Below are 288,358 nucleotides of genomic sequence, written 5' to 3'. Positions count from 1 at the left end.
AAATGTATAGCTCAATACATTGTTTCTGCATGTTGTATGCATGAATGTGCACACACGATATCTTACATACACCATAGGGATTGTAACTTGATCAACTTCACATTGCTCTTAAAACATTAACTTCATATTTCCTGAGATTTTAGGTTTTCAGACTGTGCAGCCTTAGTGTTGCATTAATACATTTTTGAACTAAATACAAAAAATGGAGAGATTACTCCTCATTACACCATTTAAAAATCCTCAAGCCCATTAAAAACACATTAAAATAATACAAATTAGCAATACTGAGCTGATGCACTTTTAATGGAACTACTTCTCTCTCTTAGTTGGAAGCTTGTTTTATTTATGTACATATATGCAGTTCACTCATACACAATGCTCTACCTCATCAATATTTATATTGCATTAAAATTAGCAGTTCCATAAAAATGGGACATTACAAATTGGCTGACAGCTTAATCAACAACAAATTAGTGTTTCATGGGCAATCATAAAATCTCAATTTTTATCCTCTTTGGAATATTCTGTTTTTTATTGGGTAATTCATTTACCATGTATATTGCTGTGAGACTTGGGAAAAATATCCATAATAGAGGAGTGAAGAAAACCACACAACTCTGTGCCCAAGACCAATATTTAAATGATGAGTTCAGTTTCATAAATGGCTCTAGAGAATAACTACAAACATTTCTTTTTCATACAGGAGATCAATGCAATATTGGAGAGTAAATTATAGCTGAATAGCACTGTGTCTGAATAACTAAAGATTATACTGAAGATATTCAGTGTAATTAATGTACAAGTTCATTATTTAAATATCTAGGACTTAATTCTAGGAGGTGCCAAGTAACCTAACTACTCACTGATGGTCAAGACCACCCAGGAGGCAGTCAGTACCCAACTGAAGGAGATAACAAGTTATAGGACCTCAACAACTCTACTGTGGTGACAGAGACATTCAGATCACCTCTATAAGTGAAATTCATTTCTGGTGGAAGGGTCAGCACAAGATTCCCTGCATCACTAAACCTCACATTGGAGCTGTGTGTGGAAATGGTGAGAGTGGTGCCGTGGCATTCTGTTGAAAGGACCTCTGCATGGGTCACATGCAAACCAGCACACAGTACTCCAATGGAGGTACGCTGGAGTGGTCCGGGGAGGGGCCACAGGATGTACTTTTGATTCTTTCACTGGCATCCTTGATCCTGCAAAGACTGTCATGTGCTTAATGTTATGCATTTTGAGGAGTCACATTAAATAAACTCTGATGTTATGCAAGTGCATAATTCTTTGCTGGATTAGAGCACAAGTAGTTCTGAGGTCTGGGAATGGTTCTGACATTGTGCATGTCCTGCAAACTCTTAGGCATCCATGGGATGATATAAAATGGCACAATGACCCTAATTTAGAAGCTCTGTATTTTAGACTCTGTGGTATTTTAATGTAATATTTTAGCAGGAATACGTTATTTGGTCCTATTCACAAACTATCAGAAGAAAAACAATATCCAAACAATTCACCTCTTCTATCCATCTAATCATTACAATGCTTTTCATGACTGAACATATTCAGTTTTTTTTAAACCAGATTAATATCCCCTCGTTGAGTCCTTTAGGCTTGTTGTCTGGGCTTTTCATTTCCAATAAAAGAACATAATTACTTTCTATTCGGCAAAGGTGAGGGTTTCAAGCTGGTTATTACTATAGGTTTTATTCACTAGAGATTTCTTCATGCTGTTGTGGAACTGAATGACAGGACCCATATTAAACTGTAACACTACGACTGAGAGGAGTAAACCGCCTTACCAAGAACTCCTGTCTCCTTCTCTCCCCTCCCACCCCGCATATTCTGTTCGCCTCAGTGGGGATCAGCCATAATAAATCAGCTTTGTGCTCATTTCAGCAAGGGTGAACGGTAAATCACAATAATTCTCTTACTGTTCAGAAAGATTTCAATTCTTAGGAGATATTTAATCACAGTGGAGAGGCAAGTGTGTTAATGAGGTCTATAAATTATCTTAAAGGAGGGTAATTATGTCCTGTGTTGTAATAAAGGCTGAAATGGCTAATATCATTAAAGCAATTAAACACTTTCTTAGATTGTTAAGATAAATTTAATAAAAAATATTACTGTAAACAAGGGGTCCATTTATTATTAAACAAATTAATTTTACAATGGATTCAGCTAATATTGCATTGGGTTAAACAGATTCTCTGAACTCCATTGCATTTTGCTCAGTAACAACATGGCTACATACCACAAGCAGATTATTACATTATCATTGCATGAATCAGTGAACAACATCTCTACCACCACTCTAAATTAAATTCTATTCCATGCACTTATTATACATTTCTTTTTAACTAGCTACGGCTCATTTTTTTTCTTCATTTGATGTTATCCTCTTTACCTTTCATCTTCCTTTTCTCTTTCTGGTCTCTATTTGAAGTGAGGGGCACCGTAGCACGACAAATAAATAAGCATACATTAATGAATGCTAAATTACTATCAGGTTCCTATGGATGCAGTCATTACAAAAACATTAACACCAAAAGAGTTTAGCATGATTGATGTTAATCACATCTGAAGAGTAAAAGACTCAGCAATGATTTACTCTCTCCTTTTTAAGATTTATTAAATATTATATATAGAGATGAGCTGAAGCTGAAAACTCAGCTCTAAGCACTTCTGAATTTTGTGAGTACTCAAAATTCAGACCTAGATCTAAATTTTGCACATGGTTCCTATGTTTTTCATGGCCCAAATCATTCCCACTTCGCTGAATTATAATATCCCCCAAACAAGAGTGTTCAAAAATCTAGATCTAAATGCTAATTTGGGGGGCCGTCTGTTAGGATATAGATATTCAGGCCTGTCTGCAAAGGCCTATACTTTAAGAATTTAGGTGTATTCTTATCACTTAGCTAGTTATAGAGGTATAAAAAAAGAATCAAAGATCACTGTCTGTGTAATGGCCTTCTCTTACTGTGACAGGCTAAGGCCTTCAGCTAAGATGTAGATAGGCAGCCATAAGCTGGGAAGTGTATGGTCACATCCTCACATTCCAAACTAGTCACATTGAAATAAGGTGCTATTGGGCTATTAGGAATACAATCCTGCCCTGATATTCCTATCACCTCCAGAGAAAGGGAAGAGCCTAGAAGATGTAAAAGGAAACTTAGTTTGATAGCATCCTGTCTGGCAAGAACTCACTTATCAATAGAGACAGCTGAAAAACCCTTATGTCTGAATAGATGTAGTTGTGAAATCCTCACTTCTGAATTGTTTTGTATGTTTATTTGCATGGTCGCTGTCTGGTTCTGTAATTGTTTCTGTCTGCTGTATAATTAATTTTGTTGGGTGTAAACCAATGAAGGTGGTGGGGTATAATTGGTTAAATAACCATGTTACAATATGTTAGGATTGGTTAGTTAAATTTCAGTAAAATGATTGGTTAAGGAATAGCTAAGCAAAACTCAGGTTTTACTCTATAGTCTGCAGTCAATCAGAAAGTGAGGGGGGAATGGGAACAGGGACTGGGGAATTAAAATCATGTCTTGCTAAAGGGGAAATGGGAACAGGGGATGGGAACAGGAACAGGGACACAGGCAAGGCTCTGTGGTGTCAGAGCTGGGGAGGGGGACACCAAGGAAGGAAACTGGAATCATGCTTGCTGGAAGTTCACCCCAAAAAACATCAAATTGTTTGCGCCTTTGGACATCGGGTATTGTTGCTCTCTGTTCATGCGAGAAGGACCAGGGAAGTGAGAGGGTGAATGAATAAGCCTTTGGGTAAATACTCTTTATCCAGAGTAGTATGTGGCTTCCCATCACCTACAGTATATAAGTACCAAATTTTTCCTCAAAAGACACCTGTGGGGAAGTATCATTATTCATATTTTACAGATGGGTTGTTGAAGCAGGGAGATTGCCCAGGATGACACAGGATTCTGCAAAAAATGCAAGACTTGAACCCAGGCCTCCTGAGTCCCAGGCTACTTGTGGCCATACTGGAAAACGAGGATATCAGAATTTCAGTTGTCTACCACTACCCAGTGTGCAGAGTTTATGTCCAAGCTGTAGGAGAAAACTGAGTTTTACACATATTTTTAGGTCCTCTGAGTTTGTTTCTATGTGCTTAGCAAGCTAGAATTGTGGCTGACTTTCCCATTCTTAACCACCATAAAGATATGGAGGCTATGTTGTAAAAATAAATAAATTCCCTCTTGAGTAGAGAACGACATTTCATTCCACAGTAGACTTTAATAGCAGTGTTCTACACTCTTTGACAATGGGGTTATAAAAACAGACACTGAAACCTTTAAGTATATCCAAGCCAATATATGCTGCTACAATAAAAACATGGATTCTAATATTTGTCTTACACTAGGTAACTTTTTTATGATGAATGGTTTAAAAATGATCATCCCACCAGCAGGAGCTGCAATCAAGGGAACAGTCAGTTCCATTTCAAATAAATAATAATGCTGATTACAATAATGCCATTAATGGATAAGGAAGTCTAAATACAAATGAGAAGGAGGAGGGAGAGAAGAAAGGAGAAAGATTCCGTTTTAGTTGTCTGTTTTCCTCAATAGCTGGGAAGAAAAAGTGAAGAAATTATTACTTATATGAAAACAAGAGTGTGGTAAGTAGAACCGGTCAGGACATATTTTCTGGGTGTGTGGTGGGGTGGAATGACAAAGTTGTGTGGTGGGGTGGAATGACAAAGTTGTGTGTGGAATTTCAGGTTATCAAAAAGCCAAAAGATGGGTTTTATTATAATTAAAACCTGAAAAAAAGTCATTGAAAATGAAAAAAAAAATGAAAAAAACCAATAACAGCGTATTTGTTGAACTTGACTACAGAAAAAACATACTTTCCTGATCAGCACTACAAAAACTGGTGGGGCTAGCTGTCATACTCTGTAACACCACATAGCTACACAGGGGCATGAACAGCCAGGCTGAGGGTGATACTAATGCTCCTTCCCGCCTTTTGTGTCCACTAACTTATGGCATTTGGCACGGCCAGCTGGTGAGCAATCTCCCTTATTGCTTCCCAATGCATTCTCCATGTTCGCATTATACAAAGCGGATTAGATTAGTCTATGTCTACACTGCACACTCCTTATGGCAGGGTGTATAATACAAACCCTGGACGCCCCCCTAGCATCATTATGAATAGCAGTGTGGATGGTAAAGGCCTGCTTAGCCAAGTAGAGAAACCCACAGACTTCAGGCATATCATACGTACTCTACACAGCACTCTATGTGGTCAAGCCATGCTTCCCCTGTCTACATTGTCATTTTTATCAGGGTAGTCCTCCTGGTGCCTCCTGGCTGCTTTAGCCTTCCCCACTGCAAGGAAAAGACTCCAGCAGCAGAGAAAATGCTATAAGAGTCTTCCCCCCCCACCCCCTTTCCCCACCAGAGCCTTTCACTGCAGCATGTAGCTACACATACACTACACCACTGCCAATGGTGTGCAGTGTAGACGTAGCCTAAGATGCTACAGCACTACACCCCCAAATCCCCAGCACTACTCTCTGATGTGGACCAATATATATTTAATGTACAATATTGACACTACAACACAATGTTACAGGATTGCAACACAGAGAGGCCCAATAACACGCAATGCTATTTTTATTTTCAGTTGAAGAGATAGCAAATTGTGCAGTACAGGAAAATCCTACTCAATTAGTGATCATCTGTCAAATCACAAGGTTCCCCAGTGAAGACACAGTAGATTTTGATTTCTGGAATAAGGAATTGTGCCATTTTTGAGTGCTGCTTGGTTAGTTTTCTGAGAGTGTAAATGCCATGTGAAACAGAAGGTAATTACAGGATTTTTTTCACTTAGTATTTGTTAATTGGATTATTAATACATTAGCTAAGAGCCATCAGATGTATGTCTGAGTGCTATAATTCACATAACTCTCACTGAATTCCAATAGGTGGCTGCTTGTTCATACTTTCAATGGTTTTCTCTGTCATATGCATATCTTTCTTAGATATCAAGATGTACGTGTAGGATATTGTCCAGCCATGCTGGAAGAGAGACTGGAAGCAGCAGATGTGGTTTAATTAGATTCCAACTTTATACACTTAAAATATCTAGGAGTACCCAGCAATAAGCTATACAGTGCAGGTCATCATCCTTTCTGTAATCATTTTGAACAATCCCCAGCCTGGTCCCAGCTATCCCACTTCTGGACCCCCTACCCCCACCTTCCCCTCACATAAGGTCAATGGGGGTGTCAGCTCTCTGCTGTTCCACACAGGAGCCTCCAAACCACTTCCTCAGCTCACTTAAAGGAGACTAGGAAAAGGAGAGGGGGTCATCTCCCTTCTGTACAACAGGTAGGAGCCCCAGCCCCTCCTCCCCTTACTCAGCTTCCATAAAGGATGTTTTCCTTTAAATTCTTTTCCAATCCATTTTATTCAAGAATGGTACCACTTCCATACCTAGTACCTGCACTGGACATCCACCTCAAGTTCTAAGTTGTGACGTTTAACTTAACCTCCCTACTTCAGTCCACTGGGTCCCAGACCTGCTGCAGGGAAAGTGAAAAAAAACACCCTACCTCAGCCCATCTGACAGTGAGGGAAAAATTCTTCCCCAGCCCCACAAGGGAAAGGGCAACTAACTCAATGCCCACAGCAGGTCAGTAGGGAACCTGGACCTTTTGCTTAGTTCAAGGGTTGGTGTTGTCAGCCTGGTCTTGGTAAAAGAGGGTACTGCATGGGGAATAACAACCCCCTCACATACGCTTCTGGCCAGCAGGAAGGGCATTGCAGTGATTCGCTGGATCTGGCCCCAGTGGGTTCCTGCCCTTCCTGTTCATCCCTGTAAACTTCCCCCTTCTGTTGCAAGGGAGCCCTTAAAGGGTCAATTCCCCTTTTCTTCCAGCTAGCCGGATAAAGACCCCCCTGCATGAAGGCTGCAATGAGCACATTAAATGAAGAGCACAGGAATTGCCATACTGCATCAGACTAATAGCCCATCTAGTCCAGTATACTCTCTGTGGCCAATACTAGCCGCTTCAGAAGAAGAAATACTGTGATCGTCATTGATGGAGTAACCAACCCCAGGGAATGTTTCCTCCTAACCCCCAATAGTCGAGATTGGCTTATTTCCTGAAACTTTTTGAAAATTATTTATTATAATTCTATAACTTTTTAATCCATAAAAATGTCTGATCTTCTTTTAAACCTTGTTAGGCTGTTTGCCGCAATGTGTAATTGAGGCTGTAAGTTCCACCATGTAATCTTTAGTGCATTGAGTGAAAAAGTGTTTCTTTCAGCGTCCCTTTCCTCCTATCATTCTGTGAAAGACGTATATATTTTTTCAAGTCTCCTTATTCATCTCTTCTAATGTAAGCAACCCCCATGTTTTCAATCTCTTTTCATATGAGTTTTCTCCCCTGCCCATGTTTGAACCCCCACTTAAACCCAGATTCAGACTATAATGAAAGCTTTCTACTTTCCATTCTCAGCAGAACTGAAAAGCACAATAGGCTAAGAAGAATGCCCAGCCCCATCTGACTTTTGCACCTGGCAATTGTAGCTAACCTTGTACAACAAACCTATTCACAATTCATAATAAAACAGTACAAATCTCAGAAGCACTTAAAGCTTTTTCTACACCCACCTTACAAAGTTCCATGTCACCTTTTATTTTGATGACAGAAATGGAAATTTTCTGACACGCAAAATATAACACGACTAAGCTCAAATCCACTGGAGTATGATTATTCAGATGACGATCATACAATAGACCACAATGGTACCAATATTTATGTAACACACATTTAATGTTGTTAACTGTGCATTGCTGAGTTTTGTTACTATGTAGTTTTTTGTGTGTGTGTATTTTAAAACTGTTTAAATCATGTATAGAGAAAGCACATGATGTTAATAGGTTCATTTTAAGACAAATAAGCTTTTTAACAAATAGATTTGGTGCTCAGGAAATGAGGGACTGATTATTACGTCAGATTTTCCAAACTGGATTAGGCAGTTCATATATCTAGTCCTGTGGCCTAATGAATTTAGTAGTAAGAACGAGATGTAATACTCCTTAAATAGAGCAAAAAGTTCTCAGGACATACAGTTTATTAGGTAATGAAGTACAAAATAGCCCTAGTTATATTCAGGGTGATGCTATGCAAACTGGCTTCGTAGAACTCTCCAAGTGCCTTCAAGAGGCCAGGATTACTGAACCAATGTGCTAGTCCAAGATCTCTTTTGAACTGCAACTATTATTTGTACTAAGCACAGTAGCAGATTTCTATTGCAGACACATATTCACTGAAGGTTAGGTTAAAAAAACTCATTTTAGTGACTACCTAATATAGGATTTGAACCTACTTCTATGGAGGTAAAAGACAGAATATTATACTGATCACAGATCCAACTTCATTTTGTAGATTATTCATTTCAAATCCATGATACATACGCACCTCAACCCATTTATATCCTGACAGGTTGGTGGCACCAATAGTAATAGTCAATCTAGTAGCAGCATCAAAGCAGACCTGGTTACTTCTAAAGGGGGGCATATTTATCACGATATGAAAAGGTCCTATTCTGATACAAAGGTAATGAGTATTTGAAACAAATAATAATGTTTTAAAATATCCTGTTAACAGATCACCTGTTAGAAATACTGATTAGAGACTGAGTCTCTGTGAAGTAGACAAACTCTCATCACCATGAAAGGAATTAAAGAAAGCCTATGCACCCAGCTAGCCCTGCCCTGCTGTACCTGTGTCCAGTGCTCGGCCTGGAAGGGGAAGAAGAGGAGAGAACCTGCTCAGTTTGGGGATAACTGGCAAAGAGGCAGGAAGTAGCTCTGCACTAGAGGTGGTAAGTAAAAGGGTACTCACCTCTACCCCTGGTTGTGAGAAACTCTCCGAGGATTCCCGATCACATCCTGCTCGCTGCGCCAAACTGTGAAGCAAGGAGATTCTTTTCCCCAAGAATCATGCCGGCACAGACATTGCTGAAGAGGTTTATTCACGATCCCAGGAAGACTGATAAACAGCTTCAAAAGTATGGTGCTATAGTGACCAATTATATAACTTTTTCTTAACACTTCATTTGCATTTATCTTGTACTTACAGAGACAAACATTGTTTCAGAGAGAGAGAGAACATTTAACATGATAATGACAGGAGCAGAACATAACTATTTTGATCACATCAATTATCTATGACTACCTTAAGGCGAAGGGAATGGGTGGAAGTGAGTGTTTACAGATATCTGGAAAACTATGTGTGTGTATGTGTGGTGGTGGTGGTGGTGGGCGGGGGGTTGTACTGTTCTTTCTAACCGAGAGGCTGAGTTACTGGGCGAACATCTGACCATGTAAGTCTATCAAGTGTTTACAGCCAGGGCCGGCTCTACTGTTTTTGCTGCCCCAAGCAGCACACCGAATTGCCGCCATAGACGGCGGGGGCAATCCGTATGCCGTTAGGGCAGCATGCGCATTTCCGTGGTGGCAGCAATTCGGCGGCAGCTTCTGTCTTCAGCCGGAAGACAGAAGCTGTGCCGCCGCAGACAGCTGAACATAGAAGCTGCTGCCGAATTGCCGCCGCCACGGAAACACGCGTGCCGCCCTAACGGCACATGGACTGCCCCCGCCATCCGCAGAGGCAATTCAGCGCGCTGCTTGGGGGCAAAAAACACACAGACTGCCGCCCCTTGCAGATTGCCACCCCAAGCACCTGCTTGGAATGCTGGTACCTGAAGCTGGCCCTGTTTACAGCTGCCACTGTCCCTGGGCCTCTGGTATTTCTGCTTGTTAGTTACGTGGGTTTCTGTCTCAGCTGCTAACTGAATTTTTAACTCTTGCCTAACAGTAGACTGCAGAGCACCCAGCAGTGAATGAACTGTACTATTTGACTATAAAGGCATTGTGGGGCTAGGTCCCTCCTATCTTACATACACCCCCACCTATTTTAGATCTTATCTTACACACACAGGGACTTGAGGCTGTGGCAAAAACTGGCAAAAGGCCCACAAGGGGACGCCATTCCAACCAAGCTACTACAGACTATTTGAACTATAGGGGCTATGCCCTAAACTGAAGGGAAATAGGTAGGAAAGACCCCACCTGTGTTCCTTCACACAGGACCCTGGACTGGAATCTGGTGGAGAGGGAGGGCCTGCATTCCCCTTCCTCACCTCCTTAAGGGCTGAGGTCCAAATGCAAGTGGACACCAGAAAGTTCCCAGCATAAGATCAGAAACCTGGCATCACTGCCAGGAAGCAAGGAGCTGACTGATAATGAGGCTGCCCAGTCCTCTCAACATCCTATCAGTGCCAGAACCACATTTGGTATAAGTTTGCATAGGTCCATTGCACTTAGCTCCAATGAAGTCATAGGATCATAGAAAATTGGGGTTGGAAGAGACCTCAGGAGGTCATCTAGTCCAACCCGCTGCTCAAAGCAGGACCAACCCCAACTAAATCATCCCAGCCAGAGCTTTGTCAAGCCAGGCTTCACAAACCTCTAAGGATGGAGATTATACTACCTCCCTAGGTAACCCATTCCAGTGCTTCACCACCCTCCTAGTGAATAGTTTTTCCTAATATCAAACTTAGATCTCTCCCACTGCAACTTGAGACCATTGTGCCTGATTCTGTCATCTGCCACCAATGAAAACAGCCTAGCTCCATCCTCTTTGGAACCCCGCTTCAGGTAGTTGAAGGCTGCTATCAAATCCCACCTCATTCTTCTCTTCTGCAGACTAAATAAACCCAGTTCCCTCAGCCTCTCCTCATAAGTCATGTGCCCCAGCCCCCTAATAATTTTTGTTGCCTTCTGCTGGACTATCTCCAATTAGTCCACATGCTTTCTGTAGCTTTCCACAATACTCCAGATGTGGCCTCACCAATGCTGAATAGAGGGGAACAATCACTTCCCTCGATCTGCGGGCAATGCTCCTACTAATGCAGCCCAATATGCCATTAGCCTTCTTTGCAACAAGGGCACACTGTTGACTCATATCCAGCTTCTCATCCACTGTAACCCCCAGGACATTTTCCGCAGAACTGCCACTTAACCAGTCGGTTCCCAGCCTGTAGCAGTTCATGGGATTCTTCCATCCTAAGCATAGGACTCTGCACTTGTCCTTGTTAAACCTCATCATATTTCTTTTGGCCCAATCCTCCTATTTGTCTAGGTCACGCTGGACCCTATCCCTACTCTCCAGTGTATCTACCTCTCCCTCCAGCTTAGTGTTATCTGCAAACTTACTGAGGGTGCAATCCATCCCATCATCCAAATCATTAATGAAGATGTTGAACAAAACTGGACCCAGGACTGACTTCTGGGGCATGCCGCTTGATACCAGCTGCCAGTTCAGCCATTGATCACTACACGTTGAGCCCGACAATCTAGCCAGTCTTTTGGGACTAAAAGCAACTTGAATCTTGTGTGATCATAGAATAGAAGAAAGAGAGAATCAGAGATCAGAAGATCATCCATTGAGTCTGACTCCCTGATGCTCCTGATGCAGGCCACACCACCACCACCACTCCCTTTTAGCCTCCCCCCCCCCCCCCCCCTTGGGGGAGGCGAAAAAAACCAGCAGGGCCACTGCCAATCCCTGGGAATTCCTTCCCGACCCCCCCAATATGGTGGTCAGGCCCCTGAGCAGCATGGGGCACTCTCCTCCCAGCCCCTCTGGAAAAAAAAAAGGTTATATCATATCATATCATTTGTATATTATAGTGTGTGTGTTAATTTAATTATTGACTATAAGCCCGTATATATATCATCATCTCCTCTCCAATAACTTCTCTAGCAATCTTAAAAAGTCAGGGAGGTCCTCGCCCCACTGTTTCCTCGGTAGGCTGTTCCAGTATTGGTTAAGACCTAATTTCGTCTAATTTCCTGCCTTTCCTTCCTGACTGATTTATTATATTCGTGTCCACTGTCACCACATTAGCACTGAATAAATCCCTCCTCTCCCCTCCTATTATTTATCCTATATTTAAAAGAGTGCATCATCATCTCTCCTTATCCTTCTTTTGGTTAGGAAAAAAAAACCGAGCTCCTCAAGTCTCCTTTCATACGACAGGCCTTCCATTCCTCGGATCATTCTAGTGGCCCTCTTCTTCTTTTTTCATCTTTTCTTTCAAATTTCTCCAAAAAAAAAAAACAACAATAAACTGCACAATACTCTCTGAGGTCTCTATAACGGGACTAGCACCTCTCCTCCTCCCCTACCCTAGAAATAATACCATGCATCCCCCAAGACCGCATTTTTTTTTTTTTTTTTTAACATCCACACACCACTCACTCATAGTCATCGATCAGATCAACCAGAGGTCTAGGTCCTCCTCCTCCCTCTTACTCCCCTGCGTGCCCCCCCCAGCTTAACTAAAAAATTTGTTAGTCATCATCTAAAATAACCTTACCACACTTCTCACTATTGAATTTCATCCTGTTACTAATACTCCAGTTTACAAGGTCATCCCTGGAGGATATCCATCTTTTTTCTTTAATTGGCACTCCCAACAACTTGTCATCATCCACAAACTTCCACTCCTCACTCCTACTCTTGGTTCCCAGGTCAATAATAAAAAGAAATAAAAAAAACGACCCAAAAAACTGACCTGAGGAACTCCACTGGTAACCCTCCAACTGACAGTTTCCCCTCAATATACTACCCTGAAGTCCCCCTTAACCAGCTCCTTATCCACCTCTGGATTTTCATTTCGATCCCCATCTTTGGTGTATGGCAATCAACTATCACTACATTCAGCTTGCCTGGGTGGCAAGATAGACTGAAATGCTCAAGGGGACTGTCTGTGACTCCATGGTAAAATTGTTACAGTGCTTCAGGAGTTCACATTTGTTACTGGGTTGGTGAAATCTAATTATAGAACATACAGGCAGTTTGGGGTGTCTACCCTGCTGTTTGACAGTCTGCCCTGAGGTTGGCACTGCAGATAGCCAACAGACTTCTTATTATTTCATTCCATTAATCTACCATCCTGGTTTCTCCCCAGATCCAATTTAAGTGAGCAGCTGGCCCTTTTCCCCTGCCCAATGATAAGTAAAACCAGAGAATAGAGTTAGAAGGAGGGTGGGGAAAGATTTTTCACCATTTTCAAAATAGACCTCTCATTCCTGCTTCAATGAGCTTTCATAATCCAGGGAGAGAGTGTCTGCATTTTCAATTTTTCCTTCTTATTCTCTTACCAACGGGAATTTAAGAGACATAAATCACCAATGTGCTTTTATGCAGATTGCTGGTCAATGCCAAGGAAGTTCAAGATGGCATAAATCACTTGGGAGTATTTATGTTGTGTAGTGTTGGGAGTCCAGAATTTTGTATAAATTCCACAGGTGACCTTCAGAATATGTTCTCAGGGGCAGATTTTAGAGGAAATGGAGAGCAGTTGGCCATGTCCTTCCATGCTAGAAATATAAACACATACCTGCCAAGTTCTCAACAGCACACACATATTAAACATTAAATGGGGCTACTCATTGAGTAAAGTTATGCATATGCTTACATGGTTGTGATTAAACTGATGAATTAGGTCCCTTCCTATCACTTTTACAAGTACCATATCGTTGCCATAATGTGTCAGTCAGTGATTTCCAGACTCAAGAGACGTCTTCTACAAACAAAGCATTTCCTAGTGTTCCCTGACCCGAGGTAGTGGCCCCATAAGATGACATTCAGCATATAAAAAACCTACAGTTTGAATGTAGAAAAGTAAACAACAAATCATTGTGAAGTCATGTTTTCTCTCTAACAAAAAAACAGCATTTCTGGCATGCTCATCTGAAGAGTTTCTCATCTCCAATTATCCAGTTGAAACTAAAAAAACCCCAAAAAACCCAACTTCAACAGTTTCATTTAAACAAGAATGAAAGGCTGTTTCCACAGGTGAATATGCTTCTATTGGAAAGAGTCAATGTAAAGATTACAATGTTCAAGTGAATTTCACAAAATTAACAAGAATTCAAAATTGGAATGGATTTTAATCTCCATCATTGGACTCCCTGTAGTGCTGCTGTCATGAATAGTTCTTCAGCTGTGCAAAATGTTCATAACTGAATCCATCTTGTTTTGCTAGTAATTTGAAAGTCAGGCCAGCTTTGTCCAAAGAGTCTAGGAACATTCTGAATAAAGCACAGCTCACCAAACCTTGAATGAATCTCAGGCTATTTATGATTTTGCATCAAACCAAGAGCTGAGGAGATAATTCTTTTCTCTATTTGGGTACAACTTATTTGCAAACTTGCACAGAAATCATTGGTATTCACAAATACTTGCCAATTATTCTCCTAGCAGTATAAACTAAACCAATGCCAGAATCAGGGGCAGGAAATGTTATTGGATAATAATCAAATAATATATACGCTTATTCAACTATGTCCAATGAAAACCCATGCAAAACCATTTCAAATGGTTTAGTGCAACTTTGAGATGCTTTAGGCCAGAGAGGGTAATGTACAATTCAGTCCATGTTGGGGACTGTGCAAAGTGCATCTGACATTGCTTTCACTGCACACAGTGTATGCATATGCTGCCCCATGTCTTTGGATGGTGCAGTCTGTTCCCTGCATGAAAGCTGCCAGATCTCCAGGCCAGTGCAGAAAGTGGTTGGTGATGTGGGAGCTGAAAACCGAAGGACATTAAATAGAAAGACTGTTGGAGGAGTGAGGCTGGAAGGAAAATAAGTGCCAAGAAGAGAGAAGTAAAACTATGGAGACAAAGAGGGAAAGAATCAGAGATTAAATTCAGCTGAAGCTGTCCAGAGAGGAGCTCTGGAAAATATTTTCAATCCCTCTGGAGTTTTTGCTAGCGTGTTGGGGGAGTGGGGGATATACTGAGAATTTAAGCCCTCAAAAGAACAAATGTAGAGACTAGATGAAAAGATAACAAATGAAGAACAGAAGGGAGTAAAGAAAGAAGGATCCACCTGAAATCTGAAAGCAGAATTGGGCTTTCTGATCTTTTTCATTTTATATCTTAGGCTCATTTTTTTAAACAAAAACCTTAGCAGCCTATGTAAAGATCAAAGAACAAAGAGTGAGGAATACTATCCCCCTCAACCTTGTGGAATAGTATTTTGATATTGCTTTGGCAGTTTGAATGCCTAGACCAAGCATTTAAGAGAGGAGGGAAAGTGCTCAGAGCTTATTCAAGATGCATGAAAAGGCCATGGTGGTTTCTCTTAATTCAGTACAGATTTGAACACTTGGAAACTGAGTTGATTAGCAAGTCAAAGTTACATTAAGAAATCACTGCGTGCAGGACTCAAGTGCCTTGATGTGGTTACACATCTTGAAGGTACAGAACTGTTCTTCTTCCCTTACATTCAGTACATGTAAATTCAGACTTGAGGTAATGGTGGCATTACAGACATTCTAGACTTTCTGCCCACTTTGATCATGACAGCTCCTCTCCTAGCCAGGTATTTAATATGGTTCCATATGCAGTTTTACAAAAAATGTTTTATTTAACTTATAAAAAAATGGAAGTCTTCAAGGAACTGAGTGCAGCCTTGATCTGTTGGAAGGAGCAAATGGAAAGTAAGTTGACTGCCAATAGTGATGAGAAAGGAAGGGAGAAATACAGCTCTGAGTATAATTTACTGGGCACAATTCTTTATTGTTTACACTAAATTCTATTTACTGCAATGTTGAAACCATAGCCTTTGCATGGCTGGGTTCTGCAGCAGTGATCAATGTTGTTATTCTGAAACACTAGGTAGTAGCGCAATGCTTAGAAGGAATATTCCATCTGTTTCCTAGTCTAAGGCCAGAATTTCAAGAGACTGAACTCCCAGTTCGACACATTCATAAAGTGGCCAGATTTTTAAAAGATCTAAGTGGGAGCTGCTGAGTGAGCCCTATGGAAAATCTGGCTGCTTCAAGTATCTAAAAGGAGCTCAGCTTTTTAGAAAATCATCATTAAGGCCAGGTCCCAAGTTATTTTTAAATTCCTGGACTGATTACTATGCATAGGAAAGTTTTGAAGCCTTCTCCATTTAAGGCCAGATATGTTGCAGATCTGGCTGAGAGGTAGGATGGAGGTCGGCAGAGGGCTCTGCACTCAAGGAGACATTTATACTCCCCCTGCATGTGATTCCACCAGCTCCAGATATGGGGCTTTTAATAATACTTTAGAATACATCCATGTTGTAGGTTTTTGTCCAAAAATTACTCTATCACTGCTGTAGTCAGTGGCTCTGCTGTTGGGGGGATGGGGAGGGAATAATTTTAAGAATATGATTATGGAACTCTTACTCATATGAGGAGTGACTTTAATGGGACTACTTCCATGATTAAAAACTGCTTAAGTGAGTTAAGGTTGAAGGATCAATCCCTAAGAGAAATAATGATACAGAGTTACCTAAAACAGCCTGCCAAATTTATATCTACAAGGGACATTCAGAGAGGCAAATAATAATTCTAATGGTTCAGGGTATAAATTTGTCCCAGGTGTAGTATCATCAGTTCTGGTGCCACATGCAAAGGAAATTATGGTGACCCCATGTTCCTTTAACAACAATATTAAATTAACTCTATGACTCACTTCTCCTATCCCCACCCAGTATGGCCCCAAACAGGCACTAGATATGGTAGGCTGGTTTAATTAGCTTTGGTGAGAGGAAGCTCCCAATGTAATGTATTAAATAGAAATCCCCAGATCTAGAAAGTGCAACAGAATAAATCATCTGCATTTATAAAGGGCCTTCCTGCTTCAGAGTGCTTTACAATACTAATTAATGCTTCAACAGCCTTGGGACATAGGTAGGTAGTAAAGTATTATCGTCATTCTTCCTATTGTACAGAGAGGCTGAGAGGTTAGAAGGCTTGCCCCATGTCATAGGGCAAGTCAAGGTCAGGATGAGAACTGAGAAGCACCTAAGTCCTAATACTTTGCTCAGATCACTAGACAAAGTGCACTAACACAAGTGTCTAAAGAAGGCCCATAAATTATGAATGTTAAAATGCTTGAAATCTCTGGGCCTAATTGGGTAAGAGGATATTTCCTCCCAATCATAACTGGATGCCTTGCCTGAATATATGTTTTAGTCAAACACAAGTTAATAGGCTCAATGTAGGTGTTACTCGAAGTTTTTTGGTCCGTGGTATACAAGAGGTCCGACTGGGTAATCCAAATGGTCCCTTTTGGCCATAGCCACCAATACAGGGGGACAGAGGGACACACACAATGTGGGTGTGGGTTATGGTTTCCTAAGGACAGACTTATCTACCGATGAAGTAACTGCTAGATCAGGGATCGGCAACCCTTAGCATACAGCCCATCAGGGTAATCTGCTGGCGAGCCACAAGACATTTTGTTTACATTGACCATCTGCAGGCACGGCCTCCGCAGTTCCTAGTGGCCATGGTTTGCCGATCCCGGCCAATGGGAGCTGTGGGAAGCGGTGGCTAGCAAGTTCCTGCAGCTTCCCGCAGCTCCCATTGGCCAGGAATGGTGAACAACGGCCACTGGGAGCTACGGGGAGCCATGCCTGCGGATGGTCAATGTAAACAAACTATCTCACGGCCCACCAGTGGATTACCCTGATGGGGCACGTGCCGAAGAGTGCTGACCGCCATGCTAGATGTAAAGAATAAGTATCTCTTTGGGGCCTCAAACCCTCCCACTCTACTCCCAGACACATTCACTTTCCCCAACTTACACACAATAGCAGATAGCAAACCAAGACCTCTATAAACGAACATAGTGCATGGGATACCTATCAACTGTCCTTCATTGAAGGACATCACTTATTTTAGTCCCAGCATTACCTATGTTGCTTATATATTTGGTGTCTTCTCACTTATAGAATCGTAGAATCATAGAATCTCAGGGTTGGAAGGGACCTCAGGAGGTCATCTAGTCCAACCCCCTGCTCAAAGCAGGACCAAACCCAACTAAATCATCCCAGCCAGGGCTTTGTCAAGCCTGACCTTAAAAACCTCTAAGGAAGGAGATTCCACCACCTCCCTAGGTAACCCATTCCAGTTCTTCATCACCCTACTAGTGAAAAAAATTTTCCTAATGTCCAACCTAAACCTCCCCCTCTGCAACTTGAGACCATTACTCCTTGTTCTGTCATCTGCTACCACTGAGAACAGTCTAGATCCATCCTCTTTGGAACCCCCTTTCAGGTAGTTGAAAGCAGCTATCAAATCCCCCCTCATTCTTCTCTTCTGCAGGCTAAACAATCTCAGTTCCCTCAGCCTCTCCTCATAAGTCATGTGCTCCAGCCCCCTAATCATTTTTGTTGCCCTCCGCTGGACTCTCTCCAATTTATCCACTTCCTTCTTGTAGTGTGGGGCCCAAAACTGGACACAGTACTCCAAATGAGGCCTCACCAGTGCTGAATAGAGGGGAATGATCACATCCCTCGATCTGCTGGAAATGCCCCTACTTATACAACCCAAAATGCCATTAGCCTTCTTGGCAACAAGGGCACACTGTTGACTCATATTCAGCTTTTCGTCCACCGTAACCCCTAGGTCCTTTTCTGCAGAACTGCTGCCCAGCCATTCGGTCCCTAGTCTGTAGCAGTGCATGGGATTCTTCCGTCCTAAGTGCAGGACTCTGCACTTGTCCTTGTTGAACCTCATCATATTTCTTTTGGCCCAATCCTCTAATTTGTCTAGGTCCCTCTGTATCCTATCCCTACCCTCCAGCGTATCAACCACTCCTCCCAGTTTAGTGTCATCTGCAAACTTGCTAAGGGTGCAGTCCACACCATCCTCCAGATCGTTAATGAAGATATTGAACAATACCGGCCCCAGCACCGACCCTTGGGGCACTCCACTTGATACCGGCTGCCAACTAGACATGGAACCATTGATCACTACCTGTTGAGCCCGACCATCTAGCCAGTTTTCTATCCACCTTACCGTCCATTCATCCAGCCCATAAATTGCAGGCAAGAATACTGTGGGAGACTGTATCAAAAGCTTTGCTAAAGTCCAGAAATAGCACATCCACTGCTTTCCCCTCATCCACAGAGCCGGTTATCTCATCATAGAAGGCAATTAGGTTAGTCAGGCATGACTTGCCCTTGGTGAATCCATGCTGACTGTTCCTGATCACTTTCCCCTCCTTTAAGTGGTTCAGAATTGATTCTTTGAGGACCTGTTCCATGATTTTTCCAGGGACTGAGGTGAGACTGACTGGCCTGTAGTTCCCTGGATCTTCCTTCTTCCCTTTTTTAAAGATGGGCACTACATTAGCTTTTTTCCAGTCATCGGGGACCTCCCCCAATCGCCATGATTTTTCAAAGATAATGGCCAATGGCTCTGCAATCTCATCGGCCAACTCTTTTAGCACCCTCGGATGCAGTGCATCCGGCCCCATGGACTTGTGCTCGTCCAGCTTTTCTAAATAGTCCCGAACGACTTCTTTCTCCACAGAGAACTGGTCACCTCCTCCCCATACCGTGCTGCAGAGTGCAGCTGTCTGGGAGCTGACCTTGTCTGTGAAGACAGAGGCAAAAAAAGCATTGAGTACACTAGCTTTCTCCACATCCTCTGTCACTAGGTTCCCTCCCTCATTCAGCAAGGGGCCCACACTTTCCTTGACTTTCTTCTTGTTGCTAACATACCTGAAGAAACCCTTCTTGTTACTCCTAACATCTCCGGCTAGCTGCAACTCCAAGTGTGATTTGGCCTTCCTAATTTCACTCCTGCATACCTGAGCAATACTTTTATACTCCTCCCTGGTTATTTGTCCAATCTTCCACTTCTTGTAAGCTGTTTTTTTGTGTTTAAGACGAGCAAGGATTTCACTGTTAAGCCAAGCTGGTCGCCCGCCATATTTACTTTTCTTCCTACACATCGGGATGGTTTGTTCCTGCAACCTCAATAAGGATTCTTTAAAATACAGCCAGCTTTCCTTGAGTCCTTTCCCCGTCACGTTATTCTCCCAGGGGACCTTGCCCATCAGTTCCCTGAGGGAGTCTAAGTCTGCTTTTCTGAAGTCCAGGGTCTCTGTTCTACTGCTCTCCTTTCTTCCTTGTGTCAGGATCCTGAACTCGACCATCTCATGGTCACTGCCTCCCAGGTTCCCATCCAATATTGCTTCCTCTACTATTTCTTCCCTGTTTGTGAGCAGCAGGTCAAGAAGAGCTTTTCCCCTAGTTGGTTCCTCCAGCACTTGCACCAGGAAATTGTCCCCTACACTTTCCAGAAACTTCCTGGATTGTCTGTGCACTGCTGTATTGCTCTCCCAGCAGATATCGGGGTGATTAAAGTCACCCATGAGAACCAGGGCCTGTGATCCAGCAACTTCTGTTAGTTGCTGGAAGAAAGCCTCGTCCACCTCGTCCCCCTGGTCTGGTGGTCTGTAGCAGACTCCCACCACAACATTACCCTTGTTGTTCATACTTCTAAATTTAATCCAGAGACTCTCAGGTTTTTCTGCAGTTTCATACTGGAGCTCTGAGCAGTCATACTGCTCTGTTACATACAACGCAACTCCCCCACCTTTTCTGCCCTGCCTATCCTTCCTGAACAGTTTATATCCATCCATGACAGTACTCCAATCATGTGAGTTATCCCACCAAGTCTCTGTTATTCCAATTACATCATCATTCCTTGACTGTGCCAGGGCTTCTAGTTCTCCCTGCTTGTTCCCCAGGCTTCTTTCATTTGTGTATAGGCATGTAAGATAACTCACTGATCGTCCTAGTGTCCCAGTCTGGGGCTGGAGCCCTCCCCTCTTGCACTCACCTACTGTTATTATTGTGGACAAGAATCTATAAGTGAGAGTCAATAAGGAGTTATTTACACTGCAGAACAGTCTCCTCCATTTGTGGTTTCCCTCATTTTGGGTCGTATACTGCATTTTCACATCTGGGATTAGGTAGCTAGGGTCTGATCCAAAGGCCATTGAAGTCAATGGGAGTCTTTCCACTGACTTCAGTAGGTGCTGGATCAGTGCCTTTGCAAGGTATGGAGTAATTAATCCTTCTACTATGTTAGGAAGCCTGTCTGCTGCAAGAAGTGGTGCACAAACAGGCTGTTACAGTAGGTATGCAGGGAGCAGCCCTGGTTATCCTCTGGCAGAATTGACCCTTTGGCAGAGGTGGCTCCAGGCCCCAGAACAGCAAGTGCGTGTTTGGGCGGCAAGCTGCGGGGGGTGCTCTGCCAGGGCCGGGAGGGTGGCAGGCAGGCTGCCCTCGTCGGCTTGCCTGCGGGAGGTCCTCCGAAGCTGCGGGACCAGCGGACCCTCCGCAGGCAAGCCGACGAGGGCAGCCTGCCTGCCGTGCTTGGGGCGGCAAAATTCCTAGAACTGCCCCTGCCCTTTGGTACCTTTAGAGTTTCAATAGGGTTCCCCTTCCTACACTCACACAAAGGAAAGAAGCCATTATTTATGCCATATGAGATTCTTATAAATACTACTGCGCCTGTGGGCCCTTTCCTTCTCAGGTATCTTTGGAGGCTTTGTTTGTATATTTTTATTTTAGCTTTGTGTATTGAAATCAAGTGGTGATGGGTCACAAAAAGTTAATAAAATGCTACATTGCATGCTTTCTCAAGACATGATGTGTGGCATATTCACTCAGGGATAACATAAGCTTTAAATGTCAGCACTGACTATTGTAAAAAAGAGACTTCAACACTTTTTGAATTCAGAGGAGGCTTATTTTTTCGCCTTGTTTATGCCACCTTTTCCTATATAATCATTGACTTTTTACCTCTCTGTAGGGATTGCTATCACTTTAATCTTAATGTTTCAAATGTAGACATATGCCAGTCAGTCTGGAGGGGGAAAAAAAGACAAATCATCCCTGCTTTCTGAAGTTTGGAAAAGGTTCCTACTTTTTCATTTTATTTTCCTTTTTTCCAATGCCTTTGCACTTTTGGGAGGGATGGGGAGGTGGAGGTCAGGCCACTAGAATTATTGCAAAAAAAACAAAGCAAAAAAACAAACAGAAAACAAAAAAAAAACCACATAAGAGAAGTTGGAAATACTACAAGAAATACCTAATTAGAAACAAATTTAACAGTGCAGTCTGTACCTATGAGATTTCCAGTCTAATTTAGGAAAGCCATGAGGTTCAGATTATAAATAAATAAAAGCACTGAACAATGACATTTTATCTTTCAATAATATTTGAGTAGTTCAAATATATAAATCTTTTGTAGTAACCACAGAGGGAAATTATATGGTGTATATATAAAAGAGAGACTAATAAATATTAGTGGCCAAGCTATCATAACAAGGAAATAAAGCTCTCTTAATGAAATCTAGTCAACTGCAGTGAAGTTAATCCTTAATCAGGGACAAAGTGATACAATGATGTGACAGATAATGGTCCTGGGTCTCAACAGGAAACTGTTAAACAGTAGATTCCCAAGTTTAGGAGGTGTCATTAAGAAGGGGTAAATACAGAGGTGTGAAAGGGAAAATATCTACTTACAGAATATAGTATGTATAGCTAATAGATTTATAGTTGTCTAAAGAAACAAAACTGGTATCACTCCCTGTTAGCAGCATGTACTTGTGTCCAATAAGCAAAGAAGTCAGTGTTGCTAAACCTTTTTTTGTAGAGCACTTACTCCTGCAGTCAGGTGATTACTGGAGAATCTCAGCTTTGGGAAAAACGTTTCTAGCCCTCACGTTTGCAGAGAAAAGCTTAAACATGTGAACTGAGTGGTTTCTAATGACTCAGTAAAAGGCAGTAAAGGATTTCTAATGACTCAGTAAAAGGCAATAACTCCAGGATTTAAAGAAAAACCACGATTTTTAAACCAATTATATAATTTTTGGAGCCCAACTCATGATTTTTGAATATTCAGAATTATCAAGTCTGAAAGCATATTGTAGGGAAAGTGCCCAAACAATCCTTTTGTTAAGTGTTCTAGAGCAGTGGTTCTCAAAGCCGGTCCGCTGCTTGTTCAGGGAAATCCCCTGGCAGGCCAGGCCGGTTTGTTTGTCTGCAGGTTCAGTCGATCGCGGCTCCCACAGGCCGTGGTTCACCGATCCAAGCCAATGGGGGCTGTGGGAAACAGCGTGGGCCGAGGGGTTTTCCCTGAACAAGCGACGGACCTGCTTTGAGAACCACTGTTCTAGAGAGCTCATCACTGAGGTATCCGATAAATTCTAGAATCATAGGACTGGAAGGGACCTTCAGAGGTCTTCTAGTCCAGTCCCTTGCACTCATGGCAGGAATAAGTATAGACTTGAAAACTGTTATGTCCCCCTCTCAGTCTTCTTCTTCAGACTAAACAAACCCAATTCTTCAATCTTCCCTCATAGGTCATGTTTTCTAGACATTTACACATTTTTTGTTGCTCTTCTCTAGATTTTTTCCAGTTTGCCCACATATTTCCTGAAATGTGGTGCCCAGAACTGGACACAATACTCCAGTTGAGGCCATAGCTGAATATTTTGAGTCTTATTAAAGGCTCAGTTTCTGAGCAAACTTTTACATCAGTTCTCACAGGATTTTATTCAAACTGGTTTACTTCTTACACATCCAGGAACAATATAGGGCCAAATCATCTCCACATAGGTGCCCACGGGTCAGGGAACAAGGAAGTCAATGAGTTTTGACTTTAAATTCCTGCTTCATCTTCCTTTCAGGGCCTGGAGATAGACTTTGCTCTCCACAGGACAGGAGAGAATCCATCCACAAAAATCAGTAGCTCCATCTATAAAGGAGTCCTGTGTCTCTGCACAAGTTAATACAATTCCTGACATTGTCTCTGAATTCTACCTTTCTTGGTGTGTGTGTGTTGGGGGGGGTGGTCTTCATTTCATGTGACCATGGAGGAAACTAGCATAAATGAATGATGATGATGAAGCATAGGGAATCCTTGCTGGTTTCCTGGGTGGGGGTGGGGGAGAGGGAGTGTACATTGGCTGTACATAGCCCAGTTCATTCTGCCTCTTCCTCAACTGCTCACATTTATCTCTTCAAAGCACCCATGAAAGAGATTATTGAGTGAGGTAGAAAGGAGAAAGAATTTCTCTACCCACTTTGCCCCTCCCATTATCCCAGGCCCTGTCTACGCTGCTCTGCACCCACAGAAATGGATGGGAGCATTTGAAGCTTAATTTGTAAGCAATGAGTATACAAGTACGTTGAGATTTAAGACTTTCAAGGGAAGCAAAATATTTTAGAATTGTCTATGGTATAATACAAAAAGGACACTTGGCCTATGATGTCGGCTGTAATTCTAGTCAAGGATGGACAATAGGATAGGGATCAATTTGCATGATGCAGAGCCACATTTTCAAAAGGATTTAAGCTCAGGTTGTCAAGTGCTCATGCCCGCAAAATTGCTCAGATCTTTTCAGCAGTCCTCAGTCACCTTTTACATTTCTCAGTAAGGGCAGATTTGCTGAGCTCACTTAAAGATGGCCTCAACTGCAGATGCAAAACTCTTTTGAAAATTCTGGCCCTAAGTGTTCATAGTACATATTTCTTTATATTCAGGCAATTTCCCAGTTTGCAGTGCATTCCCCTTTCCTTAGCATACACTCAAGCAGGGCCAGCTCCAGACCCCAGCACGCCAAGCGCGTGCTTGGGGCGGCATTTTGCCAGCAGGGCAGCAGGCGGCTCCGGCGGACCTTCCGCAGTCATGCCTGCGGGAGTTCCACCGGAGCCACGGGACCAGCGGACCTCCCGCAGGCATGACTGCAGAGGGTTCACTGGTCCTGCGGCTTGGGTGGACCTCCCTCAGGCATGCCTGCAAGAGGTCCCCCGGAGCCCCGGGACCGGCGACCGGCAGCCCGCCCCCTGCGGCGTGCCGCCCTGCTTGGGGCGGCCAAATTCCTAGAGCCGCCCCTGCACTCAAGCAAAATGATAAATTGCTTAATAGGCTGTAGTTTATTAGTTTATAAAGGATGAATTCCAGCATTTAGAGATTAACAAAAACAATTTCAGTTCTCTTTTTTATTTTAAGGCAATTTATTTTCTTTTAAGCAGAGAGGGACTGAATAAGGGCAAGCTACTCAAGAGAATGGCACAGAGGTCACAGTCACTGGCATCTTAAACAGTTCCCTGTCAAAGTGAAAGTATTGATTACTGAGTTGCAAGGGCGTTTATGTTTTTTCTATGACTGCATTCCTTTTGCTCAAAGTTGTCTCTGAAGGGCCTCCAATGCTGAAATGTGACGCAAATTCCAAGTTCCCTTGATCTAAATTAGAAACTTTGGAACAACAGGTATTTTCCTGCTTCAGCTCATACTTTTGATAAATACACTACAATTATACTTTTTCTGCATAGTCAATGAGTGTAGGTGCTACTTCCAAACAACCAAAATGTGCAAAAGTGTCAAAAATCAAATTCAAAAAGATTTTAAGAATTAAAAAAAAATATATTGGATTCTTTGGATTTGCTTTCTGGTTTTTGAGCCTTTTGAGCATATTCAGGTTAAATTTTTAAGCTTTTCCCTGCAATCATGATGTCTAGAATCTTTTTAATGAATAGTGAGATTCTCCCATAATCACTTGCCTTCAGGATCTGGGGCTTTAGGTAAAACATCAAATACTGAGAGGCTCAAAAGGAAATTGCATGTGTGAGTAACACTCTTTCTGCACAAAAGAAATACCTTCCTTAGGAAATGGAGTGAACCCAGAATTTTTACTTTTTAAAGCATCCAGATCTCAATTGTTTTCAATAGGAGTTGAGTGCCTAACTCTTAGATACTTCTGAAAACCCACTATAATTTTTTTTCAGGGCATAAATATAACTTGTCTGCTAAAATGATGTTTACATTAACTGTTCAGTGTAATATACTGGTCTCTAAGTATTCACTTGATGTTCTTAGAGATCCCCTAGGAATGTGAGTGTGAGTTTCCATAGATAGGTAGAATAGAGGGATTGGAGGAGAGATAAGAAGTCGGACTGGTCTGCTCTCAACCAGAGAGAGAGAGGACAATATTGTGTTGTTGTTTTTTTAATAAAAACGGGTGGGAGGCTTTACGGAAGGAGTGATCATATTCATCACTCTCAAATATCCAGAAAAGGCCTATGTAGAATACAGGGCTTTAACTTTTATATCCTTTTGCAAAGAGCTTTGGTCTTCTTCAGGATACAATGTGTTACACAAATGCAAGATAATGGGCCAGACTGAGATCTGCTAATTCAAGTTAATGAGCAGTTACTCATAAGAATATCCTCTTTTGCTCCAGTAGCCCTACTTATTGAAGTAGCTGTTTGGCAGTGGTAGTAGAAGGATCACAACATGGCCCCAAAGTGTGTAAATGGTATTTCATTTAGCCAATTCTCCTTTTTTCTTGTTCTGTTCCCCTTCCTTTCTCCCGCCACCTCCACACACTCATGTTACCTCCTCCTCTACAAGATAAACCAATAAATACCTGAAATGTTCTGGCTTATACTCAGTCTAATAGAAATACTTTTTTCATAGTGTCAGCCAGTGTTATTGCTGGTATAAATGCAGACAGTTTATGTACTGTCACTTAGAATGCAGCAAACAGTGTTTTCTTATACTTCTGAATTTGCACATTATATATTTTGTAATTAGATCACTAATGTCACTTGAGAACCTTGGTGAGCAACAACTCCAAACCAGGTGATGATTAGCACATCTATTGATTCTCTGTCTTAAACCCTTTTAATTGTTTGTTTATTTTTCGGTGTCTTTACACTTGCTTCAATTATGCAACATATTCTATTATTCCAATTAGACAAATATAAGCATTTAGTGCCATGCTTCAGTCAGCAAACAGAACTTTCGCTGTAAGATAAAGGAAAATCTCATAGTGGACAGTTGGTGGGCCTTATAATCTCTTCCATCTTTAAGATTTGAGCCCTGTAGTGCATGTGCCAGGGCTATAAAATCCTGTACAAGACCGTCATTAACTTAGACCATTCTAAGAGGACAAAACAGTATGCATGTTTAGATATAAATTAGTTTTATGTCAGCAACATCACATTTACTATGTGGGTTTTTGGGGGGAAGGTGAGGGAAGAGGAAGAATTTTCTTTGCTGAATCCAGGGTGAGTCAGTCCAATCACTGACTAAGTTGACATACACCATAAAACATGGCATATGACATATAGTCTTCTATTTGTGCTATAAACTAGGTTTTATGACATTATCTTTTGCAAGCATTATATGGGCAAGAAAGAAAAATGAGGGCAAGAAAGAACAGGAGCCAACATTGTCTTTAAAAATGTATAAATGTATCTGATCCTATTAATTCACTAACCTAGTGCTTCTCCAAAGTAGTTATGCAATAAATGTATCTATCCACTTTTCTAACAAGCTTACTGAGAATAAATTTCCTTAATACTTTCCATTGTTATACAGACACCAAACATCCTATTAGTGTTTTTATTTTTTATCTGACATGTCCATCAACACCTACCAAGTTTTTTCTGTTTCCTCATTTAATTCAGATGCCATTTTTCTTTCCCTTAATGCTGTTTGGTTTTCCTATTTCTGTATTTAAATCTCTAAATTATATATAGCCACTAATAGCATGCACTTCAGGGTTTGAGAGGTTAATAGAATATTCTTAACAAAGGAAAATATTAGTAAGCTGCATCTTTGTCAGGGGTGGATGATTTCATTGACCAATGTTAGATGGAAACAAATATGTAAAAGGAGTTTAAATATCGTACAAGTCTTTAGTTGTAAGCTATTTCTTTGTCATTGATTGGAATCACATTAAACTGTTTACTCTCTGATTCACCACATTTTATAATCAAAAACACAAGAGCAATTTAGTTAGTAACTGTTTTTAAAGCACTTTGAACATGGAAAGTGCTATATAAGTGCTAAGTATTATTTTTGTAAGTATTTTTTCTTGGATAATTCCGATATTACTCATTAAAAAGAAAACCCTAATCCAGGTCCAGATGAAGGCTGGTCAAAAACTTTGTCAAAAAGTGGGGTTTTTTTAATGGAAAGTTAGGGTTTCAGCTAAACACTTTTGTTTAGGAAAGTGTCTATCTGCAAAATATCAATGTTTTTTAAAAAGAACTGAATGTCCAAAAACCAGAATCTCATCTGAAAACCAAAGTATATTGTTCCATCAAGAAGTTTGACCAATTCTACTAGTGAGATGTTACTTATAAGCGTAGCCCCACTTAAATAAATAGGACTGCTTGCAGAGCAAGGTATTATTCCTCTTAAATAGGGAGGGAGAACCTGGCCCTAAACAGGCTATGGTAAAGACAAATGAATGGATTCAAAATCAAACAACAACTTTTATAATAAGGCATGTATACTTGCTGTAGTCCATAATGTATATGGCTTCAACTCCCTTATCTTGTACAGTACACTCTCTTTTCTAGTAGTAAACTGTTAGAAAATAACTTGTACTCTCAATTCTGTTTTTTATATAAAAATTAATGCACTAAGACCATGATCCAACAAGGCCCTTAAATGGGTATATAACTGTATGCCTGTGAGTTTCATTTAAATCAGTGGGATTACTCAATGGTTTAAAGTTATATGCATGATGAAGGGTTTTGAGTGATCATGGCCTAAGTGGATAATGGGAGGGTAATGAAGACAATTATGAGTGAAATCCTGGCTCAGATTGATTTCAGCAGGGCCAGGATTTCACCTTTAGGCATGAGCATTCTTTCAAAAGTAGATTTTTATGACTGAGAAACAGATTAGCTCATAATGAGTAATTAAGAAAGGAAGAACCCAAGTCTATCAGAATCATGTGTATATGTGCATCACTATAAGATAATTTGACCCATTCTCCTTAAATTATCTTCGGTTCCATTGATTCAGCTCTTTTCACTTCAGTAGGGTTGCACTAGTGTAAACAGACCAAAATTAAATCAAATATTTAAAGCATGTGTCACCTATTCCCTGTGATGTTCTCTTTCACAGGGACAAACTATTGTGATATGGCATGGGCTTAATATCAAACAATTCTCAAATACATCGAACACCTTCAATTATAAGTAGATTTATTGCAAAGCAGACACTGCTTCCAGAAATTAAAAAAAAAAAAAAAAATCCCACCTTAGCAGATGGTAATGATAGTCTACCTGTTACATTTGCTTGTCAGGGGCTAGATCTAAAATCCATTGCAGTTTTTCCATTGACTTCAATGGGTTCTTGGATCTGGCCCTAGATTATGCTAAAGTTTCTGTACTTTTGTAGCACATTTGAAAATATTTCCCCCAGCCTCTCCCTCCAAAATAGAATGTGGGAAGTGATGTTCTTCATCATACAAATATGTGGGCATATCTTTTTATATATAAATATTCAATATAAAAATACATTGTTTAAACCACTGAGTGATGTATGATAAAATATTCACACAGTAATTAAAGCATAATTATCATTTTAAAATAGGCATCATTTAGATGTTAATTAATTCTTCCTTCCCTTATCTTATGAGACCATATGTGGTATGTCTAGCAGCAAAACATGTTACAGTGAAATGTTCTTTGGAAGGGAATAGAAAAAAAGCATATACTAAAGATCCAGAAATGCTCCCTACATACATCATCCAGAGCATGAAGACTCAAATAATTAATAATTGTTGTTATGTTTGGAACAATTATAAAGGTATTGTAAAATAACAGGACAGGAATATCAGATGTTACAGGATCAAATGAAAACCTGTCTCTCCAGTGCTTAGCAGTCAGTTTGCAATGCTACCTCCACATTGTTTTCCTCTTAACTCTCCATTTCTATTGCTTCCCTTTGTGCTGCCAGTCACAATGGGATAATGCTCTTCAGGAAGTTGTGACATGTGAAGAGATCACACTTTCTCTGCAGAGAAAGTGGATATAAGCATCTTTCTTTTAGAAACAGCTCTTGCCTTCTTATTCTTGTGTTTGGAAACAGTTTCAGAAAGTCACGTAACCTGAGAACTGTACATAAAGTGAATAGTTTTGAAGTGACTGATAAGCCCAGATGACCCAAAACATAATAAATTCAAGTTAAAAATGCTATTTTAAGGCAAGACTATTAATTGCCCCTAAGGTATCCCCACAGGGGAATAATGAAGCATAGTTTCAATACCCTCTGAGGCATATCTAGATCACCAAATGGTGCATGGGAACGGACTCCATGGAGTCAATACTTCCCAGCCCTGAGCAAGTGCCAAAGAGGGGAAGGAAATAGCATTGGTTCCATCTCCATGAAGTACTGGTCAGTAGTGCAAGTGGTATGCTGCATCCTGTAAAAGGGTATTTCAAGTTACTCCCCATCAGGAATAAGGAAGGAGCAATGGAAGGAATTATGACTTGGAGACAGAATAGGTTCCCAAACCTGCTCCCTGGAGATTGATGCCGCTACAGTCCTAGAAGTTGAAGCAGGAATCAAGCCTAATGGTCATAGCAGAAGTCAAGAATCAGAGCCCAGGGTCAGAGGCAAGGTGTGAGAGCCAAAGGTGAGAGCTGGGTTACCCAAAGTGAGGCAAGGCTGCAGCTGAGGCAGGAGCGGGGCTGAAACAAGCAGGTACAGTAGCTGTCACAGCCAAGGGCAAAGGCATTGAGCAGGTGCTGCACTGCTTGCTGCTAGGCTTAAGAGCTGTCTGCTGACTATTCCAACCAATCAGGTGTCACAGCCCATCAGGCAGCCTATACAGGCCAACTGTGCTCTTTAGGTTGCCCTGGCTTTGCTGCAGACCCTGATTTCTGCTAAGCCTCAGTCTCACTCTTAACTTTTAGTTTCTGAATACAAATTATTTTTATTATTTGAACCTTGCAAAGCTTAATTTACAAAATATTTCATACTGGAAGGTTGAATTTAAGTTTTAAAAAGGGAAGAAATGTGAAGTTTAGCTGAGAATGACTTCAAAAGGGGATGGGGAGACACAATAAGGGCTCAGTTCTGCAATGTGCCAAATGTCATAGTTCAGAGCGACAGTACCTGGGTTCCCCCTTCTGTGGTCTACCAAGGGCATCCACTTAAATGTTTGACTCCCAAACATAGATTCATAGTTTCTAGGACTGGAAGGGACCTCGAGAGGTCATCGAGTCCAGTACCCTGCCCTCATGGCAGGACCAAATACTGTCTAGACCATCCCTGATAGACATTTATCTAACTGACTCTTAAATATCTCCAGAGATGGAGATTCCACAGGCAGTTTATTCCAGTGTTTAACCACTCTGACAGTTAGGAACTTTTTCCTAATGTTCAACCTAAACCTCCCTTGCTGCAGTTTAAGCCCATTGCTTCTTGTTCTATTCTTAGAGGCTAAGATGAACAAGTTCTCTCCCTCCTCCTGATGACACCCTTTTAGATATCTGAAAACTGCTATCAGCCTTCTCTTTTCCAAACTAAACAAACCCAATTCTTTCAGCCTTCCTTCACAGGTCATGTTCTCAAGATTTTTAATCATTCTTGTTGCTCTTCTCTAGACCCTCTCCAATTTCTCCACATCTTTCTTGAAATGTGGTGCCCAGAACTGGACACAATACTCCAGTTGAGGCTTAACCAACACAGAGTAGAGCGGAAGAATGACTTCTCGTGTCTTGCTCACAACACACCTGTTAATGCATCCCAGAATCACGTTTGGTTTTTTGCAACAGCATCACACTGTTGACGCATATTTACCTTGTGGTCCACTATAACCCCTCAATCCCTTTCTGCTGTACTCCTTCCTAGACAGTCTCTTCCCATTTTGTATATGTGAAATTGATTGTTCCTTCCTAAGTGGAGCACTTTGCATTTGTCTTTATTAAACTTCATCCTGTTTACCTCAGACCATTTAAATGAGGGATTTACATAAACTTACCTGCTTTATTAAATGCAAATTAATGCAGACTATTATGCATACAGAAATGAATACCCGTAGTTAACATTTTGTAAGTCAATTTGGATTTAGCACATATCCTTTCCATATTAGACCAGTCTAAACCAAATGTACATTATTCTTTTACTGAACTGTTCTACTACTGTTTCCTAGTATGGAATATTCACACACACAGTTTTGAACTGCAATTCAGGGCAAAAAAAGTTAATGTTAAATGCAATTTCTTTCATTCCTGTAGTCCTACAATAATCTTTTCTTATCAAGTAGTGTTTCAAATGAACTGCAGTTGGATACAGAAGGGAGATGAAGAAATTATTTTAAACAAAGCAATAAAGAAAGTAATGTGTTCCATTACCCTTCTGATACCTGTAATGTCACAGAAAGATGCATTGTGGGATGTGAGGTCAAGCAAGAAAGCATCAGAGAATTTTAAGTGTCTAACAGCAATTTGAAAGGTTAGTTAATGCTGAGATTAGAAACTCTGTGTGGTCCAGCTGATATGCACTAGAACAGGATTTAAGGCCACAGAGTGAGCTACTGCTTCTAAAGACAACTGTTGCCTTTCAGATCTCATTTATTATGGGGCAAATTCAACATGAAGGAACATAAGAATTGCTACACTGGGACAGACCATTGGTCCATCAATTTTGGCATTTTGTCCCTGAGGTTAAACAAAGTGAGAAGGTTTGATGAATTATTGATTAGGGTTTTTTTTTCCCCAAGCTGTATTTTCTCACTAAATGACCAATCAACAATGGTTGAATCCTGTTCCAAATTATTCCCAAATCCAAGGGGCTGTGCAATGTTGGTTCAAATCTAAGATTTTGCAAAGCTCATGAAAATGATTATGGCCAGCAACATGTCCTAAATGCAAAGATGTTGGATTTAGGATTTTGGTTTTAGCCCAATGGTTTACCGTTTCATACATATGGTATTTCTCTGTTTTTACTCCATGAAGATTTAATGGGACCTTTGCTAATTTATGAAACTAATACAGATTTGGTGTCAAGTTCCAAGACTAGCTAACTGTTTGATCTCCAGAAACTGAAACAAATCCAGTCCAAAGTAACAAAATGTTAATAAATACTCTGTTTGTGTGTAAGTTGTTGGTTTTTGTTTTGTTTTTCCACCTCACCTAGGTACGCAAAATTTATTTCTACCAATCAAAATGTAATTTTCACCTGCTCATATTCTATTCCAAGGGTTGGCAACCTTCGGCACGTGGCCCATCAGGGTAATCCGCGGGTGGGCCATGAGGAAGTTTGTTTACATTGACCGTCCGCAGGCATGGCCGCCTGCAGCTCCCAGTTGCTGCGGTTCACCATTCCCGGCCACCTGGTGCCTGTGTGCTCTTTCCCTGCAAGACTCAGTCTTCAAATTTCATAGTAAAGCTGCCTCTTTGTTGTGATTGCCTCTAAGCACTACTCTTCTTCATTCCCCTTATGTTTTATTTTTAACCAGAAGTGTGCTCGCTGCTTTACAAGCAATGTAAAAGAACAAGGTTTCAGCATAATCTAAATAGACAAAGATCAGACAAAAATTTGGAGCATGGGATGCAACACAAAAGCAAAGTGACTGACTCGTTAGGTCGGAAGTGCACCTTGCTAGTTCCCCTATCTTCTTCTTATATGTTGTTGACAGCTGTGTCCTTCCATTTCCCCCCACTGGACCTAGTCTCCAAGACTGCTTATTTTCATCTTTAATACTTTTAAATCTCAGTTTTCTTTTCTTTCAGCATAATCCATCATCCTATTCCCTATTTTCGCTGTTCTGCCTATATAACGCTCATTTGTGCTTCATTCAGTTATTCTTCACTATTCCCAACCCCATTACTGTTGTATTCTGCCTTTTGGTAGAAAACATTTGGTTATACATACAGAAGAATGTAATAAAAAATATTGTATTATATTGGTGTTCAACCACGCACTGCTAATGAACAATAAGCAATAATTAAGAGCAGTTATAGCAATAAGCTTTCTACTTTAAACCCTTAGGAAAGGCCCAAATAAGTAGCATGGTCTGATCATTTGGATTTCAAATATTAACCCCTTCTAGAATAGAAAGATGATCTTCTAAATTAAGGCACAGAATTCAGAGTCATGGTCTATTCCTGGTTTTACCACAAATAAATGTGGAAGTTAGTAAAAATTTTGATATACTGTCTCATCAAATTTTACTCTTCAGTAAGGCTCCTTCCTTCACCTGGTCTGGGAAGGGCTCACAACAGGAATATGGCAGAGTCAAGCCAAGGTTTTTCCAAAAAGTGACTGGTAATTTTGAGTACTGCAACTTGAGTGCCTGGCTTGAGACCTCTTTAAGTGACCTATTTTTACAGTGTGGGAGCGTACTACTGAACACTTTCTGGACATTAGGCCCTTTAAGGTAACTAAAGTTGGTCATTTTTGATTGAGAATCATTCTATTGTTGATTGGTGCCAAATTCTGTACTCACTCGCGTATGTGAAACCCCATTGGCTTCAGAGCAGAATTTGGCCTATATATGTCTTCTACTTCTTAAATAGTCTCTTATTGAGGTTTTTTCCACTCTCTGAAATTTCACTCTTTCCTAGTTCAAAAATATTTTTTTTCACAATTTGCAAAGCCAGAGTCCTCTGTAATGTGATTTTTATTCATTAAATAGAATTATGAAAAGAGTAGAACATAATGATTTGTTGGTACTTGAAAAGTATGTTTGTGCAGGTTGGAACATTTTGGTTGAGAAAAGGAACTTTGGGAATGGAAGAAATACAGTGAAAGAGATGAAGGTTAAAGGTGTATGTGTATATGCGCCTTCCTCCTTCCTCCCTCACACCCCCACATTATGGAGATAGCAGTTGGAACTCCACAGTTTATGTTGTATTGAGATTTACACTTAACACAGGACTAAAATCCCTCTGCATTACACTTCAATACTTGGTGTCAAGTATCAGGGGGTAGCCGTGTTAGTCTGTATCCACAAAACAACAAGGAGTCCAGTGGCACCTTAAAAACTAACAGATTTATTTGGGCATAAGATTTCGTTGGTAAAAAGAAAATCTAAAGAAGTCCCAGGGAATGCCTTACTGCTAAATGATGAACTAGCATTCGGCTGAACCCTCAAGGGTTAACTCGTAATGTAGCCTCACACTCTACAATGCAGCAGGAATGGAGGGAGGGGAGACAGCATCGCAGACAGAGACAGAGACACACACTGTGTGTGTGTGAGAGAGAGATGTGCATATCCGCTTTAAGTATGCTGACTGCACTCTTAAGTACATTGCCTTGTTAAGTTAATCAGCAAGCTGAGACACAGCTGCTGCCAGGAAGCTCGCTCCGTCCTGAGTCCTGTTGTGTGTGCCCCCTGCTCTATGGAGATGGGGTAAGCGGGGTGCAGGAGCAGGGGGGGAGGGGGATACCCTGACATTAGCCCCCTTCTTCCCCCTCTCCCGCACAGCAAGCAGGAGGCTCGGGGAGCAGCTCCAAGGCAGAGGGCAGGAGCAGCACATGGCAGTGCGGGGAGGGACAGCTGAACTGCAGATTGCTAGCCTGCTGGGCAGCTGCTGCACAGGGAACTTAGGGGAGCGGGGAGCTGATAGGGAGGCTGCCGGTCCACCCTGGTTGCAAGCCCCCACCAACTAGCTGCAATGGGCTGCTCTTCCTGCAAGCAGTGGACAAAGCAGGTGGCTGCCAAACAATGCTATAAGGGAGCATTGCACAACTTTAAACGAGCATGTTCTCTAATTAATCAGCAATGTAACAACGAAACAACGTTAACCGGGACGACTTTCAGTGAGGAGTTACTGTACTTATGTCGATGGGAGAAGCCCCCCCATCAATATAGTGCTGTCTGCACTGCGGGTTAGATCAGTATAACTACATCACTCAGGATTTTTTTCCCCACACCCCCGTGCAACGTAGTTATACTGATGTAAGTATATAGCAGGGGTCAGCAACCTCTGGCACACAGCTTGCCAGGGTAAGCACCCTGGTGGGCTGGGCCAGTTTGTTTACCTGCTGTGTCAGCAGGTTCAGCTGATCACAGCTCCCACTGGCCAGGGTTTGCCGCTCCAGGCCAATGGGCGCAGCGGGAAGCCAGAGCCAGCACATCCCTTGGCCAGCGTCACTTCCCTCAGCCCCCATTGGCCTGGGACAGTGAACCGTGGCCAGTGGGAGCCGCGATCGGCTGAACCTGCTGACGCTGCAGGTAAACAAACTAGCCTGGCCCACTACCCTGACGAGCCGCGTACCAGAGGTTGCCAACACCTGGTATATAGTGTAGTCCTGGCCTAAGAAATGATATTATTATATTGCATAAATGAATATTGATCAAGCCCCAGTGCTATTTTACAATTAGAATCAATTACACTGTGGTATTTCTTCCAATATTAGATCATTTGTTGTATTTGGAGCAATGTGAAATTGTGCTTTAATATTTTTACTAGGAGAAGACCTGGACTGGAATATCTGTTCTGAACTCCCCCTGCAACCTAGAGAAATTCAGGCATGAATGAAGATCCAGAAAGCATGTTTCCTTCATGTGATGTCCCTTGTTGCAGAGAAGAGACAATATTCATTTGTTATGAATATAGACAGACCCTATCAGCAATGCACTTAAGCACATGACAAGCTAAAGCATAAGAGTAAGCCCTTTTACTGCAATGGGACTATTCATGAATTTAAAATTAAGCATGTGCTTAAGTACTTGGCTGGATTAAGGCCACAAAATGTAATTTATCTAATTCACAAGACAATGACAATACTCTTGTTCAATTTTGCTTTTTATGAGCCTGAGCCAACTCCCAATGAATTCAATGGCAGTATTTCTATTCCTTTCAGGAGGAAGTGGATTGAGGATTTAGGCCCAGATCCTCAAATGTATTTAGAAGCCTAACTCCCCTGGATTCTGGGCCTTTGTTCACAAATTAAATCAACACAGACTGTCCTGCCAGGTGTCACCACACAGTCCCACCTAGGCTTGATACTGCAAGCTGCTCTGCATGGCTGACCCACATGGAGCCAACTGGAGCTAATGGCACTGTATGGCTGTAGGGTCTTTCTGTGCAGAGCAATTTGCAGTATTGGAGATTAAGAGACAGATTTTCAAATCTAGAAACTGGAAAATATATGTTGTCTGTCACAGAGCACTTTACTACTGCTGGAACAGCACCTCCTCCTGGCCATTCTGGGGATTAGCTCTGGGAGGCAGATGCCCCATTCCCATGGTTGCACACCATCTCTCTGACTATCACTCAGTCCCTCTCTTGCTCCCGGAGCTGCTGCTACCTCTTCTTGACTCAGCCCAACAGCCAAGCCACTCAGCATTCTGTTCCCCCCTTCAAGGGTATGGTCCTTCCAAGTCCCTGTCACTCCTACAGCAATCCAGGCAGTCTTCCAGTTCACTGTCCCACTAGTGCCACTTCCATGGGGTGGGTAAGGGAACTTGAGCCTGCTCTCTACTCTGGGTTCCAGCCCAGGGACCCTACAATACACAGCCAAGGTCTGTGCAGTCCCCAACCTCGCTGCTTATTCCCTGGGCTACCTCCTATACCACAGACTCTTTTCACCACCCAGCTCTCTTCAGGGTACACCTTTCCCACCAGACCTGTCCCCCAGGCTTCTACGCTGTCCCAGAGGTTCCTCCTTCCCTCTCTACTACACAGAGGAAGTCCACAAACTTCCTCCCAGCAAACTTTGATGCTGCTAGCTTCCTGGGGTTATATTAGCCCAGCCCACCTGTACTCAGATGAGCTTCCTCCTAATTAGGGCTTTCCTCCCATCCTTAATTCTCCCAGTTTTCAGCCTAATGGACTGATTGTGCCCACCTGACCTACCTCAGCCCTCTCAGAGCCAGTGTGGGGAGTGTACCCTATGACATTGCCTGAGATCTCTGCTGCAGACTAGAAATTCTTAGTCTGTAAGGTATTATCCCCAGGATGGTTGGCCTTAGTTACCAGGATAAGTTTGTAAACTTGCTTCGGTAACCATTTCTTGTCACATGTATTTTACTGAAGTGGCTAAACATACTGCACATGTAACTTTCTTGCTTGGTGTGTTCTATAAACCACTATGCCAATTCCTATGTCCTCTCCTTTGAACCTCCATGGATTCTCAGAACTCCTTGGAAGCACTGTGAGAAGGATTCTAAATTGCATGGGAGTGGGATCAGAGATGAGTGGCAGTTGTAGTGACAGTGGTGGGGGAGGAAGAGAATGGAGATGGAGAATCTCTTGCTATAGATCATGAAACAAAGAAACCGCTAGCTTTGAAGAATTTTCATCATCATAAGATACATGAAGAAATTTTACTTTTTACATAAAAAGTCAAAGACAAAGTCAAAGATAAATCATCACTGAGATGCTATTCCATTGAATTGCAAAAATTGACAAGGAAGAGTTTCTTACCATGATGCTATAACTTATAATGTACATGATTAAACCCACCTTAAAACAAACAAAAAAATTACACAACTTGTGAAACTGGTGACATTGGCATACTGGTAATGGGGCAAAATCAATCTCTATTTTGCCTGGTTTAGAAGTCAGAAGAAGATGGGATGCATAATGTGTCCCAACTATAGTTAGCACAAGGTACACAATTGCAATATTTAGCAATTTATAGACCATTTTTCTGGTACTGTTATAGATACTACAGCAATAGAGTATCTATACTTCATATAGAAAAGAGGGGAAATGGAGAAGGTTACTATGAAAGTAAGCAGAGCATGGGTGAAATGGGTAGCATTCTAGGAACTATGGACCTGACCCGTCTCCCTTTGAAGTCAATGGAAAGACCTCTATTCATTTCAGTGGGAGCTGGATCAGGCCCTATATGAACAGAGTAATAGATATGGGCTCCGATCCTTCATCAGGCTCTGCTAGTGCAGTCCCCTATTCTGTGTGGTGCTCCACTGACACACTAGCAGTTTGCAGTGAACAATCTGGGTCTTAGAGAGCATGAATCACACAGACTGACAATATATATCCTCAATATATGTTTATATATATGCATCCAAAGAAGTGGGCTGTAGCCCATGAAAGCTTATGCTCAAATAAATTTGTTAGTCTCTAAGGTGCCACAAGAACTCCTTTCTTTTTGCGGATACAGACTAACACGGCTGCTACTCTGAAACAGACTGACAGAAGGCCCGATCTATACTGCACAGATGCTACTTTCTGAAGTTAGTGGAAGTTTTGTCTGCATATTGGCTGCAGGATCAAGTCCCAATTCACATAGTGTTTGAGGGACTCATCTGCTGCTTTTAAAGCTTATCTTAAAAGCTGACATAACAACAAAATAGCTTAACAGTACAGATAAATACAATTCTTGAAAGTGGCCCATGAAGTTACCAAGAGCAAAAAAAAAAGAAAAGAAAAAATAGGACATATTAATGAGTCACATTTTCATATATAATATTTTCATAAAGTGCATTTCTATTTTTCCAGAGACCAACAGATAGAAATGAGCAATGATTACTGGTACTACAATAATCTTCTATTTTTACATTGAATTATGCTGCTTAAAGGCTGTAACTGTACATTTCACAAGCACGATGGATGACTGGAAAATGCCATTAAGTGCTTTATTGGATGCCATTCTCTTGAAGGAGGACAATAATTTTAAACTATAAAATGCAAACACCGCTCTCCACAACATGACAAGTATGTTTATCTATGATACATTGCAAAGAGGTGTCTTTCAATGTTCTCTGGGCCTCCTTAAATATCCGTAATATGCCGTTCAAGAAATGTAGTGATGGGTGAATTTCAAGTCAACAAAATTGAACACCATGCCTTTGAATTTTTGACTCAGATACAAACATTATCTGGTTCATTTTCCTCTCAGGAGAGACTGTAATGCAGTCTCATGTGCTTGTAGGAAAGTCAATTGTTTAATCAGGTTGATTTCACCATAAGTGTATTATTACTATAGTCACATTTTTTCAAGGACACCCCTTTTCAGTTTTCCTGCTGTGTGTACTGAGGGAATAAGAAGGAAGGGACTCAGTCTTGAACTTGCTAGGTACCTTCTGTCAGTTCAGGGCAACTGCACCTGTATTTCCCCTCAATGGTCCAGCAAGGTCACCCAGTCTCAGGCTTCCAGCTCCCCTGCCATTACCTTTCTTAAGTGAAGACCTGCATCATTTTCCCTTCCGACCAAGGTATTCCCAGGCTGTACTGTGTTATTCCCAGCACAGACAAGCTGCCCCAGCAAAACTGCTTGCTTTCTCTTTAGACATGGTTAACAGTGTGACTGTCCACATGTATAGCTACCATACAGCTCTTCTTATGCAAGCCTATTTTATTCTTAAGGTAAAAGCATTACAGAGAAAACATTAAAAACAACCAAAGAATCTACATACATGCTAATAAAATTACTGGAATTCATGCCAACCCTAACATGGGATCTGACAGGAACAGGCCTTCAACACTCTACCCAAGAGGTTCCCTTGTGGTTTCAAGTTCAAGTTCAAGCTTCAGCTCAGAACTAGCACCCAGTCATATGGGCCTCAGTACACCCAGTCCTTCTAACCCTTCCCTGGGGATTGGGGCCTTCCACTGATTCTCTTAGTTTGCTGGATCAAGAATAAGTCCCTGAGCCTATTTAAAACCAGGCTATTTAACTAAAAATCCTTCCTTTGTCTGGTCATCCCTGGAGAATCCAGTTTTAACTAGTATATGTGGATCTTGCCGAGGGGTAGCTTCAAAGATTTTATAACCAGAGGAATTATATGAGCATGCTCTTCCTCCTAGAGGAGTTACAACTCCATAATAACATATATACAATTGCATTTTTGATAGAATGAACCCCAAAAGGTATGAAACCCAACTCAGTACAGTTTAACTTAATTCAATCAAGATTACATTAATTCAATAAGTTTTGTCCAGGATGTTGTAGAATATTGTCAGTCTGTCACATCCTCCCACTTTGCTGTTGTACAGGGCATTTAGCTTTGAACCCTTGACCCCAACATGGCAGCAGTGCTTCTTCTTTCAAGGAGCTCTGCGGTAGGGGCCCTGCTGCTATATAGGGCTGAGGAAGATGATGATGACTGTGTTACTCATACGATATGCATATTGTAAGAGCTATATCTGCAGATCTTACAGTGGGCAGGAACTGCAGTGAAATGTGTTCTTTGTGTCCCCCTGCAATGGTACATCTGTGTTTAAAGTACAGTGAATATAGATCATGCATTCATAAGATTCACACTAGAAATGTTGTGAATCCTGCCCACCTCATGATCCACAAAAGAAAAAGAAAAAAGAAGAATTCTGGGTTTTCCCATTCCTAAAGAAATACTCCAGAGCTAGATTGGATGGCTTAGTAGTTCAAAACTTGAGGTCTGAAACATGGTAATTCCAACCACAGAATCAGCTCAGACTGTTAGATTTCTAAAACAGATAACTAAATATCATGTACTTTACTCTGTTTGTTTGGGTCTCTCACATGAGCACATAAAAACAATATCTAGTCTGCTGTTCATGAAGATTAAGGACCAAATCCAAGACAGAGCTAGTGTAAACTTAGCACAGCTGAGGAAAGGGAGGGAGAATGGTGGCAGCTCTAATTCGCTTTCCTACTACCTCCATCCTCATTGGCCAGAAGCCAAAAAAGGCCCTGTAGGAAAATAGATCCACATTAGCCCTGAGTGAACTATGGTTTTTAATTGAGTTTGGATATCAGTATGAGCAATAGACCCAAAGCATGTGACCAAAAAGAATGAAATCATGAGAGAGAAGAGTTATGTTAAACTTGTAGTGACCCTTGAAATACCAGCATCATCTTATTGAAGGCTTACATTGAGGTATTCAAAATAAAGAAAATGTGGTTAATTGGGTACCAGGTGCTGAGTTCAGCTCTAAAACTCCCTCATCTGGCTTTGGTTTAGGCCCCGTAATCAGCAATGAAATCACTTGTTTGTTATAGTGTATTTCTTTGTCTAGTGGGTTTCTTTGTCAGAGCTTTTGTTTATCCCTCATTAGTCACACCAGGATTGAAAGGTATATCCCAGACCTGCGCCTGTTGTAAATATTTTGGTCAATGCATATAGCTGTCTTGTTGCTAGGATATAGAGTATAAGTGTATATACACTTATATACTGGTATTTTGGATGTAACCAGCACTAAGTGGCCTCTGGACTAATAAAGGAATGCTTGTGTGGAAACTGAGTCATGGTAAATCTTGATAAAATTATTAGGAAAATTATTTCCAACAGGCCCCCTGGCTTCAGCAATTCCAGTGGACAGCTGTGCTGACTACACTCCACCTGTTCCTCTCACTGCTGTCACATCCCCTCTTCAGACACACTGCCTTAGAGCTTGCCCTATCAACTTTATGCTTCCCTCCCTTCTGTTAGGGGAATCCTCAGCTGCCTCTATAGGGAAGCTGAAGCAGCATAAACCCACCAAAGCCAAGGCAAAGGATCTGGTTCTAAAAAAATTATTCTTCTAAGATTAGGAATTTGCCACTGTGTCCGTCCCCCCCCACCCCATGCCAAACCCACACACACATACTGTTGTGTACTATGCTGTGTAGTCAGTTCTCTGGATGGCTTCCAGCCTCCCCTCAGAGGTGGCTGCATTTCAAAGTTGCTGCGGGTATATAGTTGGTAAAATGTTTGGGGATCACAGTAACTGTAGCACTGAAGAATACTATTCACTATTATTACAGTGTGATGCTGTTTTCAGGCACTCGGGGCTCATAACTATTTTGTAAGAGTTTTCCCAGTAGTGAAACTTTCTTTGGTTTTATTTCTTGCCAGAGATGCCCTGGAATACCTCACTGATTTACATATATTGTTGGATAATGAATGAAAATGAATGGCTTGCCAAGTTATAAATCCATCAAGAGGTTCTGATGATATAAAGCTCAAGAGTAAAGCTTGACCAGTTCAAGAGCATGCGTTTGATTTAAAACTTGGCAATTGATTTATTAGAGCTTCACATAAAAGTTTTCATATGAAGAAAACCCAGTGTACCTTGGCTTTTTGCCCGTTCTGGGGGGAAGTAAAATAAAAGAATACGTTTTCAATGAAAGAAGCTTTGCTCATTGGTGCCACAAATGTAAAGGAGAAATGTATTGGAAGGAAAGGTAGTTTAAAGTCAAAGGGGAAATTCCATTTGCTGGGAGATGTGTTTGGAGCTCAAGCAGTAGTCAAGCAATCAGCAGCGCTCTTTCCCTGACAGCGGAGAGAGGATGGAGGAGGAAGAAGTGAGCTCAAGGATGGACAGTAAAATGTCTTGATGACTGGGAGGAGCTGAGTACCCATAACACCTATTGAAGTCTGTGGGATATGCAGGGCTCAGCACTTCTCAGGATCAGGCCCACAGAAAATAAATCCATCAAATCCTTCACAAGATTGGGTAGGGAGGAAAAAGGGAGTATTGTGTTGATCGGAGAAAATGTAGGAACCCAGACTGATAGACAAGGATTTGTATGAATATTGTTCCCATTTTCAATCATACTGGTTTAGAAAAACAAAACCCAGCTTTTTCAGTTTTAAGTTGCAAGAAATGTCAGAAGAAAGGTTGTGGCCTATGACAGCAACATCAAACTGACATTGACCAGATCTGCGGCTGGGATAAATCAGCATAAATTTATTGACTTTAATTGATCTCTGCTAATTTACAGCAGCTGGGGACTTGGCACATAGAAAGTAAAATACTAGCACTGTAAAAAAACAAAAGGACTGGGAAAAGATTATTTCTTTTTGTACCCATACATCCAGGGCTTCTTTGTTTAAGAGACTGTGATAACACCAGACAAGGTGCCTGCTGACAAGTAGACCACTTCTGTCTCCTAGCATGAAACAGGGAAAATAATCAATCACTTTCCTCTAATGCTGAACAAGGTATTTTATTAGAATGAAGAAAACAGAATTATCCCCAAAGTTACTCTTTCTCTATGCTTCCCTGCAGAGTTTCTGCCTGGAGCCCCTACCTCACTCTGCCTGGCTTCCTGCCATAGATTTAACATTCCCCACAGCACCCTCCTACACACTGATAGTTATTTTACTCATACAAGTAGTCCCATTAAAGTTCGTGGAGCTACTCATGAGAGAAAGGGTGGCAGAATGTGGCCCAAGAGGAGAGACATCCCTCCACTCACCTCTAACAAAGGTTCCACTCAGGAACAGCAACTTAAAAGTTCACTGGATGAGCGTCCATAGAATCTTTACCAGCTGAAGCCTTGATGAGGCTGTGCTGTAATAGGCAATGCCCAGTTATCATTGGGAATGTGGTGTACTTTTGGGGTGGTGATTGTCCTTTGTGAGGATGCAGCAGACGGAAGGTTGCATCTTCTTTGCTCCACCACACGTTTCTGCTGGCAGAAACTGCCATGGGCCTTGAAGGGCATCAAACCCACAGATGCTTCATTGGCAGGAACATCAGCTATAATATAATATGATATCATTGTGATCCTTCTCAGCACATCAGCATCAACCCGAGGGAGTTTTCTGACAGCATCAGCTCTGAGTCTTATTAATCTCCAGTGTATGTGGCTGCAATGCAAGCAAGCATGGCACTAGTCACAGTAATCTTTATGATTAGTTTGTTTGCTCTGGAGAGGCAGGGGTAGTGAAGAGGTAGCTAGAGGATTCACATATTGCCTCCCAGGCTAAAAAATTATGATTAGCCCTCATGGAAACCTCTGCTCATGGTTTGTGATGAAAACAAATACCACAGAACTTTATACCCATCCTTCCTTCCCTGTACAAAATTCAGTGTTCTGTCCCTTTAATGAAAGTTTGGATGGTATATCCAGGGCCAGCTTTAGGATTTGGGGGAATTTCAGCAAGATGATTCTTGGGAACCTCAAACCCTGAGGGTATGGCCACACAGCAGCTCGAGGTGTAATGTCTACAACTGCTACACTTCTATGTGTAGCATTCTAGCCTGATGAAAGCTAGTGTGAGTACGCCTGCCTAAGTTGGAAATTTCACCTCCAGCTTGAGTGTAGCTTTACTCTAAGTCAGAAATGCCCTTTCAACCCAAATCCCCCTTGCCTTCATTTCTTCCAGACCACTAAACTCCACTCACTAAGCCCCAAGTCAGAGTCACTTTATTTTCTCACAGTCCCCTCCTTATTTATCTTGTGCCAGTTCTGTCTTATTTTCCTCCTGTTGCCAAGCAGCTTGGAAGTTTCAGGGATGCCCCTGCAAGCTTTGCTCACAAGTTTGTCAGTCACATGGGAGGAACTGAGTGCAAAGACTGCTGGTGCAGCCAAGCAACAACAAAACAGACCACCAGCTATACAATACCAGCAGCAACACCAGCAAGGTGTGGCAGAGGAAGGCGTGTTCTAGGAGCTTCAGAAGAGGATACCGTTGAGGAGAGGGGCAAGATAGCACCTGGAGTAAGAATAAGATGTAGGAGGCAGCAGGGGCAAGGTGCTTAGATAGATTAGAAGTAAATGCTCCCCTGCTATGCGATCTTTTACAAACGCTTGCCACAGTGGGTGCTGGAAGGATGGGTGGTAGGACACAAAACCAAAATAACAAAAAGAAAAGATGCTTTCAGCATTCCCACTGTAAAAGTTGTTCCAGCACCACTGGCTGTTTGGGGAGATCCCCATTAGATCAGCATAGTTCAGTTTCTGCTTCACTTTCCTTGTTGGGTCCCTGAGATCTGTCATGGGGCTTCTTTTCACTATTTAAATGCCTGTACCTCCATTCTGTTCAATTACCAGGAGGTATAATCTCCACTTTCATAAGTTTTGCACATAATTATTGGTTTATTTTATATTACCAACTAGTTTCTTGCTACACTAGAGGAAACTGTGAAAAAAATTATCTCTGCTGTTTAACATCAGTTCACCTAAACTTGTGTGAGCAACATTAAAAGCCCTGTAAACTTTTCAGCACCATGTAATCTAGCTCTGATGGGAGCAAATTGAATCAGCCAAGCTTTATGAACGTTGTAGCTTCCACTGGGCTGTTTACACTAGGCTCCCAAATTTTGCAAACAATAATTCAGGTGAACTTGGACTTAGCAGAGCAGCGTCATAAGGCAATTGTTACTTTGACAAGCTGTTTTGAGGCTATCTAGTCATCGATATCCTACAGATTTATGAAACTGAATCTGAATTAAAGAGAATCACTAGAACTGTGCCAAGGATGGGAGTTCCATTTGATGAAGGAGTTAGAGATTTCAAAAATCTGTCTTGTTTCTGAATAAGAAGGAAAACTGAAAATTTCAAAGTTCTTGGTGAAGGAAAAAAATTTAAAAAATCATTTGGAGTGGATTGAAAAGTTTCATTTTGAATTTGACTTTATCTATGTGTATTACATTATAAACATTTTGATCATTCATTTTGAAATGACCTTTCTTTTTTATTTTATTTTGTATTAAATTATATATTATAATACAAAATAAAATAAAAAAGATTCCAAAAGAAAAATAGTTTCAAAATTAAAAACTGACACTCCTCCTCTCCGCCCCATAATGTTGAAATGGGGTATTTTGACATGTTAAGATTTATTTTTCCTTCCGTTTCTTTCCTAAACAAAATTCTAGCAAAATTGATCTCATTTCAAAGAGTTTCCATTTCATTCCAGTGGCGTGCCAATGGAATATGGTCCCACTGAAGGTTCTCTAACCAGCTCTAAGAACCACTGATGATTAGTTCTAAGCAGTTCTGAATGATTTCATCTGATTATGCACTACAGAATTCATCCTCTACTATAAGCAGTCTGGATGTCCTATTAACCTCAGACTTATCAACTGTGAAATCTCTCAGAAGCATTGCCAAAAATCTTTTACTAACTCATACTTCTATCATCTAAAAACATAGCTAGGCTGAGACAAGCCTACATCTTGTTGGCCCATTTACCACAGTGTGGTCTTCCAGGTGAGGTTTCTAGTGAAGGGAGGTAGCAGAGCCAGGAAGAGGAGATGGGATAAGGTCTCCAGAGGGAAGACAAAGAGGACAGAGAGAGAGAGAGAGAGAGAGAGAGAGACTTTCCAGAAGATGATTCCATGGTGGGAAAAACTAAAGTATTGAGAATTCATTGTGGCTTTAACACCCTGCAGTTTTGATAGGTGAATCAGGTGCCAGTTTACATTCAAGGAGACATTAGCAGAGTGGGATTTTTATAAACTCTCAGTGCTGGCTTGAACACTACTAATTTAACTGCTAAAAAGAAATCCTGTTTTCATCCATGCAGGAAAGCACAGGCTTTCACAGAGTTCCTGGGCATGTGGGTAGTGTGCTTCCTATACCATCTCTTAAAATAATCCAGCAGGCTTGTGTGTGTGCGCATGTGCATGTGCGTGCATGTGTGTGTAAGAGAGAGGGCGGGTGGGAGAAAGCAAGCCATAGTGCATCTTGCATGCCAGGATTCTAGGAAGAAATTGTCTCTGCTATCTCCAAGTGCAGAAACTGTGACTGGCCTTTGGGTGAGAAGCTCCAGTGTGGGAGAAGGCTCCATGCACTCTGCCCTATTTGATATACTGTGACCATGCACAATCTTGGCCCTAAATTAATAACTTACTATTCATCATTTCTATTGAAAATACATTAATTTTAAATAAACATAATTAAATAGTGATTTAATAGACCTTGCAAGGGTGCATTTTCACTCTGATGCGTGCCTTTCCCATTAATGCTGGAAGTTGCAGTCCATTGTATTCATTGGGGGGATGGGTGTTAATCAATCCATTAGCCTGGATATGTGATTTCACTAGAGAAAGATGAGAACTGTAAGTGCTGATGAAGCAAATGGAGAGATTATTGAGCTGAGGAACATAATTATTACAGTTGTAATAGCTCTTTATGTTACCTTTTTAATGCATCTGAATATTTTCCATGCATTATAATGATATATTACATTTAAATAGCACTTTTCAGTGGGAAAGGATTATCAAAGTGTTTTTGCATTTTGTTATAAGGCACTTCAACCACCACCGAAAAGCAACTGGTTCTTGGGAGAGACAAGGTAATTCATTAAAACAATGCTCAGCAACTCTACTTCCTGTTCTAAACAGTATAAAAGATCATTTGAAACTGCTAGGTAATACAGGAAGGCAGATGTGGCCTGATTTGAAATATATGGGCTTAATTTGCTCAAAATTATATAGTTCAGCTATTCCTTTGGCATCTATATGCAGAGGATAAGTGACACTCTTCAAGAAAGAGTTTTACAAAAGATGCTCAAGAAGATCATTACAAAATGAATAGGAATTGACTGCAGGTTATTTTTGCCTTTTTTTTAAATGTTAAAAGCAAAGAACTCAGGGCTTGTATTCTCAAAGGTACTTGAAGCTTTAACACTCTCATGCCACCTAATCTTTCTGTCACTGCAATGTGAAAATGCATCTTGCCTTGATTAATATTCTATTAATCCATGACAAAGTACCCATATCACTCACAAGCTTACATTCTCGGCAAGTTCCTGAGATATGCCTCATTAACTGGATTACTTGTTTGATCTGAACACTGTCATACAGTTCTGTTGACAGCTAGGATGCCTTGCATTGGATTGCACAGTAAATGGTCTTTATTAATGTCAGCTCCCTGATGTAATGTCTTTCCAGAACTCTCTCCAGTCTATGGAACGTAGCCCAAGGTCAAACACTTTGTGAATGTAAATGTTGGTTTCTTGTCTGAGTTATTATATTATTTTAGGTAACCTTTGATCTGCCTTCAAGATAAAATAAATATGAAAATGTATGTGTTGAATGGATCTTTTTCTTTACAGAGGCAAAAATATGTTAATCTGTACTAACTTTTTTTACTTATAACTTCTAAGAGAATGTAATGCTGGTCAAAGGTAGGATTTTGACAGCCCTCAGTCTAAAATCATCAATATTCTACTGATCAGATAGAACATGGTCAATGGCAGCCCAATTTTTCTCTCAAAAAGAGCAATGCAATCATAAATAATACTAAATAAATATATACTGGAGATATACCAATCTCCTAGAACTGGAAGGGACCTTGAAAGGTCATCAAGTCCAGCCCCCTGCCTTCACTAGCAGGACCACTCTTTGCCTCAGATCCCTAGGTGGCCTCCTCAAGGATTGAACTCACAAGCCTGGGTTTAGCAAGCCAAAGCTCAAACCACTGAGCTATCCCTCCCCCCAAATTAAATAATCCTACCTTTAATTTGTATCACAGTTAATAGGAGACTTTCTAATAACTTTAGTGTGAGTTGGATCAAAACCCAAGTAGACACCAGACATTGGTTTGGCATTCTCTGTTCCTGGATAATTTTGACTCCTCTGCTGAACCTTCTGTGACTTGAAGTTACTTAATGAGATATAGTCCTGGATAAAAGTGTTGAATGGGAAGTCTAATTCCAAACCAGAATTAGACCCAAATTTTGCACCCTTTCTCTACCATGGGCAAAACCAAAACTTCCTATCCAAATAATTAACCACTGGAACAATGCATAGAGGGTTGTGGTGGATTCTCCATTATTGACCATTTTTTAAATCAAGATTGTAAGTTTTTAAGATATGCTCTCGTTCAAAAAGTAATTATTTTATATCCAGTGTTGTACAGGAGTTCAAACTAGATGATCACAATGGTCACTTTTGGCCTTGGAATCTACGAACAACCCCTGCACTTTGTGATTTCAGTCTTGATCCAGATCTGAATTTTGAAATTCAAGTCCCATGTCTAAGTGTAACTTAAAAAAAAATCAATTGGTGTTTATTTTTTTATAATATTTTTTACTTCAGTGGGCTCATGGGCCCTGAAAACCTATTTGCAATTTTGCACCCTTGTGAAATAAATAAGAATGATTATCTCCGTATTTTAGAGAGAAAAAAATAGGTTTATTGAGAGAACTGGGATTCAGATGTAGAAGTTCTGGCTTTCAGTCCCATAGTTAGTGGTTAAAATCAAAATCTCAATAGTTTTGATTGGGTTTATTTGTAGTATATCCTCAGGGCATGGAATAATAAAGAAACTACTAGTTCTTTTATCTCATTTCACTTTTATTAAGCTGACAACTTTTACTGAATAGATGGCAGAACAGTAAGAGCCCAATTCTATGCTGATTTATACCCCATGCAATTGAAGTCAACAAAGTGCACATAGTATAGATCAGCGCAGAATGCGGTCCCAAGATCTCATTGACAATATATAAATATGCCCGAAAGTCTAGCAATACATCTGCCTCATCTATCATGAAGCAGAGTCAATTTATTTGGATCAAAGTTGCAGCCATATGATGGACACTCTTACTAAACCTATTACCTCTACAAAGGGTCATTTTTGGGTCACAAAGCTACAGAGTAATGGTTAACACCTTGCATCTAAACATAGGCCTGTTCTGTAACAAAGTGAATCCATCTCATGGAAGGCTGCTCAACAACAGCGATAACCCCATTGCAGTCTGTTAGATAATACATACAGTAATAAAGCCTACCACTTCTATACAGAATAGATCTCAAAACTTTAAAAGCTGGACAAGTATAATCCCCATTTTTACAGTATGAAAAGGGGGACACAGTCAGCCTCTATCAGTCAGACCCAATGGGTGAAATCCTGGTTCCACTGAAGTCAGTGGTAAAACTCCCCCTGACTTCAGTGGGGCTAGGATTTTACCTATTGTCTCCCAACTGCCAGTTGCTTGCTCTAACCCCTGTACCATTCTGCTACTCCATGTTCACCCTAATGGAACAATAAGGTGAAGATAGCTGAAATACACTCTGAATCTGGTCCTATGAGAGCATTACTAACAGCAGAATAAGGCATTATCTTTATTAGCAAGCTGGTCACTAAAAAGATTCAGCTTTTCTACCTCATAGCATTATGTAGGGTATCACACCTTGTAATAGCTATAAAAGTTGTCCTCCAGCAAAGAGAAAATTGTTTTGGTCAGCAAGCTCTGACCTATAGCGATCAGGTCTGAATTGCATTTGACTTGCCTACAGTGCCCCAGCTACCTTATCAATGCCAGAAGTAGTCTAGGAAATAGAGCTGGTAGCTAAGGGCTGTTTTAGCACTATAAAAAGATTGCTAAGCAAGCCCACTGGATATTACTGTAATCAACACACTATGAATCAAGAGTCTGAGCAGGTTTCTATGCCCAGAAAAATTGAACTCAGGATAGAAAAAATATCTGCTACAATTGTGCAAAAAAGGACAGATGAGTATAAAACTTTCCAAATTTGATTTAATACTTAATTGTGCTCTTGTAACACTGACACTACTGATTAGATATTATATCACATATTAATATACAATTTTAATTGGAGGAGAGATTACATTTACAGAAAATAGATACTCTTTTTAAAGTAGAGAATAAAATTTGTAATTCCCTGTGAAACTACCAAAATACCTTTCATAATAAGTGTTCTATAAATAAACATTTATGATCAGAATATGTACAGGGTAATTACTGTGTAGTATGTCTGAATAACTGTGGGTTAAGATAACTGTATTCATCTTTCAGAGAAACATTTGTCAGATTATATGTTAGGTATTTTCCACTTTTTGAGGAATGTACAGGGAGTAGTTGGAGAATAAATGAGTGTGGAATATTGTAGCTAAATAGTCATCTATACTCTATTGGACTATGACCCTGATTCAAAGCCCATTAAACTAAATGCAAAGATTCCCATTGGTTTCAATGGGCTATGGATCAGGCTCTATAGAAATGTCATAAATCAGACGACATGTAAATTGTCTCTTGCCATAGCCAAGATTTAGTTTGAAAATGAATGAAAGGAACCTTATTTTAAAAGATGATTGTAAATAAAGAGGATAATTTACTAGTACAGTTTGATCCTGATACAATGACCTAATCTGACACAATGTGATTCAATTTGTCTCTTATAAACAAATGGAGAGAATCATTCATGATATTATTTTCATGCATGATGTTATTTTCTCTTTGGAATAAATATTAAGAGCCAAATCCTTGGCTTCTGTTCATTGTCCAAACAAACAGGGTTTGCACAGGGGTTGAGCAGGGTCAGAATACCTACCTCTGTCCTTTCTGCCCTCCCAGGTCTACAGGCCAGCTGTGGAACTCCTCAGTTCCATGATTGCCATTATAACCTTTGTTCTGTCACTACTATGATCTGTTGCTGGAGGAACATGAATTGGCTGGTGGATCTGTTTAGTTGCATATACAGCAGTTCAGTCCCCGTCCCTCCTTAGCACTCATTGAAAGCCCCCATTGTGTTGCTGGAGAGAGTCACCCTGGAGTACAGCTCTGTGATGTTCAGAGGAGCAAAGTTCCACTTTGCAGCTTCTCTGTAACCTCTCCCCTCTCAAGGCTGTTCAGGTGAATTCATGGCCATGTGCGGGAAAGGCTAGGATTTAGCAATAAACAGTTACAACAAAGGAGTTCCAAATAATGACCGATAACAGTGAGCTTTCATAAGAATGCTATTTTTCTTGAGTATGGTGTCCTTTATTTTTCTGAATTAAAAGTTAATTGAGTAACTCCACTGAAAACAAAAGATGGGTAGTGTAGTGACTAAAAAACAAGAACTAACCTAAATCTCCACTCAAAACTCCGCCTGAATCCGAACCAAACCTTAGTTTTCTGCTTAGAAATGATGGAGTAGAAATGTAAAAAACAAAACACCCCAAAGACTACTGGGAATTTTAGGACTATGTTACCTATGATATACAAAGGGCCCTGTCCATCCCAGGGGTCCATATTTGCCCACCTGAAACACCAGCCATAGGGCCAGTTACAGGCAGACCTGGATGGAGCACTGAATATCTTAGTTAGCACAGGCTGTACAAATTTAAGGCCTTAGAGTTCATATTGTAAGCTTTTAGGGGCTGAACTGTCTTTTGGGTGTGGGTGTGGGTGTGGGTGTGTACAGTGCCCAGCACAATGGATCTTTGATCTCTAAGTGCTGCACTAGTGCAAATATTAAATAAGATATGTCTGTGCTGGAATCTGGATATACCAGAAGTCAGGAGAACAGATTCTTTCTAGAGGTTTTGCAGACCAGTTAATTAGCTTAAGTTATTTAAACAGATGAGAAAAAATATCTGAATTTTGGGGACTTATCTAAACTGAACCAAGCCTCTGAACTTTTAAAATTTTACCTTCTCTACTGAAAATCCTCATACACCAGACAGTAGGGCTACTGCTACTACAACAAAAATGATCAAAATAACTTTAAGTGGCATTTTCTCCTAGTTGAAGAAAACCTTCTAGAGTATTTATAGAACACCTTTTAGATTTATTTATGTATGCTCAAAGTGAAATATGCCACTGAAGTTTACAAAACATTCAGGTTCCTGGGTATAAGCTTGCTGAGATGGCTAAAATGTAATTTTAGATCCCTGGTGAATAATTTAATAACCTGAAAAGAAAGAAGCAGAAAATCTTTTTACTAAAGTTTCTCTTTAGTTTTCTGCTTTCTTATTACTAGATTTTTATCATTAAAATATAAATAAAATGGTTTCTATATTTACCTGAATAGGTCCATTATTTTTTTTTAAATGAATTACCACCACAGTCTTGTGGGGCTTGCCTTCCAGTTAACATTACCCTCCTAATTTAATAAAATTCTGCAGTCCTTACTCAAGTGAAATTTCCATTGTTTGGCCTATAATCTTTTACGGTGTCATTTTCTTGACATAACATTACTACCTCCTGGAAATATGTGATTTCCCCCCCACCCTTTACCTACTTCTTCAGTAGCATTCATAGAGTATTTTTAGATGCATTCCCCCCTCCCCTGAAAAATTTTGAAAATAGAAAAAAAAGTTTCAAAGTTTTCAAAAGGGAAATAATTTTTGGATAATTTTAATGATTGACAAAAACTGAAAATGTTCAGTTTCTTAAAATAAAATAACTTTCCAAACCACAGAGAGAAATAGCTGGAGTGAGTCATCAAGTATTTATGTCCATGCTCTTGCAGTCAATGAATTTGGAATACATCACATAACATGTTATAAAACTAAAAAATAAGTCTGAAAACAAACCAATAAAAAGTTACAATTTTATTCAGAGCCAAAAAGCTTTTGCAAAAACATGTTTGAAATGTGCTATTTTTCAATGAAAAAATTCAATCACAATTTTTTGACCAGTTCTACTAATTCTTAAATCAATAAGAAGCTCATAAAAAAGAATTCTTTGCATCTTTCTCTTGCTGTTAAACATGTGTCTTCATATATAAATCTATTCATGTCCCTCCCACCACACACCCATAATCATTCTTTACAGAAATTAAGGGGAATATCTTTACCATCACCAAAACCTCCCTAAACAATATTAAATGTTAATCCTGAGCTTCAGAACAATCTTGAAAAGAAGGTCATCTTTTGCCCATCTGACGAGCAAATGCATAAGGGCAACGAGAGTTCCAGTGGTCCCCACCATCTATGCTTCTTCTTGGAACACAGGAACTACTGTTTCCTAATGCTGCTATGGATACTTGCCATCCCAAAGGTTGCCAGGTAGAGGTGAGACCTTAGACTGAATTTTCTGTATAAGCTCCATGAGGCTAGCCAGGAGACCACGTGCATCTGTGTGGTCCACAGTCTCTCTGTGGCTGCTGGCAGTAAGCTGTGAAGTGTGAAGGAGGACACTTAGCTCCCAATTTCCATGTGGGAAAAGGGAAAGCCATGCATGGAGGGTTAGAAAAAATGGGGGAGGAATCATCAGACCACAGGCTAGTCATTGCACAGCATCTCTTTCCCAGCATCAGAGAATTTGCCAAGACCAACCATCAGACATGCCAATTAGGCTCTTACAAATGATGAGGAGTTTTCACTGGGCTCACCCAGCAATTCCCTCAGGTGTCTAAGAAAAGGTTAGTTCTTTCTTAGCTGAGGTAAGAACCATAAGCAGTCTATGGCCCATATTACTGGACTCTTTCTATTAGTTCTAGTCCACGTGCCAGCTGGAGGAAGAAAGAAAATTGGTGGATTGGGAAAACTGGATGAACTAAAGAAGGAACTAAGCCCGCAGTACTTTCAAATTATGAGAGGTTGAGGTCACTCTCTGAGCAAAACAAGGGTGATCAGTAGATGAGGGAGTCTCCATCCACTCCACTCCAGCACAAAAACAAACCCTTGAGTTATTTTTCCCTACTAGACATTACACAGAGAAGTTATTACAGTCCTGGAGCTCTTGTAATTCTTTCTGGCTGATTCTGCCGAGTCCTGTGAGTAGCAAACCACTGCTGGGTGTCTATTATTAGGCTATTATTATCCTGTCTTGCCTGCCTCCAAACCAACATCCATACCCTTCTAGTCTTGTGGAGTTGCAGGAACGTGCAGGACTGGTCTGTAACATTTAGTATAGGGTTCTTTCTCACTTTTTTAGAGTACAAGATTTTTGTTTGCGGTAATTTTTTGGTTTATTTTTTTACTACCAACTCACTTTTCCACCAGGCATTTTATCCTGTAAAATAAACATTCTAAACAGAAGCTATAACAAATGAAATCAGTGGAGCAGAGATTATAAAGAATCTAGGGATATCTAATCAGTCCATTCATCACTGTCACATAAATCTCCCAAAGCAGCTTCAAAAATCCCAGCATGCATGTATTCTTTTGGGAACTCTTTTTCATTGTTTTCTGCCAACGAATCAGCAAAATAATCTATTCATGACATTATGTTCATTTTGAATTAAGCTGAAAAATGAGGACACACAGAAAGTGACTCCTGCAAGAATTGCCTAGTAGTTTCTTCTTACCTGAGGAAGTGATTTTTGAATTAAAGTGTCCCACTTTATCTTCTTTATGGAAAAAAATGTGTGTTTACAAATTATACCACCACAGGTCTGTATTTTCTTTCCACTTACATTTGAAATATAAATGTCCACAGAATGCAGCACAAAAAAAATAAATCCAAACATTTTTATTTATTTTTGCCACTTGTTCAAGCTCTCTTGTGTCCTTAAGAGAAACTGGCTTTTGAAATTAAAAGCTGACTTTTACTATATATATTTTTAATTAAGGTACAGTACATACAACTGAGTAATGAAGAGCCTCCACACTTCTTAAAGGATTTAGTTCAGCCCATCGTAAAGAGAGAAGGCCAGCAATGAAGGACTATTTTACATCCTAAATGTTCCGAGAGTTTAATTACACCTCTACCTTGATATAACGCTGTCCTCGGGAGCCAAAAAGATCTTACCGCGTTATTGGTGAAACCGTGTTATATCGAACTTGATTTGATCCACCAGAGTGCACAGCTCTGCTCCCCGGAGCACTGCTTTACTGCGTTATATCCAAATTTGTATTATATTGAGGTAGAGGTGTATTAGTTATTTTCATTACCATAGCAACTACTCGTCCCCATCATCCCATTGTGCTAGGTGCTGTGCAGACATAAAACAAAATGATAGTCCCTTCTCCAAAGAGCTGTTCAGATCTTTAATTTTTCCTTCTACTGTATACTGGTAGGATAGGATAAATGAATCAATTTTAAAAAAGAACAAAAAACAAAAAACACACATTTCCAGCATCCCTTTAATTTTAATTGAAATTTTGGCCTCTCGGCTTTAACATGTGTAAAAACAGATGTCGGAGCCATACAGTAGTTTAAAAAAATGTTACTAGAGCCCAGATACTCACTTAACCCACTGCATCCAGATGTTCTTCATTTTAAACATGTGCGTAGTTCCCCTGAAGCCAGTGAGGTGCTGACATGCTTGAAGTTAGGAACAAGTCATACCTTGTAGAATCGGAGAAGTAGACAGTTTGTCCAGCTTTATCTTGTCTATTTAGATTGTAAGCTCTTGGGGCAGGGAACATCTACTACTCCGTGTTTGTACAGGGCCTAGCATAACAGGCACTATTCTAGGTTGGCCCTTAGGCACTACCATAATAAATATGATTGATAATACTTTGTAAATGCAGTTAGGCGCCAGATTCACTTACACCATGTCTGATTTCGTTCCCTCATCTCTTTTTCCTTGGGAATATTAGCAAGCACATTGGGATTGGGGAGGCGAAGGTAAAAAACAATCTAGGTGTGCTCCATAATTGTGCATATAGCATCATTACAGGCGTGACTGCATTGTTCTGATACTCCTTCCTTGACCTGTGTTTCCTGAAGATTGAACACCACATGTGAACACAGAACCAAATTTTTAGCACTTCTGGGCCACCCACCCTCAAATTTGAAAATGACCCCCATTCTAAGAGTGCCCCAGACTGAGAGCTGCCTTTTCCAGAGGCACATCCGAATAGCCCAGGTTAAAAATTGCCCTCCCCTTCTCTTAATACTTGCTTTCTGTTTACACACAATTACTTTTATTGCAAGGGTGTCAAACTTACAGTATTATACTGAGTAGCCATGTGAGCTAACTGCTGATATGGAACCCTTCTGGTTTACTCTGGCTGTAACCAGACCCAAAATATCTTCCCCAGGAGGGGTAACATTTGCTCTCTTGAATAAATAATGAAAAAAGCCATTATAAAAATAAAAATGTAGATTCATTTGGCTCTTCAGTGTGCCAATACACTATTGTGGTTATCATCCTCTGGGGCTCTGTACCAGAACTAGAGGGAGATGAGGCACTTCTCCCCACCCTCTACCCCCAGTGGTTTTCACAGCAATTTACTGACAGCAGAAGAATATGGAGACTTGGGAATCCTGGGTTGTATTCCAGGCTCTGAGGAAGTGTACTCTAGTGATTAGAGATCCTCCTGTCCCTGGCCCCTCCAGCCTGTCTTTGGTTCTGTCTCCATATTCCCCCCTTCCCTCATCAAAGTTCCCCCATATCTCCTCACCTTTTCCCCAGTTCCTCCAACCCACCTCACCCCAACTTCCCTGTCCCAGTGTCCCCACCCATTGTCTCTCTCTCCATTCACCACCCCACGGGGTAGGCTCCTCAGGTCTGCCTTTCAATGAGGCAGTTTTCACTTCATTTTCCCAGGGTGCCAGTAGGGGGAGCATTAAGAGCACAGGAGGGACAGTCTCCTTGCTCTCAGTTCTAGTGCCCAGTGCTATAATGGCTTGCAGCTGCCAGGAGTAGCAATTGCAGGACAAGTGCTTCTCAGTCTCTGCAACCCCAGGCTGTAGAATGAAGCTGCCAAACCCTAAAAAGTCTTCACTGAGTGTGTGTCCACTAAGACTTTTCAAAGGCTCATAACTTGGCCAAATTTGGGAGTATTTTCACAAGAACAGCTAAAGGCATGTCCCTCACACAAAGGCCACCCTCCTCTCCACCCCCAACAAATTTAAAGCCTAGAACTTTTCACCTAAAGAGTTGTAAGGAATTTAAACATGGGCAAAACAATGTATTTTCCCCTATGAATGGTGGAACAGTTTTTGACTAAATATTTTTGGAAAAATTCAGCAGAAGCAGACCTCCGGAATGACAAATTTCAGCAGAACGGTTAAATTTTTGCAGAGTTATAAGTAACTGAAAACAAGGTCTGACAACAGAAAGGTCAGGCAGCCAACCAGCATTGCTACTTTACCATCTATAATTTTAAGTTGCCTAACAATTTCCGTTATAGGACCCAGTTTTTCAGTTGTTTCTTCCAAACGTCACACTTTTTCTTTTCTGAGGGTTTTTTATTCCTGTGTTTAGGATCCCAGAGAAAAAACAAATTCAGGATTTATTACCACAACAGTAATAATTTGCATTTCTGTAGGTCTTTCAGTAGACCATCCTGAAGTGTTTTATAGGTCAATAAACTGCATATTAACTAGTGGGCTGAATATATGCTGGCAAACACAACGTGCACAGCAACAGCCCACACAATTGTGAGTATTATTACTGCCGAATAGTCTATTGTGGCAGCAAATGGCACTGTTGGCCTAGACCAGGGGTAGGCAACCTATGGTACGTGTGCCAAAGGTGGCATGTGAGCTGATTTTCAGTGGCACTCACACTGCCCAGGTCCTGGCCACCGGTGGGTGGCCCAGAAGTGCATTCTAATTAAATTTTAAATGAAGCTTCTTAAACATTTTAAAAACCTTATTTACTTTACATACAACAATAGTTTAGTTATATATTATAGGCTTATAAAAAGAGACCTTCTAAAAACATTAAAAATGTATTACTGCCACACAAAACCTTTAATTAGAGTGAATAAATGAAGACTTGGCACAGGTCCTGCACCGGTGGGTGGCCCAGAAGTGCATTCTAATTAAATTTTAAATGAAGCTTCTTAAACATTTTAAAAACCTTATTTACTTTACATACAACAATAGTTTAGTTATATATTATAGGCTTATAGAAAGAGACCTTCTAAAAACATTAAAAATGTATTACTGGCACACAAAACCTTTAATTAGAGTGAATAAATGAAGACTTGGCACACCACTTCTGAAAGGTTGCCGACCCCTGGCCTAGACAGTATCCCTTGATCTTTTCCAATTAATGGCAAAAATTCTTTAACTTTCTCCTGAATAATCAACGTAACAGCCGATGGGAGTCCTTTTAATAGACGGTAGTAAAGCTACATTCTGTCATAACACTGAGATAACAGTAGATAAGATATTCAGAACTATTTCAAAAGCCAAACAAGGTTCAAATACTCCCTTTCACACACACACCCATGTTTATTGTTCTCTTTTGCTGTTATTTTATACATCAATTTATATGTGGTGGGTTATCGTTGGAGTTATCTTACAGCACAAAGTATTCCTGGGCAGACAACAACTGACAAGGTAATACTTTCAGCTGATTTCAGACAATCAGAGCACGGTTCCAATATATGAAATAGTCTGCAGAGAATGTCAATTCAATAAAGCAAAAGAATCTGTGCAAATTAGGGGCCTGTTTGTACTTCCACTGGAGTCAGTAAGATTTCTATGACTGAATTCTATGTGAGTAGGATCTAGTTTTAGTATAGTGTGTGTTTGTCTGGCTTATGTACAGTCTTGTCTTTTCTACTTCTTTTCCATCCATTTCTTCCTACTATGGATGGAAAAAATACTAAACTAAATTAAGAAAAGGTGAAGATAAGTGCTGCCAGCTGTCCATATTAACTGGCATCAGCATCTGCATCTGGAAAGCGCTGCTAAAACAAAAACAGATGTCCCATGTACAGTGATTGTACTCAAACTTTTCACACTCTATATGTTATACTTTTTGGAGGAAGAAGGGGCAAAGAAAGCAAAATCAGTGGGATGGGGCAAGGAGACGATTTTTTCCTCCTTAGAGTAAAGAAGCTGTCAAGGTTCCTTCCCCACTCTGAACTTTATGGTACAGATGTGGGGACCTGCATGAGAACCTCTAAGCTTAATTACCAGCTTAGATCTGGTTTGGCTGCCACCACCCAAATCATTTAAGAGTTATTTGAGAAACTCTGTCTACCCCGCTTCCTGCCCCGCCAGAATATTTCCCTGGGTAGCCTTGAGAGACTTCTTCACCAACTCCCTGATGAACACCGATCCAAACCCTTGGATCTTAAAACGATAAATTAACCATTTTCCCTCCTTTTTCCCCCACCAATTCCTGGTGAGTCCAGATCCAACCCTCTTGGATCTTAAAACAAGGAAAAAATCAATTAGGTTATTAAAAAAGGAAGGCTTTTAATTAAAGAAAGAAAGGTAAAAATCATCTCTGTAAAATGAGGAAGGAAAATAACTTTACAGGGTAATCAGATTCAAAGAGCCCAGAGGAACCCCCTCTAGCCTTAGGTTCACAGTTACAGCAAACAGAGGTAAATCCTCTTAGCAAAAAGGGACATTTACAAGTTGAGAAAACAAAGAAACTTAACACCTTGCCTGGCTGTTACTTACAAGTTTGAAATATGAGAGACTGGTTCAGAAAGATTTGGAGAGCCTGGATTGATGTCTGGTCCCTCTTAGTCCCAAGAGGGAACAACCCCAAAACAAAGAGCACACAAACACAAGCCTTCCCTCCACCAAGATTTGAAAGTATCTTGTTCCCTTATTGGTCCTTTGGGTCAGGTGTCAGCCAGGTTACCTGAGCTTCTTAACCCTTTACAGGTAAAGGATTTTGGTGTTTCTGGCGTGAGGGATTTTATAGTATTGTACACAGGAGGGCTGTTCCCTTCCCTTTATAGTTATGACAGAAGCATAAACAATATACCTAAGGCTACCAATAATTTAAAATAAATGCAACAAAGTGCCCTTAATCAGCACTTATTTGCCTAAAGTTTATAACCATTTGAGGCATATGCTAAGTGAAAATCTCTTTCTTCCCCCATGTATTGTACAACCTGCCCAGATTTCACTCTTTACCATATATCAGAGCACTTCACAGTCATTAATGATTTTTATCCTCCCAAAACTCCTGATTATATATTATTCCTGTTTTATAGATAGAAAACTGAGGCACAGGGTAAATTAAGTGATTTGCCTGAGGTCACTCAAGAAGCCTCTGGGTTACCTGCAACTTGAACGGTCTACGGGATAATACACTACACCACACATTCTAACATTGCAAGTGAAAAATAATAGACAATGCTAAATATTCTGTGGCAATATATCCTCCCTCTTTCTGAAGCCAACCATCCCTTGCTGCTTTGCCTGCAGACAAATTAAAAGGAGGAAGAAACACACAGCTTGTAATAATTATAACTAGGGGAAACATATTAGATCCAATCTGTAGCATAGTGAACACAGTAGGCTTGAAAAGTGTACAATTTTTTTGACATTTTCTGGAAGGAAAATAACTCAGTAATGAATAAAACATCTACACCATGACATGCATGCTCAAAATGAAAGAAAAGAGGCTGCTGAAACAAATCAAGTGCATCAAGATTTAAAACAAAGACAAACTAAGGAAACTCCTTTGATTTCAGGTGCTCTCTAATGAAGTGTTGATCACCAACAGATTAACAACTTTATATAACAGAGTAGGCCCAGTCAGTCAAGGAAAGCTGACAGCTTCTATGATCAGAACAACAGGTTATGAGGAAGAATCATAAACAAAGGAATAAACTAACTAGACCTTTTCTTATTTAATCCATCAGTCAGAGTACTCAATCTTATGGGATAAAGAAGGACTTTCAAGGAAGTAATAATCTTAAATGACCAAAAACAATCCAAAAAGGGGGAGGAGGGTGAAAACTCGAGACAGAAGGAACTATTTTTTGAAAAACATCTCTCTCTAGTAAGACATTCAAAAGTCAAAAAAGTTTAGTTTATATAATTAGACTAAAACATTTTGCCTGATTTTCAGACTAATTTCCTGTTTGTTTAAAATATTTTCCCTTTATTATATGGCAGGTATTGGCCTTAAGGTTTTCTTTTTCACCACTTCATTTCACACCACTACTAGCTTCCAAGCTTCCCTCTCTCTGCCTTCTGCCAATGCACATTTAAAAAATATGTCCTAGCCCTTGGTAAATGAGCTTCTGCATGCTGTGTTCTGCTGAAAGCCACCATTTTGGCTGCAGCTCATGCAACTGAGAGTGAGAGAGGTCTTTACAATTTAATCCAGCATAGACTGAATTCTGAACACAACTTCCCTTTCAAGCATTTCAGCAGTCAGTTCTCCAGAGGAAGAGTTGGCTGTCAAGTAGGATGGAGCGTGGATGGCCCATCTTGTCAAACTTAGAATGAGAAGAAAGGAATAAATTCAGAATAGGAGAAAGTGCAAACATATGTCGAACAAAATTGTAGGAAGAGTGTCTTGGAGGAAGAACTACCATGTCATGTGTAGGGCAAATGTGGATGGGGGTCTCTTTAATCACATTCAGTATAGGAGAGAGCACACATAAAGGATTATATTTTTAAGTCTGCAGTGTTGTGGTTGCCTGTTTACTCTGTTCATGTTGTACCTTACACACACAGCTCCGAAAAGAAAGCTAATTTTGAGTATAATCGAAAATGCAAAAACAATAGAATGCTTAGCAAATTACACTGGATAGTGCACAACTGCTTAAGAAATATTGTAGACATGTTTTATGGCACTGTGACAACTTATGTTACCAAACATGGACTCTGTAATTAAATATATGCAACAGGTTTGTCCTCTGAGCTGCCATAGACACAGCCTCCTTTTCAAGATTTGGTGAAATGCCAATGTGTAAAGGCTTGCAGGGCAAGAATATGAAAAGGGTAAGCACTCAAGTGATCAATCACTGAAAGATGGTTTCTCTAAAAAGAATCACATACTGCACATTGGGTATAAGGATTCAACTTCTCATATACATTCTTTCCCACTGAGTGCACCAGGAGCCTAATGACATTCCATAGAGTTTAAACTAAAGCAGCATTGTCGGTTGGGACACAAGCAGCAGGCCAGGCAATTCTAGGCACACCATAGCTCTTTTACACTGTCCCATGGATGTACACTGCCCTCTTTGTAGGAAAACTTTTGCAACCAATAAGGTCCCTTTTTTTTCCCCTTTCTGTTTCAATACTGGGCAAATCTAGTATTAAGACAGTTAACATTCTCCCATCTCTTTCTGACAATGTACCTGTGATGGGTTCCCCCCCCGGGTGCCACCTGGAACTGGGGTATTACTGAGCCTCCTGGGCTCCCTCTCACACTGTACTGCAGTGACAACCTGCACAGCCCTCCAGCCTGCACTTTCACCAGTCTTCATATAGGTAGGGCCACACCCAGCTGCAGTTACATGCACACTCTCTGACCAGCCTCTTCACAGGAAGGCTATAGCCAAGGTAACTCCAAGATCCCCATGCACACACCCACTCTGGAGTATAAACCCAAAATTATACCATCTTGTGCTGCACAGGGAACTGTCCTAAGCTGATCCACTCCTGAGGGGCTAAATACAGAAGATAAGGAACATATATTAAAATGTGAAGCTGTGTCTTGGGTGAACCAAGATTACTTGAGACGTGACTGGTAAACTGCTGACACCCTCACTGTCTCATAAGTTATAGTTTCCATTTACTACAAGTGGTCTTGGGGAATTTTCCTGGGTATGCAAAGGGTCAAATCCTCAGCTTGTATAAATTCACATAGTATCATTGATGCTACCATTTTTCAACCAAGTGTGGTGCTCAGGCCAATTTTACACCAGCTGCAGATGTGGCTCTGAAACTCTATCCATACATGAGCCTACAGAGGACTAGAAAAAGTAGAGGTCCTTATATCAGATGTTGTATAGGACCTGGGAACAAGAGGGGGAGTTAACTTAAGGATGGAGATTCACCAAGACTATAGATATTGTGACAAAGTTCCTCTGCTACCTTGGTGGATCCTGCGCTTATTGGCGGATTTGCTCACCTCAGGGATCTTCCCCACAGTCTGGGTCCACTCCTCCTGTGTCTGATCAGGAGTTGGGAGGTTTGGGGGGAACCCAGGCCCATCCTCTACTCCAGGTTCCAGCCCAGGGCCCTGTGGATTGCAGCTGTCTATAGTACCTCCTTTAACAGCTGCATGACAGCTACACCTCCCTGGGCTACTTCCCCATGGCCTCCTCCAAACACCTTCTTTATCCTCACCACAGGACCTGCCTCCTGGTGTCTGATAATGCTTATACTCCTCAGTCCTCCAGCAGCTCTCACTCTCAGCTCCTCACACACACACACACCACAAACTGAAGTGAGCTCCTTTTTAAACCCAGGTGCCCTGATTAGCCTGCCTTGATTGGCTGCAGGTGATCTAATCAGCCTGTCTGCCTTAATTGGTTCTAGCAGGTTCCTGATTACTCTAGTGCAGCCCCTGCTCTGGTCACTCAGGGAACAGAAAACTATTCATCCAGTGACCAGTATATTTGCCCTCTAACAGACTCCTGTACCCCACTGGTCTGGGTCTGTCACAATATCTGTGCTTGCTCTTCTTTAGCCAGTGAGAAGGTCAATGTTATTTAAACATAGCAGGCTATTTTATAAAATCATAATATTCTGAACCATATAATAGAGCACTTGCTAACGTCACTCTTCATGTTATAATAATGTACAATCCCTATAGCATTAAAGACAGAGCAACACATTTGCTGTGGAAGAGTATAAAAGTTTTAAACCAGCTCAATTTACCACAGAACCCAGTAGCTTTAACAGTGTACACTTTCCAGAGATTTGTAACTCAGAATCATTCTGGGTCTATGATAATTTAACATCTGCTGTTTTGCTATAATGCTCTAGAATGCCAGCCTATGCACCTAACAATATGTTCATAGTTTTATGCATTCCAGATGAGAAAATTGCCAGTTGTAGCTGAAACACGTATACAAACATACAAAATAGTTGTACGCACCTTTATGTCCTTGTAATTTATTATAACTTCTTTTCAACAGAACATGTTGGATTAATATTTATTTCTGTTTCAAAAGCGGGGAAGTTTGAGGTCACAAGTTAAATTACAAGAACTGACAAAATCCTGTTAAATGTGCATAAATTGTAACATACTCTTTTTTCTTTCCTTTCACAGTAAGATTCCTTTTCTGTAATCATTAAAATGAGTGAAAAATGGAAACAATTCAAAATATTTTTCATTCCTCGTGTTTTGAAATGGAGTGATTGTTCATTTGTTCAAACATTTTTATGAAAATTATAAAAAAATTGAAAACTGAACCCTGTACTTTCCTTTCAGTTGTCTTCTTTGCCACTTCACTCTTTTCTTCTTCTACAATTTGTTACTTAAATAAGATGGCAAGAATAACTGAAAAGAAACGCCCTCCCCAAAATGAAAACAAACAAGTTTTGTTTTTTTCAGAATTATTTTCCACAAAACTGAAAATTAAAAAGAGAAAGAAAAAAGAAAAAAATCTATTTTTTTTAAAAATGTTGTTTCTTTTCTTTTGTGAGTGTGCCAGATACCGTAATCCACTCTTGTTTTGGTAGTTTAGTCAACAAGTCCTTTGTCTGCAGAGTTTATTGTTGGAAGATACAAATAAATAAGGGTTCATGTTTTCAAGAGGCAAGAGCTTTGAATCTACCTATAATGGTATAATTCCTGCTGCACTAGATCACGGTGTGTAGGTGATACATTCCATGCATTAACAGTGATTAGCTGCTAGAAGATTTTTGTTTTCAGAGGATAAATAAAAGAACAGGGAAGCCCTCATCCTAGGAAGAAGAAATATGATAGTGCTAGAGGAGACAACTGGAAGTTGAGCCTGTGATCCTGTAAGCACTTTGGCACATGTTTACATTTATGCACGTGAGTAGCTGCATTGGCCCCTAAAGAGAATACTCACATGTATAAAGTTAAGCACCGGTAAAATTTTCAAAAGCACCTATGTCCAAATGTGATTTAGGCACTTAGAAGACCAAGTGTCATCATAAGTTAATGGGACCTAAGCTCTTAAGTCGCTTGTGAAAATGGGATTTAGGCAGTTACAAAAATTTTATCCCATGTACTTAAATGCATGCACAATTGTCTTCTAACAGTCCAGAGAGATAGTACAGGTATTATGGACCTGTAAAGCAAGACAGGGACCAAGCTGAAGAGATCAGGTGAGAAATACCTAACATAAGATCTTGTCATCTATGATTGTAAATTTTCACCTATTATCTGAAAAGAAGCTGGAGAGCAAATATTTAAAATAGCCATCAATACCAGTGCTACTACCTTTTGTGAGAGTAAGCCACAACAAACAGCAAACCCATGGAAAACAAAGGGCCAGAGTCTGATATCTTTACATATAGTCAGCGGGACTACTCATGGAGTAACAACCTGAGGAAGGCAATCAAAATCTTGCCCAAAATTGGGATAAGGCTGCCAAGCAGCATTAAAAGGAGTTTAAAATAAGTATATCCATTGATTAGAGAATCTGGAACTAAGATATTTGAACCACAAATATTATAGCGAAGGACACCATATCAGAACATAGTGGAGCTTGGTCAACAGAAGGAAGATGTAGGATGCCAAAAATCCACTGTCTTTTGATAGGACACCTTGCCGTCTTACACTAGTTCTCTTAATTAAACCCACCACTTTTGCGGCTAGTACTTTAATAAAGGACAGCAGAGGCCAGGGCTGGCTCCAGGCACCAGCTTATCAAGCAGGTGCTTGGGGCGGCAACTCGGAGTGGGGCGGCACTTTCAGGAATTCGGCGGCAATTTGGCGGAGGGTCCCTCACTCCCGCTGGGAGCGAAGGACCTCCCGCTGAATTGCCGCAGATCGCGATCGGGGCTTTTTTTTTTTTTTTTTTTTTTTTGGCTGCTTGGGGCAGCAAAACCCCTAGAGCTGGCCCTGGCAGCAGCACATGATTTACGAATCCAAGCTATCTCCAAAACACCTGGCCAGCCCATTGGCCTACAAATGAGAGATAGGTTAAACCCTATTTGAAAAGGTTTGGATAATTCATGAATATTGTGACCAGCTAACCTAACATCGGAACCAGATGTGTGGTATCATCATGTATGGCATCAGCACAGGAAGAACTGATCCTGAAAGCAATGTTTTTTTTCAAGTGAGGTCATTCTAGAACTAAACATATGAGTTGCTAAGTGCTTCATCTGAGGAGCTGAGCATTGTCAGCTTCCCTAAATACTAAAGCTAGTATGAAAAAAAAAATCAGCACTTGCAAAACTATGCAGAAAATCCTAGCTGGCTCTGTAGTCCACTTTATCACCAGTTGGCCCTGAGTTCTTTGTGCTCCTTGGGTTAATAGCAAGCCTCAGCCATTAGCTTGCTGGATACAGGAGCTAAACTGGAGTGTCTGTGCTCAGTGCTTACACCCAGTGTGGCTGAGTGAATACATTACTACAGAGCCTCTGTGACCTCTAGGACATTCAGCATTCAAAGGAATCACTGACCAATCAATAATTAAAGAGAATAATTTTACATTAGAGAAGGGATAAAGATAGAAATTGGGGTTGGGGAAAAAATAGGGAATCAAAGGGAACAGATAGATTAATGACTGCAGGCAAACAACACCCTCCCTCCCCTCCCCCCCCCAATATAGAGGCAAATGAGAGCACCCTCAAAGTCTGTCCTCAGATCCTGGGTGGGCAGGGAGCATATTGTTGTGGTACTCTGTTGGGCTGACTGAACATAGGTAAGCCGTGCAGTAAAATAATCAAAGGAACATTGCAGGCCTGACCCTTGCTAGTGTGTGGTGTGGTGTGGTGCCATGCCACACACCCTTTCAACTCCAGGTGAGCCTTCACCAGTTGTGCACCAGTGCCAAGAGCTTTCCTCACCACTGAGTCCTTTCGTAGCTTGCTAAGTGTGGAGTGCAAACGTTGCTAATGCTGCCAGGCAGATCCCTCACTGCACGGAACATGGTTTAAGACCTGGCCTTCCCTTGGGTTCTGAAGCAAAGTGAGACTGTCTGTCTGTCCATCCTATCCCTCTGGATATGGAGTCTTCAGGCTATGTCTCTCCCTGCTGGATCTGGTTCCTGGCCAGTAATTACTCAGGTGGGAGCCGGGGATTATTCTCCTCTATTCAGCACTAGTGAGGCCACATCTGGAGTATTGCATACAATGTTGGGCCCCCCACTATAGAAAGGATGTGGACAAATTGGAGATAGTCCAGCAGAGGGCAACAAAAATGATTAGGGGCTGGGGCACATGACTTATGAGGAGAGGCTGAGGGAACTGGACTTATTTAGTCTGCAGAAGAGAAGAGTGAGGGGGGATTTGATAGCAGCCTTCAACTACCTGAAAAGGGGGTTCCAAAGAGGATAGAGCTAGGCTGTTCTCAGTGGTGGAAGATGACAGAACAAGACACAATGGAGGTTGCAGTGGAGGAAGTCTAGGTTGGATATTAGGAAACAGTATTTCACTAGGAGGGTGGTGAAGCACTGGAACGGGTTACCTAAGGTGGTGGTGGAATCTCCTTCCTTAGAGGTTTTTAAGGTCCAGCTCGACAAAGCCCTGTCTGGGATGATTTAGTTGGGGTTGATCCTGCTTTGAGCAGGGGGTTAGACTAGATGACCTCCTGAGGTCTCTTCCAACCCTAATCTTCTATGATTCTATGGTTGCCCTCTCTCTATGCCTTCTTCTCTCTCTTCTTCCAACAGCCTCAGGGACAACTTGGTTGGGGATTGGGGGGAAATTGCCTTTGTGAAGCTAGGTGTCTCTGCTTGGTGAAGCCCTTCTGGATGAGATGCAAAATGGAGTCTATACCCTAATTTCCAGGGAGCAACTTAGCAGCTGCATCAACTCCTCCTGTTGCTGAAAGCCAATGCCCAGCAGCCAACTTCCTTCCTCCAAACACTGTATCTGTGCTTCATCACATGTCTGGGCAGTCTCCACCATGCACAGGATGTTGGGATCTGCAATTGTTTGCCACAGCACATCAGCAGGCCTCTGGCCTGGTGACTTCTCCTCTTCTTCTGTGTCCCAGCCAATTCTGCTGGTTTGGATCTCGGCCACAGGCTAAGCCACAGCACACGGTTTCCTCTTAAAACAACGGGTCATTCTCTCCTGAAGGTATAGTCACAAAAAAATAATTATTGTACCTCAAGTGAAAGGTATTTCATCATTTTAACTACAAAAAACAAAACAAAACTGTATTCACTGGTGAAAAATGTTTTTTTTTAAAACCTGCAACAAATTGGAAAATAGTTGACAGCAACACATAATTAGTAATAGTTGAGATACATTTTTAGTCAAGAGGATAATAAGAGACTGTAATACTTTAGCAGGCACCACCATAGAGCTTGTGATGTCTGAAGTTGCATCTTGTCAAGCTGTACTGAGGTCCAATATGTCTATGTACTTTATTGTTCTTATATCAGATAGTCAAAGATACTGTAGTCATAGTGGTCCTCCAGATATTACTAAGGAAACTTTCCCAGCATGATTCATTAGTCTCCCTTCAGTTTAATACAGCTCCAAAGAAAGTTCACTTTATTTGCCCCATGTGGGAAAGCAAATGCGTATCCCTCTGTACTGGCTGCTCAGTGCACCAAAGTCACCAAGTGTTGGTGGGAAGATTGATTGGGAGCATTAGGTTTCATGGGTGAGTGTCTATGTGTATTTTTCTATTTATTTCTCTCCCCTCTTTGTCTGTAGCACAATAAAGTGCTGTTAGCACTTGCTGTCAAGACTCAGTAATCTGGAATCCTGCAAGGAAACACACAGGTAGGGATCTGACTGAGATTTCATTGCCTTTAGCTAAGCATATACTCATTACGGAAGTAACAGCCAACCCCCCTCAGGCATGTCATATAAATAATAAAGCAACAAAATTGCAATGTATGTAACTTATACCAGGGGCAGGACAGAAAAAGGAAGCTTTCCTTCCAGAGTCCAGATTAAAGTATGAGACACCTTTTGAAGGATAAAAGTCTCCCTAGCTTATCTTGCTCACTTCAGCCCCACCTTGGAGGCATCCTGCATTTCCAGTGGTACAGACAGTCGTTGTTTTGAGGGAGCTGTGTATTGTAAATGCAGTCTGTAGTGGTTCATGACCATGAGTGCCAGCCTCAGGGCAAACTGTCAAAAAAGTAGGGCAGAAACCCCAAACTGGCTGTATGTTCTATAATTAGATTCCACCAACCCAGCAACAAATGTGAACTCCTGAAGCACTATAACAGGTTACCATGGAGTCACAGACAGTCCCCTTGGGCATGCTAGTCTATCTTGTAACCCAGGAAAGCTGGAGTTAGTGCTAGTTCATTGCCATATACCAACGATCACAAGCGATTCAGGTTGCTTCTAGTCCCAAGAGACCAGTCACTTACCCTGGGTCAATTTGTATCTCAGATCTCACATCAAAGACAACACTTGTAGCCAATCCTATAGTAAACTAACTAAGGATTTATTACCTAAGAAGAAGAAATAATAGAGTTAATGATAGAGTTAAAGCAGACAAACATATATACAAAAATGAGTTATAGTGTATGGTTCCAAAAGGTGACAGAATTGTAGCGATCCGTCAGCACTGAATGTCTTTTAGGGCTAACCTAGATTGATCCTGGGGACCTCCACTTCCATTTCATAGCCCCAGCCCTGTGAAAGTTCAGACAGCCAAAGAGAGATGCAATTTCTTCTTGACAGGGATTTTTATTCCCCTACATCCCAGAGTCCAAACTGATGGGCCGAGTTCATGCACAGGTCTCTCCTTCCTGGAGGGAGTTTGGAATGCAATCAACAGGGCCTCTGTCCTTTGGTGTTACACAATACCTCATTTGCCTTCAATGGGCCATCTTGTATGCAGGATGAATACTTTACCTTAGGTTTCAGAGTAGCAGCCAAGTCAGTCTGTATCCGCAAAAAGAACAGGAGTACTTGTGGCACCTTAAAGACTAAAATTTATTTTAGCATGAGCTTTCGTGAGCTACAGCTCACTTCTTCGGATGCTTTACCTTAATGATTCTTTTCCTGTTTGGTGAGTTACACAATTACAGAGGTTTACAATGCAGACTCTCAATATAACTTTATACCATGGGATACTGATGTTACAAGTGAGAACAATACATGCAGCATCCTACAAACATTTTATAAAGTCTAAATACTAAATACATTCTTATTAACTTAACATTTAATATATATTTTGAGAATGCTAACACAAGGGTAAGCAAGACTAGTTTCCAGCTATGAATTTGTAAGAGTTCAGTGAGGCCTGGGGCCTAGGCATGAGCTGAAACCTGATCTTCCAGCATCACGCATATCATACCAGCATACAGATGCCACCACCTTGTGGTTAGACCATGGGGCTGGGAGTCTGGACTCCTGTATTCTTTTCCTGACAGTGAACTGATTGGCTTTGTGACTTTGAACAAGTCTCTTATGCTGTGTCTACACAGCAGCTTGGGAGGTTCAATTCCCAGCTGAAGTAAACATACACCTGCTAGCTCTGCTCGAGCCATCATGTTAAGAATAGCAGTGTGGCCATGGTGGCATGGGTGGTGGCTCAGGCTAGCTGCCTGAGTTCAATCCCACCCACCCCCCAGGCATACACTTTGGTGGCTAGTCTGTGCTGCTTTGGCCATATGGCTATTTTTAGAATGCTAGCTGACGGAGAGCTAGTGGGTGTACGTTTACCTGAGCTACCCAGCTTCTGTGCAGACACACTCTTAGTCTCACAAGGGCTCAGTTCCCTCATCTGTAAAACGGGGAAAATAATAGTTATGTCACTCTGGGGTTTTGTGAGGCTTAATTATTATTTGTAAAACACTTTAAGAACTGACATATCTTGCAGTTCTCAGCTCCTATGAGCCTCCAGCTGAGTATCCATTTTTATTCAGAGGTAATGAAACATCCATGATTTCGAGCCCAGGGACAAGTGGAAGATAATAGAACTGGAAGATTCTGGCCAGAGTCAGCCTGAGAGCACCGTGAGCTGTACCCATGTGAAGCACAATTAAGCTAGGACACTGGACCAAAATCCTTTTAAATTTAGTGGGGACAGTGCTGAAAGATGCACAGAGGAAACTCTCAAAAATGGAAGTGGGGGAATGGAGGGGAAAGAGGTTGATTTGACTGCAGGGAATTAAGATCTGATACTTTTCCTAAGTCAGCTCAGTCAAGGGAAAACAGGTAGAGATAGTGCCTAAAGACCACAAATGTCCCAATATTTGAGGCTCTGTTGCAATAATTGTACACAGCACAACACAGTGGACTCGATTTATCCTCAGTGAAACTCCATGGATATCAGTTACACCAGGGTGATTGTGGTTTATTGAGTCTGGGTACAAGGAAAGTAATTTTACTACCTGATTAAAGGCCCATCAGCATCATTAAGATGTATAGCTGCCATATTGCAACTTTGCGGAGCACTAGGACTGGTCAATTCTTTTCTAGCAAAACTGGTTTTCCACAGAAAATTCATTTTTGACTAAACATTTTTTTTTCATAAATTCATCATGCCCGGGGACTCCCAATATCACCCTAACTGCCTCCCCTCTCCAAGAGGAGAGCTTGTGGTGATCATGGGAGACAGAGTCTAACCAGGGAGCCCAGCCTACAGAAGAGAACGGGAACATGAAAAACACAAACAATTCCCATGAAGCATCAAGACTGCCTTTCCAAACTGAAATATTTCAGTTTTCAGCCAAAATATTTCAGTATTAAAATGTCTTCCGAAAATATTTTTTTTCCACAGGAGAAAACAACATGTAACCAACTCTACTTAGCGTTACAGAAATACCTAAAAATAAAAGGCAAGCTACTGTTCCTTGCAGAGTCCTGACACTATTACTTCTTCTGCATGTAGGTGGACAGGGAGTGGGTAGAACAAAGACTGCCTGTCCTATTGTGCTAGAAAGAATCAATGAGCTAGATTGGAGGAGGATGTAATCCATTGCTGGTGTAGACCAGTAACAGACTACTTCCTCCCTGTAGTCATTCTGGAAAATTCTCTCTCTCTCTCTCTCTTCATCAGGCACTTTATGTATTGTTTTACAAAGTTGGAATCCTTTATAGATTTTGAAAGCTTCAAAACACATTTCACTTTTGTTTTTCTCATGAGTGTTTCTTATAAAAGCTATTTTATATACAGTAACTAGAAACTTAAAATTGGTGTGTGCTGCTTATCACTCTGGTGTCTTTTCTGAGCTTTCATTCAAAGTCATTAGGATTGAATCATTTTAACTATGAGGTCTTTGATTTAACAAACTAAATATTAGAAAGATAATTTTCCATTTTAATTATTTTAATTTTAAAAATGACACATTTTGCTTAAAAGATAAAATTAAACTTCAGCAAAGGTACTTTTGATTACAGGCTATGTGGGAAAGTCCAGATCTCCTTCTTTCTCTGTCTCATACTATTCTGAGATTTCTCACTTGTTTTAAGGACAACCGCAGTAAAATATAGCCAATGGCTACAAAATTCACTAAGACAGTGATATATAATGCTCACTGGTCTGCTTCAGATGTCTGCAATGTTATCAACTTTTGCAAGGAAAATACAGAACCCTGAATCAAGACTTGGCAGGTAAGTAAAGGAGGACCTGACTTTCACATGTTGTAGTTAAAATGTGTTACTATGAAATTGTTTAAAAGGACACCTTCAACTTGGAAATAACTTCTCTCTCTGAAATGTTTGTACTTACTAACATTACTGTGACGCCTCAGGTTAGCAACATTTTTTCCTTTTATTTTTTTCAGTTATTCCATTTGGCAGCACATTGTGCAGTCAATTTCGCTGACCCCTGTATAGCCAGTTGTAATCTGGTCCTGAAAAGACTTTCAGAGGGACTTAATTTTATGCTCGTAAGCAATCCTATTGATTTCAACAAAATTTCTTATGTGCTCAATGTTAAGCATGTGTGGGATCCTGCTTTGCGGGATCAAGGTCTTTGATAAGTTTCTTCCTTGCTGAAAAAACCTGCATAAATGTGAACGGGGGAGCAGTCAAAGCTTCATATTTTTGAAGAATTAAAAAAAGCCAAAAAACATCAAATTATACTCGGCAGAGTATAAAACTGCAATTTTTTAAATGACTCAATTAAAATAAATCAAGTTGATAGTGGCCCTCTAAAACAGATTTTATGTATTCACTTAATTTATTTTGCAGATGATTTTCAGATCTTTATTATTATTATTATTGTTATTGTTATTATGGGCTCAACCTTGCACAATTCCTAAAGGAGCTCAGTGCCTTCACTTCTCATTGACACCTCTAAGAGTTGCTCAGTTACTGCAGGACAGAGTTTTCTAACTCAACATAAACATTCGCTCTGTGAACTCAAATTCATGGGGTCTTCCAAAATCGTTGGCCACATTCTGGCTTCATTTATATCTGTGTAGCTGAGATCAGAATCTGCATTCTCTGTTATGAGTTCAATGTTGATTTGGGAACATAAGTACATTGGATTTGTTTGTGGGGGGGGGTTGATGTTGTTTTTTTGCATTTGTTTCTTTTGGTCAACCAGTGAAACAACCCAATGTTCTTATGAACATGTGAAACAACCCTAAATTCTGGCCCCTCTGTGCAAAGCCAATATAAAGAGAGTCTTTGTATTGATATTTTCATGGGGAAAGGTGGAGATAAAACGCCAAGGCATGGTGCTTCATTGTAGCTCCTATTATAGCTGATTAAATAAACTATACACATTCAGTTTAGACCTTGATTTAGCAAGTTACTTAAGCACGTGCTTAACTTTAAGCAGATGAATAGTATTACTCACCTAAAACTTTGGCATGTGTTTAAGTATATGGCTGAATTGGGCCCATAAATACTAAGTAATTATAAATATATTCACTATAACTTAAAAGCCTTATTTCCTCCCTACGTGGTTATATCATCAGTACTGAATTCTTTCTCCTAAGTGTTTGTCATTTACAGTCATAAACTATAGTGCATTAATGGAATTTTTTCCTGCATTAGGATTAATGAGTACCAGAAGAATTGCTTGTGATGGCCAAAATTAAATTCATCCAACACCTACCTATTTATATTCTGTTAACATCCTCGTTCTTTCTAAGCTATAGAGATTTGGGGTACTAAACATGCTAAAATCACAACAGAGGAGGGAATTATCCAAGTTTCATTTCAAACCAGTTTAAGTTCTCTCAGAAGTAATATAACTCAGACTTGATACAATGCATGTTTGTTTCCTTCTTCAGCTTTCCTTATTCAGTTTAAGTGGAACTATACTTAGGAAGTTCTTTTTAATTTTATGTTAAAGTTTGCAGATCTCTTTATTGCAACCTTTTTCTAATGGAAAAGACTAAAGATGTACTGTAGCATCATGTGGGGCGTAGGGGAAGGATGGGGAAGGGGAGAAAATTCTTCAAAATGTTTCTATATCAAATTCTTACTATGAAAAAAAATTCTAACTATGAAAAAACATATTCAATATACAAGCAGATAGTATCTGGCAATTGTCTAGTTGCTTGAAATGGCCAGAAATTCTACAGTAACAACTTCTTGAGATTGTATGTTTCATTTTGAAAATGAAACTTGAATTTGGATGTGTATATTCATCTATATCTATACATCTTTGCAAGTCAAAGAGGAACTTCCACTTATGGTAACATAATTTTACATGCTAATGCTTACATTTGGGTCCAGTTCTGCCCCTCCTACTCATGCTGAGCAGCCCCTTACCACACAAGTTGCCCCACTGAAATCAATGTGATTACTTGCAGAGTAAGGTACTACTCAGCATGAGAAAAGGTAGAAGAACATACCTCTCTGTGATTAGCAGAGCTGACATGTGATTTAAAGAGAGAGCTTAATTGTGCCTATGAGGGGAAATTATTTGAAAAATACCATCAAAATATCAGAAGTGGCAGAAAGCTTTTGTTGTTTTGTTCCCAAAAGTATAGAAACAGGCCACCATGAAATGGTCTTCCTTTTTTGAGCACAGAAAGTAGCAACTCAGACAAGAGATGCTGAATCCACAGACAAAGAAACAGTGGCTGCTGCATTCCACCCATATATGCTTTCAGTGGAGCACTTTCAGAGAGGAAACCACACCCAGTTAGGGCCATTAAATTACCACTTTACTGCCTTTAGCAGGGGAGGACCTTTGACTGGACTGCAGGGGAATGAGAGAATTACAAATGCATGCCTGGCACTAAGATGGGGGGGTGCCCCCACCTTTGGTTCTCTGCCTAGCTGTTGGCCCCCCCTCCTGCCCCTTCCCCCATTTGAGCTAAGCCCAGGTTTTGCAAAAGACTTTTAAGGTACATCTATACAGCGAGTGGCAGCCCAGAGCTGCAACCCTCCAAGCCCTCACTGACTGACTCAGATTCACTCTACCACACTAAAAATAGCTGTGTACACGGCACTTTTAAGTTGTAGCTTGGGCTGGAGCTCAGATTCTGAGGCTCACCCCTTTGCCTAGACTTCAGAGCCCAAGCTGCAATATCTATGCAGCTATTTTTTCCCATTATTTCCTTTCCACTTGTGGGGAGTGCACAGGCAAAGGGGTCTCTGTTTTGCAATGAGGGTTGCACCTCAGTTCCCCACCTGGAGGCACAGCCCACTCAAGGAGCAGGAGCCCTGCTGGAGATGGGGAGGAGGGGTTAATGTAGCCTGCTACCAGAGCTGCAAAAAAAATTCAACCCAGAGGAAGCTGAAGCTGCCACCTCCCACACCCCTTGCTTGTGGGAGATGTGGGTGAGGTATACATGGGGCTGCCATTGCAGCCTTGGGAGCATCTTGCTGCATAGGCCCCACAACTACCAACTATGGAACCTCTGCCCTCTCCCATGGTAGTGGGGCAAAGGGCATATGGGGTTGCTGCTGCAGCCCTGGCAACATCTCACTCCAGGACTGCCCCTGGCGCCAGTGCCATCCCACTTTCCAGTTTGTGGGTGAGGGACATGTGGAGCTACTGCTGCTGATGGTATAGTACCTGTTCAAGTACATGTTCCCAGAGATATCTGGCTGAGATCCAGCAAAATGCTGGGTTCCCTCTATCTGAATCCTCAGCTCAGGAATAGGGATAGGGTGCTGGGACCTACATGGTGGTGAAGCCACTGCAGAGACAACATCAGGTGCTGCTCCCTCCTTTTCCCACCCCGCTCACTTACTGATGGCTGCTGGAGTAAGACATCCAGGAGTTTGGGGCAGCTGTGGCTGCTGGCTTGGAAGCAGCCCTTCCCTTTACATCTACAGGAGGGATTGGCACTGCTAGGGGAAGAAGGGGTATAGGAACAGCCGGGGGCCATAGATGCTTGTCCCCTCTCAGGCCCCCTAGGGCCCCAGAGATGGACTCATTAAGACTGGTGGCCCCAGAGATGGGAGAGGATTCCTTTATGCAGCTCTGCTGGGGAATCATGTGAGTAAGATCACTTCCTCATGGGGAGAAAGTCTCTGTTTTCACAAGACTTTAGAGTGGATGGGGACAACTGACAAGGCAATGATGCTGAGGAGGGGACATTGTCAAACAACACGAACGTCAACTAGCATGTTTCTGAGTTCAGTCATAGGCCCTACGTTTCTGCAGTTCTTCTTGAATAAATGAAGGGGAGACAAAGGACAAGATTTAAACCAACAATATCACAAAAGTCCTATCAGAAGCACTTTCTCTCAGTCCATGGTTGCCTTTACTGCAATCTATGGATGTGGGGTATGTGTAGCCATATTGATTAAATTTGGCCCTTAGTCCTAAATTAAGTGTTTTTGTCACTTGGGACAAAATAGAAGCAGGTAGGGCTAAGACTCAGTGCAGTGGGTATTTGCCCCACTGTTGCAAAGATGAAACAATGACTATTATAGAATTAGTAAGGGAATATAGCACTGTGAAGATGTAGCAAACTACATGATAGATGAGATTTTCAGACCTGGCTTCTGAGTTAACACTGCTGTTCTGACTTGTAGGGGAGGAACAGGAGACTCCCTCATTCTTCAGCCCCCCTGAGTAACATGGTGAGACTTCTGCCTTAGTCTAGTATCAGGTTTGAGTCCAAAGCTAAATGGTGTGGCTCTTCAAAGGGAAACTTGTCAAGAAGTAATTTAAAGCCAGAAAGGATAATCACAGCAATAGCTCATCATTTCCCAAGAGACCAATGCTTTAATGTTTGGAGGTACAAAAGGAACAAAGTGGGGTCACATGACCACGTCAAGCTTTTGCCATCACAAATTAGTATGCTGTGCTTTCCAGCAAGAAGAAAGGCTGGAAAGCACAGTATAAAAGCATATACTTTTATAAAAGTATAAAAGCAGCACATTTGCCTTAAAAAGCATCATCAGAAGCAGAGTAATAATACTTTGCACATCTGAGCACCTTCCATCCAAGAATCTCAAAGGCATGAATTTAGCTTCCAAACATCTTTGTGAGGATATCAAGATTATTCTCCACATTTGACATGGACAAACTGAGATACAGAAAGAATTTTTAGGGGGCCAGAGCCTGCTACCTCTACTCATGTTGTGTAGTACCTATTCTATGGTTTTTCCCATTGAAACCAACAGGATTACTCATGGAGTATGGTACTACCAGTTGTGAGTAAGGGTATGAGAATCTGGCCACGAGTGATTTAGCCAAAGAAGTGAATGCCGGAGCTAAGAACAGAAGCCAGATCTTCTAACTTCCAGTCCTAGGGTTTAACCATAAGATCATCCTTCCTTATTTATTATAAATAATAATGTGTTTAGTTACTTAATTTATAGAACACATATAGTGAGACACATACGCACTGAAGACCAACTACAAAGCATTCCAAATTCCAAAAAAAGCTAACCAGCCAAATACAGTACGCAGCAAGACAGCATCAAAAAGACACCCCACTCCCAAAAGAATGGGAGAAAAAGGAACTGTAGATATAAAAGCCAGGGGCAGGATCCCCAAACAATTTGTGACACACTGATTTAAATTATTGGAATTTACAGCAGTCTCTACAGGCAATCAATAAGGGACTGAAGGAGGGAATTTCATAACCGAGAACTTCTGACTTAGAAAGACCTGCCTTTGATCATGACTGAAATTAAGGACTGAGAGAACATCAAGCACCACATTTTGATAACTCCTCATATGGCAGAATTTTACCAGTAAACTGTGGTTTGCTCTTGGACAAGGAGAGGGGCACAAATAATTCATAATGAGTTGCCCAGAAATAATCTCACATAGGGTTTGTTGTGTGTGTGGATTGTCACACAGAGTTATTATTTCAGTGCCACTATTAATAACTGTGTAACTAAAGCCACACAATTACTTTAGAGTGGAATGTCTTTTAGAGTGGAATTTCTATTCTATATAGCATCTTTCATAACAGAAGGTATTACAAAGCAATTTACAATGTTTCTTCTGACCTACCACTGTCTATGCAATATGGTGTCTTGCCTGCTTCCTTTCTGTGCCTATTGAAATGATCACATTTTGATGAAAGAGAAGTATAGGTTCCACGGCAGAACTCTAATAGTGTATTTCTCTTTTGTAAATGGAATTGGTCTGATGCCATGATTCTGTCCTTTTCTTTGCAGCATAAACATTCCATGCTGTTTCTACACAGCTGATGTCAGCCTTACATTTCTTATAAACTCATTCTACAGTTTACATACAATAAAGAGCTATTTTCTCTCACTGAGTTCTGATGAATTTACAGTATCTAATATTTTCACTTTCTGGCAATCCTCAAGTCACAATTATAGAGTTTGGAAAAAAATTATTTGACTTTCATTGGGAAATCAATGGAAACACTGCTTGTCTTACATCGTAGACCATATGAACTACTTTAAACATTCTCGCTGGAGTACTATTTTATCTCTTCTGTTTGATGCTTCAGACAAATAGCAGATAATTGTCCATCCTCTTATATCAGCTTTACGCTAGTGTAACTCCACAGAGGTATAATCACTTGAGATACATCAGCATAAAACTGGTGTAATGAAATGGAGAATTGATCACCTTGTATTTATTTGTTTGTGATTAATAATTTGATTTTATTAGATTGTGTCACCATTCTTTTGGGGGATTCTTACAATCACCAAGATTAGATGAACTCCTCCATAAATATTGACTGCCAAAATTTTATAGCCAGCCTCTTTTTTGATTCCACAAGCAACCGTACACACAATTTTGTAAGGAAAAACGTTTCAATATATAATTACCTGATTATAGTCAGACAAATGCCTAATATTTTTCATAAGGGTTATTTGTTGATGATCATTTTATTGCAATGTTCTCTATCACTTCATCCCCTGGCCATAAAACCACACATCAATCAACTTTTAGTAAACATATTTACCATTTTTTTTTCCATTCTGTCCCTCCAAGTGTCTCAGTGTGATGTACCTTCACAGAGTTAAACAGGTGATGTGGCTCTATTCCCCTTCCCAGTTGCCAGTGAGTATGGATCACCAACTGGAAAATAGCTGTATGACACCCAATCCCCATTAGAGAAACTGACCTGGCACTCAAAATGAATCTTAATGGTTTGTATTATTGGAGATCTATAAATGAACTGAGACACAGAATCCAATTGCCAAATTTGGTAAGCTAAAGATAGGCTGTTAAACCAAGTTTAGGCACCTAATATAGCTAGGTTCTTAAATTAGTCACCCAGGGTTTGAAAACTATGCCTTTCTTGTAAAAAAAGATTAGAATATGTAAGCTCAGCCCCTGCTGTAACCCCATTTTCCTCCAGCAAAAAAACTTTAGGACCAGACTCCAGAGAGAAACTGCTGAGCTCCAATTCATTTGCAAATTTAACACCATCAGTTTAGGACTAAACAAAGACTGTGAATGGCTTGCCAATTACAGAACCAGTTTCTCCTCCCTTGGTTTTCACACCTCAGCTGCTGGAACAGGGCCCCATCCTCCCTGATTGATCTAACCTCGTTATCTCTAGCCTGCTTCTTGCTGGCTTATATATACACACCTGCCCCTGGAAATTTCCACTGCTTGCATCCGAAGAAGTGGGTATTCACCCACGAAAGCTCATGCTGCAAAACATCTGTTAGTCTATAAGGTGCCACAGGATTCTTTGCTGCTTCTACAGAACCAGACTAACACGGCTACCCCTCTGATACTTGACCCATTGACTTCAGGATCCTGTAAATGAGGTTGAGTCTTACTGTGCTTATATTTGGATACGAGACAAAGAAATTTCAGTAGCCATCTATTTCTAGTTACTTATTCCTTTCAGGGTTCCCTGCCTTGACTCAGTCTTTCAACTGATTTCTAGGGATTAAAAATCCCTTGGAAATCCTGAGTTGGGCTTTCCATTCTCTCTCTTGCCATTTTATTGAATAAACGGTTTAAAATTATGGTTTGCTTCTCAAATTCCACTGTTTTCTCTCTCTCTCTCTTTCTTTCTCCCTTTTACAAAGTCTTTGATATATTTCAGGTGAAAATGAAAGCACATTAATTTAAAAAAAATCACAGGAAAAATATTGCTTTGAAAGGCCAGCAGCTTAGACCAACCAAGATGATATCAGGTGTCATAAGTAAGTAAAAGTATGAGGAGAGGTTAAAAGAAATAATTTTATTTTCACTGGAAAAGAGAAGGCCTGGTCTACACTAAGCGTTTAAACCGGTTTAAGGAGCGTAAAACCGATTTAACGCCACACCCGTCCACACTGAGAGGCCCTTTATATCGATATAAAGGGCTCTTTAAACCGGTTTCTGTACTCCTCCCTAACGAGAGGAGTAGCGCTAGTATCGGAATTACCATATCGGATTAGGGTTAGTGTGGCCGCAGATCGACAGTATTGGCCTCCGGGTGGTATCCCACAGTGCACCACTGACCGGTCTGGACAGCAATCTGAACTCGGATGCAGTGGCCAGGTAGACAGGAAAAGCCCCGCGAACTTTTGAATATTTCCTGTTTGCCCAGCGTGGAGCTCCGATCAGCACGTGTGGCGATGCAGTTAAAAATCAAAATAAAGAAAGAGCTCCCGCATGGACCATGAGGATGTGATTGCTGTAAGGGCAGGCAAATCTGTTCTATCAGCGCTCCGTTACAGAAGACGAAATTCAAAATCATTTTTAAAAAATCTCCAGACAGACGCCATAGCAGGGACTCAGCGCACTGCTGCGTGACAAGCGTAACGGAAAGCCAAAGAATCAAATGGACGCTCATGGACTGGAGGACGCAAGGTATCCCACAGTTCCTGCAGTCTCCGAAAAGCATTTGCATTCTTGGCTGAGCTTCAAATGCTTCTAGGGTCAAACACAGTGTCCGCGGTGGGTCAGAGCATAGCTCGGCAATTTACGCACCCCCCACCTACCCCCAGAAGTGAAAGGGAAAACAATCCTCTCTTGACTTTTTTACATGTCACCCTATCTTTACTGAATGGTGCAGATAGACGCGATGCTGCAGCACTCAACACCAACATCCTCACTCCCCCCCCACCATGGGTGGCTGATGGTGCAATATGGCTGGTAACCGTCCTCATCATCAGCCTTATGGTGCTGTGCAAAAGGACTGGTAACCATGCCGACTAGCATCAGTGAGGTCAATCAAGGGCGCCTGCCCCTAATTTTTCCTGGTAGATGGTGCAGTATGGCTGGTAACCGTCTTCATCATAGCAAAAGGGGGCTGAGCTCCATCAGCCCCCACCCTTCATGTGTAAAGAAAAGATTCAATTGCCCCTGGACTAGCAGCGGGATGCTGGGTTCCTCTCCTACACACTGCTTAATGTCCTGTCTGGACTATCATAGCAGCTGGAGGCTGCCTTCCACTCATTTCTCACTAACAAGTCACTGTGTCATCACACAAGTTGGGGGACACTGCTACGGTAGCCCAGGAAGGCTGGGGGAAGAACGAAATCAACAGGTGGGGTTGTTGCAGGAGCACCCCTGTGAATAGCATACAGCTCATAATTTCTGCAGGATCTGACACAGAGCAGCTGTGCTCTCTGGTTCTATGATACAGTGGTTCTCTAGTACACTTGCCCATATTCTAGGCAGGACTGATTCTATTTTTAGATACCAAAAAGGAGGGATTGACTCAGGGAGTCATTCCCAATTTTGGCTTTTGCGCCCCTGGCTGATCTCAGCCAGGGGCACTTATGACAGCAGCAAATAGTGCAGTGCAAAAGGACTGGTAGCCATGATCATCTTATTACCAATTTATGGTATGGTAGATGGTGCAATATGGCTGGTAACCATCTCTGCTGTCATGCAAAAGCAAAAGCATGCTGCTGTGTAGCGCTGCTGAATCGCCTTTGTCAGCGGCATCTAGTACACATACGGTGACAGTCACAAAAGGCAAAACAGGCTCCATGATTGCCATGCTATGGCATCTGCCAGGGCAATCCAGGGAAAAAAGGCGCGAAATGCTTGTCTGCCGTTGCTTTCCCAGAGGAAGGAGTGACTGATGACATTTACCCAGAACCACCCGCGACAATGATTTTTGCCCCATCAGGCACTGGGATCTCAACCCGGAAATTCCAAGGGGCAGGGGAGGCTGTGGGAACTATGGGATAGCTACGGAATAGCTACCCACAGTGCAACGCTCCAGAAATCGACGCTAACCTCGGACCGTGGATGCACACCACCGATTTAATGTGTTTAGTGTGGCCGCGTGCACTCGATTTTATACAATCTGTTTTGCTAAACCGGTTTATGTAAATTCGGAATAATCCCGTAGTGTAGATGTACCCTTTGATACAACGTAATTCAAAGCTATCACCAGGATCAATAAAGTTCATACTTTTGCAGCAAATGTTTCAGAGTGGTAATATGAAAAATAAGGTTTTTGCAAGCCTGCCTTCATTATCATGAATGGAAGTCAACAAGAACTAGCCTCAGGAATAAGGATTAGTCACATAAGGGTCACTCATCTGAGTGAGGTTTGCAGGATCAGGCAAGGAAGTGTCAATGGAGAATTCAGGCAGAACTGTTACTATTTTTTTTAATTTTTACTGTGGTAACAAGTGAAAGTTGATGTCAATCAAATATTTTCTATGTAAATTTGGTTCCTTATTTCTGGACCCCTGTTTTCATACAGTACATATACTGGCCATGAAAAATGATTGATGTCTGATTTAATAATGAGAATGACTGCTATTCATTTTCATTGGCCCTCAATCCATGATTTTAATGTATTTTGCAAATTAGAGATCACACATTTGTATCAAATATTTTATCAGAAGTTGGCAAACACTGTCTTCTAACTTGAGCCAGCCTCATAACAGCAAGCAACAGCCCAAAGACAAATGATTTAGATTTGAAAGTAAAATCATTAACAACCTTTGGAACTTTGTTACTTCTCCTCACTACGCTTAAGTTATTTTTGCTAAACAGGCATCTATGATTTCTACCTACTAAATAATTATATTGGATTTGATCCAGGATTGATTATTTGCCCTGACTCTGCATACTATAGAATAATACAAAGCAGATAGCTAAACAGGGTTTCTGGGAAGAAGATTAATTGTTTTGAAAAGTCTGTGATGAATGCACTTCTTGGATCAATTTGCTCAAAGCATATTATGTTGCATACTGAGATGTGTCGTGTCTCATACACCATAGACTATTTTTTTCACAGTACAAGAAGCTTTTTATCATCAAATGCAGAGATGAATGGATGAAAATAATGTAGCTCAATTTAAAATTATCTGATATCTTTATGATTTAGATGGAATAAATGTTTCTGATATTAGCAATTTAAAACATGGATTTAGAAAGAAAATCTGTACATAGGATTACAATGTATTCATATGAAGTGTGTTTTTTTATCTCCAGTATGATTTTCATCTAACCTAAATCAGTGTAGTTGCATTGACCTCAACAAAGCTAAATCAGTTTATACCAGCTGATGATCTAGGCCTCTGTCTTCATGTTTTGCGTGTATATGTATTTCACAGAAGGGCTGCATACATTCAATTTATAACCCAATATATTTTGCACACAATAGGGGTGTCATAAACAGATAATTAAGGGTTAATGTCTCTTTTACCTGTAAAGGGTTAACAAGCTCAGTAAACCTGACGGACACCTGACCAGAGGACCAATCAGGGGACAAGATACTTTCAAACCTCGGTGGAGGGAAGCCTTTGTTTGTGTTCTTTGTTTTGGGGGGTGTTCTCCCTTTGGATCTAAGAGGGGCCAGACGTATATCCAGGCTTTCCAAGCTTCCTGAAATATTCTCTTCTATGCAGTATAGTGAGTATTAGAAAGGCGAATTAGTCTTTTGATTAATTTCTGTATTTGCAAATGTGTGTTTCCTGGACCAATATTTTACCTCTTTGCTGTACTTGTATTTATGCTAGAGTCCCTCTAGTTTTTATAAGCTGTACCCTGTAAACTTCCATCCTGATTTTACAGAGAGAGTTTTTTTACTTTTTCTTTCTTTAATTAAAAACTTTTCTTTTTAAGAACCTGATTGATTTTTTCCCTTGTTCGAGACCTCAGAGGATTAGTTTGATTCACCAGGGACAGGTGGGGGGAAAAAAAGGAGGGGGGCGGGAAGGTGAATCCCTCTTTGTTTTAGATTCAAGGAGTTTGAATCAAGGTAGTCTTCCCTAACGACCAAGGGAGGGAAAGTCTGGGAGGGGGAATGGTTTATTTCCCTTTGTGTTAAGATCCAAGGAGTTTGGATCTGTGTTCCCCTGGGAAAGTTTTGGGGGAACAGAGAGTGTGCCAGACACTAATCTCTCGCAGCATTACCAGATCTAAACTAGGATTTAAGTTTAGAAGGATCCATGCAGGTCCCCATCTTTTGGACGCTAAAGTTCAAAGTGGGGAATAAACCTATGACAAGGGGCCTGATTTGTCTCCCACCACAATCAATAGGAACATGCCATTGACTTCAGTGGCAGGAGAGTAAGGCTATAAGGGCTAATTTCTATCTTCAGGGTAAAGAGGACCCGCTCGTGGTTTGGCTGTGCAAGATAAGAAAGGATTTGGAGGCTCTCAAAGGGGTATTTGGGACAAATCAGTGATGGGATCATAAACTGAGGAAAGAGTAGGAAGAGGTCTTTCTGCATGGAAAGCCTGTGTTAGGGCTACCATAGTTATTTCAGACATTTGTAAAGACAATTCTTTTCCCTACTTTCTGTTCATTGGGATTCCCAACACCCCCCTGAGGTGTCTGAGCTGGCTGCTGCTGGAGAGTGGATTTGGCCCTATTGTATATATCAAATTCTAGTTTCATTACATCAGTGGAAATAAGGAGCAACTCCACAGACTTCATTTGAGTTACACCATTTTAACTGAGAGGAGAGAGAGGCCCCACTTGGTCCTGCCTCAGTGCAAGGGGCTGGACTTGACTTCTCAAGGTCCCTTCCAGCCTTACATTTCTATGATACATTTCGCTCTCATACGCAAAATATACATGCTGTATATTCATTATACAGGCTCAGTCCTGTAAGCTGACTATGGTACTAAGCTGCTGTTTACTTTAATAGGAATTCCATCTGCTGGGTTCTAACAGGAGTGGGCCCATAACTTGGACAATGACAGTTTATCCTTCAATGTATAACACAATGAAAAACTTCCTATGCATTTTGCTTCTTAACATCATCAGAAAAACTCTTTAAGATTACAAGTCACATGTCATAAATTAAATGCATATTTCTGAAGGGTGTCGCACACATGCTATGGCAGTTTTACCCATTAAAGAACAATGAGGTCAATTTAATTCATGATGAGTGAAATTCAGTAATGTAAGCATAAAACTGCAGTACAGTTGAGAATCAGGACAATTAACTGGAAGACTAATGTTAATACAATGTTAAGCTTCAGATATCAAACATCCAAAAGTTAGGAAGTTCCAAAATTTTATGATTCTCCTACAACATTGACTTGATCACATTGTACTTTATTTATATTTTATGGTTTATTTTAATAACAAACAACATATATTGAGGTTTACAATTAAAAAGGAAAACAGGATAATACTACAGCACCTAGCACAATGGGGTCCTGGCTGATGATTAGGGCTCCTATGTGATATAGTAATCCAAATAATATTATATTATTAATTATTATTTATTAATTACAATGGTGTAATGTGATCAGGTGGAGCTTCTAACTTCCTTGTTCTGGGTGGGATAAGGTCTGAATGCTTACGAGGTTCACTGACTTTACATAGGAGTTTGCAAATTCTTTTATTTAGCGCTATTAATCATCTGGACCATGTTAACTGGCCACCTTAACTCATCCACATTTAGAATCATCCTTAACTGAGACATGCATAACACTACCTGGAAAAATTCTTCTAAAGTGCACATTTGAAATTGTTGGATTCAAATATTTATAACCCTGAACAGATTTTTTTTCCAAATTTGTTTTTTTTAAGTGTCACTGAGACAAGTGTCATATCAGACTGTGACATTCTATATCTTGGGGGAGCATCCTGTAACCCCCATATTCCTCATCTTTATATAATCGTGATTTTACATATAAAACATGCCTTGTAAGGTATCAGGGGAAAAGTTATGATCTGCTGAAAGTCATTTTGTTTCTATGCATATAATAATAATAATAATAAGTGGAGATATACCAATCTCCTAGAACTGGAAGGGACCTTGAAAGGTCATCAAGTCCAGCGCCCTGCCTTCACAAGTAGGACCAATTTTTGCCCCAGATCCCTACTAAGTGGCCACCTCAAGGATTGAGCTCACAACCTTGGGTTTAGCAGGCCAATGCTCAAACCACTGATATGTATATCACTGATGCATATGAAGTTATGAGAATTGTGTTGTATGGTTGTCACTAAAACGTGCTGTAAGTTGAGGAATCAGCCAGATATTAGCCCCCCAGAGACAACAGCAAGAAAAGTAACCAACATCCGGTTGAGGTGTCAAACAACCCATCCACAACCATTGTCCAGCAAGGGAGCTACAATTCAATGATTCACCTGAATGAGGCCACACCAGGAGAATTGCTCAGCCTTGCCTGGAGATTCAGCAATGCCCCCCAGACATGCCTGGAGTTGTGTTCTACAAGCACATGGACTTAGGGTATAAAACTGAACACAGGAGCCCAGACTTTGCCTTTTTCCTGCCCCGCCTATGCTGCAAGCAACAGAGACACTCAGAAGAAGATAAAACTCCAACAGAGGAGCTTGGCCCAGATTTAAGGGACAAACCTGTATATTAAGGACTGCAATATCCAGCGGTGTGAGAAAAGCTGTTTAATCTAAATGTTGCCCACTCTAATAGGGTTGAGAGTTTAGACTGCATGCTTATATTTTATTTTGGTAACTAACTCTGACTTTTTGCCTGTCACTTATAATCACTTAAAATCTATCATTTGTAGCCTATAAATTTGTTTTACTGTTTATCTTTACCAGTGAGTTTGTATGAAATGTGTGGCAAATCTGCTCAGGTTTTGCAAAGGCTGGTGTATATCCACTTTACACTGATGAAGTGGTGAACCAGTTAATAAATCTACATTGCTCATCTTGAGCAGTGCAAGACAGTATATTCCTGGGGTACAGTGCTGGGAGCTGGAGGGATTGGCTAAGGTGCCTTTCCCTGTGTAATTCACGAGTGATTCTGGGAGCATTCATGCAATCTAGCTAGGTGGGGGATCTCCATTTGCGGTTGCGTTGAGTGGTAACAGTGCCTGGAGGGGTTTGCTGCTGGTCATTAGCAAGGCATTGTGAGAAACAGCCCAGGCTGGGGAGAGTTAAGGGGGCACAGGCTGCACCCTGGGGATCCCATCACACAGACAATCTGGATTTCCAACCTAATATGTTTTTGAGTTATGTGAGTGAAATCTTTCTGATAGGAGCACACAGGAAAAAAAAGTATTTTTATTTATTAATAGATCTGAAGATGTGCCTTCAATGTTATCTAAAAACCAGACATTTTTGACAATGATCCTTAAATATTTCAAAAGTCTTGATAGGGGAAATAAAAACTGAACTGGAAGTTTGAAAAAAGAACACTTAATAACTTCTTCCATTCAAAACAAATGCACCAGGAAGGTAGCCTTACCATGATTTAAAGCCTCCTTATAGAAAAATAATATGATTCTTCTCTGAATTTTAGTAATGAATGGCTACTGCAGAAGCTTCCTTTGTCATTCCATTTTCTTCCTGGCTACTTACACAGGTCTGATCATCTCCACTATATCAAGATTAGTAAGAAATCTGGAAGCAGAGTGCATATGCTCAGGGGCATAGTTCAAGGCAACTGCACCTTTATTGCCCTTCTCTGGCATTCCAAGGGCACCCATTTTTAGGCTCCTGGCTGTCAGACTTTACCTCTCTTGGGCAGAGACCTGCATCTCTCTCCCTCCTGAACAAGGTTAATCTAGCTGCATAGTTCCCTGCCCGCACTAAGATATCCCCTGCAATCCAGATTGCCTGTGCTTTGCTTTCTCTCCAGAATTTATGAACAGTGTAATTGCCTGCAGTTACGAATGACCTCAGAGCTCTTTTCAAGCAAGCACATTTATTCTTAAGGTGAAAGCATTAATGAGAAAACATGAAAACAATAAAAGGATCTACATGCATGCTAAAAAGCTTGCCAGATATCACCCCAACTCCATCCTTGCGTTCTGGTAGATTTCAGTCCTTCAACAAGGACAAGTGCAGAGTCCTGCACTTAGGATGGAAGAATCCCATTCACTGTTACAGACTAGGGACCGAATGGCTAGGAAGCAGTTCTGCAGAAAAGGACCTACGGGTTACAGTGGACGAGAAGCTGGATATGAGTCAACAGTGTGCCCTGGTTGCCAAGAAGGCTAACGACATTTTTGGCTGCATAAGTAGGGGCATTGCCAGCAGATCGAGGGATGTGATCATTCCCCTGTATTTGGCATTGGTGAGGCCTCATCTGGAGTACTGTGTCCAGTTTTGGGCCCCACACTACAAGAAGGATGTGGAAAAATTGGAAAGAGTCCAGCGAAGGGCAACAAAAATGATTAGGAGGCTGGAGCACATGACTTATGAGGAGAGGCTGAGGGAACTGGGATTGTTTAGTCTGCAGAAGAATAGGTGGGGGGATTTCATAGCTGTTTTCAACTATTTTCAAGCTCTGCATGGAAATAGGAAATGAACTACCTCTTCTTGGCCCCAGAAGTGATGCCAGTCCTTTCAGCTCAGGATTGAAGCACCCTGTTGAGGCAGCTAAATGGCCAGGGACTGATGGCCTGTCCTATGTTCAGTTTCCAGTGCTCTCATTCTATCATCTTTCACTACTTGAAAATTTACTTAAAATATATTTTGAAAAGCTTCCCCCTAGCTTGATGTTACAAAAGGCAGATGAAAAAACCAATATACAATTATTAGAAATGCTTTAGGAGCTATATGTTGGGGTCATAAAACTAAACATATTGGGCTTGATTCTCTACTCTATCCAAGATCTGCTCAGAAGCAGTGGAGAAGGGAGTCGCAGGAAGCTGGTTGAAGCTTCTTGATCAGTAGCTTCCTGACTTTGGCACAAGAGATGCACAGGAGCAGCTCTAACTTATCCTATTAGCATAAGATCCTGCCAGTGAAGGACTGGGCATAGCTCTCTCCCCTCTCCACCTGGTTCCTGAGGTATGCCCATCACTCCATGCCCCATACTGAAGAACCTGGCCCATTATTTCAAGAAAGTCACAGGGCCACAATAAATACTTTGAGGCAGGCTATATGTCCTGTTCTGCTCCACTTTTGCCATTCAGGCAGCACATAGGGAGTGAAAATCTTATTCTAATCCATTGCTGACTGTGTGGAGAGGCGTGGAGCTGGCAGTCAACTCTTTTGCCTCCCTCCTTCCAGAGTAGGGTGCCTGTTGATAGTGGGGAAGGAGAGTTGCTCAAGCATATTGCTAGTTATCCCTAGCTGGCATATGGTCCTTCAAGGGGTCCTTGCAAGTTAGTGCATCCCATAGGCTGCTCTAATGTGGGTGAAGGCAGAGAATGAAGGCGCTGTAACTGGTTGCTGGCTCTCAACTGTATCTCTTTCCCCTCTTCTGTGCTGCCCTGTGTGGCTATGTGGTGGAGGGGACCCAGTCTTTGCTCGGAGCTGCCCTAAGCTCAGACAGATGCAATCAAATTCCAGTCATGCTCTCCCTGGGGAGAGGTAAGCAGATCAAGGAGCAGCCAATGCTATTCTCTCCTTCTTTTCCTGAGGTGCAGCGGGCAGCCAGCAGGAGACAGCTGTGGAAGGGATGAGACAGCACTGCTCAGAGTGAACCAGCCCCACATCAAACCTACCCCTGGGAGTAGGGGCAAGTGGCAGTGTCCCCTCTCCCCTTGCTGTAGTGACAGGACTGATTTAAAGCTGCAGGAAATACACTTTAAGTTAGTAATCAAACACATTGATTTTTTAACACAACCACCTTCAAAGGCCACAATTTATTTCCTCAAAGGCCGCATGGGGCCCACAGGCTACAGATCAGACTCCACTGGACTGGATGGGTATAATGGCTCTCTGGATATTTTATATTATATTGTTATAACTATCGTGGGGTTAAATAAAGACAAGCAAAACTCTCAGTAAGGCTCTAGGCCTTTTAATAGTCTGAGTTTCTTAAAGAAAAGCTCAACGGAAGGAGATGAAAGCCAGCAGTTGTTCAGGTTTGCTCCTCTTTGAGAATAAATTTAAGAAAAAGATCACCTGTGTGGACATATCTCCGTGTGTTTGTTACAGTGCATGCTCAGCATGGATTCTATCATAATTTTATCTGCTGGCCTGAATCTCTATCTTATACCAGTGTGGGACTTTCAAGGTTAGATACTATTTAGATCCTGGGTTTAGGATCTACAATAAACAATCAAAAGCAGCTTTTTTGCTGTTTAATGGGGGGGAAATGAATGCTTTAGTCAGCAACTGGGGTCATTAAAGGCTTAATATCTGCTTAGGCTGAGCATCCAGTTTGAAGATACATACATATGTGCTTATTGTCTTTGTGTGCTTTAGCAGTAGTAGTTCCAATAATAATAATACAGCATGTGCTTAGTGACAAATATACTTCTAGTTTTAACGAATAGACCAGGAAACAAAAGCATGCCTGATTATTTGAGTTGAAGAAAACATCCCTAGCAACCTCAGTATTGTTACATAATCAACTTTTATACAGTAAAAATGGTCAGAAATAGAACGACTGGAAAATTATATTGCAAACATTATTACACTGACAGGAAAGTGCCTGACAGCTGATATGCAAAATCAGCAAAGTTGTGCAAACATAAAAAAAATAAAATAAAAAAAACCATCTGCAATTTTCTGAGCACCATATTAACATTAACAGCCTAGAGAGCAAAGTTAAATACTGCAGCAGCATTCACTGCAAACAGTTTGAAAGCACTTTTAAAAGGCTGTAAGTTCCTTGTAGCACAGTTATGTAGGCTAAGTGGAGCGAGTGAGTCATAATAATGAACACATATTTTTGGCATATATTCTGGAACTGATTGCAACCACCTTTTTCTGAGTTGGATGATGGCTGCACAAATGTCTTTTTTTAATCCAATAAAAATGTTATGCTGTATAAATATTATCTCTGGCATTTACAATTCTTTTGTTTTTATTTCTGATGGCGTGTTCAGTAACTACATTGCTTGCACATTACAATTTTCAGTCCCCACATAAACTTATTTTAAAGTTTGGCTGTGTTCATTGCTTTGTCAGGAAGAGTATCTCTGCCTCAGCATTTTAACTATAATTAATCATGACACTCACCTTGATTGCTGCCAAGTTTATATTCCCTAAGAGATGGAACAAAACACACAATCTGTGAATTATTTATACTTCCATATGGAGGCTTATTGTTAATACATTCTCAGTAATTCTTAAATGTTGGATCTTAATGAGAAAATGTAGATCATTGGTACATCTAGTTTAAAATAGAAACAGAAAACACGTATCCAACAAGATGAAAGAGTTATTGTTCTACAAAAAAAAAACAATAATAAGGAAGCCTTTCTTCCAGGCAAAATTACACTGACAGCTTTAAAAATGTATCTGTATATGAAACTGGACACTCTTCTCTGCTCTATTATCTTTTTCCAAATAGTGACATGCTGCCAAGATTTTAACAAGGGCCTCTCACAAAAAAATGTCTCCATTGGCGTATTATATCCCACAGGCCCAGGCAACCTATGCTCCTACATGGTGACTTAAAGAGGTAAGGGAACTGAGCTGTTTATTTTCCCATTTAAAGAAAAAGGTTTTCCTGTAATCAAGGAGGGAAATAGCATCACTTTGCAAGCAAACTTATTCAGTGCACTGGCTGGATGTGTTTGTATTCTATCCCTGACAAATATACTGGAGCAGATTATATTTAATAGCTCGTTTGGCTTCACTTTATGTAATCCGTTGAGAAACAAGGATAAAGACCTTGTAGGTATTATGAGGCATCTTCCCTCAGGTACTTATTCAAAAATATCTAATGTTTGGTTTGATCAAGGACAGGTCATTTTTGATGAGATGGTTCAGAGGTAAACAGAGAGAAGTAAACTCCATCAGATGCAGGGAAATCATCCTGAACTTTCCTTTCAGTTCTAAAAAGGTCCCTGAAACTTCCCTGCAGTACATCACTGCTTCAGCTTGCATTGATTAGACTGACACTGTCATCTTTACTCAGTCTCCCTCATTTGTATTTTATTCTCATTGTTTCTAGTTAGATACTTGACACCCAATTAAGGGAACAGGAAAAAAAATCACATGAATTGTGTGACTAACCAATGCAGCATGAAATAAGAATAGAAAGACTGGAAGCTTTTTGACACAGGGACTCTCATACACTCTCCATGCAGTGCCCAGTACAATGTGATACAGCTTTATGTCCAATTTAGATGACATCTACTGATCACTGTGTCTGGTTTCTTACCAAGTGCTTTTCCACCCAACATCTGAAATGTTATATTATGCTGACCTTTCATGGCTTTCTCCACAGCTGTGGATCATCTTTTTGAATCAGAATAACTGTTGCTTTAGAGAGCCCTAGCAGTGGCTTCTGGGGGCTTCCTCTGTGTTAGAACACAGAGGGGTGGGAGTATTTACACAACACTGATCCCTCCATAGGACCTACTCTGTAGGTTGATCTTGCTCTCTTTATTCTGATACCCTTTGTTTACTTAATAATGGAGATATGCTATTTCCTAGAACTGGAAAGGACCCTGAAAGGTCTTTGAGTCCAGCTCCCTGCCTTCACTAGCAGGACCAAGTACTCATTTTGCCCCTGATCCCTAAGTGGCCCCCTCAAGGATTGAGCTCACAACCCTGGGTTTAATAGGCCAATGCTCAAACCACTGAGCTATCCCTCCCCCCCTTGATGCTGAATTGCAAGTGGTCACATTCATTCCAACAGTGAAGTAAAGTTCTATTCACCATGGGTAAGAATATCACAATCTGGCCCTTAGGCTGGAGCAGCAGCTCTATTCCACATCCACAAGAATAAGGATAAGAATTCCTCCTCCTTCGCTCTCTGCACCTAACCAGCCTGAGCAAATTGGACCTGAAAAGACAACTTATTCCTGTATAATACAGAACTTTTAGCAGCTCTCAGCTATTCTTTTGTTCTATAATTCATACAAGTGTAGTTACCTGTTTTCTAGTCACAGTACATGATAAAGTATAGGAACGGATATAGTAACTATTTATAGATGCACATACAAACTGGTAATACAATGCAAGTTCAACTTTAGTATGAATCAACCACAAAGCTAAATGAATATGTCTAAGAACTCCAGTGTAATAGTGCTTTTAATCTTCTGGCTTTAATTATACATGGTTTTAGTCAAATCTGATTTCTGTATTTTGCTAATTTTGTAGTTATGCACTATTATTGGTTGTAAAGCTTCTGACATCCCAAGATGACGACAGAAGCATGAAAATCAAAGAAATGCAAAAACTCTGTCTTCCTGTTGAATTACTAAAGAGGTAGACAAGTAGTTATAGCTGAGGAAACTTATTAATTAATAAAACAACTACACTAATATTATGGAATGAACCAAACTCGCAAAGCTATGGTAATGCTAGAAAACCCTATAGTAATATAACTGGTAACTCACTGCTTGTGTAGGACTAATCTCATAATACAGTTACATTTAAAGGAATTGTGAGCTTTGGTGTAACTTCACTGACTTCCTTAGAGTTACAGCAGAGGTGAATGTAGCCCTCAAGTTTTACTTTACCCTTACATACTGGAGTTTCCACTCTGACTGACTGTATATGTTACAGAACTATTATTTTTTAAACATCAGAGCTGTTTTATACAGTGTATGGCAGAAGACAGCTCACCTTGCTCATACAAGAAGTCGTAGGGGAGTCACTGAGACAACCCACCACGAACAAAGTGAACAGTGTTTGGACCTTAATACTCTTATGTATTGTTGCTGTGCTAGGCAGTCAAGTTGATGTTGTGAGGAAGGCGGGGATTTCCACATTTCTGTGTATCCTACAGTGTCACAATTAAGATTTATATTTTTTTATTTACAACCAGCTCTACCTCTCCACAAGGATGGCATAACCCTCCTTTGGTTTGCTGCTGCACTCTCTGCTCCCCTCTGTATTTGCTGTTAGTTCTTTTCTCTTTGATCTAACAGTAGGACCTAGTTCTGAAAACCCTTCCAAGCATGAGTAAAAGTTTGCAGGACTCAGCCCTTTAGACTGCAAACTTATTGATTTTTGTCCACACGTGGGTACATATGTATGTACTAATTACGTAATTAATAATAAAGCTAATACTTTCCAATGTATATTTAAGAACAATTTTTTTATGAATGTACCAGGACTTAATCATACCAGGGAATTAGAAATGTCTAGTCCCTCCTATCCTTGATTGCCAGGAAACAGTACATCACATATCAGCACAATCTTTCACTTTTTTCTGTCATTTATTTCTTATTCAGATCTTTTTTCTTCACATTTAAAATTGTATGTTAAAAAGAGAAAGGCATTAAAGGATAACAATGAATAGAAGAGGCCAGGTGACTAAAAGAACAACCGCCATGTGCAAGAACAAATCATTCTTCTTCTCTGAAACTGTCACAAAAGAAACCAGTGCTACTGATAACATTTTTAAAGAAAAAAATTTACTGAACTATCTAATCCATCCCCCTGCCAGTGCAGGATTGTCCCCTCTCATACATTTTCTAGTGCCTTGCACAATCGAGTTCTAAATGTCTCAAGTGAGGAGGTTTCTGCCACTTCTCTGAGGAGACAGTTCTGCAGTTCACTAGATTTCACTGTCATTGGGATTTTTTTTCCTCTTATTCATCTTCAATTCCTCTCTTCTTAATTTCATACTATTACTCCTAGTTATATGCCTGCTCTGCCCTGAATAATTCTCCTCAATCCTTAATGATGATGCCCTTTAAATATTTGTAGATTGTTACTTCCTTTCTGCCTCCTTTTGAGCTTTCCCCATAAATCAGTGTCCCTAGTCTACAAGTTTCTGCTATGAAGGCTCCCAGCACTGAAAGTAGTAGTGCTGGTGTGATCTCTCTCACCCATTACATTAAGCATTATAGAGCAGTGATTTATTTGAAGAGGGAAGCCAGGTAAATTCCCTGTCTAGACTAATGTAATTGTTCCCTGGTTCTAAATGTTCAATGATTTTATAGTTAGTCACTTTCTCTCTCCTGCCTTCACATGCACAACCTTCCCCCACCTGCAAATATCCAGCTCCACCAAAGTCAATGGGAGTCTTTTCATTGGCTTAAACTGATGTTGGATCAGGCCCATAATCCCTGATTCAGGCAGGCAATGTGTGCGTGAGAGATAGAGAGAGCAAAATGCACATATCAGAGAGCTATAATAACTATATTCCAAGGTAAAGTAAAATGAATTCATATCATAAAGCTTAACAGGGTTTCAAGGATTCACTGTCACCAAGGACAAACTGTGCTATGCCACAGTGGGATGGCAGAACTTCACACTCCTAGCTATCCTGTTTTGTTATTATTTTTCAAAAGCCATGTGACAACTTATGCAACCATTCGGGACCAGATTTTTTATAAAGCAAGGCCTGTTTGCATTTTATGCCCATTTTTGGGTGTGCATTTACAGTATTTGCATATACAAATTGGGCACATAGATTGATATATGGGGCTATTTGCATGTGCAGCCATGGCAACTGTATTCTCAAAAGTAGAGCGACAAATGTGCTGCATGAACGTTAGATCTGATCTTAAAAATCTGGACCCTGAAAGCACAACTTTTTGACAACACCATATATTTGTAATCGGTTTGTATTCAGAGACAATTTTGGCCAAGTTCATGTTTTTGGAATTCCTGTGGCAGTGTAAGGATAAGTACTTAAATGACTGAACTGAATGACCTATAATTACTCTAGGTATATTTAATTTAATTATAGATGAGTCATATAAACCCTAGTTAACCTTTCAGATGATTTTTAGTTCTCTACATCAGCCTTCACTAGGGGTCCAATCCTATAGGATGCTGAGCACCTTCAACTTCAGCTGGAGTAAATGGGAGTTGAGGACACTCAGCACCCTGTAGGAAGCACTCAGCATGTTTCGGGATCTGGACCATAAAGGACGAATGATTTAAAAAGATAAGAAGCTCTGGCATCCTTAAACTTATTTCTAGCTACACCAAAGTGTTGAAATATTTTTTTCCCCAGTGTAGCTTTTTCCTTTACGTTGAGTGAAAATCAATTTGTGATACTGGCATTAAGATGAGAAGGCTTTCTCCTAACGATGTTATTCTCAGATATCTTCTTGTTCCCTTCTTGCATTGCATAATCTTAGAAACAGCATTACTGCAGCAAATGACAAGCAACAAAGAGAAACAAGAAATGCCAATCAAGGCCAGTACAAACTAGATCATTTTTTTGTGCACACAGAACCCTGGCAGTACGATCTAGCAAACAGAGCATTGGAGTGGGAATCAAGAGACCTGGGTTCTAGTTTTAGCTTGGCCATTGACCAGCTGTTATCTTATGCAAATCACTTCACCTCTTTGTGCCTATGTTTCCTCTCTCACCCTTTGTCTTGTGTATTTAGATTTTAAGACTTCTGGGGCACAGATTGTCTCCTTATGCCTACCAGAGTGGGGCCCAAATCTCACTTTCACCCTTTAGGCACAACTATAGTACTAGTACTACTGAATAATAATAACAAACTTACTATGGCAAGAGTTTTCATATCAAAAGCACATTAAAATAACTTTTCAAATTTATTTTATTTTAAATCTAATATTCATCAAAATTACCCTGGGCCCAAGTCTAACCAAGAATTAAAAGCAAAAGACTGAATTTTGAAAATAAAGCAGTTTTTGAATTCTACCAGTATTCAGAACGATTATAACATTTTGCTGCCCTGTAATTCAAAATTATCTTTGGCAATTTCCCTAGATGGTCCAAAGTAAAATAAAATAAAATAGTGTGGTCTAAAACTCAAAAAATCATTTTCAGGGCAACTGGAGTTTTTTAGAGAAAGCTAGACTATTACAGTTAAATATAACTTTTGTTACAAACTATGGAGAAACTACCCACATCAGCAGCATAATAAGACACTTTCAAAAAGTATTCTTCCATATTAGAATATCCAACCTATTATGAAAAAGCAGCTCACTCTCTTTTCAACTACAATTTGACTGACAAGATGAGCTGAGGCTGGGTAGATGCAATCCAACTCTTCAAGTGGATAATGTTTAGATGAAACAAATATGTCTCTGAATTTTTAGTTCATATGTATGTGGAAAGAAAGAACATAATTCATGCATCTGGACTCCAGACCAGCACAGTGACTGAGTAATTTTACACTCATCGGTCTTCCACTGAATTCATTGGTGGGTGCTAATGTGCTTGAAGTTATTTGCACAAGTGTTTGAAGGTTCAGTGTCTTGGTTTATAATCCATTGTTTCTCTGAGGAAACTTGTATATATTATGAATCCTCTTCCACACTTGAAGGGTAATGTTGTACCCCATGAGGATATATGTTGCAATAACTCATAAACAAGTCACCTTCCAACTATGCTGTTTTAGGACATTGTCACCTAGGCACATGTACACAATTCATTGAAAAAAAATCAGTTTAGCATAAAAAGTATTTTTTCTGTATCAAAAAGTATGTGGGGGAACAAATGTCTCTCAAATGCGATGCACTGTTATCCTATATTTATAGTAGTTCTTTGTGCACGGTTGCTTTTAGTGAGAGTATCTTTTGTTGTAATAGAAGTAACTGCATCTCCCGCACTAAGAAAGCTTGTTTTTATATTACGTAAATGTAATTTGCATATGCTAATTGAGAATGTGTTTGTGGTGCAATGTTGTACCCCACTAGGATATGTGTTGCAATAATTCAGGAACTAGTGGACGTCCAGCTGTGATGTTTTAGGATATCACATATGCTAATTGATAATGCACTGCAGTGACAGTGATTATTGCATACCATCACCCTAAAGGAGAAGGTACTACAGGGATGTGCGAAAATTGTGTATAGGCTCACCATGAATAAGACTGCCGGTAGTTCTTTCAATTTGCTAGTTAGATAAAGATTTTTCACCTAAAATATTAAAGAATTGTTCTTAGTTTCTGAATACATTTATGAGACAAAAGTTCTCCATGTTACAGTTAATGTAATCTTTTTCTTGACATTGAATGAAGGTAAATCAGTTGCACTAAAGAAACTCAATTTTCATCTTTGCTTCCATATGCACCTTCACAGGGCCAGTAACATTTACATGTTAGTTTACCAGGATTCACGTTTTTTCATACCAGTCCTAAATATGCATTTTCTGCAAAACCAGGGCCTGGTTCTGAAAGTGGATACATATGAGTAGACCACTAGACAGATTGATGAGCATGACTGGGGCCTTAGATTTAGGTAATAGTTTATCTCTAACAGTATCTGTATTGAAATGGCTTCCAATGAGTCATTTTGACTATGAAATTGAAATAAATTATCTTAAGAATTATAGATTTCAAATCCTATTGTTAACTCTACAGAAATATTTTGCTTTTATATTACAAAAAATAAAGAAAAGTTAAATACAAAACTGTAGTAATGAAGAGTTATTATTTTTACATCAACTATATTGTAATTAGGTGGCACTAATATGCTTTCACAAATCTCATTCCATCGGAGTTGTACCTGTATATTTGAAAGCAAAATTTGGAACATTCTATATGTTAAACACATTTAAACCATGATCACATATAGTAATGCAATTTACTATTTACTGTGTCCCTGGGCCTGCAAATACTCATGCTCCTACTTAGCTTCACACACTGCAAGTAGTCGCATCCAAACCAAGTGGACTAATCACATATATAAAGTTAAGCATAGGGGTGTTTTTAGGATCGGGGTTGTGTTTGCAAGGGAAGTTACAGTTAATTTGAAAACCATTTTGATATTGATCTCAGTTACCCCACTGTAAAACCAAAGTTACTCTATTGACTTCAGTGGCATTACTCTGGATTTACATGAGGGTAAATAAGATCAAAGTCTGGCCCCATGTAACCAAATTCTACCATCACACAGGCATAAATCTGAAGTAACTAAATGGGGTAATTCAGAATATAACACCTGAACTATAACTGGAGTTTTATTTGTAACTGCCTTATTGCATTTCATGTGTAATCTGTTTTATTGCTTTCAGTCCTCTGAAGAATACATCTGTTATGGTCCATCATTTCTACTTTCTTACTGCAGATGTCTTCCAAATGCTCAAATCTGACCTAGAGATTTGGTTGGGTTAATGATACAGGCACTCAATAGCTCAACCATATATTGATGTTTGGGCAACCAATGCAAGTGACAAATTGGATACTATTCCTCAGTTATCTAGTAATATATTAAACCTTACTCTGCCATAGATTAATTAAACTTGTTGGTGAATACATCACAGGTTTTTAGTGGAGAATAAACAAGATAAGAATGCAACACCTGGCATTTCTTCGGTTTTACAGAGAAGACAAACTTATAAGTACAACTACATACAGAGAAGCAAATGCCCATATCTTCAAACTTGGAGAATAATCCAAGTTCCCACTCTGTTTTCTCCAGAATGGCTTTTGGAGAACAACAACTGCAGCATATTGTAATTAATTCAATAGAAAAGAAAAATTGAATTTTAGAATCCATTTTATTTTCCCCTGTTTTATGCTTCAGCCTACCAGAAAATTGAAATCTCTATCTTTGGTAGTGCGGTGGCAGTCTTCCAACTTTATCTTAATGAAGAAGGAATTGTTTTTGACAGAATCCTGGGTTCCAAGTATCCTGAAATCCTCCAATTCATTTACAGTGGGATGAAGGAGGTACAGGGAGAGAGCTGAAACATACAAGTGTGATTCAAAAAGAATGTATAAAAGTATTCTATGGAGTAGGAGACATGAGTATTTTATGGTGTAGACATAACTTCAATCACTCTTCCTTAAATTTAATGCTTGAAAATTCACCATTTTATTTTTAACCAACACTTTCAAAAGCATAATAAATGAATGTCACCAGTTTTGAAACTTAAATGAGATCTAGAGGAAGACGAAGTTCTGAATGCTTTTAAAGGAGACCTAAGAACAGAATTTATATTATATAACAGGAGTTATATCGTGCCTTGGTGTAAAATATTTATATTTTCTCAAAAAATAATAGGGCCTTACACAAGCAAAACTCTCATTGAAATTCACCTGCTCTGCACAAATCTTGGCTACTTAATTACTATGGCAATTGCTACTCAGGCTTTGTGCAGGATATTACGTGGGCTTTATATTAATTTATCTATTATTTGTATGGTGCAATATATTTGTATAGTGCTTTACAAACCAGTAGTAATGGCATTCATGCTCAGAACAGGCTACCATCTAGATTAAGGCAACAACAACAGAAAAAGGAGATAGCCTCATGGAGGTAGGAAAAGGTTGACAACAATAAGACCACTGTGCACTTAGATCAATGATGCACGTGTATCAGAGTTAAGGCCCCTATTCCATAACATACTTAAGTACAAACCTCACTTTAAGCAAATGAGTAGTTTTATTGAATTAAGGACCTTCTTGAATTGTGTCCCAAACAGGGAAGGGATGGGGAGAGTGTTATTTCTAGAAGACTGTGATAGTAAGCACCTTGATGAAGTGTACTCTTTGGAGGGAACTGTAAAAGGAAATTGTGTGGGAGAAATGATTAAGCAGCTCAGATGAAGGAGCTATAAAGGATGGAATTCACCATCACAACTTCCAGATACTCTAACCCACGGCGGGCCGGGCCAGTTTGTTTATGTGCCCCATTCGCAGGTCGCCGCTGCAGGCCAATGGGAGCTGCTGGAAGCGGCGGCCAGTAAGTCCCTCGGCCCGTGCCGCTTCGAGCAGCTCCCATTGGCCTGGAGCAGCGAACTGTGGCCAGTGGTAGCCGCAATCAGCCGGACTTGCAGACGGGGCAGGTAAACAAACCGGCCGGACCCGCCAGGGGTTTTCTCTACACAAGCAGCGACCCCAGTCTGAGAAACACTGGTCTATCAGCACTGCTCCTATAGCACTCTGACCAAGTTTACAGCTTCCCTTCTGTCTGCTAGGGACCACACCCTGTCTGGAACTCCATACAGTACACAGTGACATCTAGTGGCTAAATAGTATGATGCAACTGAACATTTTACACCCCATCTGCATTGCAGCTGCTCCTAGGTTCCTCTGAATCTTGCTTGGAGAATTAAGCCTTTCTTATCTTTGCATACAAAGTTCCTAGCTGGAGATTTTTGTACTTGTGAAATGGTTTAGGTCAAAATAAATATTTTTCTTCAATTAAACTTCTGATTACTAGCAGCATAGGCCGAGGGACTTACTGGCCGCTGCTTCCAGCAGCTCCCATTGGCCTGCAGCAGCAAACCGCGGCCAGTGGGAGCCGCGATCGGCCGGACTTGTGGACAGGGCAGGTAAACAAACCAGCCCGGCCCGCCAGGGGCTTTCCCTACACAAGCGGCGACCCCAGTTTGAGAAACGCTGGATTAAACTAAGACAATAGAAACACTGTTATAATGTTGAATATAACATTCAGATCTGCCAATAATGCAGGAAAAGTAAGAATTATATAAAGGCTATTAACATAAATAGCAATTATGACAGTGATTGTCATCACTTACAAATCCTTTCAAATCACTTGACAGATTGTCATGAAAAAAGGTTTATGTAAATATATTAAACATTTATGCAAATTGTTTTACTATAAGACAGATATAAGACTATGGCATCTCCAGCCCAAAGGCACTTACAGTGAAAATCAAAGAAAATGTGTTTTGCTTCAACATATTTAGGGTAAAAATAAACCAAAGAGTTTTATTGTAGTGATTGGAAGAGGTTCTTGACTCACACAAAGTGAGCAATTAATCTAGTAAAGTATTGTGTAGGCTGTGAAGGAGTTCACTTTGGATGTGAACATGGACACATTTTGACATGATATCAGGAATTGTTCAGAATGCCTAAAATTGAAGTAGTTAAGAGGGGAAATTGAAGAAGGATGCTATGTTGTACTCCTTGACTGTGTTTTTCTTTAAGTCTTTTGATTACTTGCAAATTTTGATCATGCAAATACTCAACAGACTCTCTATCCACTGCCAAATTACCTCTGCATCTGCCTGACAGATTTAGAGTAAAAGATGCAACAAGTATTTCAACTATAACATTCACATTAGAGCTGCTACAAGTGAAAGTGAAGTGAAAGTATTGTCTATTTACCAGTACTGCTGCTTTTCTTTATGGTGCCAAGACAAATTTGACCTAAGGGGCAAATCCTGATCCTCTTTCCCCCAGCATGTATCCTTGGCAAAAAATGGCAGAGAAGAGCCAGCCAGAGCCTCGAGCCAGTAGGGACCAGAAGCAGCCAAAAGAGAGAGCACTTTTTTTAACCTTTTAACCTATTCCAGTCAAAACTATAGAAAGTTCTCTGAGTTTCTCTGCCCTGGGCTGATTAACCATCTGTTCCAGCCCACAACCTCCTCCTCTGCCCCTACCATCATTTCACCTCAGCTTCATTACACACCATCTCCTCCTCCTCCTTCTTATCCCCTGCTCTGTTCCCCTCAACCCTCTTCCCTTTTTTTACCAAATTGAGCTGATCCCATCCTCACTAAACCCATTCAAAAATGAAAAACAAAACAAAACAAAACATGGAATTAGCATACTGTTTGTGATGGACTGAACCCCTTAGGATGCCACCTGATGTACTGGGATACCACTGAGCCTGCCTGTTATGCTAGCCTGGGCACCCTTTTTACCTCTCTTGCTGAACTAGGCTATTAAGTCTCCTCCAGCAAACACACAGGCAAGGCCACACTCAACTGCAGAATGAAACAGACACTGAAATCAGTTCAGAGAAGCCTCAGCTTAAGGGACTTGCCCCAGCGCTCAGGTGTCCACCTCCCTTGTAGTGCAGACCCAATGGTATATTATGAAATCCACCTCCTCCCTCAATGTGGAGGAAGGTATGCACAGCCTCTTCCCACCCCACATCCCCCAATTAAGAATTGGATAAACTGGGTTATATTATAAACAAGAAATAAGTTTATTAACTATGAAAGGTGGATTTTAAGAGGTTCAGGGGATAACAAACAGAACAAAGCCTATTACCTTAGTAAATAAAAAAAAGCTGCAGACTGAGCTTAACACACTAGATAGGTAGGATACAAATTAACAAATTCTCACCCTGATTGATGAACAGGCTGGCAGATTCTTAAGGCACAAGTTACCTTGGCTTTCCCAGGTTTTCTTACACAGGCTAAAGATCTCATCACTTCTCACAGTTCAGTCTTTGTTCCTCGGGTGTTTTCAGGTGTGTTGTTGTAGGGAAAGTGAGGACCTCTCATGTTGTCATTGTCCCCCTTTTATATCTCCCACACAAACACACACACTTGCTGGAAAGTTGTTTTTTTTGCTGTGACCTGGGTCAAACAGTTCCATTGTGTAGAACTATCTCTGAGATGTTTCTACTGCACACAGTTCCTGGGGTAATCCTTATGCGTGTGTGCATTTCTTCAATAAGCCACTAACATTGTTTGGCCTCATCCAATGCAGTACATTTGAAATACAGAGACATGGTCAATATTCCCAGCTTCAGATACAAAAATGAGACATACATACAAATTGGATAAACACATTCAGTAAATCCTAACCCTTCCAATTATACCTTATATGAGCCATCTTGTATAAAGAATATCTTAGTCATGCTGTATTTATATCATTACCATATTTCCATGAAGAATAGGGGATGTAACATCACACCATTTGCCACCATCCAATTGTTCACTCTACTTGTGTGTTATAGCCCTTCCCCCACCCTGGGTCCATTTTATTTATTTTGAGTATAAACACTTACGGGCAGGGACCTTTTCCTACTACTGTGTTTGTACAGTGCCTAGCACAATGGGCACCCATTCTAGGCTGGCTCTTAGGCACCACCAGACCTCCCAACAATCCCAGGTTTCACTGGACTGTCTGTCAGGAATTGGGCATTGGCAGCCAGGCCAAGTGGTCAGAACAGGTATCAGGAAACTGAACAGAGGGTCAGAACCATAGTCAGAGCCAGAAATCAGAGCTGAGAGTCAGAACCAGGTTATCTGGAGTAGGGAAGACAGGAGCCAGGCTGGGACTGAGGAAGGAGCGAGGTTGTCAAAGGGCTGGAACAAGGTGAGGAAATAGAGACCAGGAACAAAGAACCAGGTGAGGAAGCAGGACTCAGGTAGGGTCTGTCTCAGCAACAAGTCCGGGACCTACCTTGTTGCATAGGCAGCCTCCGGGTGCTTCCTGTAAAGCCTTAAATAGCATTCTCGGGCCAATCACAGTGGGCTCTTCCAGTCAGAGTCTCTGTGGGTGGGATATTCAGTGGTGCTTCACCCCATAAAGTTCACAGCCCATTGATCACTAGCCTCTCAGAGCTGTTGGGTAGTGGTGTGGCTGTGATAGTTACCTAGGGATTCTCAGACACATGTCCTAGCCCTATGGATGCTCATGCTGGCCTCAATGTACCTGCAAAACCCCCAGTCCTGGCTGAAGTAGCTCCTGTCCTGTGTGCCAGATTGCAACACCACTCCCTCAAATTTAGCCCAACTGCCCTGCTCCCTTCACTGTATTATCCCATTTCCCTTCTGAGACTTATTACACAGATACCTTGCCCTTTTCCATCTGCTCTTACTATTGGACAGGGTTGATCTGCAGGTGTTCTAGAGCTACAGTGAAACAGCTTCCTCAAATAGTGTTATTTGTACTGCAGTTTTACCTTTATATCTAACATGTCTGAGAACTCTATGTTATGTTAAACAAACTAGTTATGATATGTCAGTGCATTTTAAGGGATTTGAATGGTATAGGAAGTGGGTGTCTAAAACTATAATTGTATACAGAAACGCTACTGCTGAGACTGTGAGCTCATTTTTTATTGACCTGATAAAAGCAGTAATGAAAAGAAAAGAAAAGATGCTTAGCAGGTAGAGAGGAGTGAAGTGAGATTGCAAGGCAGCAAGGAAGTGCACAGGAGTGGAAGAGTTTCCTGACCTGTCTACACTATAAGGGAGTCCAGCCTTAATCTTGAGAGCAAAATGAAAGTAATTTGTTCTTTATTCTTAAAATAGTTCAATGTTCTCCATTTCTCCCCTTCAGTTCCTACTCAAATCCTACTTCATGCTGTTTTATCAACTAGTATTTCATTAATTTAAAACAATTAACATTAACTTTGTAAAAAAAAATAAAATTAAAAGGGTTGCAGTCACTCTGATTTGTAATGTTTATTCTTCTCACCCAGTATTGATAATTTTGAGCATTCAAACATCATGAGTCAGGCCCTCAAAAGTCATGAGTGGATTCAAAATCTGGAAATTATTTTCTTTTTTTATTTGCCATCTAGTTTTTTGAGCCTTTAGGGATTACATTTTCCAGCTTTTCTTCACAATCAGGAGGTTTAGAAACTTAAGTTGGTGGAGGTGATTTTTTTTTAATGAATACTGAGATTCTTTCACAGTCAGTTGACTCCAGGAGCTGAGGCTTTAAGAAGTACATTATCTAAAACTCATGATAAGTTGAGAATTGGTGACATTGCATCATTGTCCTGTCCCCTCCCCATCTCTGCCAGATATACTCACAATGAGCAATACCTTACTCCACAAGTAAATGTAAGGAGCAGGGACTGTGTTTTTGTTCTATGTTTGTATAGCACCTAATACAATAGAGTCCTGGTCTTGGGACTGGGGTTCTGAGGTTCTATGATACTACAAACAATAAAACAAACTATAATATTCATTGTAAAAATATCACAATGTGGCTATAGATTTTAAATTCTTCTCTGGAGGGAATGTGCCTTTATTTGTTCTGTGAAGACCCATTATCATTATACATTTATTATTTAGTTCCAAGTTGCTATTCTTAACTCTTTACATTAATAATGCACTATCAACGTTTCTACTTTTTTATAACTATTAACACTTGGGGAATTTTCTACCATGTAAATTCTAATTTGAACATCAGAAGGAAATAAAATTTTGATATCTGCTCTAAGGAGCCATCTAGTGGTTATTTGTGTAGTATGTATCTGGATAGCAAACAGGAAGCAATAAAATAAGTCTGAGACAGACTATGGCTATGTCTGCATTACAGATTACACTCAATGAGAGCTACCACAAGTAGAAATATTGGTGTAGGCATGGTCACATGGGCAGCAGCAGCACGGCTTAACCATGCTCAGTACATATTCATGGGATTCAGGAGTGTTTGTACCAGGTGGTACCTGTGTTACACCTGCCTAGCTAGTAGCACAGTTGCGAGTGTACTTCCCAGCTTGAGTAGATGGACACATACTAGCTCTGCTCTATCTAGCATGCTAAAAAAAGCAGCATAGCTGGGGGGTAGCATGAGTGGCATCTCAGGCTAGCCACCTGAGTACAAACCTGCCTAGATCCTCTGGGTATGTACTGGGGCCGTTAGCCTGAGCCACTGTGATGCTATCCCTGGCCTCACTTCTGTTTTTAGCATGCTGTCGCCAGCAGAGCTAGCACATGGCTGTTTACCCACTCTGGAAAGTGCACTCCTAGTTGCAGCAGTTAGGTACACCCTCAGAGAGCATATGTGAGTTCCTATGCATGTGTTAAAAATCATAATATTAAATGGATAAAAGGATTTATCACCTGATCCTGACTGAGCACCCTCTTCAAACTGCTGATTGGTTTATCTTCTCACTGAAAACAATGCGAGTTGAGAAGCCTCCCAGGAGCAGGCCTTGTATTCACCAGCTTTATGAACATGAAGACTGGCTTTAGTTTTGTATTAAAAAAAAATCATGGCTCATTTCCAGCAACTGTGTTATTTATACGAATGGCAATGTGGAAATATTATTTTGCAAAAGGCCATGAAAATGTAAGCACTGAACAACTCACATCCAGTGTGCGTTATTTCTCTTTAAATCTGGCAACATTTTGATTTAGGCTATTCCACCCGCTAGTTCCAGTCTGACCAAATGGCAATGGCAAACAATGAGCCAATAATGTCAGAAGGAAAGGCTGGCAATAATTTTAATTGTTTCTCCCCTAAGGATTAGAATGCAAATGAGGAAATGACTGAAACAACTGAGAACCTTATTTATCAGTGTCAGCACTGAAGAAAGGATTGCCTTGTGTTTCATAACACACATTATTAACTCACTGGTAAGGAACAGTATTAAGTGCAGTACAGGCTGCTTCAGCTTTAATACCTTTGTAAATATGCAATCTTATCTCTATGCATCCATCAGTCATGCACATCCAGCATTCGTTGGTAATAGGAATACAGTGAATTAGTCTCACTATAATGAGAATGCATACATCTTTAAAGGGGGGGAAATTAAATGGTAAAAACAAGAAGATTAAAAACATTAAGTGTTAAGAAGTTAATTAAATTATACTTCCCAAAAACCTACAGGCTTCAGAGAATTTCACAACTGTATACCATAATGTGAGCTCTAAGGCAACCAGAGCTGTGGCAAAGATTTATTACTATCTTTTTGGGGGAGGGGGCATCCAAGGTAGTGTGATGGGAGCAAACACATGGCCAGATTTTCAAAAGAGCTCAGCTCTCATTTAGGCGTCTTAGTTTGGTGCCTAACTGGAAGCTGAGTTCTCTTGAAAAATCTAGCCTTGAATTCTTCTGAAATTCTGGCCAATAATGCTGAAAAAAGATAACTAGGAAAGGTGAACTTTGAAAATAGAACCATTCCTCTGAAGTGGTGTTCATGTACAGTACAGCATTTTGCACAAAAGTCTTTTTTTTTCCTCTCCTGTTTTGTTTTTTTGTATTTTAACTGTGGCCAATGCAGAGGAAATCTCTCTCTCTCTCTCTCTCTCTCTCTCTACATTTGAATTCTGCTGTATCCCTTGTACAATATACTGTTTCCCAGGGCAGGATATTATTCAACATCTTGCTTAAAAATAGATCAGAACCACTGTCACTTCTGTAAGATTCTTCCTTCAGGAGTCCAGTGCCAAAAAACTGTAATCGTCAGTGACCTCTTTACTTAAGGAGGCATTTATATATATATATATTTCCATCTTGGCATGTGAAGATCTGGAGCATGGCCTTTAGTTTATAACTTATAAGTTGCGCAGTAATGCAAACTGTTTTCAGGTTATCAGAAGTAGCAGCTACAAAAGCATAAGCATGAGAGAATTGTGCTGAAGCAGAGCTTTCACATTGTGCCATGAAACCGGTTAGTTGTAGATCCACAAGTAAAGGAAATATATACCTGTGGAAGATATGCTTCTGTATTCAATAATGCAGAATTATACCTGGATTAGATTTTTCAAAGGAGTGTCTGGGAGTTAGGCACTCAACTCTCATTTCAGTGGAATTTGGTTGGCTAATTCCTTGGGGTTCCATCGACTGCATAGTCAAGGAGTGGGGAATGGTGAAGACAGCACATACACAGTCCTGTGTGTTTGATTAACATTGCATAGATACACAGAGGGCTAGCCACATAAAATTTGCATAAGTATGAAGCTATCCTTAAATGTTTGCTCAATGAGGTCATAAAACATTAACCCCTTCTGATTCCTTTTCTTTACATCTACTATAATATTGTTTTTATAGAAGAATAACTGTTCTTCCAAAGTGTGTGTGTGTTTTTTTCCTAAATCAAACAAGCTACTTGTATCACCTAATAGTGATTTCTGATAATGTACAGTAACAAAATAAATAATACTGTTGCCAGTGGTCCTGATACCAGGTTACCATTCTGGCACCAACGTTGCCCCTCTGCTGAGTGGTAGCAAACACTTGAGAACTTACAGGTCAGTTTCTCAGTGGAGGAAAAATCACTGACAGAGACTGGGTATATATTAAATATAACTTTCTTATTTTACAATATACACCAGCCATGGAAAAGAGGTAGAGAAACACCACACAGAGCAATCCCTTCTCTCAGGATCTCAGCCAAACACCAATACCCAATTCCCAGGGACCAACTCTGCCTCAAGAATTTGCTCTAGTCAGAGGCCAGGGCAGAGAGCAAACAGTCATGCTTCCCACATAGCCCCCTCTCTAGAAACCGCCTCTACAAGAACCTTGTGTAACCAAAAACAACATAGCATGTCTTCCCAAGATTGAACATTTACTCACACACTCAGAAAAAGAACATGGAAGACCATTTGCCAACATCATAACAACTGCCATAACAGTAATTTGTACTTATGTAACTCATTCTCTACAAGGGTGTAGAACTGCTTTATAAATATGAACAAATGTAGCCTCACACTGCTACTATGAGGTAGCTATTATTATCTTCACTTACTGGAGGGAATGTGTGTGTTGCAAATTGTTCAAGGGTGTAGGGAGAGTGAAAAGAAGAAGTGATAAGGCATTGGTCTGGAAAAGGAATGAAAAATTTGAACTTGATCTTCATTTTTTTGTTATAGAGTGTAGGATGATTCCCTCCAATATGTTACTAGTGACAAGTAAAACATATTCACATTATGAAATGCAAGATAAGAAGCTGTTTTCTCCAAGAAAAGTGAAAGAGTTTGTGAACAATGCATCCATCTTGTCTCATGGCTATACTTCACCTTGCCCCCAGTGTAGTGTTTTAAACAGTTCTTTGAAATGATTCAACTTGCATAAGGAGCTATTTTCCCCCAGTGGCTGTGCTACTGACAGAATGAACAGAGCTTATCTGCATACAGCAAAGGTTTCATAGACCAGTAGACTTTAAGGTCGGAAGGGATTGTCATAATTATCTAGTCTGACCTACTAAACATTGTAGGCCACAGAACCTCACCCACCCACTCTTGTGATAGACTCCTAACCTCTGGCTGAGTTACTGAAGTCCTCACATTTAAAGACTTCAAATTACAGAAAATCCACCATTTACACTAGTTTCAACTGGAAAGTGACACATGCCCCATCCTGCAGAGGAAGGTGAAAAACCCTGAGGGTCGCTGCCAATCTGACCTGAGGGAAAATTCCTTCCTCACCATAAATATACTGATCAGTTAGACCCTGAGCATATGGACAAGACCCACCAGCTAGACACCTGGGAAAGAATTCTTTGTAGGAACTCAGAGCACGCCTAATTTAGTGTCCATTCACTAGCCATTGGAAATATTTGCTGCTAGCAGTCACAGATCAGCTACAGGCCATTGTAAGCAGTCTCATCATACCGTCCCCTCCATAAACTGACTAAGCTTAGTCTTGAAGCCCGTTACATTTTTTGCCCCCACTGCTCCCTTTGGAAGGCTGTTCTGAACTTCACTCCTCTGATGGTTAGAAACCTTCATCCAATTTCAAGCCTAAACTTGTTGATGGCCAGTTTATAGCCATTGGTGGCTCACAGTCGTTCTGTGATCAACCAGGTCTTTCTCCTTCTTTGTCACTTCCAACTGATATGTCCCAGCTAATAGCAAAAAATCTTGTTGTTAGTCCCTAAATGCATGACCTTGCACTCTGCACTATTAAATTTCATCCCATTTCTATTACTCCAGTTTACAAGGTCATCCAGATCATCTTGTATGATACTCGTCTTCCTCCATATTTGAAAGACCTCCCAACTTTGTGTCATTCACAAACTTTATTAGCATACTCACACTTTTATTCTAAGGTCAGTAATAAAAACAAAAGTTAAATAAGATTGGTCCCAAGACCAACCCCTGAGGAACTTCACTAGCAACCTCCCTCCAAGCTGACAGTTCATCTTGCAGTATGACCTGTTGTAGTCTCCCTTTAACCAGTTCCTTCTCCACCTTTCAATTCTCATATTAATCCCCATCTTCACCAATTTAATAATTTCCCATGGGGAACTGTATCAAGTGCCTTACTGAATTCTAGGTAGATCAAATCTACTGCATTTCCTTTGTCTAAAAAATTCAGTTACCTTCTCAAGCAGATAAGGTTGGTCTTGCACAATCTACCTTTTGTAAAAAAATCATGTTTGTATTTTATCCCAATTATCATTCACATCTACTTTCTCTATCAAAATTTGTTCAAAGTAAGGTGCAACTAACAGGCCTTTAATTTCCCGGATCATATTTTCCCCCTTTCTTAAATATAGGAACTATATTAGCAATTCTCCAGTCACAGGGTATGACCCTCGAATTTAGAGATTCATTAAAATCCTTGCTATTGCACTTGCAATTTCATGTTACAGTTCCTTTAATAAAGGACAAGAAAGATTTGATGTTAACAGCAACTCTTATATTGTCTCTTCCTCCACTTCTGACAGAGATGTTCAGGATCAGTAAAGAAGTAGATAAACCTAAAACCTAATTAATGGCCACCATCTGCTCTTAGATGCCCCAGTGAGAATCTAGAGTATCTCCACTGAATTCAGTGGATTTACAAAAGCATCAGAAAAATCAGAGTTTGGCCTTTGTGACAGGATCCCCGGGCTGCAGCCTGGGACTGTGGGACCGCTGTGCCCCCTTAACTCTCCAGCCTGGGCTATCTCTCACACTGCATTTCTAGTAGACAAGCAGCAAACCCCTCCAGGTGCTGTTATCACTCAGCACAACCTCATGTGGAGCCCCGCACCCAGCTAGATTGCATGAATGTTCCCAGAGCCACTCATGAATCAGCCAAATCCCCCCAGCTTCCAGCACTGTACCTCAGGAATATACCATCTTGCACTGCTCAAGACAAGCAATACAGATTTATTAATTGGTTCAGCACTTCATCAATGGAAAGTGGACATACACCAGCCTTTGTAAACCTGAGCAGATTTACCAAACACTTAAGGCAAATTCACTGGTAAAGATAAATAGTTAAACAAATTCATTGACTACAAAAGATGGATTGTAAGTGATTATAAGTGACAGGCAAAAAGTCAGAGTTAGTTACCAAAATAAAATAAAATATAAGCATGCAGTCTACACTCTCAACCCTATTAGACTGGGCAACATTTCTCACCCCACTCCATTGATATTGCAGTTCACAGTACACAGGTCTCATCCTTGAAATCTGGGTTAATCCTCTCTGTTGGAGTCTTCATTCTTCTCAGTGTCCTTGTTGCTTGTAGCATAGGTGGGGGTAGGAGACAGCCAAGCATGGGGCAGCTGTGCTCTGTTTTATATCCTTAGTCCATGTTCTTGGAGAACACAAGTCCAGGCATGTCTGGTGGGCATTGCTGAGTCCCATGGTGAAGCAATACCCCAGTTTGCCTCTTGTGAGTGAGTCACTGAATTGTAACTCCTCTGCTGGACAATGGCTGGTGATGTTTCTTCAGCATGCACCTGGGCATTGGTTACCTCCCTTGTCATTGTCTCTGGAAAGCTAGTATATGGGCGCTTCCCAAACCCACAGCATATTTTAGTGAAAACTATGCAGCAAAATTCTTATAATTTTATATGCATTAATGGCACACATATTTAGATGGAACAACGGTTTTCAGCAGATCATAACCTTTCCCCTGATACCTCACATGCCATGCTTCATATGCAATATCACAATTATATATAGATGAGGAATATGGGGGGTACAGGGTACCTGGGGTTTAGAGTGTCACAGCCTTATATAAAGATTGTAAAATATCTAAAACAAATCTCAGTCCATGGCCTTCTGATATAATTTAGTATGGATTAAACAAATAGCAATAGAAAATTACTTTGGATTTACACCCTTGCTGGAGTCTTAATTCATTTGAACATATCAGGAATAAGACAAAACAAAAAACAAAATAAGAGTAACGAGTTATCCTTACCTTATCTCAAGTTGGATGGTTTGAAGATAATGTGTTTAACACAATTTGTTTGTTGTTGCTTTTACAGATTTTTCAGATTTATATCTGTCTGTTTTCTCACTATTTCTTTTTGATATAAGAAAAGGAAAACCTGCAACTGTATCTGTAAGACACTTTGAAAGGGTTCTTTAAAAAATATTCTGTAAGAGTTGTTTCATGAAATTAAAATCTGTAACTCTGAACCTGTCAGTTGTGCTCCGTAATACTGTACAGAGCCCAGTGAATTCACACAAAATTGACAATTTGACAAATGTCAGTGCTGCTTACTCTGAAGCCCTGTGCAATTTCTGTAGCATACCGTGGACTAGAAGACAAAATGTTACTGTTCTTAACATCTATTTTCTCTGTCATGTTGATGAAAGTGAAATTTTGGTTGTGCAGTACAGAAGACTTCCTTAGTTACCGTGTTATACCCTTTATCGGTTTTGTTTTAGCCAAAACCCATTATTTTGTACACCAGTTTCAAATAAACTGTAGTTGGAATTGTAGGGACATGTCTGAAAGGGCAATTTTGAACATAGGAGCAGTGAAATTCCCTGACTGAAAGGAAATTTTAAGACTCCATTTGTACCTTCTCTCTGCAAAATTGTCTGGAGAGGAGGGAGTTTGACTCCTCTATTAGGACTTAATTGTGAGAGGTGCCCGAACATGCAAGTTATGTAGTATCACTGGGGATGCAATGAATGCCCTCACCTCCTATGGATGTCAGTTGAAATTGAAGATGCTCTGACCTAACAGAATTGAGCCCTTTTTGCAAAGTGCTGACAACTCTCAATTCTCATTCAGTGGCGCTGGAACAGTTTTTGGAGTGGAGGTGCTGAACTTCACCCCCTGACCCTATTCGCACCCCTTTCCACTCCCTAGAGCTGGGGCCAGGGCAGGGCCATGGCTCTGGGAGGGGAGGATGCAGACAGAGGTAAGGTGATGGAGGCTGGGATCACAGCTAGGAGCGGGTGTGGAGTCTGAGGCATGGGGCCAGCAGCCAGGACCCTGCATGTGGGGCTGGCGGCCAGGACCCTGGCGCTGGTAGCGGAGCCCCTGGGCATGGGGACGGCAGCCGGGTGGGACCCCGGGGCCAGCAGCCAAGTGGACCTGGGCAGCAGCAGGGCCGGAAGCCAGGACCCTGGGCTCAGTGGCGTGGAGGCCAGCAGCCAGGGACGCCAGGCACAAAACCTGGGAGTACTGCAGCATTCCCCGCACCCCTACTTCTCACGCCTATGTTATTATTGCTTCCCACAGGCTTTTAAGGTGCCCAGGAACTTAGTCAACAAATCAGATATTAGCAGATGGCTGAAGTAACAGCATAAGAAAGAAACAGAAATAAAGTTGTGAAGTCATTAATTGTTGCTTACATTTTTGGAAGTACTGTTAGTATTACAATCAAGCAGACGTAGCATAGGGGGACTTGTACTAACAGCTGAAAATCTGTGGTATCCGATATGATAGAATATCCTAGAATAGCATGTTTCTTGATCTCCTGGGGGACAAGTGTCTTCACCATAAATCAGTTTGAAAAGATTAAAAAGAAAGCAATATGCTGCTTCAATGCTTTGCCATGTGGGAGTGTTGCTTTGACCTTCTGTGAAATGTAACTAGTTCCAAACACTGTGAGTTACAGCTGCCTAGATACAGCATGTCCAGTCAGAGAGGTTAATTAATATCTCCTTTTCTGTCTTAGGATCCTCAACCATCTGATTTTCAGTGTAACCCCTTTGGGGATTAGAGAGCATGGCCACTTTAAATCTTTTCCCTAGGTGGGAGGGGGAGAGTGAGAAAAAAGGAGGGAAACTCCAGGGGGTGGCTCTGGAGCTGGGAGGGAGAGAGAGAGGCAGCAGCTGCAGGCCCTTGCAAAGTGAAGCAGCAGAGAACCTGCCTGAAGCCTGGGAAGGCCAGGGTGGCCGATCGGGGGACACCCCAGGGCAGGAGCCCTGTGCCAGGGAGGAATCGCCCGAGAAGGACAGGCCGGAGCTGGACCCAGTATCATGGCTGCCCAGAGCTGCGAGCACTGGGGCTTGTGATTCTGCATTGGGAACAAGGAGGGAGGCTGTAGCTAGTTAAGTGGGGAGGTGGTCGCTCTGGGTGGCTTTGCAGAGAGCGGCAGAAGAGGGCACCAGGGGGGTTTGCTGGGGAAAGTTCACTGGCGCCGAAGACGACCAAGATCACCCAAGACTCCACGGGACTGGAACTTTGCTCAGGACTCCTGAACTCTGTGTGCAGATACATTGCTCGGTGTCTGCCCCTCCAGACTGTGCTACCACTGGGCCCGTGGGGTTTTGGTTTGAATGCAGCCCTGTTCTACTGCTCCCCCTATATTGCCCCTTGTTGTTTTTCTCCTCTCATCCCTCTGTACATAAATATCTCCCTTTGTTATATCCATTGTACTTTTCCTGTGGGTGGGTGTGTTCACTCTGGGGGGTTGGAACAGGTGCCCCTGGGGTGGAAGGGATTTCTCCTGCTGCCTTCCTGCGCACGCCTTCTCTTGGCCAGAGCCGCCTGCAGAGCAGACTCCATCTTGGCCACGAGGGCACTAAAGTTACATCAGTCTCTTTCTGTGCCAGATAAAATTGCTACATGATGTGTATTTCTTTTTATACCATATAAGTAGAAATACTGGTTGGAAATGCAGCACTTGGGAAAGGGCATTGATTTGTATAGATTTGGTTCAGCCAATAGATAATAAATTATGTCATTATGAAAACTTTGGCTTAAGGGGCTCATGCTCAAGATATATAAAAAGGGTTTCAGATTTAGCATCATAGATTCAGTTAAAATGGGAGAGAGTTGTGTTCATACGTATCAGTTGTTCTTTTGTTTTCTTCCATTGCAGTTTCAGGTAAAATGGGTAGGATATTAGGCGGCTGGAAAATTTTGAAAGCATATGGCTGTCTATATATCCAAATTTAAAAACAATATATTGAGCATATGAGATAACTGTGCTACAGATGTGATAGAATTAAAGTGAATTGAATTTCTTCAGCTTGAGCTTTTGTTTCTTTGGAAGCAACAGTAAGCAGATATTAGTTTCTTTTGGAAGAACATTGTTCTGCTAAAAAGGTTCTTTTAGTTTGCAACATGCATGCAACTTTCATTCCTCTAGTGCAGGGATCGGCAACCTTTGGCACGCGGCCCATCAGGGAAATCTGCTGCGGGGGCCAGAACGGTTTGTTTATCTGCAGCATCCGCAGGTTCAGCCAATCGGAGCTCCCACTGGCCACAGTTCACCGTTCCAGGCCAATGGGGGCTGCAGGAAGCTGCAGCCAGTACATCCTTGTGCCCACGCCGCTTCCTGGGGTCAGGAATTTTTTTTTACCCAAGTTAGTTTGGCAGAGACAGTAGTGTTTTTTCACCTTTCTCTGCAGCATGGGGCATGGGTAACTTGCAGGTTTAAAATAGAGTAAATGGTGGATTATCTGTAACTTGAAGTCTTTAAATCATGATTTTAGGACTTCAGTAACTCAGCCAGAGGTTGTGGGTCTGTAACAGGAGTGGATGAGCAAGGTTAAGTGTCCTGTGATGTGCAGAAGGTCAGACTAGATGATCATGATGGTCCCTTCTGGGCTTAAAGTATATGAGTCTATGAACTTTGGAATGAAAAATAAAGTCTTTCATAATTGGATTTCTAGCTTCCAGACATCAACTAAGTCTAGCTCCATAAAGACAGAATTGAAAATTTTTGGTTTGTTTCTCTGAAAATAGGGGATATGTTCTCATTTGGAGTTTAAAACAGCAATAAAGAATTTGTTATGTGTAAGACAGGAGTAACTAGTACATTAATCAGTGAGAAAGGTGAGAGATTAATCAGGAAGTGTCTATACATTCTAACAGGGTGTACAAACCCCACACCAAGCAAGAAAGGGTTAAGGAGCAGCGTTGGGCCCAGGCATCCCTGCAACACCTGTGAACCATGCCAATCTTGGAGAGGCAGCCTTAAACAAATTGAGGCATCAGGTACCCAGCAGTGAGATCAGTTGTTGCTCCCTCTTCTATTTGCCACATGCAAAGTACCACAGGTCTCCACTGGGTTTTTCCCATTGGTGCTTCAGGATAGCAGGCAGCCTCAGGAGATCTTCAGACCTCCTATGAGAGACCTGGGATGTTCTGGGCCAGAGGGCAGATAACATGATTCAATACATTTTTAAACTCTGGAAAAAAAGACTTAAAATGGTGAGAATTTTTGTCAGAGATAAAACTTAGTGATGGCTTAACAAGTCCAGGAGCATGCCTCAATCAAGGAGCCTGTCTGAGGGTATTCCAGCCAGGGGATTGGGTGCCACTATTACTACTGATCTCTGAATCCAAAACTCCTGACCAAGTGGCAATGGCCCTTTAGAATGGTAAAGTGGTTAGGGCTAGTGGATTACAATATCTGCCAGCCAGGAAGGAGAAAAGGAACACAAATCTATCACATGAACCCAATTATAGCTCAGTGGTTTGAGCATTGGCCTGCTAAACCCAGGGTTGTGAGTTCAATTCTTGAGGGGGCCACCTAGGGATCTGGGGCAAAAATCAGTACTTGGTCCTGTTAGTGGAGGCAGGGGGCTGAACTTGATGACCTTTCAAGGTCCCTTCCAGTTCTAGGAGATTCCATTAACTTAATTAAACACTGGAAAACCCCAAAAGGGCTGCTCATCAGCCCCATCCTCATGAACTAGAATTAGGCCCCCCGGTGCTCAGACCTTAATCTACAGAATGAGATTCAACCAGAATAGAAAGTTCAAATACAACAGCTAGTGGAATCCTTTCCCCCATGTTCTTGGCCTTGCCAGGGAAAACCCTGGTAGCCTACCATCTTATTAAGATGACACCAGGGCTGCACGTTCAAGAGATACACTGTCTGAGAAATGCTATGACTGCTCCCCAGTAAAATGTAGTTGATCAGAGAAGAGCACTGGGCCACGTCAGACATGAGGCTACTGGAAGAATCTGGCTACTGGAGCCCCATAATGCTCATGCCTAGCCAGATGGCACAACATGTTTTTGCATTCACTTTCACAAGGTGAATGTCGTCTCTAAATCTGATGCCTATCCCCTGCAAGGATGGATGAGCTGATGGAGTGACTGTGGGCCATCTGGTACATATCCACTCTCAACCTCATTAAAGGAAATTGGCAAATACCGTTAAGAACAGAGTCCAGTGAAAAGACTCTTATAATCCCTATGGCTCTACCAGTTCTGCATGAAGTAGTTTGTCCTACATAAGTAGCGGCAGTGACTTTTCAGAGACTTATGGACCAGGTAATTTGAAAACGCAGACTGTATGCAACAGCCTACCTGGATAACATAGTCATATATAGGAGCCATTGGGAGGACCATCTGAAGTACATCACAGCTGTCCTTCAGTCCTCAGCAGGTGCTGGTTTGACAGCCAATCTGGTCAAGTGTAATATAGGGCAACAGGAGGTAATATACCATGGACGTGGTAGGAGAAGACCATCTCCGACCTCTCATCAATAAGGTACAAGCCTTGACATCTTGTCCAAATCCTCAGAAAAAAAGGCAGGTACATCCATTCCCAGGACTGTCAGGATACTACTGATCATTTGTGCCAGGATTCACAGCCATTGAATCTCTCTCCTTGGACCTTGTGAAATATAGCAGCCCCCAAACAGTTCAGTAGTCTATGGCCCCCATATGCCCTTTAGTACACTAAAAGACTGTCTGTCTCTGGAAATTTTAGTCCAAACTTCACAAAGCCATTTGTTCTTCAACCGAAACCCCCAATGTGGGGCTTGAGGCAACACTGTTACAGGAATTTGACCCGGAGGAACACCCTGTTCTTTACTATCAGTTGGAAACTGAGAGGTCTTAGCAGTAAAGCAGACCATGGAAGCCCTGACATGATCTGTTAGGAAACCCCTTTTCCCTGATAACTGACTATTCCCATATATGATGGCTGAACACAATGAGGGACCCGAACCAGCATATAATGAGATAGAACTTGTCACTCCAACCGTATAAAACTTTCAGGTACACCTCTGAGTGGGACAGACACATCAGAATGCTGATTTCTTCTCCTGGGAAGCAGGGCACATGGATTTGGCTACTGGTACCACAGATCCCATCTTCGGGGAAGGGAAATGGTGAGATGTACAGACCCCGCACCAGGCAAAGAAGGGGTTAAAGAGTAGCATTGGGCCCAGGCAGACCCATCCCTCTGCACTTACAAGGCATGCCAATCTTGAAGGAGGAGCCTTAAAAAGGGAAAAGCTCAGTTCAGAAGAGCACCAGCCTGAGGAGGTGGCCAGAGTTCTCATCCTCCACTCCTAGGGAGGAGTACAGCAGACTGCCAAACTACATTAGGTTTCCTGTTAACACAGAGTGGTAGGATACAAGTGTGATGGGTTGGATCACAGAAACCCGCTTGGGAGCGGCCACCTGATGTGCCAAGACTACTTCTGCCTCTGCTTTCCTGCCCTGTCAGCTTAGCACTTCAGTGCCCTGCCTGGTTTGAGCCAGACCTGCTAGCCTGCTGCGAATCCAGACCCACGTCTGAACCACATCCCCTAACAGCTGTAGCCTTGACTGAAAGCAGCTACCAGAAGTGTTCTTGTCTTTAACACACAGCCAACTCCCAATGGGGTCTAAACCCAAATAAATCCATTTTACCCTGTATAAAATTTATACAGGGTAAACTCATAAATTGTTCGCCCTCTATAACACTGATACAGAGATATGCACAGCTGTTTGCCCCCTCCCCAGGTATTAATACATACTCTGGGTTAATTAATAAGTAAAAAGTGATTTTATTAAATAGAGAAAGTAGGATTTAAGTGGTTCCAAGTAGTAACAGACAGAACAAAGTGGATTACCAGGCAAAATAAAATAAAACATGCAAGTCTATGTCTAATACAGTAAGAAACTGAGTACAGATAAGATCTCACCCTCAGAGATGTTTCAATACGTTTCTTTCACAGACTGGACACCTTCCTAGTCTGGGCACAATCCTTTCCCCTGGAACACCCTTGTTCCAGCTAGGGGATTCCTCATGATGGCTGCTCCTCTTTGTTCTGTTCCACCCCTTTATATATCTTTTGCATAAGGTGGGAATCCTTTGTCCCTCTGGGTCCCCCCCCCCAATGGAAAAGCATCAGATTAAAGGTGAATTCCAGTTCAGGTGAGATGATCACATGCCACTGTAAGACTTCATTTCCTACTTGCCAGCACACACATATACAGGAAGACTTACAGGTAAAACAGAGCCATCTTTAGTCAATTGTCCTGGTTAATGGGAGTCATCAACATTCCAAACCACCATTAATGGCCCACACTTTGCATAATTACAATAGGCCCTCAGAGTTATATTTCATATTTCTAGTTTCAGATACAACAGTGGTACATTTATACAAATAGGATGATCACACTCAGTAGATTATAAGCTTTGTAATGATATCTTACAAGAGACCTTTTGCATGAAGCATATTCCAGTTACATGAGCATATTTTCATAAAATCATATAGAGTGCAATGTCACAACATGGGTAGATGATCTGGGTAGGACAGAGAAGCTGGTGCCACCCTTAATTTAATTTCTTTTCCTTTATTACTTTGAGGACTGTGACTAGGAGCTGGACCCTAGGCAGACCCCTGCTGAGAAGCACCCTGAGGAGGAGGACACATTGCAGGAAGACAGCCAGGGAAAAACCAAGAGGTCTGACCAGACAGACCTTAACAACTTGGCACAAGGGTCCCTGGGCTGGAACCCAGGGTAAAGGGAGGGACTGGGTTTCCCTGTAGACTCACCGGAAGGACTAGCCAGAAGACTCCAGCTGCAAGGGGCCAGAAGGACAATTGGGTCTGGATCAATATCATCAACCTGGTGTGAGGGCCTGAGAGTACTGGTGAAAACTCTGGTTTACTTTGAAAGGAGCAAGACCAAAATGGACTTGGCCTGAGTGCTGAGTCACAAGGCAAAAGGGGACCATTAGTGGATCTGGTTAGCAAGATTACAGAGAATGAAATCCTGCAATGTCACCGATAGTCATGAGGTAGCACACTGGCTCCTGAGTCACTTTGCCACCCCGTCTGCCCCCTCAAACACAGTTATTAAGATTGTTGACAAAATATGCTAGAGTGCAAGAGTTAGTGTCCTTTCTCATCTGCAAAGACTGAAAAAGCCACAAAGAATATGCTTTCATGTATTAATATATAGCTACTCCCTCAATCAATATTTGTCCTACCCAACATTTATTGGATTTATTAAACTCAGGTGTATCTAAATGTGTTACCTGAATTATGGCAAAATGCACCTTCCAAAGAGGAAAACTCTCTTACATTTTATTGTGTGCTTAATGCCCTTAATACATACATAATGTCAAAGAATTGTTTGATCTCTGCAGCTAAAGATTTCTTGTCTAAATAGATTCTTCTTCATGTTGCTTCCCAAGGAACTCCCCCTGGGAAAAAAGTAGGCAATCAATCTGGTAACTGAATAATCTTCTACATTTAACCATGTTCTCATACACACTAAGGGTTTATTTCTGCATCTCTGCATTATCAATTACATGATCAGATTCCAGCATTACGTGCAGTCCTCTACTAAGGGCAAAGTGAATAGTATTATTTGTATTCCTATTGCACGAAGGATCCCTACTCATGAACTAGGATCCCATTGTGCTAGGTGTTTTACGAAAAACACAAGGACAGTCCCTGCCTCCAAATGCTTATCTTCTAAATAAGAGACAAGAGATAACAGATGGATACAGACAGACTGGAGGAGTACAAAGAAACAGTGGGAGAGCATTGTTTAGCATGATAGGTAGTGGCATCAGTGGCTTTACCTTTTTCAAGTTGTTTGTAAGTATCATAGCAAAGGAGAGTTTTAAGAGGAAGAAGATGAAGGAAGGTAATGAGGTCGCTTTGCGGATGTTTACAGTTTGCTCCTCACAAGCATGAGGAGCAGCATAAAAGAAAGCATAAAGGTGCTTGTTTGAACATTTTACAATTGAGCAATGGAGGCTGGCACCATGAGCTGATTGGAGGCGGGAGCTGACCTCATAATGATATGGAGGGTGGGATTAAGCCGGGAAGGACCTAGAAAGTGATGATAAGTAGTTTATGTTTGATATAAAAGAGTAGGAAGAGCCACTGGAAGGATGGAAAGGGAGGGATGACTTGGTCAAAACAACAGGCGAGGAGAATAATCTTTGCAGTAGTATTCTGAAATGATATAAGTAGGGCAAAATTCCATTTGTCAAGGCCAGGGAGGAGGATTTTGCAGTAAATTGAGACACAATCAGATGCGAGCCTGGACAAGAGTTTTAGCTGCATGGATGGGTAGGAAAGGCCATGTCTTAGAGATATTATGGAGAAAAAATCTGAAAGAGTAAATATAACCTGGATGAGAGGACCTAGTTGAAGACGATACCCAGGTTATGAGCCTGAGTGACAGGCAGAACAGTGGTGTTCTCCACAGTGATCGAGAAAAGAGGTAGCAGGTAGGGAAGATTAGGAGCTCTGTTTTAGCCATGTTTAGCTTGAGCTAGTGGCTAGACATCTATGATAAGATATCAGAGAAATAGTCAGAGATTTTAGTTTGGACAAAAGAAAACAGGTCTGGGCTACAGGTAGATCTGTTATATTATTAGCACAGAGCACATTGAGTTAGTAATTGAATTTGTGTTTGTGGAGAAGATTACCCAGAAATAAGGTGTAGAGGGAGAAAAGAAGAGGACTAAGGGCAGTGCCTTGGAATGACCAAAGACAGAAAGTTGAAGGGGAAGGAGGAACAGTCAAAGTTGTGATTAGAAGGGTAAGAGGAGAACCAGAGGGGAGGACAGAGCCATGGAAGCAAAGGGAGGATAATATTCAAAAAGAGAAGTATGTTGGAATATTGGTTCTGAGCTTTGGTCAGGAAGAGGTCATTAGAGACAATGGTTGCTGTTTAAATATCTTCTGCTATGTCCTCTAAGTAAGGGATTGTTTGCCAGCAGCTGGAAATGAGTATCTGTTGTCTAAGATGATTCAAATGCTGCTGTTCTATGTTTTCCAGCTGTTTGTTGATTTTGAAATCAGTATACAGTTTCATTTAGTTGTCTAAGGAGGATTGCAGATATATTGCGTGAAATGCAGGCCCCATTGAAGTCAATGGCAAAACTCCAATTGATTTCAAGAGATTCAGGCATTTAACTTACTTTGACTTCTGGGTTGTTTTTTTACTATTATCCATTGGTTTTGTTACATTTAAGATGAGTTCTTATTTGATCTTGGTGGCAGATCACATGCCTCCATGTTGACTATCTTCTTAACCTACTTCATTGCTATTAGTCCTATAGAATTTAATATCACATTTAACCTGGCTATCTATATTAGTGTTCAGTATGGATTTCATAAATGTTTACAAAACTATTTCTACAATTGAATCAAAATATGGGAAACAAAATTAGAGATTGAAATGAGAACATTTAAAAGGATTTAGCTGGGGGATGTAGCTAAGTTACTGTGCTATATTGGTGATCCTCCAAAAACGCGGTCTGTGCTCTTTAATTCTAGGTATTCTTTAGATACCATGGAAGTAGGTGTTATACATAAACCTAAAATAGGCTATCTGCCCCAGATCCAGAGGAGGACTTAGGCTTTGTGAATCTCTGAATTGCTATGTCTAACTTTTAGGCTCTGTTAGGGTTTCCTCCTTACTCTGAACTGTAGGGTACAGATGTGGAGACCAGCATGAAGACCCCCTAAGCTTATTTCTACCAGCTTAGGTTAAAATTTCCCCAAAGCACAAATCCTTTCCTTATCCTTGGACGGTATTGTTGCCACCACCAAGTGATTTAGACAAAAATTCAGGAAAAAGGGCTACTTGAAGTCCCTGTTTCCCCAAAATATTCCCACAAGCTCCTTCACCCTGTTTCCTGGGGAGGTTTGAGAATAATATACTAACACAGTGTTTCCCAAATTTGGGATGCCGCTTGTGTAGGGAAAGCCCCTGGCAGGCCGGGTCGTTTTGTTTACCTGCCATGTCCACAGGTCCAGCCGATTGTGGCTCCCACTGGCCGTGGTTTGCTGCTTCAGGCCAATGGGAACTGCTGGAAGCAGCACAGGCTGAGATTACAATATGGTTACAATGTGAGCACAAACCAAACCCCTTGGGTTTTAGGACACTGAAAATCAATCAGATTCTTAAAAGAAGAATTGTATTTAAAAAAAATGTAAAAGAATCACACCTGCAAAATCAGAATGTAAGGTAACTTTACAGGGTAAATAAAAAAAGTTAAAACAGAGGATTCCCCTCTGACTCTGCTTTCCAGTTACAAAACAGGAGTAAACTTACCTCTTAGCATAGAGAAAATTCACACGCTAAAACAAAAGATAATCTAACACATTTCCTTGCCTTACTTACAATTTTTGTAATCTTAGATGCTCATTTCAAGTATGTTTCCATGAGATGTTTTTTTCTGTCCAGAGAGGGAACAAACAAAGAAAGAACAAACAAAACCTCCCTCCCCAGATTTGAAAGTATCTTCTTTCCTGATTGGTCCTTCTGGTCAGGTGCCACTAGGTTAATTGAACTGATTAATCCCTTACAGGTAAGACAATTCAGTACAGCTGCCCTGTGTGTATTTATAACAGGCTCAAAACAAAACAAAAAAACCCACTGGAATAATTATAGGATCCACAAAGCCTGAGTTAGGTGCCTCTCTCAGTTGTGGAGCATCCAACTTTATCCCTCTGAATTACAGGACATAATTGACTCCAGCCATTCCTAACTGCAGCAAACTCTTTCATCTCCTAGGTGATGTTCCACTTGGGGTTCCCAGAACAGTGAGCCTCTCAGCCTCAGCAAGTGAGAGTGTTGCTGTTTCTAAGCTGTGTGTCAGTTCCTAGACACACCAGGTTCCCTGGCTTTCCAGCAAACTCTTCAGGACTCTGCTAGCCCAGACCTTGCCTTGCAGGTAACGATCAGTGAACCCCAATTTCTGAGTTTCCAAGAGATGTCCCCATGCAGTTTCCCATCCCTCTGACTGGATGCTCAGAAATCAAGTTCACTGCCTCCAAAGAGAAACACACCAGACTGTTAGTTTAGCTGAAGAGCTACACTTTACTTTAATCCACAGCACAGAGATGGTTTTGTAGTAAAACTAAGTTTATTAACGGAGAACATAGGTAATACACAAGAATAAAAGAAACAAGTGCATTTACAAGTAAAACAAAATGTTTTATAGTGAATAAAAATTAATTTCAGCAAGTTATAATCTTTGTCTAAGCAGGTTTCTCATATTCTAGCTACTCTTGCCTCCCAGGTCAAGAGGATCCACTTTCCATAAACTCAAAGGGTGCTGCTCCCCTTTCTGATAAATGCCTCAATTTTTTTGCGCCCCTTATATCACTCCAAAGTCCATTGTCTCTGTTTCAAGAGCCAGGAAGGCTTCCTGGGCATGTAGAGTCCATTCCCGCTGTGATCGTTAAGCAGTCACCTAGCCCACTTGCTAGCTTGATGGCTTTCTTTTTTCCTGCAAGCCAGTTAGACAAGTAAATGCACATTCCTTTGTCTGGGACAGCCTGGACTTGTGTGCTGCCTGCCAAACACATTTTTAGCACACATTTATAACTCTCTGTACACACCCTATGCCTCCATCACACAATGAGTTTTGAGACCAGCATCTTACCAGTTTGCATCTGATACATTATACAATACCTTTTTGATATAGCTTATGACAGCAATGAGTGTGTCAGGCCTGATATGAGTTATGGTATGGTGTGCCTTCTGCCAGTTGGCACTGAGGGGCTCCCAGGTTCACAACCCAGTTGAGTATCCCATGGTTTCATTCCAATTGCTAATTTGCATGAGATAAAGTTGTGTTTTGGCAACCTCCAGAACTACATAGATATAAGTAAATCCCTATTTAAAAAAAAAGTTCTAGTAAATATCCTATAGCTATTAAATTCAATCTCTTTAATTAATATCAAATGCCAACTTTTCCATCTGAATGCCAACAGCTGAAGTAGTATTCATTTAATACTGCTTGGATGTGGAGAAATAGAAAAAATATTTTCACTAGTGACTTTTTTTTAAGTCATTTTTAACTTTGCATGTTTGTTTTCAAAAGCAAGAAGCAGAACAGAGGAACAGTTATGCGAAATAGTCTGAAATTGATTTCAAGGTATTTTTTTATGGACTGAATTTAGAGCAGGTATACAGCAGAGTATGTTTGGTATATAATTTTGTTTTCAGAATCTCAGGAATTGTATTTCATAACAGCATTTTATGCTACATTAGCAGTGGTTTATAGCATAACTGAAAACAAACAAATGGGTACAAAACACAGGTAATATGTTCCTGCACTGTACATGGACAATATTTCCACTAGGCTGACAACATCTTTTAAACTACACTCTACTTCAGCTTATTGAAATTAGTGTTTGCTGTGCTATATATTTTCATCTAATCAGAAATAGACTGAGTTAGGATCCTCGCCATATTCCGGAGATGGAATCTTTCCAACAAGAACATCTTAAATTTCATACACTCAACTTGACATTAATCTAAATACATAACTTGTTGTATTACATAAGAATTCAAAAACTCTTATAACCTCACCATATAGTCCAAGAAGCAGGAGGAAGAAAACAGTTCATAATAATTTCTATTCCCATACAGAAGAATAGAAGAAAAGGAGTATGGTCTAGTGGCTAGATCATGCAACTAGAAGTCAGGACTCCTAGGTCCTCTTCCTGACTTTGTCACTGATATTATGTAACTTTCAGTAATTAACTTTGCCTCTTTATAAATTAGATCCATTAATATTTGTTTATGTCAAATGGGCCTTGTAATGCTTAATTAATATTTGCAAAATGTCTTGATATCCTGAGACGAAAATCACCAAGTAAGTAGAATCTTTCAGATGAAAATACACCAACACCAAATTTTAGTCTTTTACAAAAGTGGAAATGTTGTTGAAAATGTTTAGACTTAAGATATTTTCCATTTAAAAAAAAGATTTTGACTGAAATTTTCAGTGAAAAAATGCATCCTGTTACAGCGGTGAGATGTTCTTTTGGTTTCCATTGGTTTTGTGTGTGCAATTTTTAACTGGTGGGACTATTATTTTTAAATCACAACATTCCATTTTCAAAATTTTCCATTTTCAAAATGGAAATGTTCCAATTTTAAAAATAATTCCACAGAAAATGAAAAAAAGACTCTAATTCAACATAAAGCTGGAAAGTGTATTTAAGTTTGCTGAATATGTCATTGATTCTTATAATTTAGATTTTCACCAGCTTTTGAAAATACAAAGCTTTATGAAAATCCCAACAAATATAGCAAGCGTCTCGCTTTGCCTTCCAGATTGCACAAATAAAAGTATTTGTGAAAACACTTTCATTTTACCACTAAACTTGCAACACTTTAAATGTTTAGCCTGTCTTAATGCTTATGAAAAGCAATTGGTAAATTTGACAATGGTTATACAGACTGTGTTCTCAGAGTACCAGCTTTCAGGCTGACTAATGTCTCTTTGTTTCCTTGTGCTCCCCCAACTGTCTGTCTGTTTCCACTGGTTGTCTCGTGTCTTATATTTAGATTGCAAGCTGTTTTTACTCTGTATTTGTGTGGTTCAATAAGGTCAGGGGCCCCTAAGCACTATCAAAACACAAGTAATATTGTAAATAGAAACATCACAATTCTAAAATGTCCGGAGTGGCTATTTAGGCTTTAGTTCCGTGCCAGTAACATGAAAACAAACTGTTGCACACAACAAAACCATACTGACTTCATTGGGACTCTGTGTGGATGCCGCAGTCTGTATGCTGCAGGGTCAGAGCCTTGCAGAGCAATGCTATGTTGATGAAACTAAAAGCTGTTTGATAGATTCCTGTAAAGAGCTTGAGCAGTAAGCTCAGGAGCTGTACATATAGCATACTGCCTCACAGTAATCATCCATTGAGAGCTTATTATTACACATAACAGTATCCAGAGAAGTCTGGTCTCTGTAAAGAACAATGAACCATCTTTATACAAAGGTCTCTCATATAAAAACAATGAGGTTTACCCAGGACAGTGGCTAAGAAATGGGAAAGGCTTGTGACCTTTCCTAGTAATTGTTTCTGCAGCTTTTACTATATAAAGTGCTTCTGTCCAAAGGCTAATTATGTGATTCCAGTTCAACCAATTCCCTTTGATTGATCTCACTTGTTTTCATTAACAATAATATAAGCAGAAAACAAACTTCTTTTGTTTTTGCTCATGACACTAGAAACTAATCACAGCTTCAGTTTTCTAATGGATTGCTCAACCAAACTGATGAAAATTGCATATGATGAGAAAGTATTTTGTGCAGTGCATTGCAAGGCTCATGTTAAAAGCTTTGCTGTAGTTGAATCTCGGTGCCTGAATGCAGTTTTTTATCGTTTTAATTGTCTAAAGAATCCCCCCCATCACATTATAAATCATGCTTTCAGTTAGCAATGGAACTCTTTGGTTGCCAAGTTCACTTCACCTTTCAAGAATATTTCAGTCTTAGGGTATGTCTACACTATGAAATTAGGTCAAGTTAATATAAGGCGATCTTTTAGAAATCGATTTGATACAGTCGATTTGTGTGCGTTCCCACATAAGACCATTAAGACCATTAAGTCGGCAAAGTGCGTCCACAGTACCGAGGCTAGCGTCGACTTTCGGAGCATTGCACTGTGGTAGCTATCTCACAATTCCCATAGTCTCCACCGCCCATTGGAATTCTGGGTTGAGCTCCCAATGCCTGATGGGGCAAAAACATTGTCACGGGTGGTTCTGGGTACATGTCATCAGCCCCCCCTCCCCTGAAAGCAACGGTAAAAAATTGTTTCTCGACTTTTTTCCTGTGTTACCCATGCAGACGACATACCACAGCAAGCATGGAGCCCACTCAGCTCACAGTCACTGTACGACTTCTGGGTGCTGCTGGCAGACGTGGTACTGCAGTGCTACACAGCAGCAGCTCCTTGCCTTTGCAAGTTAGCAAAGATGGTTAGCAACCATATTGTACCGTCTGCTGCTGTCTCCTGGTTCCTCTTGGCTGGCCTCGGTGAGGTAAGTTGAGGGCTCCTGGGCAGACATGAGTGCTCCCGGCCAGCCTTGGTGAGGTCAGTCGGGGGCACTTGGGCAAACATGAGTGCTCCAGGCTGGCCTCAGTGAGGTTGGTTGAGGGTGCCTGGACATAAATGGGAGTGACTCCAGGTCATTCCCTTCTTTAAGTTTCATCTAATGGAGATTCAGTCCTGCCTGGAATATCAGGCAAGCCTACCAAAGAACCAGAGAGGCAAACAGCTGCTCCGGATCAGAGCCCCAGACATGCCGCTTCTATGATGAGCTGCACGCCATTCTAGGGGGTGCCGCTACAACTACCCTACCTCTGTGCTTCCCTCCTCCTCCACCCCTCCTGGGCTACCTTGGCAGTTATACCCCCATTTGTGTGATGAATTAATAAAGAATGCATGAATTTGAAACAACAATGACTTTATTACCTCTGCAAGAGGAGATCAAAGTGGGGAGGGAAGGGCAGTTGGCTTACAGGGACGTAGAGTGAACCACCATTCTGCACTTGCTTAGCCTATAGTTGAACTGCTCCTTACTACTGTCCAGGCTTCATGAGCCATGGGAGCAAGGGGTAGGCTGGGGTAGGTGCGACCATGTGGTGCTGCCAACTGGGAGAGCAGCCTGAGACTCTCCGCCTTCTAGGTCCAGGAGCCTGCCTTCAGTGGGTTGGGAGGGTACTGGCTCCAGGGTGATAAACAGTTCCTGGTTGTCTGGGAAAACGGTTTCTCCACTTGTTTGCTGTGCGCTATCTTCAACCTCCTCCTCCTCATCTTCCTCATCCCCAAAATCCGCATCCCTGTTGCGTGAGAATCCATTGATGGAGTCCACGCACAGGGCTGGGGTAGTTGTAGGGGCACCCCCTAGAATAGCATGCAGCTCATCATAGAAGTGGCATGGCTGAGGCTCTGACCCGGAGCGGCCGTTTGCCTCTCTGCCTTTTTTTTCATGCAGCACTGCTGCGGGTCCCTGTTATAGCCTCTGTCCTTCATGCCCTTGGAGATTTTTTTCAAATGTTTTGGCATTTTGTCTTTTGGAACGGAGTTCTGATAGCATGGATTCATCTCCCCACACAGCGATCAGATCCAGTACCTCCCATACGGACCATACTGGAGCTCTTTTGCGATTCTGGGACTCTATGGTCACCTCTGCTGATGAGCTCTGCAGTGGCCAAACAGGAAATGAAATTCAAAAGTTCACGAGGCTTTTCCTGTCTACCTGGCCAGTGCATCTGAGTTGAGAGCGCTATCCAGAGCAGTCAAAATGGAGCACTCTGGGATAGCTCCCAGAGGCCAATACCATCGAATTGCATCCACACTACCCCAAATTCGACCCAGCAGGGTTGATTTCAGTGCTAATCCCCTCGTCAGGGAGGAGTACAGAAATTGATTTTAAGAGCCCTTTAAGTTGACAAAAATGGCTTCGTCGTGCGGACAGGTGCAGGGTTAAATCGATCTAACGCTGCTAACTTCAACCTAAACTTGTAGTGTAGACTAGGGCTTAGAGTTGAGCAAATAGCTGACTTTTAGTTCAGTTGCAATTGTGGGGAAAAGAAAAAAAACCCACACCATCGCTCTGTGTCAAACCAAATCTGAATTTTTTTGGTGAATTGAAAAAGTCTGTTTTGGGTCTGTTCCAGAGCAGGAATTTGAACAGGAATCTCCCACACCCCTGGTGCCTGTCCTGACCACTGGACTAAAAGTTATGTGGGAGTGAGAAACAGCACCACCATCACCTCTACATCTTCCTCCATTTCTTCTGTTCATTTTGCGAATGTGAATTTGACACCAACATAATTTCGACCAAATAGGTACAGGTCAACCAAAATTGCATTTTTTGTCAAATAAATTATTTGTCAGAAAATTTTCACCCAGTTCTATTCAGTTCTCCCTGATTATATCCTAAAGTCTTCAAAACTATTCCCTCAGCATTCTGCAACAATTCTTTTCCCTTCACAATTGTCTTGTTATTCCTTCTATTTCCACAGCCTTATCCAGAATGCCTTCAACCTTATGTCACTTTCTCTTGTGCTATACAAACCCTCTTAATGGTCCTTCTGTGTTCTTCTTGTTATACTCCTAACTATCTTATTAGTTCCCTCAATCTTGGAGTCTGTTACTCAGGCCTTTCTCTTTTCCTTGCCTGCATTTTCCCTGACTTCTTTACATCTCACTCAGTTATCTCTAGCACAACCTGCATCTCTTGTGACCGGTTCAACAGGAGTTTTCCCACTGACTTTGATTGACTTTATATCAGGCCTTTAGCCGTCTCCTGCACCTGTGACTGGTCAGAGTTGTATCCCAAGAGGAACATATTGTCCAATGAAATGGCAATATATACCAGTTTGGAATTCCCTGAATATAGGCTGAATGATGGCATAGGAATGGGTAACATACCGTGGACGTGGTAGGAGAAGGCCATCTCCGACTTCTCATCAGTAAGGTACAAGCCTTGACATCTTGCCCAAATCCTCAGACAAAAAGGCAGGTACAGCCATTTCTAGGACTGTCAGGATATTATTGATCATTTGTGCCAGGATTCACAGCCACTGAAACTCTCCCCATGGACTAGCATTTTGAAAGAATTCCAGGAGAAAGGAATGGCTGAAAAAGTTCTATGATGTTATTAAAATTCAGAACTCCATTCAGTTACCCAGACCAGATTAGTTGAATACTCCCTCTGTGGGGTCTGGTCTAATCACTCATTCTATAGCGGTAATTCATTTATTTAGCTGCTGAAGTTCACGCCCACTCCGGGTCCATATAAGAGTTCTGTTCAGTTTCCTCCCCTTGTTCTGGAGGCTCCGCCTCTCCTCCCAGAGCCAGGTTGTATTTCAGACAATCCCTTTGTCCCTCTCCTTAAGACAGGAGCCCTTAGCTCTCCTCATGGGAGTTGCACTTTAAGGCCAACTGTAGACTTTCAGGAAGCTTCTCCTCCAGCTGACACTCTTCGTGATAAGTCCTTCCACTCTCAGGCTAGAGGGCTCAGCAGGCAGACTTTCCCCTGCTGCTGTCTTCTCCATGCTAACTCATGGCTCTGCAGGAGCCTTCTTACTCTCTTCAGTGTCTGCGGGAAACTACCCAGCTATGAGGGAGGAGATAGCATTTATGCTTCTCCCCATTCTCCCAGTTCATTCCTAATCAGTTGATGGGAGAAGAGAATCTTGCCCAGCCCTTTCTTCAAGGCTCCTGGCCCCAAGCTCTTAAAGATGCAGTGACAGGATTTCCTCCCAAGCAATGTTCATTCCCAGGACTGCTTCCTCTCCTGCCATATTCCCCTTAAGTCATTATGTTGGTCCTTTCAAACCCTTAAATGGGCATGCCACATGGCAAGGTGGGCTGACCACTAGGCACTATTGCTTTTAAGGAGCAGACTACACTGTCACACCTGCCATTCCTACAGAAAGCCATGTTGGGATTTGTGCAGCAGTGCAGTGAATTCCACAGGGGTAGGAGAACAGAATCCATTTTACAACCCATTGTTAGGCTCCAGGCATGAAATGCAGCTCTTGGGTCAACTATGGGGTAGAATAGTGAATGTTACCCTTCCATGTGTTCTGTACAGAAGTCTTTAGGCCACAGAATCTACTTAAAAATTAATCCACTAACCGTGACCCTGAAACCTCCTCCATCCTGATCCATGCATAGCTAGTGCATAAGTCTCCTCTAAGACACATAGAGTACAGAAGCTTTTCTGCCCATCTGTGCCATGTGAAGGATGATTTCAGGATTCTGTGATGCAGAAAGCATTGCACAGGTCTTCTGCAAGTGGCTGATAGAGGTAATGCATTTCTAGATGATGGCAATGTTACTGTTATCACCTTTAATGGAATGAAGAGGCCTGAGCTTGATGGCTGATTCACTTTATATCATCCAAGCTGAGGAAAACAGTGGTGTTTTCAAAATACAACATGTGGACAATCTTACTGCTACTATGAAGGGGAATATATACATTAAACTTAGCATTATGCATTTATTGGTTTCTACCGTCATTATACTTATCTTACTCCCAACTGCCCAGAAAGCTCATTTTGGGGTCCAAACATTCTACAAAAACTTATGAGCATATATCACATTTCAATCTGACAAAAGCTGCAATGTCAGTAGAGTGGATAAAACATTTTGACAATATGAGCTACCAGATAATTAATGAAATTAGCCTCATGAGTGGATCTGTGTCCTGCAGCAATATGACTGAAAGTTCTTAAGCAAAGTAGGCAGTCATGGGAGAAGAGGGATGGTGTTCGAATGGATCTGTAGATGGTCAAAGATAGGAAACAAAGGGTAGGGATAAACAGTCAGTTTTCACGATGGAAAGAGGTAAATACTGGGGTTCCCCAAGCATCTATAGTGGGACCAGTGCTATTCAACATATTCATTAATTATTTGGAAAAAGGGGTAAACAGTGACGTGCCAAAATTTGCAGACAATACTAAATTACTTGGGACTAATAGTTAAGTCCCAACCTGACTGTGAAGAATTACAAGGAATCTCACAAAACTGAGGGACTGGACAACAAAATGGCAGATGAAATTAAATGTTGATAAGTGCAAAATAATGCATATTGGAAAATGTTATCCTAACTATACATATAAAACAATTCATTCTAAAATAGCTATTACCATGCAAGAAAGGGATCTTGGAATCATTGCGGATAGTTCTCTGAAAACATCTGCTCAGTGTGCAGTAGCAGTCAGAAAAAGCTATCAGTGTTAGGAACCATTAGGAAAGGGATAGATAATAAGACAGAAAAATATCATGATGCCACTGTATAAATCCAGGGTACGCCCACACCTTGAATACCATGTATAGCTCTGTTTCCTGCCAGCTCAAAAAAGATACACTAGACATGGAAAAATACAGAGAAAGGCAATGAAAATTATTAGGTGTATGGAAAAGCTTCTACATGAGGAGAGATTAAAAAGATCGGAACTGTTCATGTTAGAAAAGAGATGACTTAATTGGGGCTATGACAGAGGTCTATAAAATCATGAATGGTGTGGAGAAAGTGAATAGTGTTATTTACCTAGTCACATAACGCAAGAACTAGGAGTCACACAATTAAATTAATAAGCAGCAGGTTTAAAATAAACAAAAGAAGTACTTCTTCACATAATACACAGTCAGCCTGTGGAGCTTCTTGGCAGGGAATATTGTGAAGGCCAAAATTATAATTAGGAATTAGATAAATTCATGGAGGACAGGTCCATCAATAGTTATTAGCCAGGATTGTCAGGAATGCAATCACATGCTCTTGTTGTCCCTAAACCTCTGACTGCCAGAATTTTGGACAGAATGACAGGGGATGGATCACAAGATAATTGCCCTGTTTCTGTTCATTCCCTCTGAATCATCTGGCATCAGCCACTTGTCATGACTGGGACATGGACGGTGTGACCTAGTGGTTAGAGTAAGTGTCAGGAGTCAGGCTCTCCAATACCAGGAGGACAGAGTCCAAGACAGGTGAGAGAGCAATCAGAGTCAGATGCCAGGAGGAAGGCAGGGTCAGGTTACCAGGAGATTAGCTGTGGACAGTGGGAGCAGGTATTGCAGGGGAAGAAGTCAGAAGCAGGGAGAACCCAGTTGCATGGACAACTTCCTGTTCCTGTGCTGGGTTTGTACAGAATTACACCAGAATTGTACAGAAGTTGTGAACTAGTCAGGACCTCCAGTGTTCAGCCAGTCAGATTTCAGGACTGAAGTCCTCTATCACAGTTCAGCTCCTATTCTGATGACAGTGAGCAGGTCACTGGGTAGCAGGTTGGAACTTACTAGTGTCAAATAGGCCTGTGGCACAGTGTTTGAGATCTGCAGTCCCTGACATCACTATAGGAAAACAGGATACAGGGCTAGATGAACCCAGTGTTGCTGTTCTTATTTCACTGAAATTGCAGGACTGTTAAAAATGACTTTAGTTCAAATTCAATGCTGGCCAAAGGCATATTCCTCAAAATTACCTTCACATTAGTTCCTACACTGGTGATCTGAAAGATTGCAAACGTAGTCCATGATAAGGTCACAGTTCTGCAATGAGCTGCATGCACACAGATCCCTGCACCCAAAGAAAGTTCCAACAAAGCCAATGGCTATGTCTACACTGCAGGTAGGAGTAGACAGACTACCTGCCTGAGTAGACAGACTCCAGCTCACTCAACTCAAACTAATGTGCTAAAAATAGCAGTGTAGACACTGCCGCTTGGGCTTTCAAGCCCACCTAACCCCCTGGGTCTGAGCTAGCCAGAGCTGCAACAGCCACACTACTATTTTTAGTGTGCTCCCTAAAGTGAAGCTAATTTGAGTCTGTCTAACCAGGCTGGGAGGTTTACTCCCGATGCAGTGTAGACATACCCAATCGGGCTCCATTTATGTGCAAGGGTCTGCTGATACAGAGCCCATTGCAGGACTGGAGCCCAAGCTGGGTAAATGTTTTTTAATTAATTATTATATCTCTTAATGCAATTAGAGATATCAACAATCTACCACATAAGAGCGATCTGTAAACTATTCAGAAATCATTAACAAAAAGGAAGGAGCTGTTTTCAGGGTTCAGGCAACAACTACAAAAATCCTGGAAACTGCAGTAATACCAATAATAAATAACAATACTTAGCCCACAAAAATTTCCCTACAGTAGGAAAGGGTCCCCAGATGTCTATAACAATGTATTGATATTTCATGATATTAATACCAACACCTAGATCTTAGATAGTACTTTTTACTCAGTAGATCTCAGAGCACTATTAGAGATGGACAAATGATTTGTAAGAATGTATTTGATAAATGCTGCCTCATTTTAGGTTTGCAAATTATACACCGAAATATTTCTATTTGGTTGAATCCCCCTCCCCTCCCAAATTGTTCCTTTAATAATTTCTGCATTACGTTCAGGAATTACATAGTGAGTCACATTTGCATTGTTTTGATTATTGTACAGATAGTAGGCCATGTAGTAAACATCTGTTCTCTGACTGGATGAACATAATTCTTAGAATCCACTTTCTGATTTATATTTGTAGATATAAATTCACAATTTACTTTCTATTAATACACTGAAATGTTTGCTTATAATATTTCATCAAACATTCCTGCCAGGAAATTTGTTTACTCAAATATTTGCTGAAGGCAAACAGATTTGAAGCAAATTCATTAAAAAATACAAGTGAATATCCGTGGGCTTGGTATTTTCTGTAGTATTCACCCACCTCTTGTCATGTTTCAGGGAGAACTCTGCATTTATGGCAGAGCTCCAGCAATCTGCTTGTCTGGCAAAGAGAAATCAGTTTTTCAACCTGTCTGTCAGATCTCTGTTTACCACATCTTTTCTCTTGCCCTGTGTTTCATATGCACAGCACACTTTCTGTTTGTGATGTCTTGTTGAGAAAATGCTGACAGCTAATTCTGGTCTACAAAGCTGGTTGTAAAACAGTGGCTCATTCCAACCACCACTGTTCTAGTTCTAAAGGCCTTTAGTTCATACTGACCTTCAGGTCTACTGATATCCAGAAGGAACATTGTCTTGGATATTTTATTATGAAAAATAAATATATTTTCACAGTACTGAAGAGATCTATTTCTGTAGTCAGCCTGAGAACACCATTACCGTCATTGATCTAACTTGACTTACACTCTATCAGACTATGTACAGTACCAGTTGGGCTGAAAGTACAAGATGTACATTTAAATGTTTTTAATTTGGTGGAATATAGAACATCAAGGGTGGTGTGTTATTTTATATTGAGATAGTGCCCTTTTCACAAATTACATCACATTAAATGAAGGGCCACCAGCATAGCAGTAAAGTCTCCCGATGTGAAGGAAAGATCGGAATAATAATAGTAATAATAATAATAATAATATGGCTGCCTCAGAAACTCTTTAATGACCTGAAAATCAAAAAGGAATCCTGCCCCAAACTAGAAACATGAGTACAAAAGAAGAGCGCAAGCAGATAGGGACAAAATCAGAAAGGCTAAGGCATAAAATGAGTTACATCTAGCAAGGGACATATAAGGCAATAAGAAGGGATTCTAAAATTTATCAGAAGCAAATGCAAGATGAAGGAAAGTGTAGGTCCACTACTTAACAGGAAAAAAAGAGCTAGTAATGGAGAACACCAACAAGGCTGTGCTGTTTAATGCCTATTTTATGTCAGTCTTCACTGAAAAGGTTATTTGTGACCAGATACACAACACAATTAATATTAACAATAAGGGGAAAAGAACACAAGCCAAAATAGGGAAAGAACAGATTAGAGAATATTTAGATAAGTCGCAAGGTTGCAAGGCCGGATGTAATTCACCCTAGAGTACTTAAGGGACTAGCTGAAGCAACCTTAGAACCTTTAGAGAATATCTTCAAGAACTCCTGGAAAATGGGTGAGGTCCCAGAGGACTGAAGAAGGGCAGACATAGGACCTGTCTTTTAAAAGGGGAACAATGAAGACCCAGGGAATTATAGAACAATCAGCCCAACTTCAATATGTAGAAAGATACTGGAACAAATCATTAAACAATCAATTTTTAAAAATCTAGAGGACAATAGATTATAAAGAATAGCCATCATGGATTTGTCGAGAGTAAATCATGCCAAACCAATCTAATTTCCTTCTTTGACAGGTTTACTGGCCTAGTGGATGGGGAGAAGCTATAGGCTTGATTTTAGTAAGGCTTTTGACACAGTCCCACATAACATTGGTTGCACAACTGGTTGAAAAAAAAACCCCATAGTGAAAGAGTAGTTATCAATGGTTCATTGTCAACCTGGGAGGACATATCAAGTCTGGTTCCCACAGAAGTCTGTCCTGGGTCTGGTACTAGTCAATATTTTCATTAATGACTTAGATAATGGAGTGGAAAGTATGCTTATATAATTTGTGGACCATACTAAGCCACGGGGTTGCAAGCTCTTTGGAGGACAGGATTACAATTCAAAATGACCTTGACAAATTGGAGAATTGGTCTGAAATCAACAAGATAAAATTAAATAAAGACAATACTATACTTACAGAGGAACAATCAAATGTGCAAATACAAAATGGGGAATAACTTTGCTAAGCAGTACTGTCATAGAAAAGGATCTGGGGATTAATGCAGATCACAAATTTAATATGAGCCAAAGTATGATCCTTCCTTAGAGGTTTTTAAGGTCAGGCTTGACAAAGCCTTGGCTGGGATGATTTAGTTCGGTTTGGTCCTGCTTTGAGCAGGGGGTTGGACTAGATGACCTCCTGAGGTCCCTTCCAACCCTGAGATTCTATGATTCTGTGATTCTATGATTCAGTTGCAAAAAAGTGTAATATTCTAGGATGCACTAAGACATAGGAGTAACTGAAGGACAAGAAGTAATCACCTTAATCTGCAGCAAGGGAGATTTAGGTTAAATATTGGGGAAAATGTTCTAACTATAAGGATAGTTAAATACTGGAACAGGTTACCAAGGGTGAGGGAGGGGTTAAAAATAAATTAAACACATACCTGTGAGGGATGCTGTAGGTTTGTCTAGAGATGGTCGCGGTCCTGCTTCAGTGAAGAGGGCTGAACTAGATGGCTTCTTGAAATCCTTTAAGGCCTTACATTTCTATCAGTCTATGATTCTGCAGTTGCGGTTAGTAACTAACTGACACATAGAACAATTTGCAATAGTGTGGGGAAAGAGACATTTTGGTCAAGATTTCCAGAGAAAACCTTTACTCCTTCCATAAAGTCCATGGGATGACAGAAAAATGGCTAAGATGTCTTTAATACACTTAGCAATGAGAACCTTGGTTTTGAAAATGTCATCTGAATGACCTCTCACACATTGAACTTCATAGCAGGATATGGGCTGAGTCAGACCTACTAGGATTCTTGGTTTGAGAAAGCCTATATATTCCAATCCTGCTGTACAGGCCAATAAGCTATCAGCAGTGAGACCAAAGTGCATAGCATACAGCAAGTGTCAAAGATTTCCAGTCGCCAAATTATTGTCAATGATTCCTTGTCTGTGTCTGAATGTTACCTTCCCTACATCTGTTAACAGCCTTCTGGCATAAGAAACTGGCTTGTAGTCACACGCTAGCAGCTGAGCTAAAATGACTCCAAGGTCAACCAGACAAGCATCAATTCTCAGCTGTTGTTGCCAGCAAGCTTTGAACATGTGAACACCTTGACACCTGAAATTCTCCTTTACACCTGGTACAATTTATGTGGTCACCCTTTGCCCTATGTATGAGCAGCACATATGACATTGTGAATCCTGTAATAGATTCTGCCACTATGGTAAAATCTGGTATGAATTGGCTAGTTGCAATGGGGGTCTACACACAGAGGGGGGAGGAGAGTCTCTCCTGTTTACAAACAAGCAGCTTGATCACAAGCCCACACAGGTGCCAGAGCAGCCAATCATGGATGCAGGCACCCACAGCTGCAACCAATAAAAGAAACAAGACCTGCTGTAAAGGGGAGAATACAATGAAGGAAATGGAGGCAGAAAGGCCTGGAACATCAAGGTGGTGACAGTCCTGCAGCAGCCTGCCTCCAAGAAAACAGCCAGGAGACTGAAAGAGACAGCAAGCCCCAAATGTGTAGAACTAACAGGCTTAACTGATGGTGAAGGTCCAGGAACTGACCAGACTGACAGCAAACTAAGGCGGGTCAGTTAGAAGAAGTTGAGGCCCTTTGAGAGCCACCTCAAGAGGCAGTGACATGGGTGTATTCATTTGCACTAGAAATGGGACCTTGAGCACAGTGGAAGTTTTTGTAATAATGGCAGTGCATGTCTGTGCAGAAAACAGAATTTTCTCAGGGGCCAGCTATGACAGTCTGCATCCCTATGTTCATCCTTTTTACAAGTCTTCATACAAAGTATGTCTTGTGAATTTTGTACATAATGTGTGAGTGAGAAATCTACATTTTGGCAAAGAAACAGCTAGAGGTTCCTGTCTCCACAGACTTTGTGTTTCCTGAAATTAAGCTGGAGATGATTTTCAAAGAAAAAGAGAACTATCAGAAAGGGGAACAGATGCCCCCAAATATCTCTTCCCTTCATTTCTACTCATGGCATTGACGATGCCTGAAGGACAAAGGAAGCAATTTTGGACTGGGGAGGGATCCTGGCGGAAAGGAATTCAGCCAGTAAGATTGCTAAAACATGTGGTGTTGCTTTGCTTTGAATTTATTTAGCCTGATAAGTTAGGTATTAGTTTTATTTCTTTGTAATAATTTTTTAATTTTATGCTTCATTACTTATAATCACTTCAAATCTATCTGTAGTTAATAAACTTGTTTTGTTTTAGCTAAACCAGTGTGCTTGGATTGAAGTGTTTGGGAAACTACATTTGAGATAACAGGATTTGTGCATATCATTTTCTATTAGTAAAATTATGGATTTTATATGAGCTTGTACTGTCCTGGAGAGGTCTGGGCAGTACAAGACACATATTTCTGGGGGAAAGTCTGGGACTGGAAATTTGCTGGTGTTGCTCTGCAGTGTAATTCAAGAGTGGCTGGCCGTAGCACTCATACAGTATATCTGGGAGTAATTTACTTGCTGGAGGCTCTGTCTGAGTAGACTAGGAGTGATTGCTCTCACAATGAACCAGTGTAAAAGGCACCCCAGTTTGGAGAATTGATGGACACAGCTGTTCAACAGTCCAGATTGCACCCTAGGGAATGTCACACCAGCCCAAGATAATGGAGTGAAGTCCCACAGAAACTAAGGACCATCACAAGTCTCACCACCTTCCCTAAAATATATATATATCAAAGTGTGTGTGTGTGTGTGTGTGTAAATAACAAAAATATCCAAAACAAGACACTCCACTGCACACACTTGTCCCTGACGAGGAGAGGGGTGAGGGGAGGAAAATGGAACAGAAATTAGTCATGTTGTCTTTGAGTATCTACCAGTAGTGCATTAGATACTATGGTGATGAACATGGTGTAAGAGTGTGTATAAAATAGAATAGAAAAATGCTTCCCAGACTTGGTAGTTTGGGCTCCATTAACTTCTGTTTTTTTGCTGTTATTTTGAAGGCCCGTGTGTTTGGCAGGCAGCACAGCCCCCAGACACTGTCTTTTTTTGTTTGTTTGTTTGTTTGAAATAAACAAATTCGACTAACAAAGGGAAGGAAGGAAAAGGATATACATAAATATTAATAAATACAGTGGTACTGATGGCATGCATTACAGTTATGCCTGGGATTTTCAAAGGAGATGGTGAGTTAGTTGCTTAACTCCTACTGAATTCCAGTGGGATTTGTGTGCCTAACTCTTAGGATCCTCAGGGGTCCCCTGTAAGTAATATCATACCCACTGCAATGTAAACCCGGGGTTAGTAAAACTTGAGTGAGCAGATCCTGGGATTGTTAACCTAGGGCTTGAGCATCTACACTCCTTTGTAACTCCAGGTTAGGAATTATTGAACCTTGATTCCCAACCTGGGCTTCCAGAATCTACACTGCATTATGTAGGCCTGAGTCCACCCACCCATAGCCCAGACTTCCTGGAACCCTCCCAAAATGTGGCCACTCTCACCCTTTGTTTGTTGTGACATGTGGGAAACCTTGATTGTCCACCAAACTGGATTGTCCAATGGACAAAAAGTCAGCTGTGGGATTGTGGAATACTTCTGGCAGTTTTCCAGAGCATGAGTCAGGATGGGCTGTGTCTACACTGCAAAGCAATAGAGTTTGACCCTTGGTCCTGGTTTGACTTAGGCTTGATGCTCCTCCACCATAGGGTCCTATGACTGAGGGTCCAAGCCCGGGGTTAGCCCAATATGCCTGTAGACCAGATTGGGGTTTGGCTTGAGCCAGAGTTTGAACCCTGGCTTACATTTCAGAATAGACATCACTTAGATGTCTCAAATTGGGCAACAAGACTTAGTGGATACTTATGATCTTAATCTCTCTATGCCCCAGTTCCCCACCTGTAAAATGGAAATAATATTGCCTTATTTCACAGAGGTGTGGTGAAAATAAATCGTTTGTGAGGCACTCAGGTGCTGTATTGATGAGCGCCATACAACAGCCCACGAGGAGATAAATAATTTTGGCTACAGAGCAGGGTTTGAATAGCGTGCCACATATAATGCATGGGACACAGACTGAAGAATGAGGAGCAAACAAAATACTGAATATCTGCTCATTAAGTGAGTGCTGCCCTATCTGTGCACAGACTAGCATGTGATCATGTAAATAAAGATTATATCATAAATAATGCATACACACTATGGGGTTGAATTAAGGGAGCAACTTAACTCTGTCTTTTCCTAACTTGTTGAGTACTTGACTTTTCCATCTTAATAAAGTTAACATTTGTGTGTGCTCGTGTGTGTGTGTGTAGAATTATATAAAGCAAGATTGTCTGACACTTCTTCATTGTGTTCATGTTAGTTCTCTAGATTCCCTAATTCAGATTTGCCTTTCATTCTCTGGTCTAGTCAAATAGTGGGACAATTTACAGTAGTTAGAAAAATATTAAATGTTTCCTTCAAGAGCATTCCTTGTACCTTCTACTCCTAAAATCTCCTCCATTGCCAGAATATATATTGGATTATATCAGGAAACGTTTTTTCACATTCTTATTGCTTTGGATATTAATATTTTATTTCATCCATTAAATAATTTACATTATGCAATTGTAGACCATTGACGAAAGCTCTTATCTACAGTATATAGATTTAGGAAATGGGCCCAATTCTGATTTTTCACTTTGGTAACTCCATTGACTTCAGAGAAGCTAGTTCTCTTCTATACCAGTGTAAGGAAGATAGGGGAACCCCTAGGGTATGTCTATACTGCAGTAAAACATCCATTGCTGGCCCCCAGCTAAATCAGGCTTGTGGTGTAATAAAACTGTAGACATCCTGGCTCAGGCTAGAGCCTGGAATCTAGGACCCTGCCACCTTGCAGGATCCCACTGTTTGCAAGTGCTCAGTACTTCTGCTAATCAGATCCTAAGATTTTAGGTCAGGCCCCAGAAAACGAGTAACATGCAAGTAGTGACCCTCTGTTAAAAGTCTGGTTTAAATGACTTGCCCAGCATCACACAGGAACTACGTGGCAAAGGCATGTATAGAATCCATTTTTCCAGGACCACATTCAACAGCTTTCCCCTCCCCTTCCTTTCTCTTTCTGCAACTCCCTGCCTCATTCACTGCACATCTCCAAATTTCTGTAACAAATGAAGCAGGATTACAACAGACACCCATTTTCTTCACTGAACAATCTTGATTAATCCTCAGAATAGGTCCATTCTGTGCACTGAGTGATGCAAAGGTCGTGTGGGAAAAATAGTATGTGATCATGTAATTAACAACTGTGTGAATACATATGCAGGAGAGGACTAAGTTAAGGTTTCATGGACACCATAATTCTGACATTTCGTAACTTTTGAGTGCTTAACTTTCCAGCCTTAATAATGTTCTTTTAACATAACTTTGTGTGCGTGTGTGTACACACACACACACATAATTTCACAGGTGTTTAAAATACAAACAGACATTCCATCATGTGACATCATATTGACACCCACATAGGGTTGGAACCTTAAGATCTACCATACAGATCTCTGCCCCTTGACCTAACAAAATAAATGATAACACGAGTAGGAGTCATCCTGTATGTGGACTGGCATTGGAGAGGAATGAGGCACATGTGGTGCCAGTGTGTTTCACTGATATTTTTGACAGTACAGAAATGGGAAGACTTGGTAATTTTATATAATTTTGCAGATTCTGGAGGAAAGTGTGCTGTAGTGGGCTCAGGCTCTTCTGCCCATTTCCCCCAAGCTTTTGGCCCACTGCCTCCAACCTTGTTCCAGTCCTGCCTCTTCCCCATACCTGGCGCCTTGTCTCAATTCTCTTCTCCTCACCTAGACAGTTCCAGTCTCCACTCCTGAGACTATTCATCCCAGTCTCAATTTCCTTGTACAGCCACTCCTAGTCTGCTCCCTTCTTTTTGTCCAGTTTTCCCCCACCTCCCCAGCTACATGCCCCCAGTCAATCCCATTTCTGCCCTCTTGATTTCTCATCTGATCTGTCTCTGTCCATCCCCCCAGCCTACAGTTGCCCTCCCACTCCACATTCCCCATCCTCACCAGATCTCAGTCTCATCCTCTCTCCTTGGGCTCCTTATCCAATGTCAGTGTCCCCCTACCTTTAGCTTCTTGTCTTAATCTATTTGCCCGCCCAGTCCTATTTCGTCCCCCACAACCTGGCTCCTTGTCAGATCTGTCTCTTACCCCCACCAGTTCCCAGTCCCAATCTCCTGGCTCAGACAGTTCCATTCTTCTCCTTTAGCTCTTCAATCTATCTGACTTTCCCCTCACCTAGCGGTTCCTAATCTACCTCCCCACTTCACTTCCTAGCTCCCAATCCTAGTCTCTTTATCCAGCCAATCCCAGTCTTTACCTCTCACTCCCAGTCCCAGATTCCCCAGATTCCTCCCTCTGCCAGCTTGCAGTCCAAGTCTTCTTCCCCCTGCTCCTTGTCACAATCTACTCCTCTGCCCCAGCTCTTGTCCCCTTTGTATTCAAATCAGGCAGCTTCTTCTCCACCCTGCTTGTGCATTAGAGGATGGTGGGGGTGGGAGTGGCACGGAAAGCCGAAGAGGAAAAGTTTCTCTGCTATTATGTCTGGTACCCAGCTCCAACCTGCAGCAGCCTGGGAATGCGATAGCAGCGAAAGTCCCATTGTGTTGCTTCAGCCCTGAGCTGGAGCCAGGGGTGGCTCCAGGCACCAGCATGCCAAGGTCGTGCCTGGGGTGGCAAGCCATGGGGGGCGCTCTGCCAGTCGCCGCGAGGGCGGCAGGCAGGCTGCCTTCGGTGACGTGCCTGCAGAGGGTCCGCTGGTCCCGTGGCTTCGGCAGACCTCCTGCAGGCTGCCGCCGAATCCGCGGGACTGGGGACCTCCTGCAGGCAAGCTGCAGAAGGCAGCCTGCCTGCCGTGATTGGGGCGGCAAAATACCTAGAGCCGCCCCTGGCTGGAGCATTCTCAGTGCAGATAGAATCTTTGGTGAATTTAGCTGCAGAGTTCTAGCAAGTCTCTACTGAGCATGAGTGAACTGCAATTATTTTAAAGGCTCATAACTTAGCCAAATTTGAATGGACTGTCACATGAATGGCAAAAGGCACATCTCTGACACAAAGCATCAGGCAACCTTAATAAAAGATGGTGCTAATACATTTATGGGACAGCAAATTGTTCTATACATAGACAAATGCACTTCAGAGGAGGCACTGGGTCTACAAACATTCAAGACTGTCCTAACCCAGAAGCATGGTTCTCTTATTCTACAACATAAGTATTGTCAGATATGTTTGACAGCTTAGCTCTCCTGCAAAGTATGCTGGAAAATGTAGCACTCTGAGGAAGACAAAATATCCAGCTGGTCCTTGTACTGGTGTAAACCCTGGTGTGAAGAGACATTTTAAAAATGTTGAACTCCCCAGCTAGCTTTGTTCAATGATCTAATTTGGAAAATATTTATATACCACTGATTTCCTGCAGGCTTTAATCCACTGCTGCTATTTTTAACAGCTATTTGTTCTTACTCATGTGGCACAATTAAAGGGTGTGAATAAAACCTATAAAAAATTTACTCTCAGAGCACTATTTTCTTGCTATGAGAGAAATATTTTATTCCTTTGACAGGCAAGACAAAACAAGGTGGAAAACAAAACAAGATGGTAGTCAGGATGATGTTATTTTTAAGCTTCGTGGATCTTACCAAGGCTTTTGACAATGTCAGTCATGAAGGTCTGTGGCGCATCATGTCGAAGTTTGGGTGCCCTGACAGATTCATCCTGATGGTACGTCAATTCCACAATGGCATGACGGCTTGTGTTCTGGACGACAGAGAAGCTTCAGAGGCCTTTCCCGTCACAAACGGCATCAAGCAAGGGTGAGTGTTGGCACCAACCCTGTTCAGCATAATGTTTTCAGCTATGCTGTCAGACGCCTTTCAGAACAGTTCCTTGGGAGTCAGCCTGAGATACAGGACTGATGGGAAACTGTTCAACCTGCAAAGACTCCAGGCTGTCACCAAGATAAAGGAGACTGTGTTAGGAGACCTCCTTTTTGCTGACGACTGTGCCCTGAGTGCTGGATCAGAGCAAGAAATGCAAGCCAGCATGGACAAATTCGCAGCAGCATGCGACAACTTCGGCCTCCTCATCAACATAAAGAAAACCGAAGTGATGCACCAGCCAGCTCCGAAAGCCCAACACCAAGAGCCCACCATCACAGTGAAGGGACAAAAGATGCAAACAGTGGACCAATTTACATACCTTGGCAGCACCCTCTCCCGCGCAGTGACAATTGACATCGAGGTCAACTGCAGAATCGCCAAGGCAAGTTCTGCATTCGGCGGACTGCTGACTAATGTATGGGACCGCCGTGGAATAAGCCTTGCTACAAAGCTTAAAGTCTACAGAGCAGTAGTGCTAACTACCCTGATGTATGCCAGTGAGACTTGAACTGTATACAGGAGGCACGCTAGGCAACTGAATCACTTCCACACGACTTGCCTCCGCAGACTTCTGAGGATCTGGTGGCAGGATAAGGTGCCAGACACAGAAGTCATCTCCAGAGCAGGCCTGCCGTCGGTTCATACTCTGCTTATGAAAGCCCAGACATGCTGGGCAGGCCACGTTGTAAGGATGCCAGACCACCGCATCCCCAAACAGCTCTTCTATGGTGAGCTGTCTCAAGGAAAGCGATCGCACGGGGGACAAAAGAAGCGATACAAAGACATGCTGAAAGCCTCTCTCAAGTCCCTGGATATCGACATCACCTCCTGGGAAACCCTGGCACAAGACCGATCGACATGGCGTACACTGATCCACCAAGGCTGCCAGACATCTGAAGCCAGAAGGATAACCATAGCACAAGAGAAGCGTGCACTCCGTAAAGCCAGAGCTGCAAATGCTGTAATAGTGGTGCCCACACATGTCTGCCCGACATGTGGCAGAACATTCCGTGCCCGTATTGGCCTTACCAGCCATTTGCGGATGCATCGTGGACAGCTCACAACCTGTTAGATGTCAAGGTCTTCTTCGAACACAATGGACGAACATCATCATAATCATTTTTAAGCTTGTATCTCACTGTCTGCCAAAGCTGAAAAAGGGCTTCTGACATTTGGAAACAGAGCCTGGAGAGATCTGGTAGTTTTGAGCTGACAATCTACCCCAATTTAGCCAAGTGATAAGCCTTCAAGAAATCACTATTTGCACACGTTCAATAGAGACTTGTTGCAGTTTAACAGATTCTCTCCTCACTGAGCATGCTCAAGAGTCTCTCACAGTTCTTAGTGCTGACCAGACTGCACATGGCATATGCCATCCCCACAGAGCAACTAGACATCCTGCAGCCCACGGGCTTTCCCTTGTAATCACTGCTCTAGGCCCAGGTAGAATTGGGCACCTGAACTGAGAGCAGTGAGCCTTCCTTTCCTGTGCTCTCAATGCCTCCTCTACTGGCTCCCAGTTAGATTGGAGGAGGAAGCTGCATGACTGAAATGCATTAAGGGCAAAGTAAATTCAGCAGACTCCTTTTGCTAGACTGCAAATGGTCAGGCAAGGGGAATGGGATGTGAGAGCCTGTCAGGGTTCCCTCCCCACCCTGAACTTTAGGGTACAGATGTGGAGACCCACATGAAGACCCCCCTAAGCTTATTTTTACCAGCTTAGGTTAAAAACTCCCCAAGGCACAATTTCTCTCTTTTACCTTGGATTAAGTAATGCTGCCACCACCAAGTGATTTAAGCAAACATTTAGGAGGGCCACTTGGAGCCCTACCTTCCCCCCAAGTCCCTACATCCACTTTCCTGGGAAGGCTTCAGAATAATATCCTTACAAATTGGTACAGGTGAACACAGACCCAAACCCTTGGCTCTTAAAACAATGAAAAATCAATCAGTTTCTTAAAAGAAGAATTTTAATTAAAGAAAAGGTAAAAGAAATACCTCTGTAAAATCAGGATGGTAAGTACTTTACAGAATAACAAAAGACTCAAGAACACAGAGGATCTCCCCTCTAGGCAAAACCTTAAAGTTACAAAACCAGGCATAAACCTCCCTCTTACACAAAGGAAAACACAAGCCAAAATAAAAGTAAACTAACACATTTCCTTGCTAAATACTTACTAACTCTATAGGAGTTGGATTGCTTGCTTCCTTGATCTGTCTCCGACAAGCACACAGAACAAATAGACAAAGCCTCCCCCACCCCACTCCACCCCAGATTTGAAAGTATTTTGTCCCCTTATTTGTCCATTTGTTCAGGTGCCAGCTGGATTACCTGAGCTTCTTAACTCTTTACAGGTAAAATTGGAATTAACCCTTTACAGAGTAAAGAGGGATTTTATGCTACTCTTAGCTGTATGTTTATGACAGAGCCAAAGGCAGGGGTGCTACCACTTGAACTGGGGCTACCACTTCAACTGAACATGGAGGTGGGGCAGGGAGCTGAGGTAGGGAAAGAAAGAAGATGGATATGACAAGAAACTAGGATGTGGGGCACCCAAAATTCATGGAAATGTTTGATCTTCACCTCTCTGTGTCTCAGTTCCCTATCTTTAAAATGGGGTAATAATAGCCCCCTCCTCATCTCAGAAGAATGTTGTGAAAATAAATTCATTCATATCTGTGAGGCTCTCAGGTACTATAGCCATAGAAAAGTCTAAGAGTAGATAAACAATTCTGTCTTCAGAGCAGAGTTTTAATAGTGTGTTGCAAATAAGTCCAGGGCCATATGTTGAACAGTGAAAAGAGAACAAAACATTGAAGAGCAGCTCACTAAGTGAGCACCATTTGTTCTGTATATTGTATGAGGCACAGATCCTATGGGGGAAAAATGTGATCATAGAATTAAAGATTGTATCAAAATGCATATGCATGAGAGGGCCGAATTAAGGTTGCACAGACAAGTATTTTTTGTTTTGGTTTTTAGTGATGCATCAGCACATATAGTAAGCCTTGATCCTTGTATCTGATTCATATACAGGTGCTGAGTGACAAATAAAATTATTTGTCAATGGTACAGTGGTCTCGGTGTGCAGTGCCATACCTGAGTGAATTACTTTTCAGTATAATATTAGCACTGATGCCTTGCAGGATGTTTGGTCTGCTGTTTTGGAATTTTATGATTAGTCTTTATATGACAAAGTCATAAAATAGGTTGTAGTACTTGTGCTGTGATTTTTATGCTCATCATTTTGCCTTTTGCTAATTAATCCTATTTTCTGAAATGACAATATTTTTGACAATTCAATTTCATTTGTGTTATTTATGCATAAGCTGGTAGACAGTGTGTTTCTTCTGCCCTTCCCACCCAAAACATTCCCCTTTCCTCTTTGTTTTCTATGTTCTAGATTTTTTGTAATAGTTTCTTTCTGAATTTCAGTTACCCTGAGGGTAAAAAAGTAAATTTAGAAATATTATTTTCTAATGTTCTTAAATGGACACTGTCAGCTTATTTTTGTAAAACCAGGCCTTTGTAAAGCCTACAAGAAACATAACTGTTTCCACACACAAAAATCCATTAAAACTGGTTGTTTTCAAATAAACAAATAGTCCCCGGAAGTATCTGAAACCCAAACATTGCAGCTTTAGAAATCTGAAAGTGACTGTAAACTAAAGTGAGACTCATCTCACTGATTTCTATGGCTCGAGCTGTAAATGTGTGTCAGTTATATTGGATTTTTAATATTTTTAATAATCTAAGGTGTTATTAGTAATATAGGTACATGCATTTGTTTACAATATATGATTTTGTATGATGATGGTGTGCCTTTATTCATAGAGAACATCAGTTAGATTTATAGAGATTTATGTGTTTTCTGGCATTTGAAGTGACTCTAGTACTAGATATTGGACTGAGTCATCAAAATATACCCCCATAAAAGGTCCTTACCTTTATTTTCCATAGTTGCATATGAAAACGTGAAGAAACAAAATGGGGGTAGATGAAAGAGAAGTATTTTCCCTCTGGACTTTCTTATCTGGATGTTCTTTTTAAAAATTAGAATATTTTAGCATAATTAATTACAATTATTTAATAAGAAAGATTTGCACTGGAATGTGAAGAATTTCATATCTATGTCACAAGATCAAATCCAGCCCAGTGCCAGAGGCCGAGATCCTCAAAGACTCTGAATTTCTGTGGATTTCAATGGAAAGTTGGCACCTAAATACCTTTGAAGATCTGGGCCTAAAAGTGATTACCATCTTCTGTTGGTTTAGTATCCAATATAAGAAACTGGATGTTTATTGCAATCTCTATGCAATCTCAGAAATCACCAAAATTTGAATTAATTGACAATCTTGGTAAAGGGGAAAAAGATTGATTGGGACCAAGACTAAACTACCCTTTCACTTTTAAAGGGGGTTTTCTAGGTAAGAAGTGAGATTCATTGACAACTATTCTAAATTTTGCATAAACGGTTTTTAAAAAACAGATTGTATAAAAAAAAATCGCCACACACACACAATAAATCGGGTGTGGGTCCCCACGTCCCGCTCTACCATCGACTTCTGACTTCTGGACTTGTTGTGGGTAGTTATTCCGTAGCTATCCCATAGTTCCCCAGCCCCCCCGCCCCTTGGAATTTCGGGTTGACAAAAATGGTGGTTCTGGGTAAATGTCGTCAGTTCCTTCCTCTTCCCAAGAACGCGGCAGACAAGCCGCGCCTTTTTTTTTTGGATCCTTTGCCTGGCAGATGCCACATGGCAATCATCATGGGTGCCTTTTTGCCTTTTGTGTCACTGTATGTTGTGTAATATGCCGCACACACACAGGATTATTCAGCAGCGCTACACAAGCATGCTTTTGCTTTTGCATAAAAGCAGAGATGGTTACCAGCGATGAGCGTTGCTGTCAGTGCTGCTGTGTGCTAAGTGCTGGCTGCTCTTAGCCAGCTTTTGCAATGACTCTGGGAATGACTCCTTCAATCCCTCCTCCTTAAAATATCTAAAAATAGAATCAGTCCTGCCTAGAACTAGAGAAGAGTACTAGAGAGAACCAGAGTATCAGAGGTCAGTGTGCAGCTCTTCAGATCCTGATCCTGCAGAAATTATGTATGCTATGCACAGTGCCTCAACCCTGCCTCAACCACCCACCTGTTGATTCCTTCCTTCCCTTCTCCTGCTCCTTGTGCTTTGTCCCCCCACTTGTGTGAGTGTAATGTAATAAAGGAAAATGAGAAGAGACATGAGAAAAATGAGGGAGAGAAAATAGAATCAGTCCTGCCTCATATATAGACACACAGTAGTAGGAGTGTGAGGAGAGAGGAGAGCATCCCTCTCTGCTAGTCAGGCAATTGAAATTTTTTTTACACATGATGGTGGGGGGCTGCAGAGAGCAGCCCCCCCCTGTTATGACGATGATGGTTATCATCAAGAGGATTGTTTTCCTTTTTTCTGGGGGGGGGGGGGAGGGGTGCGAATTTGCCGCGCCTATGCCCGACCCACGCGGACACTGTGTTTGACCCCAGGATTGGTCAGTGGCACACAGTGGTGCACTGTGGGACCCCAACAATATCATCTGCCACACTAACCTACCTAAATCCGAATTCCGAATTCCGATCCTATCTCCCTCCTCTCTAGGAAGAGTTAGCTGAAAAAAAAAAAGAGTTATCTATATTATAAAGGAGCCTCTCCAGTGTGTGGGGTGTGGTGTGGCGTTAACTTTACGCGCTCTAAAACCGGTTTAAACGCCTAGTATAGACCAGGCCAGAGAAACCTATTCAGCCACTGCTTGGAGTGTACCTGTTCTATGGATAAACTCAGGGTTTCAGTCTCTTGGCTGTCACTCCCCTATGAACATTCAATTCACAAACAAACAGATATATATTTTTTTTAATTTTATTTTTTCTTGAAGACAAAGGATTTGTCTACACTGGTAAGTTTTGCCACCAAAAACTGTCTTTTGGTGACAAGACAGCAATAGCATACGTACGGCAAGGTCACTTAAAAAAAGCCTAGATTTAGCGGCAAATAACTTCCACTCTTGCGAGAGACTTTTGTCTTTTCCCCTCCCTTTATTGTCAACAAATAGACAGTGTAGACACCACAGGATTTTTTTTTTCGATTTTATTGGCCTCCAGAAAGTATCCCACAATTTTAATGCTGCCACTCTGGTCAGCTCTTTGAACTCCGCTGCCCTGCAGCCAACCCGCACCTCCCCCTGGCCAGCCCCAGGATTTTTAAATCTCATTTTGTGTTTGCTGGCTTCCCAGGTAAGCATGGCTGGCTATCGCACCAAACACGCTCCCACTGAGTTGTTGGATCTGATCAGTATATTGGGAGAGGAGTCTGTTCAGTTGCAGCTGCGATTGACCTGTAGAAATTGAGACATATATGGGCAAATTTCTCGGGGCTTGTACAAAAATGGCTATGATTGGGACACGCAGCAGTGCAGAGTGAAGATAAAGGAACTGAGGCAGCGTACCATAAGGTGCGGGAGGCAAACCATCATTCCGGTGGTGCATCTAAGACCTACTGCTTCTATAAGGAGCTGAATGCTATCCTCGGTAGTGACCCCACCTCCATCACTGATTGCCGAGTGGATACTTCGCATGCAGCTGAAAGAGAAGGTAACCCGGATGCTGAAACTGTGGATGAAAAAGTTGAGCTAGAAGAGGATGTGATGCTCTCAGCAGGTTCGCCCGGTGGGGCAGGCAGCCAGGAACTTTTCTCCACTCCAGAAGTGCTCAATGGGGAGCAGGAAGTAGATAAGACGCTGGGAAAGTTGCTGTGGCTTGTGTAGGGAATCGAAAAGTGGGAGCAGGTAGTGTTTTCTGTGAGCTGGACATTGCCCTGTGTAGCTAATCTACGTGGCCAAGCAGAGTGTCGATGGACATCGAGACCTGCAGGGAATCCTCCAGAGAGAGGTTTTGGAAAGTTTCCTAGAGGTACTTGTTAATCCTCTGCTGCACATTCCAAGGGATTGCAGCCTTGTTAGTTTCCCCAGTGTAGGAAACTGTACCATGCCATTTAGCAATCACTGGAGCTGGGACCAAAGCATCACATAGCTGAGCTGCATATAGACTAGGGTGAAAGCCACAAGCATTCGGCAGCTGAGCCCTGGTTTCTCTGGTCACCCTCAGCAGCGAGATGTCAGCCAGCAGGTTGTCCACCTGTGAAAAAGTGTGAGATAATTTTAGAATGAGTTCCCTGCAAAGCTGCCCTGCAAACTGTGACCTCTCTGTCCCTGTGCACAACTGCCTTCCCCCAACTCCCAAAACTCACCATGATTGGGGTGCTTGCAGAGCTGTGTGCCTGCCTAGAGTCTCAGAGAGAAAGTTCTACTAGCAAAATGCCTTTTTTCCTAAAATGTTTCAGTCATTTGCTGGAATGTAACAATTCCTCTCCTGTTCAGCACAGACCTTGAAGAACACATCACGCACTCCCTGCGGACTGGTTGCGGCAGATAAGAAAAAAACCTAGGTACAGCAAAGAAGACATGTTTTGTGAGGTTATACAGCACGATGAGAGACATACCAGTGAATGGAAAGAGTGCTGGGAAGCCGAAAGGCAGAACAGAAAAGAGAATGCTGCTTTTGCTAGGCAAGTAACAGAGCAGATGATAAATGTTATGGAGGATAAGACAGAGATACTCAAGCCTCTGATACAGCTGCAGACTGAGCAGATCCGTGGTCAAGCACCACTGCAGCAGATGCACAATTCTTTGCCAACCCCATCCCTCTCTATGCCCACACATTCCTTTTCACTTCACAGCGCTCCTGAGTTTCCCCATCACTCCACCCCCTCTCACAGCTTGCACAATGATAGCTGGAGCTACACACAGTTGTGAGGTTTTACCCTTTTTAACAATAAATAAAGGCTAAGGTATTTAATGGTGCAGCGTTTTTATTCTGTGTTCTACAAAAGCATATAGCAATCAATTCATTCTTGGGAACAGGTTCTTAAAGCATTGTGTTGCATGGATCTTGGGCCCCAACATTGTACATGGCTGCCACAGGGAAGCAACTCCAAAGCAGACATCTGTTACTGCCCCTCATTGTCAAAGTGGTTCCTCAAAGCCTCTCTGATTTTAATAGCAGCCCTCTGGGCTCCTCTGACAGCCCTAGCATCTGGCTGTTCAAACTGTGCAGCCAAGTGCTCTACCTCATTACTCCACACCTGAGCAAACATTTCATCCTTAGATTCACACAGATTATGCAAAATGCTGCACGCAGCTATGACCATGGGAATATCATCCTCGGTAAGGTCTAGCCTGCCATTGAGACACCTCCAGCGAGCTTTCAAAAGGCCAAAGGCACATTCAACTACCACCTGGCACCTGGTCAGCTTGTTGTTAAAACGCTCCTTGCTGCTGTCCAGGTGCCCTGTGTAAGGTTACATGAGACAGGGCTGTACGTGGTAAGCCGGGTCTCTCAGGATTACTATGGGCATTTCCACATCCCCCACTGTGACCTTGTGGTCTGGAAAGAAAGTCCCTGCCTGTATCTTTCTGTACAAGCCACTGTTCCTAAAGATGCATGAGTCATGCACCTTTCCAGACCAGCCTGCATTGATGTCCGTGAAATGCCCCTGGTGATCCACAAGAGTCTGCAACACCATGGAGAAGTATCCCTTCCTATTGATGTGTTCAGAGGCAAGGTGTTATGGCGCTAAAATTGGAACGTGTGTTCCATCAATCACCCGCTACAGTTAGGGAAACCCATCTCCGCAAAGCCATCCACTATTTCATGCACATTTCCCAGAGTCATGATCCTCTGCAGCAGGATGCAGTTTATTGGCCTGCACACTTGGAGTAAGACAGTCCCAATGTGGACTTTCCTACTCCAAATGAATTTGCGACTGACCAGTAGCAGTCTGGATTCACCATCTTCCACACAGTGACTGCAACACGCTTCTCTACCAGAAGGGCAGCTCTCAATCTGGTGTCCTTGTGCTACTGGTTGGGGGACAACTCAGCGCATAGCTCCATGAAGGTCGCTTTACACATCCTAAAGTTCTGTACCCACTGGTCATCATCCCACACCTGCATGACAATGTGATCCCACCAATCAATGCTTGTTTCCCTATCCCAAAAGCAACGGTCTACCTTATGCAGTTGCTCTGTGAATGCACAAAGCACTGATAAGTTGCTGCTGTCCATATCACAATCGGGTGCCTGCGATTCATCCTCTGCTAACATTGCAAGTAACTCTGAGAGTAACTGTGCTACCATGAGTTATGTCCTCACGACAGCTAACAGTGCATAAGAGAGAAGTGTGGGATCCATCCTCTCTCACTGCAGATGCTGGTGCGCACTACAAAAGGATGACAGTTGGAAAAACTGTGCAAAAGGAAGCCAGAGACCTTTGGAGGGGTGGGACACAAAGCGATGCATGATGGTAGATTTTGCACATCCCAGGATGCACCAAGCTCCATTTCTGCATTCCCACAACACCTAGCAATAGATGTTGTCACCAGGCACTGTGGGATACATACCCACAGTCCATTGCTCTCACTATCAACAATGGTGCCCCAAATGTGGACATGATCTGTTGACAGAGGGAGCAAATGTAGACACGCTTTGGCGACTTTGCTTCTGTCAATTTTTCCTTGGCAACATTAGTTTCATTGAAAAAACAGTATAGACAAGCCCTAAGTAATTAGACTGAATAGCAGTAATTTAGCTACTACTGAACTATAGCTAGCAGGCTTTATAATGGAGTTATGGGACTATTTAAAATACCCACTACTAATTAATTTCCATAGGAATTAAAAATTAGATATTTCATCTATTAAAAAAAATATCATAACTGCTGTCAAGAAATTAGGGTGGAATTTTCCTTCCTAGCAGCATATACTGTATCTCTAGCAGGGCTATTAACCAAAAACCCAGACTAGTACAATGTTGATTAGGGGATCGGTGGATGGGGAAGCAATTTAGGGTCTAATCCTGCAAAGACTTGTGAGAACGAGTAACTGTACTTGTGTGAGTAGCTCCATTGATTCAGTGGTAGTAATCGCTTGAGTGAAGTTACTCGTGTGTAAGTTTTTGCAGGACTGGCCTTTTAGAGTATGTCACCTCTGCAAATAAAAACCCACAGCTGGTCCATGCCAGCTGACTCGGGTTCCTGAGGCTCATGGCAGGTGTGTAATTGCACTGTAGAAATACCTTTAGTGCCTACAAATATGATTCTTTGAACTCACCTAAACAAACAGAAGTTTGCTTTATTTGTTTGTTTAGCCATTTTCAATGCTTGTTTCTTTGATGGTGGGTGATAGGAAACCTTTAGGGCTCTGTTCTAATCTCAGATATGTGGGCATGCATTGCTGAGTACCTTGTAAAATTAGCTACTGTCAATGAGTGAGCCAAAGACTTTTCAACCTACTGCATGCATTTATGAAAGCCTGCACATTTGGGATATAGGAATAAGCTTTGAGTTTCTGCAACTGGATGTTACAGTTCTACAGTGCCCCAGACAATGCCTCCCAATGGTCCTAAAACAACACTTTGTCTCTAGAAGGAGAGGAAGAGGAATATTCGTTTGTTTTGTTTCAAACGTTACAGCAAAAACAAAAATAACCTTCCTTATGGCTGCTTACTTCTGCACAGGAACATGCTAAATGCCCTTGTATAAATCCAAACCCAAATGTGAATAGGGTTACCCATAATTTATACAACTACATTCACTAAAGTAAAAAAAATGGTATTTTAGGTTATTTCCTCTTTTTACATTGTTTTTTATCTCAGAATCATAGAGGTCTAGAGTGTAAAAAGGACCTGGAGATGCCCATTTTCAATCTCTGAAAATAAAATAAATTCTCTATGCTGTTGCTTTCAGTGTCCCTTAATAATGTTTCCTACCCCTTTCTCAGAGGTTATAAAATAGCTACCTATATGCCATGGCACATAGAAGGAGGTTTGATTTCCCAAATAAAGAAATTAGTTTCACTTATTCACATCACCTTTCTCTCTCCCTCTCTCCGTTTTTAAATATACCAGAGAAAATAAGAGTTTTTAGAAGTAAATAGCACCAAATCCCTAAATGCATTTGTCTGCTATACTGATGGTGTTTGTAGAGATGAGAATATCAATGCTCAGACAGATATATTTTAGTACTTATGTAACTCCTGCCTTACTTGAATCATAAATTGTCTCTGAAATATCAAATGCCTTTGAGGGGATGCATCACATAAAAATGGAAAAAGTGAATTACTCATGTTTTGTCCTGGTAAAGGTCAAATAAAAGTTTTGTCACAAAAATATTTGTTCACTTTCTTTTTCCCTGGTCTTAAGGGAAGATCCTCAGCTGGTGTAAATTATACCGACTACAGAACTGCCCCTTTGTTTCTAAGGAGCATGCTTTCCAAAACTGAAATAAAGAGGTAAAAATTCTATTTAGGGATGGAAGGGACTGGAAAGTTCATTAGAGTGTGGTGTGATATTTTGCATGCTGCTACATGAAATTTGCAATGGAACTAAAGAAAAATAGCTGATATTTCTACCTCAGGCTGTATACACACTAAATGATATGCACCCCCTGCAAGCCCAGTTGACAGCTTTCTACTCTGTCAAAATGATTCAGAGAAAAAAAAATAAAGCAAACAAAAAAAAACCACAATCAGCCATCGCTGCAGAAGCTTGTTTTTGCCAGTTCCACAAGAGCCTTCCACTGAAAGTCAGAAAGGCTAGGAGATTATGTTATTAAATATTTTTGTGGATTCCCTCATCACTCTCTCTGTTTTGCGAATCCTGCAGAACACAGGTTTGTAAGGAACCTCTCCCACTCTGGACTATGATGGTAAATAGAGGCAAAGGTTGGAATGTTATGCTAAGCCAATAAAAAAAAAATTAGGGGAACCAGGTGACCCTGGAGATTGGAATGGAAACAAACAGCTTTTTACATCTAGCAGCACTGCCCAGAAAATTCCCATCAGGTTGGAGGGAAATCACAACTATTTCTGTGACTTTTTCATTTTTCAACTACTTTTTTATCTCTAGTCTGCCATTTTAAATCCAAGACAGGTCAGTAGAGGCTGAAAGAAATTATTGTAGGAAGGCTGTTTGATGGCCAATGTGAAGTGAGTTTGATAGTTTCAGAGCAGTTTCCAGTGAAAAGGTGTCCGCATCACAAAAACCAATGTAATAACTAAAAACATTTTCCCCCTACTAAATAAGCTAAGTTTACGATCTAATACTTGCAGTGGTGTCTGTATCCCGCTCTGAAGATGAAGACATTTCAGATAAATTATCCTCTGTTTCTACTTAATGCAAGATGGTAAGGACACAGTAGTGACCTGACCTTGAATGTGTACTTTTACAGTCGAGTTTTAGTTGTACAAATACTTCTCTAATTTTTTTCCTTTCTGTAGATAACCAATTTTTGAGGGCTTACCTGTTGCATAGGACTTGTTTGCCCTTCTAACAGGGTATATTTTACCCATAAAAGATTATTCACCTGAGGAAAGTTTTACAGGATAAAGTCAATTCCATGGCAGTATTGGGTAATTATGGATTATGAGTGTGTTACAGCATACTCAGAAGTATCAGAAAGTGACCGCCCTTGGAGGCAGGATGCCCAGATAGGTAAGCCTTGTTCTGTACCCACATGGTAAGTGGAGCACTGCACCCTTTAATTACTGGGCTATCATGTTCACCACTTCCATATCAACACCCAGAAAAAGAAACAATATTGCAAATATATTGGGACAAGAAGTCAAACATGGCAGTGAAATCTAAAGCATGAATTTTGATTACCTGACAGGCTGACACCTTCACAATGCTCAATGAAATATTGTCTTTGCGGTTAATGACTCCAGTTTATTCCCATTTGAATCCTGAACTTGAACTAATTGATATTTATCTGATACTAAGGAAAAAACGGCAGACTAGCTTGTCACAGTGATACACTGTATCCCCTGATACTATTTTTAAGCTGTACACTGGGAATTCCCCATGTGTGTGAACATAGACAGCTGCCAAATAATGACTATTTGACTACTTTTATCCCCTACTTTCTCTCCAAACTCTGTAATAAGCGTACAACAAATTACAAAATATGAAATGCTGTGGGCAGCTGAATAACTAAGTAATATTCTTTGAAAATGTTTAGCATACGTTATTGATTAATATTATGTCTACAACTCTTGAAGTTTGAGAGATGATACATGTAATGTATAAGAACCCAAATTGTTATGAGTCATCAACTGTAAGGAAAAAAACAAACAAAAGCAAAAACCAACCAAACATGATTTGTCTTCCTTGATAATTCCAAGCTTTTATCAAAGTCTATGCAAATCTCAACTCAGAGACAGAGAAATATGACCAAATGTACAGAATGAACTATTAAGAAGGCCATTTCAATACTGATCATACCAGCAAACCATAAGGCTTAATAAAAATAATAATGGAGGTTAACTGACTAATTTTAACTACGGGCCAAATTCTACTCCATATTACTCAGGTGTAAATCCTGGGTTGCCAAGGAGATTCATGGTGAATTACTGAATTTTGCAAATGAACTGGTAAGTAAACACGCATAACAACTGAAACATGGATAATGCATCAAAAATATACTTTGTTCATTAATTTGACAAGTGTAGTTTAGTTTGAATTATTTATGCAAATATTTCAAAGTATATTAGATAAACATTTTGAAGCACATTTTGTAAAAAGAAACAAAAACAGTTTACATAATAAGAGATCTCACTACAGCACGTCAGTAAGTACTGACTGAAAAGTGGAGTGTGAATTTGTGTGTGACTTTTGGACTGTGCTGATTAGCAAGGTTGTATTCATAGAAAGTTCTCTCTTTCCAAGAGACTTAGGGTCATTTACCTTAAACCCTTGAGGCTAAATTCTAATTTCAGTTAAACAGATATAAATCTAGAGTAATGAAATCTCTGCTATTCAGGCAAAAAAACAATCTATAAAAGTAATCTCTAATCCCTCTTCTACAACTCCCTTTTATATGTGTTCCCTTCCTGTTTCCCAGGCCTCAACTCTAATGCAATCTTAGACTCCTCTCTTTACTTCTCCTCAGAAGTCAGAGTTCCTGCTTATTAATTAAATTCTGCCCTTTCTTCACTATCCCCATTGCTAGAATCCTTGTTGCACTGATCATATCTCAACTTGGCTACTGTAATTTTGTTTTTTATGCCTCACTCCCCCCCTCCCCCACCGCCTCTCTCTCTTTCCTTGAAGTCTGTCAAAATAATGCTAACTTATTTTTCCTCTTGCTCCATTCCAAATGCCTCACTCCTTCTTTGGATCCCTCCATTGGCTCTCCATCTCTTAACACATCAAGGAAAATTCTCATCCTCATCAACAAGTTTTAATTCATGATTGCGCCCATGCTCTCCATAATTTTATCTCCCTACATCAGTGCTCACCACCCACTCTTCTCACCCCTATGTTCTTCTCATTCCTTCAGCATTGCTACTACTTTCATCTCGTTTTCCCACTTTAAGTTTTCTGCCTTTGTTTTTCATTTCACCCTAACATTGCAATAGTCTCCCTTGTTTTACTCTGCATGTGTTAAGCTCTCTTTCCTTCCAATGTTTTCATAAAACCAACTCCTCCATGTCATCCTTTGTCCTTCCCCAGGAATACAAGTGTCGCGTTCTCTTGTCCACACTTCTAAAAGGATGTTGAATAAGAGGAAAGGGTTCAGAAAACAGCTACAAGAATGATAAAGTTCCTGCTCTTAAAAAGATTGTCTATTTAGTCTAGCCAAGGGAAAATTAAGTGGTAACTTGATGATTGTCTATACATATCTCTATGGGAAGAATATTTCTAGTATTAAGCAGCTCTTTACTGTAGCAGATGAAGGCACTACAAGATCCAAAAAGTGGAAGCATAATCTAAATAAATTCAGACTAGAAATAAGGTGCAATTTTAAACTAATGAGCCATTGGAGCAACTTATCTAGGTATATGGTGGATCTCATATCACTTGAAGTCTCTAAATAAAGATTGGAAGTCTTTCTAAAAGATATGCCATCCAGAATCTATGGTCCTGCTTTTCTATGTAAATTCTAGGTTTGTTTTATGCAGGAGATCAGATTTGATTATTGTAATGCTTCCTTCTGACCTTGAAATCTACTCACTTATGATTTATTAATAATTACCCCCACTCTCCCTGTCCAAAATTGTCATTGCAGAACTCATTGCCTTGGGAGGTTGTGAAGGCCAAAAGTATAACTGGGTTTAAAAAAGAATTAGATACATTCAAGGAGGATAGGTTCATCAAAGGCTACTAGCCAAGATGATCTGGAACTCTAAACTTCCAACTGCCAGAAGCTGGGATAGAATGACAGGGGATGGATTACTCAAAATTGCTCTTTTCTGTTTATTCCCTCTGAAGCATCTGACACGAACCACTGTCAGCAGATAGGATAGTGGGCTGGATGGACCATTGTTCTTACCCAGTATGGCCATTCTTATGTTGTTCTGTTGTCTTGAGTTTGTCTGATTCGTATTGTAAATTCTTTTTTATAGAATATGAGTCTCTTTTGATATGTGTAACAAGGCATGTAAACCTAAGGTGCTATATAAATTGTTAATAAAAATACTAAATTAAACAATAACCTAATAATGCAAACCTATCATGTCACTCATTTGTTATCTTGTTATTTGTGTAGAATATATTTGTGATGTAGTGACTCTCAAGACAAAGTTTAATTAAAAATATTTTTTGCATAATAGTGGTACAAGCACATTTGTCATCAGTCAGTGACTTGTGAAAACTCACTGAAGGGTTATAAAGCAGGGACAGATGACAAAAGCTCACAGGTAGGCATAAAAAACTTTAACAGAGGACTAGACGTTGGAAGAGACACCAAAACTACATTAGAGTCATAAGAGTGAAATCAGTGGGGGAATCTGCTCAACGTCCTAGATGTGTATACACAAATGCAAGAAGTATGGAGAATAAACAGGAAGAACTAGAAGTATTAGTACATAAGCTAAATTATGGCTTAATTGGTATCACAGAAACTTAGGATATGTCTACACTGAAATTAAAACTTTTGGACTCAGGATGGACCATGAGCTCCATGACTCTGCGAGGATCCAAGACCTCGGGCTGCAGCCCAAGCCCGAATATCTATACGATAGTTAAAAAGCCCCTTAGCCCAAGCCCCAGTCATCTGGCACAGGCCAGCCCCTTGTCTAATTGTGGTGTAGACATTCCCTTGGTGGGATAAGTCTCATGACTGGAATAAAGGGGTATAGCTTGTTCAGGAAGGAAAAGCAGGTTAAAAAAGGAGGAGGAGTTCCATTATACATCAAGAATACATATATGTTCTGAGGTCCAGAAGGAGGTGAGAAGCAGATCAATTGTGAGACTGGATAAAGATAAAAGGGGTAAAAAATTAGGGGTGATGGTATGGTAGAGGTCTACTATCAACCACCAAATCAGGAAGAGGAGGTGGATGAGGCACTTCTAGAACTAATAAATTAAATATCCAAAACAAAAGACCTGGTAGTAATGGGGGATTTTAACTACACAGACATCTGCTGTAAAAGTTATGCAGCAAAAACACAAAGATTCCAATGTATTTTTCTACTTGAGGCAAAGTTTTGGTCCCAAACATAGAGGAAGTAACCAGGCCATTTTAGACTTGATTCTGACGAACAGGGAGGGATTGGTAGTGAATCTGAAGGTGGAAGACAATTTGGGGGAAACGATCATGAAATGGTCGATTTAATGATTCTAAGAAAAAGAGTGGGATCAGCGGAATAAGGACAAAGGACTTAAATAAATACATACATTAAAAAACTCAGAGAACTGGTAGGTAAGATCCCATGGGAAGAAAAACTAACGAAAAAGGGAGTACAGGAGAGCTGGCAGTTTCTCAAGCAGACAATAAAAAGCACAACTGCACACTATCCTGATATGAAGGAAAGATAGGAGGCCATTATGGCTCCATTAGGAGAACTTTAGTTAACCAAAAATGAATCCTAAAAATGTGGAAATTTGGAAGAATTACTAAGGAGGAGTACAAAAGAATAGCACAAAAATGTAAGGACAAAATCAGAAAAGTTAAGGCACAAAATGAGTTATATCTAGCAAGGAAATAAAAGGCAATAAGAAAAGGTTCTTTAAATATATTAGGAGCAAGAGAAAGATGGACGAAAGTATAGGTCCTCTACTTAGAGGTGAAAGAGAGCTAATAACTGATGACACGAAGAAGACAGAGGTGTTTAATGGCTATTTCACTTTAGTCTACACTAAAAATGTAAATGGTGACCAGATACACAGCACAATTAATATTAACAATAAGAGGGAAGGAATGCAAGCCAAAATAGGGAAAGAAAAGGTTAAAGAATATTTAGATAAGTTAAATGTATTCAGGTTGGCAGGGCCTCATAAAATTCACCCTTGGATACTTAAGGGACTAGCTGAAGCAATCTCAGAACCTTAGGAGAATATCTTCAGGAACTCCTGGAGGATGGGTGAGGTCCCATAGGACTGAGGAAGAGCAGACATAGTAACTATTGTGGCAAAGTTCCTCCTCTCCTCTAGTAGGTCCTGTGCTTATTGGCGGATTTCTTCCCCTCAGTGGTTTTCCCCTTGGATGAAACCCATAGACTGGATCAACTACTCCTATGTCTGATTAGGAGTAGCAGGGCTAGGGGGGAACCCGGGCCCGCCCTCTACTCCGGGTTCCAGCCCAGGGCCCTGTGAATTGCAGCAGTCTCTATAGTGCTACTTGTAACCGTTGCTTGACCGCTACAGCTCCCTGGGCTACTTCCCCATAGCCTCCTTCAAACACCTTCTTTATCCTCACCACAGAATCCTCCTGGTGTCTGATGCTGCTTGATTGTATGGTGTTTTCCTCAATCCTCCAGTAGTACCCCCTCTCAGTTCTTAGTTCCTTGTGTCTCTTGCTCCCAGCTCCTCATGCACACTTCTTTCCTCTGGCTCCTCCTCCCTAGACTGGCGTGAGCTCCCCTTTTTATACCAGGTGCCTTGATTAGCCTGTCCTGATTGGCTGCAGGTGCTCCAATCAATGTAGCTCTCTCTGGTACCTTCTAGAAAGCTCTTAATTGGCCCCAGGTGCCTTGATTAGCCTGTTCTGATTGGCTGCAGGTGCTCCAATCAATGTAGCTCTCTCCGGTGCCTTCTAGAAAGTTCTTAATTGGCCCCAGGTGCCTTGATCAGCCTGGAGCAACTGCCATTTTGGTTCCCATGGTACTAGGGATTTGCTTAGCCTGGAGCTAACATACCTGCTCCTCAATACTTTCCTGTAGCCATCTGGCCTTGCTCCATCACACTATCTTTAAAAAAAGGGAACAATGAAGACCCAGGGAATTATAGAACAATCAGTCTAACTTCAGTACTTAGAAAGACACTGGAACAAATTATTAAGAAACCAATTTGTAAGAGCCTAAAGGACAATAGGGGTATAAAGTATAGCCATCATGGATTTTTCAAGAAATAGTATTAATAAGGATTTTGAAATGGTCCAACATGACATTCTCATAAGCAAACTAGGGAAATAATGTCTAGATGAAACTACTATATGGTAGGTGCTCAACTGGTTGAAAGACCATACTCAGTGAATAGTTATCAATGATTAATAACTGGCAGGGTATCTCTAGTGGGGCCCTGAAGGGGTGAGTCCTGGGTCTAGTACAGGAATCGGCAACCTTTGGCACGTGGCCCATCCGGGAAAGCTGCTGGCAGGCCAGGACAGTTTGTTTACCTGCAGCATTCGCAGGTTCGGCCAATCGACGCTCCCACGGGCCGCAGTTTGTCATTTCAGGCCAATGGAGGCTGCAGAAAGCAGTGGCCAGCAAGTCCCTCGGCCCACACCACTTCCCCCAGCCCCTGACGGGCTGCATGCCAAAGGTTGCCAATCCCTGGTCTAGTACTATTCAAAATTTTCATTAATTATTTGGATAATGGAATGGAGAGTATGCTTATAAAATTTCCAGGTTACAAAAAACTGGAAGGGGTTTCAAGTACTTTGGAAGACAGGATTAGAATTCAAAATGGCCATGACAAATTAAAGACTTGGTCTGAAATCAACATGATGAAAGTCAATAAAGACAAGTGCAAAGTACTACACTTAAAAGAAAACAATCAAATGTACAAATACCAGGCCAGCAAGGCAGCTGGTGCCTAGCTCGCCAATCTAGGGCGGGCCTGGCGCGGGGGGCCGGCGGAGGGCCGTGCCGGCGGGCCTGCCCATCATGGCAGTGGAGGTCCACCGGAGAGATGACGGACGGACCTGCGCGGGGCGCAGGCATGAGGGCGGCTCGGGTCCAGCGGCGGGCCGGCGAGGGCGGCAGCTCAAGTGGAGCCGCCGCGCCGCCGGCGCGCCCGAACCCGCCGCGCGGGGTTGCCGAGCAGCCGCGGGACAGCGGGACCTCCGCCAGTCATGCCCGCGGGAGAGTCCGCTGCTCGGCCGCGGCGCTGGCGCCGCGCGCATGACTGCTTGGGGCGGCCAAAACGCTAGAGCCGCCCCTGACAAATACAAAATGGTGAATAACTGGCTAGGTGGTAGTACTGCTGAAAAGGATCTGGGGATTTTATTGAATTACAAATTGAATCTGAGTTAATGTGTTGCAGCTACGAAAAAGGTTAATAATAGTCTTTGGTGTATTAATAGGAGTGTCATATTTAAGGCGCGGGAGGTAATTGACCTGCTCTACTCAGCTCTGGTAGACCTCAGTTTGTGTACTGTGTCCAATTCTGGGCACCACACTTTAGGAAAGATATGGACAAATTGGGGACAATTCAGAGGAAGCAATGAAAAATGATGAAATGTTTAGAAAATGTGACCTATGAGAAAAGGTTAAAAATGGGTCATGTTGAGTCTTAAGAACATGGAGCAGGAACATAGCAGTCTTCAAATATGTAAAGGGCTCTTATAAAGAGGATTGTGATAAATTCTTCTCAATGTCCATTGAAGGTAGGACAAGAAGTAATGCGCTTTATCTGCAGCAAGGGTGATTTAGGTTAGATATTAGCAAAAATTTTCTAGCTATAAGGATATAAGCTCTGGAATAGGTTTCCCAGGGAGGTTGTGGATTCTTCCTCACTGGAGGTTTCTAAGAACAGGTTGGACAACACCTATCGGGGAAGGGCTAGGTTTACTTGGCCCTGCCAGAGCACAGACAGAGGCTAGACTTGATGGCTCCTCAAGGTGCCTTCCAGCCATACATTTCTATGATTCTATAATCTGAAGACAGTGGAGTTCACAGGTGTAGAAAATGTTGTAAGATGTCTCAAGTTGGTGATGTATAAGATGGAAAAAGGCCATCTTGATTTTTTCATGAGTTTGCGATCTAGCAGAGAAAAATAGTTTTATTTGTAAATTGAGCACAGTAGATATAGAATCACATGATACCAACTTATAGAGTCATTCGTTAGGGTAGAGCCTCTCCTTAAGTCAAAGTTAGACTGTGTTGTTCACTTGTGTGAACATGAGATTTATTTCATTTTTTCAATATTGGTTACCCAATATCTTGTCAGTCAAACTCAGGACAAAATATTAAATGGAAAGTAAGTATTCCATACTCGATGTTGTATCAATGATATATGAAGCCGTTTTACAAATGGCTAATACCAGTCACTGTAGAAAAATACACCTTTTTTCCCTAACTGAGGAAATTAATTATTTTTATTACCATAACATCTAGAGGTCCCAACCAAGATCAGGACCCTGTTAGGCTAAGAACTGCACAAACATAAAGTAAGTGACAGTCCCCTGCCCTGAAGAGTGTACTGGTAAGCAGACAAAACACACAAAGGGTGTCAGAAGAAAGAGGCACAGGCTAGATTTACACTACAAGCTAGAGGTGTGATTCCCCTGCTCATCTACACATATTCTCTCCAGCTCTCATGAAGCTAACGTGTATAAATGGTAGTACAGCCATGGTAGCAAAGGTAGAGGCAGTGGAGATTTGGCTGAGCTATGTTGAGAACAAACCAGCCTTAAAACAGTGGGTATGCATACACAAGCAGAGGAATCACATCCCTAGCTTATAGTGTAGATGTAGCCACAAAGACACATCACACAACAGATAAGTGGTATAACTAGGAATAGATCTAATCTCCAGATTCTCAGTTCAGTGCCTTATCCATCAGACCATGCTGCCGCTCATTAAATTAAAATATAACTCTTTCTCCTAAAAACACTGCCAGTGGGTTTAGCCACATGATGCTCTTTGATTTTCATTAGAGATGTAAGAATTAGTACAGGAATCGGCAACCTTTGGCATGTGGCCCATCCGGGAAAGCTGCTAAAAAAACTATTAAAAAAAAGTTCAAGAAATGCAGTTGTATCAGATACTCACATAGCTTAAGGTGTGAGAGAGTATACGGTATGTTTATATATGTTACTTATGAGACAAACGCTATAAAATACTTGCCTGAAGTGAGGTGTCTTTCCAGAGCGGAAAGACCCGCCACTGCCAAATTGCCGCTGAAGAACCGGAGCAGAAGAAGCTCCAGGGACCCGGGCCCCCGGAGCAAGTGAAGGACCCCGCTCCAGGGGCCCCGAAAAAGTCTCGTGGGGGCCCCTGCAAATTGCCCCACTTGCCCCCTCCTCCCCCCGGGCAGCCCTGGGAGCAGGATGAGTCGGGGATTCTGAGGGGGGCAGTCGAGGGGCAGGAAGTGGGTGGGGGTCGGATAGCGGGCAGGGCCAGGGTGTTTGGGGAAGCACAGCCTTCCCTACCCTAAAGCTCATTCAGCACTTTGAGGCTTGCAGACAGCTATTTAACACGAAGAGCCAAGCTGTTATCTTTTCCCTTAGGGCTACCATCCCTTTCACTTCTCAAATACCAAATTATAGTCTACATTTAATTTCAGTGCCATAGGGAGAGTCATGTCAGGGGATGGTAGCTTCTTTTAAAATTAGCCACTTTAGATTTACAGTGATAGAGCCAAGAGAGCCATGGGGGAGGGATCACATGAGAAGAGCAATATCCTACACCACCTACCTCCTTCCCAACCCTACCAAGGGAGACCCACCCCCCCGTCCCCTGCATTTCCCGAGGCTCCAGACGGGTTAATTCAGTGGTTCCTAAACTTTTGTACTAATGATCCCTTTCACATAGAAAACCTCTGAGTGCGACCGCACCCTTTATAAATTAAAAACACTTTTTTATATATTTAACACTATTATAAATGCTGGAGGCAAACCGGGTTTGAGGTGGAGGCTGACAGCTCGCAACCCCCAGTAATAACCTCATGACCCCATGAGGGGTCACGACCCCCAGTTTGAGAACCCCTGGGTTAAATTAATTTTAGCACCCTGTGTCCATTCACATGCATGTGCTATTTTGAGCATTTCAGTTTTCACAACATAGGTTCATCCCAGATTCTGGAACAAGCTCAAATGCTCAGTTCATGGAGTATGTACATAAGTTATACTAAAAAGAAACCCACAGTAACCATCTCCAGTTTGTGAGGGACCCCATGGAGCCAGTCTCTAGGAAACAGATACATTCATGGAGGTTAAGTCAATTAATGGCTATTAGCCAGGATGGGTAAGGAATGGTGTCCCTAGCCTCTGTTTGTCAGAGGACGGAGATGGATGACAGGAGAGAGATCACTTGATCATTACCTGTTAAGTTTACTCCCTCTGGGGCCTTTGGCATTGGCCACTGTCAGTAGACAGGATACTGGGCTGGATGGACCTTTGGTTTGACCCAGTATGGCTGTTCTTATGTTCTAAATGAACCCAAAGTTATGGAGACAGAAATGAGTCAAGGAAGCCAGCAGGTATCAGAAACCTGGAAAAATCTCTGACTGGATGGGCTCAGGCGTTTGGTCACAAGCTGAAGTGGTTCAAAAGTTTTGGATTTTTTTTTAAGCAGAATTTTTTAATTGTTTCGTTAAACAATCAAACACAGCAAGCAGCAAATATTTGGCCACACACTTCTGAAACCCCAAACCATGTTCAAGTTTTGGCAGACTAATTTCAGCTTTTCAATTAAAAAAAAACCAACAAATTTGAAGGAAAGCAGACATTGTCCATGATTTTTTCTGCTTTTTGAAAACCCCTAGTTTTCGATCCAGGAACAGTTTTGATAGAAAATATTTGTCCAACCCTTTTAATGAGCTTTAGTGCCTTTTAGCACTAGCTGATGCTGAGAACCAGTGATACCTTGTAAAGGTGACTTGAAAAGAAGTTTTCTCAAAACTGGGTTTGTGCCGAGATGCGGAAGGTTTTTAAATGTTTATTTTTCCCAGGGCCGCCCAGGGCGGGGGGAGGGGGGACAAGTGGGTCAATTTGTCCTATGCCCCACAGGGGCCCCCACAATAATATAGTATTCTATAGTATTGCAACTTTTTTTATGGAAATTGTTTTGCCCCAGGCCCCCTGAATCATCTGGGTGGCCCTGGTTTTGAAATGGGATTAGCTTGATTTTTGGCTTCTTGTGAAAGTCGGGGTGCTTATTTACCACTTTGGCAACTGTGCTCTGAATCTGTTTTATGGCCTCTCTAAATAACCTTCTGCTGCTGAGTCTGAAAGCCACATAGATTCAAAGAATAACAAGCCATTTTTCAGAGGATACATTATTGAGGATGACAGTAGATCAGAGGCCCTTTTTGGGAAGCATACAGATTTCTACCCACTGTGATGTCCCTTAAGACTCTATCTTGGCTCTGGTTCCTCTTTTGAATCTTTGTATTACCTCTCAGAGCCACTATTAGGTGGCAGAAATAGAGTTTCCGTTGTACACAGACAATACTCAAATCTATCTGTCCTTTGCATCCCATCCTAGTACAGCAGCTTCTTTCTTACCTAATGGTGTTTTTGATATCCAAGATTTTAAATAGCATTTTCCTTAATCCTGCCAAAACGGAATTGCTTTTATTGGGTACTGTAACAGGGGTTCCATGACCTGCCCCTCTTCCTTCCAGGTTTGCCATCCCCAGTAAAGCTCAGAGAGGCCTCAGGGTTGTGCAACACCCATCTTTATTTACTTAATGTTGTCCCACCACCCGTGTCCATCTATATACAAGATTTACAGGTTTGGTAACCTCCTTTACAGGCAGACTCAGCATTCAGCGAGAAGGCCTCTAGTTCCCTCTCTGACTGACTGACTGACTGACTTCTCCCTTTCTGTGCCTCCCTTCCTTCTGGCTCCCTCCCAGCCTTTATAGCCCTTGGCTTGTCAGGCCCACGGCTGTTGCCAATCCTCAGGCTGGCATCAGGCCTTTTCCATCAGCCCCAATCTGCCTCCCTTGATTGGGGTGACCAGGCAGGGCTAATTAGGTGCTTCTGCACCAGCACCCTGCTACAGGTACAAAATAAAAGTACCAGTACTTAGTTTACAGGGCACGCATCTGCCCTGTAGACAAATATTTTGGCAAATAGTGACAGGAATTTTGGTGTTATTTTCTACTCTGAGCTCCATGTATATTGCTAGGCTGTTTAGATTTCATACTGTTAAAATCTGCATATATCTTACATCATCTGTTGCCTGAGATTCTTTTAATAAAATTCCATTTGTATATTGGATTGCCCTACTGTGTAGCCTTCGTGTGGCTGCCATAAAAGCTCATTCTCAAGTCAGAACAAAGCTACCACCATTGAGCCCCTCCTATGGGTTAAAAACCCAATTGTTGGCCCCTAGTCTTTACGGCATTGACTTAATTATTAAGTAGCTCTTAAAATGATCATTTCTCACATACTAAGTAGAGAGAGTCAATTATTTTTTCCAATAAAACTTTGATGGGATTTTTTATTTTGAGAAAAATGCCTGTTTTCTGGAAAAAAATGTTTTATAGAAAAACATAAAAGTAAAACATTTGCACTTTTAGGACAAAAGCTGAAATGTTTTGATTAAAAAAGGATGTCATGGTGCCTCATGGGAGTTATACGTTGGTTGACTTCGGTCCCCATTCTCCTCTATGGGCACGGCTTCATAGTCAAACTTCATGTTTGACTACTTCCCCTCACTCAGAGCAGTCCAGACAGGAAGCCCAACTTATTGAGGAAAATGAGAGCATGAGGCACCACGGCAGCATTTTCCAATTAAAACTATTTCCATTTTTGGCCCAAATATTTCAGTTTTTTATTTCCGCCCCAAATATGGTCATTTTCCACAAGAAAAATCTCTTTTTTGCATCCAGCTGTAATGTCAAGCTCCTTGTGTGTTTGTACCATCTGATGGTCTGCTCTTCTTCATACATATACTTTTATTAGATGATTTTACGAAGCTCAAGCCAGTTATTAATTTCAAACACCAGACTCAAATCTATGGCTGAGCAAACCTTATGGCATTATGCTTCTTTCATGTAAAGCTCTCTACTACAATCTCACAGGGAAATGTTGAAATAGTACTTTGAACAGCATCAGAAAAACAGGCATTAGATAATAATCTTGTGCTGGCTGGACTATGAATTGTAATAATTATATTAGATTACCTACTGGCTCTGGCCTGAGTTTTTAATAGCAACTAATTTTTCCCCCATTTACAATATGCCCCAGTTACAGTTTTGATGCCGTATGGATTTTATTGATTTTTACTGCAAAGAACCTTGGGATGCTAGCATGATAAAGCATCCTATAAATGATGTTGCATTAAAATCAGCTATGGGGTATCTTTGACATTTGTGTTACATCCTAGTAAGATTTCATGGGTCATTTTAACCAAACCAAGGTCCCCATGGAAGTATTTATACTGTACAATCTATTCATGATACTTTATAATTGGTCTCAAGAAATTATTTTACCCTTTTAAAACATTTTGTTGCACAACACAACAACACATACACATATAATAGCAATTAGCACCAGTGGAATTATTGAAGAAAGTTTCTCCCTTATCCCATCCATTACCATCTCCCCTCAATCTCTCCACTCCCAAAAATCCTTTTTCTCAACATTCCTTTTCCCCATTCCTCCTAAATATACTAACATGATCATTCAGGGTGAAATTTACTCTGTACAAGGCCTACGCACCACATAAGACCCTCTTAAATGTGCAAATTAAGAATATTTAAGTATTAATTTCATCCTATTTATATGGAGACAAACATATCTGTCATCTTTGAAAACACATGGTGATCAGGGGAGGTCCTGGATGACTGGAAAAAGGCTAATATAGTGCCCATCTTTAAAAAAGGGAGTAAGGAGGATCCAGGGAACTACAGGCCAGTCAGCCTCACCTCAGTCCCTGGAAAAATCATGGAGCAGGTCCTCAAGGAATCAATTCTGAAGCACTTAGAGGGGAGGAAAGTCAGCATGGATTCACCAAGGGCAAGTCACCCCTCACTAACCTAATTGCCTTCTATGAGGAGATAACTGGCTCTGTGGATGAGGGGAAAGCAGTGGACTTTAGCAAAGCTTTTGATATGGTCTCCCACAGTATTCTTGCCAGCAAGTTAAAGAGGTATGGGCTGGATGAATGGACCTTTGGCATGTGGCTTGCCAGGGTAAGCACCCTGGTGGGCCAGGCCAGTTTGTTTACCTGCCAGGTCCACAGGTTCAGCCGATCACTGCTCCCACTGTCCGGGAAGCAATGGCCAGCACACCCCTCATCCCACATTGCTTCCCGCAGCCCCCATTGGCCTGGAGCGGCGAATCGCAGCCAGTGGGAGCCATAATCAGCCAAACCTGCAGGTAAACAAACTGGCCAGGGTGCTTACCCTGGTGAGTCACATGCCAAACGTTGCCAATCCCTGGACTATAAGGTGGATAGAAAGCTGGCTATATCGTCGGGCTCAATGGGTAGTGTTCAATGGGTCCACGTCTAGTTGGCAGCCAGTATCAAGAGGAGTGCCCTAAGGGTCAGTCGTGGGGCCAGTTTTGTTCAATATCTTCATTAATGATCTGGAGGATGGCGTGGACTGCACCCTCAGCAAGTTTGCAGATGACACTAAACTGGGAGGAGTGGTAGATATGCTGGAGGGTAGGGATAGGATACAGAGGGACCTAGACAAATTAGAGGCTTGGGCCAAAAGAAATCTGATGAGGTTCAGCAAAGACAAGTGCAGACTCCTGCACTTAGGACCGAAGAATCTCATGTACTGCTACAGATGAGGGACCGAATGGCTAGGCAGCAGTTCTGCAGAAAAGGACCTAGGTGTTACAGTGGATGAGAAGCTGGATATGAGTCGACAGTGTGCCCTTGTTGCCAAGAAGGCTAATGGCATTTGGGGCTGTATAAGACGGGCCATTGACACCAGATCAAGGAACGCGATCATTCCCCTCTATTTCACATTGGTGAGGTCTCATCTGGAGTACTGTGTCCAGTTTTGGGCCCCACACTACAAGAAGGATGTGGAAAAATTGGAAAGAGTTCAGCAGAGGGCAACAAAAATGATTAGGGGGCTGGAGCACATGACTTATGAAGAGAGGCTGAGGGAACTGGGATTTGTTTAGTTTGCAGAAGAGAAGAATGAGGAGGGATTTGATAGCTGCTTTCAACTACCTGAAAGGGGATTCCAAGGAGGATAGATCTAAACTGTTCTCAGTGGTACCAGATGACAGAACAAGGAATAATGGTCTCAAGTTGCAGTGGGGGAGGTTTAGGTTGGATATTAGGAAAAACTTTTTCACTAGGTGGATGGTGAAGCACTGGAATGGGTTACCTAGGGAGGTGGTGGAATCTCCTTCCTTGGAGGTTTTTAAGGTCAGGCTTGACAAAGCCCTGTCTGGGATGATTTAGTTGGGTTTGGTCCTGCTTTGAGCAGGTGATTGGACTAGATGACCTCCTGAGGTCTCTTCCAACCCTGATATTCTATGATTCTGTGATTCTATATAGAATAACTTGTAGAAAACTATGCAAATATTTTTTTTAAATATAATTGGGACAAGGTAGTTATTAGAATCTAAATGATGGCGAATTACTTTTAAATTTATAGGAGCTTAAAGGTCATGAAGCATCTAATTTAACCCAAATATGCTCTCACTGAAGTCAGTGACAACTGCATTGATTTCAATGGCAGCAGGAGTAGGCCCTTACATGTTTGCTTTATATTTTGATATCACTAAATTATATACTGACTCAAAAAGCCCACATGGTAGATATATTCCTAAATATAATACCTAGCTCTTATATAGCGCTTTTCATCAGTAATTTATCAAGATCTCAAAGTGATTTATCAAGAAAGTCATTGTTCCTTGGAAGTAATTCATTCAAATTTGGTAACTTCTTTTGTTTCCATATTATTCAGGAACTGACTGATTTTTAAAAGCGTGTTCATCATTCAGAATTATTCCCTACCCTCTTCCAATGACTCTGTTTTCCTATTCTTGCACCCCATCTTTCTTGCTGTAAACATGGGACACTCATGAACTGATCTGAAAGGTCACTACCCTATCCTTCAAATGTGCCCTCAAGATCCCCTTTTAGCACATGCCTAAAAGAAACTGGCTAAATGAATAGATAGTCAGGTATCACTGATGTAAAAAAATAGGTAAGGTGCATAAAAAATGTATACAACTTGCATATAAAAATTGCTCATATTTTGACTGTGTTTTTCTTCTCCATCATTTGTACGTAGCTTGTCTTCTTAGGCCTGGTCTACACTAGGACTTTAATTCGAATTTAGCAGCGTTAATTCGAATTAACCGTGCACCCGTCCACACCAGGAAGCCATTTAATTCGACATAGAGGGCTCTTTAGTTCGAATTCTGTACTCCTCCCTGACGAGGGGAGTAGTGCTAAATTCGACATGGCTATGTCGAATTAGGCTAGGTGTGGATGCAAATCGAACTTAGTAGCTCCGGGAGCTATCCCACACTGCACCACTCTGTTGACGCTCTGGACAGCAGTACGAGCTTGGATGCTCTGACCAGCCACACAGGAAACGACCTGGGAAAATTTGAATTCCTTTTCCTGTCTGGGCACTTTGAATCTCATGTCCTGGTTGGACATCGGGGCGAGCTCAGCAGCACCGGCAACGATGCAGAGCTCTCCAGCAGAGGAGTCCAGGCAATCCCAGAATAGAAAGAGGTCCCCAGCATGGACTGACCGGGAAGTCTTGGATCTGATCGGTGTGTGGGGCGATGAGTCTGTGCTTTCAGAGCTGCGCTCCAACAAACGGAATGCGAAGACCTACGAGAAGGTCTCCAAAGCCATGGCACTCAGAGGATACAGCCGGGATGCAATGCAGTGCCGCGTGAAAGTCAAGGAGCTGAGACAAGGCTACCATAAAATCAAAGCGGCAAACGGACGCTCCGGAGACCAGCCCCAGACATGCCGCTTCTACGAGGCACTGCATGACATTCTCGGTGGGTCTGCCACCACTGCCCCACCACTGTGCGTGGACTCTGACGAAGGGATAGTGTCGATGGCCAGTTCCTCGTCGACGTTCGCAGATGGGGAAGATGAGGAAGGAGATGAGGAGGGGGAAGCAGTCGACAGCGCTTACAACGCTGATTTCCCCGACAGCCAGGATCTCTTCATCACCCTCACTGAGATCCCCTACCAACCCTCCGCAGCCGTTACCATGGACCCTGAATCAGGAGAAGGATCAGTCGGTAAGTGCTTTAAACATGTTCTTTTAACATTTATTTCTTAAAAGAACAGGAAAATAGACTAGGCGAACAGAAGGTCTATATGCAGGGGAATGGAACAGGAATCTTCCGCGGAGATCTCCACGAAGCTCTCCTGGAGGTAGTCGAAAAGCCTATGGAGGAGGTTCCTGGGGAGAGCTGGCTTATTGGGTGCTCCGAGGTAGCACACTTTTCCGCGCCACGCTCTCAGCTGGTACTCCGTGACCAGTGCCTTGACGAGCATCGCAGCATAGGGCCCTGGCTTGTGCTGGCTTTCATTCAGCATGCGCTCTCTCTCTCTCCGTGACACCCTCCTCAGGGTGATCTCGCATGCAGACTCCTGCATGGAAGTAGAGTGATTTGTGTACTATTACTATTGGTAGTGCTTCACTGTTCCTTAGAACAACAAGAAGTGTCAATTTAGAGCCACGTGCTGGAGGCTACAGAGTAGCAGCATACAGGGATCTTTTCCAAGGGAAAACCGCGAGGGGGTGGAACAGGGGCAGAGTTTATGCTTTCAGGATTGCCTGCAGCAAGAGGACAGAGCTGGACATTGACTTTTAAGCAGCCAAAAGCCTTTGGCTTACCATGCCTGGCTGCGCCACGGATTCAGCTTTCCTGCCCCGCTTGTCTGGTCTGCAGTGCAATACCCCAGGCAATGAAAGCAAATGCAGAGAAATCGAACTTTCCCTGAGTGAGTGCTCAGGAGATAGGTGCCGTCCATGGTCTGGTTCACAGGCAAAGAGTAGACTATGTTTCATTTTTAAGAAAATGCATCTTTGTAAGCAATTCACTCCCTTTTCCGCCTCACACAGCTGCAACAGTATCCCGACCTGCTCCACCATGCCCCTCACAGAGGTTGGCGCAGATTAGGCGTCGTAAGAAAAGGACATGGGACGAGATGTTTGCTGAACTTATGGGCTGCTCCAGAGCAGAAGCGGACCAGCAGAGCCAGTGGAGGGAGAACCTCACACAGCAGCAGTGCTCACACAGCAAACAGGAGGACAGATGGCGTCAGGAGGACCAGCAGGCGACTCAAACACTGCTTGGACTACTGAGGGAGCAAACGGACACGCTCAGGCGCCTTGTTGATGTTCTTCAGGACCGCAGGCAGGAGGACAGAGCCCCCCTGCACTGTGTCTGCAACCGCCCTCCCCCGCCACACACTCCAATACCCACCTCACCCAGAATAACTGGAAGGAAGGGTACCAAGGGCCGTGAAAACTGTCACTGCACCACAGCAGACTGCTAAATTACCCAAAAGTTCTCAGTCCCTAGATTTTGAAAAGTTCTCACCTTTACTGTGTTGTCGAGTATTAATAGTTTGCTGTTAATTTCTGTTTCTGTCATGTTTGTTTGCTGAAGACTTTCTGTGAAGGGGGGAGAGGGGTTTGGTAATTGCATAGGACAGTCACCATGAACAGGGTACAGACATGGGGGCAGGATCAACAGCAGGTTACTCACTGAGTGCAGTCACTAGGCACCCTGGTCAGTCTGTGAGGTGTTTTTAATGTTCTGTTCATAGGCAGCAGGTGCCCTGCTCCAGGTATACTTGGAGGTGGGTCTCTCCCCCGGCCCAGCCTGGATCGGGCACTGGCCCACGCGGGTCTCCCCCCGCCCCGTCAATTCCCTGCCTGAAGCAGGTCCCAGCGCCCACCTGCCACCCCTCCCCCGGCGTGTCGTCTCCCCCGCCCACACCGTGCTGCATCCCTACCTGACAGTAGAGCGGCTACCAGCACAAATGCTGTCTGCTGCCCCAGGGTACTAGTGCCTGCCATCCACAAAATGGCAAGGCAGGTTGCCATCACCCTGCCCTTCTACCGTTGCCCTGAGCCTCCACAATGCCCCAAACCCTCAGCCCCAGCCACAGCCCGCAACCCCCTACGCCTCCTCCCCCTTCCCACACACCCCACACCCCGTCCAACGCCCCCACCCCCAGCCCAGAGGCGGCACCCAAACACCGTCCCAAAGCCAACACCCCACACCCCATCCAGCACACCCACCAGTAACCGTCCTCCCCCCAGAGACCGCTGTAGGAGAAGTACCCTATCATTCCTAGAGTCTAGAAACGGTCTCTACATCACTGCACACCCTACCCACCACAGTCTGCGTCCCTGTTTCAACCCTTTGACGCAAAATCATTATTAAAGAAAAGGTTTTTAAATAATGCTCCATTACCTTTATTTTTACATGTGTGTTGGAAGGGGGCAAACGGGGTGAACGGGGTATGAGACCGCAGAGGAGAGTCAACAGTAAATGGGTAAAGAAACATGGCCAGGTTCAGCTTCTCTGTAAAGCAACTGGACAGTCATAGGTTACCCTGCTCTCTGAGGAACCTAGCTTTCAAAGCCTCCCGGATGCACAGCGCTTCCCGCTGGGATCTTCTAATGGCACGGGTGTCTGGCTGAGCGTAATCTGCAGCCAGGCGATTTGCCTCAACCTCCCATCCCGCCATAAAGGTCTCCCCCTTGCTCTCACAGAGATTGTGGAGCACACAGCAAGCTGCAATAACAATGGGGATATTGTTTTCGCTGAGATCCGAGCGAGTCAGTAAGCTCCGCCATCTCCCCTTGAGACGTCCGAAAGCACACTCCACCACCATTCTGCACTTGCTCAGCCGGTAGTTGAAGAGCTCCTTCTCACAGTCCAAGGCACCTGTACAGGGCTTCATGAGCCAGGACATTAGCGGGTAGGCTGGGTCCCCGAGGATCACTATAGGCATCTCCACATCCCCAACACTTATTTTGTGGTCCGGGAAGAAACTACCTGCCTGGAGGCGTTTAAACAGACCTGAGTTCCTGAACACACGAGCGTCATGAACCTTGCCCGGCCACCCAACGTTGATGTTGGTAAAGCGTCCCCCGTGGTCCACCAGTGCTTGCAGCACCATTGAAAAGTAGCCCTTTCGGTTAATGTACTGGCTGGCCTGGTGGTCCAGTCCCAGGATAGGGATGTGAGTCCCATCTATAGCCCCACCGCAGTTTGGGAATCCCATCGCAGCGAAGCCAGCTATGACGACCTGGACGTTTCCCAGGGTCACTACCTTCGAGAGCAGGAGTTCAACGATTGCGTTGGCTACTTGCATCACAGCAATACCCACGGTAGATTTGCCCACGCCAAAGTGGTTCGCTACTGACCGGTAGCTGTCTGGCATGGCAAGTTTCCAGAGGGCTATGGCCACTCGCTTCTGCACTGTCAGGGCTGCTCGCATCCTGGTGTCCTTGCACTTCAGGGCAGGGGACAGCAAGCCACACAGTTCAAGGAAAGTGCCCTTACGCATCCTGAAGTTTCGCAGCCACTGTGATTCATCCCAGACCTGCAGCACTATGCGGTCCCACCAGTCCGTGCTTGTTTCCCGGGCCCAGAATTGCCGTCCCATAGCATGAACATGACCCAGTGCCACCATGATCTCCATGGCGCGGCGTCCCGTGCTTTCTGACAGATCTGTGCCAGTCTGAGACTTCATGTCCTCACCGCGCTGCCGTTGCCTCCTCGCCCGATTTCTCAACATCTGACTGTTGAAGAGGTGGACGATAAGGTGCGAGGAGTTGACAACGGCCATAAGTGCAGCGATGATCGCAGCGGGCTCCATGATCGCAGTGGAGTGCTGTGACGTCCGCACTGTCACTTATAACAGGAAAAGTGCGCGAACTGATTTCCCGCCGGCGGGAGGGACTGTTGAATTCTGACAGTTACCCAAGACCACCCTCGACCCAGTTTCCCCCCCCCAGCATGCATTGGGGGGAAATCCCAGTATTCCAATGGGCAGCGGGGAGTGCGGGAACTGTGGGATAGCTTCCCACAGTGCACCGCTTCCAAAGTCGACGCTTCCCCCGTTAGTGTGGACTCACACAGTCGAATTAGTGTATTTAGTGTGGATACACAAATTCGACTTCATAATGTCGATTCCACAAATTCGACTTAAGTTGATTCAAAATAGTCTTGTAGTGTAGACATACCCTTAGATTGCAAGATGTCTGGAGCAAAGTAGGCAAAATTTCAAAAGCACCCAATGAGTTGCAAAAGTCCCATTTATAAAAGTGATTGTGGAATTTAAGGCCCACATATTCACAAGTATTTAGGCATCTCACTCACGTTGAAATCAATCCTTAAGGTCCAGATTTTTACAGTGGGTATTGTAGTTTTAAGAATGCTTTATAAAGATCTTGTCAGTGTTCGTCTCTGTCTGTCTACAATACCCACCTGAGGAAGTAAGGGTACCCAGAAGTCAGCTACTACAGGACAGGCCCAACAAGGAAAATAACAGAACACCACTGCCCATCACATACAGCCCCTAGCTAAAACCTATCCAGCACATCATCAACAAGCTACAACCTATCCTGGAAAATGATCCCTCACTCTAACATACCTTAGGAGGCAGGCCAGTCCTTGCTTACAGACAGCCCCCCAACCTGAAGCAAATACTCACCAGCAACTACACACCACACCAAAGAAACACTAACCCAGGAACCAATCCCTGTAACAAACCCCTTTGCCAACTCTGTCCCCATGTCTACTCTAGCAACACCATCAGAGGACCCAATCACATCAGCCACACCATCAGGGGCTCATTCACCTGCACATCTACTAATGTGATATATGCCATCATGTGCCAGCAATGCCCCTCTGCCATGTACATTGGCCAAACTGGAAAATCTCTATGTAAAAGAATAAATGGACACAAATCAGACACTGGAAATGGTAACATACAAAAGCCAGTAGGAGAACACTTCAATCTCCCTGGACATTCAATAACAGATTTAAAAGTAGCCATCCTTCAACAAAAAAACCCCTTCAAAAACAGACTTCAAAGAGAAACTGCAGAGCTACAATTCATTTGCAAACTTAACACCATTAATTTGGTCTTGAATAGGGACTGGGAGTGGCTGGCTCACTACAACAGCAATTTTCCCTCTCTTGGTATTGACACCTCCTCATCAATTATTGGGAAGGGACCACATCCACACTGACTGAATTGGCCTTGTCAACACTGTTTATCCACTTGTAAGGTAACTCCCTTCTCTTCATGTGCCAATATATTTATACCTGTATCTGTAATTTTCACTCCATGCATCTGAAGAAGTGGGTTTTTACCCACAAAAGCTTATGCCATAATAAATCTGTTAGTCTTTAAGGTGCCACTGGACTCTTCGTTGTCTCTCTGCCATCTCTTTCACAGTTAAGACACCTAAACAACCTTAACTCTGCTGTATTGTGACACCATGATTTTACTATATGGGTAATAGGCAGCAGGTTTAAAACAAACAAAGGAAGCATTTTTTCACACAACGTGCAATCTGTGGAGCTCTTTGACAGAGAATGTTGTGAAGGCCAAGACTACAACAAGATTAAAAAAAGAACTAGATAAGTTCATGGAGGATTGGTCCACCAATTTGGGGACCTCTCCCTGTGTAACCAGTCAGCAGAAGTGTTTGAGCTAAAGTCTTATTGGTGTACACCTGCTAAAGTCTTATTGGTTACATGGGGATTTGTCCTGCTTTGAGCAAGGGATTGGACTAGATAACTCCTGAGGTCCCTTCCAACCCTGATATTCTATGATCCTATAAGAATCCAGAGGGTGCAAAGGAAACTCTTTTTTTTCTTTTTTAAAGAAACTATCTGTCAGACTGAACCCTCAGGTCCAACTCACCAACAGGTCAGAAAGGTATTCAGGCCTTTCCTGAACACCAAAACAGAATGCACACAAACTAATTGGAAGTAGTCATCAAAGAGGGCAGGAGCAGGGCCGGTGCTAGGATGTTTCGCATCCACCTTGCGCCCTCCCCCTGCCCCCACTCCCGCCCCCCCACCCTGAGGCTCTCCCCCCCTCCACCCTGAGGCGCCACCCTTGCAGCAGCTCCCACCCCCCACCCTCCGCCCTGAGGCACCCCCCCGCCCCAGCTCACCCCTGCCCCGACTCCTCCCCAAGCAAGCCGTCACCGCTTCACTTCTCCTGCCTCCCAGGCTTGCGGCGCTAATCACCTTAGGCACCACAAACCGGGAGGTGGGAGAAGTGAAGCAGCCATGGTGTGCTCGGGGAGGAGGCGGGGCAGGGGTGAGCTGGGGCGGGGAGTTTCCCTGCGTGACGCCTCCCCGTTACTTGCTGCAGGTGGCCCTCCCCGTGCCCCCCTACCCCAGCTCCCTCCGCCTAAATACCGGCGGTGACCGGGGCGGCCGAAGATCCGGCCACCGTGGTCACTGCTGAAGAAAATGGCGCCCCCCCAAATCCTAGCGCCCTACTCGACTGCCTAGGTCACCTAAATGGTTGCACCGACCCTGCTCAGGAGAGTGATATCATTCATGGTCACCTGGTTGAAATAGGAGAAGTTTTGTAAGGGAACAATAATCCCCTCTGTTTGCTGATCCCCGACACATTAGACACCGGGCATGCTGTTTGTGCTTGGCTAAAAGGGATCATCCTGGAGAATAGCCACGTGGGGAGGGAAGGGTGTGCTGCACACCCACCCCAAAACTGCTGCCCTCCTTTTAAATGGCAAACACAACTGGCATTGGTTGCTATGGGAAACGAGAGTGCTGCAGTTTGAAACCATTCCCACATTTTATGAAGACGTTAGAAGCCAACCCCGCGTACCCTTTGGCTTACCATGGCTGCCTGCAAACCGAAGTCTGTTGCCCAACCATGTGTGATGTGTCACCATACTGGCAGATGCTCAATATAAAAGGCAAAATGCGACCTTGTACCTAAAGCACATGTGCTGTCTGCTGTGAATTGCTTGATTCACTGTGAAAGAGTCTCCCTTTTGTTATCAGAAATGTATCTTTGTAAAAGTCTAATCTCCCTTTTTCCTCCCCTGCAGCTGTAATTGTTTCTATGCTCCCTGCATCAACTCCGTCCCTGAGGTTATCGCAGATTAGAAGGTGAAAAAAATGCACTCGCAATGACATCTTGCCCGAGCTCATGCAGTCCTCCCGCACTGATAGGGCACAGCTGAATGCATGGAGGCATTCGGTGGCAGAGAGCAGGAAAGCATACAGTGAGCATGATCGGAACACGCAGGAGGAGATGCTGAGGAGCACACCGACAGGATGAGGCATCGGGTGGAGCTGCAGGAAAGGCAACTAGAGCACAGACCCCAGCTACATTGTATAACTGCCTGCCCTCCTCGCCAAGTTCCATAGCCTCCTCACCAAAATGCCCAAGAACACGTGAGGGAAGGCTCTGGGCACCAAGCCACTCAACGCCAGGAAATGGCCCAAGCAACAGAAGGCTGTCATTCAAACAACTTTGATTTGTGGTGTGGCTACAAAAAGCAATGTGGCCTTGTCCTCCTCTCCTCCCCCACACCGCCCATTATCAAACCTTTTGTACACCTGGGCTGCCTTTTACTAGTCAGCATTGTCAGTGATCTCACATATTTTTTTAATAAAGAATGAATGGATTGAGAACAATAGAGACTTTATTTCCCATGCCAGCTGAGGTCAAATGGGGGAGGGGTATTGGCTTACAGGGAAGTACATTCATCAAAGGGTGTGGTTTTGCATCAAGGACAAACACACACAACTGTCACACTGTAGCCTGGTCAGTCATGAAACTGTTTTTCAAAGCCTCTCTGATGTGCAGCGCCCCTTGGTGTGCTCTTCTAATTGCTCTGGTGTCTGGCTGCTCAAAATTGGCCTCCAGACGATCTGCCTCAACCTCCCACCCTGCCATAAATGTCTCCTCCTTACTCTCACAGATGTTATGGATCACACAGCAAGCAGCAATAACAATGGGAATATTGCTTTTGCTGAGGTCTAACCTCCTCAGCAAACTGCATCAGTGCCCTGTTAAATGTACAAAGGCACATTTTACCACCATTCTGCACTTGCTCAGCCTATAGTTGAACTGCTCTTTACTGCTGTCCAGACTGCTTGTGTATGGCTTCATGAGCCTTGGGAGCTGGGTCTCCAAGGATAAATATTGGCATTTCGACATCCCCAAGAGTAATTTTCTGGTCTGGGAAGAAAGTCCCTTCTTGCAGCTTTCCAAACAGCCCAGAGTTCCAAAAGATGCAAGCATCGTGCACCTTTCCCGACCACGCCACATTGATGTCGGTGAAACAACCCTTGTGATCCACCATTTAGAAGTACCCCTTGTGGATTATGTAATCTTTGGCAAGGTGGTCTGGTGCCAACATAGGGATATACATTCAGTCTATTGCCTCACCACAGTTAGGGAACCCCATTGCAGCAAAGCCATCCACTATGACCTGCACATTTCCCAGAGTCACTACCCTTCTTAGCAGAAGAGTATTGATTGCCCTGGCTACTTGGATCACAGCAGCCCCCACAGTAGATTTGCCCACTCCAAATTGATTCCCAGCTGACCGGTAGCAGTCCGGTATTGCAAGCTTCCACAGGGCTATAGCCCCTCGCTTTTCAACGATCAGAGCAGGTCTCATCTTGGTATTTGTAGTGGGGTGGTCACCCACTTCTGCCCTGAGGGGTTTAAAACAGCCCAGGAGAGGGCCATGGCTGGGGGCAAGCAGCTCCCAGGCTGATTGGGGAAGCAGGCACAACTGCCATGCCCCAAACAGACCTCAACGAGCCCTTATGAAAGGACTGTGAACCAGACGCTAAGAGAGAATCCCCTCTAGCTGTGGGGGGAAAGGGGCCTGGCTGCTGGGGAGTGTACCAGGGTACCTGAGGTGGAGCAGGGCTGGGGAAAGGCGAGAGGAGCTGGGGAGCTCCTGCCTGGCAACTCCCCAGGCTGCCGGCCTCGTGCAAGGCCAAATGGGTACTGGGGTTGCAGGGGGCGGCCCAAGGGTAGGTGGAGGCAGCAGGTCCAAACCCCGCTTGCCTGTAATGGATGGCTTCTACACTGCAGTCTGCCCCAGTGAACAGCAGCTAGATGGTGACTGGCAGTAGCCTTATACTGAGGCGAGGTGGAGATAATGGGTGGGGAGACCCAGAAACTGTGGGGGCAGCCTCCAAGAGAAAGGGCCATTGGGACCCAGGAGGGACTCAGGCCCAACGGTAAGCGGGACACCACCCTGCAGAGAGCGCTCCGGAGGCTGGAAATGCTAATTCCCTGGATGACCCGCAGGAGGCGCCGCAGGGGTGAGTCCCACCCCGTGACAGTATTCCTGTGCTTCAGGGTGGGGAAAGCAACTCAAAAAGTTCCGTGAAAGTGGCCTTACGCATGCGAAAGTTTCGCAGCCACTGGGAATCATCCCATACCTGCAACACTATGTGGTCCACCAGTCTGTGCTTGTTTGCCAGGCCCAGAATCGACATTCCATTGTATCAACATGCCCTAATGCCACCTTTATATCCCAATTGCCACATCCCGTGCCTTCAGGAACATCTATGTCCATGTCTTCCTCACAGTCTTCCTCCTAGCTAGGCTCTGCACATACTGCAGAATAATGCGCGAGGTGTTTGCAATGCTCACAAAAGCACTGTGCAGCTGAGTGGGTTCCATGCTTGCCGTGCTATGGTGTCTGCACGGATAACCCAGGAAAAAGACTGTGAATGGCTTGCCAATTACAGAACCAGTTTCTCCTCCCTTGGTTTTCACACCTCAGCTGCTGGAACAGGGCCCCATCCTCCCTGATTGATCTAATCTTGTTATCTCTAGCTTGCTTCTTGCTTGCTTATATATACACACCTGCCCCTGGAAATTTCCACTGCTTGCATCCGAAGAAGTGGGTATTCACCCACGAAAGCTCATGCTGCAAAACATCTGTTAGTCTATAAGGTGCCACAGGATTCTTTGCTGCTTTTCCAGGAAAAAAGGTGTGAAATGATTTTTGCCATTGCTTTCAAGGAGGGAGGGAGGAGACCCACAACAAAGTTTTTACCCCATCAGGCATTGGGAGCTTAATCTAGAATTCCAATAGGCAGCGGGGACTGTGGGATAGCTACCCACAGTGCACCACTCCGTGAGTCGATGCTAGCCACGGTATTGAGAGCGACCTAATGCTTTTAGTGGGGACACACACGATCGACTGTATAAAATTGGTTACTAAAGAGCTACTTCTAGAAAATTGACCTAATATCATAGCATAGACATGTCCTAAGAATGTCCTGTCATCAGCCCCTTCCTGTGTACACCAATAAGACTTTAGCTCAAACACTTCTGCTGACTGGTTACACAGGGAGAGAGATGTCTTGCAGGTAGATAGGCCCTAAATTAATTATGGTTTTATAGGTCAGAAGCAACATCTTAAGCTTCACTGGGAAACGTAAAGTCCGCCATGGGAGACATGGATCATGAAAGTGGTCACATTGAAATATTACTCTTACATTCCACACCAGTTTCAGTTTCTTTCCTAAAGTGAGCTTAGCCAGCCATGGGAAGACAGGGGCCGCTATAGCAATAGCTATCTGTACAATCTCCCGGTTATTATTGACTTCAAAGTAAACATTTCACAGCATCTCTGAAAATCAAAGCCATTGCAGGTCTAACTAAGGACTGAGATCCCCTGTAGTAAAGTCTTTTGGCTCTTTTCCACTCCCTGTGCTGCATTCCATATCCTCAAAGTAATGTGATACCACATCAACACATTATACCACAATCCAGTGTCTTGATTACCTCCCAAATCTGTGAGTTTCTCCTCTGATTGGGACCTATTTTATTCACTAATAATTTTATATGCTGAAAGCCAGAAGCTTAAAACAAAGCCATTTTAGAGAGATCCAGGAACAGAAAAAAAATGCAAACAAATTTAACAGATCCCCCCACCCCTCCCAAACTTTGGAAAGAAATGAGCTGAATGGAATTTCATAAAATTTCACCCTAACAAATTTACTTCTATGCTAAGAGCAAGCTCAGAAACTGCAATCCCCCCAAAGTAATTTTTTTGTGGTGTTTTAAGCAACATAGATCAGGGTTAAGAATGGAAGTTCCACTATGGATTTATAACACCATTAAAATACTTCAGTGCTAGAAGTGTCAAGTATACAAAATCATCCCACTCTGTGTTTGATATTGTTCATAGGGCAGCATTAAAAAACAGATGCCGAGGGCTCAATCCTGTGAAGTGCTGATCAGTTAGAACTCCCAGATAGTGGATGGGCATTCAAAATACCTGGACTATACGCACAATGTGAAGTACTGCAAATATAGCAGTAATTTTACCTTCTGTCTTTATGTTAAGTGCAGTTTTATTGCATTTCAGCATAATATGCCTTGTATCTGAATGTTAATTATAGGCAGAAGACCTGGAGTAATTAGATAAACTTTGCAGAGTGTGACACTTTCTGTTATCACTTTATGAAAATGTAGTAATGTTACAAAATGAAGCATTTCTGCTAAACACAAAATTCAAGCTATTCTGCAGATTCTCCATCCATGGAGTAAGTGGACTGTCTGAGCTCAGTTGCCAGTCAACAGGTGAGCACTGCATATCACAAAAACACTAGCACATTTGGCACAAATGGGCACACTTACTGGCAGTTTGATTAGACAGACTAAGGAATGAATAGACAACCTAAACTAGTCACACACCTTGAGGTGCCCCACACAAGGAAGGGTTGAGACACTGATGCGACAATGTGCAGAATCTTGCATTTCTACTGGCCATACTGTACCTGTCCCATGCATAGAAAAATATTTTTCCTTGAGTTGTCATTCCAGCATTATTTTCTTGAGAAGTCTATCATCTGCCTTCTGCAGTATCTCTACCTTGTAATCTTTTTTGATTATAGCCAGTCCATTACAGCACAGAGGCACATCTCCCAGGTGTTGGAAGGGGATAGCCTAGCTTGTGGAAACTCAGAAGGGTTGCATTGAATATTACTGCCCTGGAGTACTTGGGTGTGTGTCCCTGTTTAGGCTCTGATCCTGCAACTTGTTCCACACACGCAGACTCTTACACTGCCCTTACCCCCAGTGGGCAAGGATCCACCTGTGCAGAAAAGGTTGCAGTATCAGGGCTTTACATTGTAAGTTATTTGGGGGGCAGGGACTGGCTTTTATCTTGTGTTTGTACAGGGCCCTGATCCTAATAGTGGATACTGAACCAACAATATTTAGGAGAAGGGAAATTGATTTCAAACCAGAGCACACAGAGCTCACTAAACCTCTTCAGACTAGTCTGTTGAGGACAAGGAAAACACTGATTGTGAATCCAAGTAGCCCAAGCTTGTCAGCCTTGGTGTGCAAGTGGACTTGGGTGGGACTGCTGATATCTGTTCTAGCAGCGAATAGGCATTGGTATGGCATTCTCATGAGCTGGATAGGGTGAATTAGCCTAGTGAGCCATTGCATCTGAAATTCATTTGTTATAGAAATAGTAACGGGTGTTTCAACTGACTGAGAAATCTGCAAAAAGTTTATCTTCCTGGCCTTTCTCTCATCCGTTAAAAAACAGACTCCATGTTCTTTATTAATGTCTTTAAAAAAAAAAGTAACTCAGAAGGTATTATTGATCAGTGGGAGGCCGTGGGTACCTACTCTTAAAAAAAAAAAAAAAAAAAAAGCCCTGTCAGCAGAAAGTTAAGCTACAAGCTCCTCTGAAGTACTGTAAAAGCATTTCCAAACAATGACTTCTGTCTTTAAAGAGCTTCTGTAGCCAGAGGGGGAATGCAGATTTGTTTTTTTCCGTTTTTTTTTTTACAATAGCCTCATATTGTAGTGAGACCAGACTAAACAGAATCCTTTTAACCTGCAAATGTATATGAATTAAGATTATTTAAACAGTTGTAAAGCAAAAGCAAGTAAGTGTCAGAAAGATTCCCCAAAAACCTGTAGATTAACATGTGGAAAAACTAAGATCCAAGTTGAGCTTGGCAGGTGCAAGATGGGGAACAAGGAACAAGAAAGGGAAAGGTGCCTTCACTTCACCGTTATGCTACTGCACAGAGGCAAGGCACAATGGCAGTTCTTGCTTTTACAATGCACTGAAGCACAGACTTAAAGCTAATTAAAGTCAATGGGAGTTAAGCCTGTGCTTAATGTTAAGCATAAATGTATGTGTTGTGCTGAATGAAGGCTACAAAGCTTAAGTGGAACAAGAATAGCATCTGTAGCTCCACAAGGAGCAGGGGGCAGGTGGGACCACAGCCCCACTCCTGTCTTGCTAGCTGTTACAAGTGGCCAGGCACACAGAAACATCACACTACTCCCTACAACAACAGTCACCCGCCCACTGTGCTTTTGGTTTGATGGATACCTTCCCTTATCCAAATCCATCCTTTGTGACTGGATCCCAACTGTACTATTATATTCCTCTTCCACACTGGATTTTCCTATCCCCTAGCATTGACATATTGGATAGTCCTGTGGCTTAGGGTATGTCTACACTACGAAATTAGGTCAATTTTATAGAAGTCGATTTTTAGAAAGCAATTTTATACAGTGGATTGTGTATGTCCCCACTAAGTGCATTAAGTTGGCGGAGTGTGTCCTCAATACCGTGGCTAGCATCGACACATGGACCAGTGTACTGTGGGTAGCTATCCCACAGTCCCCGTAGTGTCCGCTGCCCATTGGAATTCTGGGTTAAGCTCCCAATGCCTGATGGGGCAAAAACAATGTTGCAGGTGGTTTTGGGTACATGTTGTCAGTCTCCCCTCCCTCCATGTAAGCAACGGCAGACAATCGTTTCACACCTTTTTTCCTGGGTTACCCACGTAGACGCCATAACACAGCAAGCATGGAGCCTGCTCAGCTCACCACTGCTGTTGTGAGCATTGTAAACACCTTGTGCATTATCCTGCAGTATGTGCAGAACCTGGCTAGGAACTGCCAGCATGAGGGCGATTGTGAGGAAGACATGGACACAGACTTTCCTGAAAGCCCGGAATGTGGAAATTGGGATATCATGGTGGCACTGGGGCATGATGATACAGTGGAACGCCAATTCTGGGTCTGGCAAACAAGCACAGTCTGGTGGGACCGCATAGTGTTGCGGGTATGGGATGATTCCCAGTGGCTGCGAAACTTTCGCATGCGTAAGGCCACTTTCATGGAACTCTGTGAGTTGCTTTCCCCCACTCTGAAGTGCAGGAATACCAAGATGAGAGCAGCCCTCACAGTTGAGAAGCAAGTGGCTAAAGCCCTGTGGAAGCTTGCAACGCCTGACTGCTACCGGTCAGTCGTGAATCAATTTGGAGTGGGCAAATCTACTGTGGGGGCTGCTGTGATCCATGTAGCCAGGGCAATCACTGACCTTTTGCTAACAAGGGTAGTGACTCTGAGAAATGTGCAGGTCGTAGTGGATGGCTTTGCTGCAATGGGGTTCCCTAACTGATTAAGAGAGTTTAAACTAGGAATTGGGGGGAGATGGTTGGGAGATGTCCAGGTAATCTCCATGCCGGATTTTAACACTGAGAGGGAAGAAAACAAAGCAAGAAAGGCTACTGTCATGGGTAGGAGAATGGACATACAGAGGAAGGGTACTGTACATACAATTTTAATAGGTGATACTGGCAGTAGAACGTCTGGGCCTAATCGGGTAAAAAATGTGAGTGAAGCCAAACAGCAAGAATTAAGATGTTTGTACACCAATGTGAGGAGCCTAGGTAACAAAATGGAGGAACTAGAGTCACTAGTGCAGGAAGTGAAACTGGATATTATAAGGATAACAGAAACATGGTGGAATAGTAATCATTACTGGAGTACAGGTATTGAAGGCTATGTGCTGTTTAGGAAAGACAGAAATAAAGACAAAGGTGGTGGAGTAGCATTGTAACTCAATGACAAGGTAGACTTTAAAGAAATAAGAAAGGAAAGGAATGGATAAGACAGAGTCTGTCTGGGCAAAAATCTGATGTGGATATGGATAGAGACCATTTTAATGTTTTTAATGTTTTTAATGACATAAACACTAATGGGAATTGTGTGATCATGGGAGACTTTAACTTCCCAGATATAGACTGGAAGACAAGTGCTAGTAATAATAATAGGGCTCAGATTTTCCTAGATGCGATAGCTGATGGATTCCTTCACCAAGTAGTTGCTGAAAAAACAAAAGGGAATGCCATTTTAGATTTGGTTTTGGTGAGTAGTGAGGACCTCATAAAAGAAATGGTTGTAGGGGACAACCTTGGTTCCAACGATCATGAGCTAATTCAGTTTAAACTAAATGGAAGGATAAACAAAAATAGATCTGTGACTAGGGTTTTTTATTTCAAAAGGGCTAACTTTAAAGAATTAAGGAAATTAGTTAGGGAAGTGGATTGGACTGAAGCCTGGAATTACTTCAAGTCAAAGTTGCAGAAACTATCAGAAGCCTGCATCCTAAGAAAGGGGAAAAAATTCATATGCTGGAGTTGTAGACCAAGCTGGATGAGCAAGCATCTCAGAGAGGTGATTAAGAAAAAGCAGAAAGCCTACAAGGAATGGAAGATGGGAGTGATCAGCAAGGAAAGCTACCTTATTGAGGTCAAAACATGTAGGAAAAAAATTAGAAAAGCTAAAAGCCACATAGAGTTGGTCCTTGCAAAGGGAATTAAAACCAACAGTAAAAGGTTCTATAGCCATATAAATAAGAAGAAAGCAAAGAAAGAAGAAGTGGGACCGCTAAACACTGAGGATGGAGTGGAGGTTAAGGATAATCTAAGCATGGCCCAATATCTAAACAAATACTTTGCCTCAGTCTTTAATGAGGCTAATGAGGAGCTTAGGGATAATGGTAGAATGACAAATAGGAATGAGGATATGGAGGTAGATACTACCACATCTGAGGTAGAAATCAAACTCAAACAGCTTAATGGGATGATATCAGGGGGCCCAGATAATCTTCATCCAAGAATATTAAAGGAACTGGCATATGAAATTGCAAACCCATTAGCAAGAATTTTTAATGATTCTGTAAACTCAGGGGTTGTACCATATGACTGGAGAATTGCTAACATAATTCTTATCTTTAAGAAAGGGAAAAAACGTGATCCAGGCAACTACAGGCCTGTCAGTTTGACATCTGTAGTATGTAAGGTCTTGGAAAATATTTTGAAGGAAAAAGTAGTCAAGGACATTGAGGTCAATGGTAACTGGGACAAAATATAACATGGTTTTACAAAAGGTAGATCATGCCAAACCAACCTTCTTTGAGAAGGTAACAGATTTTTTAGACAAAGGAAATGCAGTGGATCTAATTTACCTCGATTTCAGTAAGGCATTTGATACGGTTCCACACGGGGAATTATTAGCTAAATTGGAAAAGATGGGGATCAATATGAAAATTGAAAGGTGGATAAGGAACTGGTTAAAGGGGAGACTACAACGGGTCGTACTGAAAGGTGAATTGTCAGGCTGGAGGGAGGTTATTAGTGGAGTTCCTCAGAGATCGGTTTAGGGACCAATCTTATTTAATCTTTTTATTAGTGTCCTTGGCACAAAAAGCGGGAATGTGCTAATAAAGTTTGCGGATGACACAAAGCTGGGAGGTATTGCCAATACAGAGAAGGACCGGGATATCATACAGGAAGATCTGGATGACCTTGTAGCAAAAAAACTTCAGGACCAGACTTCAAAGGGAAACTGCTGAGCTTCAGTTCATCTGCAAATTTGACACCATCAGCTCAGGATTAAACAAAGACTGTGAATGGCTTGCCAAGTACAGAACCAGTTTCTCCTCCCTTGGTTTTCACACCTCTACTGCTAGAACAGGGCCTCGTCCTCCCTGATTGAACTAACCTCGTTATCTCTAGCTTGCTTCTTGCTTGCATATATATACCTGCCCCTGGAAATTTCCACTACTTGCATCCGACGAAGTGGGTATTCACCCACGAAAGCTCATGCTGCAAAACGTCTGTTAGTCTATAAGGTGCCACAGGATTCTTTGCTGCTTTTACAGTAATAGGATGAAATTTAATAGTGAAAAGTGCAAGGTCATGCATTTAGGGATTAATAACAAGAATTTTTGTTATAAGCTGGGGACACATGAGTTGGAAGTAACAGAGAAGGAGAAGGACCCTGGGAGTATTGGTTGATCACAGGATGACTATGAGCCGCCAATGTGATATAGCTGTGAAAAAAAGCTAATGCAGTGCTGGGATGCATCAGGCGAGGTATTTCCAGTAGAGATAAGGAGATGTTAGTACTGTTATACAAGGCACTGGTGAGACCTCATCTGGAATACTGTGTGCAGTTCTGGTCTCCCATGTTTAAGAAGGATGTATTCAAACTGGAACAGGTTCAGAGAAGGGCTACTAGGATGATCTGAGGAATGGAAAACCTGTCATATGAAAGGAGACTCAAAGAGCTTGGCTTGTTTAGCCTAACCAAAAGAAGGCTGAGGGGAAATATGATTGCTCTTTATAAATATATCAGAGGAATAAATACCAGGGAGGCAGAGGAATTATTTAAGTTGAGTACCAATGTGGACACAAGAACAAATGGATATAAACTGGCTATCAGGATGTTTAGACTTGAAATTAGATGAAGGTTTCTAAGCATTAGAGGAGTGAAGTTCTGGAACAGCCTTCCAGTGGGGGTAAAAGACAGTGGGGAGAAAAGACATATCTGGCTTCAAGACTAAGCTTGATAAGTTTATGGAAGGGATGGTATAATGGGATAGCCTAATTTGAGCAATTAATTAGTCTTTGACCACTAGCAGTAAATATGCCCAATGACTTGTGATGGGATGTTAGATGGGGTGGGATCTGAGTTACTACAGAGAATTCTTTCCTGGGTGCTGGCTGGTGAGTCTTGCCCACATGTTCAGGGTTTAGCTGATCGCCATATTTGGGGTTGGGAAAGAATTTTCCTCCAAGGCAGATTGGCAGAAGCCCTGGGGTTTTTTCGCCTTCCTCTGCAGGTGGGTAACGGGTCACTTGCTGGAAGATTCTCTGCACCATGAAGTCTTTAAACCATGATTTGAGGACGTCAATGGCTCAGACACAGGTTTGATACAGGAGTGAGTGGGTGAGATTCTGTGGCCTGCATTGTGCAGGAGGTCAGACTAGATGATCATAATGGTCCCTTCTGACCTTAACGTCTATGATACTATGAACTGTGGTGGGGCCATAGACAGAACGCTTACCCCTATCTTGGCACTGGACCACCTTGCCAACCAGTACATAAACCACAAGGGGTACTTCTCAATGGTGCTGCAAGCACTTGTGGATCACAGGGGACGTTTCAGCAACAACAACGTGGGATGACCGGGAAAGGTGCATGACGCTTGCATCTTTAGGAACTCCAGGCTGTTCAAGCAGCTGCAAGAAGGGACTTACTTCCCAGACTAGAAAATTACCATTGGGGATGTTGAAATTCCAGTAGTTATCCCTGGGGACCCAGTCTACCCCTTGCTCCCATGGCTCATGAACACAGGCACAGGCACTGTACACAGGCAGCCTGGACAGTAGTAAGGAGCATTTCAACTATAGGATGAGCAAGTGAAGAATGGTGGTAGAATGTGCATTTGGATGTTTAAAAGCTCACTGGTGCTGTTTACTGACTGGTTTAGACCTCAGCAAAAGAAATATTTCCATTGTTACTGCTGCTTGCTGTGTGCTCCATAATATCTGTGAGAGTAAGGGGGTGACATTTATGGCAGGGTGGGAGGTTGAGGAAAATTGCCTGGTGGACGATTTTGAGCAGCCAGACACCAGGGCGATTAGAAGATCACAGCTAGGTGCACTGTGCATCAGAGAGGCTTTGAAAATCAGTTTCATGACTGGCCAGGCTATGGTGTGACAGTTCTGTTTGTTTCTACTTGATGCAAACCTGCCCACTTTGTCGATTTTAATTCCCGGTAAGCCAACCACCCTCCCACCTTCGATCACAGCTGGCAAAGGAAATAAAGTCACTATTGTTTTGAAACCATGCATTCTTTCTTTATTAATTTTTTTTAAAAAGTGAGATAACTGACAAGGTAACCTGGATGGGGTGGGGTAGGAGGGAAGGACAAGGCAACATTGCTTATTGTAGCTACACTAGAAATCAAAACTGTTTGAATTACAGCCTTCTGTTGCTTGGGCCATCCCCTGGAGTGGAGTGGCTGGGTTCCCAGAGCCTTTCCCCCGCCCCTCGCATTCTTGGGCATCTGGGTGAGGAAGATATGGAACTTGGCGAGGAGGGCAGACAGTTATAAAGTGGATGCAGCAGCGGTCTGTGCTCTTGTTGCCTTTCCTGCGGCTCCACCAGATGCCTGATCATGTCCGTTTGCTCCCCCATTAGCCTCAGCACCGCCCCCTGCCTCTTCTCATCACGTTCACTTAATGCTTTCCTGGCCTCTGTCACTGACTGCCTCCATGCATTCAGCTGTGCCCTGTCAGTGTGGGAGGACTGCATGAGCTCAGAAAATATGTCATCATGAGTGAGTTTTTTTTGCCTTCTAATCTGTGATAACCTCAGGGACGGAGATGATAGGGGGAGCATAGAAACATTTGCACCTGTGGGTAGATAAAAAGGGAGAGTAGAATTTAAGAAGATACATTTCTGATAACAAAAGGGAGACTGTTTCACAGTGAATCAAGCAATTCACAGCAGACAGCACATGTGCTTTAGGTACAAGGTTGCATTTTGCCTTTTATATTGAGCATCTGCCAGTATGGTGACACATCACACACGGTTGGGCAACAGAATTCGGTTTGCAGGCAGCCATGGTAAGCCAAAGAGTATGCAGGGTTGGTTTCTTCCACGTTCATAACATGTGGGAATAGTTTCAAATTGCAGTGCCCTCCTTTCCCATAGCAACCAATGCCAGTTGTGTTTGCCATTTAAAAGGAGGGGCTGTGGTTTTCGGGTGGATGTGCAGCACACCCCTCCACCCACCGCACTGCATGGCTATTCTCTGGGATGATCCCTTCACCCCTCCCCCCACTGCATGGCTGTTCTCAGGGATGATACCTTTTAGCCAAGCGCAAACAGCCCAGCATGAACACCTTTTACTGTTCCCTTACAAAAATTCCCCTATTTCAACCAGGTGACCATGAATGATATCACTCTCCTGAGGCTAACGCAGAAAGATATAGACTGAATGTTGCTTGAATGCGACCAATACCCAGGACCATTCGCTGCCATGCTTTGTGCTGCAATGATTCCAGACTACTTGCTACTGGCTTGGCGTGGTAAAGGGTCCTACTGTGGAGGACGAACTAAGGCAGCCCTCCCCAGAAACCTTCTGCAAAGGCTTTCGGAGTACCTCCAGGAGAGCTTCATGGAGATGTCCCTGGAGGATTCCCACTCCATCCCCAGATATGTTAACAGACTTTTCCAATAGCTGTACTGGATGTGAATGCAGCCCGATTCTTCAGGGCAAATCAAACATTAAACACAATTGCTTTTATACCCTGTAGTGTAGTTACAAATGTGCACTCACCAGAGGTTCCTTCTCCAGCTTCAGGGTCCAGGAACCCACCTTGGGAGGGTATTGGCTCCAGGGTGATGAAAAGGTCCTGGCTGCCAGGGAGAACGGATTCTCCGCTTGCCTGCGGCACATTCTCCTCCTCCACCTCTTCCTCATCCACAAAAATCTTCCTCTGTGTTGTGTGAGACTCCCCCCTTGCAGTTGTCCACAGACAGTGGTGGGGGTACTGGAAAGGTCCCCCCCTAGAATGACATGTAGCTAGTCGTAGAAGTGGCATGTATGGGGCTCTGTCCCAGAGCGACCATTTGCCTCCTTTGTCTTGTAGTAGTCTTGCCCAAACTCCTTAATTTTAACATAGCACTGCTGTGTGTCTCTGTTGTAGCCTCTCTCAACCATGCCCTGTGTAATTTTGGCATATATATTAGCATTTCTTCTGCTGGATCAGAGTTCTGCCTGCACAGATTCTTCTCCCCATACAGCAATCAGATCCAGTATCTCCCATTCAGTCCATGCTGGAGCTCGTTTGCGATTCTGGGACTGTATGGTCACCTGTGCTTCTGAGCTCGCCACACTGACCAAACAGGAAATGAAATGCAAATTTTCCCGGGGCTTTTCGTATGTACTTGGCTAGTGCATCAGAGTTGAAAGTGCTGTCCAGAGTGGTCACATTGGAGCACTCTGGGATAGCTCCCGGAGGCCAATACTGTTGAATTGCATCTGTACTGCCCCAAATTCGACTCAGCAAGGTCAATTTTAGAGCTACTTCCCTCACCAAGGAGGAGTACAGAAGTCGATTTTAAGAGCCCTTTAGGTCGACGGAATGGGGTTGGTTGTGTAGACACATTGCTTATAAAATTGACCTAATGCAGCTAAATTCGACCTAACCTCGTAGTGTAGACCAGGGCTAAGGCACTGGACAGACACTCAAGTGATCTGGATTCAATTCCTGGCTGTTCCCAGACTTCTTGTTGTCCTTGGATAAATCATCTAATCACTTCGTGCCTCAGTTTCCCATCTTTAAAATTGAGATACTATTTTATCTGTTGCACCCTTTGTCTAGGTTCTCTATTTAGATTGTGAGGCCCTGTCTAAAAGAGCTGTCTCTTATTTTATCTGTAAACCATGTCTAGCTGGAGTCCAGATCTCAGTTGGAATGCCTAGGTGCTACTGTAATACAAATGAAATAATACCTAATAATAAATCTATAATACCACCAATCTGGTCTGATACAGCATTTTCCATCAGTAGAGCTCAAGCAGTTTACAAAGGTCAAGTGTTATCCCCATTTTATGTATGTGATAACTGAGGCACATAGCTGGGAGGTGACTTGCCCAACGTCATCCACCTGGCAAATGGCAGAAAATAAATACTACAACTAATAATAATAATAAAGATAAAACTACTGTAAGGTTTGGATAAGATTGCACATTTTGGGGAAGCTAATCCAAAACAAGTTACCAAAGAATCTGAAATTTGTCAATTGCTGATTGAAGTTATTTATACACTTTCAGAAAATAAAATGTTGTATTTGTAGCTGGATATTCTCCTTCTCCCATCTTTGAGGCAAATTTCTCCCAAGATCAAATACTTTAACTGTATTTATCTTTTCATCTTTTTAAACAACATAATATCTCAGTTTATTGTGAATTTAAGAGACAAATTCATCATTTCATACCTTATATGCCTCATCATCAACTTAGAGTTCAATCACAAAACTAAATTAGACATTTGAAATTTTCTTTTTCTACCTTTCTCATGTAAATTAGCTACAATTATACTGGCAGAAGAGCACCTATAGCCTTTTCTTGCTTTCTATAAGTGTCAGAAAATTTCCATTAAATAGCCCAACTGCTTTCAGTGAAGTCAATGGGAGTAAAAGTGCTCAGCATCTTTGAAAATTAGGCCACTTATTTAGGTGACTAACTATAGACAATAAGTGCCTATATTTATGCTTCCAAGGGCTAAAAATTGAGATAGATAGATAGATATTTTAATTTATTTAGTGATATTTCATGGTGATGGTTTCAAAGGTGGTTGGTTGATAGCCTTGGAGACGATACTCTTGTGCCCACAGATGAACTGCAAGATTCTTTGCTCCACCAGCATGCTTCAATCTTGCCATGGCAGATCCACCTCTAGAGGTTAGTTAGTTTTCCAGGCTTATTCAGCCTTGGCTTTGTTACTCAGAAACTATTATAAAGGGTGCCAATTAAAACCAGCTGTGTTGTTGGTGTCTCAGCTGGACACCTGTCTAATAGGAACTAGGCTGAGGCCACCAACACATCTATGATATGAATCTGTACAGCTCACTGTAGCTAAGTATCTCCTCTCAGATCACCACTAAATTGATAGACTTGGATCATTGACCTAAAAGGTACAAAACATTATCAGTCCCCTGAATCATTCAGTCCATTTCACAAATTTGTTTCCAATAAATATAGGGCCAAGTGACATCTAATGTACTAGTAACAAGACTGAAGTTTAATGACAACATGATGAAAGAATAAATAGTCTGTGGGTATTGCAATAAAAATGATTTATGTCATAGCAAGCCATGATGAAATAGAAGAGAGCAACACACTGGAAACCAGCATGTAAAACTGTGTGCAATCAAACCTGATATAATGTAAAAGGTATTAAAACATTTTAATTGGGACTCCTGAGACCAGGTCGTGTCTGGAAAATTAGGACCTCTCTAATTTTTTGACCCAATTTGCCACTATGGTACTTGCCTTCCAAAATCTTATTTCTGGTCTGTTCTGATTATGTTATCACACTGCTTGAATCCTTTCACCAGCTTCATTCTCTGTCTTGATTTTTAAACTCTGCCCATTATGTGAGTGCCTTGTTTGGCATCAAGGTTTCATCCCCCTCTGAAGAGTCTTTCACAGTGCCTTTGCTACATATATTCTATCTTGTATATCTTAGTTATAAATACTTGTTACAGTTATATAATATAGTAATGCAACCTGAAAGTCTATCTCAAAACCACCAAAAACATTGAAATAGCATAGTCAGAAGGTCAAAAGAAAATAAAAGATGGCTAGAGAATTTAAGATATACAGAGAAGGGGGAAAAGACTGTTGAGATGAAAAGTTAATGAGGCACAAGACAGACATATCTAGTTTTGAAGATACAGCAGGATCCCTTTTTCTTCATACCAAATCCCAACAGAAAGTTTAATTTAATCAGTAAACACAGTGACTTTTTGAAGATTTTTTCACGTTTTCACTGTCAGTGAAGCCAAATTTCTATCTTAAGACAGAGCGAGAAATAAAAGAAAAAGGTCAATTCTGCAGCTGCAACATCTTTTATTATTTAGTGCCTCTGTTTCTGTAGCATCGAGAGACCAAAGCACCATTGTGCTAGTGTCACTGGGCGTGCTCCCTCAGCCTGCATTTCTCTTTTCATGCACTCCTCATACGCTTTCATGTAAGTTCAACACAGTGTGTTTTATTTACAACATCTTATGAAGCTTCATGCCCCATCACCATAAGGCTTTTGCCAAGCGTCAATGTACCTCCTAAGAATGAGATGCCAGGCTTCTTTGCCCTTCTTTCCAGCCTCCCTCTGTCCCTTTATATCTCCCATTTAACCATCCCCAGCTGACCAGCTGAATTGCTTGTTAACTGGTTATCCATCCAGTCCTAACGAATTATCTCCCAAATTGGCGCACACAAAGCACACAGACCGGTGAGCTAGCCCTAGACTATTTCCACGCTGTCACAGCTCTACATACATATAACAAAGAGAAAGTCCAAGCCCCAAAGAGCTTACAGTCTGAGCCGAAGCTTCCTCATTGTGGTGAATAATGCAGTGTGGGGAGAGAAAGGGAAAAAAACACTATTCAAGGAAAGAAAAACTAAGTGTGGAAAAGAGAGAGAAATTCATTTTTTATGGTATAATCCCATGGAAGTCTATTATTATTTGTATCTTTGTAGTGCTTAAGGGTGCTATCTGAGACTGTGGCCCCATTATGCTATGCATTGTACAGAGTGAGAGAGAGCTTACAGTCAAAATAGAGAAGACAGACAAGGAGTGAGGGAAAGCAATGCAACATACAAGCCAATTGAGCAGAGAATACAAATGTCATGTTAATTCCATGAGGTTGCTGGTTTGGTTTTATTTCATTTTATGAGTGGGATTTTGTTAGGTGAAGATTAACTGCACAGAACGACAAAAAGAAGGGAGCAGGGACAGTGAAGGGAACAAGATAAATAGAGGGAATGAAGGAAGAGAGCATAGACAGCAGTAGGAGGTAGGTAGAGATGAAGAGACTAGTGGGGGGCAGGCCTTCTAACAAAGAGGTAGTAAGCAGTTGGGGAAAAATGTTCAGAGCAGAGACTATAGAAAACACTTTGGTCTGGTCTACACTACACATTTAAACTGAATTTAGTAGCATTAAACCGAATTATCCCTGCACCCGTCCACACAACGAAGCCCTTTATATCGATATAAACCGATTTCTGTATTCCTCCCCGATGAGGGGAGTAGCGCTGAAATCGGTATTGCCATGTCGGATTAGGGTTAGTGTGGCCGCAAGTCAACGGTATTGGCCTCCGGGCGGTGCACAGTGCACCATTGTGACTGCTCTGGAAAGCAATCTGAACTCAGATGCACTGGCCAGGTTGACAGGAAAAGGCCCGCAAACTTTTGAATTTCATTTCCTGTTTGCCCAGCGTGGAGCTCTGATCAGCATGGGTGGTGATGCAGTCCCAAATCCAAAAAGAGCTCCAGCATGGACTGTACGGGAGATACTGGATCTGATCACTGTATGGGGAGACAAATCTGTTCTATCAGAGCTCCATTACAGAAGACGAAATGCCAAAGCATTTGAAAAAATCTCCAGGCTATGATAGACAGAGGCCACAGCAGGGACTCAGCACAGTGCTGCATGACAAGTGTAACGGAAAGCCAAAGAATCAAATGGACGCTCATGGAGGGAGGGAGGGGTTACTGAGGACTCCAGCTATCCCACAGTCCCCGCAGTCTCCGAAAAGCATTTGCATTCTTGGCTAAGCTCCCAACGCCTGAAGGATCAAAAACATTGTCCGTGGTGGTTCAGGGTATATCTCGTCAATTTATACCCCCTCCCTCCCGTGAAAGAAAAGAGGAAAAAAATTGTTTCTCGCCTTTTTTCAATGTCACCCTATGTCTACTGCATGCTGCTGGTAGACGTGGTGCTGTGGCGCTGAACAGCAGCATCCCCTCGCCTTCCTTTCCTGGTGGCAGATGGTGCAAAATGGTGGAAAAGCGTCCTCATCATCCCATGAGTGCTCCTGGCTGGCCTCGGTGAGGTCGGCTGGGGGTGCCTGGGTAAAAATGGGAATGACTCCTGGTCATTCCCGGCAGATGGTACAAAATGCTTGGTAACCGTCCTCATCATAGCAGCTGGAGGCTGAGCTCCATCAGCCCCCGCCCACCCTTTCATGTCTAAAGAAAAGATTCTGTACTCCCTGGACTATCATAGCAGCGGAAGGCTGCACTCCTCTCCCCCCGCACCCTTTAATGTCCTACCTGGACTATCATAGCAGCTGGAGGCTGCCTCCCCCTCATTTTATCTCGCTAAAAAGTCAGTGTTTCTTATTCCTGCATTCTTTATTACTTCATCACACAAATGGGAGGACACTGCCACGGTATCCCAGGAGGGTTCGGGGAGGAAGGAAGCAATGGGTTTGGTTGTTACAGGGGCACCCCCTAGAATGGCGTGCAGCTCATCATTTCTGCGGAATCTCTGGGGCTCTGACACGGAGCGGCTGTGCTCTCTGGTTCTCTAGTACGCTTGCCCCATATTCTAGGCAGGACTGACTCTATTTTTAGACAAAACATAAAGAAGGGAATGACCTGGGAGTCATTCCCATTTTTGTCGATGAGCCCCCCCGGCCAACCTCAGTGAGGCCAGCCAGGAGCACCCATGACAGCAGCAGACGGTACAAAAGGATTGATAACTGTCATTGCCAATTTCCAATTGCAAACGGTGCAAAATGACTGATAACCATCATCTCATTGCCATTTTACAATGGCAGACGGTGCAATAGGGATGGTAACCATCTCTGCTACCTTGCAAAGGCAAATGAATGCTGCTATGTAGCACTGCAGTACCGCCTCTGTCAGCAGCATCCAGTACACATATGATGACAGTGACAAAAGGCAAAACAGGCTCCATGGTTGCCATGCTATGGCGTCTGCCAGGGCAATCCAGAGGAAAAAGAGCGAGAAATAATTGTCTGCCATTGCTTTCACGGAAGAAGGATTGAGTGACGACATTTACCCAGAATCACCCACGACACTGTTTTTGCACCATCATTCATTGGGATCTCAACCCAGAATTCCAATGGACGGAGGAGACTCCAGGAACTATGGGATAGCTACAGGATAACTACCCACAGTGCAACGCTCCGGAAATCGACGCTAGCCTCAGTACATGGACGCACACCGCCGAATTAATGTGCTTAGTGTGGCCGCGTGCACTCGACTTTATACAATGTTTTAAAAAAACGGTTTCTGTAAAATCGGAATAATCCCGTAGTGTAGACATACCTTTAGATTATATGATCCATATCATCAGGAGGTCCCTGCTGCAGCTGCTCTGGTATCTGCCCCTACTGGCTGAACTCCTGCCTCCAACCTAGTCAATTTGAGTGTTGCTATTGATTTAGTCTCCAATTCAGCAGTGCACTTGGCACATGCTTAACTTTCAGTATGTGCTCAGGTGCTTTCCGAAACCAAGGCCTTAAATATGACAAGATTAGAACAGTGGACTAGGAGTCGGTAAGTCAGAGCTTTACTCCTGGCTGTACCACTGGCCTGTTCTGTGGTCTCTGGCCAGTCACTTCACTTCTCTGTCTGTTTTCTTTCCCACCCTTTGGGTATGTCTATACAGACAAGGAAAACCTGTCGCTGGCCTGTGCCATCTGACTCAGATTGTGGAGCTGTTTCATTGCTGTGTAGACTTCCAGGCTTGGGCTGGAGCTTGGGCTCTGGGACCCTTTGTGGTAGGAGGGTCCCAGAGCTTGGGCTCCAGCCCAAACCCAGAAGTCTACACAGCATTAAAACAGTCCTGCAGACCAGGCCCAAAAAGCCTAAGTTGGCTGGGTTCTTAATTGCAGTGTAGACATACCCACAGTCTACTGAGCCAATCATATATTAACAACTATTTTCACTGTTTGTGAGGTCTTTCATAAATGCTGTTTTTGAGGCTAACCCCTGCACACTTTACTCCCACAAGTAGTCAGATTGTTCCTGATTCAGTGGAGAGCTACACAACCGGGGAGGGGAGGGGAGTGTATGGCTAATGAAGGTCTTCCAAAACTGCAATAGAGAGTGGTGATTAATTAAACTTGTTTTGGCTATGACAATAAATATTCATGAATCTCTGGGGAATATTCTTACTCCTACAAAAATTAATAGCCATGTTAAGACGGAGTGAAGGCTGAGAATATGTTTCAGCAACTCAAGGTAAAATACATTACAAGGGTGTTTGTAAATATTCCAAGATCGAGATTTATTAACCCCAGGAAATTTAGAGTTAAGATTACACTTAATTATAATCCAGACATTTTAAGTAAAAAAATGCTCAGTTAAAGCACCAACAAGCTTAACTCAGCCCTGGAGCGATGCCATGAAGTAACCATACAATTATAATTAAGGCATTTCAGTGTTTATGGTTCTGGAGTGAATTAAACTGCTTTTTAAAGACACATTACATTTTTTTTCTCCATACATTATTTTTCCGTTCATGGCATGAGTACAGAGCAAGATTTCAGTTGTTTGCGTGTTTTACTACATTTATCATCTTAATATATTTTTTCAGAGTAACCATAACTCTGAATTACCTGGGTCCATAATGGTAGGTTCTGGACTAATTACAACATCCCTGTGTTGGTGTCACTAGGCCTAAGTAAACCAAAGTTGTGACTTTGGGCCTGAAGTGAACCAAAGTTCTTACATGCTGTGAACTTTAACCAGCCTAAGATGCTAAGAGACAGCAAGCAAAATGTGTAACTGTCAGCTGTCTCAGCTTGCAGATGCAGGAGTGGCGGGGAGGAGGGGGAGAGGGGGAAGAAAAGTCTACATGCGTCTGTGCTGTGAAGGCCAGAAATAAGCATGCGAATGGGAACTTTTCTAACACGCTGAAATTTAATGTTTAAAGTAACTGCTGTTGGGAAGGGAGGGGTGAGGGGGAAAACCAAACAAAAGGCTTACACAAACAAGGGGGTATAAATGCTGGGACCCCGCCTGCGTGCAGGTGTGCAGGATTTGAGAATGCTTTTTCTCCCTGGCACCTTATTTGGGCTCAAATAAACCTGGTTTTGCTTCTCCACCCTGGTGTCAACACCTGTAATGTATTTTAGGTTACTGACTGTAACCGGGTCGACTCACCCCTGCGGCGCCTCCTGCTGGTTGCTCTCCGTATTTAGCTCAGTCCAGCCCTGGAGCACCCTCTGCAGGCCGGTGATCCACCTGTTCGTAGGCCCCCATGTCCCTCCCTGGACCCGGTGCCCTTCTACATGGGGCGCTGCCCCCTAGCAGCAACCCCTTTCTCTCTGTGGGCTTCCCCTTCCTTGGGAACCCTCCACCCTACTATCCCCACTTTGCCTCAGTAGTGGCCACTGACAGTCATGGTCTAGCCCCACACTCTGGGGCAGACTGCAGTATCAGCCTACTCATCACAGGCAAAGGGGTTTGGACCTGCTGCCTTGGCCTACCCCTGGGCTGCCCTCTGCTACCCCCAGTACCTGTTGGCCTTTCTAGGCTGGAGCTCCCCAGCTCCTCAGCCTTTCCCCAGCCCTGCTTCACCCTAGGTACCTTGTCTCATCTACCAAGCAGCCAGGCCCATCTCTCTCTATCACCAGAGAGAGACTGTCTGGGCTCCTGGCTTCCCTGCCTTTTATAAGGCCCTGCTTCTCAGTTTGGGGCATGGCCCCCAGCTGCAGCCACTTCTCTAATCAGCTCAGCTTGAGAGCAGCAGCTCGCAGGGTCCACCCTGCTACACTGACATACACTCAGTCTTAACACCATTTTTAACTGGGAATTTCTTTGGTTTTTGAAAATAATTTTTAAAATTTATACATAAACACTAAGCAAGAAACCACTAGAGAATGTCATCTTGCAATGTCTAATGAACAGGAGCCTTAAATAACCTTTTTTAATTTTAACTTTTAAGGGCAAATCAGCACAAAGCAGGAGGAGCACATCAGGTAGCTTTACACATGCTTTGCATTATAGAGTGGCTTAACTGTATTAGTGAACGTGGCCCTTAAATTGAAATTGGTTTAATAGATTGTTATTGAGACTGGTGCTATGCAAAAGAGGAGCAGGAAGAGCAGAGTCCCAGAATCCCAATGACTCAGTGCTTGAAGGGACTCTCCCATTCTGCCTCATTCCTCTAGCAGAGTGGTGTCAATGTGTAGTAGGGTTGAGGAAGCAGAGCTGGGGGAGCCTTTTCAGCACTGATACCCAAGCTAGTATGCGCCCACAGACCTATAAAGAGCAGGTGTGCTCCTAGTCTACCAATGATAAATCTTCACATATCTGTCCAGTTTTACTCATATGGTTGAGACATTACAATCAATAGAATTTCTGCATGCAAATTAGCTGGTAGGTGGTTGAGTTACCTCTGATGTCACAATAGTCCCACTAAAGAATAACCCTGAGCTGTTTAGCTGTCTATAGTCTATCTAATCATAACAATTAGATATAGTAATTAATAATTTAGCTTCAAATTAATAATTGTCTTCATATGTAGCCTAATGTACAAGATTTCAATTAACTTTAACAATGTGGGAATTTCAAAGTGCCTGTGTTAGTCTGTTAAGATTATGCAAAAAGACTGCCATAGATTCTAAATTTATTAAAGTCCCAGTTTACACTTAATTTTAATGTATGACATAATTATTGGATTTACTTAGAAATACTCAGAAAATTTATTCTGTACTGAGAGAGTAAATGTTGTAAATTTGGGGGGAATATATTGAAGTTTTCATACAAAATGAAGAAATTGAATCCCTGCTTTAAGTGCAAATTTGAACTCAGCATTACATTATGGGGAACACAACACTTTTCTACTGTTATCTTGATGACTGCAGGGTTCCTGAGACCTTTGTACTGCACCAATATAGGGATTAGCAAATATGTTGCCTATTTTTTAATCTGGGCTACTGGGATGGACTTTTTGGGAGGAAGCTGGGCACTAGACTTCTCCAGCAGGCCAGGGCTCATTAATTGATGTCTTCACCCCTCACAAATGCTGAAGTATTGCTGCATGTGAGATGAAGGTAGCAGGACCACATATGCTGAGTACCTCTTGAATTTAGCCTTTGCCTTCTTAGGTTTGTCAGAAGATTTAGCCTGCTTGTCTTGTTCTTGTTAGCCCCAGCATGCTAACAGGACTCTCATGCTGAGAGAGGCTGATGGAAAAATCTTTTTAAGCACTGAGCCAGAAATAGTGCTGTCAACAACAAGTGTGAGAAAATACTTTTGTTTGCTTTAAAATCAAATAAGAGGTTCACTCCTGGCCACTTGAATTAAGAACAAAGGCATTCTGAAGATAACAGATGACAGCAAAGGCCCAGATAGGACAAAAGAGTTCCTCAAGGCTCTTCCTTCAAGTGCACAGGAAGAACTTCTGAAGTAGCAGTTTGTTTGTGTAATTCCTACTTTGACTGACAGCTTTGTTTCAGCTGCCCTGGTACTTTGACCAAGTATTCAGTCCTTCAAATGAAAACCTGTATTTAATTCAAGAATGACCAATAGTTGTTAACATCTTGAACAGGGGCGGCTCCAGGCCCCAGCACACCAAGCGCGTGCTGGGGCGGCATGCCACGGGGGTCACTCTGCCGGTCACCGGGAGGGCATCAGGCGGCTCCGGTGGTCCTCCAAAGCCGCAGGACCAGTGGACCCTCCACAGGCACGCCTGTGGGAGGTCCACCGGAGCCGCCTGCCTCCCTCCCGGCAACCGGCAAAGCGCCCCCTGTGGCATGCCGCCCTGCTTGGGGCGGCGAAAAGTTTAGAGCCGCCCCTGCTCTCGAAGATGCCTATGTGGAATGGATTAGTGTTCTAGCTCAGTGTTTAGCAGATACGTTCCCACAAAATCCAGCGTATTAGTACTAGATAGACCCAGGGAGTGAATGGACAAATAAATTAAAGTGGCTTCTTACCCTCAAAGGTAGCTGATTTACTTCAGGATGAAGACTACTTGTGGGCAGTACAAGGAAAAATGCTTTGCTTCTGCCTGTGCTGTACCTGCTCTGTGGTAAGAGGGCTTCAGTCTCCAATGTTGACTATGTGGAACTTCATGCAAATCCTTAAAAATCAAAATCGGAAATGGAAATATAAATTGTAGTTCAGAAATGACTGGGTGGATTTGGACCCGCATTTTAAGGCTGCTCTAACTTACTCTGGCAGCCACTGGTAGGGCAAAAAATAGGTACAAAATTGTGGCTTATGAGAATGCCCTATCCTCTGGGTTATGGGATATCCTGAGGTAGGCGCTCCCTCGGTTGAAATTGTTCCAGGCTAAATAGTGATTAGAACAGGGTCTCCCATCTTGCACATTGGTGCCCTCACCACTGGATTATAGTCATTCTCTCTCTCTCTCTCTCTCTAGCCCAGTGGCAGTTCCCACTGACTTAAAAAAATGATAGCCAGTGCTCCAACTGGGTTCTTTCTAGTCCAGAGGCAGAAGATCTTCCAGGTGAATAAGAGAGAAATTTCTCATTTCTTGTGCCAGTAAGAATAATACAAAGTCTATGATGCTGAAATTCAGTCTTATAGACACAGGATCAACACCTTTAAATATAATGTATACACATGACTTAAAAAAACCCCAACACTATATTTCTCTCACCTTTTAAATGTCTATGAATATTACATACTGCCCCTTACATTTATCTCAGTATGTGTTCTTAAGAGACTGTGCTCTTCCCAACATACATCAAATATCAAAGTCTACTATATTGACCAGACCAGGATTTACAAAGTCCATGTCCTTTTATATGGCTTCACCCTTCTTTCATTATATGCAGCATTAAGAAGTCAAGTTACCACCAACTACCATCAGTATCTGAGATATTAAATTGATTATATATCCCAAGCATTATGGGAATCTGTGGCGTCTCAAATGCAATTATTTTTGGCAAATTTAGACTGTTTAATGGCAAGTACCATACTTCTATTTTTTTTATGAACACTTCCATTCTCAATTTGCAATTTAATTTTGTTGTCGTCAAGGTCTACTTTCTAGTTAGACCTGTTTTGTATCTGTGTGTCTTTCTATACACACACACACACACACTTTGAATAGTAAAGTGATTCATTATATCAATAGGCATTTTGCTGTGGTTTGTATTTAATTGCAATATGCCTCTATTATAAACAGAACACATGCCACTGACCTTCCCATTCCTCTGTCATAAGCAATGGCTATTCAATAGCATTAAGGAATAGTTATTACTCAGAATTGTTTACATATTTTAGAAAAATCACATTCTGTGCAAAACTGTTGCTTAGAAAACTGATTTTCACCATGGCAACAATTGCAGCTTATTTGCTGACATTTAGCCCTTATGAAATAATTTAGGAATAAGGTCATGTATTAATAGGCCATTTAATTTTCTGAAGAGAACTAGCCTGCTGCACAGAGGCGAAACAGTGAACAATAATGTTGGCTGTACTCCTGATTATATCTGTAGTTAAAGTACCACACATGCAGAGCATTTTTATCTATGAACTCCTTATTGCTACTTCATTTATCTGATCATCTTTTTATGTGTAATGAAACATGGAATTCTGTGCATGTGATACAGTAATAATGAGAGTCACAGTACTGTACAGTAACGCCTCACTTAAAGTCGTCCCTGTTAATGTTGCTGATCAATTAGGGCACATGTTCGTTTAAAGTTGTGCAGTGCTCCCTTATAACATTGTTTGGCAGCCACCTGCTTTGTACACTGCTTGCAGGAAGAGCAGTCCATTGGAGCTAGCTGGTGGGGGCTTGAAATCAGGGTGGGCTGGCAATCCCCCTATCAGCTCCCCGCTCCCCTAAGTTCCCTGTATGGCAGCCGCCCAGCAGGCTACCAAGTGCCAGCAGTTCAGCTGTCCCTCCCGCCCTTGCCACGTGCTGCTCTTGCCCTCTGCTTTGGAGCTGCTCCCAGGAGCCTCCTGCTTGCTGTGCGAGGGAGGGACAAGGGGGGCTAATATCAGGATGTCCCCCTCCCTCTGCTCCTGCCCCCCCCCATTTACCCCATCTCCATAGAGTGTGGGGTGGGGGGAACAGGACAGGACTCAGGATAGAGGGAGCTTGCTGGCAGCAGCTGCTGTCTCAACTTCCTGATCTACTTAAAAAGGCAATGTACTTAGAGTGCGGTCAGCATACTTAAAGGGACAATGAGCATCTTTCTCTCTCACACACAGGGTGTGTGTCTCTGTCTGTCTGCCATGCTGTCTCCCCTTTCTCCATTTGTGCTGCCTTGTAGAGTGTGAGGTTACATTAACAACAGTGTATTAACCCTTGAGGGCTCAGCCGAGTTCTAGTTCATCATTTAGCAGTAAGACATTCCCTCTGACTTCACCATTTCAACCAAGCTTCACAATCATCATTGCTGTGTACAGTATAGACACTCCCTGACTTACGCAAGCATTCCATTCCACAACGCCTTGCGTAACTCAAATTTTGCGTAAGTTGGAAACGTGTACCCAACAATTACGCAAAAAAATAATAAAAAATCCTATTTCTAGCTTACGGAACTTTTTTTCCATAAGTGCGGATTTGTGTAAGTCGGGTTTGCATATTAAATTGTTTGTTTAAAACTTATACTGTGTGTGTGTGTATATATATATATATATATATATACACACACACACACACACACACACACTATAATTCCCTGGAACCTAACCCCCTCCCCCATTTACATTAATTCCTATGGGGAAATTGGATTCACTTAACATCGTTTCGCTTAAAGTCGCATTTTTCAGGAACATAACTACAACGTTAAGAGAGGAGTTACTGTATATTGGAGAAATGAGAAACTCAATTGCCACAGGACTTTCCACCTTCTGCCGTCTTTGCATATATGAAAATGACATGATCAATTGTTAGAACTCAAAATACATATACTAATTTTATCCCTGCTGCATGTCTAAATAATGTTGGCTCTTTGCCACTTTTATGAACTAAAGTTGAATTGGGTTTAAAGCAATCAGTGGAAGGATACAGCTTGGCTTCTGTTTTGGAAAATCTTGGCCTAAATAAGTGTCTGTGCCAGAAGTGCCAAACATATATGGATTGAATCCAGCCTACATTATATATTTATGTGCTTGGCATGGCTTGTTCAGAATATGCAGAACCTAATAAGAGCAACAAAACAGCTATTTTGTTGAGAGGGAGAATTGATCCATAATTTAAACTAACAGGAGGAGATGAGGCTGATAATGAGTCAAGTGGGGCATCAACATGGAAACTGAAGTCACCAAGGAGGAGGAGGAGGAGAGATTGAGAAGAGAGGAAAAGGAAGATGCAAGCACATAAGAAAGCCACAAATTACATCACATCCTCAGTCTTATCATAGACTGGGCAGGGCGGGGAGAGGGTGTCACTTGCGTTCTCTAATGCCTGTTTTTCAGATGTATTGATTTCATAGAGCTTCATTGTAGCAGTGTGACAGAGCACTGAAAACCACTAGCTGACCCAGCTCTCTGCTCACTTAAACATTAATTAATTTCCCCAGAAAAGGCCTGATGGAGGAGTGGAGTACTTAATTAACTACCCAGACTGGAGGAGGTGGCGCTGACAAGCTAAGGAGCTACTTATCTCATAAACTGAGAGGCTAGTTATACAGAACTGGAAGGAAGTGAAACAGAAGAGGCCAGAAGAATTTAGAGGAAATAAGATTTCAGGGTCATGAGATCTCTTTCTTTTCCTGGAGAAAGCTTTGAAGACTAGGGAAAACCGTAGGTAGAGTTGCTGCTTAGGATCACAGTGTTGGTTTGGCGAAGGTGACACAAATAAAACTCACAGAGGTGCTAACCAACAGAAAGCATCCCAGGCTGTTTGTGTGGAATCTCAGGACGGAGTGAAGCCTGCCCTGTTACAACCTGTAAAACAAAGGGATTTTAGTTCTCTTATAAATGCAAATTTCAACTGAGCCCTAACTACGGAAATGCCAACAGTGCCTATATAGTACTCAGACTATGCTGTCCTTCACGCAATTTCTCTCTACATAACTAAACATCAAAATGAGATCTCATGGAAAGAGGAAGTGCTGCGCTATGTGTTACATTTTGCCTATAATATTTAGTAAAAGTCAGACAGTAAATCACTGGTGTTCATTAGTCTGATGAAAGTGCAGTGCACTATTTGCTTTTTGCCGAGCACTTGTTTGAATCAGATTCTTTCACAAAATTTGACAATGTTTTATTTTGATAGAAGTAGATCATCTCTCTTCAAATATATGTTAAAGATTCATATTCATTTTTCACTTAAATGAAAGCTGTTCTCTTGTGATCACACCGTGGAGCAAATCCACTGTAATTATAGTTTCACCATTCTAGTTAAATAGCTATGAAACACCTACAGGTACTGCACATGGTAATTTCACTGACAGCACAGAGACACTATAGCAGCTTGTCACATGTACTTAAAGGATATCAAAACTACTGGAAGTGTTTTGATAGTGCAGCTTAATAATGGTAGAGTGCACATAAGACTCAGAGTACCCGGATCTGAACATTGCTCCAAAATATGATTAATACTTGTTAGTACTGTGATTTGAAACCATCTCATCATTCTTTCCAGCAGTCAAATGATCTATAAATATTAAAAGGCTTTGATTTCAACTGCAGATTTAATCTGTACATGCTTTCACAACTTTGAGTGCCAAAAAAACAGTAGAAAAAAGAGGTGTGTGTGTGTGTGTGTCCATTCCCGCCCTCAATTCTTTTAAAAGGCAGATTTTGTCTTGTTAGTTTCTCTATGCACTACATTTTTAAGCTCTTTTCCTTACTCTCCTTACGTAAGGAAGAATGTAATCAAATGGAGCTATAGGAGCTGTGACATCCAAAGGATCTATTCATTATGGTTGAAACTTTAAAGCCACAAATTGATGTGAATTGTCACCATGATTTATTTTATTATTATTTACATTGTGTTGGCACCGAGGAGCCCCAGTCACGACTCAGCACTTAATTGTGCTAGGTGCTGTACAAACACAGAACAAAAAAGAGGCTCCCTGCTTCTAAGCACTTAAATGTAAGTATATGACAAGAGACAACAGATGGCTAGACAGACAGACTGATGACGGAATACAAGAAAATAAGGAGAAACTATTGGTCAGCATGATCAGCTGTGGTTTCAGCATCAGTAAAGTATTGGCAGAAAGCACAAAAGCTGAATGGCATAGTGAATTCTAATTGTGGTCCTTCCTAGGTTGACCAGATAGCAAGTGTGAAAAATTGGGACAGATTGTGGAGGGTAACAGGCAACCACATAAGAAAAATCCCCAAATATCAGGACCGCCCCTATAAAATTGGGACAGCTGGTCACCCTAGTGCTTCCAGAACATGGGTGAAACAGGAAAATATGGAGACAATGGTACATGCAGGCTGGAATTTCAGTGGGCTCCCTAAAGGGAGAATTTAGACAAAGTTTGAGACAATGCCTTGGATCCTGAAAGACTTTTGGCAAAGACCATCCAGAATCTACACTGAGCCAAATAAATGAAGAAATACAAGAAAAAGAGGGCATGGAGAGAAGCTCAATTTGCTGGAAAATTTGAATTTCAAACCTAAGTTTGTGTGACTTGGTCTCGCCAACTAAAAACAAAACCTGAAATATTTTGGACAAATATATCCCTTACCTTTCATTTTCCTCCATCTTTGTTGTATTAAAATGTTTGCTTTTAATTTTTTTTCTCTCTTTCATCAGGCAATTCAGTTTCAAATAACAATATTCTCTCTACTTCATGTTGCTTGGATCAGCTCTTCTGGAAGCAGCAGCTCCTATCTGGGAATGGCAGGATGTGCTGTTTTTAGTAAGGTGGATTTTTCTTCTTTGTTTACCTTTCCCTCTATATCTACCATTCTTCTCTTCTACATCTTACTGTCTTTCTTTTTGCTGTTTCTCTCTGAAGCTTAAGCCAGCTTTATCCTTAAAAAATATCAACAGGAACTGTTTAATACACACACTAGGAACATTTCATTGTATTTATTTCAATGTAAACATTTTTTTTTCAGAATGCCTCTCAGGCTCTCAGCCTGAGTGTAATAAATTATTAAGACAACAAACACATTGGAGGGAGTCTTCCTGTCACAGAGTATAATTGAAGCAACCCCACAAAAACAACCAGGAGAGCAGAAAAATACAATTATTCCTTTTTGTTATAATGCCGCATCTCCACTTTGTATATAATGATTCACCTACGGTACAAAATGTCTTTGAACACTTCTGCTTTGATTACTTGTTTTATTATACTCCATATGTTACATTCTTTCTCTCCTTCCCCCCCTTAAATGTTCTATTGTGCTTTTCTTGAATAGAGCTAAATTAATTTTTTTAGAAAGGAAAGGAGGAATTAGCTCTGTTGTGGTTATAAGAATATTTTACATCACTTTTGCACTTCACAGCTAGAGCTGACTTAGGGTTCTTTTTAATGATCTTGGACTCTAACTTCCCATGTTGATATAAATATTCTTCTTTGTTACAGCAGGTCGGCTATTTATGTAGATTCCATTGCCACAACAGATCTATGAAATAATGTAGGGAATATTTGAGCACATTCAGCAAATTGGCCAAATATTCTTGACATTATTTAATTAGTAATTTTCTATACATTAGTCCAATATTCTCTACATATTTAAGTTTCTCTTTCTTATGTTCAACTATGTGAAGCACTAAATATAGAGTGACAGAACTGAGTCATTGTAATACTTTGCACTGACATAGTCTGATCTTGCAAAGAGCTGTTCCCCTCCTGTGTATTTCTTAGTGAACTTGGATCCAAGAGACCTTTTTGACTTCAGTGTGAGAAAAGGATGCTGAGCACCTTGCAGGGTGAAGCCCACAGAGCCCCTTAGAGGACTGTTCCTACAGCTTCTTCCACCTAAGGAGCTTCCACTCTGTGGCTTTGAAACTGACTTTCCCTGGCAACTTAGGCAAGCTGTTTGATGTGCCTCAGTTTCCCCATCTGTGAAATGTTTTTACTATACTTGACACAGTTTTGTGGGGGTTCACTAGGTAATGTTTGTAAAGTGTTCTGAATATGAAACACACTACACTGGTGCTAAGATTAGTATCATGCATATTACAACTGTGACTCATTTGTAACTAATTTATCAGAAACATTTTAGCCTCTTTTACTGCTCTCAAAATATTTTAAGATGACTATTTCCCCACCTTTATTCTTGATCTGAAATTATTATTTGAAGATTTTTTTTAAAAAATCGCTATAGACTGAATTGTGAACTGTTGTCTGATAAGTGTGACATGTTTCCTGTTTGAGGTATTGTGATCAGTTGTGATTGGTCAGATTAATCACAGCATTGCTTCTGTTCCTTGACTGAATGAGTACACAAGCTCTTCTGGCATGAATGCTCACATGAACAAATTTATAAAGCAGCTTCTATAAATACCTGTGCATGTAACTTTGAGATTACCTTCCCTGTCAGCAAAACTTGATCACTTTAATATTGGCAAAAAGCAAATGCAAAAGAGGGGTGAACGTGACCAAGGTGAATTAATTTCCAAAATAGAGTGAATATTTTTTGGAATATTTTGCATTATTCACCCATCATTTGTCTTTACTTTGATACTAAGCTTGACGATCCATCCCCTAAGATCCAAAAGAGTAAGCGTGCTTCTTTACATAGGTGATTGCAGTAGACATGAGAGCTCCTAAATGTACATGTTTCAGCGGGTGTCACTTACCAAAAAACTTAATTTTTCTTGTAAATATATAGAAAATACATTCCCATCAAAGAAAATTGAGGCCTTAGGTCCATGCACATTTTTTGTATCACAATTTTATCACAGTAGAATGCTTGGCTGTCACACTAAAACATTTCATGGTCAAAAGGCAAAATTTAGCAAATGTACCGAGTAGTTGTCTGCTCCCTTGGCCACCCTGAAGTACTCAGCAAGTCTACTGAAGTCTCTGGTAGTAGTGCTACTTGATTTTCCTCTAGTCTCTTGCAATAATAGGGGTATCTAATACTACTGACTCAGTGGATGAAAAAGAGCAGTTTACTATTTGAAGGCAAGACTCAGTACACTTTGCTGGATCTTCTTTCTGAAAGCCCATTCCCTTTTTTAAACTTGCTCTACTGAGCAATCCTAGAGACCCACCATTTACAGTTAACTGAAGAAAGCTGCAGAACATCCAAGAGGTTCCTCTTGGAATAAAATTAGAGCTTCTTAGAGTCTGACAATCTATCAGTAGGCTACACAATCCTAAGGGAACCCTTACAAAAGTGCTTACAGATAACAGTTGCATTGCGCTTAACATGACCTGACCCACTAGAAAACCACGGCAGAGCGAGTAGCTAGTGGAGATCAAACTGAGCGATAGCTAGTGAACTGAGCGATAGCTAGTGGAGATCAAATGTAATCAAGTTTGATGTGAACAATTCCTATTAATGCTCCATACTCAGTGTCAGGCAATGGAATAGACCCCTTAACATTGATTTCGACTTCTGATCTTCAATGAAAGATGCAGAATGGATTTTGGTAAAGCTGCTTCTCTAATGAATAGCTCATCAGACTATTGGAAAACCCAAGTACTCTATGAACTATTTTGTGACAGTGCTGCCTGCAGCATGGAACACTGCTATTAACAATACAACTACATGCTCATGACTGCACAAACTCAGCTTGTGTCAATCAACTAATATATTGTTCCTGTGCATTTGAGCTAATTTGCAAAAGTTTAATGACATTATCAGTGGCAAATCTGCTGGAAAAATAAACAAGCATCCAAAGAGTGTTCCAAGTAAGCACAAACGCAAGACAGTGACAACATTTTCTATGAAAAAAATAAAGGTTCAGCCACTTTTCTAAAGGATATTTCTTCCAGCTGACAGCTACTCCATCAAATAAATCATAACCCTAAAAACATCCTATTCAGTTTATCTTCTGTTTCCTTCCATGGGCCCAATCCTACAGTGTTATGCTAGGCAAATGTCCTATTACAGTCAATGGCACTGGAGTGTCTATGGGTTGCATGATTAGGCTATAATACTGCCGTCCTGAGCCTCTTTGCCTAAGAGCCTGCTCTAATGAAGAACTTATGGCGAGAGGAAGATGGACCTCAAAAGGGGATATGCAAAGGGGATTCATCACAGGACCTAACAATAAGTTTGAAACGGTTAGCTAAAGTTGCCAGGAGAATTTAGGAAGAGACAGAAAGAGGAGGAAGTTTAAAGAGGATACATTCTGGAAAGATACATTTTTAAAAGGCAGAAAAAAAAATAACTATAACAAGCCTTTGCACTTTTCTGGCACCTTGCATTGGAGAATCTCAAAGAGCTTTATGAACATTAATGAATTATCTCTAGCTTGCTTCTTGCTTGCATATATAAACCTGCCCCTGGAAATTTCCACCACTTGCATCCGAAGAAGTGGGTATTCACCCACGAAAGCTCATGCTGCAAAACGTCTGTTAGTCTATAAGGTGCCACAGGATTCTTTGTTGCTATTAATGAATTAAACCTCACAACTCTCACATGGGGCAAGTCAAGCATTCCTTATTTTTCTTTTACTGATTGGGAAACTGAGACACAGTTTACTACTTGCTCCAGAATTTATGCAGCCCGTTAGACTGAACGTTTAGGATTCATTTAATCATTCAAATGAAACATTGTGAATGTAGAAATGAAGCCTAACATTAACCACATTCTTACTGGATGAGAGCTACCCAAACTTGTAGTATTTCCCCCCTGGTAGTGATGCTTTTTTGTATATTTAACAAAAATAGGAAAAGACAAAACCACCTTTCCTCCAGAACAAGAACAAATGAGCTAAGGAAAATCAACATGCAGAGATAGGATCTCTCATACCACATCAGACCAGTGGTCCATTAAGTCCAATATGCTCTCTGGTTCAGATTCAGTTGCAACAAACCCAGCACTAGATAGTTATGGCACAACAGGCCTATAGGGAAAACTTGTTTCTAACCCACATAAGTTAGAGGCTTATACCCTGAAGCCACAGGATTCATGTCCCTTCCAAACACTTGTTTTTTTTCCCCTAAAATGACTCTGGATATTATTGATTTGTATCTAAATGCCAAGTAGTCTTAAAACCCTGCTGTACTTGTGGGCTAAATGAGATTTTATGGCAATGAATTCCACTGACTGATTGGTCATTGTATGGAAAAATTTCAGGGTTTCTTGAGATGCCGGCCAAGGCCTGGTCTACACTAGGAGGTTATGTCGAATTTAGCAGCGTTAAATCGAATTAACCCTGCACCCGTCCACACAACGAAGCTATTTAGTTCGACATACAGGTCTCTTTAGTTCGATTTCTGTACTCCTCCCCGACGAGGGGAGTAGCGCTAAATTCGACATGGCCATGTCGAATTAGGGTAGGTGTGGATGGAATTTGACGCTAATAGCTCCGGGAGCTATCCCACAGTGCACCACTCTGTTGACGCTCTGGACAGCAGTCCGAGCTCGGATGCTCTGACCAGCCACACAGGAAAAGCCCCGGGAAAAAATTTTTCTGTCTGGCCAGTTTGAATCTCATTTCCTGTTTGGACATCGTGGCGAGCTCAGCAGCACCGGCAACAATGCAGAGCTCTCCAGCAGAGGTGTCCATGCAATCTCAGAATAGAAAGAGGGCCCCAGCATGGACTGATCGGGAAGTCTTGGATCTGATCGCTGTGTGGAGTCTGTGCTTTCGGAGCTGCGCTCCAACAAGCGGAACACGAAGATCTACGAGAAGATCTCCAAAGCCATGAGAGAGAGAGGATACAGCCGGGATGCAACGCAGTGCCGCGTGAAAATCAAGGACCTGAGACAAGGCTACCAGAAGACCAAAGCGGCAAATGGATGCTCCGGATCCCAGCCCCAGACATGCCGTTTCTACGAGGCACTGCATTCCATTCTAGGTGCGGCTGCCACCACTACCCCACCACTGACCGTGGACTCTGAGGATGGGATAGTGTCGACGGCCGGTGCCTCGGAGATGTTCGTGGACGGGGCAGATGAGGAAGGAGATGAGGAGGATGAGGCAGTCGACAGCGCTTACAACGCTGATTTCCCCGACAGGCAGGATGTCCTCATCACCCTCACGGAGATCCCCTACCAACCCTCCCCAGCCGTTAACCCGGACCCTGAATCAGGGGAAGGATCAGTCGGTAAGTGCTTTAAACATGTTAACATTTATTTTTAACAGAACAGGAATATTAACAATGGGAAAAGAAGGTCAATATATATGGGGATAGAACAGAAATCCTCATGGGAGATCTCCACGAAGCTCTCCTGGAGGTAATTGGAAAGCCTCTGCATGAGGTTCCTGGGGAGAGTGGCCTTATTGTGTCCTCTGTGGTAGCACACTTTTCCACGCCAGGCTATCATCAGGTACTCGGGTATCATTGCCTCAACGAGAATGGCGGCATAGGGCCCTGTTTTTTGCTGGCTTTCACGCTGCATGCGGTCTTTATCTGTGTCACTGATCCTCATCAGTGTAGGAAAGGCATGCTTGGACCTGCTTGTTATTATTGGGACTGAGTGGACGGCTTTTGGCTGTTCCTTTAGGGGAGGCGAAACAGGCAGTACATATCTTTCAGGGGACAGACACAGGGCCAGGGGACAGGGATCTTTCCAGGGCTTTCGGGGGACGGGGCAGGGACAGGGGCAGAGTTCGAGGAGCATTCCAGGGACGTGAGCACTGCTATACCGCTAGTTTTAAAGTTCCAAGCAGGAAACTGCTTGGCCACCTGCCCTGCTTGTCTGAATTCAGCTGTCCTGTCATGTCTCCCTGTCTGAGGCTCTGAAAGTCACCACGCAAGAAGGCGAAGGCTGTAAGACTTGTCCGCTGAGTAGGCTTGATGCATAGTCTGCATGTGTGGTGAGACAGACAGAGACAGATTAGACTATGTTCATTGTGACTGAGATTTACTCTCTTTAAATTGTCTTTCACTCTTTCACACTCATCATCCCCTCCCGGCATCCCTTCCCGACTCTCCACGGCATCCAGAGGGCAGCGAAAAAAGCGGCAAGGAGGCGGGGAGAAGAGACACAGCGGCTGCTGCTGGCTGCGCAGAGAGAGCAGTGGAGCAGTGGCATGGAGGGAGACCCAGCACCATGAGCTGGCAGGCCGGAGGCAGACACAGCAGGAGGCAGGAACAGGAGAGCGAACAGGAGGTGGAACAAGGAGACGCAGGACGACAAGCGAGGTGCGGGAGCATGAGGAGCAAGCGGACACGCTGGGGGGGAGCGGAGGGGCACAGAGCCCCCTGCCGTCTATCCACAGCTAACCCCCTCCCAAAGTCCCCCCCCCCCCCCAAAGTCCAGTCCCAAAGCCCCAGGCCAAAACTGAGAACCGCCACTCACCCCTGCTCAAGGCACAAGAACAAGCAGGAGCCTCCTCAACAACAACCTCTTTTTCATTTTCCTCTCACCCAAGCCCCCCCCCTCATCCCAGTTTCATCCCCAACTGTCTAGCTGATAATAAAACTTTATTTCTGTTAATTTTTGTTTTTTATTGCTCTTTTTCTGAGTTTTAAGAGAGGGGGGTTGTGTTTTGGTTGGGACAAGGACCTTAGGAGGAGTACAGGTTTAGGAGGGGGGCACAGCAGGACAGCACCACACAACACACAGTCACACACACAGTGCAGCAGGGTCACACAGTCAGGTCACTAGGAGGTTTGGTCAGGTGGGGGGGTGGTTATGGGGGGAGGCGGTTAGGCAGTGGTGTGGATTATCGGGTGTGGGAGCGGGGAGCAGGAGCCAGTGGATCCCATCCCGCCGCCCAGCCACAAAGTCCCCCACAGCCCCACCCAGCCCCACCCAAAATCCCAGGGCACACACCCACACAACAGGCAGGCAGGCTGGCAGGCCCAGGAGGAAACCAAGCCTAGGAGTCCAGGACTGGGAGCCTGACTACACTGACACCTCTACACACACACTACACTATTACCCCACTACCAACCCACCCCAAATAAAACTCAATAAAAAAAAAAATTTAAAAATAATATTAAAAAAATTTTATTTTTTTTTGTTAGTTTGGTGGTGGGGAAGGGGGAACGGGGAAGGGTAACTTGGAAGGGGAGCACAAAAACTGAGGAGATAAAGGGAGGGCAGGTGGTAAAGCTTCTCTGTAAATAAACAAACTTACAGTCACACTTTTCTCACTCAGACCTAGCTCACAGCTCAGCCTGCTCCTCCTCCCGCCTGCTGCTGGGCTCTGCTGTCTCTCTCTAATCGGCTCTGTCTGGCTGTGTCTGCCTGCATGGCATCACAAGCCTCCCAAACCTCCCATCCCTCCCATCCTGCCTTCCACAGCTCTTGCAGACACACAGCAAGCAAGGCACACAAAAAATGGGGATATTGCTCTGCTGAGCGGAGAAGGAGAGTAGTCAGTTCTTCATCCTCTCATCTCCCTTGAGACGCCCCACCACCACCCACCACCATTTGCTGCGTTGAAGCCGGTAGTTTGAAGAGTTTGTTGTCACGTCCATGGCGCCTGTAGGTCTTCATAGGGGGGGGCATGGGGGCTGGGTCCTGGCTGAGGAGAGGATCTATCATCCCCAACAGTTATTTTATTATTTTTTGGTTGGGAAAAAGTCCAGGAAAATACCAGGTCTACAAACAGACAACACACAGTTCCTGAAAACACGTCGCGTCATGCGCCATCCCGCCATCCAACGTTGAATGTAGTAATATGTCACCAGTCAGTGCAGCACCAAGCAAAAAAGTAAGCCTTTTCGTCGGTTAATATGGCTGGCCTGGTGGTCCGTCTGGTGGGAGGGGATGAGTTCCATCTACCACATAGCCACAGTTTGGTTGGGAATCCATCGTCTATCTAGCCGATGACATGAACATTTCCCAGGGTCACTACCTTTGAGAGAGCAGTAGCTCAATTGATTGCTGGCTACTTGCACACAGCCCCCCCCGGTAGATTTGCCCATGCCAAAGTGGTTCGCTACTGACCGGTAGCTGTCTGGCGTGGCAAGTTTCCAGAGGGCTATGGCCACTCGCTTCTGCACAGTCAGGGCTGCTCGCATCCGAGTGTCCTTGCGCTTCAGGGCAGGGGACAGCAACTCACACAGTTCAAGGAAAGTTCCCTTACGCATCCTAAAGTTTCGCAGCCACTGTGATTCATCCCAGACCTGCAGCACTATGCGGTCCCACCAGTCCGTGCTTGTTTCCTGGTCCCAGAATCGCCGTTCCACAGCATGAACATGACCCATTGCCACCATGATGTCCACGGCGCGGGGTCCCGTGCTTTGTGAGAGGTCTGTGCCACTCTCAGACTTCATGTCCTCACCACGCTGCTGTAGCCTCCTCGCCCGATTTCTCAGCATCTGACTGTGAAAAAGGTGGACGATAAGGTGCGAGGAGTTGACAATGGCCGTAAGTGCAGCAATGATCACAGCGGGCTCCATGCTCGCAGTGCTGTGGCGTCCGCGCTGTCACTCACCAGAAAAGTGCGCGAACAGATTTCCCGCCAGCGCTTTCAGGGAGGGAGGGCAGGAGTGACGGTTGAATGACAACAGTTACCCAAAACCACCCTCGACACATTTTTCCCCCAGCAGGCATTGGGGGCTCAACCCAGAATTCCAATGGGCAGCGGGGACTGCCGGAACTGTGGGATAGCTGCCCACAGTGCACCGCTTCCAATGTCGACGCTTGCCCCGTTAGTGTGGACTCACAAAGTCGAATTACTGTCCTTAGTGTGGATACACACGTTCGACTTTGTAATATCGGTTCCACAAATTTGATTTAAGTAGAATCGAACTACTCTGGTAGTGTAGACATACCCCAAGAGTGTGAAACAAAGTTACCACATGCATGCCATATGCTCCTCTTACTCCTCATTACTGAGTTGACAAGGGGTGAGATTCACAAGGGGGACTTCAGTGTTGCAGTGCACAACTTTTAGGTGCCCTAGCCACCCTGTGGAATTCACAACCGTGAGTTAGGTGCCCAGGCTACCTTTACAACACATGGGGATAGTTAGGTGCCTAAAAACAGGATTGACAAAAATCAGCACGTGGAGCAGGCAGCTGCTGAAGCAGACCAATAGGAAATGACGAGAAGAGGAGTGTGATCTAAGCCCCTCCCCTCAAAGGAAGTTAGGTGCCTATCTCCACTCAGGAATCACAGTCATGAACCTTCTCCTGGAGTTAGGCACCCAAGCTACCCCTTTTTCAAGAAAAAAAAAACAAGGAGAAAGTGGGCTGATTATAACCTTTAGCCCAGCAGTTCGATGTGGGTTCATTTCCCCTCTCTGCCTATCATGGCACAGGGATTTGAACTTGGGTTGCAAACATCCTGCATGAGTAGCTAAGTAATGAGATATGGTGTCATTCTGATGCTAGCTGGTCTAATGAATGTTCCATTATTAAGGCTACGATTGTCTCATGGACAGGTCATGGGCAATGGACAAAAATTCACGGAAGCCGTGACCTGTCCCTGACTTTTACTAAAAACATCCTTGACAAAATGGGAAGGGAGGAGGATCCAGCACCCTGCCCCTGCTGTATGCAGTGGCAGGGAGCTGCAGCCCCTTGCTCCTTCCCAATGCCTGGAAGCTGGGTGGGTATCCCCCCCACCACCCATGGTGGCTGGGGAGCTGTAAGGAGTCCCCCACTGCCGCCACGGCTGGGTTGCTGCAGGACAGTCCCCCTACCCTGCTGCGGCAGCTGGGCTGCTGAGGGGCCGCAATGTCACAGAGGTTCACAACCTCCACGACATACTCATAGCCTTATCCATTATCTATACAAAGGGGAACGATTTTATCAGGATACAATGAGAAAGCCTCATCCTGTAATAGCCCGATGGTTGGCGTACGCTTCTGGGAGGTAGGAAACCCAAGTATGATTCACTGAGCCAAAGCAAGGAGCAGGGGGAGGGATAGCTCAGTGGCTTGAGCATTGGCCTGCTAAACCCAGAGTTGTGAGTTCAATCTTTGAAGGGGGCCACGTAAGGATCTGGGGCAAAAATCAGTACTTGGTCCTGCTAGTGAAGGCAGGGGGCTGGACTTGATGACCTTTTGGGGTCCCTTCCAGTTTTATGAGATAGGTGTATCTCCAATCCAGCTCTTCCCATGGTGTGGGTGAGCATGATGACCACTAGGCAGGGAGCAGCAATTCCTCTGGCCCTATTCTGTATGTTTAGATTTGCTCAGAGCTCATAACAAGATAGGTAGGAGAACACAGTTTGTGAATCTCACTGGGGTTAGGTATGAGATAGATAACTTTGGTAACTGTATGCATGATCAGCTGTAGAAATGTAGACAACATGGGGACTTCAATGGCATCAGCTGAGGGGGGATTTTGTGAACACCAGGGGTGCCTAAATGCTGAACTTAGGTGCCTAAAGTGACAGTAAGGTGCCTAGGTCAGCGTTGTGAATCCCACTGGGATAGGTATGAACAAAAATCCTAAACTCAAGTCTAGGATCAATTTCTAACCCCAGCTGACCCAAAATAATTAAACCAAACACACTATATATTGATGCATCTGTGACATTTGTTTCGTGGAATTTCAAGCCAACTGTAGCCCAGATTTGAAAGGACACTTCTTCTATACCTAAATATATACCAAAGGACACTGAAACAATAATATATATATTTTTTCAGAAGGGTAATTTTTTAACCTGGTGTTGAGCTCAACACAGTGTATGTATGAAGCACAAAGAAAGTACTAATTAAAACATAATAACGGAAGTCCGGCTTTTTTTTTTCCTTCCAGTGCCAGGAGCTGGCATTAATGAAGACTAAAACATCATATTATTATCAGTTGTGTTGTAGACTAAAATATTCAGTGTTAATTATTCAAAGGTGTGTGCACATGTGTACATGGAGGTGGTAGACGAGTGAATTCTCAGCTTTCATGTACACAGACAACAGCAGACTATTGATTTTGTAGCACTGAATAGAGGTTGATTATGTTTTGAAAGTTAATTGTAGCTTTGAGCAACTGAAAAACCAATTGATCTTTATTATTTGTTTTTCAGTTTACCGTACATTTTAAAATACTTTCTCTAAACTGCAAACTAGTTACAGCCCCATCTGAAAAATAATAAAATATCGGCAAGATAAAAAGAAATGGTGCCACTTTTTTGCTCTTGTGGATTTTCTTCTTTGCTACAGTGTTCCTTTTACAACAGTGTGGTGGGGGGGAAAAGGAAAACTTAGGTCCTTAGGTCCATGCATATTTTTGCAACTCCATTTAATGCGTGCAGCTATCACAGTTGCATGCACAGATTTCAGATGAATCACATAAAGAGTAATATGCATGCAAAAATAAGTTTTTAGACCGGTGTGCACCAAGAACATAGCTGGGGGCGGGGAGCAGCTGCTCCCCCACTGAGCACATTGTCCAAAAGTGGCACCTTAGTAGGGTTACCAATGCCATCCATCCGTAAAGTCTGGGATTTCCCCCCCCCCCTCCCCTCCATGCAGAGTGCAGCACTGCCAATTGGTCATGTGGGCCTGATTGAACCGCTCCCATTGGGCCTCTAGCAGCCAGATCCCCTCACCCCTCTCCCCCTCCCTCCGCTGCCTCAGCAGCATGTTTAACTTTGGCTTGAGCTGCATGGAGGTAAGGTAAGGGGAGGCCTGGGGGGCAGTCAGGGAGCAGGGGGAGGGTTGGATGGTTCGGGGGGGGGACTTTCTATGGGTAGGGGTGTGGAGGGGGGCTGGGGTAGTCAGGGAGCAAGGGGGGCTAGATGGCTTGGGAGTTCGAGATGGGAGGAAGTCTGGGCCTCTTTCCAAAAGCAAAACACAAGCACATAAAAGCCAGCCTTCAGTGTGAAGTACTGTCAGATGGCCCGGGCAGCCTGCACGGCACCCAGCCCGCAGAGGTGGAGCACTCCGCTTGCCTGAGCTGTATTATTAATGCATTTTATTTGGAAGATGCATCCCGAGTGACTTAAAGGCCCCAAACACTGCTGAAAGAGCTGGGAAAGTTGAAAGCTTTCTCTGCTGGCCTTTTCATCTGGGTAATACAATGCAAACCTGCTTGAGGCACCGCACAAGAGAGATTTATTGAGGAAGTTCATGCATCTCACAGCTTAAGCTCTTCAAAACTTGCAGCCATGGCACAAAAGGATTTGGGAGCAGTTAACAATTCTGTGTGGTTAAGAGATTTTCATTTCCCTGGGCCCTGCTACCCAATCCCACAGGGGAGACTGACCCGCTTGTCCTCTGCCCAGACACAGTCCCATCCCTGCTTCTTTCCCTTGTGTTTGCAAGGGTCTCATTAACATGCTGCATCCGAATGCCCCTCCCCCAGGCCTTCTCTCAAGAGAGACAGCCTCCTGGCTTCTCCTTCTTCTGCTGTCTCTAACATTGCATATTGCCTTCCCAGCTGCACCCGAGAGAAGGCATATGGGGAAAGGGAGACAAAGCGATGAAAAAATTAGCGACCGAATATCTCTGTGTATGTCCCTAATTCCTATAGTGCACTTACAGGGGATGGGGAAGAACAGAGAAAGGAAAAGCAACAAAGATTTCATTCTCGTTATCATGCAATGAGGGAAACTGCCCAGCGGGCAGGACTGGGCAATTCTCTTTCTGAGGCTCCTAGAATCAGGGGCAGGGATTTGTATGCAGGTTTCACAAATTCTTAGTTCTTCTTATATTCTGCAGTAGAGTGCTAGAGAAGACTTTCCATTTATCCACATATTTACAGAAAAGCAGTCTAGATCTGGTAACGGCTTCTCATTTGATTCAGATTCAGAAAATGATATGAAAAACATTCAAAGTGAGTTTGAATCTGAATTCAAACAGATTGAGAATGAAGCAACCAAGTTGGCTCGAAAATGTGATATTACTATGGAATATAAGCAGCACAGAAGATGTAAGAGAAAAAGATTCCATGAGGAAATTGCAGAGGATGAAGGAGGAATATTTGATGCCCGGGAGAAATTCATAGTTGAATCCTACTTAGTGTCCTTAGATTCTGTTATTAATAGCACGAGTAAAAGATTTGAGCGTTTTAAAAATGGGGCTCCCAATTTTAGTGGTTTAGAGCCAAAGCATTTTGACAACATGGATAATGTGAACTCTCCTGAACTCCCTTTTCCCATAGATTTTCTTCCCATGGGGCCATATCGAGCAGTTTTCTGAGTTTGTTAAAGTCTGCTTTTTTAAAGTCCATTATCCTTATTCCTCTGCTCTCACTCCTTCATTATCTTATCACTCTGTATTCCCCAATGAGAGAAGGAAGTAAATTGCTTTCATTTTGTTCATGCAGATAACACATATGCTTACATAGGTATAATGTGAGTGATACTTCAGGTATACCAGGAAATCCAATAGAGAGCAGGCTTTCAGTTCATGTCTCAGTAGCCCACAGGAGTTTTTAAACTCCCATATGAAGACATGTACAAGAGTTACTCATAGCTATAATGTAAGCAAGTATTACCAGACAATGCAGGACATACTGATAGAAGTGAGGTCAAGGTGTGCTTCCATTTATTATGGAAGATATGCCAAGTTCTTTCCATATCACAATTAATCAAATAATCTAAGTTATTTAAAATACAATTGTGACTTACTTACTTAAGGTCATTCAATTACGGGTTTTCAGTTATACAGCTGCTGAAAGTACAAATGACAAACCATGTATCCTCTAACAATAACTCTCCATTCTCAGACTGCAGTCAATAATGTTTTCTTAAAACCAAATTAGAAGTGTGGGTGGGTTTTTTTTTTTGTATTTTTAAGTACAGTAACTCCTCACTTAACATTGTAGTTATGTTCCTGAAAAACATAACTTTAAATGAAATGATGTTAAACAAATACAATTTCCCCATAAGATTTAATGTAAATGCGGGGGTTAGGTTCCAAGGAGATTTTTTGGGGGCAGACAAAAGGCATTATATACTGTACAGTACTGTACTGTGTTGGGGAGGTGCCCCGGCTTACCCCTGGGGCCTAGGGCTGGGGGTGCAGTGTCTGGGAGGGAGTTAGGGTGTGGGAGGGCACTCAGGGTAGGGATGTGGGGTCTGGGAGTTAGGGTGTGGGAGGAGGCTCAGGGCTGGGGCAGGCAGGAGGTGCAGAGCACTTACCTGGGGCAGCTCTTTTTTGGTGCAGGGGGTGTGCAGGTGGCTCTGCACAGCTCAGCACCGCTCCCATGGCCGCGATTCTGGGAGCTGCTTGACACTTCTCTCTGGCCAGCTTTGAAGGGGAAAGTGCTGCTTCTTTTGTCATTGCTTTCCTTAAAATTTAATGTGACAAACACACTGTTCTCTGTATAGTAGGAGTTTAAATTCACTAATAAATTTATTGATTAGCAAGTATCATGTATTTCATTAGCAAGATTGCTCAACTTGATTTCAAAATACTTCTTAAGCAGTTTGCCTGTGTTATTTTCACTAAAATTGAGTTTTGCCTGCTTACTTTTCTTGTTTGACATCAAAGACTAAAAAAAAAAGTCTCCAGCTGCCTTTTCTCCTCTGTTTTTGTCATAATGTCAGAAAAAACACAGCAGTACATTCAGTCAGAAGAGAAGTGAGATTCCAAGTTCATCTGGGTGGAAACTAACAGATGAAGATGAGAGGACCTCAGGGACTGCAGTGAGGCAAGGATAGAAAAGATTAAACAAAGTGGGCAAGCAGGTCTACTGGACAGATATTCTTAGGAAGGTCAATATCAAAACCAAGCACAGGTCATTTTCTGAATGATCTACAGGCAAAATCTGGATCACTTGACAAATATGGAAAGTAAGGGACCCTGAGGAACTATGCATATGGTAAAGGTAACTCTTGTGTGTTTATAGTTATTGAGTTATATGATATAGTTATTGAGAAAATAATCAGCTCCCCTCTATTTGCTCCTTTATCTAAAACAAGACCAAGTCTCGAGTGAAAGATATTCATCTCAACTCTTTTAAACATTATAAACATTATAATGAATATCTTTCACTGGAGACTTGGTCTTGTTTTAGATAAAGGAGTAAATAGAGGGGAGCTGATTATTTTCTCAATAACTATATCAAAACTAAGTAGCGAAATAAAACTCAGTTTTTTATTTTATTTCTTTACTTTCCAAATTCAAACATTCAGATCGTTATAAATGAAACTAATTATGTTTTTTCTAATTCTAATTTTTTCTAATTGAAAATTAATATGGCTATATAATTAATTCGATTTCTAAACTACGCTAATCACATTCCTCCACAGTGCATGTACGAAGAATAAAATGAACAAATAGAAGCAAGATGGCCCAATGTTAGTTAAGTGTTATTGTTTAATATTTAGAGCATAGTAACCTATCATAGCCTAAACCAGGACCAGACCTTGACTGTAGAAACAATGAATGAAACTCCTTGCCCCACAAAGCTTGCACTTGATCCAAAAATTGATTTAAGGGCTCAATAAAATCAATTCCCACTGAGTCAACAGCCCCCAAAATATTAACTATGATTGTTCATTGTCATCAGTAATAATCAGTTAAAAATTTATGTGCAGTATGAGCTTTCCCATTGAGGATATCATCCATCACCAGAATCTCCACTATAGACAGGCTTTCCTCTGCCAAGGCCTTGTGTGAGGCTGTATGCTATGTGGCAGAGCTCTGACCTTGCTCCCATGGGTCCTGCGCTTCTAGGCGGTTTATGCTAGCCTCAGTGGCTCACTGTGACCCTCCACATAGCCTTTCTCTCTCTAGGGCAAGGGTTATAGTCTACTGAGCCCTTTTCATCATAGGTTGCAAGGAGGTTGGTGAGAGAACTCCCACAGTCTCTGTTCAGCCTCCTGTCCTGGCAGGGACCTGACTTCCCCTCCCAGGAGCTGTTCCTGTAGTGGTGGGTTGGGGGGAACCCAGGCCCACCCTCTACTCCGGGTTCCGGCCCAGGGACCCTAATGGTAGCAGTTGTTGGCAGCCAACCTTTCACTGCCAGAGCTGCTACATTTCCCTGGGCCACTTCCCCACAGCTCTCCTGCTTCTCCCTTCTTCACCCTTACCTTAGGGCTCCTTTAACGATGGTTTGAGGATGTCTTCAGTAACCAGCCACACTTCCTCTCCTCTGGCTCCCTGGCTCTAATCTGCCTGACTGGAGTGAGCCCTTTTTATAGCATCAGCAGGGCCTTAATTAGAGTCAGGTGGTCACATTAACTGAATGGCCTCACCTGACTCGTTACAGGTTAACTAGAGTCAGGTGTTCTCAGTAGCCTGGAGCAGCCCCTGCTCTGGTCAGTCAGGGAAAAGAAAACTGTTAATCCAGTGGCCAGTATATCTGCCTTCTGCTATTCTGCTGTACCCAACTGCCCTGGGTCTATCACAGCCATTAGTAGGCAATATGAATTCTGCCCAACATGTTAATGATTTACAATTAATTTAAAGCCCTCATTGCGTATAACAGAGTACCTTTGTTCAAAGCCTGTTCTCCTCCTGTTTTTCATCCCAAAGTTTCATATGAATGGACATTCTCACATGAGAAAACACTCAGTGGTATTTATTTATAGTAGAAATATGTCTGAAAGCAAAATAAAAAAAGTACTTAGTAGGTTAGCAATAGCATTCCTACATGTTTTAGATTACAGAGATAACATTAAATCATCACTCTTGATATCTAATGTGTACGTTTAAGGGCCATTAAATGAACATTGCAAATTTTCCCTTTGCTTCACAATTATAGAAACACCTGTGCTAAATGGCTTCGATCTGATTAACTGTGAAAATACACTCTGTTCAACAGCTATCAAAATGTCTCATTTCTTCCATATGCTGGGGTAGGTTACTGAGTGCACATTAGGTTGCAGCATAAAACATTTAAGAAAATTGGTCTCATACTTCTCAAAGGGGATCTGAAAGAATATGTATAAGAGAATCAGTTCTGGCTAAACCAAACCTGAACTTTGATTCGGGTTTGGGAAAAAAGTTGGATACATTTACTGCCCCCTTTCTACCTTTGTTCATGGAGTGTAGCCTTTTTGCCAGCCGTGCTGCTACTTACACACTCATGGGAGTTATCAAGGTATATGGTGAAGTCTCAAGTGCTAATAGAGGAGAAATCCTAAGAGCTCGAAAAACAGTAGCAAGTAGATCCACTAGAGCCACTCATGGTCTTTACCTGTGGAAAAGCTGCTGCCACTGCTTCTTGAGGCCTAGAAAAAGTAGGAGGATTGAAGTAGGAAGGCTTCTGAAGACTGCTCCTGTCTGAGGAGTATGAAGAATTTATTTATGTCACCACTGACCGCAACTTTAGCACCTTAAAAGAGAACAAATCACTTTGTGACCTGCAAGCTCTTTGGGGCAGGAACCTTCTGTTTGTTCTATTTGTACAGCACCTAGCAAAATGCGCTCCTGGTCCATTACTAGGGTTTCTAGACTTTACTGTACACAAATAAATAATGCTAAATCTGGCAGACCAGTTTGTGGCCAACAGAGTAGATTTGTTCCATCTAGTAAGTCAGCTGTTGTAATGCATCTTGAAACTCTGAAAGCTGTAACACTCAAACGTGTTCATGAGCTCATCTCAGCTGCCTTTGGCAGAATAGTAACAATCCTGGCATTGGAAAAGCATTTGCAGACAGAAAAAATGAGCAAAGATATCCCAGTAAAAAAATTTTCCTTCACCCAATTCCATTAATTGCCAGTAATGGTGCAGTGTTTCCATCTTTCAGACAAAAACTCCAGGTGGGGCAGCTGTTCCAGGGTCCCAGCTTTGTAGTGCATGTACTCTAGAAAGCTCAAAAGCACCAGGCTTGGCACCCATTATTCAAGATGAAAACATAAAAGTGATAGCAGGACCTGGTGGCTTTCCTCAGGCCATGATCTGCCTGAAAATCCCCAACTGAGTTTAGACAGCGGATTCCATCTCCTTTTGGCTAATTTTTTTTCTGCCAAGGAAACAAAGTAAAATGAATACAAGTAAACAATTAATAAAATATCATTTTCCAGCCCTAAAGCTGCCTTGTCTCTTGATTTCTCTATTTTTCCTTATACCTTTCTCTTGTTCTCAGTTTCCTCTTCATTTACAGTTTCTCTTTCCCTTTTTCTATGTTGTCTCTTTTTCATCTTCCCAACACACAACATTTTAGTAGCACCCTACATCAGAGGATATCAAAGCACTTTATAAATCATGAATTTGACCTCCGGATGTCTCAGTGAGGTAGGGAAGTGTTGTTATCCTCCTTTTTTGCAGATGGGGAAAGTGAGGCACAGAAAAGTAAGTGATCTGCCCAAGTGTGTAGTAGGGCTGGGAACATAATTGACCTCCTCTCCTGCATTTTAAGTCATTTTTACCCTGTTAAACAAGAAAGTGTTCTTCAGCTTTTGATTTTAGAGCACCACTGACAAAATTAAACACTTGCTTTACTCTACACCAAAACTTTAAAGAAACATCTCAATGCATCTGCAGGTGAAACCTTCCTTCTCCATCCTCTCACTTGTTGTTGCAATATGATTCATTTGCTGATCAGACTTGTTTTTTTTTCAATCTGTTCCACACCCATCATTTGATTGAAGAGTACTCAATATATCTTAATTGCTAGTAAACTGCATTGTGTTGGAAGGAGTGTGTGATTAGATTGTGGAAAAATTTATAACAATGCTTATTATAACAGCACCCATAATTTTCTTTATCATCCTTTAGTCGGTCCAGGGGATCTCAAACTGTTTTTTGCTGGGACCACCTTTGAAAATATTTCAGGCTGTGACAACCCTCCCCCCAAAAAGTGATGACTCCTCATACCATGCCACCCATACTTCTGCATTGCTGCTGGTGGCGGTGCTGCTTTCAGAGCTGGGTGCCCAGCCAGCAACCACTGCTCTCATGATCCCCCTACAATAGTCCTATGACCCCCTTTTGGGTCAGGGCCCCTAGTTTGAGAAACACAGCTTTAGTTAACTGATATGTCATCTACATACGGCACACAAGTTCAATTCCCCATCCCAGCCTGATGTAGGGCAGGGATGTGAATTTGAGCATCCCATGAGTATCCTAACTACTGGGCTCTGGTGTTTCTCTCAATCTGTTGTGCTAAAGCTGTTCCACTTTGTGTAAATAATTAAATATTCAGTGGAACAGAAATTTGAACTTGGGTCTTCTACCTCCCAGGAGGACCACAATGTCAATGTGATGGTCATTGAGGTAATCCACCTCAAGAGGTAATCCACCTTTTCCCTGAACATCCCTTCTACATTAAATTGGTATATTCAGAGGACTGGCACAACTGTTTTTTTTTGTCCTGGAAAAGGTGGTTTGAGGAAGTATAATCGTTGCTATGTTCACTGGGAGTCAGTAAAATGAAGTCCAGTGGTCAATTGATGACATTGGTATGCTGGTGGGTTTGCACAAAACACAGAGCACAAAAAAAAAACAAAAAAAAAAAACCAAAACCCCACCAGCACTTAACAGAAGCACCACGTGAAGGTTGTCGTCTTGCTCCCACCTCCCAGATAAGGCCCCTAACATAACCACCAGACTGTCATTCACACACCCTCTCTGGCCCAAGGTCTGTTAAAATATTTCACAAAGTGGAACATCTTCAATTAAGATCTCTAAATGTGAGCTGTTATTATTTGAGCATTTTTTAAAAAATCTTCAAAGTTTCCCAAGTCTTCAGTTTTCTACCCTTGGGAAAACAGAGCCCCATAGTTAAAGCATCTTTTTGCCCACATCATTATGGTTTTCTGTCCTTACCCCTGGTGGCATCTTACAGAGCAAAGACGGAATTTTTACTCTTGGAAAGGTATATTAAATATTTCTAAGAAAATATGCAGATACGAACATTTTTTCAGTGCAAGTTATACAAGGGGTTCTAATCTTAATTTGAATTTATAGCACATACATTATATAGAATTAAAAGAAAGTAGTCATATTTCAGCATAAAATGGCTAAAAAAGTTAAATCTAAGAACTGGTGTTGCAGTGACATGCGAATACAAATGTTTATTATTGCTGCTTTTTCCTGGACACAGATAATTTAGACTAGATATTACCCAGAGCTCATTTAACATCAATAAAAATACATGTTATCAAAATTCAAGAGATAAAAGGCAGCCAATTATGTTTAACAGTAAAACTACAGACATATGTTCCCAAATGGATGATTAGTCAAAGAGCAATGGGTTATTTTGTGGGAATACCAGTGATTTTGCATCAAAAAATTACATTCCTTATGACTGTTAAATCAACTCTTCCCTTTAGAATTATCAAATTAATTCATATGTGTAGCTAATTATCAGCTTACTTATAAAACAAGTAGATGAGAAGAAAAAGAAGGTTAACTCGCTTTTTTTTTCAAACTACTAGAATAGTGGAGTTTAATCCTCATTATATGCTATCAATACCTATGTCTTCCCAGTTCCTGAAATTCTCAACTATTAATTTAGTCATCACCTTCACCTATATAAGGAAAGGATGCCACTGTGAGGGAAAATTTAGCAGGCCTTAAACTCTAGTCAAGGCCCTGAGTTTGGTCAAGCTTGCTTACAGGCCTTGAACTAAGATCCTGCTTGTTTCTGTGTACAAGGGGCAGAAGGAGGCAGAGTGGAAAAAAATCCCCTAACAGAACAATTTGCAGTAGTCCAAGCTTAGGAAATATATAACCATAATAGCACTGTTAGAGAAGTCAAACTGCAAACAAACCAGACTGTGAATAACAATAACAGGAAAAGCCAAATAAGAAGGGTGATTGTACTTTTTGCTTTTGACCTATATTAATTTTGCAATGTATTCCAAATAAGGTAATTAATACGGAAGTATATGTAATTTGTCTTTGGTTTTAAGCTTTAAAAAGCTTATGTGTTCCTGGACTCGGGGGGGGGGGGGGCAGCTCCTATAGCTGTCACCCCCTGCGTGCTTGTAATCAATAAAGGGCCTCAGGCTGATCTGATTGAAAACACAACGCGTGGATCGATTTTTTTCTCACATCAATTGGTGCCGTGACTCAGAGAGACAGCGACCCTGAACACCGGAGGACCACGAGCTGTTCCCCACCTGACCCCGAGCCCACTGAAAAGGTAAAAGACCTTTTGAAATCTCTATTTTGGGTTTCTGGTGGAGGACCGCCCGTAGGCTCTGGATGAGTTGCACGTTCTATCTGGACCTTTTGCTGCCAGACGAGCCTGACGCCCTTCTGTTCTGTTCTGTTCTGTTCCCTGGGAACAGCCCTATGTGCGGCTAAATAGGCCTCTGTACTGATTTGTTTGCCAATGTGAATGTTTTAATGAAAGAGTCACAGAAAGACGCCCAGAGCCCTCTGCGTAGCCTGGTGGCTAGTGACCAGAGGTGTCTCTAAAGCAAGCCCTGTGCCTCCATCTAGTGGGCACCGTGATAAGTGCCCTGACCTAGATAGCTTCCCCTCTGCATGTCATGACCAGTGAGGGGCCTGTTTGGGTCTAGGATTGTGAGACTCTGTCCTCTACCATCTTTGGACAGTCTGGTTTCCTTTCCCTCTTTCCTCTAGTTTCTCTCCTCTGCCGGTAAAAGGCGGTCTAAAAGTCACTGACGGGTCCAACCACCCCACCAGAAGCAACAGAGTAAGCGGTGCCATTCTCTTTGAGACTAGTCGATGGTCTTTGCTGGAAAGGGGTGTAGACAGTTGTGGATGCCCTAAATAAGCCTTCCCTGTGTAAGAGACCCACGTGAAAGTGATCTTATCTGTATATTTGGGGAGGCCGGAGAGTCCAAGGTGACATGCGTCTCACCAAAGAGCACACCTGAGTATTGTATGTATGCAAATTGCAGTCATTTCACTTGTAAGCTTTTAAGAGAATGGGATCCCCACAAGGTCAGTTCGATGAGTATTTCGATTGGTATGAAGAAACAGAAAATTGGCGCCGTGAATCTCAAATGAGGAGTCTCAAGGACTCCAAGGAGAAACGTACCACACAATTAAAAGAGATTAGAAGGAAATTGGCAAAGAATTTAAATTCAACAAGCCAGCAAGAAATATTGTGCAACAAAAGCCCCTTATGTTCACCCCTCGGATAGTGTCTCCCCGTTATAAGGGAATATTCCCCTTGTGCCAATTCCCAGGCATTAGAGCTTTGGGTCAGGAGACCTTGGTGTCTGTGCATGCACCTTGGTCTCCCACTCATTTGTATAATTTAATTTAAAACATTTCCAAAAATAAGAGAAGACTGTTAAATTTCAAGAAGAATTAAAAACTGTCACACACTGTTATAACCCTACCTGGGCAGACTTAAACCAACTCTTGAAGGGAGTCCTGCCCAGGAAAACATTAAATTTCCTTTATCAGGCAGCCTGGTGGCCCATGGAGGACCCAGGCCATGACCAGGACACAATAAATAGGATTAGAAACAGGTTGTGGGAAGCAGTTCTTACACACTGCCCAAAGAAAGCAGATTGGGCCAAAACTAGCACCTGTAAACAAAGTAAAGAAAAGAATCTAAATGAAATTTTAGCAGCTACCCAACACTATCAGCACCACATTGAAACTAAGTTAATGACCCTCCAGCTCCAGGACATGCAGGGACCCCGCAATAGCTGCCCATTGCAGGGGAGAGGGGAAAGGCAAAACAAATGTCCCCACCGTCCACCTCCCCAGGGACCCAGTGATGGCACGGGTCACTATTGCAAACAGATGGGCCATTGGAAAAGGGAATATCCTTACCGCCCTGCCCACTCCACAAGCGGTAGGACTGGGCAAGGTTCTTGTGCCCCACCCCGTCTCTTCACCTCTGACCATTTGTTGGTCCTCTGTCTAACTATTATGTTTTCCTCCTCAGTCCTTGTTCACTGGCTAACCTTTTGGGAAAAGACTTGCTGTGCAAATTAAATTGTATAATCTGCTGTACCCGAGATGGTGTGTATCTGGACGTGCCTGGTCACGCTCACAATTTGGTCCTGGCAGTTCACAGGAGAAGACCGACCCCAGCCCTTCCTCATTGCAACAGGAACTGCTGGCTAAGGTCTTCCCCTCCCTGTGGGCCTTGTGAGCCAATGAGGTTAGGTGTATTGGGTCTGTCCAACCCATTAAGATTTGCCTAAACCCAGCAAGACCCCTTCCCAAGGTGCAGCTGTACTCTTTATAGAAAGAGGCCAAGGAAAAAAAATCCAACTTGTTATTACATCCTGCATTCAGCAAGGAGTCATTATTCCTACGATCAGTAAGTATAACTCTCCTATTTTACTGTGCTGTTAACGCTGCTGTTCTCCTGTTGTCCCTAGCCCTGCTACTATCCTTTCTTACAATGCACTGGTGCTGAGGGGTTGTTACCGCCTCAAGGAAAACATTTATTAAGTCCGGACATAAAGAATTAAGGTTATTATTAAATAAGATGCATCTAGATGTAAATAAATAAATGTGTGTGTACGTAAATAGGTGTGTATAAATAAATAAATAAAAGGGGGGTGTGACCGAGTCCACTTACCCCGCACTAGCCCAGACAGGGTTAAGCCCCAGGCATTGACAGCGGAAGTCCCACCTCCCTGGCAAGACTGGGCATGCTCCAAGTGCTCTAGTAGTATAAAGGGAGGGAGACCAGCTCATTCTGGGCTGGAGGTTGCAGGGGAAGGACCTGCCTGGGAAGCTCCTGCAGAGGGCCAGCCACAGCCTCTGGCTGCGCCAGGATCGAAGCCCTCCATGGCTCGCCTGCGCCCCGGCAACTGGAGGAGACGACCGGCCCTGACGAACACAGAGGACCCGGTGCCTCATAGGAAACCCTAGTGCAGATTCTGGTAGGAAGTGACCCAGGGAGGGCGACGGAGTGGTATCTCCTGCCCAGGGAACCTCAGTGTGTTTTGATAGGACTCCCCTGCTGAGTCAGTGGCAAGCTGCTACACCACTGTAAGGGCCTGGGTTGGGGCCTGGTGGAGTTGGGTGGGCCTGAACCCCACTACTGGGGCAGCCACACCCCATAAGGGGTGCCCCAATGCTATTGACTCTGGCCATTAGGCCCCACTGCCCTGTAATGAAGGGTGATGTTATAGACTCTGGTCACTAGGCCATGCTGCCCTGCACCAAAGGGTGGTGTTATAGACTCTGGTCACTAGGCCATGCTGCCCTGCATTGAAGGGCTGCTTTATGGACTGTGACCGATAGCCCATGCTGCCCTGACCCTACGGGCGTGGACTTTCACAGGGGGTTAGTCAAAAACCCCATCCTCCTTGCTAAATTGGTAGTGAAACAATGCCTGTGGCCATGGAAAGAAATAATGCAACAAGGAAAACAGGATCGGGCCCTGTCATAGGTCTCACCCCCACTCTGAACTTTAGGGTACAGATGTGGGGACCTGCATGAACACCTCTAAGCTTAACTACCAGCTTAGATCTGGTCTCGCTGCCACCATCCAGATTTTTGAGTACCTGGAAAACTCTCTTCCCTCCCAAAAACCTTCCCCTCCCTGGGTAGCCTTGAGAGACTCCTCCACCAAGTCCCTGGTTAGTCCAGATCCATATCCCTTGGATCTCAAAAACAAGGAAGAATTACTCCTTCCCCCTCCCTTTTTCCCCCCACCAATCCCTGGTGAGTCCAGATCCAATTCCCTTGGATCTTAAAAACATGGAAAAAATAATTCAGGTTCTTAAAAAGAAGGCTTTTAATTAAAGAAAAGAAAGGTAAAAAAAAAAAACCTCTGGGAGACAGCATACCAGCTAATTTCACAGACAACAGATTTAAAACACAGGGTGTTCCCCTGGGCAGAAACCTTAATACACAAAAGAATACTCAATTTGATAATTCCCTTAATTGCACCAAGACAAGTTACAAAAGAAAATAAACATAAACCTATTTATCCCTTTCTAAAACTTACTAGTCTGATAAGAGGCTGGTTCCTTGATCTTTTTCACTCTGGCTGAAACTGACTAAACAACGGAAACTTCCCTCCTTCCTTTTGAAACATCTTGTTCCCCCATTGGTTCCTCTGGTCAGGTGAACTTCTTAACCCTTTACAGGTAAAAAAGGCAGTAACCCTTAACTATCTGTTTATGACAGGCCCACACAAGCAGGCAACCACAGTTTGAGGAAGTTGAAAGAAAGGAAGTGAGAAGTTAACTCTGTAGTTACTGGAAGGAATTAAGCAGTAAAACTTCGGACAAATGTTAAAAGAAAGTGTTATGAAAGGAAGATTCTTGGGTTGTTTTTTTTTTCCCTAAGGAAGTATTTGTAGGTAATCCAGGCACTTGTTCTTTACATTCTGATGCCATGTGGCGCTCCCCAGACAGCTGGTTGGTGGCACCCTAGGTTTTGCTCCCCTATCTTGCAAAATGGCATGTGTAAGCAGGAGGAAGGTGGTATGCTCTGATAGCATCAGTACTGCAATATTGGTATGTGCGAACATTTTTCCATTATAACACAGCAGTACTGCAATTCCTGTCCTATCTGCCTAGCCCACAACAGTGGCAGGTTGGTACAGACAAATTCAGCTGAGCGCCGCACCCCATGGGGACTCTTTTGTAAATATTCAGATTGATTTAATTCAAATGTTAAAACATTGTAATTATTAGTACGTGTATGTGTTCGTTTTAGTAATGTATTTCCTTGTAAAAAGGCAGATGCCAAAACTGTTGTAAAACTTTTGCTTAAGGATTTTGTATCACAATCTGGCATATCTGGACAGATTATAAAACAGTTATGTGCAGCTTCACCCAATATGGCCAAATGTCCTTTGAAGGCCACTCCCGATCAAAAGACTGAACTCAGCCCTCATGAAATTCTAACAGGGCACCCAATGCAACTACCGGTTGTGCCCCACTGGCTCTGGCTCTGGCTCAAGATGGACAGTCATTTAATAAATAACGCAATGCTTAATTATTGCCAGGCACTAATGAAATGTGTTCAGTCTTTTTATATAGCAGCCCTGCCACTCGCTGAAACCAGGAGACTGGGTCTACATAGAGGTCCATCAGCAAGGAACTGCCCTGGCTCCATGCTGAGGGACCCTTATCAAGTCCTGTTAATTATCAACACCTCTGTGAAGTGCCGAGAATTGACTACCTGTCCATGTTTCTCACTGTAATGGCTCTCCGACTGATCGGTCTATCTTTCCTTCTGGTGTTGCTGCTCCTCCTGTACAGCAGGAGCTAAGGACAAGGTGAAGAGCTGGTAACCTCTCCTTAGTCCGCTGACAGACCCACTGTGCCTTTGGAGCTTGCTAAGAAAACAACCTCTCCACCTCAGTTTCAGAGAAAGGCATGAAAACATGAACCCTAGAGATTCACATATCAGGAAACAAGAACCTCAATTTTATTATTTTTAATTAAAAAAACCCTCATGTTTGTTAAGCCAATCTCATAATTTTTTTTTTGAGAAAATGCCTGACTCATGATTGTTGAATGATTGTGGTTCAGAAGTTGCTAGAGATAGTATTATTTGAATCTGTAGCCTTTCCTTTTAGACCTTTGTATGCAGTTTTTCTCTGTTATGCAGGAAGTCAGACCACATGATCATAATAGTCCCTTCTGACTTTAAGAATGCCTCTATGGTGTCATTGCTTTCAGTATTTAATTGAGTTCTCCAAACATGGTTGTTTGTTTATCCTAATTTTCTTAGTACTATTACTATCTCTAAAGCCTATTTTTTAATATACCTCTACCTCGATATAACGCGACCTGATATAACAAGAATTCATATATAACATGGTAAAGCAGTGCTCCGGGGGGTGGGGCTGCGCACTCCGGTGGATCAAAGCAAGTTCGATATAACGCGGTTTCACCTATAACGCGGTAAGAATTTTTTGGGTCCCGAGGACAGCGTTATATTGAGTTAGAGGTGTATGTTCAACATGTATTGTCTTCACACCACTTGTTTGTCATTTATATACCATATATTGTCTTGTATTTAACTCTGTAACGTTTTTGGAGAAAGTTTGTGTGAAAGATAATAGTGATATAAAAATTATATTACATTGTCTAGTTTTAAAAACAAACACCCCTGCAATAAAACAAGAGACTTGTTCTGTAGAAACAACCAGCATTCTTCTTGCTTATTTTCTAAAAATTGCCAGAGTTGAATTAAGATATTAATGGCCACTTATCCCTCCCTCTATCAATCAACTACAAACACATCATCTAGTTCTCCTTCAGTCAGGGAAATAATGGAGAAAAGCAATTGTGAAGAGTTAAATTTACAAGGGGAAAAATCTAACCGTCTTCCCCTCCACCATCCCAATCATTTAGGACCAGACTGATACCTTGACTCAAGTTTGGAATTATCTTACTCTGGTAATAGCCTTATTGATTTCAATGGGACTTCAGAATAATATACTACTAATTGTAAGTGTATCACAATGTGGCTCTTAAAATCTAAATCATCTTTAATTTTCAATCATTTTTTAAACTGAATTATAATGTTTATAATATTACTAACAACAGTAAAGACATGTATCTCCTTTGACTCTTGAGTGCTTTTCCTTTTTTGAGGCAGGGGATAGTAGGTTACCTGCTAGTTATTTCAATGCAACCTTTATAACAAAACATTGCAGAGATTTCCTACTACTGTGATGTAACAAAAAGTAAACCATGCATGTAAAATCAGGAAGGTGTTCTCAAAGAGCTGAAGATGTTATCAAAACAGATTGTTTCTCCCAGTGGTATGTTTAAACAAACAAGGTGTTTTCAGAATTACTGTAAAAACAGAATTTCACATGTGTGTTTGTGATGACAAATACAAGTTTTTGAAATGCCTCACAGATTACTGCTGTTTATCAAGAAGACACTTGCTGGGTAGATAACTCTAAGTCTCCCATCTCAGAACCATATGTTCTATGTCCCTTATGGGAAATCTAAATGAAGAACACAAAAATCATAGCAGGTAAGAATTTATCTTTTATCACTGCTTTGAAAACAATACAAAACTATTTTAAAGGAAAAAGATCTCAGAATACCATAAAAATTCTTACTCATACATTATGTGCCATCACCAAGAAAGATCATTGTTCAATTTTACTGAAAGCACCATGAGAGATCAGGGGAACAGCACTGTGGTCCTGATCCAAAGCCCACTGATGTCAATGGGAATCTTTTGATCAACTGTAATGACCTCTGGATCAGGCCCTGTATCAATGTGAATTGTACTGTAAATTATTGTTAACAAACCTGGGGGGTTGGGGATGTAGGTTGTAAGATCTGTTTTTCTAATATAACTCTGACAAGAGTCTTAGAGTGCCTGTTAAACCAGGAGTCTAAAATGTTACAGCAGAGAAACTACAGGAAAGAAGTACACCTCATGAAGTATTCATGGCCTTGTGACTCAGCCATCCCTGGACAAGTGTATTCGGGCAACTGTGGTGGTTTTGTTGCTCTAATCTGACCAGGGAATATTATTCTTAAGCAAATGCATTTTTCTCACCACTAATGTTCATGGAAACAGGAAGCTAAAATTTAGTATTCAGGCTGGAAGAGAGATACTTTTGAGGTTATGGAAATAAAAGAAGGAGGAGTGTTAAAATCTCCTGGTTTTGTCTGCACAGAAGATTAATTCTCTAGTAGAAACAGGAGGAAACAGTGTTTCTTAAAAAAAAAAAAACTCAGTGCTGGAGACTTCAGAGTAAGAGTAGTTTGAAGCTGAGTATTTTGCATTCTGTAATTTAAGTTTTTTTCCCATTTAGGATCTGATTCAAGAAAGCATCCCTATCCAGCATGCACTAAATATAAATTGTGTCTATGGCTTGATGCTTCTGTGCAGCCAGGCACAGGCTTGCCACAGAAAATAACGTGTCTCCAAACTGTCTACAAGATGGGGTAGAAAAAAACATCTAAGCAAACTTTTGCTGTTCCTGTGTTTGGCTGCTCAGCACTGACAAATTATTGAATTCACAAAGACACCATGACAAGATTGAAAAAAACCTACAAAAGTTGAGAAGGAATTCCTCTTCCAACTGAGTAAACTGACGGAGAAAAAGAAGATCCAAGCAAGATAACTGATGTTCATATTTTGAAATTTTATACAATATTCCTGGACCAATTAAGTGAATGTGAGTTGAAAGTGCTCAGCACCTTGTAGAATCAGGCAGCCAACAAAAACCTGGCAGCTTGGCCCAAACAAATACCCACCAAGCCTTGTTAAAACAGGAAGCATTGTACTACTGAAGGTGGTGAAGGGATGGTGTCCCTAGTGTCTGATTACCAGAAGCTGGGAATGGGTGACAGGGAATCGATCACTTGATGATGACCTGTTCTGTTCATTCCCTCTGGAGCACCTGGCATTGGCCACTGGCAGGATATTGGGCTAGATGGACCTTTGGTTTGACCCAGCATGGCCATTCTTATGTTCTTATGAAGGTGGCATTCTGCTCTTTTGTAGATGTCAGAGACAGCTCCTGTTTAATTAAGTAATGTTGATGAGCTGCATGCAGATCAAACTGATTTTATCCACATTCAATAATGGCTACATTTAGAAGGGTATTTACTGTTCCTTTCATTGATGTTTTCCTGAGCATTATTTGGAAAATTCCAAGACTTCATTAGTTTGAAAAATAGTCTTTGCTTATTGAAGAGCTGTTTCTTATTTCCTTTAAGTACATGCAGTAATAAATCTGGCATTCTTGAAGGACAAGATATTCAAAAACGCATGATGCAAAATAAGATATGGTGAGCAATTGAAATAAGAATCAAACTCATCTTAAGTCCAGTAGACTAGGACCTAAACTTAAATTGGATTTCTCATTCAAGAATTGGAAAGATTAAAAGGATATTGTATTTTACAACATTTTATACCAAGACACATTATTCACATATGTTATTATCAAACATGCCTAGCTGTAGTTTCAATGAAGTTCTGATTTATTCTTTTAATTAGAATTTTTCACTTTTTTTAAAGCACTCTAGTGAGAACAACTTTCCTAGTAATGAAAATCAGAGCCTTTCATGTGAAAGATCAGTTAGAAACCCATTGAACTACTTGTTTGACCTCCTTTTTGTGGTAAAGCTCCCATTAACTACAATGGGACTAGGATTCCAGCCCATGGTTGCAGTTTCTATTCGGAAGATGAAGTACTCTATTTAATGTGAAAAGTGCCAGCCCGACAAGCCTGGAAACTGAAGTCTCTTTCTTCAAAGAATAGGTTCAGCACAGACTGGGGCAGTATGAACTTCCTCAAATTACCCCACCAGTATGACCATGTTTGAGTATTGGCTTTTAGGAGCCAGTTCTAGGGATTTTAAAAGGCTTATAGAGGTCCGACCCTCACTGAAATTCAGTGAAATTTAGACACTTAACTCCTTTACATATTTTTGAAAATCCTACCTTTAGTTCTTATCCAACAAATGTCTTCACTGGTTTTACTAATTTACAAATACTCCTAGTGTAGTTTAACAAAAAAACAATAGCCTCTCCAGTCCTGGATTGGGAGGGCACAAAGGTGGCTTAAAGCCATTTTAACACTCAAACCTCATTCTCCAGAGCCGTCATTTCTGTGTTGAACTTTTTGGAGATGCAGAACAGAATCTTACTGTCCATGTTCAGACTGATACTCTAATTCACATAAAACCCTGGTGTCCAAGTAGCACTTTTCTAGTCAGTGCATGTGGCGAATGTAGTAAAATAAGAGACCCCTTAGAGTAGAACACAAGCTAAGGGATTGTCTACATTGTGCTTTGGTCCTTACTAGTTGCAGTGTAAATTCTACTGTGCACCAGCATGTAGTGCACTACCTGGCCCAGGTGGACCCTGCTGGTGCTCACAATAATGCACTCATCATTGAGTGCATTATTGTTTGAAACAGGACTACATTAAATGTTCACAATGGAACTTTCAGTGATCACCAGCAGGGTCTGTACAGGCCAGTTAGTGCACTACATGCTGCTGCCTGTTGGAATTTATACCCCTGGTAGTGTGTGCACTAAGCACCATGTAGACAAGCCCTTAGGTTCATTGTCTTTGAAGCCTCCTTTCAGATGAAGCCAGTAGAGAGGTTTACTCTTAAAAGCGTGTATCAGTAAGAGACCTCAGAGGAATTTAAATCTCCTGGTAAAAGGTGGTTACATTTAAAAATAACACAGCTTCTCCTATTGTGAGAAGAAAAATGAAGGTTAGAATAAGTGTTACTAGAGATACAAAGGACATATAAACTTTTTTAATATAACTTGGTCTAATATTGAATTTATTTGTAGCTATATGCACCTCTCTCTCTCTCTCTGGCTGATAAAGAGAAACTACAGAAAACTTTCAGTTTGACTGTAGTGGAACATTGTCATATTAAATGATTTATAATAAGATACTGACCCTGATCTGATTATTATCTATAGCAAGATAAAAGACGTAATTAGAACCTTTGAGCTGTGCCTATAACAAAATAGACTTTTAAACACTGTCTTTAAAACAAAACCAATATTGAATACAAAGACATGTTACAGCATTTTACTACTGAAAATCTATAATTCCACACAAGTATTATGTTTGCAAACACTATGGCCAAGATGTTCAGAAATGACTAGTAATGGCTTCAAGTTGGGCACCCAAAATCATTAATCACTTATGAAAAGCTTGACTAGTAAGTTAGATTTAATTAAACCCAAATTCAGAAGAAATGCGATCTCTGAGGCCTGGTCTACACTAGGAGTTTATGTCGAATTTAGCAGCGTTAATTCGATTTAACCGTGCAACTGTCCACACCAGGAAGCTAATTAGTTCGACCTAGAGGGCTCTTTAGTTCGAATTCGGTACTCCACCCCGACGAGGGGAGTAGCGCTAAATTTGACATGGCTATGTCGAGTTAGCCTATGTGTGGATGGAAATCGACCTTAGTAGCTCCGGGAGCTATCCCACAGTGCACCACTGTGTTGACGCTCTGGACAGCAGTCCGAGCTCAGATGTTCTGATTAGCCATACAGGAAAAGCCCCGGGAAAATTTGAATTCCTTTTCCTGTCTGGCCATTTTGAATCTCAATTCCTGGTTAGACATCGGAGCGAGCTCAGCAGCACTGGCAGCGATGCAGAGCTCTCCAGCAGAGGAGTCCATGCAATCTCAGAGTAGAAAGAGGGCCCCAGCATGGACTGACTGGGAAGTCTTGGATCTGATCGCTGTGTGGGGCGATGAGTCTGTGCTTTCGGAGCTGCACTCCAAAAAACGGAATGCAAAGACCTACGAGAAGGTCTCCAAAGCCATGGCACTCAGAGGATACAGCCGGGATGCAACACAGTGCCGCGTGAAAATCAAGGACCTGAGACAAGGCTACCAAAAAATGAAAGCGGCAAATGGACGTTCCGGAGCCCAGCCCCAGACATGCCGCTTCTACGAGGCACTGCATGCCATTCTCGGTGGGTCTGCCACCACTGCCCCACCAGTGACCGTGGACTCTGAGGATGGGATAGTGTCGACGGGCAGTTTCTCGGCGATGTTCGCGGATGGGGAAGATGAGGAAGGGTTTGTGGAGGACGAGGCAGGTGACAGCACTTACAATACTGCTTTCCCCGACAGCCAGGATCTCTTCATCAGCCTCACAGAGATCCCCTACCAACCCTCCCCGGCTGTTAACCCGGACTCTGAATCAGGGAAAGGATCAGTCAGTAAGTGCTATAAACATGTAAACATTTATTTTTTAAAAAACAGGAATAAAAACTATATGAAAAGAAGGTCAATACATATAGGAATAGAACAGAAATCCTCTTGGGACAGTTCCACAAAGCTCTCATAGAGGTACTTGAAAAGCCTCCGCAGGAGGTTCCTGGGGAGAGGTGCCTTATTGGGTGCTCCGTGGAAGCACACTCTTCCGCGCCAGGCCATCCTCAGGTACAGTGGGAGCATTGCCTCGATGAGCATGGCAGCATAGGGCCCTGGTCTGTGCAGGGATTCACGCAGCATGCGCTCTTTGTCTCTCTTAGTGACCCGCCCATGGTGATCTCGCTTGGCGACTGCTGCATCTAATTAGGGGAATTACTGTAATGTTACTATTGTGAATGCTTGACTTTTCCTTTGCATAACAATGACCATCGTTTAACAGCCACGTGGTGGAGGCTGCAGAGGGAAAGCATACAGGGATCTTTCCCAGGGACAGCCGCGAGGGGCTGGAACAGAGTCAGACTTTATGCTTTCCAGATTGCCAGCAGCAGGAGGGCACAGCTATCCATTAACTGTTAAGCAGCCTAAAGTTTACGGCTTACCAGGCCTGGCTGCTACACGGATTCTGCTGTCCTGCCCCGCTTGTCCAATCTCCAGTGTAAGACCCCAGGCAATGAAAGCGAATGCCAAAAATTCAAACTTGTCCTGAGAGCACATGAGATAGGTGCCGTGTATGGTCTTGTTCACAGAAACAGACTAGACTGTGTTCAGTGTTCGCAAACGTATCTTTGCAAGGAAATCACTTCCTTTTTCCCATCACACAGCTGCGGCTGTTTCCCGAACTGCCCCGGCATCCCCCTCACAGAGGCTGGTGCAGATTAGGCGGCGAAAGAAAAAGATTCGGGACGAGATGTTCGCTGAACTGATGGCCTGCTCCAGAGCCGAGGCGGCCCAGCAGAGCCAGTGGAGGGAGACCCTCTCTCAGCAGCAGCGCTCACACACCGAACGGGAGGACAGGTGGCGGCAGGAAGACCAGCAGGTGACTCGAACGCTGCTTGGACTAATGAGGGAGCAAACGGACACGCTCCGGCGCCTTGTGGATGTTCTGCAGGACCGCCGGCAGAAGCAGAAAGCCCCCCTGAACTGTATCTGCAACCACCCTCCCCCGCCACAAAGTCATGTCCCCCCCTCACGCAAAATCACAAGAAGGAGGGGCGCTAGGGGCCGTGAAAACTGTCACTTCACCCCAGCAGAGTGCTCATGTGCCAAACAGCTCTCATTCCCTAAAGTATGAGAATTGCTTCCCTTCCTGGCTCACCCAATCCAAAATCCCAGTTTCATCCCCCAACTGTGTAGTTGAGTATTAAAAATAGTTTGCTGTTCATTACTGTTTCCGTCATGTTTCTTTGCAGAAGATTTTTTGTGAAGGGGAGATAGGGGCTTGTTAATTGCATAGGACAGCCACCATTACCAGGTTACAGGCAGGGTGCAGGATCAACAGCAGGTCACACACAGAGTGCAGTCACTAGGCACCCGGGTCACTCTGGGAGGTGTCTGCTGCCCCAGGTCAGTCTGGGAGGTGTATGCTGCCCCAGGGTCCGAGCGCCTGGCATCCACAAATGGCAAGGCAGGCTGCCCTTACCATGCCGCCCTTCCACCCTAGCCAGGAACCTCTCCGATGCCCTGAGCCCCAGCCAGAGCCATCATCCCCCTACACCTACTCACCCTTCCCACACACCCCTCACCCCTTCCTGCAAACCCACCCCTTCCTGCACACCCTCCTGTAACCGTCCTCCCCCCAGAGACCGCTGTAGGAGCAGGAGCCTGTCAGTCCTCGAGTGTAGAATCGGTCTGTACATCACTGCACACCGTACCCACCACAGTCTGCGTCCCTGTTTGAACCCTTTAACGCGAATTCATTAGTAAAGAAAACTTTGTTAATTAAAAATGTTCCAATAACTTTATTTTTAAACGTCTGTTGGAAGGGGGGAAACCTGGTGAACGGGGTATGTAACCGCTGAAAAAAGTCAATAGTAACTGAAACAGGGGCAGGTTCAGCTTCTCTGTAAAGAGACTGGACAGTCATAGGTTACCCTGCTCTCTGAGGAACCTAGCTTTCAAAGCCTCCCGGATGCACAGCGCTTCCCGCTGGGCTCTTCTAATCGCACGGGTGTCTGGCTGAGCGTTATCAGCGGCCAGGCAATTTGCTTCAACCTCCCATCCCGCCATAAAGGTCTCCCCCTTGCTCTCACAGAGATTGTGGCACACACAGCAAGCTGCAATAACAATGGGGATATTGGTTTCGCTGAGATCCGAGCGAGTCAGTAAGCTCCTCCATCTCCCCTTGAGACGTCCGAAAGCACACTCCACCACCAGTCTGCACTTGCTCAGCCGGTAGTTGAAGAGCTCCTTCTCACTGTCCAGGGCGCCTGTATAGGGCTTCATGAGCCAGGGCATTAGCGGGTAGGCTGGGTCCCCGAGGATCACTGTAGGCATCTCCTGAAAACACACGCGTCATGAACCTTGCCCGGCCACCCGACGTAGATGTTGGTAAAACGTGCGCTATGGTCCACCAGTGCTTGCAGCACCATTGAAAAGTAGCCCTTTCGGTTAATATATTGGCTGGCCTGGTGGTCCGGACCGAGGATAGGGATGTGAGTGCCATCTATAGCCCCACCGCAGTTTGGGAATCCCATCGCGGCGAAGCCATCTATGACGACCTGGACGTTTCCCAGGGTCACTACCTTTGAGAGCAGTAGATCAATGATTGCGTGGGCTACTTGCATCACAGCAACCCCCACGGTAGATTTGCCCATGCCAAAGTGGTTCGCTACTGACCGGTAGCTGTCTGGCGTTGCAAGTTTCCAGAGGGCTATGGCCACTCGCTTCTGCACACTTAGGGCTGCTCGCATCCGGGTGTCCTGGCGCTTCAGGGCAGGGGCCAGCAACAGTGCATGCAATCCTCCTGCTCTGTAATTGGTTGGTAATGTCAAGGTTACATTTACATTATTTTCAACGGAGAGTTGTGGATGTATTTTTATTTTTATTTTTTTTTATAAAAGCCTTAAAACTCCAAAGTGTTGCTTTTCATATGTCCATCCAGGAGGTTAAGTGACTACTGAAAAAGGTGCAGTAGGATTTCCATTCCAGACATTTCAACAACCTTTCCTCCTTGCTAGTACCACATTCGCACTGCAGAAATTTAATAGTAATATGCCAAAGCATTATATTCCCCAACAATTTCTTTGTAAATGTGAGAATTGCTTCCTTAGTCCTCTGGCATTAACACTTGTTCTAACAAAAGGAGGACAGAAAATGGCCAATTTGAGCCTCTAAACAACTCATTGAAGATGTAAAATGAACCCACTTCTAAATCATCAGAACTGACAATGAGCAGGATCTGAGGGATATTTTTAGTAAATCTTTCTATGAATGTGAAGTTTAGAATAAGAGTTATTTATGAGCTTGACGCTGAAAGAAAATTATACTTTGAAAAATATAGAAAAAAAACCCTGCAATTGAGCTTCTGATGGTACATACTCAAACACTCAATACAGTTTCCCAAACATGGGCTGATGGTAGTTACATTATAAAATATTTATATTTTCTGTGTGAATTCCTGTTTAAATAAATGTTTGAGACAGGCAAGTTATAGATTTAAATGTGGTTTTCATTTTCAACTTGAAATGAAGAGTATTAAACCATCTTCAGACATAGAGGGGGGTGAGTTTCTTACCTTTTCCTATTAGGATGGTTAATGTTAATGATTTTTGGCATCTCCAGTGAACCTTTTGGGGCTAATACATTCAGTCAGAGAGAAGAAAGAAGATAGATATATAGAGACTTAAAAGTGCTCACAATTAGAGCTGAGCAGCAAACTGTTTCCCTATCCTGTGAATATGTTTTTGAGAGCTTGGGAAATTTTCATGTTCTGCATCAGACCTGTGAAGTTTTTCCAACAAAAAAGCAGACAAACCAACCTTCACCCCAGAACTGCCAATAGCCCGGTGATTAATGCAGTCACCTAGGATGAGGGAGACCTGGCTTCAAGTCCTTGCTCCAAAACAGTCAGAGCAGGGCTTTGATCTTCTGTATCTGAAGCAAGTGCCCTAACCTGCAGGCTATTAATTGTTTTGGGATGGAGGTGTCTCTCTCGCTCCAGGCATTGGGGTCTCTCACAACTCTCCTGTGGGAGCTGTTTTACTTTTATAAATAAATATTCGTTGTAGCAGGGACTTGAACCTGACCCTTCCACATCCCAGGGAATACCCTAGCTAATAGATTATAAAGTTAGTTTCTCTTTCTTGCCCTGAACCAGGCTATCTCAGCTTCCTATTTCACTGTCCCCTTCTGTAAGGAACAGGACAGCTTCTCCCACCTCTCTCCCCAAGCCTGGTTTTGCAGAGGGAGCAGGGACTCTGCTGCAGTCCATCTCCTCCAGGTCTAGGGAAGTAAAGAACCTCAGGAGCTGAAGAAGTGAGGCTGGGGGAGCAGAACTGATAAGGGAGCTTGTGGGGGTAGAATTAGTTGTTAGGCAGGGGGATGGACAGATGTGGGAGTAATGAAAGACACCCCCTCTCCAGACTTTTTTTTTTCAGACCACTTTAAACAGTTTTACTCACAGTCCTTTTACAGGGAGAATCCCTTAGTAAAACGGTAAGTCCTAAGCTAAGATAGCAGAAGAAACAGGTATGCACTGTAACATGGGATACTACAGTTCTTCCCCCTCAACCCCACTATCCCACATACAGAGGGTGCATGTTAATCAGCTTCACTCTGGCCACAAAAGGCAGTATGTGAGCATAGATTTGCAAACCCAGACCAGGTGGCTGCATTTAACAAAGTGATATCGAGCCACATAGGGTTTTGTACTGGGTTGGAGGGGAGGCAGGGATGGCATTACATTGGTTCAAACCATCAACAACACAACAGTATTTTGTCAAAAAAGAGCATTTTTTTGCCCCTTTCATACCTTCCAAGAAAAAAGAAGAGGGGAAGATATTGCCTTAAAAACATACAGAAGCAATGACATGCTAAAAAGAGCTCTCAGAGGCTCCTTGTTCAAATCCCAGAATGAAGGGAAATTTGGAATTTTTCCCTGCCTTTGATGGCATTTACTACCCTGGCAGAGAAAATGTATCACTAGGACTCAGAACAATACTTCTGAAGAGGAGATGTTTGATTTATAAGCTATCTGCTATTTGGTGAAATCTGATCCAATTAAAAATAAATAGAACATTTTCCCAGGTAGGTGACCCCCCTCCAGAACTTCCAAGAACCTATTGGAATAAACATCTGTGCAGGTAAAAGCTGCCAAGTTCCAAACAAGGTCATCTATTTGTCTGATTTCTTTTTTCTTTCCATGCAGTCTATAATAATCTAGACTATTTAAACTGCATAGCAGTCTAGTATAAAAATTATAAAATACTTCAATTGTATTGATTCCTTCTACAGTAGAGAGAACACCTGAAGATGGGATGCCACATTGGTTATAAAGCCACAATACCAGTGAGATAGACTCTAAGGGACATACCCTCAGGTGCTGACTGAAAGACACCTATCTGCAGAGAGAAGTGCTGGTGCGCTCAGAAAAGAAGAACTGAAGTGACAGAACACAGTAGGGCTCTAAAGTTTAGCGGCACCAGAGCACTATGGCAGGCAATGAAATGGTGAGAAATAACAGGCATTGAAATGATGGAGAAGCACACTGAAGCGAAGGCCTCAAGATTCTAAGGAACTGTATTGACCTGCCTGGAAAGCAGAGTTATAAATAGTAAAAGAACATTCAGTATGTGGCACTTGGGATTCAATGACGTTCTGGAGTAACAGTTGATGAGATATCATGTCCTGTAGTGACCCACTTTGCTAATCACAATCCCTGAACAGACTAGAACATTTAGGCCAGGTCTACACTTAGAGGTTTTGCTGGCATAACTATGTCTGTTAGGAGTGTGAAAAAAGTCACACCCCTGAATGGCATAGCTATGTCAGTGACAGCCAAGTGTAGATGTTGTTAAGACATTAAAAAAGTCCTTTTGCCAGTTTAGCATATTCTGTTCAGGGGACTGTTATAAGTAATAACAGCAAATAACTCTTTGCCTGGTATAAGCTGCAACTCCACAGCTATATTTGGCAGGAGGTGGAATGTGACAGCCTGGGGCGCGTTTGGTTTGTGCTGTAGTTAGCTGCCTCTGCCCTCAAAGGTAAAATTTTAAAAGTTAGGGGAGTTCTGACAGGTTCACACGTTGGAGCTAAGACCCACAAATGAGAATCCTGTGCAGATGATATCTATCTACCAGAGGTGTTTTGGAAAAAAAGCTAAATGATATCTATATAGCATGTTGAGATTCTCAAAAGGAAAACCCTCTATAATTTTACCTATCGATTCTGACTTTATTGATGTACCGCTTACCAAATGAATGGGTAAGAAATAACTGCATTGTAGTGCCTATTGATTTGAGAAGAAAATAAAAATTTCCCCAAAAGTACTCACAGAAAACCTATAAGCAAAATAATCTCAGGGAAATTTTTCATTCATTATTACTAATCTTCACTGGGAAAACCAGCACAAATTTTATCATAAAATTGAACATGAAAATTGCAAGCAATATCAGATTCCTCCTTACTTTCTTTGTTAGAAATACATTACTGGTTTTATCAGAAAGCTAATTAATCAGAGCTACCTACAGAATTAATGCTTTCCTTCCATTTCTAATTTACTCTCCTTATTTGAATGTCAACAAGTCAAACAGATTCTTTTTTCTTTCTGCATTATTCCAGACAAGGTTTTCTGTTTATTAGTACTTGAAATGACAGGTCCCTCTCTCTCTCTCTCTCTCTCTTCTCCCCCTCCCCCGCCACTGGTCCCCATTGCTTGATTTGGAAGGTTTAATGAACCTCTAGTTTTGGTTCTGAATTAGTACAAACCTAGTGGATAAGGTAAACTGAAGCAGGAAAGGAAGCAGACAACAGCAGCTAATGGGGGAGCTTCAGGGAAGCTGTTTACCCATTTCCAGGAAGAGGAGGGGCAAACTAGACTCTCAAATCCAAGATCTCAACACAAACTTTTGATTTGAACAGAATTTGTTTTTACATAAAACTTATTTTAATTAAAAGAAATGAGTTTCTATGTTTTTCCTAATGACAACAATGAGTTATTTCTAGCAGTTAAACCAACTAGTTTGGAGAGTTTTTTTGTTTTTGTTTTTAAATATGAACCTTGATGAGTTTTGGGTTTGCAACAAAATTCCAAACCAGGCACAGCTCTCTAACAGGCTTTTTCTTCTTTTCTATTTATTCACTTATTCAATATATTTCCCAAACATAATGAACACTCTATGGTTCCATCAAAATTCTACTAATTGTTTATATTTTCCAAATTTCATGCTTTACAATGTCTCAATGCTCATCAACTAATAATGTAAACATTGTGGAGCATGCTGTTTGGCGGAAAAAAAACTGTATGAACAATCAAGATAGGACAACTGTGGTCTAGTTGATTATGTATGGGACTAGGATTCCAAACATTGGGTTTCTATTTGTGATTCTGCCACTGACTCAATTTGTGTGACCTTAGTCAAGACACTTAGCCAGCCTTTTACCTCACTTTCCTCATCAGTAAATTTCAGATACTGGTGCCTGGCTTTGTAAAGGTTGTTGAGATGTATGGATGAAAACATTGTTTTTATACTTAAGTATTTCTTTAGAATATGATGAACGTTTCACATTCTGAACATCACAATTATATTCCTCTTTCATTATTTCTTACAAAGATGTATTTCCTATCCACCTTTATTTACTCTAAGCATTCTTTTCAGTCTCTCGTTATTTGCTATTTTTCTCTCTTGCCCTTTTGCTGCTATTTTATTGATTTTTTTGTGAACTTAATGGAATTTGTGTCTATATTCTCTCTACTTAATTCACTATTAGCTCCTATATCAACTTTTTCATTTCCTGTTATTCTTCAAGTGCTGGACTCCATGCAGCCCTTATACTTAGTCTCATAAAATAACTGTGAATGCAATCATAGTTTCTTTTTAATAAATGTTCCCTGGGACCCTTTTGGCCATATGTGTTAGATTGCAGAAGTGAAGTTTTATTTCCTTCACTCTGTCCAATACCATAATTAGTGCAATCAATCTGCCAAACTCTGGCAAAACCAGACGTCTTCTGTGGAGGTCCATTTCTGAATGGAGATGTGCTAGGCTACTTCTTTGTGTATCCCTTGTAGCAAGTTGTTCAATGCCTTAGCTCTGGAGCCAAATTCACTTTAGCTGTTGCAGGTCGTCAAAATTTCACATTCATATATTGCTGGGTCAGTAGGCACTCCAAAGCAACTGTGAAATTGCAAGCCTGTTGGGTCTCTTTTAGAGCTGGTCAAATTATTCATAGCAAATAATTATCCAACAAATTCAGCCCTATTTTCTGTTTACAAATCATATGCAAATCAATCCTAATTTTATGTTTTCCATGGAAAGTGCTTTCTGTATAATTAAAAAAAAAACATGAAAAAAATGCCCCCAAATTCAAATATTTTGCTCAAAAGCAAAATATTTGCTTTTTTGAATCATTTTGATTCAAATATCCTGCCACCATGCCTCACAGGAACTGTAGTTCAGTTTCCTCATGTCCCCAGTCTCTTCTATTAACTGGGCTCACCCAGCTGGACTACATTTCCCATGTGACTGCTATGATGTAACCACCTCCTCTTGCCATGACCAAGATCCTGTTGCATCCTGGGAAATGTAGTCCAATCACAAAGCTCAGCCTATAGTGGGAAATGGGTGCTTGAGGCACCTAAACTACAGCTCCCAAGAGGTACCATGGCAGCATTTCCAAATAAAAATTTCAGGTTTTAGACAAACTATTTTCCTTTTAGATTGGGGGAGAGCACACTAAGGACACCAACTTGCCCATGAAAAAAATTCAATTAAAACAATTATTTTGGTTTGTTTTTGTTAAAATTTTCCCTGGGTAAAAACAACAGTTTCTCACCAGCTCAATTAAGTAGTTTGGCTGTACAAATTTCAAGCCTTTGGATTGTTCACTTTGATTATTCAGTGTCAGTCATTTTGTTTTGTGAGAGTCACACAGTATTTCTGTTCCCCACCTGAAGATCAAATCTTGTTAAACACAGCAATAAGATAAATAATGAACAAACATTGAATAATGAAGGAGCAAATACTCTTGTTTACACATTAACATATTTGTCTGTGTTCCACTAAAGGCATTCCCACCAAGAGCGGCCCCAAATTAGTGCAAACAACAACTGGTTTGTGAATAGACAGCTAGATATGTGAACTTCGCCAAATTGAACAGCCATTTGGAATTGGAACAAATTGTCATTGACATTGTTTTTGCAGTACTTGACAAGCTCTGGCTCTTTCTATCCCTAACTCCTATTTTTCCAATCCCAAAATTGTAGCAATGTTCTAATCGACATCACGTGTCTTTCTTTTCCATACTCAGAACTAATTAGTTTGTTTAATCTCTTCCATGGCAAACAGTTATCAAGAATTCAAATAATTTGAATTGACTGGGTTTTCAGCAGTGAGCCACATGCAGGTCCTGTAAAACTGCTAAACTTGTAAGGCTGTCATGGCAAAAAACACTCATCTCAGCTGCCTTCTGAGCTGCCTACAGGAAGGGCAACACCTGACCCTATATTCCACTACTAGAAGAATGTATTATGTTAATTTCCATTTAAAAAGTAAACAGTTAAGATTAATTTTGACTGATTGGGGCCAAATTATGATTGGCTATGTGAAAACATGAAAAAATTGCCCATTCCATTTCAGAACCACATGATGAAAAAAGTACATCCCAATTGCATTCCCACAAAAATCCTTGAAGATGCCCCTCCATAAATTCTTCATTAGCAGGGTGTTACTTGATGTCAGCAAGCAGTCTGGGGTGAGTTCTATATATTAATATGCAGATGCTTTTTGACTCCATAGCAGGTGATACACAGAGCTCTCCATATAAATTATTCCTAATCTTAGTAAGACTAGATAGGCAGCATCTGGGGCTAATTTAATAGCCAGAAGATGGTGTGCATTAACACTGCTTATGCAGTATATATTCATGCAATGATTATGCTGAACTTGCTAGAATTTGGTCCCAGGTTTTCATACCAATGTACTGTCCTTAGCTCTTGTAATGAAACAGCACCTCATCTTTAAATAGATTAGAAATGTGCAAGCAAATAGATTCATGGTGTCACAACAAACATTCATTCCTCACAGCTTTTCACTTGATAATAGAAACCTCAAACAGACTGCTAGCCTGGTCAGAGGAAGACAACATAATAATTAACATACTTACAATACTGTGTTTCCTTTCTCTGCTTTCACTATTAATAATGTTATGAATTTATTAGCTACTGATCAATCAGAACGCTACACTTCTGTTTATTAAAACTAAATCTAAAATGAGAGCCAGAATCTTAGCAATCCTTTTATTTATATTACATGGTTGTGCATGTGTGAAGTCAGTAATGTGCTAAACATACATATTCATTTTGTATATACATGTTTTATATTAAATCTAATATTTCTTACTTTAACACATTACTGATTTCATCTATTGTATATCATGCCTGCACAGTTCATTGAGTATTCTGTATTCAAAATCAGAAATTAAAATGTTTTGCCTATGGTGGGTTGCCTTGGTGCTTAATGTCAAGCACTTGCTCCAAAGAATGGAGGTATTAGAGATTCTCAGTGAAAACAGATGTAAGAATTGTTTTCTTTCACATGGGAATCCCCCCCCCCCCCACACACACACACTTTTCCCTAGTCTCATTCTTGAAAATGGTTCAACCATTTGGGTGGAAACATTTAAAAAAAAATCAGCCTGAGGGAGATACTCAGTATGGAACATTTCAGCCTAGACTGTTAATATTTGATGAAGTTATAAACAACTGAAAGCAGGGGCTTATAATAGGAAGTTGGGAGGCAACCTTAAACAAAAGGCAGAACTACTCACCCTGCCTCTATTTTAAAACTGACATCATAATGAGGAACTCACTATTTGTGAGGTTCCAGTGACTGAGGTAATGTTGTATCTCTAGGACTGCTGAAAGAAAGCTACTGCAAAAACTCCTTGCAGTCAATGTTGCATTCTTCATACTACCACTGTATCTGGATGGCTGTGGACATTTTGATGCAGATTATAAACAGCACAATTCAAGAACTAAGTTTCAAGCCAGGATTGCATATATAGTTGAAAAAAAAAAGTGTCTGAAGTCATCTAGTATCTCTTTGATATCACATTTGGCTGACCCTGCTCCAGAAGCACAGTCAATGTTAACTGATTCTCTCTCTCAGTTGGACTGATCTTACACACACACACACACACAAGCAGGGGACTCAACAATCTTATTTCTGGGTCAGTTAGAACCTCACCCACCCTTTCAAGTTTTATGTCTCTTATTTTTCCAAGGGCTGAGGACTGGAATTTCTCTACCAACTACCTGCAAAAGGTAGTCTCCCAGAGTCTTTCAAGTGTTACAGAAATACAGGTAGAGAACAGATTTCTCTCTCCAAAACTATCCGTGATTAGGAGGAAGTTTCCCTGCCTACCTGGTGGTCTCCCATCATATGCAACTTTGGTAGAGTAGACTTACTCCTGCCTATTTTCTAGCCTACAAAGATCTCAGAAACCTTTTTCTTGGTAAAACACTTTGTGCATTTTATTTACAGTGTTCTTTTCCCACCACCTTAACAGACTATCCAGTATTATAGAGGCCTCAACTGCTAGGCTGAGACAGCAACCACTGACTCGGGGCCTACCTCTCTAATTTTTCTCTTGCCCTCACCCCCTTTAGGCTTGCTTCCTGTGCCTTTAATACCCGCTGGCTAATGAGTTAATTAACTTAACTCTCAACAGCCCATCTCAATCTATCATTAGGGTGCAATTCCAAGAGTCAGGTATACTCCCTGCAACTAACAGAAGTTGCAGTAATCAGAGTGCTGGCTGGGGCGCTGAGACTTTTCTGAGAGAGCTGGAGGATTTTCTAACCCCAAATAAAGTCATGTTGGATACTGAACAATAGTCTATTAAAGAAGGAGAATGAATACAAAGGGGGGGGGGAGAAAAGAGTAGAAGCGGAATCGGATGGTGATATCAACAAAAAAGCAAACCTGAGGAAGAAAATAAACCAAAATGTTTTAATTATAAGATCCCTAGCCAAAGAAATAAGATTTGGTGACATTAAATCTTTGAAAGTATCTGATTCAATTAGAAGAGCACAGGGGATATAGTAAGAGCCCGGAGGTTGTGTGATGGGGATCTTTTATTTGCATGTAAAAGCAAAAGATCAGGGGAACAGACTACTAAAAACTAAAATGCTAGGGACAGTTAAAATAAATTGCCAGCTATCATAGAATTTTACTAAACCAAACAAGGTAATCTATGGAATGTCCTTAAATTGGAGCAATGATGATATAACTAAAGGCAAAGGAGAAGATAAAGTGTAAAGTAATTAAGTGACTAATTAGTAAAGGAGGAGGAGAAAGCAAGTCATTAACAGCTGTGCTGATTGAAGGGAGGGACTCTACTTGAGACAGTAACACTAATGTTTCAGGTGTTTAGAACCAAGCCATATAGCCTTCCTTCCCTAAGGTATTATGAGTGATAATGGTGTGGGCATGTAGCCCATGTTTGTAAAGGGAAAATTAGATGTAGTAAATGTGGAGAACATTCCTATGAAAATTACATAGAAGGGGTAGGAGTCAAGTGTAGTCACAGACTAGCATATAGATGGTTCATTGAGGCAAGACAAACTCCAGAGATACAAATGGCAAAACTTGTTAACACAACTTATCTGGAAGCTATAAGGAGATGCTCAAAACAGCAGGTGAAGAAGGAAGAGAAAATCAGCACAGAAAAAGGGGAACTACTGGCACACCCTCAGTCTATAATAAATATGATAAGCGTGACAGAAGGAACAGCCAATGGTACAATAGTAGTGAAAAGAAAAAAGGCTTATTGCATTTATGATAGAAATGATAAATTGCACATCACAAATAGAGTTAAAGATCAGAAAAATGAAAAGTATAGCAAGGGCATCAGAAAAAATGTTTGGATGTTTGTAATCTGTCAATGGATCACATTCATCTGATTTTGAATGAGGTTAATGGTGAAATATGACTAGTAGGGGGATCACAATCTTTTGATAGTCTGAGTCAATAATGAAAAGAAAATATCCTGAGAATGAAAACTAAACTAGATGTCATATGTATCCAGGAAACACAGTTGGTTAAAAAGCTTGCTTTTAAAATTCCAGAGTATGTTGCCTGTGGGTATGACCAAAAACTAGGAAGAAGAAGAGGCTTTTGTACTTTATTAAGGGCAAGATTAAGTTACATAGCAATAGAGAACAAAGAAGTAAGTCTCAAATAGACTGTTGTTGAAATCCCAATGCAGAAGAGAAAACTTTCTTAGCGATTTATAATATCTCTAACCCCTATAGGAAATTAGAAAGCTTAGAATTACAAGAAATAGTGAAAAATACTAAAATACCATGTGTTTTATATGGCAACCTAAATAGTCACAAACTGTGGGGCAGTGAGACAACTGATAGCAATGGCACATGGTTAGAAAAGTAGATTATTTTAGTCAATGAAGTGGTTATAAATGATGGCACACCAACTACATTTAATGCAGCAGATGGTAGTTTTTTCTTGCTTAGACCTGGGAATCATAACAGCTGATGCAACTGGGAAATGTATTAGGAAGAAGGAATAGGGAGTGATCATTTCCCTATACTTACTACTTTTCAAGGGCAAAGTAAGGTTGAAGGTAATGGAAAATTACCCACCTGAAATTTTAAGAAAGCTAACTGGGAGCTATTTACAAGCAAGTGTACTGAATTTGTGAATGTTCATTGTGTGAGTGATGACATAGACCATTTCAATGACACTATAATAAAGGGATTAAGAGCAGCTGCTACTGTAGCCATACCTAACACACAAAAGTACCAAAATTCGCTTCCATAGTGGAATCAGGAGAGCAAAATGCCAATTAAGAAAGGAGCAAAGCTTATAAACAAGCAAAAACTGCAATGAATAGTAAAGAGCTAGTGAAGTATACAAGAAACAAGGCGATAGCATAAAGAATTATAAACAAAATCAGGAAGAGTCAAGAAAGTACTATGAGTGAATCAATAAAGATACCAAGAGATTAGAAATATACAGGCAAATTAGAAGTGTAGTCACATCCCAGGTTTTATTAGAACTGAAAAGTCTGATAACAAGAAAGCAGAAGTTTTTAGCAAAAACTTTCCAAGGGATGAGTAATGATGAAAATCTAAGTGTTGCTTTCCTGTTAGATTAAAAGACAATACTTTGAAGAGAATCATGAACTATTATGTATGTGAGGTAAACATGAAGGTATTATTCTGAATGAATGGTTTTGCATGTGGGAACTTGAGAAAGCTATTGATATCAGCAAGAATACATCCCACGTAAAGATATTATATGCAATGTAATGTTTAAATATGTCTTTTAAAACAGTTGCGGGTTTCTTGGAATTATATAATACTCTATGGGGATAAGGGGTGGTACTGGTAGGGTGGCAACATGCAGTAAGTATTCCCATACAAAACCAGGCAAACTATTCACAAGTGGATGTGTATAGACCAGGGATTGGCATCCTTTGGCACACAGTTCACCGCTCCAGGCCAATAGGGGAGGCAGGAAGTGGCGCGGGCCAAGGGATGTGCTGGCCGCCACTTCCTGCCGCCCCCATTGGCCTGGAGTGGTGAATCACAGCCAGTGGGAGCCATGATCTGCAGAACCTGCAGACGTGGCAGGTAAACAAACAGGCCCGACCTGCCAGGGGGTTACCCTGGCAAGCCACATGCCAAAGATTGCCAATCCCTGGTATAGACTGTACTTCCTGTTTGGGTACAATTATGGAGAAAATGGTGAATGAAAAATTAGTTGTCTATTTGGAAAACAATGGCATTATAGATAAGATGCTGAGTGCTTTTAGAAAGGAAGCTGCACCATTATATTTCAGTTTCTAATTTAACAATATGATCAGAAAAGTATGAGAAACAAAGGTTTCATGATACCTGTCTTTCTAGATATTGGAAAGATGTATCATATGATGGATGGAAGATTTGTTATAAAATATAGGTGCTCTAAGGAGAAGAATGTTTGGGTAGATTTGGGACTGTTTGAGTAAAAGGACCATGCAGGGTAGAATTGAGAAAGTTATATTGACTATATATATATGTGAACACAAGGTAGTGTTGTCAACCCAACCTTATGTAATATATGATAAATTTATCTTCCAAAATGAGTAAGTGCTGGGGTTGGTGTCACTCTGGTTGCAGATGATTGTGCTCTGTGGGTTAGGAAAAGGAATATTGAAGTGGCAGAAAAGAGAATCAATAAAGTGTTACAGGAGTCCTCTGATTGGGGAAAAGCATATTAGTTTCAAGTTCTTCATTGCCAAAACCAAAGGACTGATCAAAAAGGAAAGTTACAAAGGAATGTAAACCATATCTATATGGGGAACAAACAGATATACTTAAAAGGTTTAGATTCCTAGGAGTAATATCTGATACTAAATTACTTTGGAAACATAATATAGACTATGTTCAAGATAAATGTACAGGAAATGTAAATGCTGCTTAAAAGTCTTGCTGAGACTAATTAGATGTCAGATAAGAAAACACTGTTGATGGTATACTGAGCCTTAATCAGACTGGTTATTGACCATGTTGCCACGCTTCTGGGTCAGCAGCAAAATCTGAACTTAAAAAAATTAGATTTAATATAAGCCCAGATACTACAAATTGTGTGTGGTGCATTTATTATATTATCTGTATGAACACTACAGATATACCACCAATGAAACTACTCGACCTAACTTTCTGGGTCAAAGTTAATGGGAATTGTAATTATGAAAGTACCAAAGATGTGAGCATTGTTCTGAATTTGATAGGTGAATTATAGCACATAATGTTAGAACGCCACATGCCATTCGAGTTAAAGTGAGGATGAAGATGTTGAAAGACAAGGAAAAGCTAAATGAGGTCAAAACTTTTAGTCAAGATAAATTCAGTTAGGGATGGAAAGTCGCACATCCAAATGTGGATTGAGATTTATTTTTATCAACTTAAAAGTAAAAAAGAGACAGTAGGTATTAAAAATGAAGCATACTAGTATGTAGATGAAAAAGGGAGTGAATTTTGTCAAATATATACAGGTGGTGCCACAAAAGAAAAAAATAGGAAGGGTAGGAACAGTATATTGTATAACAACATTTGGAATTCGTACATCTAAAAGAGTATCTGATTTTGTAGCTGTCATGTCATGTAGCAAAACTAGTGGCAATTATGCTAGCATGAAATTGGATCTGGGATGTACGCACAGCAATAGCAGTCATTTTTAAAAGATTCAAACTCAGACCTTATGGTTGTCTTAGTATATAGAAGTGATTTAATCTATGAAATTATATTTCTAATAATAGAGTTAATACAGGATAATAAAGATTTAACATAGCTCACTTCCCAGCGCATATTGGGATAACGGAATGAAATGGAGGACAAAGCATCTAAAAATGCTGTAAGAAATGGAAAAATTGGCATACAAATACCCTTCAATAAACAGGAAGTTAATAGCCTAGTACAGAACAATTTAAGAGGAATGGCTAAAAGTTGAATTAATGAAAAAGAAGATGACTTTTTATTTTTTTAGTTGTGCCCTAGAGCTGAGGCCAATGACATAGTTCAGAGCCTGGATAGGAAAAATGAAGTGATTTTGTTTAGATTACCGATTGGCCATTGTGACTAAAACCAAAATCTTTTAAAAAAAATAAATAGACACAAAGATGGACTATATGTGTTCTGGTAAGGTGGAAAAAATTGATCACCTTTTAAGGGTATGTAAGAGATTTGATGAAGAAAAAGAAAAGCTTTCTTCAAACATCCTCATAAGAAAAGTTACTGTATGTTATTTAGTACAAATATTGGGCAAATGGAGTAGTATTAGAAAGGAGTTCATACATTACTTGAAGGACAAAGGACAGAGTTAGAATATAAATTAGCTAAATATTTAGGAATTATAGTTGGTGGTGGGCTGGCAGCTATAGACTATTCAGTCCAGTTTGCTTCACCATCCAAAAATAAATAAATAAATAAAAGCAGCTCAGCTGCTGTTACCCAGCACTTTGTCATAACAACAAAGAGTAAAGCAAGCCTTTGACCTACCAAAATGGTCTAGTGGTGAATTGAGAAAGTTCCCATAAGCACACAGACATTTAGGGTCTCATTCTGTACTGTGCTGAGCATCTTCAGTGTCTTCTGAATTCAAGGGGACCAGATGGCCTTCCAAGTCTGTCATGATGAGCTCACATCATGATGCAGGATCAAACCCTTAAACAGTATATTCCCCTATACTCTCTGACATCTGGGGATAATGGCCTGTAATACCGTATATTCTCATACTGCCCTCAAGAACAGCCATTTTTGACCTCTATGTTCCAGATGTGTTTAAGCGTTTCTTTACTCAGATGTGACTGCTACAGAGCTGTGTTTATATATTGAGGCTTTCTGATGTTATGACTGCTGCACCCCAGTACGCTGTTTTGTTGCTAACAGAGAGTTTAATTCTGAAATAATGCCATAGCAGAGTAATAAAAAATATAACAGAAGCATCATACGAGAGATACAATTTATGCTTAAAGAAGTCGGAGTGTCACTCGGCTGGAATGAATGCTGGGAATCACCACAAATCAAAGAAGAAAAAAATAATCATTATGTTCAGAATAGCAATGCCCCCACCTTTCATGTTTGCCCCAAAGAATCTGTTTCCCTATAAATTGAATTAAAGTGCTAAAAATATAATAAAGCACCGTGTTTACTTTTCAAATTCTCCATCAAATTCTCTGGAGAGAACTGTCAAATAGATTCAGTGCACAGATCAAGGATGTTAAGAATTTGGTCAGGAAAACAACTCTGGGTAATCCTCAGGTGTAATGTGGTATCAGCCTCTGCAATTTGAATCCAAAAGATTTTCTATGATGCAAGTTGATATTAAAAGGTTAGTAACTACAGAAGTGTTTACCTACAGATAGTGCTATAGCCAAGCAATCCATTAATTATAAATATCTGGTTGTACAGACAGAAATATTTACTGAAAGCTAAGCAGTGTCCTCTCTATATAAAAGTTCCCTCTCCACCATGAAACTGTTACAGCCTGGTTAACTCCTTCATGGCAGGATCTAGGTTTTCTTATGCATCAGCAGCACAAGCTTTAGTAAAGGGATAATGTATGACACTGTGCGTGCTGTGCTAAAGAGTTAATCCCATCAGGTGCAGTGATATAGTGTTTTTACATAACTCATTTGTATTAACTAATTAACTTATTCATATTAGAGATAGGGATGAACCAAGGAGAGTTCAGATTTGATTTAAACTAAGATGGGGGGGGTATTGAATTGTTCTGATTTAGGCTCCTCACTAGAGAGAGTCACACTCTCTCTCTCACACACACTCACACACACACACAAAATTAAAATAATAATAAAATAAAATATAACATTGTAAGTACATATTTTAACCAAAAAATGTGGCTGTGAAGTTCTATGGTCAATACCATATGGTCAATGTTTTTGTTAAATATGATATTATGCTGGAAGGTGTGGATGGATGCTAACAGTGGGGTCTTGGATCCAGAGAATCACAGATTTCATTAAAGCCAATTAATGTGCCTAATTTCTTTTAGGCCTAACAGAAGAATCAATCCAGCCCCGTTATGCATGTAAAACAGCTGCAGAGTATGGAGGCTACTGCTCAAGGCACTAGGCCATATTACCAAGGCAGAGCTAAGTCAGGGGTTCCCCTGGGTGCGAATGCTGAGGCGAGGATAGTGGTTGCAGGAATTGGTGTGTTGGAGGAAGCAAGTCATGAGAAAGAGTTGTGTCTGTGACACTGAAAGGAAGCAAAGAGACAGAGCTTCTTGGGCACAGATCTTGCTAGAGTGGTGTTCTTGGGGATTTCTGAGCATGGAAATTTCCTACTGATGTTTGTTTCTATTGTGCTCACTCAAAGAAGACTGTGTGTGTATTCTTTGTAAATAAATAAAATTACTCTAAGAATATACATGATTTTGACACATTCTTGGGGTGCCCAGGATTGTCAGTCATATTGTTACTTACCCCTTGGCTCCAGAAAGAGGAAGATTTGCTTGTAATCAACTGGCTGTCACCTTCCTACACCACCAGTCTGTTAGACAATCTCCTTGGGGCTCTTTCTGCCCTTTCTTTGCCTTTCAGGTTAATAATAGGTGCACCCAAACCCTGATGAAGCATCCCCCTGTAGTGTCCAGCCCTTATCCACTTGAAACCCCCATAAATTAGCAGGTAAGCTGGCCCCAAAGGGACTATGCACACACCAGCTTTTTTGTTTCAACTATCACCCCCAATATAATATCACAGCACTGAGATATAGTGAAAGCAAAGGCTAAAATTTAAGAGAGAGTGATTCAGGATAACAAATGGAAACAGAAGTGGTTGTGTATATTTATAACATGCTTCTTAGACTCTAAGCTTAACTTAAACAGGCTAACAACCTTTGTCTCAAGCAGTTTATCTCACCTAAAGCAATTTACCCATGTTTCCAACCAAAATGATCGGGATCCCCCTTTAATGAATGCAAAAAGTGATGTCCTTTTTGCTTCCTCAGCGAAAGATGAAAAGGTATTCTTATATCCCTAAAGTTTATTTTTTGTACCTCAAAGTCAGGTGATTCAGTCTCTGGTGTTTTGCTTCTCTGTTGACTTCCCAACTCTCTGTTGACTTCACATACAAATGGCTTCCATTGTGTTGGCTTACAATGATTAATTTATATTTGACAGAGAGATGCACATCTTACCTCCATCTGGAAGAAACCTGTTTCTTCCCTTTGAGTGGTGACAGACTTTAAAACTTATTTTCAGTACATACGCACAACTCCTAAAATGTCATCTGTACATACAATGATTAAGAGGATCAGTGTAATATAAGTTTTGATGATACTTCATTTGACTCTTTGAATAAATACTATGAAAGCAATGCGTTGGGTGTGGTGAGTTTGTCAGGCCTGTCAACTGTTACTGTTATAGAACAGCGGTCCCTTTGCCAGTTGGTATTGACGGGTTCTAAGGGTCACAGATTCATAACACTTGGCTGCTTATCCAAGTGGAAACAACCCTGCAGAACTCAACATTCTGGCTACCGGCATGGGCCAAAGGGGAACAATAGTATAAAAATTCTACAAAATATAAAATAAACAATGTGGTTTAATCCAACAACAAAATTTCTTGTACAGCTGATGATGATGTGTGGCTTTAAACATTTGTCTGGCTCATTGGGACTGTCTGCAATAGTGATGGCATAATTAAAAATGGAGGCAAGTTGCTGCTTTATATAAAAACATATTAGTTATTCTTGAGCGTCACAGATTTTTCCACTGATATACCAAGAACCCCCTTTTCTTGGCCAACCCAGGAGAGTGCGCAACACTGCATAGGGGCATGGTATGACTGCTGGAGCTTGGAAAGCCACCTTTTTTGTGGATCCTCCCATTTTCCTGCTCCTTCTGTGGGAGGGACACATGAGAGCCCCACACAGGTTATTTCAGCTGTTGGGCTGAAATGGACTCTGTAGACCATCTGCAGAGCCACTTGGAGCCCTAAACAGGAGAATTTTTCCTTCCCTCCTTCACCCATGAATCAGTGCATGGCTGGATCTGAATTTTAGCTAAGCTGTCTAGTAAGAGTGATTTGTCTGGGGTTAGAGTAACATTAACTCTTATGCGTGTGTTTTCAGTTTTCCCTCCTGCTATAGAGTCCAGCCCTAGAAACCCTTAATAAAGTGAGTAGTCCTTAACCTCGGATTACTCATTTGCCTGAGGGTTTGCAGAATCTGGCCCAGAACACAAAGATGATTTATTTCGGAAATAGTTCAGGATGGATTAGCCCTTTGTCTTATTTCCAGTGCATGCTTCTGAATACAAAGACAAGTGTGAAAAGGTCTAGTATCTTCACTGATATTTAATGATAAAAATGAATCTTTGTGAATGTACATTAATGTGATTTTAATTCTTGAATGAATTGCATGAATTCTGAGCATAAACGGTTTGGAAATCAGATGCTAAAACAGCAATTTGTTAGCCCAAGCACCCAACAAACAGCTTGTCTCAGAAGTCTGACATAAACTAAGAAAAGTCTTACATGCTGCTCACTTCATCTTCACTTCATGTATGCTTTAGCACACAGAAAGCAGGTCTCCTTCAAATACCTATAAAAATTAAAGCCCCTGAGGCAATATGAAAGTACTGGATGAATGAAGATTGTATTCCACTTTGAAATAATTCCTTTCCTGTTGTTCAATAACTTCCTCTCAAACTGCAACAATATAGAAACATGACAAGGTTTGTATTGTTATTACGGTAAGAGGAGAGATAAATGTCTATCAGTGAATTCTTACCAGAGGAGCATAAAACTATAAACTGTGTGGGTTGTTTTTAAATATTCATATTTCTTCTTCCCTTTCTCCTCTCATTTTATTCACTATTTTATTGCACATATATTTTCCATCAATGTTTAGTAAAACAAATTTTGATCTAAATTACACCTGTACCACCCTACTGATGTCAGTTGAGTTGCAGAGGTGCTACTTGGGGCAAAATTTTGCCCAATATTAAATGGGATTTGGGGGGTTGAGAGATATGGGGCACTTTGGGCCAGATCCTCTGCAGGTTTAAATATGCTGATTTACACCAGCTACAGATCTGACCCATTAATGTTTGCTCATCTTACAACAATAGAACTAGATAACCAATGGGAGTTTTTGAAAATCCCACTAGGCACCTAAATACCTTTGAAAATTCTGGTCTTTAGACCTACATTTTCAAATAATACTTGGGATTTTGTATGCCTAGCTTGAGACACCTTAAAGGGTCCTGACTCTCAGTGTTGTCCCTGCATTTTCTGAAAATCAAGTCCTTTTTCGGGTGTCTCCAGCTCAGATCTCAAATACTGAATGACTCAAAATCAGTAATCTCTTTAAACAAAGTTAAGTCTTTAGTTTCATAAAAATGTAAAAGAATCTGGCATTCCATTGAGAGTTTCAGTACCATCTCAATCTTAATTGAGATTAATGGCATTGTGTGACATTATATAATTAAAATATAACCATGTAGATTGTTGTTGCTACCACTATTATATATTGCAACAAGTCTTGCACAAAGTATATCATGTAAGGTGTCAATGGAAAAGCTATGGTTTGCGGAATATGATTCTTATTTGCATGCATGTATCATTTTTGTACCTCAAGTTATGAATATTGACTGTATACCCATATTTCAAATGTGTTTGCTCCTGTTTTAACACCCACAAGGTAGATTACATCTGGTCTAGCCAGCACATTGTGAATGGCGTATTCAAGTTGATGGCCCATCAATGAACACACTGTGCCATGGAAGAAGTTTATCTCCACCTGATGGTTTTACCTGTGGACATTCCAGCCAGAATATGGGTAATGGGCCCTGCTATGACTCATCGAAGGTTGCAAGGGCATGTGATGAGATCACATGACACTGGACTCCATCTTGTGCCTGTACTTTTCCACTAAATGTGCTGGGGGCTTTGCTTGGAACAATAAGTTTCCCTCCATGTGGCAGAAGTTTTAAAAGGCCCTGGAAATATCTCAAATATCTCCATTTTCCCTCTTTCCTGCTCTGATCTCTGGATTATGAATTTATACTAATGGAAGCATTCTAACCAAGGGACTGAGGATCTTCCAATTTTTTGGATGCAACCAGAGACTTAACAAGCCAGCAGTTTATTCCATCACTGCTTCAAGCCTGATCCAAGAACTTTACAATTATTGTATGTATTTGATTCCTTTAACCAATTAAAACTCTCATCTCTTTCTTTTCTCTTATAAATAAACCTTTGGGATATTAGATACTAAAGGATTGAGAACAGCATGATTTTTTGAGTAAGATCTGAGTTATATATTGACTTGGATATTGTGGCTGGTCCTCTGGGATCAGGGGAATTCTTTTGTTGATGAAATTGGTTTTAAATAACCACTCATTAAGTCTGTGTCTGGGTGTTGAAACAAGGACTGGAATACGTAAGGTGGCTGCATTTCTGACTTCTTGTTAGCCAATGTGGTGAGACAGAGTTTGCTTTTGTTGCTGGTTTGGTATATCTTATGGAAGAATAACCACCAGTTTGTAGTGTGTCTGCCCTATTGCTTAGCAGTTTGTCCTGAATCTTGTATTCTCAGTTTTCACCCACTGAGGCGAGTGACATATTGTACATTCAAATTCTAAATCTCCATCACCTCTCTTCTTTTAGTAGAAGTCTTTTTTTTCACTAGAGCTGTCGACATTTAGTATTTTTTGTTTCTTCATTTTTAGCAAATATAAATTTGACACAGAGAGCCTGATTCCCCACTGCATTATCTCATATTCTGACAGTGTATCTCTACTGATTTCAGTGAAACTTTGAAGTGATAAGTCAGCCCCTGAAGCCTCATTGTCACAGGGTCCACACAGGTTTCCACTCTCTCGTGCCTGTGCCCTGTGTTGGCTGGTTAAAATAGAGAGTCCCCACTTCTCTTCGGTGCTTCACCCCATGTCTTTATTTACAGTGAAACAGTGTTATCCCCCTTTTTCCCCCAACGGCTGTCCCCAGTCAGACCCTCCCAGGGTCTTCTGGCCCGTGAGGCTCCTTTCCTTTGGTGAGGAGACAGCAATGTAACCCTCCTATCCCCTCCCAGGCTGGCCTCCCGACTGAGCTTCCCCCTGGGCTTTTATAGCCCTCCTCCTCTTCAGCCCAGCTGTTGCTACTCAACACAACTCATAGCACTTAGCCAGCCCTCCTTAGGGCTTGCAGCTGGGCTCTCTGCTGACCGCCTGGGCCCCCACACCTGGCCTTCCTACCAGAAATTAGGGCTTAGCCAGCATTTTAGGAGGGCATTCAAGGAGTTTACCCCTGCCCTGCCCCACTCATGCTTAAAGAAGCAGGATGCATGTTCCTCAGAAGTATAAATTTTATGGAGAGAAATGTCTAGGAGGAGGTACAATTGTAACTCACCTCTGATAGAATTGCGATCTGTCTGCATGGGGGATTAGGAAACTGGATCAGTAGAGCACTCCCAGTCCCCTCAGCATCTTATCTGCTTACGACTTCCTTAAACAGCAGTTGAGTGTCCAACACATACAGTAAGTTCTTCAGTTCTGTGACACACTGTGTCAAGTATCTATTGAGTCAGGAAGCTATAAGTTTCAGGCTGGGTTGCTGAGCATGTGACATTTCCTTCTCTGAGCATGACCCCTAGAGAGTTTCACAGGTGAAGGCTCTTGTTTATTCTGTTCATTTCTAGGATGTTCTCCATGGTGTTACACCACTGCATAAATGCAGCATATTTATGTTTAACAGGTTCATATGATATAGCGGTACCCACTTTTACTGAGCTACCACCTATCCTCAGCAACTTCCCCTAGATTTCCCCAATGGTTTTACAATGCTAAATTACTTATACTAAGGGTATGGCTACACTTGCAAATGTAAAGCGCTTTGAGTTAAACCAGCCTTCATACAGCACAATAGGGAAAGCGCTGCAGTCTGTCCACACTGACAGCTGCAAGCGCACTGGCAGGGCCACATTTGCGGCACTTGCAGTGGCATTGGGAGCGGTGTATTATGGGCAGCTATCCCACAGAGCACTTCTTCCCATTCTGGCGCTGTGACTTGTGGGAAGGGGGCGGGGAGTGTGGGGCATTCTGGCTCCTGTTCCAATACTCTGTGATGCATCGATTCGCATCCCAGCAAACCCTGTGCTTCCATCCACAATTGGTGCCATCTTTCAACGGTTTTCGTTCTGCACACTCTGTCTTTCCTTTCGGTCTGTGGGAATGGAGCCCGAACTGCTGAGGAATAGGCTGACAAGTCTCGCCAGCACATCACGTTTGGCAGTTCAGTTGCTCCTTAAGATCCAAATTGACAATGAGGACTCTGATGATATCAACTCAAGTAATGCATATGACATGAGATTGCTTGTGGCATTCATGGACACGCTCACCACCATGGAACACTGATTTTGGGCTCGGGAAACAAGCACTCAGTGGTGGGATCACATCGTCATGCAAGTGTGGGATGATGAGCAGTGGCTGCAGAACTTTCGGATGAGAAAAGCCACTTTCACGGGATTGTGTGAGGAACTCGCCCCCATCCTGCGGTGCAAGGACACGAGATTGAGAGCTGCCCTGACGGTGGAGAAGTGGGTGGCTATTGCAATCTGGAAGCTGGCAACTCCAGACAGCTACTGAGCAGTCACTAAGCAGTTTGGAGTGGGAAAATCGACCGTTGGAATCGTGTTGATGCAAGTTTTCAGGGCCATTAATTGCATCCTGCTCAGAAGAGCCATGACTCTGGGTAAAGTGCATGACATTGTGGCTGGCTTTGCACAAATGGGTTTCCCTAACTGCGGAAGGGCAATAGATGGGATGCATATTCCAATTCTGGCACCAGCCCACCTAGCCTCCAAGTATGTTAGTCGGAAGGGGTATTTCTCTACAGTTCTCCAGGCGCTTGTGGATCACTGTGGGTGTTTCATTGACATTAACACAGGCTGGCCTGGAAAGCTGCATGACACACACATCTTTCGGAGCACTGGCCTGTTCAGGAAGCTGCAAGCTGGGACTTTTTTCCCAGACCAGAAGATCACCATAGGGGAAGTCGAAAGGCCCATTGTGATCCTTGGAGACCCCACTTACCCTTTAATGCCCTGGCTCATGAAACCCTACACAGGGAGCCTTGATAGCAGCAAGGAGTGGTTCAACAACTGGCTGAGTCAGTGCAGAATGATGGTGAAGTGTGCTTTTGGCTGTTTCAAGGGCCGCTGGTGCTCTCTGTATGGGAAGCTGGACCTGGTCGATGGCCACATTCCCACAGTTATATCCATGTGATGTATTCTCCATAACTTTTGGGAAGGGTGAAAGATTCACTCAGGCATGGAACTCGGAGGTTCAACACCTGGAGGCTGAATTTGAACAGCCCGAGAGCAGGGCAATTAGAGGGGCCCAGCGTGGGACTGCAAGGATTAGGGATGCCTTCAAGGAGCAATCTGAGGCTGAAAGCCACCAGTAATATCTGGTGCCCTACACGGAAGTGAAGTGCAGTGGTTCCAATGTTAGTAGGAATCGGTGTTCGCTATGCTGACTTGCAGTGCCTGTTGCTTTCCTGGGCTAAGGTATCTTTTACTTTATGCAATAATAAAGAATGTTTTCAAAGACAAAAAATCCATTTATTAACAAGAAAATTCATTTAAAGAAACACAACTGCTTGGGAAAAGGGGTTGGGGTGGGGAACCGTACAATCACAGATTTGCGTATGTCCTGTTATCATACTCTGCCTTCCTGTCTGGAGTGCTGTGCAATAAGTGCTGCACTTCAGGATGGCTATACTGCATGGTGATGGGAGCTGAGTGCAGAGGGTAAGGGTCATAGTTTTCAGGACTGGGTGGTGAAGCTACAGATGTTGGAGGCAGCTGGTGGCGATAAGAACCCGGATGTTGGGGAAAGTGGGTTGGAGGTGACATAGGGGCACAAGGGAAAGAGTTTTGGGATAGTGGCTGAGGGGGAGGGGCGTGATAGTGCTCCACCTGCATGGCTGCGAGCACGTGGATTGAGTCCACTTGGTTCTCCATGTTGCTTATCAGCCGATCTGTACTTTGCTGCCAGAGCTCCGCGCTTTTGTGCCGGCGCTCCTCATTCTGCTGGTGGATCCTCCTTTTACTCTCTCTCCACTCCTGTGCTTTTAGATTCTCGTCAAGGGACTGCTACATTACTTCATGCAGCATGCCTTCTTTGCTTCTACGTGGCCTCTTCCTAATTCTTTGAAGTCTTTCTTCTGTTGATTACACGGATGGCTGAGATCTCAAGGTTTCATCTGTAAAGGCAAAATGCAACACTTAACAGAGGCAGCATTGTTCACACCAGACAGAGCAATGATTCCCCCATACTTAAGGGCAAGCACAGTCTACACAATAGCATAATTTGCCCATCCCAAAGCGAGTGCACATAACCCACGGGAGCCCCAAAATGGTCAGTAAGTATAGGGTGAAGGGGGACTGATTGTTTCATGGCTGTACTGTCCTCTGGGTTTCTGTGCCTTGAGGAGAGCCAACAGCTTCAGGGGGCCCCTATACTGAACACTGTCCCCACATTTTTCACAGGAGTTCATCCTGAAAGATATCTTGCTGCTGAAGGTGACCTGGGAATCAAGGGAGGGTCTTCTACTGCAATGCGGCTTCTGCCCTGGCCCATATGCAGCTTGTCTGTGTGAAGCAATGGTCCCCACGCCCCTCATGGCACATTGGCACAGACATGTTAGCCTGACTGGGACAAGGACCGCAGTGGCTCTCCCAAGAAACCTGCCCTTTTCCACATGCATGTAGCCCTAACCCTCCTTGCCCCAAAAGCCCACACCGAATAACTTCCTTCCCAAAATAAAAGCCGCTTACTGGGAACCTCCTCTGGTGTTTGTCTTTCCCCAAGCATCGGCTGCTGTGACTGGCTACCTTCCTCCTGGCTTGAGAACAGCTTCTGGCTGCATGCATCTAGGGATGTCGGGGTGTCTTCCTGCTCCTCAGCACCCTCGCTCCTGCTTTCCTCCTCCTCCTCCTGCCTTGTTGAAATGGGCTCTGAAGTGTCCATGGTGGTACTCGGAGTGGAGGTGGGGTCACCCCCAAGTATCGTGTCCAGTTCTTTGTAGAAACAGTAGGTCATGGGGACACCACTGGAGCAGTGGTTTGCGTCATGGGCTTTGCAGTAGGCATTCCACAGCTTCTTCACTTTAACCCTGCACTAAACTGTGTCCCGGCCATGGCCCCTTTCCATCATGTCCCTTGATATCTGCCTGAAGGTATCATAATTCCTATAGCTGGAGCACAGCTGGGACTAGACAGCTTCCTCCCTGTCATAGGTTTATTCCACACTTTGAACTTTAGCGTTCACAAGATGGGGACCTGCATGGACTCCTCTAAACTAAAATCCTAGTTTAGATCTGGTTCTCGCTGCCACCAGTTAAGTTTAAAGTGGATAACACACTGCCTGTCCCCCAAGCTTCCCCTGGGGAACCCAGATTCAAACCTGAATCTCAACACAAAGGGAAACAAACCATTTCCCTCCTCCCCTCTCCTAGTGCTTAGGAGAGATACCTGATTCAAACTCCTTGAATCAAACAAAGAGGGATTCACTTTTCCCCCTCCCCTCTCCTAGTGCTTGGGAAAAATACCTTGATTCAAACTCCTTCAAACAAACAAAGAGGGATTCACTTTTTCCCCCTCCCCTTCCCCTGAAAATCCAAACAAGGGAAGAAATCAATCAAGTTTTAAACAGAAAATATTTTATTAAAGAAAGAAAAAAAGTACCCTCTCTCTGTATTACCAGGATGCAAAAATACAGGGTCTAACTTATAAAAACTGGAGAGACTTCCCCCTCCCTCCTCCTCAGAATAATCAGTAACAGCAACAGAAATAAAGAATTTCCTTCAGCAAACACACAATTGCAAATGTAGAAATCAAATTATAAGACTAATTCGCCTTTCTAATACTCACTATACTGGATAGTAGGAAATACTCCAGGAGAACTTGGAGACATGTCTGGCCTTTCTTAGATCCAAAGAGAGCACACAGAGCAAACAAGGAACACAGACAAAGCCTTCCCTCCACAGAGATTTGAAATTATCTTGTCCCTTGATTGGTCCTCTGGTCAGGTGTTCCTCAGGTTACTGCTTATTAACCCTTTACAGGTAAAAGAGACTTTAACCCTTAACTATCTGTTTATGACACTCCCCCAAAACACTGATGAGGTCCAGCACCTCGCCGTTGCTCCATACTGGGGATCACCTGGCGCGTGGAGGCATGGTCACCTGGAAAGATTCTCTGAGAGCACTCCATGCCTGGCTGAGCAAACAGAAAAGGGATTTTCAAAATTCCCAGAGAATTTAGAGGGCGGATCTGATGGTTGGTCACCTGAGGGTAGGGCAGTAGAGTTCAAAGTGATGACCAGAGTGGCTAGAACAAGCATTGTGGGACACTTCTGGAGGCCGATCAGAGCCATTAACAGACCAGGGCATCCACACTGGCACTTGGGTGTTCCAGCAGGGGCGCATCAAACATTATTCTACTCACCAAGTTGGATTACCAGGAGCGCTCTAGCCATGGAGTCAGAGCACTCTATATGCCTTGCCAGTGTGGATGCATCGTGAGTTAGAGTGCACTGGGCTGCTTTAATGCACTCTAACTTGCAAGTGTAGCCATGCCCTAAGTAACTACCTTAGCAGTGCAAACAGAATCTGCCTAAAACTAACTACACATACAGCAGTTCCCCTATTCTAAGAAAATAGCTAAGCCTCTTGGTACTTTAATGGCCACAGGACACATGTTCTATACCCTCACAGTCTGTGCACAGAGACTTGCACTTTACATACACTGTTTGGTGCTTTGTCATGAAGTAGAGAGCAGTTAAAGACAAAAAAAATACTTTTTTTTATTTCAACTATATGTTGCTCCAGACTAACTGGAATACTGACATTAGCAAAAGCAATACAAGTAGTTTTGAGGAAACAGCACATTGAAACATTGATTTACAGGTCTGGATGAAAAACATCAAAATATCTTACACTTGACTGGAGAAGTATCTACCTCTCTGCCTGACAATTGGTGAAAGAAATCTCATTATAAATCTCTTTTGTGTATCTTCGCCTGCCCCAATTTGCAATGGAGATCCTCCTGCCAGTCAAAAGGTTCTTCTCAAACTTGTCTAGAATTCAAAGTTCTTCCACATGAAAAAAACAAGAAGCAGTGGACTCCCATCGTATTATCTGATGTTCTCTTAAATGATTCACACAAAAAGCCTGAATGCCAAAGGCTGAGAAAACATTGTTTTATAACATAGTTGGAGTTTTTTTGTACTTTATCTAAAAAGCATCTCTTTTTTTTTAAGGTGAACCATATATTTAACAGACATCCTTTGTTACAAATAACCTCCCCTTAACAAACAACTCTCTTCTTTAATAATAATTCAATATAATACCTCAAACATGACCATTAACTAAAAAGCTACAGAGTACAATATGCAACAAACCACCAATTCCACACAATTGGAAGACATCCATCCCTATGCAGTCCACATGACTGAAGTTAAATGGTTGCAATCAATGGGAGTGTTTCTGGATTCAGACAGTTGTGAGATCATAATTAGGCTTAGTATTTTCTGTTTTTCCATCCTCTCTCTCTTGAAATGGTTTTTCAAAAGAAAAAAGGATGAGTGATGTAACTACAGTACAAACAACAAAGGAACTAATGTAACTGAAACAATCAATCCCAGACATAAGAAACATCTCTCAATTCTGCACCTATATATATATTTTTGCACACATTATGCTGTGTTGATTCATGTGTACAGTGAGTCACAAGAGAAATGATTATGCATTTTATGAACATATTGAGCTAGTAGGCTAAGATCATCAACTAACCTTCCTAAGTCATTGTGATATTTCATAATAACAGGACAACCCAGAGCATGGTACAATGTTTATGGGTTACCTCTTACTATGTTTCTCTCCTCTTGGCCTTTTGAACATATTTGCAGTCTGTAGGAACAAACAAACAAAAATATTTTCTACAGCAGAAGAAAGAAAAGCTGGCAGCATTTTTTCCACATAATTAATATAAATCCTGTCAAGAAAGGACATCCAAACACAAAATATGCTAAGATATGAGGAAATTATAACAGGGTTTTAAAAAAACCAGAATTTTAAAACTAAAAACAAAAACAGGAAACAAAATATACAATGGAGTGTATACCAAAAAAAACCTGTATACCTGTTTCAATTAAAAGTAGTTTAATAAAACATTTTCTTGTGCTTAACTCCTTATCCCACAAACTTTTGTTAAGATTCAAGTCTTCTACAGTCTAATAGCAATGAAAACAATAGTGTTCTATAAAATTACAGTTCTGTAGAAATTAGTATAAAATGTTGAGAATTTAAAATGATACCATTTTGGTAGTCTTTTTGAACTATCCTATTGAATTCCAACAGGTATTTAATTCTATTTAATTCTGTACAGGGGCGGCTCTAGCAATTTCGCCGCCCCAAGCACAGCGGCACGCCGCGAGGGGCGCTCTGGCGGTCGCCGGTCCCGCGGCTCTGGTGGACCTCACCTGCGGGAGGTCCACCGGAGCCACCTGCCGCCCTCCCGGTGACCGGCAGAGTGCCCCCCGCAGCATGCCGCCCCAAGCACGTGCTTGGCGTGCTGGGGCGTGGAGCCGGCCCTGATTCTATAGGATGATTTAAAATTTTTTTAGAAAATACCTTTATTTTTATGCTACATTCAAGACTTTCCCCCTAAAGCCCAATTTAAAACACTGTGTTATCTATTTTGTACAGTAGGTGGACATTCTGACATACTTGAAAACAGTGGGAATTTCCCCCCTGAGTAAGGATAACTATGGAATTGGGTCCTAGATATGTTGCATAGAATATATTTAAAATTATTGCTAACTGGTGTAAATCTAGAGTAACTCCATTTACTATTTATTTAGTTTTATGTTGTACTTGTTTTTTGTCTTGTGAATGACTACTCATGTTTATGAATGGGTGGGAGCTGTGTTGAGATAGAACTGATGCTAGTGATTGCTGTGGATGGGGAGACACTGTGCAGTTGAATGAGGAAGATTGAATTCGGAGAGGGAGTTAATGTGTAATTTTATCAATCATATAAGTAACTAAAGCTGTGTTCCAACAATCACTGATCATTTTTCTTGGTGTTATATTTGTATTTTATTCAAGTTCATATATCTTCCTCATCACCACTGTACCTTAGTGCTCCACAGGAAGTCACTAAGTGATATAGCTAACATCTCTCATGTGTTTGTTTTCTCTTTCAAACTCTCCCAAGGGGAAGAATTGTGTGTTGTGTGAAGAAATACTTCGTTTTGTTTGTTTTTAACCTGCTGCCTATTAATTTCATTTGGCATGTCAAAGGAATGTATAACCAGGGTTAGGTCAGCATCCACCTATTTTGCCTTAAATTTCACCTATCTTTTTCTTTTTAGAATGTAAATGCTGTAAGACAGAGATTGCACTTTCCTTTGCTTGAAAAGGGTCCAATAAAGTTTAAACCATACCAGAATACAAATAGATAATTCCATGATGCAATTTGTACAAGTCCCTTAGAATATAAAGTCCTAAATAATAATGGAACCTACAGATTTAGGCCCAAATCCTGAAAAGAAACTTGCACAGATGGATCCTTATATCTGTCGTGTGTGTAGACTTTTGTGTCATCGTTCCAATGGAGCACCAGCTGTAGAGGGCCTATAGAATTGAATAGAGATGAAACCAATGTGGTTTTATAGAAACTACTCTCAAAGTCTATAGAATTTAAGAGGAAATTTTAGCATCTCTATAGTCTTTCTTGAACCATTTTTAAATTCTATTCCTCCTATCGAATCTAACAGGAAATTCTAAAGGACAGTTCAGACAGAACCTATGGGAACTTTCTTGTAAATTTCATGGAACTATTCAATAGTGGAAAGCTGCCCCTCTTCAGGTTGGACCCTTTGGGAAAGGGCAGGCAGTGAATTCACCCCCTCTGATAGAGATGCCTCATGAACATAGAGCTTGTGAAATTTTCATCCCCTCTGTACCCAGGGGAGTAAAACTGGTAGATACTTTTCAGCCAGGAAGTTAGAGCCACAGTCTCAGCTGAGGCAAGTAGCTCCAAAAGATTCAATTTGCACCAACGGGGAATGTAGCCATTAAAGTGCATGATACTCAAGGGGGACATTGTTATTGGGAATACAATTTTGTTTACTAAAAATTAAACCTTCCCATTTCCACTAACATTCCCATTCACTTTCGACAAATGATTTTTTGTCAATGTAACCAGTAAACTGCATTGTGAACAATGTCCGTGTGGTTAAATGTGCTGCAAAACAACAGAATGTTCTAAACACCAAAAACTAGGAAGCTAAAATGTTCTGACATCTAATGAAAAAATTGTGAACTGTGGGACTAAATGTAAAGGTTGAAGGAGAGAGTGATGACATGCCAAGGTGATTTCTGGTAATAACATCCTGCACTCTTGAGGAGGGTGGAAAAAATACCTGGCTCACAATTAATTCTATTTACTTTTCATTTATTTTGGAGACAAAATTACATAGCATTACAGTGAAAACAGAATTTATTTTTAGGATGCTTTAGTATTACTGTGTTTTTCTCCCCCTCTGTCAGACTGTACTGAATATAAATCTATATAGATCTATAATTGTGACCTTTGCTTGTTTAAACCAAAAGCATTGCCTCTGGGCTAGGATAAAAAACCTGAAAATTCAACTGTCCCCTTATCTTTTCACACATTGGAAGTGCAAAGGGCGAGCAGGGAGAAGAAAAGGAAAGATCTAAAACTGAAAAGAAATGAAATTTTTCATTTACAGATTTTACTGAAAAATTGAAAAACATTTGTTAAAAAACGTTGACCTAAGTAATGTCTTCAGAATTAGGCCTAAATAAAACTAATGTTTTTAATTCCCCTAGCTCCTCTCACTTTGTTTTATATCTGCCCCAGGAGTGCACAGAGGATGGTCTTGCACAATTAATGCTTATGTAGGATAATACAAATTACCGAACTTCCCTTTAGGTTTGATGAGAGTTCTGCCTGTAAAGCAAGTATGGGAATTTGGACCACAATATGGGGTCGGGGGGGAAACTCAGGAACACATTATCTATTTATCCTATGTGACTGGGACAATGATGCTGGTATGAAAATTTCACACATTTTTGTTGGAATCATAGCTTATAAAGATATGGCACTGAGATCTGACTGATGCTACAGGAATGTCAATGTATATGCATTTTCACAAGCTAGTCATTGGGTACCAATGCTGTATTGAACTCAGCAGCACATGTGGACTCCTGCACTCATGTGGAAATCATTGCAAGAGGAGAGCTATGAAGATTGCTAAGTGTCAGACAGTTCCTTCTTACCTAGTGACAGTATTGCTCATATATATATATATATATATACACACACTTTGTTGCTTTCAAGAACAATCTATTGGCACAAATACATGATTGCAATGGATGAATGTGGTCCAATGACTGCAACAGCTTCTTGTATCACCAAAATGATTATGTGGACATTTCAGGGTCAATATCCAGATGTATTCAATTTCCAATCCATCTCAGAGGTAAGAAAATAAATCCTTCTATTAATTTGGTCACAAACTTGGCAGATTGCCAATATATTTGGGGTTATGGCACAATTTGTGGAAGGAATACTAAGAGCTGGGTAGGTTGCTTGGCATACTGAAAACTCTGGCAAAATTTCATAACACAGCTGCCTCCATTCTAATTGTTCATCATAGTGACCCACACTGTGTTTGGAATAAACAACTATGTACTCCTCAAATGGCAGAGCAAAATGGAGCCTATGCTTTCAAACTGGTTTTTCACTAGATACTACACTCCAGTAGCAAAGTACTTAGTAAAACACTATCAGGTGTGCTACTCACCCCTCTTTTCCATAATTACATCAGAGAGCAAAGTAGTCTGCTCCACCTATAGCTTACACACAAGTGTAGAAGATTGAGACTTTGGCTATTTTTTTCTCCCACAATCATACCTCCAAACTGATGTCACTGGGTAAGAGATGGCAGGTATAAGTCAAATAGGTTTTAATGCATAGTTTGCCATATTTATACTTTCTTTTAATTTAAGGGATAAAAATATGCCCAGAATGGCTTATACATTCATGATGCATACATTTTGGTATAAGATACAGCTGACATAACATGTGGCCAATAGCAATTAATTAAATTGTTTTTAAAATTGTAATGGAGTTCTCTGAAATGATGTAATCCCTGTCTCAAGATTCCTTGCAAAAGGCAGAGTATGACACTGGTTTAATTATCTAATTTTAATTACCTTTTTGATGATTTAATCCCGCTTCCTTTGAAAACAATTTTAATTTCATAGCAAGGATACATCCCTGGCAGTGCATTTCTGGGAGATTATTGTAATTTTTCAGGTGGTTAAATCTACTGAGCTTTCAGTCTGGGGCCTCAAATACACCTAAAGAGTATAGCAGCCTCCCACAAAAGCACCAAGAGTCATGTCTTATGGCTTAAATAAAATGTGGTTTACACCTCTGTGTAATTTAATTTTGATAGGGTTATAGGCAGTCTGTATATTGTTGCATGCCAAAACACAATGTGGCCCTTGAGGGGTGAACCTTGTTATTGTATAATGTCTAATCAGAGGATTATTCTGTGAAACTTTTGCAGGATATTTTACACTCTCCTAAAATTTTAATTAGCAGGTTGATGAACTTGTCCAGGAAAAAATGTCCCGAGTGGCTGCAAACACTCTCTAAAAAATTTGGGGAAAGATGCTAACATATTGTAAAATATTCAACCATTTAAAATTATTCAAGTCTTCTAACAATCTGGGGTCATTCTTTTCCAGACCCAGTCCTTAAAAAGCAAAAGGAAAGAAAGCAAAGTTCTGTTGCTTCTGCTCCTCACCAATTTCCCTAGCTCACTTCCCCCAGACACACACTCCTTTTTATTTCATTTTATTTTGTGTGTATCTGTGACATCAGGAAAAGGTGCCAGAATGACAGCCACAGAGACTAAAATGTTCTACTGATCCACACAACTGGTACAGTAGCAATACACATTTTTCTTTAGTGGCCTGTAAGATGCCTCAACCCTAATCTGTAGGGCCGCCTCTGGTGTAAAAGAATGGTCCAGTCTCTACAGTTAGCTCAATCCCCTGGTACTGCTGAAGTTGCCAAATAAAGTACCTAATTGTGACAATTACATTGGTGGTTTGTGTGATGTGCCCACATGCCCACTAGAAACTAGAGAAGCCACCAACACATTTCACAAAGACAGCCAAATAGCCATCAGCTGGCAACAACTTTCAGACATCACCAACCTGGTTAGTATTGTTTGCTTTATATGATATACAATTTAATCTTCCAGACTTATGCTAGATTGACAGTTCTGGCACCTATTAGGGAGACAAGTCTAATTTATCCACCAGACAGGAACCATATAAGAACTCCCTCAGAGAGCCTTTAAACTATGTGTCGCAACCTCAAGTTGGAAATCCAAATTCTTGAGGCCAGGGCCAGCTCCAGCTTTTTTGCCTCCCCAAGCGATGAAGCGGGGAAAAAAAAAAAGATAAAGTTGATCGGTGGCAGCTCAGTCGTGCCACTTCGTTCTTTGGTGGCACTTTGGTGGTATCTCAAAGAGGAAGAGAGGGACTGAGGGACCCGTTGCCGAAGACCTGGACGTGCCACCCCTTTCCATTGGCCACCTCAAGCACCTGCTTCCTTCACTGGTGCCTGAAGCCAGCCCTGCTTGAGGCCTTCATGCCCATTAAGGAGTCCATACCTATAATGGAGTCTTTCCACAGACTTTGATGGGCATTGGAGAAGGCCCCACATCCTTAGCTTTCTCCTGAGTCTGGTAGCAGAGGTGCCATTTAGAACTCCAGTTTTATGGACTGGACAGAACTCTCACAACACACACAGTTTTTGAGACCAATAAACTATTTGAAGTAAACAATAAACAGTTGTAATGATTAAGGCTTTTGTTAACCACCAGGGACAGATAATGTTAACATTCACCCAAATCTTGAACCAGAAGATTTGAACAGCACCCGACATATCTACCTCCTTAATACTGTATGCATTTTATGTAACAAAATCCTTGGACCCATATCCTTCCCACACATTAATTAGTCCCATTTAACCTTTATAACAGCTCTGTCAGTTTGTAGGCTCGAAAACAGAATTCTAATTCATCAGCACACCAGTAGTGTAGAAAGTGAATAAATAATTTGTAAAGTATCAGACTCTAATGGCAACTGATTTGCCAGTATTCCTAAAATATTTCAAACCAAGACATGTCTCAGGGAAACATGTCTCATCTTTTTGTAGATACCTTGTCTCAGTGTCATCTTGAAAAGTTTAATATCCCTGTTACTGAAGTCTGATGGGGAGCCAATAAAGGTAGTATAATGATTGTTAATCGAAAGTGTTTCCCTTATATGAAATGCATGTTGCACAACTCAGCTGCAGGGCACGCAGCTTATCTGAAGGGTGACACTCCCCAAAAATGTAACAGATATCATACCATCAAGACATCAACTATAGGTGCTGTGGTGACAATATAGGTGAGCAGTCTCAAAGCTAAAGAATACATACAAAACAATGCTGAGTTTCCAGAGTAGAATTCATGTACAGAATTCTCAGAGCACTGCACTTGATATTACATGTGCATCAAGAATTAAAAACTAAAAATCTGCAAAGCACATAGAAAGCCAACACTTTATTGTAAACCAGTAAAAGATAACTAATTTCTGAAAGTAGCAAAGGGTGTGTGTGTCTTGGTTACTGGGAAAACTGCAGTTTAGATCCCCTTTAGTCCCTCTCAAATGCAAGCCTGAGGTTACAGGCCTGGCTGCTTTCATTTCACTGTGGAACCATTCTGTGATAGGGCAAGGTCCTGTTCCCATCTTCTACTCTCTCTGTTCAGACACTTTCACTACACAACTGTGTAGATTACAACATCTATTCCTTCACAGCTCTTTGCTAGGCGGAGAGATATCTCCACACAGAGATCCTTCCTGGTGGTGTGCGCGTGTGTGCTGGCTGACCTACCCCCAAATATTTTCTTCTTGTCTCTTCTTCTACCTTCTGTGTTAATGCCTAATTAGCTCTTTAGTCCTCTCCAGCCCATGCTAATCTGCTCATTGGACACAATCAAGTCCATATCAAAGGTGGGGCAAATTAATTAGTGTTTAAGTGATTGGCATGCTGGTTCAGCTGTTGGTTCCCAGCACTCTGTCACACTTGCACTCCTGTGACTCTTATACTGGCTCCCCTGGCTGTAGCTCCCACCCCATTTACCAAGCATGTTAACCCAACAGGTCCAGATGTGTTTGGTACCTGTAAGCCCTTTTTCTCCAGGGACATGTGACCAACAAGCTGATTAAAAGTGACTAAAAAAACCGCTTATTCAAAACAAAGCATTATTTATTCCTTCAGCCAGATGTACACAACACACACAGAGTAAAGAGTATAGACATTTCCCCTTACCCACACCTTAATCTATCCTTGCTCGCTTTTGTAAGCACCCATCAACCCAGTTAACTCCATCGCTGACTGGGAGAGACTAGCTTCTATCTGTGTTTCACTCAATGTGTGTGTCTCCTTGCCTCCCTGCCAGCACTCAGTGAAATTTCCTCGGCAGTCCTTAACTACCTATCCAAATACCCTTCTTCTTTAGCCTACCAGCTTTAAAATGTTAGCATCCTCTTTAATCCTAAATTTTAAGCTGGAAGGAGGGCCATATGTCATTTCTGCAAGGACCCTTGGTAGTCCCTATAATAGCACCTTCTTTGCCATTCTTGGTTTCCCTCTGTCACCCTCCTTTGGATTAACTCTATGCTTTCAGGGAGGATATCACCTCTAGTGGGTAGAACAAAGTAGCGGGAGATGATAGACCCAGGTACTAGACCCAGCTCTGCCTGTGACTTATTTGCTTTTGGCAAGGCAGAAGCAAAGAATGTACAGTGGGCCTGCTCTGAGCACTTAGTAGATGATTTCACCAACCAGTTTTAAGCTTTCAAAAAACAAGGGAGGATTTTCAAAGCAGAATATGTGTAAGGCTTATTTTAAAAATAAATACATAAAACAAGAAGACTGGCCTTCAGGAAGCTGCTTTCTGCGTCACGATTTTCTGCCCTGAACTGCTCCAGTCCTGGTGTACGTTAGAACAGCCGTAGAGCTGCTCTAATTTATACCAGCTGGCAGCTGTTCCCAAGGGACAGAGGTGACTGTAAGGAAGGGTAATGTAGAAGCACCAGCTGAGAGCTCCTCCTCCACCTGAAGATTTTTCAGAAAACTAGGACCAGCTAGTATCAGTCCCTATATTTCTAGATGTCACATCCTCCAACCCCACTCCTCACTGGTCTTAGGTGGACTCTTTGCTGAGGACATTCCACCATTAACTAATACAAAGGGGAGTGGCTCAAATGTTCAGTGTATTGGTCATAGTAATGCCCAGATGGCTTGCCTAGGTTGGGTAGTTTGTGCTATGTACCTATCAGGTGCCATAGGTCTCAAATCCTAGTCCACAGGGCTCTTAGGAACATGTATATGCCAACCTGCAAACAGTCACCAGAACTCAAAGCACACCTCCAAAAAAGGACTTTAGTCCTGGGCTCTTACTGGTGGAACTCCAGGAGTCCTGATTGGTTCCATGCTTCTATTTAAACTAAGGAGAGGAGCAAGAAGTTGTCCGTGCAACTGGGTTTCCCCTGCACTACCTGTACTACTGCCTAACTCTGAACTCCGAGTAACCTGAGCCTGCCTGATGCCTGACTCTCTGTCTGCCCTTCAGCACCCTCTTGAGATCTGATCTCCTGGTATCCTGGCTTGGCAAGCCTCCTCGCTGCCAACTCCTATTCTGACCACTAGGCATGACTGCCCACATCACAATTATGAGAATATTGTACAAATATATAGTAAACACTGTCATTGCCCCAAAAAGCTTACAATTTTAATGCTAGCAAGCCTGCAGATAAGACTGCCATTGAGCATCTGCTGCCACAACAAACAAGCTGCATAGTTTTTTCCCATACATGATTGCAAAATATCCCCTTCAGAGTGTAATAAGACATGTCTCAAAAGGATAGCATGACTAAATAATATTGTTTTAAATATTTAAAAATTAGTGTTTACCTTGGACAACACAACATGAAGCTATGCATCACTTTGTGTGTTCAGTGCATGCTCTCTCAGCACACTTGAATTAGATATTTATTTTATTTTTAATGGTGCTCAGAGAAATTATCACTTTGACATCAATGATAAAGTCCTGCTGAGGCATATGCCCTTTGAAACCCAACAGAAGATGAAGAAGATACATGGGTATAAACCAAAACAGCAACTAGCCCCAAAAGATCAATATTCAGACACACACAAAGAAAATGAGCATTTTATAAATAAAAGTTTTTAAACAGACCCATCCCAAGATATTGCAATATTTCACAAAATTTACAATAAATAAAGCATGGTGTTAAATGGGTTATTTGTGACAGCTTTTCCATACCTCATCCTCTGTCTGCAGAAGAAGGAAAAGTGCTAAACATCTCCTGGAGATCTTCAGCTCCTGCCCTGGGCCCAACTCTATCCTCACTATAGTCAGTGGGAGCAGGACTGGGCCCAGTGTTGGTGGGAACTTGTGAGCACTCACCACCTTGCCTGTTCAGGCTCCCAGAATTAAAACGTGAGAGTGCCTATATGTTCTACTATTGCTCAGAAATATAGTTCCCCATGTATAGAACGGGATAAAAGAGCCAAGGGAATGATTAAAGACTTAGAAAACATGCCTTATAGTGGTAAACTCAAGGAACTCAGTTTATTCATCTTAACAAAGAGACGGTTAAGGGGTGACTTGGTTACAGTCTATAACAGTGGTGGGGAACTGCGGCCCATCAGCTGCATGCAGCCTGTCAGGACAAGCCGATGGCAGGCCGCCAGACTGTTTGTTTACATTTGCATGGCCACCCGAAGCTATTTTAACTGAACTGGTTTGATAATGTCTTGTACGCATTCTCATAAGTTAGGAAGTCAGACTGTTAGGTGAAGATTTACATTTGTAACTGTCTTGATCCTAAAAACAACTAGGATCAATAGCAACATGACAGAATTGTCAATACAGTAGTTATCTTATTTGCTCACTGAGCAGGGCTAGTTAAAAATTCATTTCATTTGACCCTCTATTTACTCTTCTTCCATGCTGCATGCTTTTCTAGAAATCATATTTCAAGATCCAAAGATAAAGTTAAGTCCCTGCCTCCCTGCTTCTTCCTCCGAAACTTCTGTTTGAAAAATCATCTGAAAAAAGTTCATACTTTCAAAAAGTGTGATCACACCTATTAGTTCTGTTGTTGAGCCTTGCTGTCCTTTTGAGACATGGTTTATTAGAATTGGAGGACCATACTCTTCACTCCTTTACATTGGGCTAAATCTGGAACAACCTGGAGCTATAGAATGCATGTACTGGAGATGGTGGAGTAGTAATTTTCTATCAGAAAACCTGATTGTGACAATTTTGCCATCTCTATAAAAAGTAATGTCACCCACCCACTATTATTAAAACAAAAAATCAAGACTGAACTGTCCACTGGGCCTGCCGGTGCAATTTGTCTTAACTGTTGTCTATATAGGGCTCAACACTGGCCGTTGTTGGGGCACTGCAGAGCTGCCTTCTTAAGGAAGCACAGTAGAAGTTATGACAGCTACAAAAGCTCTTAAAGGGCTTGTAGCATATGCTCCCTGCCCATAGTAGGGAAGTGGGCAACATGCCTGAGGTAAATGTAGGGAGAGCTATACTGGATGGCTACTGTGTGAGGTGACAGGAGAGAAGTTAGAGGTTCCTTCATCATTTCCCCCCCTCTGCTTGTGCACCCACAATTTGCCTGAGATTGTAGATGCCTCATTGTAGGGATTGTGTATTCATCTGTTTCTTGTTCAGTGCAAATCACATAATTAGTACTTAATAAATATTACATTCCATTAAATGATGAGTCATCTATTCCTCAGCTATGCTTTGGTGTAAAGAAAAAAGTGTCACTTTCTTGACTATAAGCAAGGGGAGAAATTCTTTCCCCTGAGTCAGTGTGGCACTCAACCTGGAAATTTTATTTTTTTGTGTACTCTTTAGTTTACTTCAGGCAGCTGGTATGACAAACAGCTGAGAAGAGAGAGAGAGAGAGGCACAGAACGACACTGGGGGATTAGCCCTGATACTGTACACGGTGATGACCCTAAATAGACAATACAGTAAGTAAATCCCTCTGGACCTAGAGTGGTGGGTGGCAGTCTAATGAAAAGCCTAAAAAGTGTCATTCTATGGTTACAGTAATTTTAAGTTCATCTCACTGAATTGGAAATAGGGTCCAGCTGTGGAGCTTAATTTTCAGATGAATAGAGCCTGGTGTGTGTAGAAAATCCCAATACAATATACAGACCTTTCCACAGCATTTCTAAAGAATGCTTTCAAGAAAGGATGAATATCCCAGTGTGAAAATGGTATTAGTCCAAATATTATTTATGGTAAATGAGATTTACTGTTCAGAAAAAAAGAACTCTCAATAACAAATTTGCAACTCAAAGGATTTTTTTAAAATGTTTTCACATTGTAACTGCATTTCTAGAATTCATTTTTTAAAAGCCTTAATCTTTTCTT

The sequence above is a fragment of the Mauremys reevesii genome, linkage group 2 (assembly GCF_016161935.1).
Source record: "Mauremys reevesii isolate NIE-2019 linkage group 2, ASM1616193v1, whole genome shotgun sequence".
Taxonomy (NCBI): Eukaryota; Metazoa; Chordata; order Testudines; family Geoemydidae; genus Mauremys; species Mauremys reevesii.
Note: the sequence above shows the minus strand (reverse complement) of the source record.